General features: G+C 41.2%; 8 protein-coding genes and 1 non-coding gene across 17 annotated transcripts; 3 read left to right on the top strand and 6 right to left on the bottom strand.

Annotated features, from left to right (window-relative positions):
- Positions 1-42,440: 42,440 nt before the first annotated feature.
- On the bottom strand, positions 42,441-51,091 carry ESM1 (endothelial cell specific molecule 1). The gene is made up of 3 exons (XM_061469390.1): positions 50,471-51,091; positions 46,463-46,618; positions 42,441-44,393 (listed from the first exon to the last, which is right to left on the bottom strand). The coding sequence occupies exons 1-3, from the start codon at positions 50,769-50,771 to the stop codon at positions 44,293-44,295; spliced, it is 558 nt and encodes a 185-aa protein (XP_061325374.1). The 5' UTR covers positions 50,772-51,091; the 3' UTR covers positions 42,441-44,292.
- A 35,288-nt stretch (positions 51,092-86,379) lies between these two features.
- CDC20B (cell division cycle 20B) lies at positions 86,380-106,226 on the bottom strand. The gene is made up of 9 exons (XM_061469389.1): positions 105,949-106,226; positions 104,205-104,326; positions 99,215-99,314; positions 96,566-96,676; positions 94,731-94,927; positions 93,760-93,854; positions 90,135-90,363; positions 88,941-89,066; positions 86,380-88,212 (listed from the first exon to the last, which is right to left on the bottom strand). Exons 1-9 carry the CDS (start codon positions 106,082-106,084, stop codon positions 88,078-88,080), a joined length of 1,251 nt encoding a protein of 416 aa, XP_061325373.1. The 5' UTR covers positions 106,085-106,226; the 3' UTR covers positions 86,380-88,077.
- A 2,562-nt stretch (positions 106,227-108,788) lies between these two features.
- Positions 108,789-113,385, top strand: GPX8 (glutathione peroxidase 8 (putative)). 2 transcript variants are annotated; one of them, XM_061469387.1, is made up of 3 exons: positions 108,800-109,091; positions 109,688-109,949; positions 112,620-113,378. In XM_061469387.1, exons 1-3 carry the CDS (start codon positions 108,885-108,887, stop codon positions 112,781-112,783), a joined length of 633 nt encoding a protein of 210 aa, XP_061325371.1. In that variant the 5' UTR covers positions 108,800-108,884; the 3' UTR covers positions 112,784-113,378. The 2 variants fall into 2 exon arrangements, with proteins under 2 accessions (XP_061325372.1, XP_061325371.1); XM_061469388.1 differs by lacking the exon at positions 109,688-109,949 and having other exon boundaries at positions 108,789-109,091; positions 112,620-113,385.
- On the top strand, positions 111,440-111,513 carry TRNAN-GUU (transfer RNA asparagine (anticodon GUU)). Its single transcript has one exon. It is a non-coding gene; the product is annotated as a tRNA-Asn (tRNA).
- A 26,652-nt stretch (positions 113,386-140,037) lies between the features above and the next one.
- Positions 140,038-141,814, bottom strand: MCIDAS (multiciliate differentiation and DNA synthesis associated cell cycle protein). The gene is made up of 4 exons (XM_061469344.1): positions 141,772-141,814; positions 141,179-141,408; positions 140,948-141,058; positions 140,038-140,508 (listed from the first exon to the last, which is right to left on the bottom strand). Exons 1-4 carry the CDS (start codon positions 141,788-141,790, stop codon positions 140,038-140,040), a joined length of 831 nt encoding a protein of 276 aa, XP_061325328.1. The 5' UTR covers positions 141,791-141,814.
- Positions 141,815-143,638: 1,824 nt separating this feature from the next.
- On the bottom strand, positions 143,639-145,090 carry CCNO (cyclin O). The gene is made up of 3 exons (XM_061469343.1): positions 144,842-145,090; positions 144,573-144,758; positions 143,639-144,442 (listed from the first exon to the last, which is right to left on the bottom strand). Exons 1-3 carry the CDS (start codon positions 145,088-145,090, stop codon positions 143,957-143,959), a joined length of 921 nt encoding a protein of 306 aa, XP_061325327.1. The 3' UTR covers positions 143,639-143,956.
- Positions 145,091-147,442: 2,352 nt separating this feature from the next.
- DHX29 (DExH-box helicase 29) lies at positions 147,443-171,044 on the bottom strand. 2 transcript variants are annotated; one of them, XM_061469384.1, is made up of 27 exons: positions 170,784-171,044; positions 168,964-169,037; positions 168,073-168,186; positions 167,404-167,533; positions 166,858-167,000; positions 166,167-166,292; positions 165,504-165,630; positions 165,029-165,190; positions 164,268-164,433; positions 163,086-163,209; positions 162,047-162,643; positions 161,189-161,332; positions 160,919-161,095; positions 160,182-160,322; positions 158,581-158,725; positions 158,245-158,365; positions 157,220-157,304; positions 156,559-156,647; positions 155,824-155,952; positions 154,820-154,895; positions 153,966-154,190; positions 152,947-153,083; positions 152,193-152,286; positions 151,191-151,493; positions 150,324-150,455; positions 148,746-148,842; positions 147,443-147,974 (listed from the first exon to the last, which is right to left on the bottom strand). In XM_061469384.1, exons 1-27 carry the CDS (start codon positions 170,965-170,967, stop codon positions 147,919-147,921), a joined length of 4,098 nt encoding a protein of 1,365 aa, XP_061325368.1. In that variant the 5' UTR covers positions 170,968-171,044; the 3' UTR covers positions 147,443-147,918. The 2 variants fall into 2 exon arrangements, with proteins under 2 accessions (XP_061325368.1, XP_061325369.1); XM_061469385.1 differs by having other exon boundaries at positions 165,504-165,600.
- A 150-nt stretch (positions 171,045-171,194) lies between these two features.
- On the top strand, positions 171,195-216,500 carry MTREX (Mtr4 exosome RNA helicase). 6 transcript variants are annotated; one of them, XM_061469405.1, is made up of 27 exons: positions 171,196-171,505; positions 171,883-172,011; positions 173,634-173,700; positions 175,793-175,855; positions 176,394-176,506; positions 177,321-177,495; positions 178,387-178,477; positions 178,841-178,965; positions 180,081-180,179; positions 180,953-181,055; positions 181,193-181,324; positions 182,483-182,562; positions 184,161-184,271; positions 185,026-185,127; positions 185,696-185,821; positions 198,639-198,789; positions 200,588-200,754; positions 201,188-201,256; positions 205,210-205,338; positions 206,450-206,560; positions 206,885-207,073; positions 208,144-208,307; positions 209,167-209,272; positions 211,059-211,115; positions 211,508-211,670; positions 215,765-215,869; positions 216,260-216,500. In XM_061469405.1, the coding sequence occupies exons 1-27, from the start codon at positions 171,396-171,398 to the stop codon at positions 216,310-216,312; spliced, it is 3,090 nt and encodes a 1,029-aa protein (XP_061325389.1). In that variant the 5' UTR covers positions 171,196-171,395; the 3' UTR covers positions 216,313-216,500. The 6 variants fall into 6 exon arrangements, 5 of the variants coding, with proteins under 5 accessions (XP_061325389.1, XP_061325387.1, XP_061325388.1 ...); XM_061469403.1 differs by having other exon boundaries at positions 200,588-200,760; XM_061469404.1 differs by having other exon boundaries at positions 200,588-200,760; positions 211,508-211,674; positions 215,769-215,869.
- Positions 216,379-275,598, bottom strand: PLPP1 (phospholipid phosphatase 1). 2 transcript variants are annotated; one of them, XM_061469411.1, is made up of 6 exons: positions 275,371-275,598; positions 258,025-258,179; positions 243,681-243,961; positions 226,456-226,513; positions 219,022-219,198; positions 216,379-216,838 (listed from the first exon to the last, which is right to left on the bottom strand). In XM_061469411.1, the coding sequence occupies exons 1-6, from the start codon at positions 275,426-275,428 to the stop codon at positions 216,713-216,715; spliced, it is 855 nt and encodes a 284-aa protein (XP_061325395.1). In that variant the 5' UTR covers positions 275,429-275,598; the 3' UTR covers positions 216,379-216,712. The 2 variants fall into 2 exon arrangements, with proteins under 2 accessions (XP_061325395.1, XP_061325396.1); XM_061469412.1 differs by lacking the exon at positions 258,025-258,179 and adding an exon at positions 247,203-247,354.
- Between the last annotated feature and the right edge of the window lie 8,128 nt (positions 275,599-283,726).

Here is a 283,726-nt window from a genome sequence, read left to right as displayed (position 1 = left end):
ACAACTCTTTAAGGACACCACCAGTTAAATATTTATTTTACAGCTTTTAGCTTCATTCTGAGTCAACTTTCTTATTTCAACACAGTTCTTTTTAAAAGTAACCATAACTCCAAATACGTTTTGAGGTTTAATTGCTCCTGTCCCTACATTAGCTGTCCCTTTGCTGAATATCACATGCTCTGGTGACACTTACAAAGTGTGGCTTTAACTCAGACCCTGACTGGATTTTGCACAGTACAAAGTACCAAATCAAAGTTCTCATTAAACAGCTGTTTCATGACACAATCATTAACAGTATCTAAAAATTCTCTGCAGTATACATTCGAGGTGGCTCTCCGAAGAATCAGATTTCAGCCAACCCCATGGCCAACAGCTATGTAACAGTGTGTTAAATACCCAGAGAAACACAGGAAAGATTTTTAGATTACTGAAATACACCTATTTCTTGCAAAGAAAGAGTCACCACTGTGCATGGAAAAATTGGCTCCAAGTTGAACAAAAAGTAATTCTTCCCCATCAGTTTACTTCTAGTAAAAGTTTTCATCAAATAGCCAGCTCTAATATAACTCACAGGCCTTCCATTAAATCTATACAGTAGGAGAACCAATCCTGTTTGTTGGTAATAAATGTTTATACTATGGGGTTAATAAAGACCTCCCTTTTAAAGTATGTATTCAGGTAACAGAACTAGAGAAAACCCACACACACACGCAAACGAGGACTAACTTTTACTAATAGGATAGGAAACAGGTTAAATGCTTGTAATTTTTATATTGTTGTAAATTCATACTACAGCAGTGACGAGGACTGCCACTATTCTACCTACGAAACAGATGACTATAGGTGATTGTCTCTATCCTATAAAGCTTTGCACCCAGTAATACAGGTAAGGGAAAGGTCCCCTGACCTCCAGAGATACCTTCTGAAGATCAAAGGAAGCATAACCTAGCTACCTGAAATAACATGTCTTTATCAAAAGATTACTCCATTTCCTTCAGCCAATATAGTAGCATCAATATAACGTTATGGGTACAAGAAGGTTTTACCTTGAGAAGAGAAACCATTCTAACCCTACTGAAACTGAGAAGCAGTTACATTTGCTTTGCTACATTACATCCTAGCACCCCTACAGAACCAGCAAGTAAGAGACTTCATTATCATTTTCTCAGTGAAGTTCCTCAGAAATTAACAAATGAAATCCAAAGCATTCACAGATGTTGATGTCCTTAAAGTTTCATTACAATCATTGTAACACAGCCCAGAATTTCTGAATTGAAACTAAAGGCTGCTGATAGAACAGTAACTTTTTAAAGACATCATAATCTCATTAGTATGTAGAGGAAAAAAAAGGATTTTGAGGGAAGCAATTAAGCAGAAAGATAAACTTATTCATGGATTATTCAGTATAATTTAGAATAACTAGAAATGAAGTTACAGAGTCAGTATTTTGCAGTGTGCCGCTGGGAAGCAGTTCGGTGTTTACACTATATATGAATTTCCTGGAAAAGAAAAATCAAACATAAGTTAAAGTTTCTGCCTTCCATAAAACACTTCAAGAGTCAGAATCCACCACTGAATGCGAAGCAGGAAACTCAACATCAGCCTATGCACTGATCCAGTACCAAACGAGATCCTGGGCCAAGACCACCTACGGTGCCTTGGTGCGATTTCTGCTTCACTACCCACCAAACTAAGAAGCGTGTTATTGTAGTATAGGAATCAAGTTTCTCTGGAGCAGAAACTTCAAGACTGATTTCTGGCTGAAATCGTGTTATGAATTATCTCAAAATGAATGCGGTGCCACAGCTTATTAAAAGAGGGCATTTTATTGTCGACCATTACAGAAAGTAAGAGGAATTCAATCAACACCACCAGCCTTGCATCTCTCTTACTACTGGACAGGTGAATTCAGCAGATCATATAGGGAATGATTCCTCTGGAATGCCTGGGCAGACAATCTACTCTCTTAACAGCTTTATGCCCTAAAGAGGAAAGATGAGTGGAAGCAACTGAGTCAGATCTATGGCCACTTCATGGACATGGACACAGCTACATGAAGGCTTAAAAAAAACAAGGTATAATCACTTAGGATGTCAATTTAAGGATCTGTTCAACCTGAGTTAATGGCTAATACGGTTCCCATCCCTCTTCCTTCTCCCTTAGAGCCAGCCCTCAACTCTGACTACAAACATATTAGGGCTACAAATCCATCCTAATATTTCCATCATAACAGATAACATTTATATGGGAAGTGTGAATTTTGGTTCAAGTAATTTTACTAAAGACTTCTGACCAGCTCCGTCCACATCTTTCTTAGAATTAAGCGCAAGAAACCAGGTCAGGCACAGCAACAGCCTTCATAATCACAGACCAGAAAGTTCTTCATTCACTCAGCATCTAGTGATGGCATTGGACTGTCATTTTACCCTTTTGTTCAGCTTTCATTCTCTAGTGTTAAAAACTTCAGCAAATTCAACAAACAGCTACACCTTGAATAATTTTCCTCTTGGCTTCTGTACTCAAAGTGCAAAGCAATAAAAGCTCTTTTCTCCATTGCCAAAACTAACAACCCCAGAAATGTAGCCACAAGAAGCCAAACCTGGACTCAAACAGCTATCACAAGCTATGGACATCCATCCAGGACATCCATCCAACAACAAAATCAAGACTAGAGAGCTAACTGAAAGAGCAAACTTTTTTTTTCCCCATTTTTTTTCTGTATTTCTCATTTCAGAGTAGATTACATATCTTCTCAACAATGCATAAGGATGAACAGTGATCTTAGAATCACAATTCCATATTCACATATTAATTGGAAATAATTTAATGCAGCTTCAAGTCTGCTCAGCATCTTTTCACCTTTACTATGGACAGGAAGCAGTAACCCAGAAAGACTTTTATATTCATAAAGCTTTTTATATTCATACCAGACGAAAAAGAGGGGCATTTTACCAGATCCCTTCCCTGCCCTTAATAGCCATCCTTTTATGAAAAAAATTAAATAATCTGATCTTCAAACAGAAAAATGACGTAGTTCCCATATAAGAGAATATTTGGACAAAGTTCTTGTCTTCAGAATGCTCAGGAGATAACAGTGCCAGGCCCCTTTAAAGATAATGCGTTGGCCAGAAGCCTACAGAGTTAGGAAAAATAATGTAGGTAACAGTTTAAAGTATTTTCAGATATCCTAAATCCTTCTGATGTAGACAAAAACATTTGTTTACTTTTAATACCTAGCATATTGATCTTCTATTTTCAACTCTACAATAAATGCCGTAATTATACTACAGAACTACTGTGCTCATACAAACTGCTTCCGTGTAGCCTGTTAATCTGCTGTGAAAACAACTATATATAACTCAATTTACGGGAAGGTGACATGTAGTCATGCAATCTATTACACTGCTCAGTCATTAAAGATAAAATTATAAAAGTAAAGGATTAAGTCTAACATAGCCCATGTATTTTCAGTAAGGATCCTCTCCAAATTCTGGAACTGCCGCATCAGCAGTTTTTGTTGCAGCAGACAGCAAAAAAGCCGAAGACAATCACCACTTCTGAGCCACAGTAACACCTCAGTAGAGAACACGGTTCAGACAGTGGCCTCACTAACAATCTGTATCAGTGTGCTCTACAGGCTCGCTGTGTAAGAAGGAATTAAAAAGAAGAAAGCAGGAGGGGGAAGGTCACTTTAGAAATTGCTGTCTTGCCATCTATGTTAGCCTGTGGTGCCCTGGTACCTAGGAGCCCCAGTCAGAGGGTCCTTATCTGCTAGATCATAGAATCACAGAATGGTTTGTGTTGGAAGGGACTTGAAGATCATACAGTTCCAACCTCCCTGCCATGGGGGTTGCAACTAGACCAGGCTGCTCCAAGCCCCGTCCAACCTGGCCTTGAACACTGCCAGGGATGGGGCAGCCACAGCTTCTCTGGGCAACCTGCTCCAGTGCCTTACCACCCTCACAGGAAATCATTTCTTCCTAATACCTAATCTCAATCTAACATCTTTCATCTTAAATCCACTACCATTTGTCTGTGCCTTCATGTCTTTGTAAAAAGTCCCTCTCCCGATTTCTTGTAGGCCCCTTTAGGTACTGGCAGCTGCTTGAAGGCCTCCCCTGAGCCTTCTCTTCTCTATGGTGAACAACCACAGCTCTCTCTGCCTGTCTCCATAGCAGAGGTACTACAGCCCTTTGAGCATTATTGTGGCCCTCCTCTGGACTCATTCCAAAAGGTCCACATCCCTCTTGTGCTGGGGACCCCAGAGCTGGACACAGCAGACCCCAGGTGCAATCTCCCTTGACCTGCTGGTCACAATTCTTTTGACGCAGCTCAGGACAAGGTTGGAATACTTGATACACATTTCTCCCAAGACACTCCAACTGTACAATGTACCTTTAAGAAAATAAAAGTACTTTATCTTTTTATGTGAAAAATGTGAAGTCAAAATAAAGGTTAATGCATCCATCCTACCAGCACACTCAGATAAAGTGCAAGAAGCACATACAACATAAGCTGAGAGTGATGAGGTCCTGGCTTTATCACCTTTAGCATATCTAGAAGCAACACATGTTTTAGGCATTTGAATGAATAAGCTTCCCACTGTCCTGCTGAGATTTGCACCTTGAAGATCTGTACCCTGCAGCTCACTCATGAAGGTGTAACAGGAAATAGAGTGGCACAGGTAGCTTAAGTATTCATCTTCCAGACGACTGTGGGTTTCCCTGTGTTGACAAATTCAGGTATGTTTTTGACTCTATTTTGGATGTTCAAGTAGAACCTCTTGCTAAGAGTGAGACCTGGCTCTCCCTGTGGTTGGTAAAACAGGTGCAACCTTTTGAGAAGCAGACCTTTTCACACTAATATTAAACAACTAGGTACGTTCTGCAGGAGCTCAATTCACAGCTGTAGAGAAACCAAAGTGGTATAACTTGGTCCCCCTGCTCTGCCTTTGTCCCTCCATCTTCAAAACAGAGCAGCTGATTTTCTGTACTGGTACATTTATTTTGTTCCATGAAGTCTTTTACGGTGATCCAGTGAGAGTTGGAGGGGTTGTGCAACCTGGGGAAGAAATAAGGTTTCCACATAGTAAAAATACTTTCAAGCTATACAGAAGTACAGCTTGAAGACTCATTAAGGGTCCTTATGCACTAAATGCTAGGCAAAACAATGAGAGACACCTTGAGTTCCAAATAGCTTCTGCTGTAACCAAGAGGAAATATGCAGGTCTGAACTTTGCTGTCCTAAACCACAGGAAAAACAGCACACAACCTCCAAAATAAATATAACAGGAAGACTCTCCCTTGCGATAGGATTTGAGTGATGGAAATAAGTGTTCACAGCCTATAAATACCAAATATAAATAAGACGTTGTGATATTAATAACTTCTAAAGGCCTTGTTTACTGTCATTGCACAGGACAAGTGTAGACACATTAAAAAGGGAGAGAACATTAGCGAAAGAGTACCAAATTCCACTTACCCAATGTAACAAGCCTTTAACAGCCTTTTGCTAGAAAAAAAAAAGGCAGAATGAGAGATTAAAGAACTCACTTGCAGTTATTGCACGGACACACATTCTGCAGTATAAACATGCCTAGAGGCGTCCTACAGAACCAAAACATTTCTCTCTTTCCAGCTAACAAAGCTTTGCACCCAGGTCCAGGACTTCTATCACTGCTTCACTAGAAGAGCTGTCAGTCCTCTCCAAAGCGAATTCCCTAGTGTACAAATACTGACTCTACTCCTACAAAAGTCTGCTACTTTAGAGTGTTTTAGTTTTGTACTGTGCAACTTAGCTGGAACCATTTATCAGCACAAATGAGCCAAAGTGGTTTTTTTATCATACTGTATCTGTTCTGAATTTTGTGATTTCTACATTTATTTCCCCATCTAGTTGTATTTCTTTCTTTCACCTTGAATATGCCAATTATATGTTTGAAACCATTATGACTATAGCAAATCCTAACTTCAGACTATATAAAAATATCTTGGAGGAACAGATATCGTGTTCTAGCATTCACGTACAACTACTTTAAAAGTGGTTAATACGAAAAAGATGCTATGAAGATAGGATAAAAAGAATTCATTATATTAAACTGTCCTAACTGAAAAGTAATTCTTTCAGGCAAACTACCTTGTATGGCTAACATTTTGCTGGAACTTTGGAAAAGGTTTGCATGTACTTTACTACACATCAGTAATAAAAATAACTATTTTTTTAAAATGCACTGCAAATAGTGCAAGAAATTGCCATATGTTTCATGTGGTTGTCAGGAGCTGCATATTCTAGAAATAAAGATGACAAGTTCTGATGATTCAAAGCTCCAGTAAACTAGCAGTGAGAAAACCAAAATTTAACAGCAATTACTTTCTTCAAGTACTTTCACATCTGGCTTTTTGCTTCTGAACAGCAGTGAAGAATCAGACTGGTAGCTGATTTTTGGAAGTTTCTCACTGAAACCTGTCCTTATGTTAGAAAATCCTACAGTTTGTGTGACTGTCCATTAAAAGTAGACTGAATGGGCTTTAAAGTCCTGACTAGAACTTCATAAGCATGACTACCCTTACACAGTTGTAATCTGATGCTGATGACAGTCCTGTCTTTTACAATGAATCTCAATGACTCTCACTTTTGCAGGGGCAGAAAAATGCGAACCTCCTTTGCCTGATCCAGCAGCAATTACTAATAATCACCTGGTGAAAGACAACCAAACAAAAACAAACTTAAAAAATACATCCTCAAATAAACTCATGGCTTCTTCCTTTTCTCTTACAGCTAGATGGAACTGTATTTTGAATGTTCCTTTCTTTAACTCAGTACTTGCTACATCACAGATATAACCCACTTTAACTGGTGAGACTGAAAAGCACTCCAGTACCACAGAATATCTTAGGTAATATGGTTTGCTTACAAATCTTACACTCTCCAAAACAGTTCTGCTGATACTCCCCAAAACAGGTGTTTGGTAATGAAGCTTTGCTGTGAGGACAAAAGGCAGAAACAATGCAGCAGAATGAGAGAAAGAAATCAAAGAACCAAAATAGTACACTTCATCACGGAAAAATACTAATTCCATCTATGTCCTTTTATCTAAGCACAGAAGGGCCACAGGGAAAATGGAAATGGAAAAGGGAGCTGTCAGATTCACTAGGAATGCCCTTTAAGGCTGATATAACCATTATTCAGAAGTGGATTCTCAGGGCTGATTCACAGTTTCTCAGTGTATCATTACAGTGAGATTTAGTGGGTAAATCAAACACTGCAAGTCTGTAAGCTTCTTACACTCACTTAAAATGTACACAGTAAAGAACATTCTTGCGTTGCATCTACAAATGCTTTAAAAACCATCAAAAAAAATGAGATGATGTGTAAAAGTGCCTTCTGACCCAAAACTTTCTATGATTCTGTTTTCCAGATAAAATACAGTCCTGCAGTTAAAGCACTGAACACCTAATGAAGAGCTAACATTATCTTCTGGTTCTCACAGAAACACACTGAAGAGTTGGGAAAAACACTAATGCCTCATTTCGGTTCACTGCCTATAAGAAGCTGTTGGTGCTTTTTTTCCTTCCAGCCTTCAACTGATTTTCCATTTCACTCTCAGACTTTAGGAGCCAGAACTTTTAATCTCTGGGTACTGCTACAGCTATAGCAGCCGCTGGAGTAAGAGGAAAGGTGGAGCTTAAGCTGACCTGATAGCGATGCCAGTACACATGGGCTGGCACAGCTCATCTTGAAGACAGCTCAGCCGCAGCATCCTGCACTGCTGCACCTAGGTTAGCACAAGCATCAGCAGCCTGCATTGCTGAAGTCCCTACCTTGCAGTTTGGAAACATACCCCCTGTCTCTGGCTTTATCTTGCACTGCCTGTAACAACAAGGAAGGAGACACTACTGCAACAATGAGGCATAAAGTGACAGCTTCATATTTTCAAAGCAGTACTGGTTGGCTGCATGTTACTGCCAGTAAAATTAGTAACAATGCCCTCTGTAATACCACTTAAGACAACACTACTATTAATACAGCAATTTCAGTGGCAATCAAATCTCCCTAACACAGAATCATAAAATCATAGAATAGCTATGGTTGGAAAGGACCTTAAGATCATCTAGTTCCAAACCCCCTGCCATGGGCAGGGGCACCCCACACTAAACCATGTCACCCAAGGCTCTGTCCAACCTGGCCTTGAGCACCGCCAGGGATGGAGCATTCAAAACTTCCCTGGGTGACCCATTCCAGTGCCTCACCACCCTCACAGTAAAGAACTTCTTCCTTATATCCAATCTAAACTTCCCCTGTTGAAGTTTTAACCCCCCGTTACCCCTTGTCTTGTCACTACAGTCCCTAATGAATAGTCCCTCCCCAGCATCCCTGTAGGTCCCCTTCAGATACTGGAAGGCTGCTATGGGGTCTCCATGCAGCCTTCTCTTCTCCAGGCTGAACAACCCCAACTTTCTCAGCCTGTCTTCATAAGGGAGGTGCTCCAGCCCCTGATCATCCTCGTGGCCCTCCTCTGGACTTGTTCCAACAGTTCCATGTCCTTTTTATGTTGAGGACACCAGAACTGCACACAATACTCCAAGTAAGGTCTCACAAGAGCAGAGTAGAGGGGCAGGATCACCTCCTTCGACCTGCTGGTTACGCTCCTTTTGATACAGCCCATAATACAGTTGGCTTTCTGGGCTGCGAGCACACACTGAAGCCGGCTCGTGTTCATTTTCTCATCAACCAACACTCCCAAGTCCTTCTCCACAGGGCTGCTCTGAATCTCTTCTCTGCCCAGCCTGTAGCTGTGCCTGGCATTGCTCCAACCCAGGTGTAGGACCTTGCACTTGGCATGGTTAAACTTCATGAGGTTGGCATCAGCCCACCTCACAAGCGTGTCAAGGTCCCTCTGGATGGCATTCCTTCCCTCCACCGTATCAACCGAACCGCACAGCTTGGTGGCATTGGCAAACTTGCTGAGGGCGCACTCAATCCCACTGTCCATGTCAGCGACAAAGATGTTGAACAAGACCGGTCCCAACACCTATCCCTGAGGGACACCACTCGTTACTGGTCTCCAGCTGGACATTGAGCCATTGACCACAACTCTTTGTGTGCGGCCATCCAGCCAGTTCTTTACCCACCGAGTGGCCCATCCATCAAATTGATGTCTCTCCAATTTAGAGAAAAGGATGTCGCGTGGGATAGTGTTGAATGCTTCACACAAGTCCAGGTAGATGACATCAACTGCTCTACCCCTGTCCATCAGTTCTGTAGCCCCATCACAGAAGGCCACCAAACTGGTCAGGCAGGATTTCCCCTTAGTGAAGCCATGCTGGCTGTCACCAAGCACCTTGCTGTTTTTCAGCATGCCTTCCAGGAGAATCTGCTCCAAGATTTTGACAGGCACAGAGGTGAGATTGACTGGTTTGTAACATCCTTGACAGCTCTAAGACACCTCTACAAGTAATAAACCCACAACTACCACAACCTTACATGAAGGCTTTTTGTTCACAAAACTAGTGAGAACATCCCTTGGAGCTCTGAACTTCTCTTGTGGAAAGACAAGAGAGGCATATTTCATTTGTAGTATCTGAAATTACTCCTGTAAGAAAAACTACCAATGCAGCCATCACTAACCTGTGAAAACCAAAAACTGTCTTTTTAAGTTAGAATTAAGTACCAGAAGTTTCTTTCTAACTATTCTTCTCCAGTGAAAACAGCCACCATACAGTCACAGGAACTGGCAAGACATTTGACAGGTTCTAAGAAAGGGAGTTATGGCAACCGATTTGTGTCACATGGGAATGTAAAGAGTATGAAAAACCACCCTTCTGCGACTGTCTGAGGGTCCATTACTTTAAAAAGGTATTTAAATAAGAAATTTGATTACCAAACTTTGATGCTCTAATGTACTTGAAGACATACCACAAGAAGAAATCCAATGGTTTGTGTCACTGCCCAAGACCCGCGCCTCAACACTCACCACCACCAGCGGGAGCCTCAGGCCCAAGGCACGTCTGAAGTCACACCTAAAACAGCTGAATTTGGGTGCCAAAAACCAGCTCCCCGCAGTGGCTGTGCTGTCCAGCCTCCCGGGAAGCCGCTCCCTGCAGAGACAGCCGACAGCAGCAGGACACCTCCTCCCAACCACCCGAGGGACACCCAGCCCCGCGCACACTTCCAGCGGCTGTAGCTGGGCCTCTTCCGCGACCGGTGCCAGCGCGGGGACTGGGCCCACTGCCGGCTGCGCCTGGCAGGCAGGGGCATCTTGCTGTCGGGCTGCTGCCTTTCGCGGGGCCATGGCGAAAAGTCCGCTTCAGCGGTCAGGCGACTTCCAGCGTGGTCCCTGCCTGGCCCAGCCGCCTGTCCCCACCGCACCGGGGGCTGCCGATCATTGGCGTCCGAGCCGCCCCTTTCCCCCGCCCGGCGCAGGTGCCTTCCTACCGGCGGGGCCACTGGCCAGCGCTTACCCCGCCATGGAGGCGCCCCGCGGGCAGCCCTACCTGCGAGAGCCGTCCGGCTGCCGGCCATCAGCAGCGCCAGCAGCAGGGCGCCGGGCACGCTGGCCCCCTGCCTGCCCGCCATGCCGCTGCCACGGCAAGGCCGGAGCCGCTGACCGACCGGGCACCTCCACGGCCGGCGGCGGGGCTGGGCCCAGCTCGGACCCTGGGGAGCGGCGAGAGGGTGTCACCACCCCAGTCCCGCTGCTGGCTCCCGCGGGGCCCGCGGCCCGGCGCTCCCCGCCCGCTGCCCGGGACGGCCTCCTCTTTCCCTTCCTCCTTCCTTCCCTCTCTCCGCACGGCGCAGCTGTTATCGCGGCCCGCCCCCCGCTCCATAAACACCGGCCTGGGACTGGAGAGGGGGCCGTTCCATCGTGGGGGATCGGGGGGACTGCGGGGCGCCATGCCTCGCACGCGGCAATCATGGTGGCCTTGAGTTGTGCTATGTGGCCAAGTTAGGCCAGGCTGTTCAGGTTTTTGTTGCTCACGTCTTAGAATCCTCCGAGGACGGAGGCTCCGGAGCATGCCTGGGCCACCTGCCACGAGTGGCTTGACTCTCGTCACGGATCTAGTTTTGTCTTTGTGTGGGGTGGGAACTGACCAGGGGTCGTTTGCAGCCGTGTCAGTCCTTCAGCCATTGTACACCGCTCGGTGGCCTGTGACGGCTGGAGGCTGCCCTGGGGTGTTCCAAAGCCTTCTGTTCTGCTGCGTGGGGCAGCCTTGTCCCTCACAGTATTTGCATGCTGTGCATAAAGGGATGCATCATAGTTCTTTCTGGAGGAAACGTGTAACAGGTGGAAGAAGCATTAGGAACAGAAACTGGGATTATTATAACCAGTACAGGACCTAAAGTAGACAAAGTTCTGCATTCCCCCATTTTGGATGGGGCTTTTGAGTAACCTGGCCTAGTGGAAGAGGTCCCTGGTGGCAGGGGCCTTGGAACTGGAGGAGCCTTTAAGGCTGTAGACATTCTATAAGATGTGTTTTCACACCTCCTCCTTGTTGTCCTGTGCTTGAAAGCACAAAGTGTTGTTCAGAAACAAAGAGGACACTGGTGTGTAAGCCACTTACTGAACTAATCAAATATGCAGACATTCTTTCAGTTACATATCTCATCTGTGCCAGGAATGGCCTTGCAGGCATGAAATTTTCTCCGATGTTATCAGCTGGCAGGGTGCATTGCAATGTGTCTCAACAGGTTGGTTGTTTTTTTAACTTGTTGCTTGCTTACACATAGGACTGGAATTTGTGCCCTGAAATCTGACACTAAGCAAGCAGAGTAAGTAACCGAGATAATATTCCAAAACGACAGAAAGAAGAAAAAGTGGTGATGGCAAGAATTTCTTTTCTGGGTCAGCTGTCTGGTTTCTTCTCTTCCGTTGAGGTTTGCAGTCATCATTTAGTCTAGATTTCCCTTAGGAATTTTTGGCAGGCTGTACTATCTTTACGTTTTTAGAACAATATGCATGGCGGGAGGAGTGATCCATCCCCAGAGGGAAATCACAGGGAGTGGTCTTCATCTAGATAGCACTTAACAGCTTTGTTAAAGATCTCAAAGGGAAAGGCCTAATAAATTTCATGCTCTTCAAACTGGCACTGGAAGATTTGTGAAAACCTGGAGAAAGAATTGTAAAAAAGCATCAGTCTGAGATGTAAAGAGAAAGGCAAAAAAAAGGATTTAATGTGGAGTAAAATGGAATAACAAGGCTGAGGCTGTAAAAGCAGACCTCCAGATCTGCTGCAACAAAACTCTACTGCAGTGGGGAAGCCTGGGGGAAAAATGTGCCTTTGCAACATTCATGTGTTGCTCAGGTCTGACTTAACAGTTTCACATCCCTAATCCTCTGCAGGGAAGTTTGCCATGGCAGTCCTTGGATATACCTCAGAAGGGTCAGCATTGCTGGCACTGTAGGCTTTGGGAAGTAATATTTAAAACCACCTTAGGAAATAAATACTGTAACAACATGGTTAGATGAGAGGCCAGGGAAGGCAAATGGAAGTATCCTGTACATACTGTTTTGGGGCTACCTGCAGAGACAGTGGGGCAGGAGTGTAAGAGCCCTGGTATCACATGCAGGTGAAAACTCATGCAATATGCCATTCAAGCAGTGCATGTATCCGTGCTGGACTAGGTCACCAGATAGAAGCCTGAGGTCAGAGAAGGGGAAAACATTTGTGTAATGTGGTTTGAGGTGTCACACTGGATACTGAGCTACCAAACTTGTGAAAAAGAATGAGACTTTTTTTTTTTTTAAATACCTCGTGATTCATGATGCAGGGTGAAATTTGGGAATACGATGCTTTATTTTAGAGTACATGAAACTTAAAATCTATTCCACATAGCTACACCAATACCATCACAAAAATGTAATCAGTCAATTAATATGTTATTAATATGTAACTTTAGTAACTCAGCCATCATTGAACTAACCTTGTCCTTAAAAAGTAATCCTTTTTTTTTGTATGCTCATTTCAGAGTTACCTCTCATCCAGCGAAAGGCAATCCACTGACACAGAAGGGGAACAGAGCTGAGATCTGGGATTCAGCTTGGAGAAGGGAAGGTTCAGAAGGTCTCACAACTGTCTATGAACAGCTGGTGGCAGCATGTAAAGAAGAGGAAGCAGAACTCCTTTGAAGTATCCAGTGAAATGACAAGGGCTAATTGGCACAAACTGAAATAAACAAAATTTCATTTAAACACAAAAGATCTTCCTCACATTGGGACTGATCAGGTACCCAAACAGGTTGCCCAGACAGGCTGTGGGGTTTCCATCCTTACTGATATTCAGAACTTGATAGGACACAGCCCTGAGTAAGCTTCTGTAGGTGACCCTACTTCCAGCAGAGGGGTTGGACTGGGTAATCTTCAGAAGTGCCTTCCCACCTCAACTGTTCTGTGATGCTGTGACTCCAACAGAAGCCCCCATGGTCACTTAAGCTTTAAGAGACTTCTGAAAAGAGAAAGGCCCCATCTTGAGAAAGCCGTAAATGGCCTATGGCTTTAAACCACATGTCCCTAAAGTCACTCAGGGGTTTCAAACCCTGTGTCCTACTTGCTTTCAGCAGGATTTAGCTTTCTTAAGAAATGTAAATCTAAATTTTCCTTTGTCTCTGCAGTTCTGGTGGGAGGAGGTTGTAGGGTTTTTATCATCTTTGGCTTTTATTACTCAAGGATTTTCTTTTTTTATGTTTTGAAAGTTAAACAGGACTTGCTTCCTAAACAAAAAACCCTGGTCATGCAGTCAGACAGGCAGAAATCCAGTATGTAGAATGTGCTGGTTTGCGTCCTTTCTTCCTCCTACATAGGGTGGTTCCTTACGCCAGCTGCATATCCACTAGTTGAGCTCAGTGCTGAGTACTTCAACGTGAATGTGAAAAATCATTCAACCACTTGCCAGATTTTTTCTATTAATGACGGAAATCTGCTTGTTTGCATCTGACAGCCTGTCAGTCTATTTGATAAAGCAGAACATGTGACATTACTGACCACTATAATATACTACACATCAGTTTCTTTTTATTAGATTTGGTTGGAGAAGAACGGAGTTTTGTGTGGTACTAAAAGATGAGTTTCTATTAAATTTTCAACCAGCAATGCCCATTGCAAATTGCTGTTGCAGCCAAGACTTCCTTAGGTTCCCATAGGCTTTCAAGCAATTTAAAACAACACAGAAAAACCACACACACATGGGGAGGGGGGGGGGAGGACGGACAAAAAACCCTCTACATGTTTGGAAAAAAAAAACCTATCAGTTTTGCATGTTTTGTTTTTTTTTTTTGTTATGCTGAAATTACAGTTATGGATACGTAACAAGCACTCAGAAGACATGCCTAGGTAATTCTGATGGGAAAGATTGAGCACTGGATGCAAGCAGTCAGGCAAGGTCCTATGTTAATAATGTAAAGATCTCCAACTAAATAGAAGAAATAAGTAGAAGAGTAGTAACCTAACATTTATTTCATTAAAATGTCTTTTTGACTTCTTAATTTTATTTAGCACTGTATTAGATGGCAAATACTCAATTTGGATTTCCTGACTGGAAGAGCAGTGTAGTGGACCAGATCTTCTTAACATCTTGGATATCTTGGATATAAATAAGAAGTTATGCTTTGTAGTCTTCGAAGAAAATACAAACCTGCTGTGGTCCATACAGTTCCCCGAAGGGCCTGGCTGTAATGACACTAGAGGGAGTCCTGATGCTGCAAGAAAATCTTTTTCCTGTAACAATTTCGTAAGTAAACAATGCCTTATAAATGAAAATGTTGTTGAAATAGAGCTTCTGGGGAAGATGAAGAAGCCATTACATTCAGATGGGATCAGACTGTATCCAAGTTCTAAATTCCAAGTTTTCCAGTGATTCATTAAGACAAATGGCTTTTAAAAAGGGCATTGTTAATAAGGACTTTTTTTTTCTCAGTAAAGAGAATATTTAAAGTCAGAATTCAAAATGGAGTAAAAGAATTTCTTACATTATTGTTCTTGTAATTTAAATTACAAGGGCCCTGCTCTGCAAAATCTTGCTCTTCTTGTTATCTCTTATTGAACACTTAAAAGGTGGACCATGTAGTCCTGAGTTTCCGAGTTAGACAACTGAATTTTTACTGAAGCCAATGGCTGCTGTCAGGACTCAGCACTTTGAAGTTCAGGCTACACATCTGCAATAAAAGTGGGTTTCCCAAAAGTGCATAAGTGCATTCCACAAGTTACTGTGCGATGCTGGTCCATGCATGTTCCTAAACTACTTTAAAAATTTTGCAAACTGTAGGTATCTGAAAGAGAATTTTGCATGCACCCAGGATTGGCAGTCCTCAGTAGCTCAGAATGATAGTTTGTCCTGTGCCACTGGGATTGAGAATATGCTTTGTGCTCTGGGAGATCATAATATGCAAGCCTAAAGCAAGGCAAGGCTTTGTGCTCTAAATGAAGGAGAAGGATGGCATTGGCATTCACCAGGTCCCAGATACTTCCTTTCTTCCCCTTGGTGGCCCATGCCTCAAATCAAGACCTCTTGGCATGCTTCAGGTATTAACCATACAAACTGTGTCCCTTCCAAGGTACCACAAAATGAGTGCACCACTCCTGCTCCTCTCCTGATGTTGGGTGAGGAATACTGGAGAGCTCATCATTGCATTCAGGAACAGGTCATTCAGAAAACTGAAATCTTCCTGTTTTTGAGCCAGAGTGGCATGGCCTAAGAAGCTTGGCAGAGGAGGCTGCAGCTACAAGAAGGAAGAAGCTTAACTAACTGGTGGAGGGCCCAGAGCAGAAATTGTTGTAGTAATGTTACCAGAGCAAGAGGAAATCCACAGCCATATAGGCAGGCCAGATACTGCATTTTCTCTCTGGGGCTGTCTATGGGGTGAAAACTTAGGCATGCTGCTTCTTATGTTTTTTTAACCTGTGGGTGGTAAGGCCATTACATCACTTTGCAGCTGTGCACATCTGCAGGCTGTGCAGGACCTGCTGTCTTCATGTTCATGCCTGAATTGTTGTTACTGCTCAATTACACTAATAAAAGCTGCTCCTTCTGCTAAAACAATAGAGCTTTAAAAAAGACATGCCATGAAGAAGCATGGGTATGTATTATGATGCTGCCATGGTGTAGACTGCCTTGTTCCTTATAGGATACATGCTAGCAAACACAGGATGCGCTCCATGTGTTCTCTTCTAGTCACAAATCAGCCTTCCATCATTTCTTAGCAACACAATTCCCTGATTTACAGAGTATAATAGAGTATATTAACTTGCATGTTAAGTGTTATTGAAATCAAACTATGATTATTAAAACAAACGTGAAAAATTGACCAAACAGTGCATTAGCCTTAGCTTATATTATTTTGTCTTGTTTGTTCAGTTTCATTATGTGGAGATGTGTTTCTTTATCATAGGTATTTATTAATATACATATGTGCAAGAGTCTGAAATGTAACACCACCCTTAAAAGAAATATTCATTTGCCTCAAGTCCAGTGTTAAGGGTTGCAGTTCAGTGTTCTGTCTTCTGCAAATCCGTGTGCCAGTATCAGGTCATTTCTTTCAAGGAAAGCCATTTAAAACTTCTAACTTCAGAAGCTTCTTCAGAGGAAATCTGAGTGAACTGGGAGTCTTGAACCAGATCTTCACCACTATCTGTCAAAGCAAAACAACTGTCAGTCAGCCAAAAAAGTCCAGCAAAGGAAAAACAGAAACACAACTACAGCAAAACTCTGCAAGTTATCTGAGCGCAGGGAGAAGTCTAGAAATGCAGCTTTTGTACAGGTCAAAGAAGGCAGAGGAGCTCAAGGGGATGCTAAAGAAAATGCTTTCATGTCTGTGGCTTCAGCACACTGAAAGAGAAGAGCAGCTCCCCAGAGAGGGCTTCACTTCCAGGGCAGTGGCAGGTAGTCTGCCTCAAGATATTTGCAGCATTTAAGTTCTTATTTTTTAATGAAAATAGCCATCTTATTCCATGACATGGCTGATTTAGGGACTGTATAGGGATGAGACACTGCTGACGCACATTTACAAGCAATTTATGTCAGAATGCTGAATAAATGTAGTGAAATGGGGAAAAAAAAACCCAAACTTTCATACAGTTTTGATCTCAGTTTTGGTTTTGGTTTTTTTTCAATGTACTTTCCTTCACTGATTTATGCAGTTTTACTAAACCTTTTTGGCTTCAGCAGGTTTTTTTATGCCACTCCTGCTGATCAGTAACTTTACAGTTGTTTGTAACTCAGTCCCCTTGGTTAGACCATTATTCTTCAGGAAAATAATTTATATCCATCCAAACTGATGTGATGTTCTCATTTACTTGTGCAAATAGTTCAGATTCTTCCAATAATGTTAATAGATCTTTCTTCCACCAAGTGAATCCTGTGTTAGTGAGAATGTCCTCAACATCATTGTTATTTGCTTGAGCTTCTGGTGCTTTTTCATGAGCTGCCTTTAACATCACTAGAAATAACTTGACATCTTTACAACTGTCCTGCTCTGATACTCACATGGCTCCCATGCCTGTTGCTTATATTAAAAGCATTTTTATTTGCAAAAGCATTTTGTAAGGCTTTGCCTTTGAAATACTTATAAAATTGCAGCTTTAGTAGATGTGAACCATTGCTTTGAACAAAGCTGCCACTTCCTATAAATCGGTACCCTCTGTTGATAGTTGCTTTTGCGTCAGGATTGGATTCCTGTCCTGCATCAATCTTACACAGGTGCTGTTGTGCTTGCTCAATTGTCTCTTGCTCATGCTAGCTATTTTAACAGCCTTCACAATTTTGGCTTGTTTGCTCTTACTAAAGCACTTGCATTAGAAGTAATGGGAGCTTCTCTTTTTCCTGTTGGCCATAGGTACAGAATAATGTTGGCTAAGGATACATAATAATGTAGGATGGAAGGGACCACCTAAATCACTGAATTCCCCCTCATAGCTACTGCAGACATTACATGGTATAATAAGTATTGTTTTCATTTACTAAACTCTATGTTAAAAACACTAGATGCCTTGGTCTCATCCTTGTCCTGTACCTGATTGCCCCTTTGCAAAATTGCCCCTGAATGGGGTCATTCTAATGATTTGTAGACTTCTGATTTTCAGCTGAAGTTCTTTATGGGCAGCTGATACCTTATTTGTGCCAACATTGCTTTTTAATCTAAACAATTACTAAACCCTTTGTGCTGAGTTTTTTCCTCAATGTGCTGTAAATGGCACTCCTTTTCCCTTCAGCCCTGAACAAGCCTAGCCCATCTGTATAGCCACCTCTCACAAATTTGGTTCTCAGTACCCTCACTGTTCTTTTCAGCCTTCTCTTCCTTCCTTTCTGGCTTGAAAACACCTTTCAAAAACATATGTGACCAAAGTAATATAGATCCATCCAGACATGGTCACAGGAAGGCCTTTTCTCATGCCTTTCCCTTTTTCCTTGAGAAAGTCTATCTCTGCCCTAGTCCATGGACAGGATTGTCAGATCCAGGGGATACCCATTTTACCTCAAACCTGGCAAAGAAGGGGACTGCAAGAGCTAGCACACAAGCTGGCTTCAGTTGTGCAGTCATGGGCTTCAGAGGCCCCAGCTTTCTCTCTGTGCTGTCTGGCAGCCTTCTCTCAACAATGGCTGAGACTGATAAGCACTGGACTAGCACCTATGCTTCCTCACACCAGATGTGTGAAGTACAGCTGGGACTGCTGTGGGCCTAGTGCAACAGCAGAATTTACCACACGTCTCATGGCATTCTGGAGCCTGTGTAGTACACAGTATATTATGTTCACTGTTGCGGCTCTTTATTCCTTAGAATCTGAACATTATTGATTCCATGAACCTTTATGAAGTTGTGTTGGTTTGTTTCTCTCATATCTAAAGAAGTTGCCACATTGCAGCTTTTGCTTGAGGACTCATAGTTCTCTGTCACTTTATCATTATCATTCATTTGCCTGGGGTAACGGAAGTGCTGCATTTCTCACTGCATAGTTAGTTTACAATCACAGCCCAATAGGATAGGAAATGGGTCTGATGAATGATGAGTTGTCGTGGTTTAAAGAGTGAAATGGTAGACTGAGATGATGCGGCCTCCAAAAGGGACTTGGGGTAGGACTGTCTCTGTGTTTTGATTACTTTGCTGATACGTTTCTGTAATGGTTAATAGGATTAGTATTTTATATATTGTGTAGGTTTTACCACAGAGTTTGGAAGAACAGAATTTGAAGGCTGGACTTGGCACTCTTGTTTGGGAGCACTGCCCTGGGCCAGAGGAAGTACAGGAGGGATTTTGAGAGAAGGGACAAAAGAACATCAAAAAGATCATCAAACCAGTGCCCTTGATGAAGCAGATGCCGCAAATTCAGTCATGTATGGCCTTGAATGTAACAGCCAATAATAGTACTTACCTAAAAGCCTACTAACACCAGCAAAAGCATTTTCATTGAGCTTGACAAGGCTGAGAGTTAATCAAAAATGTTTAATACATGTAGAGGCATGGAGACATGGCAGGTCTCAGGGTATCTTGGTCACTGGTAAAAGCTTATTCCTAATGGCTACACTTTTAAAAGGCTGGGGGGACACGACTCGGGTTCAGGTTTTGTCTTTTTGTGATTTACTTGTCATCCAGCCAGGATTCCCAGTGTTTCCCAGCCAGGACAGTTCGTTATACAAAGAAGAGCAAGATTTATTTAATTTTTATTAACTCCCTTAAGAAGGAGGGTGTTGGTCTGAAAAGCTACCTCTTAACACTTCAGGCATGTTTGACTCATCCAGTCTGGCCAGTCCCTCAGTGCCCTGATAAATCCGGTGTGAACACTTTGTTCTGGTGTGTGATATTTCAACGCTGAGATTACATTTTGGAAGCAGCCTGGTTATTGTATCCCACTCCACTGTCCAGACCAACTGAACTGGAGCCAGTGCACTCTGCACTGTTACCACAGAGGAATGTTTCAGTGGTTTGGGTGGCCTGAGGGAGCTAGGAGAGGGAAAGACATACCCTGAAACCAACATGAGGTACAGACTTCGCCATCTGTAAATGGTGATGATACCTACTGCGTTTTGTGGAGTGTCTACACTACTCCAGGCAGTATGCCTGTAGACTGCTATATGGGAGGTACTAGACTCTTACCTTCTTCACTACATTGTGTGTAAGCAGCCCATAAATCTAACCATTGTCCAGTCACTGGCAGTGTGCACAGTGCCACATTCAGATAGGGGCTCCAAGATCAGTAATGCTGTTGCTCCATTTACTTTCTTTTTTCCCAGCTGTCTGATCACATGCTATTCCTGCGTATCTGTTTTAGACTGATCACTGATGAAAGCTTGTTTCCTTGCTGTTATTTACCTAGAAGGATTCAGTGCAAAAGCCATAGGCGACAAGAAGATCATCTGAGAGACATCAGGGTTCTCCCTTGACAGCTCATATTCATGAGGACTGCTTGTAAGATAAGAAATACATGTTCAAGCCCTGACCAATCACAGGTGATGGTAAGGCTCATCTGCATTGTCTTTCAGTGCAAAATCTCTACCAAGTGCCGAGGGCTAGTTTCTCCTAGCTTTTACCAGTTGTCTCAGATTTACATAGTGCTGTTTTTTCCAGGTGATGCTTCAGGGTCCTGCTTGGATGGGAATCGCTGTTCTCTTCAGCAGTTTAAGAATGCAGATTTCATCTTTGCAGGACTTTCCTGTTGTCCCCTATGTGGCAGTAACACTATCAGCACTAATTAATCTTGTGCCCTTATTTGAGACCAGGTCTCTAAACTTGCAGTGATAGTCTAAGCGCTAGGTATGGTCCTCCCAGCCAGGGCCATCTAGTGATACAGTGGTTGAAAATAGCATCTGTGCCTGAAAACCCACCTTCACTGAACCGTAGCAGCATACAAGGGGACTTGAGTTAGTTAACACTGAGAGCAGAAATAGGGCCAGGGGTGTGGTGTGTCAGTATTACTTCCCAAACTATGTCTAGGCTCTCCTAGGCTGCTTTAAAGATATGTAGGCTCCCTGGGGCAATTCCAAAGTAGAAAATCTTCACAGCCCCATCACTAGAGTGAAAAGCAAGCAGAGATGAGTTGCCTCAAAACAGAGGGAGCCTGGATGTTGATGGTCAGTCCAACTTCTATCAGGAATCAGGAAGGCCTTTCTAGGATTGTGGAGGGTGAATAAAGAAAAGAGAGAAGGAAATGTTGACAAGCAAGGAAAATTAATAAAATAAATATGTAAAGGAAAAAGACAGAAGGGAAAGTTTCTTTCTTGCTTGTACCCGCCTTGCTGTCTGCCTTGCAGGCACTGGGTAGCTATCTATACATGTGTGGCTGGGATATAGCTACCAGAAAGAAAAGTAAGTATTCTAATGAATTAGGGAAGAGGTTTCACCCGTCATTTATTTTTACAGTCTGTCACTATTTTTCCTAAAGCCAGACTAATACAGAGAGCTTGTAATTATTTCATAGGCAGACCCCCAAGCTTCCAGTCACAAGCCTGTTCCCTTTCAAAAGAGGGGAGCTTCTCTTCCCTCTTTTTTTCTCTTCCCCTCTTTTTCATGTTCACAGTGAAGTGTGATTTTCCAAAGCTCTAGATGTGTATTCTTTGCACAGAACAGTACTCTTTATTGTTGCATACTCTGACCATGCTTCTCCTGCAAACACTTCAGCTTTTAAGCACAGCATGTCTAGTTTATTTTGGCTTCCTCACTCTTTTTACCCAGCATATGAGGAAAATAGACATGCATCTCCATTGCATTGTGCTTAGCTCTGTATTCACAGGACACTGATCTGTACCATCTTCTGAAGACACTCTTGCATCTCCTGGCAGGGTTGAACTTGTGCTGCCAGTGAGGACCCTTTGAGGTTGCCATTGACCAAAACACCCTAAAGGTAGAAGAAGCTTTGCTTCCCCAGTATTGTCCCAGTTTTCTCATTAACAGTGGCAGAGGTCAGCCAAATCCAATACAATTCTTGTGATGAGATCTCAGGCCTAACTACTTGTGTGGGTGTTTCCTGAGGAGCAGCCTGCCCGCAGAGAGCCCAGACTCCCTCTTCACGCCTACTGATGTGGCACCACCGAATCCACTGGAGCTCCAGGGCCTAAAAAACTGCTGCCAATGAGAGCAGCATCGGGCCCGCCCATGGTGTGCGTTTTACAGGCTCTGTAATTTTTTCCAACCCACTCCTGACTCCGCTTCAGGGCTGTAAAATTGATGCTCATAAAATATGATGCTTGATAGATCGAGCGAGGGTTTTTGTAGTTCTTAAATAGTGTGGAGTTTTGAAAGAAAGCTATTGGTTGCCTTAATTTGTGAGAGTGCGGGTTTTAATATGGAAAAAGCACAACTAGTTATTTGATAGCTGGCATTTGAACAGTGTTATGTTGCAAATAGTGATTTTTCCTTTAAATATGGTGTGGAGGCTTTTTTTTAGTAAGTAAGCCACAGCTTTCAGCTGTGTGATCCAATGAAAATAATTAGAGGTAGGAAAGGGACTCCCTGTGGATCTTAGTAATCCAAGTCTTTTTTGATTACACAAGTACCTGCTGCTTTGACCCTCAGAATCCATCTATCGTAAAAATGTCCTTAACATTTGGGTTTGCTTATAGAGCTAGTTTTATTCCTCCACCTGACAGTCAAGAGGTATGGGCAGTCTCAGAGCTGTATTTTGCAACTGCTCAGAATTCTCTGAATGCAGTATGACCTCTGAAATAGACCCATTGAGAGCATTACTTTCCCTGACATATTCTTTATAGGATATTGCCCCATCTGTGTACCAGTCCTCAAGAGGGAAGTAATAATAGAGGGAGAAATTTATTTTTTCTGTTCTCCTTTGACACTTTTGCCATACACGGTGTGCATGCCTGAGCTCTCCATCCTCCAGCAGAAAGAAGGATTTCCTTTGTGCTTCCAGACCTTTTCCCCAAGCATTGATCATCCAGCATCTCCTTCCAGTTCCAAGACAAACTGCTTTTTTGGCCAGTTGTTTTCAAAACACTTAATAATCCCCAGTTGCTGCTGTTTTGGACGGTCAGACTAAGCAATTATGCTATGTTGACTGCTTAACACTTCCCTCATTATGTTAATTTTCAGTGGAAAGACTTGCAGTAAAAAGTCAGTATTTGCCAAAGAAACCACAAAGTCATCAGTTATTTCTGTTTGTGAAATCAGAGAGTAACTGTGGAATCTCACATACACTGCCTAGTGAGGATAGGCATATGCCAGCACCAATGTGACAGACACCAGAGCAGTATCAGGCAAAGAAGCTTTTGAAGTGTGAAAAGAGATGCTTTGGAGACCAGTGAGACTTATGAATAAATGTCCATTAATTAGTCACTGGAATATGAGCAAAACAGTTTGCTTTTCCATGGAGAAAAAAAAGAGAGCTCCTCACTTTGTCTCATTAATGTTACAAGCAACAGTAGTATGAGAAAGATACAGAAATAGAGGTATAATTTTTATGAGTAGCTGTTAAAAACTTGTGCTTGTTAAGATAAGGACACAACAAGTTGGTATGTTTATTTGTCTGCAAATATTTCAGTTAATTCCAGGGAGTATTACCTACTGTTCTTGTCAAAAGATCAAAATTTTAGAGTACCATTACCAGTCATTTTCCAGTGTGAATGTGATTAATTCCTGATTTTTCTGATGATTCATTCCCTCTTCTCATCTTGGCTTCTCCAGATTTAAATTGCAAAATACATGCAGTCCTTGTCTTATTCTCATGGCTGTTTTGGTGAAGTTCACTAGGTGTGAAGCATGCAAGACAGTCACATTACTCTTGCAACAAGGGAGAATAATGCTTAGATTAAAATTATCTCTCGTCTTTGTTAACAATTTTCTGAAAACGCTGAGAACAGTCAAAGAAGCAGTTAACTCTAAAGTATTAGTTTCTTAGTCATATGCTTGTGAATGATCTGACTTTTCAATTAGGGGGCTAAACTGAAGAAATCAGGAAGAAATATTTTAGGTCTACCTTGGAAAAAAAAAACTGAGGTAATATATGTGGTGAAAGGAAATATTTTATTTGATCCATAAACCAAACATTTATTTCATTTTCAGGAGTGCTGGGAACCAAGCAAAGTGAAAGAGAGTTTGCCTGCTTGTAGACATGTGGCTGTTGAAGCATTTCTCTCTCAAACAAGCAGATGAGTTTGCCCACTTCATCACAACAGCATTGATTTCTTATTTGTCAGGGGCAGCAGGGAGAAGAGGAGTATTTAAAACTTCTCTAATTTCATTTAGCTGAGCTTAATTTTAAGCATCTTTTGGCTTTGGTTTTTAATCATAACAAATAGTCAATTGAAAGAATACTTTCAAGAACTTGTAAGCCAAAAATAACAACCCTATTGCTGACACTACCTCTACTTCCATCCAGCTCTGGCAAGTATTCTCTTCCTCTCTTTCTCCTCTTATCCAGCCATGTCCTCCTACAGGACCAGAGGTTGGGATATTAAAGCATACAGGAAAGCAGCTGGGGAGAGAGGAGATAAAATCGTTTTAGGTGTGGAGAGGACAGAGAGGTTTTCTCGTTCCTTATAAACTTTCTAAGCATCCTGCCTGCCTTAGAGGGAAAGTACATCTTATCTGCCGACCAGCTTTCATGTCACTTAAACTGATATCCTTTTCCTAATCCAGTATTTGGAAAACTGGATTGCCAATTGGCAGTCCTAAAATGTCATTTCAAAAGAACATTTGAAATGGCTTATTTGGAAACTTTAAAATTACACATCTTGAATTTTTTAGAAAATAAATTCATTTATTTTCACTTTATTTTTCATTTTATTTTCAAGTTGATTCACAGAATCAATCTGAACTGTGTGGATAGCTCCATCGAGCTCTAGCAGTGCTGTTTTTTAACAAACTGAATGCCTGCTCTAGCACTTTGTTAGACCCTGGATGTCATCTTCAACCTGCCAGCCCCTGACTTACATCTTAAGAAACAGTGTTTTTCATTCCATGTGAACTGGGTTTTGTTCTTGTTTATATGTAGTGGTATAGAACAGCTTCTATTGTCCATTGTTCCTTTATGTACTTTCAGAGAACTTGTTTGTTTCTGGCAGCCTTCTTTTCGAGGAATGTGATGCAGAGCACAGATAAAAGTGCAAGCATCTGTTAAGATGATTGGCATTATCCTGACAACAGTGTAGAAATTGTCTGCTTGGGATGGCAGGCAGAGCCAAACAAAGTTAACAGTAGCTTTAATTTGCAGTGGGTATGATAAAGCATATGCTTTAATTCAAGGAGCCTGTGCAAAGCTTGCTGCTTATTTCCTATGCTTCCTATGCATGGTAGTTGTGTACACACTGATTCAGTCAGCAGGAGCTAACACTTACATAGGTGCTAATCTGCAAAATACTTTTGAGGATAATAGTATCGCTAAAGGTAAAAAATAAGAGTTCTTCAGCATTAGGGAATGTTTGCAGTCCTAAAAGCTGGTACTTGACATCTTTCAAGTGTCGATGCTTTATTTCAGTCCTGAATGATGGAGGAAAGCATCCCCAGTCATCAGTGCTATTTCAGGCGTCACCAAGAAAATTCTTGATGTTTTCTCATTCAAGCTTTGACCTGGCCTGACCCTGCTTAACTTTAAAATCAGACGATCATGGTCTGGAAATATTTTTGAGTAGCTAAGTGTTGAACCCATATTAAAATGCTTTAGGCCTTCTGCTACCAATGTTAGTCCTCTGTTTCAAGATACATTCTTCTGTTAGGCTTTTACATAGCTGATTTTGCCTTGCCATCCAAAACAAATATTTATGTTGGGAAAAATTGCTGAAAACTGACATCCTATGTTTTTTTTATATTTCTCATTGAAATGTATTTCAAAGAAGGAACTGAAAAGCTTCACTGGTGTCTGTTGATACTCACCACTGTTCCTGCAATGATATTTTTTTTACATTATTCCTGATTTTCTGGCTAGATTCAACCATATAATCTTCCTGAAAGAGACCAGCTGTTACTATTCCTTCCATTCTCTCCTCCCCAAGTGTTTTATCTTCAGTTTTGTAATATAAAATGCAAGAAATCTTTTAGATGCTTTCAGTGAATACAAGTGTCAAATTCCCAAAACATCAGCAAGCAAATATAGCTGTGGGGAGTTTTCGGCAGTCCTCAACACCTTCATAAAATGATCAAAGTGAGATGATGGCATGCAAACCAGGGGAAGACTCTCTCCCATCACTGATATTTCCCTGTGGGCTGCACAGAGATATCAGGTTGATACTTTGATAGATTGCAATCTGTTTTCAGCAACTGACCCAGACATAACATCATCATTTCCTGATTATATTGATATGTGTTTCTATTATTTGCTTATTTTGCGCCTTGAGAAACAATTCCTTTTTGTTGTTAAACTGTAAACAGCATTGCAAGGCCTCATATTAAATCATAATTATTTACCGTGCTGTTCACGCACCTTTGTCCCCGGGGAATGTGGTGACGTGAATTTACAGGAAGATCAGGGTATTTCTCACCAACAGTTTCCTGTTATTGATATGCTTTTGTTTAGTTGTGATCTTTTTTTTACCCTTTCAGGTTCTCAGGGGAAAAATAAACAAGCACATGACATTAATCACAGTCCTCGGGTATCATATTGGAAGCCTCACAAATACTTTCAATGTGGAATTGGGAACAAGGTTTGGATCTTTCAAAAACACTAATGACAAGTTGTTGTTTATTAGTACTTATACTCCTATTCTGATAAATGATTCCAATAGTTCTTAAGAATTCCTTTATGATTGTGTTCCTTTTTAGAAGCCAGAAGGGTTCAAAAGTTTATGAAGACAACCTTGAACAATTTGTGTCTCTGTGTGTAGATTTGCATAAGTGGGATAAGTATGTTTGAGAGGAAACACAGATCACACGGAGATACAGAGATTCAAAAATTCTGAGTCCCTTCAGCAAATACTAGCAAACATGGACAGAAATGGTTTCTTCAAGATGGCTTGCCAACTTCTTTTCTTTATAAATAAATGAAGCCCATATTCTTTTTGCAAAAAGGTAGTACATAAATTGTATTCACGAATGCATCAAGAGCCACCAGCATATCTCCAAGGGTGGTTATCCAACACATGTAACACATATATCTCAAATCTTTGTCAGTGGTTTTGGCTATCCTACTTTTATTTTTGTCTCTGTGGACATGTGGTACGCTCCTAGCCAGTGACCTTTGCATAATATCTTGATTTTGCAATAATGAGCTGCAGCAGAACAACCAAGAAATTTAATGTCAAACCAGATTTTAGGAGAGTTACATCTTTATTTTTTTTCTTCCAAGACATTTTATAAATATTGTTTTAAAAGGCAAAATGACAGTGTGTCCCAGAGAACCCACACCAGAAAGACCCCGAGGGATAGATCTGTTGGCTAAAATAAACCATTAAATTAAGGTCACAAGTAATGTAATAGCTATTCAGATTCATTACCAGATTCTCAGGGTTTAATGTTTTTGTTTCATGTATTGTTGAGTAGGACCTTTCTTAGAAACTGTGTTGTAAGTTTTAGAGAAAAATCTCAGAGTCAAACCTACATATCCACATCCTAGAGTGGCTGTAGATTTACTGTGTTTGGTACTTAGTGTTCTTCTTTGTGTGACACTTTTGTTTTCCTTCATTACTACTGCTAGCATTAAGGACTACTAAGAAAAGACCAACAGAAGTTGTGTGTCATATAATACCAATAAGAATCTGTTACATAACTTCATACAGAGGTTTTTAACTACCTTCTCTATTCCTTTTGGAGCATTTAACTTCTGGATAACATGTAGATTTTATTTGACTTCTTGAAACACTTCATTGTTCTTTTTCTAACAGGCTACGTAATCCAAAAGACTAGTTTTCTCTATGGCCACTCACAGTCCTGCTCCCACTGGATTTCTGTAAATTTGCCGTCATCTGTAAGCTCAGCCAAGTGAGATCTGGCTTCTTTTCAGATGAAGAAATTCTAAGAAATGTCAGGTTATTAGGTTCTTGTTGTGGCATGTCATCCTCGGGACTTCCAGGCCTTGAAAGCAATTTGTCAGTTCCATTACTGGATCAGATATATTTCCTCCCAGCAGCATAAGTTTAAGATTTCACAACCTAAACAAAATAGTTTTTCTTAATGGAAATTTCACTAGAAAAAAACTGGAAGTGGGAAAAGCCACAGGTATGTATTAAGCAGACCATAACAAGGCATCCATTCTGATTTTGTTCTCTAAGCACATTTATCCCTCCAATTATAAGTCCGTTCATTCCCCACAGTCAAGTTCTTTCAATTTCAAGTGAAGTTCAAGATGAAGTCACAGCACACCAGCAAGCTCAGCTCCCGCTCTCTGATATCACCCTCAAAGACCTTGGGTGCTGAGTTCTCTCCCAGCACATAGGTGTTTCTAGATTAGGGTTCCCTTTTACTCTTTTTCCAGCACAATGCCTTTTTAGCAGCACCTGTGGTGATGTCAGCTTCTAGCTGTGTACCTGTGAGATATGCTCTGGCTATGCTTGAGCAATTGTGTGGTCTGAACAAAACTGTGGCTTAGCATTATGTTCATATTAACTGATGTATCCTTCCACCTGCTGCCAGAGCTGATTGACGTGGTGAAGATGAACTTGGTTAAAGTGCTTTAGAAATGAATGAAATGCCTTATTCCCTTGTCATATCCGCAGTTACTCACCCTCTGAACACACAGAGCTTTAACACACTTCTTCCTTCCTTGGTAAGGGTTTTAGATAGGGATCTGGATCTTCTATTTAAGTACCAGACAGGACGGAAGGAAGTCAGAATTACATGTCATCCAAGACATTCCAGGCTCTTCATTCCTCCTGGTTTGGTGTTTGGAATCAGTCCTTAGTAGAGAGGAAGAGAAAGAGTCCATCATTTCTCTGAGAACTTAAGCATTTTGTTGCTATCATTCCTCTATAGTACTTGCTCTCTGCTAGCCCCCTCAGGAGCCATTTCCACTAAGATAGTGAGACCATCTTGTAGTTTGTTATATACACCTGAAACCTCAGTGATTTTGATACTTTTAGTATCTCTCTGGATAATTTTTAGTAGTATTCTTTCATGCCACAGTAGAAAGTCATTTCTATTGTTGCTGAGTGCCTTTGGAAAGCAGAGATGTCAGTCATAATCATTACAGAATCATGGCACCAAATCAGGATGCCTTTCCTTCTTCATGTATGCTTGTGGCAACTTTGGTTGGTTTTATATATGACTAACTGATTACTTTCCTATTTGTCACACTTAGGAGGACAAATGTTCAAGATAACAGAAGAAGGCTAAGTTTTTGAAGGCCAGTGTCAGATAAAAGTGCTTATTCACAAACTCTGTCCTGTTTTCAGAAATACCCAACTTCTGGAAAGCTAAACTTTTTTGAAAGCTCACAAGTCTCTTCTGTTTCTGTGGTTCAGTATCTTGCTGAAAAATACTAATTTCACTCAGGATGTGCCCTTACCTATTAAATCAGCAGATATTTTACGTAAAATAGAATCATAGCATCAACTAGATTGGAAAAGACTTTTAAGATCATCAACTCCAACCATTACCCCAAGAATTAGTCCACCTTATCTACATATTTTTTGAACACTTCCAGGGATGGTGATTCCACCACTTCCCTGGGAAGCCTGTTCCAATGTGTGATCACCCTTTAGGTGAAGAAGTTTTTCCTGATACCTGTATTTCTCTTCTTCCCTAATGACAGATTTATGATGTTCTCATTAGTTCCTACAGGTCAAATAACACTAAAAAGGCCTTGATTTTCTTGCCACTGCATCTTAGCTTTCAATGATATATAACTGGTCAGGCTGTTGGACTAGATTACTGTTGTAAGTCCTTTCCAACTGAAATATTCTAGTCTAGTCTGGTCTAGCCTAGTCTGGTCTGGTGTGTTCCATTCTGTTCTGGTGTAGTCTGGTCTAGTCTAGTCTAGTCTAGTCTCTACTCTTCTCTACTGTACTAGTCTATATTATGCGATACAATACCATGCTATACTCCACTACATGACATTATATGATAATTTATCAGCTTCAGGGTAATGTACTTCTTTAATGAGTTTGGGCACTGTCTTCATGATACTGGTTTACTATTTCCAATCTCTACATAGCTGCAAGTGTTATTTTAACAGAGGGGCCAGAAGAATACTGCTGTATTTAGCTGAAAGCATGGGGTAGTATTCACCTGACCTAACTCTAGCAGCTGCAGTGCAGACACCTGTGGCCTACTGCTGATCTATTCTCCCTAGTTCCACAATATAATCTACAGAGAAAGGTTCTTTGAGTGATTTCCTTTCACCTTGTAGAGAACGCCAAGTGTAGCTCAGATGAGAATGTACAGTTGTGGCTGACCTGGGTTTAGGATCATAGAGGTTTAGCAGTGTATCTCCGTTTAGTGTGGTAAACCCCCCCTCAGAACCCTAGCACTGCATGTGCATCCCCTTCTCACCTTGATGGTTTTTCATCACTGATGGGGTTTTAGCATTTTTCATTGCTGAAGTGTGATTTAGCAGTGAACTCAAGCACAGAGAGGTACCCAGCACGTGGTACCCAGGCAGTGCAAATGGAATGCTCTCTCTGAAAATTGTCATGGGTTGTGAAATGGATGCTGTGAAGGCTCAGTCACAGTTACAGGGAACAGCAGATATAGTCTATCTTTGAGATGCAGGGTGCAAAAAGCAGGTCAGCTTTAGGTGGATCTATGCAGTTGTCTTGGATTCCTAAAAGAGATCTCAGTTTTGCAATTAAAAAGTGTATTGTCTACCTGAGAGGTCAGTTACATGGCTAGGTTTTTATCTATGGGCAAATGCCCATGGATGAAATGTGCCACCCTCTTACTGCTATTTTGTTTGCAGACAGAGAGCAGTGTCCCTTAGTATGTAAATCTGACTGATTTGAAGGTAAATGTAGGTTGAAGCTGGACCTCAAAGCCAAGTATAAATCCCATTTATGGACTTGCTGGGCAAGGCTCTCAAAGCTATCAGCAAACGTTGCCCTAGAGTCAGCATGGTCTCATTGAGACACTGCTCAAACCCAACACAGAAAGAGGGACAGTGATTATAAAATCATTCCATTCTGTTTAAGAATTCCAGTGGGAGGATCACTGGTCCTAGAAAAAGCCTCTGTGAAAACCTAGCCAGTTTGATGTTTGAATACAGCATTTCCAAACACCTTTAGTTTTAGCTGAGGAAGGGTAACACAGGTTATTTGAGTCCTGGAGACATTTCAGCTGCGGTGTTCTCTTCTGACTTATTTAGCTAATGAGAGCTGAGTTACAATGGCCAGGAGACTGACACAGAAATGGGAATGTTTGAGTGCAGGCACCTTCTTCTTTTATTCCAGAGGCACTTACAGTGTCCCACACCAGTGAGATGCAGAGCACTCTTATCTCATGCAGAGAAATTTCCAAGCACTTTTAAAGTTGCACAGTGAAGCAGAGCTTACAATATTACTTATATGCTTAAATCTAAACACACCACTCAGATCCCACTGGAGAGCTGAGCTCCCAGCCACTGAGGTCTACCACAGAGAGTACATTTATAAAACATAAAAACCCACTATCTTTTCTGCTGCAAAATATTTATTCTTGCTTTTCCTAAGCTGTGTTTTTCCCCAACATTTTTCAGATATTGGTGCCAATGTCATTTTACAATTATTTGGCCCAGAGTACAATATATTAAACTCTTCCTTTCCACACAAAGCAAACAAATGAAAGAGAAACAGAAAATACTTTATCTGTTGTCTTTATTTTTTTTTCCCTTATAAGTAAATAGTTACCCATTGTCATGATAACCACAAATCACTCATGAATGTTACCAGCAACATTCTGGGGAAAATTAAGAACAATATAGACACTAAATAGTCTTAGTCCAAACACCTTAATATGTTATCATAGCAATGGGCACTGATTTTATTTATAGGACTACATTTTAAAGGACAAAATGCCTGTTTGCACTTACAGTGAATTACAATGTGGTACTAAGTTATATGTTTTTCATTATTTTTTCTCTGGATTTCACATAAAATTCTGCAAGCCATGATTGACGAAAATGTTCATCAGGATCCAAACCTGCAATTTGGCCAGAGCACTTTGCTGCTGCACTTAAAAAAATAAAATACACTAATCCGTCTAAATGTCCAGGTTGCATAGCCTGTTGATTCTTTATTTGATCCCTCCCGCTTTCTTCCATTGCACTTTCAACTCCACAGGTTCCATCCAGTAAAGACTCATTTTAAAAAGAGATTTAAATCAACATGAGCTAAGCAATATATTTTCAGTCAAGACTGTGGAATACAAGTACAGTCCCAAGGAAGTTTACACAGATAGAGAAATTATTTCATTCTTAATGACAAGAAGGGAGAAAAGCACTTTGCTTTTTCCTTTGGAAATGAGGTTCTTCAACATTATGATTTGAATAAATTGCTGCCCCACAGTGGTGTAGCACATCACACTGACATTGGCTGTGAGCTTGAAGGAAATTGGCGACAAAAGCCTTAGTGGGTACACAGTAATTCTGGAAGAAGACTCCTATCAGCAGATCTTATTCTACTCTAAACTGGTTTGAGCAACATCTACATAAGGGCTCCCTTGCTTACTTGATGGTGGGTGGGCCCTGGGGGTGCACATGGCCCAGGTCGTCCCCAGTGCCTGTTTTATGCAAAGACAGTGAGAGAGGAAGGCTTCAGAAGGACCCACTCATCAGCTTGCTATCAAGCTGCTTTCATGGGTCCTCGATTGCTTAACCCACACACACCAGTATTACTGGTTGTGTTGCCACAGAGGTGGCATCTCCACACAAGGTAGGGCCATGATTGCAGGTTCATCTTGCCAGGTCTGGAGGGTAACCCCCACACAGCCCACATGGCTCTATGTGGATGAGATGCAAGGGGGGAACCTGGACAAGGTTTGGGAAACATGTAGTCCTCAGCAAGTACCCTGCCTGGGAGCAGGGAGGCACAGCTGGAGAGAGCACCAAAGCACTAGCAAAGAAGGCACAACCTGGGGAATGAAAAACAGGAAAATGGGGTGGAGGGAAGTAATATGACAGATAAGGCAGGACCTGGTAGGCAAAGATGAGCCCCTTCTCCCCAGTAAGCGTTGCTATGTGTAGCTCTATGGTCTTCTTTTTGATTTATGTGTTTGCTAGGTTTTATTTCTCCCCCGAAATTCAAGTGTGTGTGTGAATTCAAAGGCAATGCCTTTTGTCCCAAACTCAGAAAAACTCTATGGGATTTGGGATTTATAACTCCAACTTGCAAGACACAAAGAGAGTTCTTTTCCCAAAATGATGCCTCATTTTAACAAACCAAGTAGTAAACAGAAATCTCAAGCCAAGGAAACTCGTTCAGTTGGTAATGACCAGGTTTAAATGAGGTTTCTGGCTTTTTTTCCAAATGTATTTTATTAGTAATAGACTGTTTCTCAAATATAACATTTGACTGAATGATTTATTTCAAACAAGAGGTCAGCATCCTGTGGCTGATGAAAACATTTCATCAGTGTGTACAGATCACATTTCATCATAAGTGTACAGATCAGAGAGAAAAATATTTACCTTTCATGAAGGCATGATGGCAAGGAAGAGATCCTGGAGACATTTCCAGCTGCTGCTTGGAAGCTTGGCAATGTGGCCAAGGGACTTGTTCTTGCAGTCTTTTACACCCCTCGTACAAAACCCCAGTGGCCCTCCTGTAAGCCCTTACTGGGGAATCGCTGCAAAAACAGACCCATTTGTCCTCAACAAGAAAAATCCTAAGGCATAGGCTTAGGTTTTAAAAAGTGAAAAATGAATTTCAGCATCTCAAGGATTCGAAGGAGTCTGCTTCCAGCTGCCCCCAATCTTGTAAGTAAACCTGGTTGTGTTACATCAGTACTTTGGGTCTCACTTTCTTCCTCTTTAAACAGGAAAGGAAAGTGTGCTTTAGAGATAAGGATGCAATCATTATACGAGACGCAAATTTGGCTATTATTTTTTATTACAAGTGTAAGACATAGTCATTGCACTAGCGTTAAGAGCTTCAGAGCTTCAAACACTGATTCAATGTTTCTTCTGTTTTCTTCTGTTTTCTTCATTGCATGTTCCAGATCATGGAAATAAACTTTCCCTTACCGGGAAGAACTGGACAGAAATAGTATAAAGAAGTAAACACTTTAAATTTAATTAAAGAAAATAATTTCAACCTGTGGTGTGGGAGAGGGAATACATAATCGGTTTTAGAATGAGATCTCATTCTGTGTTACAGAATTGGAGGAGAATGAGATATGGTTTGTCTGCTGAAATAACTTTTGCTGCACCCTGGAAAAACATCTGTGGTGATAAAAATATATAAAAGAACTTTTTATAATAAGAATTAGAAAAAACACAGACAGGAAGAAACAAATTAACATAGTAGAGAGACTAAATTTACTTTAGCGCAGCAAGAGGCAAGATGAAGGACACTAAATAGCAGCTCAATGAGCTACTCCAATACAGGCAGCATGTTGCTCTTATATGAGGACATACTGCTACTCTGATGCTCCTTGTTTGTAACTCGTGTGTTAGAGTCATAGAGGGAATGTCAGAGCTATTGAACCATGATTGTGAGCTACAAGTGCGATACTTCACTATTCATGTTAATTATAGCCAACATTTCAAGTATATGTGTTTGCATAGGTGCATGCTTAGATGATGGGGTTTATATGCATGTATTTTTCTCAGAGCACCATGGGTTTGTACAGCCCTGGACAGGACTGGGACTTCTTTGTACTTCACTCTGTGTAAGTTCACAGGAAGACATGGTCTTTGTCCCAAAGCATTTTAATGTCTACCTAGAAACAATGGTATGAAACAAAAGGAGGGAAGCAGAGAGGGAAGGGGACAATGAGGTCTCACAGTTACGTGAGTCAGCTCCATGTACAATAGAATTGACCTGAATCATCTGAAAGACTCCTAGGGTAAATAGCTTTGCTGTCCTGGTACGTGTCCGGGCAGCTGGTGCTTTTACATGGCTTTGATGGTGTGTCTATTCAGTTTTTGTTCTGATGTGGAGGATGTTGTTTGCATTGTAGGAGAAGCAGGCCTGGTTTTGAGGAGGGAAGCAGGACTTCCAGGTTTCCATGCCATTGCAATGAGTTTGCAAAATAAAGTAAAACCTAGGACATGCAATGTTTTTACAGCATGTCTGAGGAATACAACAGGAACTGATACTGATTTTATTATCTGTCCTTCTGGACTTTTCTGCTTCTATGGCCCCAGCAGGGGCAGAGGCTGTGGAGAGGATGCTCCTATGATTTAGTTTATGTTCCCTGAGAAAATCAATAAAATCTAATTGCAGGTGACAGTCAGCATAACTTTCACATGAGTCTTACAGGAGAAAGAGTTGTGAAGATGCACAAGCATGCTGGAAGAAAACATCTGCCCAGAGATGAAGGAAACATTCATAACTGTTGTGAAAACTTGCTGAGCTGTGATAAATCAAAGTGCAGCAGTAGCCATCTCTTGCTCAGAGATTCTTCATTAAAACAATAAGGCTCTAGGAAGCAGAGAAGGTGCACACTCTGCACCAAAATTAAGTTCTCCACCATACATAGCTGTACAAATTATAGCTACCAGAAGTCAAACTACAGACATTCTTCTTCCTATTAAGCCACTGATTACCTGGAGGTTTACCTTGGAAACATTTTGAAAGAACTTCATTAAATCAGGACACGTCTTCAAAAATCAGAGACTTCATTTTGAAAGCATTGCAGAAAGCCAACCATATCCTGGGCTGCATCAAAAGGAGCGTGACCAGCAGGTAGAAGGAGGTGATCCTGCCCCTCTACTCTGCTCTCGTGAGACCTCACTTGGAGTATTGTGTGCAGTTCTGGTGTCCTCAGCATAAAAAGGACATGGAACTGTTGGAACAAGTCCAGAGGAGGGCCACAAGGATGATCAGGGGACTGGAGCACCTCCTGTATAAAGATAGGCTGAGAAAGTTGGGGCTGGTCAGCCTAAATAAAAGAAGTTGCATGGAGACCCCATAGCAGCCTTCCAGTATCTGAAGGGGGCCTATAAGGATGCTGGGGAGGGACTCTTCATTAGCGACTGTAGCGATAGGACAAGGGGTAACGGGTTAAAGCTTAAACAGGGGAAGTTCAGGTTAGATACAAGGAAGAAGTTCTTTACTGTGAGGGTGGTGAGGCACTAGAATGGGTTGCCCAGGGAGGTTGTGAATGCTCCATCCCTGGCAGTGTTCAAGGCCAGGTTGGACAGAGCCTTGGGTGGCATGGTTTAGTGTGAGGTGTCCCTGCCCATGGCACTGGGGTTGTACCTAGATGATCTTAAGGTCCTTTCCAACCCAAACCATTCTATGATTCTATGATTAAATGATCCATTATGAAGGCCATTAGTCTGATACCTGCAACAGCTGGCTGGAGCCCTTGCTTTGGCATGAGTACAGGTGGGGTCCTGAGTGGGACGCTTGGCCTCCTCTTTCTTCAGCTTGCCATCTGTAAGCTGTAGCTCCTTTCTGCCTATGAGTGCACTGGTGGGGAACACACTAATGACTGCGAGGCGCTCATGAAATGATGGAGGAAGAACCACACCACAAGGTGGTGAAAATGTTTTGTAATACACAGGGATCCCCACTGTTGTTTTCAAAAGAAAAATATTCTTACCTGCTCAGCACAGATTCAACTGAGCTGCTGTGAAAATTGCATGTGAGTTTTCTAGAGCACGAGAGCTACAGGTTGCTCATTTTCCATTTCTCCATATGTGAGCACTGCCAGCTGAACTGCAAATGCTTCTGTCTCCTTTCTTATTAAGGGTGCTATTTATAGCGTCTCTGGCTGCATTCCACCTGAAGGTCAGATTGTTTACATGAAATGAGGATATATTGTGTTTTTCTAAATAGAGATCACATTTTTTGATTTATAAAAAAGCCTCTTTTCCCTGCATAACATAATGGACAGACCTTACTTCTCACTATGCAACAGAGACCTGTCTGCAAATATAGGGAGTTCCAAAGAGCAGAGAAGGCTGAAACATCGGGAGAATAGAGTAAGGGTATACATGCAGAAAGTAAAGAACATCCATGTAATGAACACAAATAAATATAGATTAGTGCAAGGGTGTTTATCTCCACTGAATGTTTAACCCAGGTTTATACTTGTATTTCTTGCAGCAACTCCCTCTCTGATAATAAACAGCATAAGACAATTTCATACTCCTCAGACAGTGCTACTGTTCCCATTATTTATTTTCCAGTCACATAAATTTTTCTCTTTCCTTTATTGGAAGCAGGATTTAGTCAAAAGTTTTGGGGATCTACAAATCCGAACTGAAAACAAAAATGGCAGATGCTGTGAAAAGTAAAATTTCAGTTTATGTGGATATAGTATATCTATTTTTTCCACCAAATTCCCCATGTAATACAGAAGTACTTTATGTCCTGGTGGAACAAAACTGTGCCTGAGTACAACACGATGTGATTCTCCTTTTTTTCTTATTTGTCATTCTTCAACATCTCACCTTGATGTCCCATGGGGGATAAAAAAATATCACAAAGATAACAACTGTTTTCTCCATTCCAACATTTAAAGGCATAAATAAAGAAAATGAGACATTTTATGACTTTGATGATACAGTAGTTTGTAGGACAGAAGGACATGGATCAGGGAGAAACTCTTACATATGGAACCAGGCAGCTCACATTGATCGGCCACGATAGCTATTTTTGGCATTTTATTTTGATTCTAGGAGTGTAAGAGTCCTCAGAAAGAATTCTTACTCAGTGTGCAGTAAGAGAGGCTGGTGCATGGACAGTGAGCTGATTATAGGCTCAGACTTAATTGAAGAATTAAGGTTGCTGGGCTTTCCTCCCCGTTAATTCCAGCCACTGCCAGGTCAGTTGCAGCTGTACATTCTGCCCGAAATGCAGCCTGTCAACAGCCTTTAAGCCTGGTCTTTTCATTACTGAGGTGACTGCAAAGGTAAGAGCTGGCAAAAGAAAAATAAATAAACAAAAATAAAATGTTTAAAATGAAGAGATTGGAAAGGGCTCTTGAGTCCCCACCACCCTGCAAAGGCACCCAAGGAGCCTTATCTGCCCAGCTGAGCTCTGCCCAGGCATACGGCAAAGGGGAACTGTACAATTTGCTAATGTGCTGTGGGCAGCTAAGAGGCTTGCATGGCTCACATTGGAGAATGAGCACTGTGAGGCCAGGGGTTAGGGCTGGATGGTGTTTCTTCAAGAATTACTTGAGGTAATAGAAAACAAGGGTTTTGAAGGAGTTAACCCTGTTTTCAACTAAAAGACATGAGAAGCTGCGGGTGGACCACCACTTCATGAAGTGACTAGACTATAGTCTGCCCAACAGCTCCATTCACAGCTGAGTCTTTCAGGGCTATTCTGCAACAGAGCACAAGTATGTGCCACCTGCACTTCCCAGAACAATCCCCTGCCTTGTTGTTATGACAGATCTGGTCATTGGGAAGAGCTGCCAGATCTCAAGGAGGTCTTGAAAAAGGACTGGCAGATTGGATGGCTGTTAGGGAGCTAAGGGTCATTATGAAGAGCATATTGGTCTGGAAGTGTATTTAGTCTGACCTGGTATGGCTGTTCTTACTCCCTCCTTATGTTATACCCTTCACTGAGGTGAGCAGCAGCACTGCTCTACTTTACAAAGTGTTGAGATCAGGGTTACCAAGGGTTGAGATCAGCTACCATGTGCTTCCTGTGTGTTCCTGGTGTCACAGTGTTTGATCCTATTGAGTCAGCTGAGACTGATCCCACCTTATAATTCTTGTGTATCCACCCTGGGGATCAGGAGAAAACAGACCCCAAACTAGATCATCTGCTTACTTAAGACAGAAACAAGATTGAACGCCATGAGAACATGGGAAAAAGGTAATTCTGCACCCAGGTATAGCCTGTGCTGCCTTGGTAACCATTTAATTCTGTGCCCAGGGCATTTGTGCATAGTTTCCATCAGCCATCATTTTATCGCTGTTAAGCCAGGTGTGCTGGTGGAAAGGTGCTGTGACTGGTAGTGCTGGATTGCCTGCATACACGCTGGCCAGAGGGAGCCAGGTGCTGTGACTTGCTATGGTAGCACCTAAATTTCAGTAGCTTGAGGAGGCTTTTCAAAGTAGGGAGGTGAGAGAATTAGGGGAGGGAAGCAGATGCTTTCACTGTTCACTGTCCTTTGTTGTGTGCTCTGTACTTACTGTTGGTATCAATACTGCTAGCCCCAAGCTTTCAGTTTCAGTTGGGAGCCAAGTCCCAAGAAATGATGACATCAGTTTCAAAATCTCAAAGGGTTTGATCTGGTGGACTTTTAACACCTTTTTGACTGTGCGTGTGGCTGCTGTGTCTCTGGGTGCACACCTGCAGTGAAGTGCATTCCCTGCACTGAGGTTGTGTCAGAAATAAAATTTTGTTGTGTCAGAAATAAAATTTTCTGTTGTGTCAGAAATAAAATTTTCCCCAGGAAAACTTTCTATGCTTTTAAACATCATCTGGGGCTCCTGGCTACTGCTGTGCAGACAGGTCCTAGGCCACCAGCAAAGCGATTGGTAATGTAACGTTTGTGGTATGGCTTTAAGAGGTGATAACATTTCCTGTTCTGCAGATCAGCCTGTATGGCTGTACAGTATTACAAATACATCAATGTAAAAGCAAGGTGGGGGTGAGGGAGTGCAAAGGGTGATTTCTCCATAATGCACTGTTTCACAAGAACCCATTTTGTTCCTTTTATTTATTAAATGCCATCCTGGAACTTTAATGTGGGACTGGATACTGGTGGTTTCACATGTGCAAAGACCAGCATATACTGAAGGGCAGACTCGGGCTCTCCTTGTGTGATGCTCTTTCCTTATGCTTACAAAGCCTGAGCATGTTCAAAGCTGAAAACTAGCAATGTAAATTTCCTAAATGCCTTTAGAAAACCAAGAACTCAGCCACTGCCAAGAGAAACACGAGTTCCTGAAACTGGACAGTGCGGCTTGGGTTTCCTTTGAAGCCAAAAAAAAAAAAAAAGGAAGAAAAAAGAAAAGCCAAATGCCTGAAATATGTAAGATGGAGCTATACAGGAGTTAAAGGGAAGCTGCATAGGAAGCAAAGCAAAGCCCAGAATAAAGAGCAGGAATGGAAAACTAAAAATAACAAACAGGAAAGTGTGACACAGCTGCAAGGGCTCTGGTGCATTCTCCCCCAGCATTGTACCTTTTTTTTTTCAGGAACATACTAATATTGTGTTTGGATTTCAATGGCATTCCAATCCATTATTTGTTCTTCAAAAATAGATGTTTCTCTTGTGAGGAAGAAAGACATTTTCAAGTAATGTTGGTATGATTTCACTTGTCTCAGTTTATCAAATAACAATTTTTTAGGCTCAGCATTTGCAGAGCAGAAAGGTTGCATCAGTTATGTCATTTCAAGAAGTTAATCTGTGTCTCGTTAGAATGGTGAACATCAGTTCATGCATTATCAACTGTTGACCTTAATTCCAGTTGAATATTTACTTGACAGCTTCCAAAAGTAGGAAGTGATAGCACGTGAATCTGAGTTGCAGCTCCTTTGGTAGCGCCATGGATGGGAGGGGATCAGGGAGGATCAGGAGCATCATGTACTAACGAGGTTAAGGAAATCTCTGTCTTTTTCTTCATCCAAACACAGGTTTGTTTATTTACACAAAGCATCTGCCTGCCCTGAGAATCCTGCAGGAAGCAGCATATGGGATATGAGGCTGCTGGGGCCAGATTCCAGCCAGCGCCTGCAGGAGAGCTGGGCTCTCCAGGCATGGGTGCAGCAGCCACCCCAGCAGTAGCCGAGGAACCCAGCACAGGCACAGGGATCAGTGGCAGCTGCTGCGCCAGGAGATGAGTTAGGGTCTCGCCGTATTAACACCTATTTACATGCTATACTCGCCCATTCTGCAAACATGAGCCATGCAGCTGCATTGTACATGGCCTGTATCCACCCAGAAGACAGATGGACAATTGACTACACTTGAATAGCGCTGGTGCCTATTTCAGGAGGGCAAGAAAGCCAGAGCGCTTCAGTTTGTCATCTCAAGTTTCCTTGGACTGTCACAAACCCCAGTGGAAACCACACTAAGACATGCCAAACTGGACATTGTGGTGCCTGTCAAGTTATCAGTCCTACTTGTAAAACTCCTATTTTCAGCAGACACAACAAAACCAGGAAATATTTACCAACTTCGCAGGTGTCAGGAAATACTTTCAAAGCACTGCTATGACCTGACAGTCCATTTAAACAGATAGCAAGCATGTACAGAGGTGATAATAAATATATTTTAATTTAAAATACATACCGTGGTGGTTTTGGTCTAATACATGTATCCTAGCAGATCAGAGTGGCAAATTTATATTGTTAATCACAGACTGGTGATTAGGCCACGATACATCTCACAATGCTTGTTTGAATGCATTTATGTAATGAAATTGTAGGTTAAAGTATGTTAAACATGTTTTGTGGTTGAAGCTGATAAAGCTTTTTTTCATTAAAAGTTGGTCTACACTAGAAATATATTTATTACATATTGTTATTTTAATAATGGAATACATGTGTTTCAGACTTTTCTGTGTACTTCAGACGTCACTCTGAAATATATGATGGTATATTGTCTGAAATGTAATGGGGACTGCAACATCCTATAATACAGGCTATAATAGAAGCTATAATATTGCATTACCACATATCTGTTATTATTGTCACTTCATATTAAATATAAAATAAGAGGCAGTTCGTGTATTACTAGTTTACTGTTTAGTAGTTGAGAAAAGTCTACCTACTAGAAAAAAGGCCTGTTTGCCAAACACATTTATACTGGAAATAATATATAACCTCCCCAAAACAAATCTGGAAACTAGATGATAGGAGCACTTTGCATGATGGACCATCTTAAAGGTCTTTTCCAACCTATTTTATGATTCCATGATCATTTGCGTTATTTCTTCTACCAGTGTAGTCCCATTGCCACTAGCAGCAACAGGTGGACATTTCAAAGGATAAAATTTGATTATGAGTTCATCCTGGAACCTCCATCGAAAACAATTTTACAGGCTTCCCTCTCCTCCTTCTCCTTTCTCCTGTCTTGCCAGGTGTGGATCCACAGGTTATATGATAAATCAAGCAGTGCCAAGGAGCACCAGTCACTGCCCCAGGGCTAAATGGTCCCTGGCATGGTGGTGGCTGGCCCAGCAAGACTCCCAAACTCTTCCTGTATTTGGGTTGACCAGGAAGGGGTTTGTCCCCAGTAGGCAGCCTGGATCCAGCCACCTTGTTTTGGAGGTCATGTTTGGTATGGACACAAACTATTCTTAACATGGGCCACTACTCAGCTTCGGCAATGGAGAACGGTGCCCAGCAAATTCCCTGAAACGGATGCAGCCATTGAGAAAAGGTTTCTGTGGAAGAGTGCCTACTCTGCATGCACCATGGCTGTGCCATCACCAGCAGTCTTACTCTGTCATTAATGGATAGGAAAAATAGACAGCAATGCTTTCAGGGTTTGTTTTTTTTTATTGAACAATGATAATCATACAATTTTTTTTAATCAACCAGCTTATTACATATACATTCAAGAACTTGTAATGTCATTTATGACACTGTTGCAAATTAATAATAATGTATGCAAATATTTACTACATTCTTTAAATAATTCTCTTCAGTCTGCTGAAGGACCATGGGTTTGATCCTGCTCTCACTGAAACCAAGAAAAATTGCTTTTGATAACAGTAGGTCAGAATCAATATGCTTGCTTGTAAATAGCCCAAGATAATATTGCTCCCTCTCAGACCTAACCATTCAGTCCACATTTAAATCTGGTATATGCTAGTTTAATGTTTTTGTTTATGTGTGTCCAATTATCACCGTAAGAGAGCCTTCACTGATATGCTGACATTTGGGTGTCTACTACTGTCACCATTCTCTTGTTCTAGAGCACTTTTCAGCACTGCTTTCCCATGTGAGAGAAGCCTGCATCCGCTAATGCTGGCTTTGAATCAGGATTTGGACTCTCTAAAGGCATTGGAGTTTCTTTTGTTCATAGATTTAAAAGCATGTTTTCAGATCCTGCACCAAACTTTGACTGAGGTACTGCATACTCCTTCTTTCACTGAATTCACTGTCAAAGCTCACATTGATTTCAAAGGAATACTCAATTCAAAACACATTTCCAATGAGTGCTCTGCATTCCTGAACTCAGGCAATCCAGCTCCACGCTAACACAGCTACGTCAATTTCCATTATCTGTTGTTCCCAGACATACTAGCAAACCCGTCTCAGTGTGGATTATTTTGTGGAACAAATATATTGCCCAGTCTGGACTGAATGAGGGACTGTCAGTTCCTGCAACACTCTTAATATATATGAATTATTCTCCTGGCTGAAATGGGACTGCTTGCTCATGCAAGTAAGAAACTAAGTACTATAGGCTGTGGTGGCGCTACTACCACTTTGTGAAGGTCCAAGCCTTCCCTGCACTGAACCAGATGAACTCCCTGTGAGTGGCAGATGGGCTGCAGCCAGCAATGAAGATGGAAATTACAAAGGTTCATTTGCTGGGCTCTGGCATTGGACCCATTGTTCCCCATGAAATGCAGACATCACCTTAACACACCATAGTAGCTACTTTACAGAAACATATATATTTAAATAATGCTAAACAGCTTGTTTCTTTTCAGATCCCCATCTACAAATTGTAGAATTTACCAAGCTGCTGCTTCTCTGTACAGAATTTAACTTTAGAAATCCACCTAAATACAATATATGGCTGCAGTGTCTTGGTTAAATTATTCACAATGTACAAACTTAAATGCTGGGTGTTTTCTTACTGAAGAAAGATGTATTTATCTCTGAGGAATTGTCACCAAACTTCCAAAAACCAGAAAACGACTAATGACTAACACTGGTTTATTTAATTCACACTGTTGTGCTCTTATGCTATTATTATTCTTGTGATTCAGGGGCATTGTTTGCTATCCTGGGATTTGTTTATGTGAGTTTCTTTCACACTGGCTCCACACCAATAGTTTCACTCACTCAAACTGTCCACTGAATTCAATGAGAGCTCTCCCTGCCTCAGGCTGCAAAAGTTAGCCTCTGGCATTATTTAGATGAGGAGGGTTGAATTGTGTTGTTTTTTTTAAATATTACTGTACATTCAGGAATCCACAATACATTTCTGTTCAAATACTTATCGAAACAGATATTAAAAATCATATACACTGTACAGTCTATTTTTAAGTAAACATTTTTCTCATGGAAACAGAATAACAATTTGCCTTCAGAGGTTACATTTTCATATGCTATACATCTACTTTGTTCTTAAAGTGTGTTGTTGCATATTCAATAATCTGTGAGAAATGCATTCACTTGAAAGTCTTATGAGTGTGAGTAAATATCAGCGAGGATTTAGCCATTTCATTACCGGAGAGCGAATAGTTTTCTCCTTAACGAATTCCTCTTTTACAGAATTGCCATCCCCTGATGCCATGTCATTGTCTGAAAACATACAAACATAAAGGTGGATTTCATGAAAATGAGAGAATTAAAGTATTGTCCTAGAGTAATATCCCTGTTTTTTGGGAACACTTCAGACAAAAAATAGTTGACAAATCTTGCAGGAATCTCCCTGAATGCCCTCCAATAATCCAGCTGCAAAATTTCTGGCAAATTATGGCATAAGCCAGATGTGCTTTCCTGTAGTTTAAGCATAAGGTGGGTGATTTGAGTTCTGTTTCCAGTCTCACTACAACACTCCAGTATGACAAGGGACCAAGCGTTGCATCCTCAATAGCTACAGTAGTAAATTGAGCATGCCTGGAGCTATTCCCTGACTGAGGCCAGCTGGCATGGAATAGCCTAGTGCATGACACTAAACTCTCTCACTCTCCAAAAAAGGGTAAAAGATATCCAGTTTGCCCACTGGAAATGATCCCTGGCTGACACTGATTCCTGAGCTGTGGCTGAGGTTGTTTTGCAGAGCTGAGTAGACTGGGACAAAGCATGCCAGCCACTGCCCTACTGTTCAACCATGAATGTGGTCAAATTGCAACATACAGGAACATGCTCCGGCTATGTTAAATTTAGTAGGGTATATGTAGTTATAATGTCTTTATAAAACATAGAGGCCAGAAACTTGTATGTTTAAAATTCAGAGGTATTCACAGCTGGTTTAATTCACTGAGGATCTGTCCTAAGTGCTGTAGCTACCTCTAACCACTATTAAATGAAACTGTGTGTGACCATCCCATGCAGTACTACGCACGGGTCCCTGGTCTACCTCCAGTGATGGACCTCTGGGGACAGAAATCAGTGTGAAACCTTTACACTGGTAAAAAAATGGGGTCAGTATCTCACTCTGGCTGGGAGCAGACAAGTTGCTAAACATTGAGGCAGCAGAAGGTTTGCGAGCAAAGGCAAGAGGAGGACAGGGAAAGAGGAACTGATGGAAACAAGCTACTTAGAAAGATTTGGAATATAGGCTGGATACAAGAAATAAAAAGCAAGACAGAAGTATTTTTTCTTGTGATTTCATTACCCTTAGTAACAAAAGCTGGAAAAGGCAAAAGAGCACAATCATACAGAATATACAAAAAGTTCATAACTGATGCATCTCATGAAGTTGAAATCAAGATCATTTTAAATATGGCATGGTCATAAGCTGTAGAAATTTGCTTCTGTCCAACTAAATGGAGAGCAGGGGGAAAGATAAACCCTGTATTAAGGCAGCAAACTCTAGATAGCTTACTCTAACAGGAGAAAATTAAAATAAGGCATACAAACTGCAGTTGAAGAAGAAATAATATTTGAATACTTTGGGGTGAAATCCTAGTAAAGCTCCCAGTAGGTCTATGATTAAATCTTTGATATTTATTTAACATATTCATATTTACATTGATTGATAGTTTAAATTTAGAGTGAGCATTGTTCAGTTAAATATACCTCTGTAGAACCATGTGGAGAATAAAACGGGAAGAAATTTTAATCCCAGCTTTAAAGAAGTCTTTTCTGCTTCAAAAACTCTGCAGTTTTAATTCTGGAAAGTTCTGGTTTTAGGCTTCAGACATAATCTTACAGGTAAGAATTTATTCTAGAAATAATGTGATAAATTACTACAATAAAACATTTCATGAAACAGCCTACTGACATCTGGAAATGTATAAAGCTCTGGGATGTTATTTTTACCATATATTAGCTAACAGTAATAAAACTTAGTGAAATCCTATTCTGCACATAGCAGGTACATGCGCCACATCTCAAGTGACTAATGCAAACCCTGGCATAGCCTCCCATTGCACACAAGATGCCGTGCTCCTAGCGCATGCAACAGCTGTGAAGTATTTCACTCCTGTTGGGATTTCAGAATGTTTTTACCATGTGTTACAGCTTACCTAACTCTTGCCTTATGTTAGGGGAGCTGCCAATAAGAAACATAAATGTACCTTGTGCTGTTAAGCTGTTTGCACAGCTCCAGCAAAGTACACGACTCACACGCAGCGTACACAGCATGGCAGTAAATCATGTACAAGGTGATTTCTGCTAAAACTAACTGCCCAACAAAGTCCTACCTGTGTGTGAAACGATTTTTCGTCGATTTGGAGGCTTGGAAGCAGACAGTTGAAAAAACGGAAACTTCAGACACTTCCCAGTTACTCTGTCACAGATGCCAGAGGGACAGTTGCAGGTTTTCCTGCATTCCATGCCATAGGTACCGTAGGGACACTCTGGAAAAAAAGTAATATAGCAAAGCAGTCCTCAGTGATCCAAGTTAGCTGCTGTCTTAGTAGCTTGTCTGCTTATATCCTTAAAAGTGGAAAACCTTTGAGTGGAGATCAGCTAAACATTAATTGCAGGATTTCAGCAAGCCATCTGCTTATTACAAGTATTTGCAAGTTTTAACAAACCTTGACACACATTATATACACAATTTCTCTTCCTATAACTTACTTACAATGTGTTATTAGTAATCCTTCTGTGAAACACTTGTAATATTGAAATGTAAATTAAAGGCAATATGAGTATGTAAGTATATAGTCATAAAGGATTTGATTAAAGGATTAACATTGGATTTAGAAAAGAAAACTTCAGAAAGTTTCTGAATTCACTGTTTGGGAATGATACTGTGTGACTCATTTGACTGTCATGATTTAGAGCAGCAATTTATTGCTGGCATGGGCAGCCTGTGGCTGGGGCCACTGCTTATCTGCTCAGGGGAGACTGCTGCCCAACCCTGAGGAGCTATCCAGCAAATGCACCTTCCTCCTGGAGACGCTCCTGGAGAAGAACCTTCTCCTATCCGATGTCTTCTCATACAGCAAAAGTCTGACTTCCCACGGCAGACAGCAAAGAGCTCACCTACATCTCCAGCTTGAAAAGTGAGTACGCAGTAAAGGGATCACAGGCATTATGGCAGCTGCTGGTTATACCTGCATCTGGTCACCTGGTCATCTGCCCCAATTCAGATCTCCTGTCCCTGAGCATGCTCACAGTGGAGCACCAAAGGGCAGCTGTCAGGATGGGACAAAATGCTTTTTGAAAAATTAAGTCAGGTGCAGAGGATTTGCCCTATCCCATAGCTGACACATATTCTGCTGGACCACATAACTTCCCGGAGGGTTTAAAACTGGGGTCACAGCCCTTGACTTCCTCTACCTTGCTGTTGAACAGGGTATCTTCCCAGGACCATAGCTGAAGAGACGGAGACAAGGAAAATCCAGCTCCAATGAACTCTTTCCAAACCACCACACAAGAGATCATCACAAGAGAATTTTGAGATGTCCCAGGAGAAAGGTCCTTATGCCCAGGCTGTTCTTGCCAACCTGGGTACATGGTCACCTTAAATGGCAAGTCCTGGAGAGTTTCAAATTCAACTCCTAAGGGCAGATGCACGACCATTCAGGGCTGGACTAGGTTCCCACAAAACACTTGAGAGAAGATGACCGTGATAAGCAGAAATGATACCTCCTTTATCATATTCTTCCCCATCTTCAGCTCTGGGACCTCCTCAGCCAGACATGGTTTCTGAGCATATAACCCCACAACAGGGTTATCCTTCTGAGCTTGCCCAGTCTCCTTTTGAATCAGCGCAAATATTTAGTTTTGCCATGCAGCTATCTGAAAATCAGGCTAATGCCCAAAAATGAAATCAGTATTTTAGAATTCTCTGCATGTCCAGAGGTTATGCTTTTATAAATGAAAACGCTGGGAAATTGACTAATTCCCTTGTAGCAACTGCACGGTGAATTCCTCCAGCCTGGATCACTTCAATGAGCTTCCCCAGACTCCCCTTTCTGAGCAAGGACACTCTTTGATCTGCTGTTTGTCCACATAAGAAAAAAAAACAAAGCCTTGCCGAAGTGAAACAGGTTGTGTGTGCACAATTCTCCCCGAGGGACAAACTGAGAGCACACACCACATGGAGCATCAATCTGCCTGCTGCAGGTGCTCAGCTGCTCAGCTCAGAGTGGTGGGATGCAATGCTGTGCACAGCAACATGGAAACAAGTCTGAGACAAAGCAGTTGGCTCCATGTGGAATAATCTGTCATTGATGCTGCTCTTCAGATTTGATAAAACCGAGATCTGAGTCAATTTTGTTGTTAGAAGGTTTTGTTCAGCAGAAGCAGCTCCTAGTGATCTAAGGGGGTGCAAGAGCAGGGTCTTTACTGTGACAGTTATACTGCAGGTTTAGAGGGTATTTAGTAATAAAAGTGCAGACCACCAGTATTTCTTAGTCTGGTTTGGCCAGTTATGGCATTGCTATTGATAATAATATGATTATTATATTATCAGTCTTGTAACACTAAAAGTGCTCAAGAAATTGCTCTGAAACTTATTCTGTCCATGCCTTACACATTTTAAAAATAAGAAACTGAAGAACAGAGAGTTCAGATCATTTTTTCACAACTTCAAAGTAAATGAGTCGCAGGAAACTGGAGACAGTAGAGCCATCCTGACCCTGTGAATTAGTACAAACATGGAAGTTATCAAAATGAGTGAGTGATATGGTATCATAGTGGATATAAAAAAATAATACTTGGCCTCATAATTTGCCTGATAAAATTCACATTCATACAGGAAGACATTGTACTATCTCAGACCTGACATGAAAAAATGAAAAAGAATTGGAAATTACATCAATAATAGTGCAAATAAATATATGGGGAATAGAAGCCTCAGATACAAATTTACAACTCTAAGTCAAGATACGGCTTTTTCACTGACTTGCTAGGAATAAGAAAGAAAATATTTTCCACAGAGCTTCCAAGATTCAGCTGCAGGGATTCAGATCTCATGTCTCTCAGTGTTTTTTTTTTCCATTTGAAGTGGGCTATTGGAAAGAAATTCCTATGAGGACATTGAAAACTATATAATCATCCAAAAGAAATGTTAGAAGAATTATAGGCATACCTTTCACTGCAGTAACTTTCAATAAACTGAAGATCAGACAACTATCTCAGTCAAACACTTTTCTGGTGTGTGTACCAAAGATATGACATTTATATGCATAGATTTTGAGTCCTTAGAAATAAAAGTAGTATTTTGGGTCTCACTCTCAAACATGCACATAAATTTGTTTTTAAATACCAATGTAAATAAGTGTGTGCTATATGTGAGTCAGCCTAAATGACTTTTGCAGCATCTGGTCCTAAATCATTACTTTAACTGAGGCTATTAATACTCCTGATATTTAACTGCCAAGACATCTTCACTTTTTAGGAAGTTATTCAAAGGCATATCTGTATCTACTTACTGAAGTGGTACATGAACACAGGAAAACTCGCTGCATTTACATTTTGCAAAACCTTTTTTTAAAATGATTTATTTTAAAAAACTTTCATCCTATTTCTCTCATTTTTGCATGGAGCGTGGATCACTCTTAAATGAAAAATGCTATTCTAGTCTACGACTAAAGAAATCAGCATGCAGCATACCTGGAATAAGCTGAGAGCAGTGGCTGGCTGCTCATCTCTCAGTCAGCTCCTGTTCTGTTATTCCCATCTTTCAGGCAGGAAGGTCTCTGCCTCCCCTGACAGCATCCCTAGGGTAGCTGAGCACCTCAAAGGCAGGACTGAATTAAACAAAACAATGTCCCCAGGCGCTCGGGGGTGCTGTTATCTCCATCTCTCAGACCCCAGAGAGAGTACCTGGTCCCCGCGCAGGCAGCCGGCAGGCAGTGCCCGAGGGAACCTCACCCCAGGGAGAGTGCAGCAGGAGCAGGGACCTCGTGACAAGGTTGGACTTGCAGGATTAAAGTCTTTGCAATTTATAGAAACCACCCACCAAATCAGTGGAAGGATCAGGACTAGTGCCTGCATCTCCCAAGTCCCAGTCAAAAATCTCATTTCCAAGCACACCCCATCCATATTTCCTCACATATGTCCCCAAATCTAAACAATATTCTCAACATTAATAACCCTGTCCTCCTACATGTTAACACCTGTATTTTACACATTCTTCTTGGATAAGGGCTGAGCTGGAAAAATCCCATTTTAGACCTTTCAAGCAGGAGGCAAGCTCTACATGTAGGTTGCTGTCAAATTGCTAAGGTGGGTGCATGCAAAGTGAATATTGTTACCTTTGCAGATACCAAATTCATCACCAAAGTCATCCTCCTCAGTGTAAAACTGGCACTTCAGCCCAGGACCACACTTGACACCATCCATACCCGAGACCGTACGATAGCAAGTCTCCCCCAGAGCAGCTGCACACACTCTGCAACAGCCACAGTCATCCAGCACCGTTCTCTTACAGCGCAAGGTACTTTTGCATGCGTTACTGTCACAGGGTTCAGGACAATCTACTGCATATTTCGCACTCCAAGCAGTTCCAGCGTGCGCGGGCATCAGGAGGAGTGTGAGAAACAGGAAGCCCTTCATGTCTTGCAGGAGTAAATTCTCAGTTCCGAAGAGCAGGCTTTAATGCTAAGCCTGCTGGTGCCTTGTGCCGAGGGAAGCAGCAGTACAGAATCCAAGGTGGTAGCTGCACACATCAGCCTACAAGTTTATGAGCTTTATACAGTGTGTTGCCCACATGCTGCACCGTCGTCAGCTTCCTCAATCCGGCAGCGCTGCTCCTGCCAGCCTCCCTTGTTTCAGTTTATGAAATCCAGGATGACGGTTGGATTAGCACTCTGCTGCCATCCAGGAATTGAAAAGCCTGAGCTGATGTAATCTGTTATGTTTAGTTGGTTGTTTTGCATGAGGACTAAAAACTCTCTCACATCCGTCTCAAATGCTCAAGGACGTCTGCCAAAAGAAAAGAAAAAAAAACCCACAACACACAACTGAAGAAAAAAGAAACCGAGTAGGGTGCATTACCTTCCTGCAGGACAGGGATCTCTCTGACACGGGGCACACTGCTGACAGGACAGCTCTGCCTCACTAGCACAGCTCACTTGGCCAGAAGAAAATCACACTGAATCATCTCCCTGCTGGAAGAATAATCTTTAAAAGAATAAATCTTTGCTATCCCCTCTGAGAGGATGTGGACAGTTACGTTAAGGAACAAAGTGAGATTATGTAATTTAACAACCAAGCTCAGATGCTTCAGTAGTGTTTTTCCTGCCTGCATCGAAATGGTACTTTTTAATCAGTATTTAGGAGGAGATGAATTAAACATTTCACTCAACAGTTACTGCTAGAACTTGAAACAGGTCAGACAGAAACCAGCATTTTGTGGGGTCTTCTGCAGGAAGTTCAGGAGAATGATCAATGAGCTGCCCCAGCCTCACAACCAAAGGGGGAAATCCACATCCATCACCAGTACAGTCTGCACAGCCTCAACACAGATCCGGCGGAGCTCATTCTCCTCCACTTCTATCTGATCAAACTCTATGGGATGCCCTGATGTTGCTCTTCAATGACATTAGTGTAAATAAACAGAAAATAAGTCTCAATTTCCTCCATCCTCCTTTTAGATTTATTCATGCTGCTAGAGCCTTGACAAGAAACAGCAAACAACCAAAGAGTTCAATGTAACAGACAAACCACCGGAGAGATGGAAATTTCTGCTCTAAAGAAAGATCTACAGGAAAGGGGAAAAGAACTAAAGCTAGCCATAAATAAATCTCTGCATGCCAAAAGTTGCTACCACTGAAGTTGGTGGGAATCAGATCAATCTAAACTTGTATGCTGTGACCAGCTTGTTATTTAGGAACCCTGTGTGTCGAGTGGGCTGAGTACATTGCCCACTCGGGCAATGTACGTACCTCAGCCACCGAGTTGGCTGCCAAATAAAATGAAGGGCTATGCTGGAAATAGAGGAGAGCAGGAAAGCCTTTTATTCATGAATGCAAATGTGAATTGATGGATCCAAAACAAAAAGCTGAACTCCTTTCTTGCGAAGATGAGAAAACCAACATACAGTATATTGCATTTGGGTAGGTCGTTCATATAATTCTGGTATACATGGGTAGAAGAACCTAGAGAGGAGGGGAGGGGAGGGGAAACCTAATATGTTTAGCATATGTCAAAGGTAGACTATACTTGGGCAAACATTTGCAGGCATCCATCTTATACAGTATATAATTACTTAAAATACAGTTCTTCTAATCACAGTTGCCAGCTGGCAAATGTTTACATGCACTAGTTCATGCCTGTGTTCACATGTAATCTTGGACTAATCAGTGAATTTAAAGTGTAAAAATTAAAGCATTACGTTGAAGTCTTACGTAAACCAACAAAGTACTATTGGTAGCTATGAGATTACAGCAATTAGTAGTAGTAAATAATTTTATTTTCAAAATCCAATGCAACTGTCCTCTGGGATGGGAAAACTTCAAACATGGAAGTGAAGATGGCACGTAAAAAACAAGGAGGAACAAAAGTGCAAGGTTACAAAGAGCAGATAAATTAGAAATGGATGTGCTTACCTATGACCCCATCACAACTACAACATGGCAAAAGCCTGTTCAAAAACAAAGTGCAACCCAACATCACCCCACAGTTCACAGCTCAGCAAAGCAATGTAAACCACTGCCCATTTCTGCTAGCATCAACTAAAACTGACATTGCTTTATACTAATAGGACACGCTGTGGGCCTGAGAAGCCCACATAATCCCACTGTACAGTCCCCTCAGTGGGAAAGACTAAATTCAGTCAGAGGGCAAGGGAGCCCAGCTAAGGGCAGGAACAATTTCAGTTCCCTGCCCAAATCTGCTCACAAGTGTGGAATAGCCCAAAGAAGCAGGTTGCATGCTTAGTGCAGGAGACCTCACAGGGCAGCAGTAACAAGCAGGAAGGCTCTCCCTTAAGTCCCTCCCTTAAGTCTTCCCGAAATTAGTTCACACCTGCCTTTAAACTCATACCTGTTTGCTCCCTCAGAGAAGATAACAGGGGAGTGTGCAGACCCACCCATACATGCACTTAGTGTTTATGCCTGGTAGTAACCACCAGCTGGTAAAATCATGTTCAGTAAATATATTTAGGAAATGCTCTTTATATAAAACAGCAAAAGATCTGAAACAGCTGCGTTTCATGTTTGGGTTTCTAGCAGGAAAAATGTCCTAGGGAGATGATAAATAAAAAAATTACAGACAGATGTGGTGAGGAAAAGAAATCGTAAAAGAAATCAGCACACTCCCCTAGCAACTCTCCAATATTATTTGGACTAAGATGGAAACTGTATTCTGTGCTTGGAGCTAGAAGCCAAAGTAAATTATTATGATGGATAAAAAAAATACATATAATGGAAGAAAACAATATGAAGAAATAGAGGTCTGTCTTATACATGAGTGGCATGGAGAAAATGGTATTGCAGATCTTTCACACTGTCTAACGATTAGGTTGTGAAATAAATCCAATGTCACTCCCTCTAATTTTAATGTGTCTTTGCTGGTTTACCTGTTGAATCCATTAAGCTTTTCTTTGCAATGAACAGCATGATAATGTAAGGCCCTGAACCAAGTTCTCTCTTGAAATTGGTGCAATGGGAATTAATAAAACTTCCCCAGCTATCAACAGCAGAAAAGTTGGCACCATTATTTAACCTGTGGTATAAATACACTTTAAATGTGGAAGATTTTCTGAATCATATCAGAGCTAATTTTTCTTTCCCAAATTTACAGTATAAATTGTCTTGGTGCCAGTTTACATCATAATTACTTCACCATATATAATGTTTGGCATTTCTTATGGAAGCAGAAAAGGTTTCAGCCCTTAGGTTCAATGCTACAGGGAACTGAGCAATCACTGCTTTAGCATCACTGAGCTGTGAAGTGTGTTTTCAGCTGAATACTTCAGAGCACATTTTTTCTAGTTCTTTGGCAAATAACCAATTTCTCAATCAAAAGCAGCTTGGAAGGGAGGGAGTCTTGAGGTTGTATTTATGCCCTCTGAGAAGCTTGACCCTACTTGTTTGACCCCACAAGGTCCCCATGAAGTGACATACCTCATGGTACATGATTAAACTGTGCTGGTAAACAAGTCTATTTATTAGGCCAATACTGTAAGGCTTTGTTTGTTTTACTCTCAAAAACAGAGTAATTCACCTCAGTTCTTCTGAACTTAAGCATTCTAGCCACTGTTTTTATCCAGTCTTTTGAACACATAAAGGCAGTTAAGCAGGAAGCATTAATATCTCTTTTAACATAGGAAAAGGATTAATATATGACCCTTGTTGCTTATTTCCAAAAGGCAGTCCCTAAACTAAAAATATGTTGCCGTACATTCCTGAACGTTCCAACCTTTTCCCAGGCTTCCTTTACAAAAAGCCATAAGCACAATGCTACACGAGAAGCAAAGATTCAAAGGGAAACACCGAAAGGAAGCTGAGCTGCAAAGTCCAAAATGAAAAGCCAGAAATAGGAAGTAAAAGATAAGGATCAGGAAAGTGAGATAGCAGCAAGGACTCCCCTTTGTGTGATTTCTTTTCTTGTATCTTTTCAATGAATTGCTAATTACTCTTTGTTTCGACTGTAACATGGCAGCTCACCCTCACTCTGGTAAAAATAGATGCTCTGGGACATTTCCTACTTGCTGAAGGCAAAGAGGTGTTTATGTGCTTTCTCCAGGCAGGCCAGGTGCTATGCAGAAAACTCAGTAAACTGGCTACCTATTCAGACTGCATGAGCTACTACAGAAATTACTGGATATGGTGGAGGTATGTGCAGAGAGCCTCAGGAGCTACAACCACAGCTTATTTGGAGCATATTAAAAATATATTTGCCCATAACTCCACATACAAATATGTGGCATGTCCAGCCTGGGAGCTGGAAGCCAGACTTGCTACTCATGGCTTCCACTCTGTTTCCTTCCTTAGACCTGTGGCCATACAAACAGAGCTGGGCACCTTTCAGGTCTATGCTATTGAGTCCATGTGGGACAGTCCAGTTCCTTGTCAGGTTATGGTCAAGGCATGGCTCTGACTGAAAGATGCCTACACAGTGTGGCTATTCCCAGTGACTTTACAACCGCTGCGATGATCTTTGTGGCAGAAATCACTGGCTTTCCCTCAATGAATTAATGAATTGAGTCAAATATTTCTGCTGTGCTCAGAGAACATGTTAAAGAGACAAAAAATATCACAGCAGTGGTGGAAAAGCTCTACTACATGGCAATAGGGTTCAATTTTCTCAAAGGCACACAAGTTTGGGTTTGTTAGAGACAAAAAATAGGTGGTTGATATACATGGGGAAAAATGAAAAAAAAAATTGATTGTGATTCTGTCTTTTAATACTACTTTCAAATCACCAGCTTTTCCAAAGGAAGAAAGGAGTTTCAGTGTCCAAGACCTCTAGTACCTATATTAGGGAATTTGATAAATGTACAAGAAAACTACTTGTTTTCTACTTCAAAAAATTTACTTCTCTAAATACAGTGCTAAACTTGATTGATCACTCACAGCCCAAACCAAAGCTCTGCCTCCACAAAACCCCACCTTAGCAATAGTTTTGTCAGTAGCTGTTCCTTTGCTGAGATGTCATGGTCCTAGGAATCTAAATGACCCTGACTAAACTGTATATCCACCTAGGAAAATAGAAAAATAAAGCCTTTCCACATAGAAAAGCATCTTCACTGTTTTTCACAGTTACTGATTTTCAACAACTTGTGGGAAAAAAAAAAAAAAAAGACTTTTTCAGGAATGATCTTCAAAAATTCAGGGGTTTTATCCATAAAAATAGATGTGAACAATGGTTATTTGCATGTTCTACTTTGGTCCCCAGGTGCATATATCATGCCCATACGCTACGCATTTTTAATGCTGAGATAATGTCAAAGATATTTTTTCCCCCATTATTTGACATAATAAACTGGTGTAGTAATACACACTCATTTTTCTATTGCCATGCAATCTATGATATTGGTAATTCTCTGCAGAACTAGAATGACATATATTACACTGTAATAGGCATTTTATTGTTTTTGGGGGACATAGCAACACATCAGTTAATAAAATTACAAATATTGTGAATTTTATCCTTTCCCTGCCCAATGTGAATGGTAATTGTACTCTATCAGTCTCTGATAATTAAGCAACATTCCCATTTGAGAAAATTATTTTGTTCCTTCCTGTGCAGCATTTCATAGTGCACTGTTTGGTTTTCAAATCCTACTTATACATTCTAGAATCAAGTATTTAAGGACTGTTTGGGACTATCCTCTTACTTGCAACTCAAGCTGATTTTGATCTTTGTTCTTTAAGAAAAAAGGCGACTCTTCTATAGACACTCTGTACTGAAACCTGGTTTTGAAAACCCTAGTGTAATTAATCAATGCTATTGTCTTACAACTCTTCTGCAAAAGTTTTAGCTATGCTTTATATATAGTTTAGACTTGACTAAGTAGCTATTTCCTGTAATGAATGACAAAGCTATTAAAAGCTCAGCTTTTGTACTCCATGGGTTGCTAATGAGAAAATCTGTGGTCATACCTGTGAAATGTTGAGGTTTTTGAGTTAGGGCTAGGTACCCTCATAAGCTAATATTTCCATGTATTCTTTGTGATATTGCCAGGATAATAACCTTTCTATGAACTAATTCATTTAGATAAGCAAAATTATCAAATCTAAGTCAATCATCATTTTTCTTTAACAAGAAATGTCTCTCCCATATCTCTGTGTTCCAAATGGTCTTATTTTACCCATCTTTGATGGGTTTCCAGAATAACTAGATGATCCAGAAAGGCCGTAAGAGGACTTCAGCATCTCCTAGGTAATAAAACTTCAGGGAAGAGCCAGCCAAAGGCTGAAAGCTGTAAGGACACCAACGGGACTATTAAAGAATTTTCCGCAGTGTTACACACTTTCCTTAGGATGAGTGGCTGTTTTATCCTGGCTTCTCTCTGCACACAATCTCTTCAGCTCACCCTTAGCCCTCATTATACTATTTTATTCCATTGCTGACATTTTAATTTCTTTATTTAAAAGTCCTTTTTCTCTGATTTATATGCAGCTTTACATGCAGACTCTTCACAAGTCTATGCTATACACAAAACACACACTAAAAATCAGAGTGCATTCCTTCGGCCCACCTTCATTGCTTTCTCGTGTTCACAGTCCTTACATTCTGTCCATCCTGTCTACCCAGACTGATGTCTATTTGAGACCTTGGGCTAACTGGTGCAGAGTCTTCATACAACCATGGAATCACAGAACAGTTTGGGTTGGAAAGGACCTTAAAACTCATCCAGTTTCAACCCCCTGCCATGGGCAGGGACACCTTCCTCTAGACCAGGTTGCTCCAAGCCCCATCCAACCTGGCCTTGAACACTGCCAGGGATGGGGCAGCCACAGCTTCCCTGAGCAAGAAGTTCCAGTGCCTCACCACCCTCACAGGAAAGAATTTCTTCCTAACATCTAATCTAAATCTCACCCTTTTCAGCTTAAAGCCATTCCCCCTTGTCTGGTCACTACAGGCCCTTGTAAAAAGTCCCTCCAAATTTCCTGTTGGCCCCTTTTAGGTGCTGGAAGCCTCTCTAAGGTCTCCCCAGAGCCTTCTCCTCTCCAGGCTGAACAAGTCCAACACTCTCGGGCTTCCCTCAGAAGAGAGGTGCTCCAGCCCTCTCATGCTCAGAGGGCTCTTCTGAATTGTGGCCTCCTCTGGAATTACTCAAAAATATCCACATCCCTTTTGTGTTGGGGGCCCCAGAGTTGGAAGCAGGACTGCAGGTAGGGTATCAAAAGCAGGGTAGAGGGGCAGGATCACCTCTTTCGACCTGCTTGTCACACTTCCTTTGATGAAGCCCAGGATACATTTGGCTTTCTGGGATTTAAGTGCACACTGCCAGGTCCTGTTGAGCTTCTTGATAATCAATACCCTCAAGTCCTTCTCCTCAGGGTTGGTATCAATCCATTCTTTGTCCAACCTGTATTTGTGCTTGGGGTTCCCCCAACCCAGGTGCAGGACCTTGATCTTGGCCTTGTTAAACATCATGAGGTTTGCACTGAACCTGTTGCGGTCCCTCTGGATAACATCTCTTCCCTTCAGCATGTTGACCACAGCACACAGCTTTGTTTTGTCAGCAGTATGGATAATGTTTCCCCTTTTCCCATCTCTTCTTCAAGAAGTCTTTTGACATTTTGTCTTCAAGCATTTTCATGCTATATGCCATCAGTAGCTACTTCAGTGGACAGGTTTGGACAGGATTTAAATCAATATCTTAGCTTCCATGAAGAAAAGATAGCAGTCAAGGTGTCCCAGAGCAATGCACTTGGAGGTGACACAAATGGCACAGGTCCATTTGTGTCACCAGGGTGTCAATAGGATTTTCATGCACACACACGCTTCCTATATCTTTGTCCTTTGCCCTGTCAGTCATTTGGCTGTATTTTCAAATATTTGAATACTTTTTTTTTATTTTCCTAGAGTGAATATATTGTGGGTGAACACTGACCCTAAAAACATAAATGCTTTGCCACTCATTTCAGTGAGCCAGGATTTCACATAGTACTTTCAATGTGTTATGATCTTCTTTTGGTTTCTTGTAAAGAAACCAAAACCAGTTCAAAGATTTTTGTGTGTGTTTTTCACTCAAAGAAAAGGAATGTTTGCAAACTAGTTCCAATTAGAAAGCAATGAAAGGTAACAGCTGCATATTGCCTGTGATAAACTTGTGCTTCATTAAGTGGCAAAACTGTCCAAAAGCTTAGAATTGTAAGTCTAAAACCAGACAAATTATAAGCCTAAAACCAGTCACTTTCAAATCTATTTTAGCTTGTATTTCATTATTTTTAACTTTCTTAATATATTACTAGAAGAGGTCTTATAAATAAGAGATGTTATCGCAGAACACAACCTTTTGTTTTAACTCAGAAATTTGATTATTTATATGCATTTATATCATTAGGCATATTTGAGAGAATTAAATAAAATATGTTGAGTTGCATTGCTTTGTTATTTTATCCATAGATAAATCTTAATTATTTAATAAAAAAATTTGATGTTAATTTTCAGTCATTTAATTAAATGACCAGAAGCTTTATTCTTTAGGACAAATGCCAGATAAAAAACTTGAATAAAACATCCAAAGTTGCAGTATTTTCCCAAATTATGAATCTGACAGACTGAATATGTGATTTCTCCATCCGGGCATAGTCTTCTTCTCTTTTGCTTAATCTTCTGAATTGTCATAGACTGACCATGGGTTATTTTATGTTTCTTGTCCTGATAGAATAAACTTTTTAAGGAAGCAGAAATTTTGAAATACTTCACAATGAGATATACTGTCTTAGGAGATTTAACTAAAATCAGATAGCCACCATTCAGCCCCCAACCCTGTGTTCTAATTGCCCCCCATGCTATATAATGTGTCATCTTCACTGTGACAGGAGTTGGGCTATGATGTTATAGACTGTGAATGTTGGCCAGGTGCTAGGTATATCTTATCCTGCCTGTCAAGAAGCTGCAAGGGTGACCAAGAGGAAGATCTGCTACAGATGGCTGTTGACAGTAAGAATCATTCTTCAAAATACCTCATGTGTTACATGACATATTCCCTCATGTGGATCTTGTGAGGCCAGTTGGGCCAGAATTTTGCAATATTCTCTTCAGTTCTAGCTTTAGTAGCTTTTTCTGTTCAATAAAATGAAAAATGCTTTTCATTTTATAAAACATTGGTAGTAAACAAATAAGCCTATTTTCTAGAACCAGCTTGGAAGGAAAGCATTTATTTTATTTGTCTATTACCTAAGATAAGTGCCTGAAACAGGACTCATGACCCACTGGCTGAGCCTATTGAAACACACCAGAGCCACCAGCAGTGACTGTCTAGGCAGATGAATACTGCCCAGGATGGCCAAGCTGGAACCAAGCATCATGAGAAGGCAAAAACCCAACCCAGCTGGCAGAATAACAAACCTTTCTGAAAACCACTGTCCCAAATATATCAAAAATCATGACACAAGTTTTGATACCAAAATGTGACCCTGACCTAGGTAACTGGGTACAGAACAAACAAGGGGACAGAAAGAGGCCTGAAAGAGAAACACTTAAATATCCCATTAGAAATTAGTCTGTGTTTTGTGTTATCACCACCTGTGCTGTTATCTTAGAATCATAGAATTATAGAATCATAGTATGGTTTGGGTTGGAAAGGACCTTAAGATCATCAAGTTCCAACCCCCCTGCCATGAGCAGGGATACCTTACCATGCCACCCAAGGTTCTGCCCAGCCTGGCCTTGAACACCACCAGGGATGGAGCATTCACAACTTCTTTGGGCAACCAATTCCAGTGCCTCACCACCCTTACAGTAAAGAACTTCTTCCTTATATCCAATCTAAACTTCCCCTGTTTAAGTTTTAACCCGTTACCCCTTGTCCTGTCACTACAGTCCCTAATGAAGAGTCCCTCCCCAGCATCCTTGTAGGCCCCTTTAAGATACTGGAAGGCTGCTATGAGGTCACCACACAGCTACTCCAGGCTGAACAGCCCCAACTTTCTCAGCCTGTCTTCATACAGGACGTGCTTCAGGCTGATCACCCTCGTGGCCTCTTCTGAACTTGCTTCAACAGCTCTAAGTCCTTATGTTGAGGACACCGCAACTGTACACAGTACTCCAAGTGAGGTCTCACGAGAGCAGAGTAGAGGGGTAGGATCACCTCCATCACTTCTTTTGATGCAGCCCAGGATACAGCTGGTTTCTGTGCTGCGAGCGCACGCTGAAGCCGGTTCATGTCAAGTTTTTCATTGAGCAACACCCCCAAGTCCTCCGCAGGGCTGCTCTGGATCACCTCCCCATTCAACCTGTAGCTCTGGCTGGGATTGCCCCAAGACAGGTGTAGGGCCTTGTATTTGGCTTGGTTAAACTTCATAAGGTTGGCATCAATTCCTGGGGTGAGTAGCTCGAGAGAGGACACCTTCAACACCGGAGCGGGGGGGAGATCAGCGTCCGGGAGCCTCAACTCAGAGCGCCAAGAGCCACCGAGGGAGCCTCAAGTCCTCGACGGGACCTGCCCAGGAGCCGGCAGCTCAGCTGACAGAGCGAGCAGGGACTCACAGGGGGAGGAGGCAGGAGCAGCGGCACCAGCCCTGACTGGGTAAAAACCTGCCCCAGGGAGCGCGGCGAACAGAGCAGGTCGAGGCGGTTTGCGCGGGCAGGCGATGGGGTGACCGCCTGATCAAGAGGACTCACCTGGAGCGCAGGAGGAGGAAGGACTGCTTGCTTGTGCAGAGAGACGTAGATGGACCAATCGACCAGAGGGAGCATGGTCACAACACGATCAAAAGCTGTAGTGAGGAATAATGTGGGTACCCAGACTGAGCCTTCCTGCGGCCGTGCAGGTCTCTGGCTGCAGTAAATGCCTGAGCCCAGCACTTGTACTGGAGAGAGCCAGTGACACCACTTGTGTGCGGTGTGAGTGAATCTGCTCAGGCAGGTGGCTGAACTGAGGGAGGAGGTAGAAAGGTTGAGAGCCATCAGAGAGTGTGAAAGTGAAATAGATTGGTGGAGCCATACCCTAAGGCAAGGGCAGAGGGAAGTGATTGAACAAGTGATAGATCCCCTCCCCTCCTACCATCAGATAGAAGGAGTGAACTTAAGGGACAAGGAAGTATGGAGGGAGGTCCCTCCTCGAAGAAGTAAGCAAAAACCCTCGCAATCCTTTCCTCCCTCCCAGTTGCCCTTGAATAACAGGCATGAGGTCTTGGAACTACAGGGCCAGGTAAATGGAGATGGAGGGGTAGGTCTATCTAGTGAGTCACCTAGGGCTTGTCACTCACCCCCATGCCTTAGAACTTCCTCAGCCAAGAAGAAAAGAGTAATTGTGGTGGGTGACTCCCTTCTGAGGGGAACAGAAGGGCCCATTTGTCAACCAGATCCATCCAACAGGGAAGTCTGCTGCCTACCTGGGGCTCAGATTAGAGATGTTAAAAGGAAACTCTCTGATCTGGTGCAGCCCTCTGACTACTATCCGCTGCTGGTTTTTCAGGTTGGCAGTGATGAAATTATTACAAGGAGGGCAAGAGCAATGAAGAGAGACTTCAGGGCCCTGGGATGGCTGGTTAGAGGGTCTGGAGGGCAAGTGGTGTTTGCCTCCATACCTGTTACAAACAACGGTGAAGAGAGAAATAGGAAGAGTCTGCAAATTAATGCATGGCTACGTGACTGGTGCCAAAGGCAGGGGTTTGGGTTTTTCAATCATGGGCTGCTATATGAGACACCGGGTTTGCTGGTGGCAGGTGGAATACACCAGTCCCAGAGGGGGAAAAGGTTTTTGGGGCAGGAGTTAACAGGGCTCATTGACAGGGCTTTAAACTAGATATGAAGGGGGAAGGGGAGATAACTGGGCCTGTTAGGGACAAGCCCAAGAGAAACATGCTAGGGCTTGAAAGATGGCGGACTAGGGAGGACTCTCAACCTATTGTTTCATTTGAGGGAAAGGATAGTTGTTTAGACCCTGTCCCGCAGGGGAAAAAGGGTACCTGGGCAAGAGTTAGCAGAGCTCACTCACAGAGCTCTAGGTTAGATTCAAGGTGTGAGGGGGTTGTAGCTGGGTTTGAACTAGTGGGGCATTGTTCTAGTATGAATGAAGACCAGAAGGCCTCCTGCCTCCCAAGGGTGCCACTAGCGTGCTCTGCTCGCTCCCTGAAATGCCTGTACACCACTGCACGCAGCATGGGGAATAAACAGGAGGAGTTAGAAGTCTGTGTGCGGTCTAAAAGTTATGATCTGGTGGCAATTACAGAGACATGGTGGGACAGCTCACATGACTGGAATGTGGTTATGGATGGCTATGTCCTTTTTAGGAAAGATAGGTTGGCAAAGGGAGGTGATGGAGTTGCTCTTTATGTGAAAGAGGGACTACAATGTATTGAGTTCTGTCTAGGGGCAGATGAGGACCAAGTGGAAAGTCTGTGGGTAAGAATTAAGGGACAGGCTGGTACGGGTGATACAGTTGTGGGGGTCTGTTATAGACCTCCTGATCAGGACGAAGGAGTTGATGAGGCTTTCTACAGGCAACTGAAAGCAGCCTCACGACTACATGCCTTGGTCCTCATGGGGGATTTTAACTACCCCGATATTTGGTGGAAGACCAAATCATTCACAGTCTAGGAGGTTCCTCCAGTGCACTGGTGATAACTTCTTAATACAAATGGTGGACAAACCAACTAAGAGAGGAGCGCTGCTGGATCTAGTACTCACAAACAAGGAGGGTCTGGTTGAAGCGGTGATGGTCAATGGCAGCCTTGGCTGCAGTGACCATGAGATGGTGGAGTTTAGGATCCTGTGTGGGAGGAATAGAACACCTAGCAAGGCCACAATTCTGGATTTCCAAAGGGCCAACTTTGGCCTCTTCAATCAATTGCCAAAGGAAGTCTCATGGGAAAGGGTACTAGGTGGTAAAGGGGCTCAAGATAGTTGGTCAGCATTCAAGGACCACTTCTTACAAGCCCAGGATCAGAGTATCCCAATGGGTAGGAAGTCAAGTAGGGGAGCCAGGAGACCAGCATGGTTAAACAAGGAACTACTGGGCAAACTCATGCAGAAAAAGACAATCTATGGATTATGGAAGGAGGGGCTGACCACTTGGTAGGAATATAGGACAGTTGTTAGAGGATGTAGGGAGGCAATTAGGACAGCTAAGGCCTCTTTGGAACTTAATCTTGCAAGTCGGGTTAAGGACAATAGAAAGGGCTTCTTCAAATACATAGTGGATAAAACTAACACAAGAGGCAATATAGGCCCACTGCTGAACGAGGTGGGTGCCCTGGAGACAGAGGATATAAAGAAGGCAGAGGTGCTGAATGCTTTCTTTGCCTCTGTCTTTACTCCTTCAGACTCTCCCCAGAGGACCCAGATTCCTATAGCCGCAGAAGGAGTCAAGATAAAGGAGGAGTTTGCTTTGGTGGATCAGGATTGGGTTAAGGATCAGTTAAGCAATCTGGACATCTATAAATCGATGGGTCCAGATGGAATACACCCACGGGTCCTGAGGGAGCTGGCGGAGGTCATTGCTTGGCCACTCTCCATCATCTTTGGTAAGTCGAGGGAAACAGGAGAGGTGCCTGAGGACTGGAGGATGGCAAATGTCATGCCAGTCTATAAGAAGGGAAAGAAGGAGGACCCAGGTAATTATAGACCAGTCAGCCTTACCTCCATTCCTGGAAAGGTGATGGAACAACTTATTCTTGACACCATCTCTAGACATATCAAGGATGAAGGGGTCATTAAGAGCAGCCAACATGGTTTTACCAAGGGGAAGTCATGTTTGACCAACCTTATAGCCTTCTATGAGGAAGTTACTAGGTGGCTGGATGATGGTAGAGCGGTAGATGTGTTTTTTCTTGATTTCAGTAAGGCATTTGATACTGTCTCCCACAGCATTCTCATAGATAAGCTAAGGAAGTGTGGGCTTGATGATCAGGTAGTGAGGTGGATCAAGAACTGATTGAAAGGAAGAAGGCAGAGAGTTGTGGTTAAGGGGCAGAATCCAGCTGGAGGTCTGTGACTACTGGAGTCCCTCAGCGGTTGGTGCTGGGACCAGTGCTGTTTAATATTTTCATCAAGGACCTGGATGAGGGAACTGAATGTACCCGCAGCAAGTTTGCTGATGACACTAAACTGGGAGGAGTGGCTGACACACCAGAAGGCTGTGTTGCCATTCAGCAAGACCTGGACAGGCTGGAGAGTTTGGCAGTGAGAAACTTGATGAAATTCAACAAGGGCAAGTGTAGAGTCTTGCATCTGGGGAAGAACAACCCCATGTACCAGTACAGGTTGGGGGCTGTAGTGAAGGGGAAAGGGACCTGGGGGTCCTGGTGGATAGGAGGATGACCATGAGCCAGCAATGTGGCCAAGAAGGCCAATGGCATCCTAGGGTGCATTAGAAAGGGTGTGGTTAGTAGGTCAAGAGAGGTTCTCCTCTCCCTCTACTGTCTTGATGAGGCCGCATCTGGATTATTGTGTCCAGTTCTGGGCCCCTCAGTTCAAGAAGGACAGGGAATTGCTTGAAAGAGTCCAGAGCAGAGCCACAAAGATGATTAAGGGAGTGGAACATCTCCCTTATGAGAAGAGGCTGAGGGAGCTGGGACTCTTTAGCTTGGAGGAGACTGAGGGGTGACCTCATCAGTGTTTACAAATATGTAAAGGGTGAGTGTCAGGAAGATGGAGCTGGGTTTTTTTCAGTGATGTCCAGTGACAGGACAAGGGGCAATGGGTGTAAACTGGAGCATAGGAGGTTCCATGTGAACATCAGGAAAAATTTCTTTACTGTGAGAGTGACAGAGCACTGGAATGCGTTGCCTGGGGGCTTGTGGAGTCTCCTACATTGGAGATATTCAAGGCCCGCCTGGACAAGTTCCTGTGTGATGTACTCTAGGTTACCCTGCTCTTGCAGGGGGGTTGGACTAGATGATCTTTTGAGGTCCCTTCCAACCCTTGGGATTCTGTGATCAGCCCACCTCACAAGCGTGTCAAGGTCCCTCTGAATGGCATTCCTTCCCTCTAGCATATCAAGTGAACCACACAGCTTGGTGTCACTGGTAAAATTGCTGAGGGCGCACTCAATCCCATTGTCCATGTCAGTGACAAAGATGTTGAACAAGACCGGTCCCAACACCGATCTCTGAGGGACACCACTCGTTACCGGTCTCCAGCTGGACACTGAGCCATTGACCACAACTCTTTGTGTGCGGCGATCCAGCCAGTTCTTTATCCACAGGGTGGTCCATCCATCAAATCCATGTCCCTCCAGTCTAGACACAAGGATGCCATGCAGCACAGTGTTGAACGTTTTGCACAAGTACAGGCAGATGACATCAACTGCTCTACCCCTGTCCATCAGTTCTGTAGCCCCATCATAGAAGGCCACCAAATTGGTCAGGCAGGATTTTCCCTTAGTGAAGCCATGCTGGCTGTCACCAAGCACCTTGATTTTCATGTGCCTTAGCATGCCTTCCAGGAGAATCTGCTCCAAGATTTTGACAGGCACAGAGGTGAGACTGACTGGTCTGTAATTCCCCAGGTCATCCATTTTCCCCTTCTTGAAATTGGGGGTTATATTTCCCTTTTTCCAGTCATCAGGAACTTTACCTTTTTCAAATATGATGGACAGTGGCTTAGCAACTTCATCTAACAGTTCCCTCAGGACCCACGGTTGGATTTCATCAGGTACCATGGACTTGTGCATGTTCAGGTTCTTAAGATGATCTCGAAGCAGATCCTCTCCGACAGTGGTCCCAAGGTCTTCATTCTCACAGTCCCCTCGTCTGCCTTCCAAGACTTGGGTGGTGTGGTCAAAGCATTTCTGATCAGTGAAGACTGAAGCAAAGGATTCATTAAGAACCTCAGCCTTCTCCAAATCCAGGGTAGCCAGTTCTCCTGATAGTTTCTGGAGAGGGTCCATGTTGTCCCTAGTCTGTCTTTTGTTTGCTGCATAACTATAGAAGCCCTTCCTGTTATCCCTGAGATCCTGGCCAGACTCAATTCTAACTGGGCCTTAGCTTTCCTAACCTGATCCCTAGCTTCCTGGGCAATGTCCCTGTATTCTTCCCAAGCCACCTGTCCTCACTTCTACCCTCTATAAGTTTCTTTTTTCCCTCTGAGTTTTCTCAGCAGCAACTTGTCCATCCATGAAGGCCTCCTGGCCTTCCTGTCCCATTTCCTTCTTCTCAGGATGCAACACTCCAGAGCTTGCAGCAGGTGATCCTTGAATACCAACCAACATTCCTGCCCCCCCCTGCCCTCTAGGGCTATATACCATGGAACCTTACTGATGAGGTTCCTGAAGAGGCCACAGTCTGCTCTCTTGAAGTCCAGGGCAGTGAGCTTGCTGCATGCCCTCCTCTCTGCCTTGAGGATCTCAAACTCGACCATCTCATGATCGCTGCGGCTAAGGCTGCCCTGGAGCATCACATTCCCCACCAGCCCCTCCTTGTTGGTGAGCACGAGGTCAAGCATGGCACCTCTCCTTGTCAGCTCCTCTAGTACTTGCAGGAGGAAGTTGTCTTCCACACAATTGAGGAACCTCCTGGATTGCTTGTGCCAGGCTGTACCGTCCCTTGTGCAGATACTGTCAATATTTCTGCGTAATGAGACCAAGACCACTTGATAAGATCAACACCACTGTCCATAAGACAGAATACACAAATCTATTTTGTTTAATAATTGAGGGCTCTGATGTGCAATCCCTGTCAAATCTCACTGTGGCACTGTCTGGCTGATTGCTGCTGCAGCAGAGTATTGCTTCACAGCTCCACAAACTAATTCACAGGCCAGTAAGTTAACCCAAACCACCCATTTCCTCTCCTGGAGGAGCACTAATGCCAATCCCCTCCAGCTAGAGAGGTGATGATAACTTCTGAAGTTGGTGTACCTTGAGTCATGAGCACCATAGACCCCCGTATTGCACTTTTCAGCACACTCTCATATACTCATGATTTAGTGTAGAGGCATCCCCAAGAAAACTTGCAGTTATAATCCATCCCTCTGAAGTATTGCAGGAAGTAACTGAACTGTGCAGCAGCAGTAGCAAGCTTATTTTCTGTCTCTGTGTGTGCAAGATCTTTGATGCTGCAAGTAGAATTGCTGCCTCCACATCACTCTTTCTGCTGTGATGTGGATTGTACATAGTAGGAATTTGTTGAGATGATCTAGCTGGACCACAGTGAAAGATGGGGCCTCTCATGATCCCCAGTGAAAGGAAGCAGTGCAAGTTTCTCCACAGTGCTCTGCCAGCATGCCCAAAGCCTGTTCAGAGAGTATTGTGTGCTCAGTGTGACCATTTGTTACTTGAACTCTAAGACCAGTGCTAGGACAGGACTGTGGCTTCTGGCACGAGACTTGCATGCCCCAGGTTTTAATCAGTGAAAACCACATCACTGTCAGTGTGGTCCATTGCCATTTGAAAATGTCAGGGGTTTTGCAAACACAGTAGTCCAGAGCTCCCCCTTCTTTTCATGCATCTGTTTTTATCTGGGACCAGGGGTGCCCCAATGATGTGGGATACAGCTTTGGTTGTAACACCTTGAAACATGGATGTTCCAAGAAATCTGGACACTACATCCTGATAGATAACATCCTCTTTGTGGTTTCAAGATAACCTAACCCAAAAGCCATGTGCCATTTATTCATTTAAATGGAACAGGTTAATTGAATACTCATTACTAGGGGGTTTTATGACAGCAGTGATTAAGAGTGATTAAAGATGTTTTCTTTTCTTTACTGATGTCACAGTTTTAATTATTGCTTATCTTAATTTTCTATGTGGCTGCAGAGAGGTTTGATATTTTATTGAAATAAAGGTTTTGTGAGAGTGTTTCAATGGGGCAAAGCTTCTTGCTCTTTACAAACAAATGAACACTAACTGAACCTTGTGAAACTCCATTGCTTATACATCAAATCTATTCTGTGTCATTGAAAGTAGATAAGATCTGCAAGTTCCTGTTCTATTTTTCATTAAAATAAGGACTTTTTTGCTCATCTTTCTGTGGTTTCCTCTTTGTCATGACAAGGATGTGGGTCTTCATACAGCGTTTAGACTCAACGACTTTTTGTGAAATTAGCCACACTTTTTGTATGGCTGACTTTCAGTGCATATTTCACAGCTGATTTCAATGGCTTAGAAGCAACCTGTTTCACCTTAAATGAAACTACAACTAAATTTAACCTAATTTCAATCTATCAGATCTTGATTATTAAATGTAATCTTTTTACACTAAATGCAGAAAGAGCTTCATCAGATGATTGCAGGGTTATAAACATGGTGGGTTGGAAGTGTCTGAACCATCTGCTAGACCATTAATGAGATGAGAAGAAATTTTGGAAACTAGTAAATCATAACTAAAAGGTGTAATAGGCATATTTAAATGACTTGTTGTAATTTGATTGACTATGGAGAACTGACCTAGTCAGACTTCGAAAGAGCCTTTGAGTTTCTTTTTATTTCTCTTTGGCAAGTATCCAAGAAAATTATCTTGAAAATCTGATGGCATGCTTTGTTTTAATTCTGTTTTCTAAATGTTTCTTCCTGATGCCAGACTGAGTTGCCCAAAAGGAAGGTTACTTTTACGGCCTCTTAGATTGCGGTCAGTTCTGTAGTCAGAAGATAAAACAAAGACTTTGACTAGGAGCAGTGGAGGCAGTCCATGCTTCAAACGTATCACTGCACTTTCAGGAAACAACAGTTGTTGACAATAGATAATGCCACCCTCCATACTGAGAACTGGAAGTTTGTTTAAAAATAAAAAAGATTCCCAAATTGAACATACAGTGCATTAGATGTACAGCCAAAACAAGTACAAAACATCAGCCATACAAAGGCAGAACAAACACAAGGACTAAAGCCCACTGCCTCTGCATCCCTGAGTGATGTGTGAATATGAGTTGTCAGCACTCCTCTATTGGACAGAGTCGTCAGCCAGCTGTATGCTCTACATCAGGGCTGTATGTCATGTCTTTGCTTGGTTGATTAACCATAGGGGCTGCTCTCTATGCCCAAATACAACTATGTGACAGACAGTGAGGAAGTCAGACTCCTCAGGGAATAATCATTCAGCAATATTCCACTTACCTGGAAGACCTCAGTAAAAACAGAGATAGATGCAATCGTCTGGCAGAGATGTCATCTCAAGCTGCAAGTGCAAGCATGGGTAGGAGACCACCTTGGCCAAGGCCAGAAGGATTCCTAGGGCAGGACTCATTTAATCCACTCAGAAATTTCAGTAAAGATGAAAGCAGACATTATGACCAGAGAGCTGGTCTGGTACAGGAAGCCAGTATTTAGAAAATAGGAGGGAATGTGGAAGGGGACACCTCACACAGAGCTGGAGGTTAGTGGGGTGACAGGCTAAGAGAGACAAGACTAGATTTCTCTTACTGAAGGAAAATGGAATTGCAAATGCTGTGCTGGAAACAACTGGAATCTATAGTAAACTCCACTACAAGCTGTTGCACATGCTCGCCTCTCAGTCTAGTAAGAATGGGTTTCTAGCTTTAGTTTGTGAGACTTTGTGGGTGTCTGTTATTGTAAAACTGTAACATAACTGGAGATACTGTCCATGCCTTTCCTGTTTTCAGCTCAGTTGTGAGAAACAGCCCAGCTCTGCAAACCAGCCCCCCTGCAAAACTCCCGCCCAGACTGGCCCTCACCTGGGCGTACACTCATCTCTGGGTGCACAGAGTCGAAGATTACTGCTCAGCTCCCTGCTCCTGCACCTCCCTGGGGCAGGCCAAGGCTAGGCTGGGACATGGGCTCAGCAGGGCCCATGGCAGGGCAGAGACTGGCTGAGGGGAGATGAAGTCTGGCCATGCTGCAGCACTGCTGGGAAAGGGGCTGGTGGCCCTGGAGCTGACATGGGCCCTGGTCCATGGGCTAGTGGGTAGTGGAGCCCCAGGGCTGGGCAGGGACAGCCACACCTGATGGTGCCCTTGGGGATCCAGCAGAAATGACCTTCCACCCACTGCATCACCATGAAAGAAAGAAAAAGGTGCTGTAAATGAAGTCATTACAGAAAATCGCACACGCAAAGCCCAACATCTCGACTGGAATTGACCTGCTGGATTATGGTTTCCAGACGCTGTCACTCATTATTTTCCATCAGTGACTTAAATACAGCCACTATTACATGAACCAGGCAGGCAAAACCTTTGTCTTTGAGAGGCTAAACACCAAATAATTCTTACCGGGCTGCAAGGTGCAAAAAGTCTCCTGTGAGATGGGAAGGATAGCTAGCCTTGCTGTTATTTACCTTACAATGGTAAAAGGGAGTAACTTGTGTTTGCAACATCCTCTGAAAACCCAGCTGAAAAAGACAACAGCAGTATATAGTCTTTCCAATTCTGTATCACTTCCCTTTTTTCCCCCTGCTTTTCTTAGTTTCTGGGAAACCACACACTTCTTCAGAAACACAGCAGGTCCTTCTGTTTGTAGACATCTGTTGAAATCCACAGCAAAATTCCTGTTTTTTTGAAAGATTTTAGATTGGAACTGTGTTGCAGAAGTTGTATAATTACTCCCATTACAATCAGTATTCATCCTTCTTTCAACAGATGATTTACTGAAAGGATGAGATCATTAACCAAGCTGCGAAAAGAAATGATTCTGTTATTTGATCTCAAAAAAAAAAAAAGAAAAAAAAAGGAAAACAATCAAGGGGGGAAAAAGGAGATAAATTATTTTTCTCCCTCTTGTAATGGAAAATTAATAGAAAATGTTTAACTGCTCAATATTTCAGCTCTTTGAAAATTAAATTTAGTGATACATAATTGACGTATAACATTATGAATAACATCCCAGTGAAATGTTTGAACATTTAAAGCTTTTGTTCTGTTCTTTGCTCATACAGCAGACATCTCATTTACTATCGGTCTGAAACTGAATTTTCTGCAAGTACACATTCAGAAATACTGCCTCGTCCCAGGCATAACAAACAAGGTGAGCAGTACTTTCCCATCACACTAAGAAGTAGGGTGAAGTCCAATAAAGACTGTGTTATCTAAGAGGCAGTTTCCTGCTAAAGATGAGTAAACATGTTATCTGTACAAAGGGGAGTATTTTGAACTGTTCTCAAAGCTGAGATGGTATTTGTAAAGCTATAAAGCTGGCAGGTACGTTTTAATGGTGGCACACTAAAGCAGCAGCATCTAGATCTAATGCACAGCACAGTATTTATTAAAACTGTCTTGCCTGTCTCATGGATCTCTGTAAAGGGGAATAATTTTTTTCAGGCAGTCAATATATTTTTTAGTCATTTACATATAAACTCCAGGAATGTCTCTTCTTCCATACCGGAAGAAATAATCCCACTATATCAACCAGCACAGATTGAAAACCCAACTGAATCTCTCTGGAACACACAGTAGAAGTTACTACCCACGTGTGTTCCTTTGCTCTCCAGAGGAGCATGCAGTGCCACCTGCAGTGCATAAGCAAGTTTGGAAATGTTGCTTCTGATCTGTTCCAACCTATGAAATGGATCAGTTGACTTACATCATTTCATGGGAGTTGTGTGAGGTATAAGGAGAGGCTGATTTTCAACCCTTATGGAGCATTCAGTATGAATGCTGTAGACCAACACATGCTATCATAAATCTATTTCAAAAGGGGGTTTTTATTGTTGGTATAAATTGATTCTCACTTCTTTAGCAATTGTCACAGTATCACAGTATCACAGTATGCTAGAGATTGGAAGGGACCTCAAAAGATCATCTAGTCCAATCCCCCTGCCGGAGCAGGAACACCTAGATAATGTTACACAGGAATGTGTCCAGGCGGGTTTTGAATGTCTCCAGGGAAGGAGACTCCACAGCCTCCCTGGGCAGCCTGTTCCAGTGTTCCGTCACCCTCACTGAGAAGAAGTTTCTTCTCAAGTTTAAGTGGAACCTCTTGTGTTCCAGTTTGTACCCATTACCCCTTGTCCTATCATTGTTTGCCACTGAGTAGAGCCTGGCTCCATCCTCGTGACACTCCCCCTTTATATATTTATATACACTAATAAGGTCACCCCTCAGTCTCCTCTTCTCCAAACTATAGAGACCCAGCTCCCTCAGTCTTTCCTCATAAGGGAGATGTTCCACTCCCCTAATCATCTTCGTTGCCCTGCGCTGGACTCTCTCCAGCAGGTCCCTGTCCTTCTTGAACTGAGGGGCCCAGAACTGGACACAATATTCCAGATGGGGTCTCACCAGGGCAGAGTAGAGGGGAAGGAGGACCTCTCTCCACCTACTAACCACCGCCCTTCTAATACACCCCAGGATGCCATTGGCCTTCTTGGCCACAAGGGCACAGTGTTGGCTCATGGTCATCCTGTCATCCACTAGGACCCCCAGGTCCCTCTCCCCTACACTGCTCTCTAACAGGTCGTTCCCCAACCTACACTGGAACCTGGGGTTGTTCCTGCCCAGATGCAGGACTCTACACTTTCCCTTGTTATATTTCATCAAGTTATTCCCTGCCCAACTCTCCAGCCTGTCCAGGTCTCGCTGGATGGCAGCACAGCCTTCTGGCGTGTCAGCCACTCCTCCCAGCTTAGTGTCATCAGCAAACTTGCTGATAGTACACTCAATTCCCTCATCTAAATCATTGATGAATATATTAAATAATACCGGTCCCAGTACTGACCCTTGAGGCACTCCACTAGTTACAGGCCTCCAACTAGACTCCGCCCCATAGACTACAACTCTCTGCCTTCTCTCCTTCAGCCAGTTCACAGTCCACCTCACTACCTGATCATCCAGCCCACACTTCCTCAATTTAGCTGTGAGGATGCTGTGGGAGACTGTGTCAAATGCTTTGTTGAAGTCAAGGTAGACCACATCCACCGCTCTGCCATCATCCATCCACCGTGTTATTTCCTCATAAAAGGCTAAGAGATTGGTCAAGCATGATTTCCCCTTGGTGAAGCCATGTTGACTGCTCCTCATAACCCTCTTATCCTTGATATGCCTTAAGATGGCACCAAGGATAAGGTGTTCCATCACTTTCCCAGGGATGGAGGTGAGGCTGACCCGTCTATAGTTACGCGGGTCCTCCTTCTTGCCCTTTTTGAAGACTGGAGTGACATTTGCTTTCCTCCAGTCCTCAGGCACCTCTCCGTTTCCCAAGACTTGGTAAAGATGATGGAGAGTGGTCTAGCAATGACTTCCGCCAGTCCCTCAGCACCCGCAGGTGCATCCCATCTGGACCCATGGGTTTATGGATGTCCAGATTGCTCAACTGGTTTCTAACCCATTCCTCATCAACTAAGGCAAACCGCCCCGTTGACCTGACTTCATCTAAGGTCTCAGGGGTACAGGGCTCTTCAGGACTGCCTGCAGCAGAGTAGACAGAGACAAAGAAGGCATTCAGTAACTCTGCCATCTCTGTATCTTCTGTCAACAGGGCACCCATCCCGTTCATCAGTGGGCCTGCATTGCCTCTGGTGTTAGTTTTGTCTGCCATGTATTTGAAAAAGCTCTTTTTGCTGTCCTTGACCCTTCTCGCCAGGTTTAATTCTAAGGATGCCTTAGTCCTCCTAGCTGCCTTCCTACATCCTCTAGCAGCAGCCTTGTATTCCTCCCAAGTGGCCAGCCCCTCCTTCCATGACCTGTAACCTCTCCTCTTCCATTTGAGCATACCCAGCAATTCCCTATTTAGCCACGCAGGCCTCCTGGCCCTCTTCCTTGACTTCCTACGTGTCGGGATGCTCCGATCTTGAGCACGGAAAAAGCAGTCCTTGAATGTCAACCAACTATCTTGGGCCCCTTTACCTTCAAGCAGCCTTGCCCATGGGATTTCCCCTAGCAATTGCTTGAAAAGGCCAAAGTTTGCCCTGCTAAAGTCCAGGGTTGCAATTCTACTTGCTATTCTACTAGTCCTACCACACAAGACCCTGAACTCCACCATCTCGTGGTCACTGCAACCAAGGCAGCCCTCAACCCTTACTGCTTCAACCAGATCCTCCTTGTTAGTGAGGATGAGATCCAGCAGCGCTCATCTCCTGGTTGGCTCATCCACCATTTGCAGGAGGAAGTTATCATCCATACACTGGAGGAACCTCCTGGATTGTGGCTGGGTTACCGAGTGGTCCTTCCAGCAAACATCAGGGAAGTTAAAATCCCCCACGACGACCATGGCCTGTGACTGTGAGGCCGCTCTCAGGTGCCTGTAGAAGGCCTCGTCAACTTCCTCACCCTGATCTGGTGGTCTGTAACAGACACCTACAACAGTATCACCCCTGCCAGCCTGCCCCTTAATTCTCACCCACAGACTCTCAACTCGCTCGTCATTTGTCCCTGGACAGAACTCAGTGCGTTGTAGTTGCTCCCGCACATAAAGAGCAACCCCGCCACCCTTCCTGGCTGGCCTGTCTTTCCTGAAAAGGACATAGCCCTCCATGACTATATTCCAGTCATGTGAGCTGTCCCACCACGTCTCTGTAATTGCCACCAGATCATAGTCTCCTGACTTAACACAGGTTTCCAACTCCTGCTTATTTCCCATGCTGCGTGCATTGGTGTACAGACATTCCAGGGAGCGAGCTGAGCACACCGATTTCACCCTAGGATTATAGGAGGCCTCCCAGTCTTCATCAATTCTGCAGTGCTGCCCCACTGGGGCAAGCCCAGCTACAACCCCATCCCCCTTCGAATCTAGTTTAAAGCTCTCCAAATGAGCCCTGCTAATTCGTGCCCCAGCATCCTTTTGCCTCTGTGAGATAAACCTTTCCCACTTGTCATTGTCCAGACTGGTGCCCTATAAAACCAGCTGTTATCAAAGAATCCAAAGCCCTGCCTGTAGCACCAGTCTCGAAGCCAGTCGTTTATGAACTGAACCTTCCCATTCCTTCCCACATCATCAGTGGAAGATGGAAGGAGTGAGGAGAAGATCACTTGAGCCCCAGACTCTTTCACCATCCGCCCCAAGGCCCTGTAGTCTTTCTTCATCCCCCTCAGACTGCGGGAAGCAGCTTCCCCCTCACCTGTCTGGAAGACCAGCAGCGGGTAGTAGTCTGTCGGGTGCACCAGGTTGGGGAGCGCCCTAGTGATATCCCTGATCCGGGCTCCAGGCAGACTACACACTTCCCTATGATGAGGGCCAACTCTGCATATCGGGCCCTCTGTTCCTCTCAGAAGGGAATCCCCTACTACAATGACCCTTCTTTCTTTCTTATCAGAGGCAGTCTTGAGGTGCAAAATCGACCCCCTTTTCCTATGTGGCCTTGTAGGCTGGCCTTGCACCACATTCTCACCTACCTCTCCTTCAAGATCCAGGGCCTCGAACCTATTACGGAGGGACACCTGGGGAAGCAGGGCAGGAAGGGGGGAGGGTTTCCCACGACACCAAACTGGAACTCGCTTCCAGCCCTCGTCATCTTTTTGGTCCCCTACCTCTGTGCAACAGCTACAGGGCAGGGGCTGTCTCAGGCCATCCCCCTCTGTGTGAGAGGGCAGGGGGTCCTTCCCCTTTTGGGGGGTATCTCCCTGGAACCGTTCCGACTGGCACACCAGCGAGTTACTCCACCAGTCGATCTCCCTTTCACACTCCCTGATGGTCCTCAGCGTCTCAACCTCCTTAAGTTTTGCCACCAGGCTAAACAGATCTTCTACCTGCTCACACCTCACACAGGTGGAATGCTGTCCTCCCTCCCCCGGCAGCAGCAGGCTCTGGCACTCCCTGCATCCAGAGACCTGAACAGCCACAGTTTGGGACAGGGTCTCTGTCTGAGTTGCTGCAGTCATCTTACTGCAAGCTCTCCTTCTGGAGGCGACCATATTGGTCCTCCTGGACTTGGCACAAAGACATCAAAAACAGCACTTTTGAGTGTATAGTTAGTTCTGTACTATTCAGATGTTGGTATCTGGAAAGGATCTGATGACTCAGACCCGGAAAGTTCTTTTTCTCCAGTAACTACAGGCGGTGCCTAAGGAGAGCACATTAGCTAAGAAATGCATCTGAAGTCAACTGAGATAATCCCAGACTCAAATTCCTGTACTCTTGATCTAGCTGAGTACATTGACCCAAACTACTCAATGTTTTAACACTTCTTTTTCACAGCAACAATTTTAATAGTTGTTTTCTGAAGATGTTTTGATGGCATTCCTTAAAATGGGATTCCCAGCCTGGAATACACATTGTGCCACGTTTGGTGTCTTCACCAGTGTCAGGCAAAGGCAAAAGTTGTTTGCATTCACTCAGCTTTGCAATACCATTAAGCTGGAAAAAAACAAGGAAAAAAAATGTTTTCTCATGAAGAAACAGAGGAATGTATAATCTAATTTCAACTGGTATTTAGTCTAATTTTACCAATACTTTCCCTGTAAATCACTTTTCAATATTTAGGAACTGATCCTAAGCTTAACTGCCCTTTTGCAAATCCAAAATAATTTCCCTGGTGTCTGTATAGAACTTTTTTTCCCTGTGGCAGCAGTTCAAGTCCATCTTCCCATTGATTAAGTAGGAAATAAAAAACCTGCATAGGAGTTAGGCTGTTGTGTCAATGTCCTATTCAAGAATGGAACTTGTCACTGAACTGCTGTGTTGAAATCATTCTGGTGCTTGACTGGCACACAGAAAAGTCTCAAAGCATGGTGCAATGTACCCAATAACAAAGATGAAAACAAAAGCCATACCCAATTAGACATGACAGCAGCAACATAACTGGGGAAAATGAGAACTCTTCAGACTGGTAACTTTTTCTCTGGGAGATTCAAAAGGGCTTAAATGATCCAAACTGTGTGTTTTGCAGGCCTTTATCTGACAGATTCACCAATGAAGATCCATCCAAGATTTCTTAGGCATTGTATGAAAGTCGTATTTTTAAAGGTAAAGGCAAGATGATGTGTAAGTCTTACCTTTCTCAGGGAGTCTGGATCAGCACTGAAACTGTTATTTCTTCTGCAGGAAGGCAGACCTCCAGACCCATTTGACTACCTGTAGGTTTCCCACACAGAGGCTGCCCTCTCTCTGTTCAAAACACCCATGGGTGTCTCCATGTCAGTCTCAGTGCTGGATTAATGGAATTCTAAGTACAAGAACATGTGAGGCATAAACCAGGTTGAACAGAACTGGTATGCAGGAAATTCTTACAGCCATACCCCACTTTGGCATCCAGGATGATGATGTTGATGAAGACATCTTTCCGTGCTTCATTCTGCAGTGTCCTAAGCTTTCTTCACTATGTAATCACTCTGTGCTCCTAAAGGTGAATTTAGTTTTGTCCTGTATTATCCATACTTTCACTTTATGTGGTTGCCCCAAATAACAAACAGTAAGATTCATCCCCATTTTCGCTTAGTCCAGCACAAGATATCCCTTTGGGATACAAGTGGGACTCAGACTCCATTGCATCACTTCAGCACTGCCTTTGAAAAATTACTGGAAAATGTGTTTTGCGGTTTTGGAGGGGTGAGTTAAAGAGTTTGCATGAGTGGGTTAAGGAGAGTTTTAGAGCACAGAATGGGCTTGAAATATCATCCTTGCTCACAGTGCCTGTGATACTCTAATCTTATCTAGATTAGTACAACCAAAAGCAGGGTGTTCTGTGATACTGTTAAGATATCTAAACAATCTACTCTTTGATATCAAAGAATAGCCAAAAATTATCATCAGCAAAATTCCTTTTACAATAATACAACAGTAATTAGCACAATACCTTGAGGAGCATTGTACCATTTTCCTTGGAAGAGCTGCCAAACTGAGAATTAGAAAAGCACTCATAACCTTAAATACCTGCTGTTCTTTTTCAGCCATGGATGCTTGATGGGCTCCAAGAACAACTCTAACTTCTGATATGTTTAATCTGTAATTTAAAGAAAGTACAGGGAGAGAAGGTCAGTACTGGAACTGAACAACATCTCTCAAGGTAATCAAAAGACCTGTAACATAATACTCAATTTTGTTTTACAACAACATGATAAAACACAGGGAACAATACTGTTCATTCCAATGTTTTGACATGAGCTCGTATTTTCCTGTACAAAGTAACATTTCTTTACTGTTAATATAGTTTGGTGAAATAATGGTTTGACAGCTTCAGGCATTTCCAAAGTTTGGAATTAATTGCGTGAAAAATGGCTTTTTAAGGAGAGTCCCTAGCAAAAGGACTGCTGATGCGTTTCATTAATGTTTTAACAGTCTACTTTTAATTACAGCCTAATTCTGCAAAGGACTAATATGTGCCTGACCTATAGCATATATGTTGTTTTGCTGACATCAGTGGGATGTCAGAACCCACACCGATACTCAATACTCATTCTAAATATTATGCATACAGGTAAGAGGTCTGCAAAAGTGGACATCTTCAATATTGGTAAGGGTTTTGTCCTTCATTAAATACAGGATTCAGCCTATTAAGGAAGAAGAATGGATGTTGCCCAACTCAAGACATCCCTATAGCGAATATTAAAATGGGAGACTGCCAAAACCCAAAGAGAGTTATATGTCCAATTCCTGCTAATAAATAGTATGAGTGAGTCAAGTAATAAATTTCCCTCTCCCCCAAGCTCTCTCAGTATCATCAGAAATGTATTTATTAGTTTGTCTTTCTTCATTTTACCCTGCTAAACTTAACACAGCCCACTAAGATTACACTGCCAGAAGACATACAGCTAGTTTCCTGTGCTTCATCTTTAGGACACAATGTTTCTACACACAGGACAACTTAGTCAAGCCAGAACAAAGACCTTATCAAAAAAAAAAAAAAACCCCACAAAAAATCATGTTCTTTATTCCAGCTGCATGTCTCACTGAAAGATATAAATAATTTGTATTTTAATGTTCCTTGTGAAAACAGCTGCAAAGGCAGTGCTGGATCTTAAAAACATGTCTTTTTATCTGCTAAGCATGCTTACACAGTGAGAACAATGTAAGACTCAGAAAACTCCATCCCTGGGACTCTTCCAGTTATCATCCCCAAATGCAGGTGCAACTGCTAGACTTGCAGAAAGTCCAGGCAATCAGCCACTGTGCACACAGAAAAGCATGGGGGAGGAGAGGAGGAACCAAAAAATACCCACTGCCACCTCATCCAGGTCTCTGGCAGGCTGTTTGAAGGCCACACAGAAATTCATGTTGCCGGATTCCTGCAATTTTCCCTAAAACAAAAACTATTCCAGAAGTGATTATCACATAATATTCATTAGCACTTGCTAAAAACAGTCTACACACAGCATAGTAGTGGGTAGGTTTTGCATGGGCATCATCATACAGCTCAGGAGAAGGAGACAAGACCAGATGTTGCTCCAGTCTATCCCAGTGATGAAGACTTAAAGTCAGCCAAAGAGGATGTGCTAATTAGAAAAAGAAACCAGTGAGCAGAGCACACTCTTCCCAGGACCAAAGACAACCTTTCCACTGAATAGCTCCCAAATCTTATTTTTTATAACCATAACTGACTGCAGATCTCTGACCCACTAACTGAAGAGAGACCCCAGCTCCCAGAAATAGAAAATTCTCATAATTCCAAAGAGGAAGGTTTGGCTTTTGTTTTGTAAATGTCCAAAACAAGCACATGCTAGGTGCGAATGTTTCTACCCTTTCAAAAAATGCAACCAAATCCGATTTAGCTGGAGAAGAGTGAAAGTAAAATTTACTTAGAAAGATGATGCTGTGTCCTCTGTTTCAGACTAACTGATGGAAGAAGGCTGGCTCAGCTGCCTACACAGTGTGAGGTCAGGTTTGCATGGATTTATTCTAATTGGTTTGCCTTTAGTTACCCAAAATACAGGGGGTTAAAAAAAATATGGAAAACTAAAATACAATTTTTGCAAACACATGACATTTTAATTTCTAACATGAACAGCAGATGTCTTTCCTACCCTGAGCCAGCTGTTCAACAGCTGTGCCAGCCTTGGGATATCCCACCTGGGGAAGGGTAGCTTGTGCTCACATTTGACTTGTCAGGCTTGTCATAGTCATGACTGACATTCAGGTTTTGTAAGCCCAGGTCACTAAAATGGGAGGTATAGTATGGGAGGAATAATGTTTGCATCTAATTCAACTTCATCTCTCAGAGTGTTTTGAAGCTTAGTCCGAGGAACACAGGTAACATTTGTTTTAAGCACTTAGGAATGTTCTGCTCTAAGACACTGCTGTTTCAGATGCATAAATAATGATTGGGTCATTAATAATGCAGTCTGTAGCATTGGCAGGATCTGACTAATGAAGGCAACTGTATGCAATGCAGCAGGATCAGTAGTTTACAAATCAACTTAAAACAGAATGACAAGTACTTAGATCACTTGCAGGCTGCACAGTGTGTCTCAAGTCTTCAAGAAACCTTTGGGGCTGTGCGGTAGTGACACTTCACTGAATGTAACCAGTTAGGTTATAGAATATTTGATATTCCAAATTACTTAGTATCAATGGAAGTTATTTCTATTGTTGGGGTATATATTTGGAAGTGAGAAACTGTGCCTTTACAAGGCTCTAATAAGATTTATTCAATTTTCATTCAAACAGAGGAGTGGCCAGTCTAAACAGCTGCTCAGAAAACAGAAATAAATTCTTGTCATTTTATTCCATAAAAGATATGCAGCCCACCACAGAAAGAGTCAGCATGCAGTTACACAGGAGCAAAAATCCTCCAGACAGATGACGAGAGATCTCTGCTCTACTCGATATGTTGGCTTGTCAGCCAATCTTTCTTCCTGTCTGACTCAAAATGCAGACAGCTATTTGGCCTCACAGAGTGCCTCAACAAGGCAAGACATGAGGTTTACGTGACATGTCCCAACCCTTGACATTGTGAGGAGGACCAGAGCTGCTACTGAGCCAGACCTCACACAGGAATTGTCAACAGCCTTCCTGGGACCAGTGAATCACTGGACTCTGCATACATCACAGAAATTTATCCATCTTTCCCATCCCCATCCAATAAGGAGATATATGGGACCCACTACAAAGGCAGCATTTTGCCCAAAAGCTGTTATATTAACATAACATAAAGAGTGTTTCTAAATGATATCACATTGAAGAGGAAATACAATAAATAATTAACCTCGCGATGCTCATGCAACAGTCAGACAGCTCTTAACAGTTGAAGGAAGGGAAGGAACCTCTTCCTCAGGGTTGTGTTTGCCACAGTAAGATGCAATTGAGAGCCAATGACACATCTGGTGAATGAATATTCTCCTATTCAGCTGTAACATACATTGTTCTTCCACGGACAGGCGTACCCATTGTCCACAAAGTACTGCTTGACCAAGGAGTGCTAGATTCCAGTTTTCTAAACCAGGGAGTCCCAGCAGGCACAACTCTGTTCACCACTTCAGTATTTAGTAATTATATGAAGTTGCAGAACAAATTAGAGAAAGGGAATGAGCTATGTGGACTCAGAAAATAGTGCTGAAATGATGTTAGGACAAAGCAATGGTACAATCCAGTCCAGTCATTATGATCTCTGAATTCACAGTGCTGTGAGCTGTTCTCCTAAATTTTCAGCATTTTCCAGAAGGCACAGCTGGTGAGGCCACTACCAACAGCAAAACTCATGCATCTACTCCTCATTCAGCTCCCAAAGGGAAACAATAGGGGTACCTTCAGAGCTAAGTAGCTGAACCCTGTCTATGCTCTTGGGAAGCTGAAAATAAGCTAGCAAGTCAATTTTTTACTTGTAGAATCTTTATATTTTTCTAATTGCTGTTGCTTTTCAGGCATAAGAAAAGAGATTCTGTAGTGGCTGGACATTGTAGCACCAACTTTAACAACAAGGAATTATGGAGTTACAGCAGCAAGTTCCACTATGTTGTCACTCTTCGAAGGGAAGGAGGAAAAGTTATTCTTGGACCTCATTCACAGACAGCAAGAAGAAGACAGGTTTTTCAGATTCAAAACCACATTCGCTACCCATGCTACCTTTCTAATTTTATGGAAAATGATGTTATGCTGCTGAAGGTATAGACTTATATGTCATTTATGGAATACATACCTCCTATGATGTATCGTTTTCTTCCTTCTTATGATGGAAATGAACCACAGGAGTTTCTGGTGACTTTTTTGGGGGGGTGATATAGTCCGGTCTGCTAAATCAGCAAACTGGTGAATTGGAGATGCACTGGGAACTAAGGCGATCAACAAGTTCTGTACTGCATGCCAATGCTAGAAGTAGAAAAATTCTGGAGCTTACCAAGATAGTTCAGTCTCTGGCTTTTCAAGGAAAGAATAAAGACTATCCACAGAAAGAAGTGTATTTCATATATAGAAATAATTTGGTTAAAACCCCTAGTGTTTTGTCTGGAAAACAGTTCTAACTAAAAATGTCCTACTTCTCTGATTTTTAATTTTGCTGGTGTCAGTGAATTTGTGATTTTGTCTTCCCAATGATCTGAGAGCCAGTGAAGTAAAACAGGGTACTTTTCAGAGCTCGTATTTCAGTGACGCTAAATGGGTTTTCATGAGAGAAAGAATACTCATTTTCCTCATTCTTACATTGATTACATAAATCCTGTCACAAAGAACTGGGGAATCTCAAAAAGGGGTTGCAGTAAGCCCCTATTACCATAATAAAAATGATCCAATTGTTAACATGCTGGGGCCTCTATTAGACTCTGCCCCACACTAGCTATTTTCTGTAACATCTACAGCTCCAGAAAAGAGCAAAACTTGATAAAGCTGTGCAACTCATTCCATTGCCTACCTCAGATGACCCCCAAACCAGGAATAACTTGCACAGTAGCAGGATGGGGAAAACACAATCATCTGAGAAAGGCTTTCTGATACCCTGAAGGAGTTCAATATCACTGTCATCAGCAGGCAAATCTGCAACAAAAATCATTATAAAAACAACCCTATTATAATAGATAACATGATTTGCACAGGACCTAATGAAAATCTTCTTCAAAGGAGGAAAAAAGAAGAAATCCACAATACATTTTATTTCTACATGAAACTGGTGCAAATTTTATTTAAAAGAAGCATTTTTCTGCCCTTGTAAATTTGAACAATGTATTTTTTCTCTTTTCCACAGAGATTCTCGAGGACCCTTAAGATGCAATAATGTGATGAGCGGCATTACTTCTTTCAGGGAGGCAAACAAGTGTGGTAGTGTTGATGACCCTGGTGCCTATATTTGACTTACAAAGTAAGACTTCCAGTGAATAAAGAAAACCATAGGGGGAGCATAATAGATGAAGTTTTGACCAAGTTTGTACTTGTGTAACAGTATCTAGTTTTGAAATAGGCTTTCAAAAATCACTCCATTATACTAGTAAAAGAGGTATTCCCATGGTGAATTTTAGCAGCTTTATGTCCTTACAGATGAAAATATGTATGGCTGTTTTCAGGACAGGTGAGATCTTAGCAGGGCCAGAACACAGCGCCTGCTACAACAGGACTTGAGCTCATACTGTCAACCATGGAATCATTTAACCAATATTTGTGACTCAAGTTTCCAACATTTTTGTGTTGCATATTCAGACTGGGGTCTGCATGGATGAGTATTTCCAACCAAGAATCTAATCCAGCTGCCTGTGCCCTCACTGCATGCTGAGTATATACAGCACTCTTCTGTACCTGGACTGCTGCAAATACACTGCATGGCTTTAATATTGATTAGCTCCTTCCCTACCAGAGTCATCCAGCCTGTGTTACACACCTTTTCCTATATTTGACAAACCACACCATTAATGTACTGTTAAATGAAAAAAAGAATTTCTGGGGAAATTAGAAAAAAAAAAGAGTAAAGAGACTAATTTCAGTCCTTTATTCTCATTTAAGAGAGAAAAGAATGTTTTTAACATTTTAAAAATTGTTTAAAATACCAATTTGAATATTTAAATCATATTCTAAAAATTTAATAAAATTTACTGCAACAAACACACTCATATTAGAAGACAGGCACAGTGAAAGTTATTTCCCATTCTTAGACATCAGCTTCTTGGTAGTCATTTCTCAAATGATATTCAACGTTCCCATTTTCTAACCTGTTTTGAAGACCACACAGATGACCACAGAAAACTGTAGCAGACTTAATTACTAGGTAAAAAATGGTCTCAGACTTCCAGACATGAATTTAGCAGCCATGTGATTTCCGAACGGCAGAAGATGAGGTTTTAAAAATGATGAGAACTAAAGTCATGATAGTTTCACATTCATTTCCAGAGATACTTGCATCCCTGCTAACATGTCCTATCTCTCTTCATGCATTTGATTACAGTGTAATTTTCCATGGGCTGACACTGCTTTACTCCCCTAATCTCCCATTCTTCCCACCTACAGGAAACAGTCTAAATACATTTCCAGAGGAAAAAAAAAATCAAAACAATAAGAGTTTCTGAGCTCACAGGTCTTCTAATATAGAGGTGCAAGAGTGAATCCTTACCACTTGCCTCTCATCACTCCTAATAATAAAAGCAAAGCTCCAAAGATATTTGTGGATAGAACATGTCTTGAATAACACTACTAAGTTGCATTTGAATAGCATCTGAAGACCAATCCTGACATCCTTACTTAGCTGTTGACAGTGTAGAAGTCTTACACAGGCAAATGTCTACTAAAGTCCAAGATGCTTGGCTCTTGTGAGCACTAAATACAACTCATAAGAAGGCAACAGCTACCAGGTTTCCTGTCATACAAAATTAAACTGGTGCCCTTGAGGAATGAATGAAATAACTGTTGTGCTTGATCAAAACAGTGTGCTGATTCACTACGTCCACCCGGCTTATTAACTAGTTGATCACATAATTATGCATAATAATAGAATTACGAAGCAATTATTTATATTTTCATTGTCAAACATAGTAGGTGGATTTAAGGAAACAAATCAAAATCCAATAGAGACAGTTTGCTAATTAAGCTATTTACTATAACCACTGTGAAAACAATAAAGAATTCCCAAGAAACCATTTATATCTATTTACAGTTACATATTTAACCCAGATCTCTACAAATATCTAAACAGATTCTGTACCATGACCTATGTGATATATAGAACAATACAGACCCCTGAAGTGGTCTCTGCTGATCCTAGCCTTTGAATGATTCAAGGCAATTTATACACATTTGCATGTGATTTCCAATGGAGATGCTAAGATGATATAAAATTACTTACAAGCATCATAGCTAAAAGCAGGACCTACGACTTTATGCTGAAACTTGACACAGGGTGGATTTCATTAAACTTGCAATTTTAATGAAAATAAGTAAGACAAGCTACTAATATTTCACATTATGGACTGATGAGGAAAATTGCTTTCTCTTGAAAAAAATTGTACTATCTTTTGCCATGTTTCCATTGGAAGGAACACACATATTTTGAATTACTGAATGGGCTAAATACATTTAAATCATTTGCTTTCAAGGAAAAGAAGTCACAAAAATGAGCTCAAATAACCCTCAGAAAAAGCCTCGCTGCTGTGCTTGCTCTCCCCAGGCTCATGGCATTTCCACAGACAAGACGTCCCATCAGCCGCAACAGAAAAAAGCCTGCTCTGATCTGGGCTCAGAGCTGTGTGGAGGACTCTTCCTTTGTGAACTGTAAAATAAAATATATACAAAAAACAAAAGAAACATCACAATTCTGTATTGATTATGCCACTCATTTTCACCATCCACAACCACAAGATGGCTTGTTCCACTTTTACAGCAGCAACAAAACACACTGCATAGGAAGTGGGAAGCTCTATTATCTAATAATATCTAATATTATCTATAGAATATATTCACATTAAGAATGAGCTGAAGGCAATAAGTAATAGGAAAACAGAAATCAATCCTATAAAAAGGTTACTGTCTTTCCATTGTTATTCTGCTCTGCTCAATAACAGGCAACCTCAATTACTAAAGTACCCAACAGTTGCTGATAGTTCGTCATTGTTAGCTGAAATCTTCAACATTTTGCAGGAAGATTTAACAATAGCATTTAGTTACAATTTATCTATTCATTTCTCTGGGTGTAAAACTCATGTGGTTAAGGGTGTTTGAGGCTGATTTAGAACCACTTCACAATCATCCATCACAGTATTTTTTCTGAACGTCTTTTGATACATTCACAATTTCTTCCAACACTCAATTGCTTACAGAAAGGTATTAAGAGCTTTCATAAGCAGGAACATCTGTGTAACAATTATCTGGACTTTTGTTCATGAAAATTAGTTTCTTTTGCAGATGAGTAAACTGAATAGGAAACAGGATGATGTGTAGCACTCCAACTTCATTAAATTACTTTTATTTGACTTATATGGTAAAGGTTTTACTCCATACACTATTCTCAAAGGTAAGATTAAATCTAATTTTCATTTCTTGTAATATAATGAAGACTTACAAAGATTTGTGAAACCCCAAGCTTCCAGATAATTTCTCATAGCAACACATGCCTTAAAAGATGTACATAAATGAGGAGGGATAAGGAAGGAAAAGCAACACAGACAAGCAGCATTACACAAGGATAATGTGTAACCAGACCCACGTTTGTCTCTGCTGCCCTCTCTCTTCCATCCGTCTTTGCTTTGACCCTCCTGTGCCTTCCTCTTACAGGCTACTACTAAAGACAAGCCCCTGGTTCCACCCAAGTCCCTGGTTGAAATTCTAAGGCTTCTTTTACTGCATTTTGTCAGTGAGTATGAAAAACCATACATAAGAAAATGCAGCCAGTGCAAAAGAGATCTGCTTTTTTTCTTTAACTTCAGACACTTCTATTGGATCACTTCAGTTAACACTGAAACAAGTAAAACTTAATGGATAGGAGTGACAGCAAGCACCAGAAACAAGAAGGTCTAATAGCAAGGAACAACTTTTATGTGTAATGTATCCCTACACAATGATGCAAGGAAACTCCACCTTCCTCTGGCTGTCAACGTGGAACAAGGGAAACATGCTGCACCCCATTGTTTCACAGTCACTCATTCATTAAAACCCAGACAGCAATAAATAACACATGGTGATTTATTTTAAATGTCATTTGAAAGCTGGTTCAGTATCCTTGCATGATAAGCTGCAAATTCAAAGAGCCAAATCTAGTTCATATTACCTAGAAGGCCATCAGCCTAGAATACATTGGAAGCAACCTGACATTGCCACACTCAATCCAGGCCTAGTAAGCCTTAGGGAGAAGTGGAAATTCTCATCTTTCACCTGGGATAGCCTTAGAAATAACAGGAGATAATACCATTACTGAAACAAAAAAGTTTTACAGAAGCAGCTTAGACTACTACTCTAATAACTCAACCTTTACAAACCCATGAATCAGGATTGTGCGGATAAATGCATTGTGTAGGCAGAGGAAGGATGTGCAGGTGACTGCTCTTTTAACTCTTTTTTCACATAAATGCATGAGGTTTCCAGTTGCAAAAACACACTGGTTAGACAGACAGTTAACTGAAGTAATTAAAACTATTAACTGAAATACTTGCCATAGAGTTCTGATGAATTGATAAGTATGGGATACTTCCATATTTTCATCTGATGTCCAGGAAGGCCATGTCCAGTCATCAGTTCGCTGGTTTTGGGTAACCAGAGCAAGGAACAAATCTATTGCAATTTAAAATTCTGCTTTAGTTTTCAGAAAGCATCAGCATACACTATTCAGTGGATCTGAAATGTTATCTACAATGTTTAAACAAGCTACTGTGAAATAGTCACAGCAAAATATTTACTTATTTAGAAGGATCATTTAATTCCTTACAACACTTGGAAGTAAAGTTGCCTTATTGTCCTCTCTAAATGTGACAATTGTCTATCAGCATAATATGAAAGCACTTCCAACACATCCTCAGCTAAGCTGTAATAGCTCCAGGAAAATCAACAGTTATGCTCCTTTACTCCAGATGAAAATTTGTTCCTCTATCTCCTAATATTCAAACTCCAGAGACAGATGTTTGCCCTCTGACTCTTACACCTCTTCTCACCCCAGAACTCTGGGAACTTTCCCTCTTCCTTAACATTCTCTCCACATCAAGAATTTTGGCCAAAACTATTACTTCCAATGAGGAAAAGATTATGGGAAGTGTCTGGCTGCAAGACCACCTCCTCTTCAGTCACTTCTATGTGGAGACAGAAGTGGTGAATAAGAAACAACAAACTGCTTCTGAGTTTAATCACACGCTGCTGTGCCGAACATAGCACAATTGCACACCCAGAGAAAATTCTGCTGTTCCTCTGACCACAGAACCACCCTCAAAGGCACTGGGAGTTTGCCAGAAGAGCACAGCTATACAAGAAGAGCATAGCCTAACTATGCAGACATTCCATCATTTCACCTGAGAATCTGTAGCTGCACTTTTGATTATTTTTTCACAATTAATGTCCCAGACACGCAAAATCCCATCTTTCATTCCACCTCCTGTAGCAAGGACTTTAGACTGCCAAGGACACCAGTTCATAGCCTAAAAAAAAAAAAAAAAAAAAAAAGAGACAAGGAAAGATACCAGAACAGACTAGACTAGGAGGTTAGCTGGAAAAACAGCAGTTTTTGCTTAAAAGCCTATTTGAAAAAATTAACTGCAACAAGCACCCAGAATGTACACACACAGCAATGTAGAATCCCAAAACTCAAAACACTGCTTCCCTTGCCATTGTTTTCACAGTAGTCTACACTGTCCCGCACATGCTCATAAAACTCCATCTTCTCTGCTTAAGTTCACAGACTCACACCTCAAAACTGGAAGAACCCAGCAGGATAGTCTTACTGCCTAAGCCATTGTAGAAGCCTAAGCACCACAATTTACAGGGCTTAAAAGAGACCTGGTTTCTTCTGAGATATTTTCAGGATATGCCTTAAGGTTTGGACTCAGCCAAAGAAAACTAAGAACTCAATTCCACCTGTTTCAATAAACTCGTCTGACTCTTTAACCCCAGCACTTCAGGCCAGCATCAAACTCTTTCAGGAGGGTAAACAGCTTATAAATGCTGTACTCCTCTGCTTCTTTTTGCTAATACCTGTCTTCTCTCCCACAGAGACTGGGACTTCATAAAGATGATGAATCTTTAATTGTCTCATATCCAGTTTACTACTTGAGATTGTTTCCTAGCAACAGTGACATGAAAATATGGGCAGGACACAAAACAAACTTCATATTTAAATTAATTGCAGCAGAGAGAATTTTCCAAAAGATAAAAAAATTAGAAGATCTTGTTTATTAACTTTTAAATATTGTGTCTCAAAACTTCTTTGTGCAAGGCAGAGAGATAGAGAAGGATGTAAACTCTACTTCTGTTTGGCATTATATTTACAAAGGCCTAGTAATCCAGTAACATTTCCTAATCAAAGCCTAGCAAACTTATTTGTTACTTGGAATGAGGAGAACTGGTCTTAAAATTAACTGCATCACAGACAGAGAGAAGAAACTAACAAATATCAGTGAAATAATTTGAAAAATTACCTAACCCTCCACATCAACAATGTTATTTCACAATAGCAAATACAGAAAAACAGACACTCCTTCTCCATATACCTTAACTGCTGAGGAATGTGGTATGGTTTTCAGTGGCTGTGACTGCAATTTTACACCAGGGTCACTAGGCCAGATATTCAATATACCATCACTAGACCCACTTGCCAGCAACTGGTTGGTTAGTGACCATTTCAAGCTGCAAATGCTTTGTTTATTTTGGCAAAGAGTCCCAACATGGTGCTGAGCAACCCGAACATCATGGTGATGAATAGATCCTAGTCGTGAACCACTGTAGATGAGAAAAGACAGCATGGGTTTAATGTTAAAGAAGACAAGGTACATCATCGCACTGATGTTTCTTCAACGATTTCAGAAGCATATTGCATCAGAATGAAATGTGTCTGCAGAACAACAGTAATTTGGTAAAAGGAAACACAAACCAACTATCAAAAGCACACCCTGACTGAAGGGGTGACTGACAACAGAAAAGAGCCAAAGAACTGCCCAGTTCAAGCCAGGCAGAATACTTGTCTCTTGTGGTTTTCATTTTCCTGAAGATACGTTGCATTGTATGCCACTAATCTGCACCCTGTTCAGCTGTCAAGACATTTAATGTAAACTTTCCTATTCTTCATGAAAAATCATTTCACAAGAGGATTTTTGCCAAGGCCGGATATGCCTCCACACCCAATAGAGGCAGCGTAAAACTGCATTGCCCTAGGAAAGGGCTTACTAGCAACTAACTGTGTGTTCTTTGGTTCTGTCACTTCCCTTCACTCCTTCCTCCCACTTCAAGGCTTAAAGAAAATCTGATACCTTTGCACTAATTGCCTGTTAGGAAGTGAACGCATGGTTCTATAGCGAGCACCATCAGTTTACCAAACGAAGGAGGAAATACCCTGACCGGAAGCACAGGTACTATTACAGCTTAGCTCCCAGATACAGCATTACATCAACAGCAGATTTGAACTGAAAATACTGAAAATTTGCAGTATTGCAAAATTGCAGTGCATTTTCTTTTCCTGCTTTTTTTAAGGATATTACCTACATTAAACATGACAAAATAGAAGAGATTCCTGCTGGAAATTCATATTTCCAACTGTCATGACAACACTGAAAACATCAGCAAGTTCAATACCATCTTTCTGGGTATCTAAGAAACAGGTACCTGGCTATTACAGTAAACTAATTTAAGGCAATAATGACTGATGACTATTCTGTACTGGGTCTTAAATTTTTTTCAGATGCAGTTGAGTGATTTGGAAGCTCTAAAAATGCACACACAAAACTGACTGACTGCAAAAAATACCACTCTGTTGTGCTTGTGTTATGGACTTTCCAACTCTCTTGAAGCTCAAAAACCCATGAAAGATTGCAACCAAGCAGTGCTCAAGTGAGTATTAGGCACATCTTCACAGAAAATACCTATGAAAATACATGTGAATACATGCATTATATGCAAAGGCATCACCATTTGCCTCCCAAAGAGTTATATAGATTTTTTTCTACTAAATAATGAGAAAATCTAACCCAGTGCCTTGTGTCTGTCTGAGATGAAGCTAGCTTTGCCATAGCAGCCCTCAATAATGCTGTACTGGTAGCTAGAAAGTTGTTGGTAATGCACAGTGAGCAGTGCACTACTGAGCAGTGCTCACTCAGCAACAAGGCTGTCTCTCCAACATTCCCCCTGTCACCAAGACCAGGGCTGGACAAGACCCTGGTTGGAGACACAGCCAGAACAGCTGACCCAAACTGACCAAAGGGATATTCAAACCATATGAAATCTGCTCAGCAATAAAGGTAAGAGTAAGGAGGAGGATTTGGATTATGATATTTATCTTCTGGAACATTCTTTATGGTACTGAAGCCCTACTTCCCAAGAAGTGGTTGGACATTGCCTGCTGATAGGAAGTAGAGAATAAATCTTATATTATCCTTTGTTTCTAAGCACAGCCTTTGCTATTTATTAAACTGCCTTTATCTTGACCCACAAGTTTATTTTCTACCCTCCCCCATCCAGCTGAGGAGGGGATTGATAGAGCATCTTGGTGGGTATTTGGTACACAGCCGAGCTCAACCCACAACACCAAACGAAAGAAAACTGAATTGCCTGTGTTGGCCATGTGAAGGTTTTCAGTAATTCTAGTAGTGTTAAGTGGAAAGAAATAGGGCTCCTGAGAATCCTGGCTGAAAGGACATTTTTCCACTCAGCATAAAAAGAAATTGGAATTACTTGCTTTTAACACAGAAGATGGCATCTGCTTTGCTAAAGGCAAAGAGAAGAACCAAATAGTGTGGTGAGTTCATTTATGGCACTGAAATTTATTTACAGGTCATGATGATGCGTTGTTGGACTATTTTAACCACAGGAATTAGTAGGTAATCCCAAATTATCAATTGTCCACAGTGACAATTTACTGTAACAATGCTGCTCTTATTTTATTAGCAATGAATATTAGCCATACATCTTTTTTTTCTACTTACACAGATATTTTAACTCTGCTCTAATGTTAGAATGAACTGGTTAGCTTCAAACCTAGCAAAACAAATAAACACTATCTCAACCTAATTTGTCAAGTTCACAGGTTCATGCTGAATTTTATTACTAGTTCCTACTCAGAGGGATCTGTAATTTAAGTTTGTATTGTTTTCACTTCTTTGCCCAGGGTGAAATGCAAACTGAAACTAATGCTTTCTATAACAAGGTTACATCAGATGACACTGTCAGGATACTACGGCTGCATCCTTGTAACTTAACCCACCCAGCATACCTCTTCCAGCAACAGCATTTTATTAACTGGTGTTCAGCTGGTAACCTTGTACCTCATTCCACCTACCAGACCTAATACAATTAAAACCAGAGCATACTGTAAAACCAAACCAAAACTACCATTAGTGTTCCTACCCAGAGATACTAGTTTCACTCTGAGTTTAACAAAGTCAGTCCACCCTTGCTATTATTTCTTCATCTAAGTAAAACAGAAGACTATTCTATGATTTTAAAATTGTAGAGGCATCCAACATAGACAAGTCTCGCCTCAGCCCCTTCAAATCAAAGATCTGAAAGTGGAAGCAAAAAAACACAAAAGAGCACACTTGATCTTTCTCATCAGAGTCCCCTTATTGGAATGATCCCTAAATATATACCAGCTAGTATAAAATTCACCCTTAGCAAAGCAAAAGTCAAGCACTTCAAACCTCCTGGGTAGCAGTGAGATGGCTTTCTCTTGTAGATACACATCTAAAGAGGTGTGCAACTGTTAGCAGCTGTGTTTCAGTGGGCATCTCAAAAGACAGATGCAGTCTTGGTATCAGTGGCAGGGCAGTCTAAACTACATGCCCCCTGCCCAGCACTGGGCAGGCTATAATTTTGGGAGTCCAGACCAAATGGAGACACCATCTCAATCTGAGGCTTTGCACAAACGCAAAGCCTAGCAATATTCTGCAAGTGGTGACATTTTTCTGGAAGGAAAGTAAGAAACAGAGACTAAAGAGGCAGGCTAAATCCCCTTTGGCTGCTTTCCTACATACAATAAATCTACATATGATTTCTGAGATGGCTGATAAGTAGAGAGACAGAATAAAACACTTTTGAGCAAAGCCAAGGAAAACAGCCAAAATGCATAGGAGATTTGTGTAAGTAAAAGCAGCAGTGCTGTTTCTGTGAATATACTATACCACTCACCTGCTCAGAATATAATGATTCCAGCTCAGAGCTCCAACCACCGACAGGTGACCAAACATATTTCTCAACCTCTTTTTGGTTTCAATGTCCCACAGCTGCCAATCCAAAACAAGAAATTCAAATTTAACAACAAAAAGAAAAAAATTTTTGTTCTGTTAATTTTTTTGCAAGTAAGCTACTGACCAGTTCTGATTCAGAATATGGACAATCTCAAGCTCATTTATTTCACAAGTAAGGAGTACTTCCAAATTTTGGCACCTATATCAGTGATGCTGAAGTCAGACAGGATTGAAAGGAATACATGTCTCTGAGTTCAAAGCTGTTTCTTAACATATCAGTATTTGGAAGTCCATACTTGAAAGCACCAGTCTTCAGTTCTTTCAGATTGCTGACTCAGGACTGCAGCAGGTAGGTCCTCATATCATCTAGCATCTCAGCCAAAGTGCCCCAAAAATCTTTTAACAATAGGACTCCCCTATAACAGCAGGCTGAGACATATGTGTATAATCAGATTAAAGGCAAATTCTCATACATGAATCTGTAAGGAAAAGTTTGGATTGAGATCTCAAGGCATCGATCACTACAGTGAACTTAGCAAGAGAGACCCAAGAAAAAATAGGCTGTGCTGAGTAAAATAATTTAATAGAGTTCCTCTTACTAGTAGCAAGAAAAAAAAATAAAATCTGATTGTCTTCGGGCAACTGAATCTTTAATTTGGTCATCAGCAATTTAGTGGCTTCAGAAGCTCCCCTACGTATAGATAACGCTGGATAACTCAGCCCTTCAGTAAAGTACTATATATTGCACAGGGAGTGCTATATATTGTCTCAGGCAGAGTTCTTCTATAGTTTAGCCCATCTTTTTTATTTTTTCCACTTAAAAAAAAAAACCAAAACACCACAGTATCAAACTGTCTTGTGACCACTTTGGCTAAAAATGGAGAAAGACTAAAAAAGGAAATTATTTAGTACTTGCACTTCTCCATCACTGGTGCCAATCGCAAGGCAAGTTCCCTCTGTTATCCAAGCTAGAGAGGAAATGTATTTGGAACTGGAATTCAAATCAATGCTTCCAATGGCTTGAAGAGTTCCTCCATTCCAGATGTGTGCAGCAGGTCCTACAGCAATAGCAATGAGATTTTCAAGGCTCCAGTCCAGTATGTTTAGATCTAGAAGAAAGCTACAAAGAATTACTGCCAAAAGTTGTAGGTAATAGGATGGAGACAGAGGAAGTATGGTTTGGGGAAGAGAAGCCTATTTTTTCTTTTTAATTAGCTATGGAAAAATAGCAAGAGAATGTTTCTATGAAAACACTACTTACAAGTATTCCTCCTACATGAAGGAAAGTCTCTCTAACAAGCTAAGGTCTTCATAAGTCTAATCTCAACAAATCATATGTTTGTATAGCAGGATCTGACTTACAGCTTTCCCAATATAATTTTTTAACCTCTCATCCTGGTATTTTGGATCACCACATCATTCACTCAAATTTCTGCTACCAGAAATGTGGGTCCTCCACCAACAGCTACAGCTCCCAAAACACCCTCCCTTCGAAGTAATTCTTGTGATTGAGGAAGACACAGGATAAAGTCTATATGCTACAGTCTGTCCTATATTTTGAGGTTAATAACATTTACCCTGCACACAACAGGAAAGAAAAAATGCAGAAAGGAATTAGACAAATTCTGCTCCTCACCTTCAGAGCTTACTCAGCAAGTGCATAATAGAAATAATGTTTCAGCTGCCCCTGATGCTAGGTACACTGCACTTGCAGGTCCTGGCAAAGCAAGTCATTAGTCATTGGTGATTAGCCTTACAACATCCTGCTATGGCACGTATGACAGAAGTTGGTATAAAACACTTAATATTAATCCAGTACATTTGTATATGTCAAGGGAAATCCTCATCTGTGCACTCAGGACAGCTGAAAATATATCCTGCATGACACCTGAAGCACAGAAGACTTTTACCACAGGCCAAGATATGACATCATATACTGGAAACTAAAATCACTTTGAAGAAACAGTTGAATATATCAGTCAGCTGTTTGTTGCAGTCCTGGTTGTTGCAGCCAAAAATCACTTCCAAAGATTTCTGTTACTGCAGCTAGCCTTGGAGCATACTTTGTGCACAACCAGTGTAAATCATACAAACAAACCTTTGTCCTGTCCATAGACACACATGAGCATTTGCAAAGATATGTTGAAAAAAAATCTCAAAAGGGACAATTAGAATACTTTCACAGAGTTGCTCATTAGATGTTATTAAATATTAAAACACGTATTTGCTGCTGTAGACTGGAGCTCCATTTGTGTTCAAGTGTAACTTGAGTATGTTTAATGTTTTGCTTGTGCACCACCAAAGACATAAGAGAAAATTTAGTTCAGAAGGTATCTATCATCCAAACTACAATGTCACTGATACCTCCCAGAACAAGAGATGTCAAAGTCTGATCAATAAAGCTGTTGTTGTGTTGACAGGCTGCTAGATATCCAAAGCTGATAGCTGAAATGTTTAACTTAATTAAGCAAAAGTAAGTATACTGGGTTGACCTGAAAGTTGTATTGAGATCAACAACCAAAAGAAACTGCATGAGAGGCAATACTCATTCTAGGGTTTGATGAGTAAGTCTACATCCTGGGACAAGCAGTTTTCAAAGATGCATCCTTGTAAGATAAATGACACCATGCGCATGTCCCGCAGCTTCCATTTTATGTGAAGCAGACACACCCTCGCCATCCTTCTTGAAACACACATAAGAATTCCCAATCTCTGCAAAAAACACCACAAAGAAGAAATTAACTTACAGTAATCATTGCGCAAGCCAGTAATATGAAGCCTCACTTCTAGCTCCATTGGTACAGAAAGCTCCATCTTGGTAACAGCTCTAAACTCATTTTGGTTCCCCTCTCGGCACCCTGTATTTCATCACATACAGATCAGTAATGCAAAACACCACCAGTTTTTCTCAGGCCTAAGCCTTTCATTGTAGTTTTACATCCTCTTTCAATCCTTCATGGATTTTGTCAGCTAGAACAGAAAATAGGGTCCATTATATTTTGCTTAAATTCTACCACAGCTCAATACAGAATGTGAGGGGTTTTGTCTTTTTTGCCTTAGTTTTCTGTCAAAGTTGTTAGCAGCAGAATGTTTTATATGTGCTCTCCCACTTCAAAACGCCCTCATACAGCAATTAGCTTTTTTGCTTTCTGATGTTAATTTCTCACCAAAAGGTCTCCCTCATCAACACATAACCAAAGGAAAAGGTTGTTAAAGCACATGACGTTGATCACAGCACACAAAGCTTGTGACAACACATATGCGAGAAACAAAAGCAAATACAAGTATAAGCAAGCGGAAGAGTCACCCTCTGTAGTCTTGATGCAGGGACTCCTAAACATCACACTAAAAAAAGACAGATCATTAGTACTATGAATCATCTAAAGTCAGATTTTTATGTGTAAGAAATTACCTTGCAGTAATGTGCAGAGCAGAAAGCTGGAGATGCACATTTCTGTTCTTTTCTCTGCACTTTGATTTCCTTTTTGAATTATTCTCCAGAAAGGAATATTTAGTATCAAAAGTTCCACAGTCAGAGGACATTATTTATCTTTACAAGTAACTTCTGTTCAAAAAAATTCCTCACTGTAAACGTAACTTAAACACATACATAAACATCTTATATGGAAATCCAGTACAAATCGTGGAGAGCTTATTTTACACAGCTCTTCCCTACTCTGTCACAAGTCTTCCCCCCAGTCCAAAATTCATTTCTGCCAGACAACAAATGTTTCCCTTCTCAGCTGTGGTACCCCCTCTCTCTCCAAATAACAAATAAAGACTGAAAATAAGCAAGAAGCAGGCCACACTGATTTTCTTCTGTATCTAAAATTTTGTGCAGTGAAACAATCAAGCAGACTTGCAGGAACAACGTGCCCAGTGGGACATGTAACACTGCATTCTAACTGTAAAAAGGTCCAGAATTCTCTGTACAGAAAAATCTGTTTCTAATACCTAGATTTTTGGTTATTTTTTGAAAACTGTACCAAAACTTTCTGAACCCAGCCACGTAAGATAATTCAGGAAAATTAAAGCACTTAATTGTAACAGCTTCAATAGCAGCACTTCTGAAACACTCTGAAAATCTGTTTCTTCTTTAACACTGGTAGTTGTTATTGAGAATTGAGATATAAAGGATGAAATCACCCCTGTTACTCATTTCAAGTCACTCTTCTCTCATGAGTAATTCATCCACCCAAATTCATACTGATTACTCTTTCAGCTCATTCACTACTTCAGACACACGAATGTGCATAACAGGCTTTTTAATTAGTGCAAATTGAGTTTCATTACACCATTTTGTGTTACTTTGCCTGGGCACAGATATCACTGACTTTTAATAGGATTTTGGCTTTCACATGCCTCTCTCACTTCTGAAAATGAGACCTGGGAAATGGTAAGTAGTCAGTACTGCCACACCAGACCACCTGATCAACAAGTAGGCTGGTGGGATAAAACCCAGTGTTCCTGATACCTGTATACATTTGCCATAAAAGGAAACAAAACAAAAACCACTGTGACTAATCCCTATACTGTTGCTATTGACTGCTCTGAAATTATTTGCATGAAGAAGAACAGAATATATAAATCTATCATGTAGCCCCCAATTTCTTCTACAAGAGCTGAACTACAGATTAATAAAGAAGCTGGTTATACCGTTTTCATCTGAGCATGAATCAGGCCCTGACTGCTAAGAACCCATCATACACAGAAATAGACAGATTACCAAATCAAATCTTATGTCCAAGACAGAGCACAACAAAATATTGGTTTGATATTTAATGAACTGCCTCACATTCAAATAACTCTGGAAATATCCATATTATTTCACAGGTTAGCTCCTCACACCCCACCTTATTTTCCATCACCTGATCATTCACACTCTCTTGCACTCATTCATTCCTGATAAATCTTTTGGACCAAATTAACCAACTCCCCCACACATTAAACCACAGGCAGTGCAGTTTACCTATCTTTCCTTACAGGAAGGAGAAACAAGACCCCACCATCTCTGCATGTCTTGCACTTTCATGTACTCAACAGTCCATGAAATACATACCCTGTGCTCATACTGCAGCACAACCCTACATTATCTGTAGGGTTCTGAAACTGAAAAGCTAGAAGAAAATTAATGTTTTAAGCAAGCAATATTTAAATTAGATGGAGCCCAAAGGAGAACCAGGTAAAATACTAGCAGTTAACCATGCTGTAAGAAGTTTCCACAGGCAGGGCAACTCTAGAAACAGCCCTGAGCAGCCCAGCACAGATTTCAGCCACTTTTTATTATCCTGTAATATTTGTTGGAACAGCATGAACTTGCTTTTCCTGTGTAGACACAGCCTGCTGTTATCTTACTGTTCAGTATGCACGAACATATTTGCTATAATGGAACATACCTTTCCAGGTGCAATTGGTATTTTCACAGACCTTCATGTCACCTCTTTCTGAAATGCTATATCCAACATCCTGGACCACTGGAAGATGGGAAGGATGTTTCTGTCAATGCAATGAAGAGAAAACATGATCAAATTCAGAAATCTGTTAAAAACGTATTTTAGCATAATGGACAACATAAATCTCCTCAAAGAGTTCAACACTTCTTACAAAAAGCTTTGAAATGCTTGTCTTTTGGATGGACAATCAGTAACAAATACAGAATACCACTGTCGAAATCATGTGCTCTAACTTGAGCCACCATCTTTCCTCCCATAAAACACCAATTCACTGCTAATGATCACACAAACTTTAACAAACCTGTTTGAACAAGGCCATCTGACCAGTGGAAGAGTCTCAGGCCTGTACGCCTGTAGGTACTACCACAGGTCACCAGCCAAACCTTAGTGTCCTCTTGTCCTCTTCTGAGTTAGCATTTGAGCTAATTTTACCAGCAAACAGTACCATGTTTTCTGCATGCAGTCAGTATGCAGAAGACGACTCAGGCTGGCTCTATGAGGGAAGACTGGGTTTGTGGTGTACACACTGCAGGGCCATTAATTCTAGTAAGAGACCTACTGGATGTCAGAGTCATAAATCAGGGTCCCTGAGCATGGACTCTATGATCCCATTACTTAAATCAGTATTCCAATATGAAAATGAAAATATCTACAAGATGTCTCATCATTTCCTGGGGTGTCAAAAGAAACAGATGATGCAGCAGAGATGAGAAAAGATAGATCTGAACTGTTACTGGAACTATTTTTTTTTTAATTAGGTTAGGCCTTTAGGCAAGATTCAGGCAAAGGCTCAGATCAGCTAGCACAAGATACGAATCTCTTCACCAATCCCTAACAGTATGCATTTCTTCACAATGTGCACCAAGTTGAATGCTTTGATGCCAGTTGTCTGTTTGGTGTGTAATTCTTTATTACAGTCAGATGGAAATGCAGCTGATGCTTTCACCAACCACTTAAGATTAGTATGCTCTTCCTCCAACGCCTGTGAAATCTATGCTCCCAAGCATATTCAGCATTACTCTTCTTCAAAACCCTGTTGCAATCATGATAAGAAATGTCTTAGAAAAACACAGCCAGAAAAAAAGTGTTCCCCCTTTATATATCCCAGTTGTTATACAGCAGGCCTTCAGCTTTGAGAGGCACTTTCTGTATAATTTATATAGACAACTTGAATTGCTGAGGTGAGTAGCTCGAGAGAGGACGCCTTCAACACCGGAGCGAGCGGAGATCAGCGCCCAGGAGCCTCAACTCAGAGCGCCAAGAGCCACCGAGGGAGCCTCAAGTCCTCGACGGGACCTGCCCAGGAGCCGGCAGCTCAGCTGACAGAGCGAGCAGGGACTCACAGGGGGAGGAGGCAGGAGCAGCGGCACCAGCCCTGAGTGGGTAAAAACCTGCCCCAGGGAGCGCGGCGAACAGAGCGGGTCGAGGCGGTTTGCGCGGGCAGGAGAGCGGGATGGTGAGCACTCGGCGTGTGAGCAGGGCCCGGTCCGGGAGCTCTGCTCTGGCTGCCCCGGCGGTGGCCGGCGTAGGCACCCAGACAGAGCCGGTGAGAGGGGAGGCTGCAGTGCAGAGCTCGGGGTGTAGAGACTGCCTGCACTGGGCTGGTGAGGGGAGGATGCGCAATGGGCAGGGCTGCACTCGGTGCTCCCTGGTGGAGGTGCTCCTGCAGCAGGGGCTGAGCTGCCGGATGCTGTCAGTAGGCTGCGAGATGTCAGGGAAGCTGAGAGGAAGCAGGAATGCTTGCTCCTGGCCCAAACTGTGCAGGGGCCTCGAGCTTCACCTCTACCTCATGAAGGAAAGGAGGCCGTTAACCCGGGAAGCTGGGAATTAGTGACAAAAAAAAAAAAACAAGAAAAAAAAAAGAAGGAAAAGGACAACCAAAAGCAAGGGGCTTCCCCCTAAACCCCCTGTCCCCACGCAGAACCTCTTTGCTGTCCTGCAGGGGGCTAATGAGGAAGCTCACTCGAGCCAGAAACAGCCAGGCTGATGCACTGCTAAAGAAGATCTCTACTGGGGCTGCTAGGAAAAAGCGGCGGGTCGTAGTAGTAGGGGACTCTACACTGAAAGGGACAGAAGCACTTGTCTGCCGGCCTGACCCCGTCTCAAGGGAGGTGTGTTGCCTACCGGGGGCATGGATCAGGGATGTGGCAGAGAGGCTGCCTGCTCTAGGAAGTCCCACGGACTATTACCCACTCCTGGTGATACATGTGGGTGCTAGGGACATAGATAGTAGTAGCCTGGGGAACATGAAGAAGGACTACAGAGCCCTGGGGGAGGTGGTTAGGGGCTCTGGAGCTCAGGTGGTCTTTTCATCAATTCTCCAGGGTACAGGGGAGGACGTAAAAAAAGCTAGGAGGATTGGCCAGGTTAATAAATGGTTAAAAGGGTGGTGTCATAGTCAGGGGTTTGGGTGTCTTGAACACGGGAGCCAAGTTTGTAGGCCAGGTCTAGTGGGGGCTGGTGGAGCTGGTCTGATAAAGAAGGGAAAGAGCGGTTTTGGTAGGAGGCTTGCCAGGCTGGTCAAGGAGGCTTTAAACTAGATGTGTTGGGGGAGGGGGGCATCATTCCATCCCAACACACCCAGTCAGTTGCCAGAACCTATAATAAATGCTTGGAGCAATGTAGAGATAACTTGGCAGAAAGCTAGTCAGATAGTTTGGATCTGTGTCCCTCTGAAATAAGTGAAGACATTTCTGTGGAAAACCAATTGTGTATACATGGAAGTAATCTTTTGTCCCACAGGGAGACCACACACATTCACTGGAATGTGGGAAGACTTCATTTTCAATGCATCCCATCCTTTAATGCTTCAAGGCAGAACAAATTAAATAGTCACCAATTACTGTGTCTAAGTAGATTAATAGATTTGGACTGACTTCCAAGTGGTGTTAGGAAGAACTTGAGATTTGGTCATCCCACAATGTTACCTCAAAGACCCCCAAATCACACTTTTAAGGAAATGGTTGCGGACCTTCATGCAGAAGTTGAATATCTTAGGTCTAACTCAACTCCTGCTTGTAAATCACAGGTAAGTGACTAGGTAAGTAACTTCATTGTAGAGGTGAAACAATGACTTGTGGAAGACTGACATACAGTACTTACTGGGATCAGTATAGTTTAGTATCTTCATCAATGACATAGACAGTGAGATCAAGTGCACCATCTGCAAGTTTGCAGACAACACCAAGCTGAGTGGTGACGTTGACATGCCTGAGGGATGACATGCCATTCCAAGGGAGCTGAACAAGCTTGAGAAGTGAATCTCATGATGTTCAACAACGCCAAAGTGCAAGGTCCTGCAGCTGGGTCAGGGCAACCCCTAGTATCAATACCAGCTGGGGGATGAAGAGATTAAGAGCAGCCCTGCGAAGAAGGACTTGGAGGTACTGGTGGATGGAAAAACTGGACTAGAGAAAAGAAGGCTCTGGGGAGATTTTATTGTGGCCTTTCCATACTTGAAGGGGGCTTGTAAGAAAGATGAGGGCAGATTTTTAGTAGGGCCTGAGCAAACAGGACAAGGAAAGAGGGTAGATTCAATACAGATTCAATTCAATATAAGGAAGACATTTTGGGGGATAAAAAAATTGTGGTGAAACAATGGAATAAGTTTCCCAGAGAGGCTGTAAATGCCCCATCCTGGGAAAGAAGGGACTCTGAGCAATCTAGTTGGAGAGGTCCCTTCTCATTGTAGGGGGGGGGGGGTGGTTTACATAACTTTTTAAGGTCCCTTCCAACCTAAAACATTTTATGACTAAGAGAGAGGACAATGACATGTACTCGTCTTTCAGAAGACACTACATTTTAAGGCAGAATGGTTTACATACATTATGGTAAGTTCTTATCTCACAAAAAAAAAAATACTAAATTTCTCTGTCAGATAGATTCAACTAAGATTATTAAACCATTGAGTTGTTTAATAAAACAATTCTGAAATTCATAGACCATGAAGGGGGACAGGAAAGAAGAAAGCATTGTTGTTGGAAGGATTTGAAAACAGCTATCAGCATCCTCAGTAGTGACCACGTAACTGGTACAGTCAAGGAAAGGAGAGCACAAGAAGAAGCATGGTCACTGACTAAAAGATTGCAACAATTAGCACTAAAAGAAAGAAGTGGTTTAGAGTGTAATGTTATGGTAGCAACTTTTACTAATACAGGCAAGCATCACCATGCTACACATGAACAGAAAATTTTCAGTAAGTGAACAGAAAGAGGTGAGTGGCTGGAGAGTAGTTTATTTAAGATGACCAAAAAGCAACAGATTTTATCTAAAGAAAAAAAATGCTATGTGAGTGTCTACTAGGAAAACTGAAGGGATAAAGTCTACAGCCACAGAAAATAACACCTACATGAGAAATTATCTGAAGCTTGTTTCACATGTTAGGCAGATTCCACGTGTTCTTTTATCCTTGGCCAAGATGCTGACCTTCTATTGTAATGACAAAAAATTTCTTTTGAAAAATAAAATCAAAAATTACTTTTTTTGCAAATTTTTCATAGCACTTCATTCTGTCTTCATGACAAAACGAACAGCTACATACTGCAAAATTGAAGAAATTATCTTCTTCGCACAGAATGGTTATTAAGGCAAATGGAAAACTGAGTCATTCATGCTTTTCATGCGTATTTTTTACAATACACTTTTTCCCCCAGAGGTAACAAATGAATCTTGAGGGGTTCATTAGCTTAGTTCTGATTTTAATTTACAGGACAATAACCTGGAGGAAGGGAAGAGAAGCTGAATCAAATAAATAATGAAAGAATTGCTCCTGACATTCATCTAGGAGACATTTCCTAAATGGACCTCCTAATGTTACTGTTCTCCATTTCAGTAAGATAGTACCCACATAACAGATTCCAGGCCCACAATAAGATTGAAAAAAAATAAGGAAAGCAAATACCCTACTTGTGCATTTCAGTGTTGCAGTACTCACCTGCTTCTTTTCCATTCCAGCTCTCCTGATATTCCTCCCTTCCAAGCCTGCTGCAGCATGTCGGCTAGCTAGAGTCACAACAGTTTTTATGCTGGAGAGTTCCTTAGGCACCTGAGATGTCACTGGAAAAAACAATTTTAATGGTAACAATTCCTTTTAAAGCCATATACAGGGATATTTGTCAAGTACTTTTCAGAATAACACTGATTTTGTAGTACGAGTACTCTAAATGCAGATCTGATACACTAAGTCAGAAAATGCAAATACTGACAATTGAACCAGTTAGCCTGCTTTCTTTTTGTCAGTGAAGTTAAAGAGACATTTCTACAGCACTATTAATTTTATCCTAAAAGAGTTGTCTAAAAAAGGTCAGATTGATCATTCCCTTCATAAAAAGGGTCTGTTTACTATTGCAGCTCACATCCAGTATTAGATTTATTGACTGGTTACACAGGATCCTACCTCATAGGAAATCAATATCCAATTTCCCATAGCCATATAGGCTTTTACCACTGCTTGTACAGACAGCATGCAGGACTTTAAGTTCTAGAAACTGAAGCAGGGAAGACTTCACCTTATTTTAGAACCTGAGTTTCATATAGTTAGGCATGTATTATTAAACAGCTCTAGTATTCTGCTTAGCAGAAGACAGAATTGCACTTTCTGCCCAACACCCATGGCATTGTAGGTATACATTCTGAACACTAAACAGCATCTTTTATTTGCTGCCTAAAGATTTTAATTATTAATCAAGAAATAAGCCATCTTTAGTTCCTCAGACCTTTCTGGAAGCTCTTCTCATACATGCAGCATTTAAACCTTTCCCCACTTTTCCTAAGCACGGCTTGAAAGTAGGAGTCAGTGAGTTCAAAAGCTCATTCAACTTTTCATCAGCTTCCTCTGTCAACAGAAACAGCCTCCCCTTCAGTCACTTTTTCTCCAGACCAAGTGAGAGTACTGAAAGTTTGACCTGTGCTCTGAACAGCCCTCAGATTAAGTCTCTCCATGAGGTGAGCTGAGTGTGGGCATCACTTGGTTACTGTCCCTTCAGTAGCTGAAGCTTTACACTTTGAAGGAGAGACAGTAACAAGAGCAAACTTCTCCGTAAGAAAGTGTACACTACACACACCAGGCATGAACATTGATCCCAGTCCTGCAGTTTTGGCCGAGTCTGTGGTAGCTGTGTATAAGGCAAAGGAGAAGCAGAAGGAAGGGAAGGACAAAGGCCAGTATGAATTCTGCTGCTCTCCTGTCACTTACTGTTAACTATTCCAGATATGAAGGTGCAACAACAAGCCCTGTGCAGTTACAGCCCAGTGCAACTTAAACCAAGTCTAATACAGCCCCATCCCAGAGGAAAAAAAGTCTGGTCTGGAACAGGCATTGCTTGGCTAGGGATAAGACTTCCTTTTCTTTCATTGCTTTCACCCCCCCTTGATACCAGCTGCCCATAGGACCCACTGTCCCATGCTGGCTGTGCACTGGTCACAGAAACATTGGGCCCAGCTTTCCTGTCACAACAGCAGTGCACTCGTCTCCCTAATGCTAATGCAAGCTCTGCCTGTGAAGGCCAGCACAGGCTGCTGCCCAGCACATGCAAGCTGCCATAGCCAGAGCCCGAGAGCGGGACACGGGGACACGGGGAACACCGCACGCCTCACACCAATGCCCCACACCGAGTTATCTCCGAGGTCCCTGCGTGAGGCCATCCCCTACGGGAAGGCTCCGTCGCGCCCGGTCTGACCTGCCGTGGTCCCCGGGGCGCTGATGAGCCGGTTCGCGCGGCGGGAGCCGGCAGCGCCTCCAGCGTGCCGCTGCTGCCATCTTGTGACAAGGGGGCTGCTGGCAGCGGAAGCCCGGGCCGCCAGCTTTCTCCTCATGGCGTTCTTAAACCCGGAGTACGTGGTCCCTTTGGCCACTGGGTCCTGCACAAGCGGAAGGAGACGAAACACAGAAATTTGTCATGACTTAATATCATTCCGTCCCTTCACGCTGTGTCAGGTTTTCCTTTACCGCGGCAGGTGGGCTCTGGTCACCACAGAGCACAAGCCATAGAAATGGATGCTGGCACTCCATCACCTAGATGGAGAAAACCAGACAGAAATACATGTTTCTGGATTAATAAGTACCCCTGAATCAACTCGAACACAGAAAACCTGTGGCAGAGAAAAAAAAAAAAATCAATGACTGAATTTGTGTTACTTACACACCAGGCTACAGCACTGGCCTGTGAAAGACCCAAGGCCTCTTCAGACATTTAGCATAGGCTCATAGACCTGGTCTTTGCTGAGAAACGGGCAATTGGGCAAACCCACATGTTGGCTGTCTGGAACCAGGCTGGTTTTCTGATCCTCACCCAAAGGAGGACTTCAGTCTCTCCTGATTTCTGAATCTTACCTCCACTGTGACTTGATCATGTTACTGTTTTTAATGTTATCTGATAGGTTTTAATACATTAAGGCATACTAAATAAATATTAAATGACAGATTTAAATACCATAAACTCATAGAAAGGTTAGGGTTGGAAAGGACCTTAAAATCATCTGGTTCCAGCCCCCTGCTGGGGAGGCAGGGACATCACACACTAGAGCAGGTTGCTCAAAGCCTTGAACACTGCCAGGGATGGGGCAGCCACAGCTTCTCTCGGCAACCTGTGCCAGTGCCTCACCACCCTAACAGGAAAGAACTTCTTCCTTATACTTAACCTGAACTTCCCTGTTTAAGTTTTAACCCGTTACCCCTTGTCCTATCACTACAGTCCCTAATGAAGAGTCCCTCCCCAGCATCCCTATAGGCCCCCTTCAGATACTGGAAGGCTGCTATGAGGTCTCCACGCAGCCTTCTCTTCTCCAGGCTGAACAGCCCCAACTTTCTCAGCCTGTCTTCATACGGGAGGTGCTCCAGTCCCCTGATCATCCTCGTGGCCCTCCTCTGGACTTGTTCCAACAGTTCCATGTCCTTTGTTGAGGACACCAGAACTGCACACAATACTCCAGGTGAGGTCTCACAAGAGCAGAGTAAAGGGGCAGGATCACCTCCTGGTCACGCTCCTTTTGATGCAGCCCAGGATACAGTTGGCTTTCTGGGCTGCGAGCACACGCTGAAGCTGGCTCATGTTCAGTTTCTCATTGACCAACACCCTCAAGTCCTTCTCCACAGGGCTGCCCTGAATCTCTTCTCCACCCAGCCTGTAGTTGTGGATTGTCCCGATTTGTGTGTAGTACCTTGCACTTGGCTTGGTTGAACTACATGAGGTTTGCATGGGCCCACTTTTCAAGCATGTCCAGGTCCCTCTGGAGACCATGGTCCCCCTGGAATCCCTCCCTTCTTACTTTCAAATTTATTCATAGAGCAATTTGTGTCAGAGAAATATAAAACATAAGAAATATATAAAACATAAGAATATATAAAAATTTGAAATTTAAGAAGCTAGGTAATATTGAACACAATATTTTGGTTTTTTTTAGACAGTTTTAAAGCAATGTTTTAGGTGAAAATAACTACAGTAAGGAAGCATGGGAAGTATAATAGGCTTCATTATTAGGTAGTATTAGGATCATTGTTAGTTACTCCAATAAATATTTATAATAGATAAAGTCCTTTTTAACCACTGAAATGATATTAGATGGCAATTACAAGCTGTTGAGACAGACACCAGAATCTTGCATGGGTTTTCTGAAATTAATCACATTCAAACTTGCTTTTCAAGTCAGCATGCAAGGAAGACAAAACAAAATCTTGAAAGCTGAGAGGAAGAAAGGAAATAGCAAATGAACAGAAAGAAAACGGGAAGAACTGAGTAAGGGAAGACATGAAGACAGAATATTTTTTTTCCCATAACTTGTTTGTTGTAACCACTACATGTTGATCTACCATCAGAAACTAAGGTCAACAGGCAAACATCTTTAACATGTACAATAAATGAAGACAGACAGAACACCAGACTTGGCTCTGAAGTTCAGAGTGTCTTTCACAATTGCATCAGCAGAACACCACTGGAGCTGTCTAGCTTATCATTGAAATTCTCAGCTAACTTATGCTTCTCTTGTGCAGACCTTCAGTCTTTTCATCTCAGCACAGCTAGTTGCCACTTATCCAGAACCAATAAGAAAAGCAACCTGTGTTCCATCATCACTCACACACACACCCTCCATTCAAAACCAAACAAACAGAAAACATCTTACTATCTTCTTATGCCAGCACATCAGCAAGGAGGTTTTCTTTGCTTGATGTACTGTAGAAAAGCTTTACAGGTGGTCCCCAAGCTCCTTGTCCAGGTCTCTCTGATAGCTGCTGAACCGCTCTGCCACGGACACCCAAGGGGCACAGGGGTTGCACTGGAGCTGAACTACAAACCAAGAGGTACCAGCAACTCTCAAGACAGCGTGTGGCAGACCAACATCAGTTTCCCACACAGATCAGTTAAACAGAGCACTCAGCATCCTTAGGTGATAGGAATACACTTATCTTTCATTTTGGCTTTGGATTTTATTTTTCTGCCCAGAGAGATTTCTGTTCTTTCCCCAGGAGCTCTGAAGCCCAGCAGAGGCACTGTAATATGAACCAGCCGCTGCTGCAACACAAGCAGCTTGCTCTTCCCAATCCGAACTGCGAGTTTCATATTTCAGCTCCTCCTTCGCATTCCAGGCCTGCCCAGGCTCCTCTCCAAAGATTCCGAAAATGGAGCCTCTCTCAACTACTTATCCTCTGAAATACTCAGTGCCCAAAGCCAGAGTCTTTGTTGTCTTTCTGTCAATGGTTTTGTGTACCGCCATTCTCTGCCTGCTGCAATTCAGATTTTTTAAAGCTAAAACCAAAGATTTTTATTCTTTCGAAGTCAAGGATTCACGAGGAAGGATCATTTCCTTGGAGAAGTACAGAGGGAAAGTAAGTTACGACTTTATTACATCTTCTCCTTGAATCTTTACTGAAAACGGGTATCCATTTGTAGGTAAACAAAAGTTTGGTCATGGGAAGTTTCAGCAAAGATTTGTGCTAAATTCCTGTTCTTCAAACAGTTACCTGGTAAGAATTTCTTTTGTTTTTTGTTTAGGACTGCTCCAGGAATTAAGCATTAGATGTAATAAGTCAAGAAAAATGGGGGAGTGGAGTGGTGTATTCTTTATTACAACTCAGTATAGCCTAACAATACAATTTGTGCGTTTTAACCTTGGTTAAGAATAGTAGCATGTTGTATCGAATTCTGAAAATTGATCTAGTAAATATGATTCTAGTGCCTGCCTTAAATATCTGCTTTTTTACATGCTTATATTAAAACAAAGCTGTAGGTTGAAGTTTTTATTGAATTTTTTTTTTTTAAATCTATCATCCTTAACAGTTTACTGAAATTATGATCAGACATACTGATACAGCTTTCTGGCAGGAACGATTATGTTAGTGGGAGATGCCATTTTAAAACTTAATTGTATCTCTACACAATCTCTAGGATTTTTTCTTACTCTTATAACTTTATTTCTCTAAAGGCAACTTTGGTTGTAAACGTGGCCAGTTACTGCCAGCACACAGACAAAAATTACATCGCACTGCAAGAACTATACAGAGAGTTTGGCCCCTCCCACTTCACGGTGCTGGCTTTTCCCTGCAACCAGTTCGGAGAATCAGAGCCTAGTTCAAGCCAGGAAATAGAGTCTTTTGCCAAAGGAAACTACGGAGTAACTTTCCCTGTTTTCCACAAAATCAAGATCCTAGGATCAGAAGCAGAGCCCGCGTTTAAATTTCTAATAGGTAACTGTTTTCTTTTACATATCAAGCATCCTGTAACCGTGGTATTCTCCAAAAAATTGTAGTCTGAGTTTGTTTGTTGGGAAACATCGTAGTCCACATAGTCAATGGAGAGAAACAGGCACTCACCATACAGTTCATCTATTTTCAATGTGGGTATCAAAAATACTGTCAGATGACTTGCACCCTGAAAGCATCCATTTCTCCTCACTGGTTATAAAAACAAGTTACTGTGTCCAGCCCAGCTAGAAACATACATTTTGTGGATGTATAAACTTGAGAGCAAAGAGTCCCATCTACAAAATCCCATTTCAAATTGTATAACTTTTGTTATAAAACAACTTTTTTATGGAGAAAAATCTAATTATGTAGGTCATAAAATTACAGAAAGATTTTTCATAAGCACATCCACATTAAAAAAACTCCTTTTCTAGCAGAGTAATATATCTACCTTTATGTAAACTGTATTGTAAAGCATATATACATTAGTTATATATAATCACTGATTTGCGAATTTCAGGACCCAAAAAACTCACTTGCACAGGTAATCCTGTTAACAGTAAATTCAGTCACTCAGAGCCTCATATTCTCACAAGCAAAATGAAACTCTCTTTAGTTGACCAAAGAGTTCATAGTCTCAAAGTCAACTTGAAAATCCTCTCTGAATTCTCCTAAGCTTTGGCCAGGTCTTTGAACCATACTAAATACTGACATACGAAATAAAGGATAATGAGAACATAATCCTTCTCTATCACATCATTTTAAAGAGAAAATAAGGTAGAAGGCTCAAGTCCATATTCCATCTCCCTGCCCCAAGACAGGATCACAGTTACTCAAATTAGTACGACAGCTGCTTTTCCAGACTATTACAGTAGTCAGATGAGAGATACTAAAACCTCCCAGTCTATTACAGGTGTTCACAGCTCCTCTTCTCAGAAAGTCATTCCACCATCTAAATGAAATCTTTCTTACACTGCTTAAGTCTATTGCTTCTTGCCATATCCTCTGTGATACCTAGCATGTACGTGAAAAATAATATCATTCGGGAGTCATTTAAGCAGTCACCGTTGTCACTGTAACTGTTTCTTCCTGCTTCCCCTTAGGCATGTCACCAAAGACCTCAGGTAAGGTGTCGTTGCTCTTGAATAGCCTGATGTCCAGTGGAATTATTGAATGCATGTTGGAGGTGCCTTTCTGTTCATTACAGAGGAGACTAAAGCACATAGGTACCAGCTGTGTGGGATGCATCTGGATTCTAACTACCAATCAGTATCAGACATTAACACTTAAGAAACAGAACAGCCATATGCACTCGGTTCTTGTTTGACATGCTGTTCACCCACAAGGAGGAGGAAGATCCTCTGGTACTTAAATATTTTGTAAAAAAGGCCTATCTTTTTCTGCATTTCTCTGCTTCACATGAAATTATTGTTCATCTTCAGTTAAAGAACCACCTGTTTTCTTCATGTAGCCATCTTGACAGTCAGAAGAGAGTCTCTGTGGTGCAACTGGTCAGCGCATTCGGCTGTTAACCGAAAGGCTGGTGGTTCAAGCCCACCCAGGGGTGGGTTCTGCTTTCCCTGCCCATGGCAGCGGGGTGGAACTAGGTGACTTTTAGTGTCCTTTCCAACCCAAACTATTCTATGAGCCTAAGATTGAGCATTTTCATGCTACACCCCCTTGTGACAGTGACTGCTAGCTACTATTTGTTCACCACTGTCAGATAGTCCAGTGCAAAAAGAATCCCCTGGCAGCATAAATCCCAGGGCTTTTACACAACTGCTTCTTGTTTCTGTCATAGCAGTAAGTCATTTTGTTGGGTAAAGTTTGTGGCCTCACCTTTCCTCAAATAATGTCCAGCTTCCTACATGTCTGTACTTTTTATATTCATATGAGTTGATGAACAATGAAGACTATACAGAGACTGGGTTGCTTCAAACTGATACAACAACTCAGTAAAGATAAAATTACTAGCTGGGCCAAAGCCTCCAAGACATGAGCTTTACTATACCCATTTGCTTGCCATGATGTTCCCTTACAGTCATAACTACATTACAAATGTAGTACAATGGGAAAATTCAACCCATTGATTCCAAGAATCAGTGTAGGATTCAGTATTGTTACCCACTGGACACATTTCCCCATCAAAATCTCCTGGAGTTTTCTCCTAGTTTTTCTCTCAGAGAGATTTCCCTCCAAACCTGTAAGACCCTCCAAAGACAAAGCCTCTTCTAGGAGCCACGTAGTTTATGGATAGCCCCTTGATCTCAGAAATTATCTTACTTGGTATTCATCCTAGCAAAGATACTGGTAAAGTTTTGCCTAATGGGATTGAAGGAGTCAAGCCATCACCAGAGTGACTTCCTGCTCCCATTTAATTTCCCCTAAACCAGCATAAAACTGGGGATTCCCAAAATGAGCATTCAGACCTCTTATTATCCTCCCTAGGAAACAGAGCATAGTAGAAGTAGGAGCTCTTTATCAATTTCACAATGAGGGGAGAACATAATTTGCTTCCCACTTTTCAGATCGTTAACACCAACCACTAAACCCATGCCCAGACTACTATCAGAGAACAAGGTGGGATTACTTCAACATAGTTTTAGAATCACTGAGAGCAATGAAACAATTACAAGTGTAAGTCACTAAAATGATCTGATGCCATTCTTACAGATTCTTCAAAGAAAGAGCCTCGATGGAATTTCTGGAAATACCTTGTCAGCCCTGAAGGTAAAGTCGTGAAATTCTGGAGACCTGAAGAGCCTATAGAAAATGTCAAGCCAGAAGTAGCATCATTAGTTAGACAGATTATCGTGAAAAAAAGAGAAGACCTATGAAAAAGCCATTTATGCGGTAAATCCATTCAACAACAGGGGTACACAGCCTTACTACATTCCTGGAAAATGCTGCTAGAAGCTAAAGCATCAGGTGATTTTACTTCGCTTTGATGATAGTATTTTCAGCTATACTATGTCTATTAATGTTGGACTGGTTCATGTAATGGCCTTGAGAACCATGGGAGTCTACCAAGAATAGCAAGACACTCAGTACCTTGCAGGGATGGACCTTGAAATTGCATAAAGTTTTGAATGTTTCTTTACATTACTGACAGTAGCTAATTAAAGTCACCAAGAGCAGGGAGATAGCTAAAAAGAAGAGGAATTGTTGATGAATTACTCAGTATTTGCACAGAAGAGTTTTGTTTCTCATCTACCGGGAACAAATAGATTTTGATATTCCATTAACACATAAATGCCCTGACTGAAACACATGGGGCCAGATCCATCACATCAGGGTTTTTAGAAACAAATGCAACTGAAGATACTAGCTTTGCGTATCTTCTCAGGAAAGATGAGTGAATTGTAAAGCTGTCAACTTAGTTGTAAAAAAGTGTACATAGAAAATAAAATTATGAAAAGAAAAAGGAAAAATTGCAAAAATATTTCCTTGCCTGCTTTGTATTTTGATTAATTTTACATTTCACCTTTACAGCAGCACCTTTAACGTCTTTAGCCTTCTGCATACATTTGCACTGCAGTAGAGCAGCTTGGCTATGAGCTGGATCCCCAGCCTCCTGACCTGGATGAAAGCAGGGCCTGTGTGAATACATACAAATGGGTGCTCACAGGAAGATTCAAGGGGCAACAATCATCAACAGTCAGACATCCTTCTATCTTGCATCTCTGGAATGAACCAGTCCTTCAGTAAAGGTAGAAGAAGGGGCTGAAAGTTCATGCCTTAAGCCCCACTCTTCTCAACTTGTAGTCTCCCCAGTCCTGCATGTAACCGCAAACCCATTTCCAGCTCTGTTCCACTGTTCTATTTCAAACTGCCAAGTGCTTTGATTTATCTTTTGATGAATACAGACAGAAAGTTGAAATAAGGAACTTCATTCCAGCTGTCCAGGTCTTAAAGGAAGCCTGAGAGAAAATAGAGGAAACAGCATCTCAAAGGGGTTTTTCTATATGAAAAAGGACTGGAAACATTAACACTGTTCTCTTGAAAATCTAAGTGACTGAAAATACCCAAAGTGCTTCAAAACATTTTCCAATAAAGATAGCCACATAACTGAATTTAAAAGGTGAGAAATTCAGAAGCAATTTTAAAAAGGGTATTTTCTCATTCATCTGTGAAATTCATGGAGAATTTCACAGGAAGCCTCTGAAGGATAAGGACATAAACAGTTTAAAAAGAATGAGTAATGATACTGATGTGGAGGATTAAACAGTCACCCTCAGTAAGATAAGCATCATTTTGGAAGGAAGGTCAAACCTTATGCATGACAATTTTATCCACTCTAACTTTCAGAGATCAGCAGAGGCCTACATAAGGGTCTAGTTAGTCCAACTGTGCCTATTGCTGGTGGTTTAGACCAACCTCTGAACTGTTTGCTCACAGGTTTCTACACCCAATCAGTCAAAACAGCTCCTGCTTTTACACTGAGGTTCTGTGTTTCACTCCTGTTTTCTTGTGCATGTATAGTTCCAGCCTTGGGAACATGTAGTGGAAGGTGTCAGGTGATTTTTGTCACATGTCCCTGCTGCTTTGATGGAGTAGGAAGGAAACAGAAATGTGCATTCTCTCCCCTCACTGGCAGCAGTCTATCCCATAGAACTAAGTGGCAGGACACCATGTTGTTCCCGTAAGTGGTGGATGATATCTTTACTTGAAAAAATGTATGTGACTAAAACATGCACATCCATTCATGTGCACTACTATATCTCCCTGTTTTTTGTATCACTGAGTAAAAATGGGTAGTTATAAAGAAATGTTGGGTGCTGTTAGTGGAACACCTGAAAAATAATATATTTTAGTCCTGTTATTGCCTGAGCGTATTACTCAACATACAGGAAATTTCACCCAAGTTCTTGAAATACCCTATTGAGAGATAAACTGTGCAGTATCATTTTCTCATTTGGAAGGGATCAGGAAGGAAGGGAGTGTGCACACCTTGCTTGCAATTCACTCACTGAGGCTCACATCCTATTTTTCACAGGGCATGCTGTAATGTCAAATAACTCAGTGCCAGCATTGAGATCAAATATCTTTCCTGATATTCAGAAATAGCATGGGATATTAGCAAAAGAGTGGACATGATTATTTAACTCCCTGCTTCCTGAATTACTTTTACTTTAGATTTCTAGAAAAGGAAGGTTTTGCCTGAGGAAACAGTCACTAAATGTCTTATTTTACTGTTTGATCAAAATCTACTACAACCATCTTCTGTAGAAATTTGAATATAGGTACCATTGAGTCTTGAATCTACACAGAGTTTAAGTTTTTCAGTTTTTCAAACTGTAAGCTCAGTACGTTTCTATTACTTATTCTTCATGAGACGTACCAGCTTTTCCAATGTAATATTTAGGGCAGATCACTGATAAACTTGTCACTTCTTCCTTAAAATGAAGTTAACAGTTAAAAAAGGGTAAAAATAAAACAGGCATCTTTGCCAGCCAAATCTACACAGACTTGGAAAGGGGAATAAATAAAATGAAAGATAGAACACCGTTATACAAGCACACATTTATCTATAGTTGAAAGTCAACAAAGTAATACGAATACATGTTTTTATAAATGTCCATTTACAATTTATGTAGGGTGTATCTTATAAAAAATACTAAACTACAAACACTATAAACAAATTAAAACCTGTTTATTAGATTCTTAAATAATCTCACCAATTTAAGATTAAACTGCCCAAACCTGAAACTCTTACTTAATACTTACATAATTTATTAACTTCTTCAGAAGCCAGTCAGATTAGGTGTACAGGTACATCAAATACAGTCACAGTTACTTTTTTACCCTTGTTCACTCAGTTTGTATAACCTAGAAGAGCTCCTTTCAGTCAGGGGAATTAGGCAGGCACTGGGCCCAATACTACCTTTAAGGATCAGATGATATATTTCTCAAACCAGTGTATTTATTGTAACAGTATTTATGATAACATTCTTGTCTCAACAGTGATGTGGTAATGTGGCAGTGTAATCAGTTGCTGGTGTATGTAGAACAGCTACTAAGTACACTGCCTAACCACCACGCACAGCAGCAGGATCACCCCAGTTCTTTGGACCATCACAAACAGTGATGCTATTTCTCTTCCTATGACACCTGCACTTTGCAAGGCACATATGGCAGCACCCAGATACAGCAAGTAATAACAAGTTTCTTTTTAATTTTTCAAAGTGCCTGAAGTGCTGGGATGAGGATAGAAGTAACACTCAGTTACCTGTGGCAGCATGACAGAAGCTTGCAGTGTAACATCAGTCAAAGGATCAGTGTATTTATGTCCCTTATCCTTCCAAGGTATAATATTATGTCCTATTCAGATTGTGTCTCCTGGTTAGTGAGACTATGTGCATGTCTGTTTACAAATGTATTGCTGTTCACAAATTAAGTTATTCTGAGAAGCAAGAGGAGAAGAAAAACTCTAAAAGGTGACTTGTATTTTTTTCTTTTCTCTAATATAGAATGGAAAGGTAATTATTTTTCAGATATAGCATTCAGGAAGTTATTTTAAGCCTTTCCAGCATCTATTTACTCAGTAAACCAAACTTTAAAACTCTTGTGACTTTTTAACTGTTCTTCTTTTGCTTCAAGAAAATTTCTATAGCTTAAAATTGTTTCAAATGTTTGAATTATTTATGTTTCAGGGACTTACAAACTTCCTGTTACCTTGGTAGCTAAAAGCAGATGAAAATCAGAGACTAAATCAACTAGAAATTCTCACAATTCTTTGGATGATAGTGGATAACAGAAACACAAGATACCACTATAATACCAAAAATAAGCCTGACAGTCAAAAAATTAGGTGGACCCAAAAGATTCCTAATGCAGAAGTAGTAGCTCTCCATTGCAATGATCAAGGTATGTGGAAAAGGATAGCAACTGCATGTTAGCTGATGTCAGAATTTTAACCAGCTAACATACACTGCCATCCCATCACACACAAACACACCACCTGCATTCCCAGAAATTAGACCCCTACCACATTCCAAAGTGATTGGCTGTTCCTTTAAACAGTGATGAGCTGGCTCTGCAGCTGGTGACAGTGCAGCAGTGACTGCTCCATTCAGATACAGCAGCCAGCTAGCAACACATTGCCTACCAGACACAGAATCCCTGCAGAGCAAGATGTGTCATGAAATAACATGCCTGGAAACATCTCTTATTTTCTACCTAAATTCAGCATTGCTCATTGTTTTGAAGCTGACGTTTCACATATATGCACAAGTTCAAGCAGTAAATATTGTCATGAAATATATTGCACAGATAAGTTTCTGATTCAAAAAAACAGAAGTAATAGTTAAAACCTATGTGCAGTATGACTAGAATCAGATCCCAGACTATCCAAAAAGAACTGAATAGCATTGCAAAGAGTTTCCTGCCTCGGTTTTACCAGCACCAATATAGCATGTTATCTCCACAAGTTAATTAGTATCACATATACTTAACTTCCGTCCTTTCTCTCTTGGGCATCCATAGAATCATAGAATAATTAGGGTTGGAAAGGACCTTAAGATCATCCACTTCCAACCCCCCTGCCATGGCCAGGGACACCTTACGCTAAATCATATCACCCAAGGCCTCGTCCAACCTGGTCTTGAACACTGCCAGGGATGGAGCATTCACAACCTCCCTGGGCAACCTATTCCAGTGCCTCACCACCCTAACAGGAAAGAATTTCCTTCTTATATCCAATCTAAACTTCCCTGTTTAAGTTTTAACCCATTACCCCTTGTCCTTGTCACTACAGTCCCTAATGAAGAGTCCCTCCCCAGCATCCTTATAGGCCCCCTTCAGATACAGAAAGGCTGCTATGAGGTCTCCACGCAGCCTTCTCTTCTCCAGACTGAACAGCCCCAACTTCCTCAGCCTGTCTTCATACAGGAGGTGCTCCAGTCCCCTGATCATCCTCGTGGCCCTTCTCTGGACTTGTTCCAACAGTTCCATGTCCTTTTTACATTGAGGACACTAGAACTGCACACAATACTCCAGGTGAGGTCTCATGAGAGCAGAGTAGAGGGGCAGGATCACCTCCTTCAGCCTGCTGGTCACGCTCCTTTTGATGCAGCCCAGGATATGGTTGGCTTTCTGGGCTGCGAGCGCACACTGCCGGCTCATGTTCATTTTCTCATCAACCAACACCCCCAAGTCCTTCTCTGCAGGGCTGCTCTGAATCTCTTCTCTGCCCAACCTGTAGCTGTGCCTGGGATTGCTCCGACCCAGGTGTAGGACCTTGCACTTGGCATGGTTAAACTTCATGAGGTTGGCATCAGCCCACCTCACAAGTGTGTCAAGGTCCCTCTGAATGGCATTCCTTCCCTCCACCGTATCAACCGAACCACACAGCTTGGTGTCATCAGCAAACTTGCTGAGGGCGCACTCAATCCCACTGTCCATGTCAGCGACAAAGATGTTAAACAAGACGGGTCCCAACACCGATCCCTGAGGGACACCACTCATTACTGGTCTCCAGCTGGACATTGAGCCATTGACCACAACTGTTTGTGCAGCCATCTAACCAGTCCTTTATCCACAGGGTGGTCCATCCATCAAATTGATGTCTCTCCAATTTAGAGACAAAATTTATGGTCACTGTTGAAATTTTAGTCTAGATGAGCCCAAAGTATAGTCACCTTTAGGCTAGTTTGAAATTAGAATTATCATTGGTTACTCTGTAGAGCAACTTAACATCAGGTGATCAGCCACACTACCTCCATTTACAGCCACATAACGGAAAGTGCATAAAGATCCCAAGATTCAAGCTTACAGATTTAGGCTGAATAGAGGCAAAATTTTACCTACAACATCCATTTTGATGGAAAGCCCTTTGAAGTCATGCTGGAAAGCAGCCACCGAGTTATACACTCTATATGAAAATGAATACCAAATTCAAAGCTTTCCCTTGCTTCTTTAAAGCTGGACTTAAATCACTCAACATAAATCTCAACTCAATATGAAACAGAACACTGGAAAATTTACTTGCCTGAATGCTGTTGTTAGCAGCCACATAAAAGCACTGGCTAATTGAGTTCTGCTTGTTCCATAGCAAGAGGAGGCCACCTCTGAGTTTTCCACGATGCTTTTGTATGAAACAATATGGAGCGCAGCTAGCAGCTGTTGACACTTCAGACACAACAGCCAGCTAGCGCACTGCCAGACTGTTACATCCTCTTGAGTTTTGGTCATTAGTCCTCCCTTACCATCCCCCTCCAAATTTTCTTCTCCTAGGACCCAGTCATTGCTCAGTTTAACAACATAGCTTTTCCCACGGGGTCACTTACATGAAATATTTATGTAGAAGTGACATTAGCAGCATGCTGGTGGCTACATTTCTATGCTCTGGTCACATCTGAGAGCATACTACTCATTGCCTGCTACAGTATTTTCAGCATGGTCAATTCCTTCTATGCCTTCACCTGGCATTCCACCAGGTTGTGTACTGCTGTCTCACCAGGTTTTGTGATCTCTGTCAACTCTGTAAGGCACAAGCTGCCTGTATTTTGCCTCTTTTTACTGTCAAGCATGTTGTTGGTGATTTATAGGCTTTCCACCTATGTTCCTACTGGTTATGCAAGAATGTTTTCTGTACCTTTTGTATTTACCACCCTCTAAATGTGGACGAATCAGCGTGCACTGCCAATAAAAAGACAGGTATGTAAATCCATACAACCCCTTCAATCATTTCGGTTTAAACAGCAAGCAGTCCCTCTAGTGTCAAAGGAGAGAAGCCCACACAGGTGTTTTGAATTTCTCCTCTCAACAGATGACACTTTACCATAACTTGTGTTTTCCTGACATTTCAGGTGGTACATTTAAGGAAGTGTGAGAATGATTAATAGAAAAGGAAAAAAATACTATAATCTTGGTGGTTTGGTTTTGTTTTGTTTTTAAGATCACTTATTTTCAACAGTTTCCAACTCTCCCTCCCCCAGAAATGTAAAACGAGGAGCTCTTCAGCGCAGCGCATACAAACTGTGAATGCTTGTGCTTGCCCTTACCTTAGCTGCTTTCTGCAGGCGTTGCTCTCGGCTCCGCTTCAGGTCTTTTCCAAATGTTCTCATCCCTTTCTCCCTGAAAGAAACACAGAGGCGCACCACTTCACAAACGCATGCCTCGCAGCTTCTCCTCCCTTACATCACTCTCCACCCCGCCTAGCTCCTTGCAAGGCTTCGCTAGCAGCCCCATGACAAGCTCCCCGGCCGCCCCCACTCCCCGCACAGGGCACCATTACCAGCAGCGAATCCTCATCCCTCCCGCCTGTCCTCCGGTCCGGTTTCTCCAGCTTCCACTCTATCTCCACCGGGGCCGCCAGAGGCAACCGCCGCTGCCGCCTCAGACGTGATGACCTGACCTCCAAGTGGCTCCCTGCGGACGGAGGGGCGCCAGCCGGGATGTGATCGGGTGGCCAGAGCAGGTGTACGGAAGGCAACCTGTGGGAAAGTCCGCTCGCAGCCCCGCCAGCCCGTGCTGCCAGTGCGGCGGTGCCAGCCCCTCCACCACACACCCCGCACCTCTCCTCTCCGGCCGCCGGTGCTCTTTAAGCAACCTGAGACGCGCCCGGCGAGGCGGGAACTCGCGGTCAGCGGCGCGACTCGGCCCGGCCCGGCCCGGCCCGGCCAGGCCCGGCCCGCCGGCGGGACGGAGCGCGCCCGGGCTGCGCGGCGGCGCCAAGGAGCGGCGGCGGGCGGCGGCAAAGGAGTCCGTCGCGGCGGGTCCCTCAGCCCCTGCGCGGGGGGAGCGGGGCAGTGGCCGGTGCCAAACGGTCCTAGCTCCTCCCGGGCACGGACAGGCCCCTGGACCGGCACCCCAGCGGCTGCTTCCCGCCGCGCCGGGGCGGTGGGTCACCTCCACAGGGCTGCCTCGGCCCCAGCCCGGGGAGCGGAGCGGGGCAGCTTCGGCGCACTCCACGGGCAAAACCCCTCACGTCGGTTGTGTTCTTACCGAGGGTTTTGCGGACGGTGAGGAGCCGGACAAGGGCACCCAGCAGCGGACTCGCAGGGAGGCCTGGGAAGCATTGTCTAGCTGAGGTGACTGGGTCCGGCTGTCTGAAAACGGGGCTAGGCAGAGACCTAAAGCAGTGCGCCGCATCTCTGCACTCTGTGGTGACGGCCAAGGCTTCCAGAAACAAAACCGGGCAGAACCTAACCACCGCCATCACTCAACCTGCGATCGCTTGCTTCAATGTGATGGGCAAAGGCACAAGTCGTAGGGGGAAATGTGGACAATTAATTTGTCCCAGCAGATTAAGTTGCTTACGTGTGGTTTATGGAGTGCAGGTAACAGGGGTATTGCGCACACCTTAGGCACTCGTGTCACCCGAGAAAACTGGAGTTGGCAGGAAATAAGTTGAACGTGGGTTTTGTGTTTTTGTCACAAGATAAGGTTTTGTTAAATCCAAAGAGCTAGGAAGTGAAAAGATGAGTTACCACAACATACACCTCCTTTTTTTTTCTTTTTTTTTTTTTCCCAAAAAATAAGTTCAGAACCATTCTTTTTTCAGCCCTTGTTACAGTTTCAAAATTTTGAGTGATGGTTTTCAAGTGACAGAAGCTGAGGGACAAGCAGCTTGTAAAAAAGAAAAAGCTTTTCGTCTTTCTAGCTTTTGGATCTGAGAATGAACATTAAAAGTGTTATCTTTTTACAGTAAGGATCAGACTGCCACTTTTAAAAATGTGCTCAAAGTTATTTTCACTTAAGGTTTCAGGAATATAAGAGAGATTTTTCTGACTTTTAGTTGGAAATGTATCATTTGAACAACAACAACAAAAAATCTTCTGGAAAAATCCAATAGAATCATGGAATAGTTAGGGTTGGAAAGGACCTTAAGATCTTCTCATGAATAGTCCCATTTCTGACTCATTACTATTTCTACAGCTGCTGCGTACATCACATCTGAAAAAGGGCATCATGTAAGCAAGACGGAGGAGATTATTGATGCTTGAGTTACAGGCAATACTTAAATATCAGATGATAGACCTGTTTTGGCACATCAAAATTAGACTATTTCAAAAGTGCCATTTTATTATCTCATGTCGTACTGGTAAGGACGCAGCTAAGCAAAATCAGGACGCGAAGTGTCTGAGTCACTCAACTCCACCTTAAAGCTTTCCGTAAAGCAAACAACACGTAAGGCATTCATTGCTAGAGTACTGCCACAAAGGATTGTTTGCAGTGCTTCAGTTGTTCGTTTAACTGAATACGAGCTCTTCCTACAAGACTACCGTTCACAGCCAACCAGCAGTTACCCTCCCTAACAGCAGATGCTGGCATGCATGGCAAAGCCAGCTGACTTTAATACTCAATGAATTAACAATGCTCAGGCAAAGTATATTGAGCCGTTGCGTATCAGACCAGTGTCTGGGCCTCTTAACGAAGCTTTTGATGGCACTGAAAACTTAATTTCAGATGAGCAAACCTGTAATCACACAGTTTGTTCGACAGTGGTCGAAACAGTGGTTCGAAAGAGGTCACAGTCTGAGAGCTATATGGTTGTAAACTAGAATTAGGATTAATTAATGCCGAGTAAGCCGTTAAAGAGTAAATAACATGATGCACTGCAATTGGTGTTACAATCAGGGATTCCTGTCTGTGAACCTTATGCATGCATACATCAGGAACGCATTACAAGAAAAGATTTGGAGGCTTTTCTGTAAAATGTCTGAATACTGATTAGCAAGTAAAAAACATGCCAAGACATTATGTTTGTTAGTAGCTTTAAAGTAAATAGATCCCTAAATGAAGTCATTGGTAAATAAAATCCAGAAATAAGCAGAAGTGGGAAAATCTGAGTTGCTTTATGTTTGCTAAGGAGGATGACTTGGATTTTGAGGCAGGTATTACACAACACACCAAGGATATCCTTAAAGCTCTTGTCTTCACTTGAAGCACCTCGTACTCTGGAAATGATGTGGTAGATAAAACCTCTGTCATTTAAAAATTGAAACTGAAATTTAGACAATGGACTTTTGTTTTAGAAAAGCTTTCCACAGATAAGCATATCTCTTCTGAAATGCTTCCAGCATCTCACTAACATGTGTCTCTTCACAGTGAAATGAAAAGTTCATCTCGATCAAGTGTCTTCATTTCTTTCTCACTTCGTTTCTTTCTTATTTTAGGCTCCTCATTATAGAACCGATGCAGGCAATTGCTCAGTTATTTCACTTACACACTAGAAATGGGAGTGAATTTTTGTAGCTCACTGTAAAAATACTCCCAAACACTATGTAGGAACCATGTAGTTTGTCCTTGCTGGCAGCAGATGGTGCTGATACGTTGTTGCTTGGTACATTCTTGAAAGCTGGCATGCAGGTTCTCAATCCCATAGTAACTTTTTGGGTTTTTCTCCTTTGTTATCCCCAAAGTCTTTTGATACCAATTTTTCAGAAGAAGCAGCCTTCAGAATTTTTCAAGCTGAAATACCAGTTTATAGTTTGAAGGTGGGATCTGGACATCAGTTACAAGCCTCCCAAATGTTATCAGGTTATTAAGCACTAACTGAAATAACACATTTCAGAAAAAGCTGGATTCATCACATCCAGACTGCTAACCAAGGACCGCTAAAAATTGTAAGCCCCAGGTGTTCGGAACACAATAATGAGGGTGCTCCTTGCCAGATAATTGCTGACAAGAGGTGATGCTAGTTTTCACCAAATTCTGGCAAGTAGAGGATCACAAGAGCTGGTCATAGAAAATTGTCTTAAAATTAGTAGATGACAGCTTGTCTCCATGTCAGAGAAAGAGGTAAGCAAAACTGCTCTTTAGATTTTGTTGCACCTCCATACCATAATTTCCCATGGAAATAAGTCTCTGGTTTCACTTAAAAAAACTGCTATTTAGGGAATGTCAGACAATATTTTCAACTATGCTATATAATGGTTGGCCTCTCTAAACAACTGACAATAGTAGTAGATTTATAAAAGGGAGCTTTGCCTCTCAAGTGTTTCTAAGTGCAACAGAAAGCAGAGAAAGGGAGGGGAAGGAAAGAATCAGGAAAGGGAAGGTACTCAGTTCATATGGCTGTTTTCATCACATCATTTCACACTGCAACTAACAACCATTGTTTAGACTCCAGTATGAAATATTATTGCCCAGACAACTGGAATATTCTGGCAGTGAAACACAGCTTCATTTTAGCTGTAAAAACACATTAGTAAGATGTCTTTCAGAGGACGATGAGAGAAAAAAGTTCCTGATTCTTCTCTGGGGATTACCTTAAGCCATGCACTTAACATCTCAGTCTGCTAGTTTGCTCATCAGGCATCTCCCATTTCAGATACCTTTGCCAGCACAGGAAAGGGGTTGTGAGTGTGTGGGAAGTGAGCTGTAGAAATGACTGTCCACTATTTATCCTCAGATGAACACTTCAGACATTAAGAAAAGTTGCATCTACACAAAAAAGTGAGAAAATAAATTAAAAACCCTGTAACTGTCCCTTATGTGCTACGTTCTGTCACTGCAAGTATGCTGCACTATGCGGATAGACTGACACTTAAGAGGTGAAGACTGTCTGTATATTTTTCTGACTTTTACCATTTATCCACACCTTCCCCTCCACCTAAACTTTTTTATATTTCCAATGTTAAATTCAGCACTAATTACAAGCGTTGTTGTCAGGCATGTGTAAGTAGATGAAGGATCAGTTTATCTCAGGAAAGAATTTGGGTCAGCCATCAGTTTCTGGCTTATAATAGGTTTTTATTGGTTTAAAAACAGGGTGGGGGAAAGGGAGGAGAAAAAAATAAAACAAGTGTACCAAGGAATAAGTGCATTTGAATATATTATATGACTTTTCATGTAATATACTGTTTAACATGACCTTCAGCTTTCATAAAACAGTAGTGCACTCTAGTAATTGCCTGGTTTTGCTGCTCAGTGGGCAGACCAAGACCTATGCTGCTTGTCCCAGGCCTTTCTGCTAAGTTTCTGTCTTCGGTGTTCACCTCCTTTATCTGTGCACATTAAGAATCCATTTCAGCACACCACTGCTGCAAAGAATGTCTCATTTAAGGCTTCAAACACCTTGGAATCCCATGGTGGCTTTGGGGTCTGCAGAACATAGAGCTACAATTTGTTTACCCTGGTTAAACTCCAACCCAACAACAGAACCTCTGCGTTCCTTGCCAGCTGCCAACTGTGTGCTTAAATAATAGTTCTTCTTGGAATCCTGAGAGTCTGGATTGACAAACTATCAAAATGCCACTCAGATGTGGTGCTTTCCAAAGCTTCTCTAGCAGCTTCCACTGTTACCACATTACTTATATTACTATACCAAACTGCTGTTATTGTAAAATTATCAAAAAGTAATTATGGCATTGAATAATTATGAACTGTAACTGTATCCAAAGCTTCAGACATCTGTTGTAGACAATTCTTGGAGGTGGTCTTGGAGACAGGTCAAGGCTTCTAACATTCTTTCCTGGGTATACAGGATATAAACCTAAAAAAGCACCTGTCACCTCTTTTTGCAAATATGTTTCAATCTAGTAATTGCTGACAGGTCCAGCTCCATCAGCTGAGAAGTTCTGTTGCACCTCCACACCATTATTTCCCATGGAAACAGTTCTCTGGTTTCACTTCAGAAAACTAACATTCAGGGAATGTTAGACAATATTTTCAATCTAGTTGAAAATTTTCAATATAGTTGAAACCCATAAGCTAAGTTTTTTATTAAATTGTATTTTGGTAGGTTGTTTGGTTTGTTTGGTTTTGTTGTTTGGTTTTGTTTTGTTTCTCTGTTGGGTACTACACTCTTCAAAAACAGGTCTGTAGTTACACCCAGATAATATCCCTCACTATTGAGATAGTAACTTCAGCAAACCAGTGGTTTACGCAGTTTCTAGATGACATAGGTTAATTCATCATTCGTATTCTAAGAGTGTGTTCATTCAGTTAAGCACTTTAAAAGCTTCATGAATCAAAGATAGGCAGTTTGTGCCTAACTTCATGGTAGATATTCATCTATTTCAACTCTTCCACCTTCTTAAGCTTTTAAAACCCTTTCTTCATATTCAGGTCACAGATACGGGTCAAATCATCTTTGTCCACCCATAATCTGTGAAATTCTCTTCTTTCACAGCAGATACAAGTCCATTCCAGCTTTTCTTCTCAGAGGCAGTGTGACTCTCCAGTCCTGCAAGGGTCTTAGATTTCTGAGCCCACCCAAAGACCAACTGAGACAAAGGGGACTCTGAATTTTGCTAGAAGATATAAATTTGGCAACAAAAGAAAAGAGAAGAACACAACACAAACATACATACAAATGGAACTATGCTGAGGACTATCAGATCTACCAAGAATAAAATGCTAGAAAATATTTATCAATAAATAGATCTGTAGTTATTTTATTATTCACGTATTATTTGTAGCCTCATCTCTTCCTTTCCTCTTAATTTTGTTGAAATGCACTTGTTCTGCATTGCACACCCCAGAACATCCTGGAGCATGTGTTTGTTACTGTGATAATGTGAATATATATTTGATAGCTATTACATTTCTGAAGAATACTCTATAGAGGTGTTGGGTACACACCTCTTATCACCTATGCAGTCATCCACAGAAAAACAACCATGTTAAGGAAATACAGGTATCTTCTCATAAGAAAAGAAATAACTTAATCAGAGCTTTTAGAAAGCTGAGCAGTGGTACATCACAGGTTAAATAGTGACTTTGTACCACTCTTTACCTCTCACTACAAAAAATTGTGCAAAATGCCCCAAGGATACAAACAACTGTAGGAAACTTTTGTCTGTTAATTTCTACCCAAGATCCACCTAAGTTAGGGAATTATAAAGCTGCTTCTTAGTTGGTGGACAATGAAGACCCATGAAAGTATAACAACATAGACTACTTTCAAGAGAAAACTCTTTGCAGGCATGTAAACTTTTCAGGCATTTGACATCAACCTATATTAATAAACGGAACTCTTTTTCAGGAGTCATTTAAAGTTAAAAGTTCCAACACTTGAAGTAGAGAACTAATCTGCTGGGTTTCAGCAAGTGTAAGTGGTATAGTTTTTTTTATTACACGCCTCAGGATGGCTACTTCAAACAGCAGTGAAGTACTGAAATGCAAAACAGTAGAATCATGATCTCTAGAAACGTCACTGTAGAAAACCTCCCTTCTCTTAAAGCTTCCTACTTAAATCTTCAAGAAACTAATATATCAAATCCTGTGGGATCCACACCTTACCACACAAACCATACAAGCGGAACCATCACATCTATTACATGACTAGGCCTAAGTAAGGCAGTCCTGCAAAAGTCACTAAGTCAATTTGCATATTTAAGGTTAAGTGGAGGTACTAGTGTTTACAGACCTCAGGCCACAGAGTCCTCTCATGTGCCCCAGCACCAGCTCAACCATTGCCTATGAAAGCTGGGACAGCTTTCAGTAAAAGGTATTGTCGTGGTTTAAACCCAGTCAGGTAATTCGTTCGCTCACTTCCCCCTCTTTCTTGCCCTCCCCCTGCTTCCGGAGGGACAGAGAGGAGAATCGAAAAGAATGCAACTCCCACGGGTTGAGATAAGAACAGTTTAGTAACTAAGGTATAACACAAATCACTACTGCTACCACCAATGATAATAATGATGAAGGAAATAACAAGGGAAGAGAATACAACACCTCAGCACCAGCCGACCGATAACTTGCCCCCCTCAGCCTGACCAAGCACCGACCGATACCTCCTCCAACCCTGCAGTCTCCCAGCCCTTCCGGCTAACTCCCAGTTACATCCTGGGCATGACGTGCTGTGGTATGGAATACCTCTTTGGTCAGTTTGGGTCAGGTGTCCTGTCTCTGCTTCCTCCTGGCTTCCCCTCCTCCCTGGCAGAGCATGAGGCTCACAAAGTCCTTGGCCAAACCAAAACATCGCTATCAGCTCTGTTCCCGAGCTGAAAGTCAAAACACTGCACTGCACCAGCTACCAAGAAGGAGAAACATGACTGCTACTGCTGAACCCAGGACATTATCCACCCCTTATTCCATACCATTCACGTCATGCCCAGATCCCACATTTTCAATATACCATCACTCTTATCTCAGTGCACTCTTATCTTAGTGCATGGACCAGTCCCTATAAAGCTGCTGAGTCCATCTGGTCCATGATGTCAGGCTCCATCTCTTGTAACAGTCTTCCAGAGCAGGAGAGACTGTGTGCAGTGTTCACACTCGTGAATAACCTGGGCAATAGTGTCCATTGCTAAGTCCACCCCTCGATCATGACTCCATCTCTATGTTGCATCTCTGCTCTGATGGCCTGAAGTGCCATGGGCCCACCAGGCTCAAAATAATTCACTGTCCCCTTCAGCAGTTTCTGCAGCTTGTTGCTGAGGACTCCATACAGCTGCCTTCCATCTCCGATGCTTCCAAAGCACTGGAGGGGCCCAGTGGACTAGATACTTGCCCATACTGTCCCACACACCCTGCCACTCATGACTGTCCAGCCTTGGGGAAAATCTCCTGGTCCTCCTACATCCTTGTCTAACCCCAGACAAGACCCAAACCTGACTCTGCTTAACTTTTGAGATCAGACAAAATGGTTGTGGGTAGAACACAGTCTGTGTGTGTGTGCCAACATGCTGATCCCCATCACAATCAGCAGGCAGGTCCCAAGGGTACCCAAAGGCCATTCACAACCTTCAGAACTCTCAAACGATGCTGCTGTACTTGTCACTGGGGCTGGTGTAGCTGCTGTACTTGTCACTGGGGCTGGTGTAGCTGCTGTACTTGTCACTGGGGCTGGTGTAGCTGCTGTGCTTGCCGGCTCTCCCACCACCGGCTTCTCTTTTCCTGAGTCCAGCTCTTCCTCCTCTGCCTTGCCGGGAAATGCTGCGTGGTCTCCTGCATCCTCTTGGGGCTCGGCAGGCGGCTTCCGGGGGATGCTCTCGGCCGTCGCGGGGCTCGGCTCGGCCGCGGGGCTGGGCTCCTCCGCGGGGCTCGGCTCCTCCGCCGCCTTCTCCCGCTGCTCGGCAGCCGCCTCCTTCCTCTCCTCGACCGCCCCGACCTCCTCCACCGGCAGCCGTCCCCTCGCGGCCTCCGGCCCCGCTCCCGCCGCCGCTTGGTCCCCGGGGCCGCTCTCCCGGGCCGCTTCAGCAGCCGCCGGCTCCCGGGGCCGCTCCCCCTCGGCTCCCCGCAGCCTCACGAAGATGGAGAGTAGGGTGAGGGCCAGGACGGTGAAGAGCAGCCGGACGGCCAGGTACAAGTCCACGGCCACGTCCGTCCCGCCCTGCTGCTGGAGCGCGCCCGTATTACAAGCCATTGCCATAAAGCACAGTGAGACAAGAACTTTAGCCCAGGCCCCACACTTGATAAACACTAACACAGCAAATACCGGCTCTAAGTAAGTTACAACATTCTGAAACTGTGAGATCAACAAGAACAACTCTGAGAGCCAATAAATCAGCATTGTGACGAGTGACTATTAATCCAGTCAGATCTGTCGTTATCTCAACCCTTTGTGCCCCACGTTGGGCACCAAAAAGAACTGTCGTGGTTTAAACCCAGTCAGGTAATTCGTTCGCTCACTTCCCCCTCTTTCTTGCCCTCCCCCTGCTCCCGGAGGGACAGAGAGGAGAATCGAAAAGAATGCAACTCCCACGGGTTGAGATAAGAACAGTTTAGTAACTAAGGTATAACACAAATCACTACTGCTACCACCAACGATAATAATGATAAAGGAAATAACAAGGGAAGAGAATACAACACCTCAGCACCAGCCGACCGATAACTTGCCCCCCTCAGCCCGACCAAGCTCCGACCGATACCTCCTCCAACCCTGCTGTCTCACAGCCCTTCCGGCTAACTCCCAGTTACATCCTGGGCATGACGTGCTGTGGTATGGAATACCTCTTTGGTCAGTTTGGGTCAGGTGTCCTGTCTCTGCTTCCTCCTGGCTTCCCCTCCTCCCTGGCAGAGCATGAGGCTCACAAAGTCCTTGGCCAAACCAAAACATCATTGTTATCAGCTCTGTTCCCGAGCTGAAAGTCAAAACACTGCACTGCACCAGCTACCAAGAAGGAGAAACATGACTGCTACTGCTGAACCCAGGACAGGTATACACAACTAAAAATCAGGGGGAAATGCAAACAGACACATTGGTCCTGAATGCCAGGTACATGCTTATGACAAAAAAACACATTCACAGAGACAACTGTATGAGTCAAATGCAGTGTTTTGGTAATGCCCTTCAACTCCAAGGAAGGAATCAAAGATCAGGAGAGAAGAGGTGGCTCCATACACTGGCAGCCACATGTGGTTTTACACACACCTGCAGAAGCACCTCTTTCATCACCTAACCCAGGACACTGTTAGGAGGACCTGCCAGTATTGAATGGCAGTACACCAGTACATCTGACCAACTACAGAGCACTCCTGGCAGCTCAGAGCACAGGTGGAGCCAGTGCTTGACTTTCTGCCCTTTGATGAGTACACACACCATTGCATGTTCAGGTTGCCTACACAGAGCCAGAGCAGGGAAAAAGAAATGTATCTTGGAGCAGATAAAACACCAAGAAAACGTCCACCGCAAAGTGATGAGTCCAGGAGTCCTGCATCCCAAACTGAGGCATTGCAGTGCCTCAACCTTCACTGGGTTATTACCTCCACACATAACACTGACACTTGGACACTGGTTGTCAGGTGTGTGGTTGTGTTTTGAAGCATGGATTGCTATGATGAGGTCTTTTCCCAGTGGATTTGTAAAAGCACTTGTGAGCTGTGACTGCCTCTATTTATTATATTGAAATACAACCTTGTGGCTAGTGATTTTCTTCTCATTTGCCTCTAACTTCTGCCTTCACCTTTTTTACCTTGACTGTAAGTACTACTGCTAATATTTCTTGCTTGTGTGTCATCTCCCATTGTACTTGGTTTTTGTTCCTCAGTTTTAGTATTTTCTTTTTGAAAAATCTTGAATATGAGCATTGAAAGCCAGTGCAAATCCCTCAGTACTTTTCTCCACATCCTAGTTTGTTTCACTCTTGGTTGTCATTGAAGAACTTCTTCATGTCAAAATCACTTCTAAATCTAGCCCTTATATATTTACTGAAATGTAAACATAATTGACAAGCATTCATTATCTTGAAATTACGACTTACTTGCTAATTTGCACTGTAGTGAATGCTAGTAAAATGCCCCATGGTTACACAGGCATATTTGCTTTGTGATAAAGCATACCTGGAAGTGTTTTGTTTAAACAAAGTCATTTGATTAGATTATGGGGCAGTTTTCAAAAGCATCCGACACCCCTAACGTTCATTCAGCCCAATAACTCTTTCCATACATGGCTTAAAGCTTGGGAGAAGGTGAATCATATGAAACAGAAAACCTTACTTGTTTATCTAGGAGAACATAGGCTATTCCACAGGTGCTGCTGGAGTTGCACATTGTTTTCAACCAAGGCTTCTTCTGTAATAGCAGATGGGTGAAGGCTTTGGCAAACAAGCAGACAAAATTCAGGACTAAAACTTCTAGTTCCCCTGTAGATGGATCTCCTAGTTAGCGGCAAGCATTCAGGTCTGATATCTGTTTGCTGGCCTTTGTTTATTTTATTGAAGCAAGACAGACCAATGTGCTTGCTTACTTGTTGAGCCTGAGAAGTTCATGCCTTCCCATCCTCTGTAGCATGATTCAAAGCCTACAGAAGAGAGCAACAGCTCCTTTTGTTGTTTTGAAGGGGCTGTGGCAAATATGAACAACCCAGAAAAAATACTAGAGAACTTCCAAAGAGATTAAATTGGAACATGGGGATTTCCAAGATAATATCTTAGTAACTAATGATGAAGTAATTTTTTCATTATCTTCAGGCTTAACCTCAGATGCTGAATGTGTGCTAACGTGTATTAAAGAATGTGTTGGAGGTCAGAACTTGCTCCTTTGCACAATAATTTGGAAAGCCTTTCCAAAGGTCCACATCTCTATTTCTTCTACCTTAGCTGTTTTTTAAACTCTCCTGTGAGAGGTTGGTCAGGATCAATGTTCCTTGCACTGACATCCTGGCCATGTAAGACATTCTAAACATGTCCAGAAGGGTTCACCAAATGCTAGAAAAACCTTTGAAAAAAAAAAGCTTAAAAACTGCTGCAAAGGGAAAGAATGCATTCAGAAGAAATACCATATTTAATGCATTAGGTAAGTATCTTGTTTTCCTCCCGTAAATATTTGACCAGGAAATTCTGTGAGTTTTCTGCCACCAAGAAAGTCACACAACATAAGCCAAAAGGACATCCTTCCAAAAAAGACACTTCCAAAAGACTGAGTTTACAAAGCATGCAGCACAACAGGACTCTGCTTTCATGTCTCTGGGTACTTTTGAACTACCAACATAGTACAAGGCAACTAAGCAAGCAGACTTTAAGAAGGGAGGAAGAAGGGGAAGGATAAAATACCAAGGTTTTTTTTTTTGTGTGTAGAATTTGAACTTAATGTATGCATTGACCAGCAGTAGCACTGTTTAGTGTATTTTGCAACTAGGGACTTAATAAACCAAATTAAAGCTTAGCTTGTAGAACTGTGTTCATCTCTAATTCAGTGTGAGTACATAAAGCTGTATCTCTCTGTCTCAACTGCTGTGTAGATACCCATTGACATCATAATATAGGAGCTCTCTTTCCTTGTTGAAAAGAGGCAAATTTAAGGCTATTACCCTTGCCAGTGCGCACTTGGGAGCAAGTCTGAATGAAGAAATAGGTTCCATGCTTAGTTCTAAAAGTCACACCAGCAATACTTGTGCTTTTTCTTTTACCACCTAAATCTGTGACCCAGTTTGCATTCATTAATTGTTTTATCATCCTGGATATTCTATCAGTGAGTTGATAATTTCCTTCTTCCTCTGAAAAGCTGCTTTCATAGGAAACTAGTTGCAGACTGAGAAACAGTATCTTGAGTGATGAAGATTATTTCTAATCAGGCCTTCTACGTCAGGAAAAAGCAAGTGAGGTGCATGTTCAACAGAATCCTATGCTGGGAGATTTGTTGGGTATTTTCTGGTCAAGCTGAAAAAAATCTCAAAATTGTGGTAAATGAGACTAAAATTACAAATACGGGCCCAGATGTTCATTGAGGAGCAGTTGTTTTGTGGTGTTGCCAACATTCCCATGTACCTCCAAAGTCAGTTTGTAGTCTGGCTGATCCCAGGGCTGCAGCCCAGTCTAAGGAACAGAAGGGAGCACCTGTACATGGATAAGGTTGTGATTCACACATTGTTGCAACATTTTTGTCCCCTTTGAAAGTCCATGATTTTGAAGTTTTCATGGTTCGAATTTTGAAAAACTACATGAGGGGGGTGGAACTAGATGATCTTTAAGGTGCATCCCAACCCAAACCTTTCTAAGACACCATGAAAACAGAAGAGAGAAACTCCACATTTGAGTCTAGCATTGTTTTGTATTTTTGAAGAGCTTGTATTTCATCCAGGAAGAAAACCATATACAGGTGAGATTAACTTCACCTGTTTGATGGCTCCACACATGCCAGAAGCTGCAATTTAAACTTCATAACTTTGAATGTCTGTCCTTTGTTAGGCACTTGTTCAAATGCATTCATAAGGTCTCAGGGTCTATGTTGCAACTGTTGACTGAAAGAGGGTAACAATATACCGAGGTGTGTCTTTGGTACAATAAACAGATTAATCTGGCTAAATGGAGAGAGTTTAGGTCTGTAACATAATTTTTTATCACTTTATTTAAACAGCTGTATACTGTTCAGTAAATTGTAAGGAATGCTTTTGCACTGTAGTTTTGACATATTAAATATATTTTCTTACAGTAAAAAATCACCTTATATAATATTAATGACTATTAATACACATCAATAGAACTTTGATTATATGAAGTTACCTCTCAGTTGTCTCCTGCAACCACTCAATTGCGATGGTAGTGGAAATGGACTTCAGTTTCCCATCTCTCCATTGAGCTAAAAGAAGGTAAATCACAGGTAGTAAATTTGCTAATTCATGTTGCTTTTGTTGCCAGAATAGACAGCTGCACAGCTGCAAAAGAAACAGAAAAGAAATCCCAAAGGAGCTATGATTCAAAGTAAAATTGTTTGGATGACACACAGTGGAAAGTAATCAGAGATCCAGAGGCTGCAATGTCTGAGCACCTGCTAAACAAATAAAAATAATCCTTCTAGTTCTGGGCATTTAGAAAAATAACCAAATGTTTTCAGTCAGCTTCTTTTCTGGCAACTTATTCCTGTGCTTGACCTTTTTCTTCCTAAATCAAAGTTGTGTAAGAGTTCATACAAAAGTAACAGCATAGTATTTATGAATACTTTCTGCAGGTTCACAGTTCTTGTAGGTGTTGATTTTGGCCTTAACTCAAAACCCCAAAATGAGAAGTAAAAAGATTTAATACTGAGGATGCTGAATCCATTGCTTACAGGGAATTCTACTCATGGCAATCATTTCATGTAAAACAAAATGATCTTAGCTAGAGATCTTGATTCCACCTGCTCTGAGTTTCAGTCAAATTTAAAAGGGATTTTTCTGTGTTATGTAAAGAATTGTACATATCATTCTATTTAACTATTTCAAAAGGCAGTGCTGAAATTCAAGGGCTAAAACTAAGGTGACAGTTGTACACTACTTCAGTTTTAACACCATATAATTCATACTGAAAACACTAGTAAGCTTCACAGTTGGCAGATATTTCACCTTTTTTTTTTTTTCTTACCACAACATTTAACTGTACCACCATGCTGGGGTTGTAAGGCTTGGAAGGAAGAGCCATGAGTTGATTATGGGTTTATAGTGTCCAAACCACCAGTTCTGGGTCTGTTCTGCTCCATGGTGTGAGAACACAACATGGTGAGATGACCGAAAAGCAAGCAGAGTAGGCTGCCTGAGACTAACCACAAGCACAAAGGGACTGAAAGCCCAGAAATAAAGGGAAAACCTTTCCTACAAGGTATCTGTCATTCTGATTCAATTAAATACATAGTGATTTCTTTTTTTTTAAATTATTATTATAGTATTAAGTCACCTCTCTGGCATCTTTCATTCAGAAAATTATTCCTTTAAAAACTTTATTGTTTTATTATACACAGTAGTATGAACCCAGAGGTCACTGCTAACCAATCTGGAATATAGCACAACAGAAATTTAAAAAGCAAAAAACTGCAAAGGATTCATTATAAATAACTTTATTTTTCAATAGAGATCTGAACATAATCATGGACATAAACGCCTTTATTCTGAAAGAGTTCAGTGGCTTGAATTAACACATTTAATGTGCGGCTCCTGACCAATTCCTAAACCCTTTTCAACAAAAGAAACTTGCTTCCAAACCTACAGTTTGGCTTGCAACATTCTTCCTTCCACACATCCCTTTCCTTACCCATAGCTCCAATATCAGCTAGTTATAGTTCTCCAAGAGGCAGGATGAGTTTGGGACAGAGAGAAGAGACAATACACAATTATGAACAACCTGAGCTGGTCACAGGCTGTCACGCTCCTGTCTCTTATTCTGTCACAGGCATGTGCAGTGGCCTATACCAAAATATGCTACACCTCTGTGCTTCAGCTTCCCAACTGCAACCAGGGTATAGGTATGTAGGTATCATGCCTATCCTTCTGGAATCAAGGAGTCTACGGACTATCTTTTACTATATGCACATGCAGGGTACTCTGTCCCCTGTGTGCTATTGCAGCACAGCTTAGGAAAATGTCAATCCCATTAGTCTAGAGGAGAAAAGTGTCTCCAGCAGGTCTCTGGTTGCACTCCCTCAGCGCTACCATAAATGGGAGCTCACCTGATGTCTGGGACAATTCAGCTGTTGCCACAAATCCCCAAGCAGAAACTATTAATCGTTCACATCACAGTGCTAAAAAAAGAGGGGCTGTAAAAAAAGAATAAGCTGTACACATCACTACAGAAAGGCTTAAAAGAGAGGACATTTCTATAGTTCAAGGACATAGAAGAGATATCAGAATTGTTAGTATTTATTTGCATTAAGTGCCTGCAAAAGTCATCAATCAGAGTTGAGATTTCCTAGCAATTTTGGGAAATCCTGCTAAGTCAATATGCTATTGGTGCCCCTCTGAAAGCCAGAGCAGCCCACCCAAAGGGACTCAGGGGGATCCCTGGTACATGTGCTAAAGCTATTTGAAACTGTAAAGCATCAGCTGAGGTGAGCTTTGCACAGATAGAAATGTGAGATTCAATAGAAGAGTCACTGCCTGAAATCCTGAGACATGTACCGTAGAACAGAGCAGAGCACAAAACGTCCATCTTCTGTGGACGTCTGAATCACAGCCTCCGGCCATTGCAACAACACTTTTCTGGGTGAGAAGGAGAATAATCCTTAAAATTTCCAGCTACCCTGTTTGAACAAGTGGCTTCTAATTGTAACCGTATTACCCACACAAGAAATCCAAAGACTTTACCAAAAGTGATCACAACATGAACACGCAGTGTTTGCTCTTAATGACACATAGAACAACCTTGGAAACTCAGGAAAACGGCCACGCTGACACTCAGACGTGGGTATTGCCTTTAGACCAGGAAACTGGCAACATTGATAAGAAAGGCTTTCACACGTTATTGTTATACCTAAAGCCCTGTGCTATTTCTAAATTCTTCTATGCAGGTCTTTTTTGACCTTCCCATCCTGAAGAGACCTAAAATTACTGACTTAATATGCAACTATTTACTAAAAGGTAGTTCCTCATTCTATTATTTCTTTTAATCAAACTGCACCTTGAGGTCTGGTGTCATTTTTTAATTAACACCTAAGGATTTTATCCAGTGAAAAATCAACATGCCCAGAACAAGGCTTATGTAAAATCAAGGTGCTTATGTTCAAAACATGAACAATAAGCCCTTTGCTTGCTCCCCTCTGCACCCCACCCCAAATTAAGAGGTATTTTCCTGTTTCAACTGCAAGCATCCCGCATGTCCACAGTCCCACACCACCACACATCCACAGCCACCTATCCAATGCCCAGCAGCAGCAGGACAGGGAAAGGCAGAGGAAGGTTACTTATGAGAAGGAACAAGGCTCAGGAAATGTCATTGCATCTGCTTTGTCTTACTTCTATTAGGAGCTTGACCAGCTCCCTTTACCCATCGCAGGGACAACACACCACCAGGGAGAGAAAAACACAGTGAATGTCAATCACAGACCAGCATGCTCTTCATTCCATCACACCTGCACATCCAGGGGCTCCTGCCTGCTGGCACAGATCCTGACCGAGACACCAGCATAAAGCCAAATCAGTTTGGACATGAGATTTCCTAGAGGTGGACTTCTTCAGAGATCACCTTCTGAGGAAACAACCGTGAAGCATGAGCATGCACGAAGGGGCCAAGCTTTGTTCCCTGTGATCCCACCAACTCCTCTGACAGAAGGACAAAGCACTGGGAGTCTTTTAAGTTACTTCTGGTGAAAGCAGCTGCTAGGCTGCTTTAATCTGTGTAAGAGATTTGTCCACTTTTCATTAAGGTCCTGTATGGAGGTGGATAGGTAAAGGTGAATTAAAAATAAAATACACCTTTAGACCTTAAAGGAGATGTTTGTGATGATGATGATGATGGCTTGACTTCGTGAACAAAGATTTGGGAAGGGCTTTACCCACACTTACTTCAAATGCACTGATGACTAAAAAGGCCAATGTGGGATTGGCAAATCCGGCTGCAAAAAGCAGAGGCAGCGCTGATGGAAGCATTCAAGGAGTCACAGGTGATGGCAGTAGATAACCCATGATTCAGACCCATATAAAAGAGTAGACATGCAGGGTTGGGTCTGCGACTTCCAGTGCACCTTATCACCTGCCGCTTTGTCCCTCACCTGTCGCTACAGGGCTTTGCAAGTGTGGGTAAACCCTTCGGGCCTGCACAGTGGATTTTTTAGGTGAGGCACAGCGTGCGCAGAACTGGTCCCACCCTTTACACCTGAGGTTTATCTGCCAGGGCCTAGCGAGCTATGTAACTATGTTTATAGAATAATACTATGAATATACTATGTTACAGATAAAACACTTCTACGTGTTACACGTCTGTGTGTCTGGTGATGCTCTTGTGAGTTTCAGTGAGAAGCATGCCAGTCTGATTAGCCAATTCTCAGCCTTTCCAATTAGTGGGGTTTAAAATAAAAGAAGTTTTAAGAAGGCATCTACTTTCATTTTCTGCTACTGTTAGATCACAACCTAAAATTAATCAAGGATACTTTTAACGCAGAAACGCTGTGAGTAAAAGTAATCAGTGGCAAGCCTATAGCAGGTTAACTGCAAAGGTAAGTGGATAAACATGTTTGTAATTCTGAAAAGGCAAGAACAATACTAGTGACAATCCATGAGGATAGTTATTTTTTTGTTGCATCCTGTAAAAATCTCCAGTTTTAACGTATCACTTTGTTTCTGGGGAAATTTATACACTTATGAGTATTACAAAGCTATACACACTGCATGTGTTGTGTTTAGCTTCATAAAACACATGGAGGAGAACTGTAGATATCTATACAAGGTGCTTTATGTTCTCTGTTTCTTTCCTGCTGAATTCAGTGCCACTGGGCAGATTTTGTCTCCCATCTCTGCTGCTGAAACAGAGCTTTCATAAAGCATTTTGGCCAAGGTGACAATGGTTTTCTTCTGAAATACGCACATCTCCAGAGTCATCCCAGGGCTGAGCCCCTGACATCCCAGACAAGGCTTCAGCAAGAAGCCCCTGCTAGAAAATGACAGTGCTGCAGACACGAAGGACCACAGGTAGGAAGGATCACAAATCCTGCGAGGAGCAGGGAGTTGGATTCCAAGATCCTCATGGGTCCCTTGCAAGTTGAGATACTCTGTGATTATGTGAAGGAGCACCTCTGCAGTCTCTAGGAGCCACATAACTATACACCATGCTGGAAACAAGGACTGTTTTCTTTTCTAATACAGCCTCTGCCTGCCAAAAGCACAACTCTACATGCAAGGCTGCAGCTACCCTAAGAACCCTACCAAGATGATGGCATAGTGCTGTCACCTGAACCATCACACAAGCCTGTTACAGTTGGATTCCCGATAACGTGCATGGAGCTGTTCAGGAATATTGGAAAATCTGGGCATTGGAAAAGAGAAAAACTGATCACAGAGAGAAAACCTCTGTCATGGGTGGAGCACAGTGCCCTCACTCACTTATGTGCCAGAGAAAAATAAACTTCAGGTACCATTTCACGTGTGCTGCCCGTGGTTCAGCTCCCAGATCAGTAGGTGCCAAGTGAAGTGTATCAGTCTTTACTTGAGACAGTATCACTGAATGTTAACAGCAGCATGTTTTATTCTATCATTTTCTACTTGAGCACATCAAGAAAACTTGCTGAGCTCTTTTTTCTCTAACGAAAGCAAATACACATGCCTGGTGCAAAACACCGTGTTTACATTAAATCAATACAAAGAAATGTCAATTCTAAGCAGTGTTTAATTATCATACTGAGTGCAAGTATGCACCTATGGCTGCACACATGAACGACACAAGTGCAAGCTGTAAACACTGTGGATGTGAAATTCCATGAGAAAGATCTAAACTTCTCTGTCTGTTTTCACACCCGCCAGCTGCAGTCACTGTCCTCTGAGTTACATTTTCCTGCTCAACTGAGTGAAATCTCTGGGTAACACCATGCAGAGTTTCATTTAATGTCTACATTCATTAAATTCATTAGTAAAAAGAGAAGCTGTGGCTGCCCCATCCCTGGCAGTGTTCAAGGCCAGGTTGGAAGGGGCTTTGAGCAACTTGGTCTAGTGGAAGGTGTTCCTGCCCATGGCAGGGGGGCTGGAACTGGATGGGCTTTAAGGTCCCTTCCAGCCAAAACTGTTCTATGCTTGTATGAAACTACTGAGGGCAAGCTGTCAACTCTATAACCACAAGAGCTCTGTGTGAAGCCTGGCGACCACTGCAGCGCCCCCAGCTCGCTGCGTTGCCTCCGCCGCGCTTCTCCCTTATCTCCAGCCTCCAGCGACGGGGGAAAATCCGAAATACAGAAATACCCGTTTTCAAGGACAAAAAGAGGAGCCGGGGGATGGAGGAGGATCCCCGCCAGCCTGACGCTGCTTCAGGTCCCGCTCCTCCTCTCCCGGACACGCGTGTGCGTAGTGGCGGGGCTCGGGGGCGTCTCAGCGAGGCACCCAGCGGAAGCGGTACCCGCCGGCGGCCGTGCGGAAGGTGAAGGCGCTGCCCTGCGGGAAGGCCAGGGTGCGGATGCCGCCCGCCTCGCCCAGCGCCGTCCGCAGGCTGCCACCGCCCTGCAGCTCCCCGCCGCCCTCCAGCTCCCCGCAGTCCGGACGCGGTGCGGCGTGGGAGGTGCGCAGACCGCGGAAGGAGCCGTGCAGGCGGGGAGCCGGCCGCGGGCGCTTGGCCGTGGGGCTGCCCCCCGGGCTGCTCCCCGGGCTGCCCCCGAGGGTCCGCAGAGCGGCGCGGCACTTCTCCGACACGGCCCGCAGCATGGCGTCCACCGCAGCAGCCTCCTCCCGCGGCCCCGCCCGTCCGGCACCCACACGGGACGCGGCGACGGGAGGAGGCGGAGGGTGAAGAGGAGGAGGTGGAAGAAGGGCCGCCCCGTCGGTGCACTGTGGAAGCATCAGCGTCTGCCGGGGGAGAGAGCGCGACTTCCGCGGGCTGCACCTCACCGCAGCCCTGCACCGGCCCGCACTGCCCTGTCCCGAGCCGCACTACGCTGTCCACCACTGCTCCTTCCCACGTCTCACTGCCCCGCCCCACACAGCCCCATCACGCACCGCCCCATCCTGCACCACCCCGCTCCGAGCTGTACCACACTGTCCTTCGCTGCCCTGCTCCATCCCGCGCTTCACCCTCACCACACAGGTCCACATTGCCCTGCTTCACACCATCCCACCCCACCACACAGACCCCCACTGCAACACCCCATCCCACAATCCCGCCACCGTGGCCCTGTCCCACCCTTTGCCACTCAGCCTGAACCTGAACCCTGTCCCCACCGCAGCATCCCCAGGGTCCAGCTGTGGGCTGGGCAGCTAGGTCAGATGTTGTGCAGGCAGCACTTACATCGAGGACGGCAGCCAGCTGCCTGGCCTGGCTTGCCAACTCCTTCAGCTGCACGTTGCTCTCCTGCAGCGTCACCAGCTCTTCCTGCCTCTGCGTGAGGGTCTCCTGCAGCTGCGAAGGGCAGGTGAAGACAGGGTGGTTGGGACAGCCGCGCCACCCAGAGGCCAGGGCTCTGCAGCACCTCAGTAGGATGAGAGAAGCAGCCCAGCGCAGGACCGTGAGGGTCCCTACCTGGATGTTAGCCTCAAGGGCATCTCCCAGTGCTTTCTGGTTCTGGTCTGCCAGGTCCCTCCAGCATGGCTCCGGGGAAGGTGGATGTTGCAGGGGCATCTGTGCCGGCGGCATCTGTGGCAGCATGCTGCACTCCAGCTGCGGGGTGCAGCAGTCAAAGGCCACCTCCTCGCCAAGTGAGAAATCAAAGTCGGCGCAGTCCAGCGATGGTGGCATTAAGGTGGATGCGTCTGAAGGGAACAGCCACAGGTGTTAAGACAGGTATTCACATCTTCTTCCCCTTGACCGCAGTACACACATTCTGGTATGTCCCAACAAGATTTTTCTCTGCTGTGGCAGCTGTGCACCTAAATTCAATCTCTTAATTTGGCTTTAAATTTTTTCCCCCATGTGGGAAAGCTCAGTGCCAGCCCAGGTTCCCTTAACGGGGTGTACAGAGGCATGCTGCCTTAGAGTGCCACGGGGTGGGAATCCTGAGTGAGTGGGAACCCAAAACCCAAAATAAAAGCAAACAAAAGAGACAGAACACAGTGTGGCTGTTGATGTGCACATGCAGGTGCGTTTGGCTCAGCTAAGGAAAAATATCTACTTGCCAGATATAAAATCATCCATAGCATCTCTGAACTCCTGGAAATCAAATTCTGGTCCATCCTGGAAGTAGGGACCCTGCAAGGGGTGAAGTTAACATGCCAGTGAGCAGGTCCCAGGGCTCATACCTTACTGCGCTGCCCACTGCTGCCCATAGCACTCAGACACAGGCTGGTGCCTATGCTCAGCACCTTCCCACAGCCCCAGCACCCCTGGGTGTTTGTCTCCTGCCCTTCCACATCTAACGAAGGGGTCAAGACGCTGTCCCCCACTGTGCCCATTTCACAGTGGGGAAGCCTGAGGCTGGGCGGGTTGCCAGCACCCATCACCTTGAAAGGACCACTCCGTGGGTGCCTGTGATGGGGGCTGCCAAGCCTGCCCCAGCTGGGGGTTACCTGCTGCAGGGTCACGGGGCCGGCCGGGGTGGTGGGAAGAATGGGGTCACAGGCTGCCAAATCCTGCCAGTCGATGGTGGTGAGCGCTGGGGGCAGTGAGAGACAGCGGTGAAGGGCCCGCGCATGGATGGACACAGCCAGGGCGGCGCTGCTAAGTGGGAATAGCGGCCAGGGTGCACCTCGACGGGCACGGCCGGAGGATGCAGGGATGGGGAGCACGGTGGGGGCCGGCGAACACTGGCGGGGGGTCGGGGCTGCCATGGCGGACAGACTCACCGAGGGCGGGTGCGGCGGAGGCCGGCGGGGCGCCGCTGCGGCCAGGGAGGGACGGGGGCGCTCGGTGGCTCGGGGCGGCCCCCACCGCACCCCCGACAGGCCGGGCCGACTTCTTGGCGGGGCGGGCGGGCGGGCCCGTGACCCTGTTGGGGCAGATGCTGCCGAACGCCCGGCGGCGGCCGCCCTGCTCCATCCTGCCGCCGCGACACCGGCTCCAGCCCCGGCACCGGCATCGACGGACGCCGTCCTGCCCGCGCCCCGCTCGGCACCGCCCCACGTGCAGGGGCGCGGGGGGCCGGGCCCATGCTGGAGGCTGCCCGCGCCCGGCTGCCCTCCGCCTGGGCGCGGAAACCTCCCGCCCCTTCCCCGGACCGCGCCGGCGGCTCCCGCGCCCGCGGAGCCCGCGCCCGCGCCCGCGGAGCCGGGGCGGGCGGAGGGGGCTGTCCCGGAGATGATGCCTGCGCCGCTGCCGAGGACACTCCGCCCCGGTCCCGGTGTCATCAGTTCCCCCCCGCCCCGGTTTCTGCCTGGGGCTGGGCGGGTGTTCGTAAGGGCATTTCTGAAGCGGCAGGGCCAGGGGCCATCAGCGGCGGAAGAGTAGAGGGAGGACAGGAAAACCCCAAACCGTCCTGCGGCATCAGGACTTTACTGAGCCCCGCACCGGGGATTGTCCCCACCTGGGGAGTCCCGCACCGCTGTTACGCCGAGCCCGGCTGAAATTACGGACGGGGCTGGAGGAGGCTAAACCCGAGGCTCCCGCGATGGGCGCTCAGGTGTTTCCCCCCCCGCAGCATCTCAGGCGGTGCTGCTCCTGCTGCCCGCGGCTCTGGCGACAGCCGCGCGTGTGTCTGCGCGGCTCCAGCGCCACAGCAATGCAATGGAGAAAGTGCAGCTCTATGATTCTAATGCTCCCCGTGCTACAATGCCAGCGTGTTTGGAGCATGCACGTGGACTACAGACTTGCTGCAAAAACAGTCACCAGTTCCTTTGTTATTTGGCGTTTTGGTTTCTTAGACCCCTGCATCTATTTTATCTTTATTTATTTCCTTTCCCCGAGCCATGACACAACCAGCGAGAATCAGTTTGAAATGGTGAATGTCACCACCGGTTACCACTGTTTTCTGGAGCTGGAGCTAACTGCTGGGCAAAGTCGTTTCGCGCCAGTGCGTGTGCTATCCCAGCAAATAAACGAGAATGGGTCACGAGTAGAAAATAGTTTATTCAGCGTATATTCGGTCCTTCCGCAGTTATCTTTATGGACCATCCTCCAAATAGACAACACAATGTTATCCATGTTACTTACACACTGGGGTTTAAGAAACAGCAAAGGGAAAGTGCAACTGACGGATAGTAACATCATGTGCAAAACGTGATCCGCCTCTCAAACGCTAACGATCAGTTTATCAGACTACACCACCTCTACAAAGCACTAACGGCGAGGCAGCACGGAGCCCGCTCAGCCAAAACCGAGGCGGGCAGTGCAGGCGCCGGAGGTGCCAGTGACGGGCGGTGCGGAGAGTCAGCGGCCGCCCCGCAGCCAGGGGCACTTCTGGACCACCTCCGGGGGCAGGAGGAGCGGCAGGGACTGCCCGTTCAGCGACACCAGGAGCTGAAGCTGCCCCATGCAGTCCCGCAGCAGCTCCTCCGAGTAGCCGCTGACCCGCAGGTCCAGGGGCCGGCGGTGGCCCAGCAGCCGGTCCGCCAGCCCCAGGCTGCCGGCGGCCAGCAGCGATGGGGCGTACCCGATGAAGGCGTAGTCCGCCAGGCTGAGCTCAGAGATGCCGCCCGCCAGGATCCGGGCGTCCGCTGCCTCCGCCGCGTCGGCGCCCTGCGCCTGCAGCCGCACCTGGCTGAAGTGCTCCAGGAAGAAGCTAATGGTCGGCGCCGACAGGTCGAAGCCCAGGCGGAGCAGGACGATGCACTCCAGGTTGCGGAGCTGCTGGACGGTGAAGGCGCCGCAGCACAGGGCGAGAAGCTCCTTTAAGCTTGGGGGGTGCACCTCCACCTGCAAGGGGGAGACAGGAGGAAGGAGCGGGGGAAAGGGATATTGAATCCGGCCCAGGGCTGGCACCGGAGCCGCTTAGGGTGGCTGAGGAGTGTCGCAGAGACTCCGGCGGCGGGGCAGCCCCACCTACCTGCTTGGAGGCGATGAGCAGTGCCGTCACCCCCAGGAGCTGGAAGCAGTCTGCTGCCACGGGAGTGGTGGCGAGGAAGCGGTCGAGGGTGTTGACGGTTAGGCAGAGCGCCTCGAAGGAGAGCCCGAAGTGCCGGTGCACAGGGATGAGCCAGCTCACCAGCTTGCAGCGCGCCTCCGCCGTCACCTGCGGCATCGGGAGCGGGTCAGGCGGGGCCAGTATCGCGCTACGCCCGCCCGCCGCCTCTCATCGTCCCCGCTGCCCCCCACCTGCGGCTGCCGGGCAAGCGGCTCCCGCGGCTGGAAGCGGCTCTCCAGCCCCTTGCGGGAGCGGTACCAGCTCTCCCCGTAGTCGCGGAAAGCCTGCAGCTCCTGCGGGCTCTCCGCCACCGCCGCCGCCGCTGTCCCCGTCCCCAGACGCCGCCGCCGCGCCGGGAGCCGCGGGCAGCGGCAGGGGGAGCCGCGGGGTTCCCGCCGTTGCGGGGTGCAGCCGCGCCGCCCGCTCGCCGCCGTCACCATGGCGGGGCGGCCCGTGCCGGCTGGGCTGCGGGGAGCGCCGGCGGCCGCGGCTATTTGAGCCGAGGGGCCGGGACCGCCCGCCCCCGGGCAGCCCCCCTCCCGCCTGCAGCGGGGCGGCCGCTTGGCACCGCCGGGAGCGACGTCTCCAAAACAGAAGAGGACCGAGTTACCAACCCCGGGCTCTTCAACGCTTCCCGCCCTGCGGGACGGCTGAGGAGGAGCCGCCGCGGGGCTGCGACCTGCGGGGAAGGGCTCCGAGCACGGCGGCTCACTGGAAGGGCATGTAGGGCACTGGGCAAAAGTGCCGCAATACCCGCCTCTGGCGGAGCCTAAACCGAACCCGCTGGAGCTGCTGCATCTTCTCTTTTCATAGAATAGCTTGTGTTGGAAGGAACCATAAAAGCTCGTTTCATTCAAACTCCCCTGCCACGGGCACCTTCCGCTAGAACAGGTTGCTCGAAGGCCCATCCGATCTGGTCTTGAACAGTTCCAGTCTGACCTCAACACTGCAGAGTTCAAATGAGATGAGCTTTATGGTTCCTTTCGACACAAACCAGTCTATGGTTTGGTTATATGAGCCACGGATCAAGTCCGCTATAGATGAGGAAAGACTTACAGAAGGAAACAGAAAATCCCTCCCAGATAGTAACAAGGAAGATGTTAGTGGGAAAAGGAGAGGTTCAAGCAGTCTATTCAACGGTAAGAGAGGAGGGGATGGAAATTCTGCAGAGGACAGCAGGAGCAGTAAATCATCTGCATGGAGAGGGGGCAGAGAGCAGCAGGACATGCTGTCTTTAAAAAGCATACAACCTGCAGACCGCTGTTGCGACTGCGGTAAGAAAGATCAACTGATACTGGTCTTGTGTCTGACAAATGCCTTGAGAAAAATAACAGAGGTGTTAAGAGATTTATTAAATAAAAAAGTTAATCTACCCAACAGAGCACAGGCACAGGAGTTGTTCACACACTGCAGAAGCAGAAAGACAGTCTTTTTCATTTGTGTTTAAGATAACCACACTGCACACCAGCGTGACCCATTTCACCTGGTTTGCAGAAAACTTGATCACTCAGGAGCATGCACTTTCCTAGTTATTATATATATCCCCTTAACAGTAACAGAAAGAAGCAATTTCTTTAAAAGATTACAAAGCAGGGCATGCCAGAGGAAGACACAGAACGTGTCTGAATTTAAACCTTACCATACATAAATAGAATGTAACCTTTCTATGCATCACAGTTAAACAAGGGAAAACTCAAGGAAAATTAACACTTTCACTATGGTTTAGCCATTTAAAACCAACTTAAACGCAGAAGTCAAATCCAGAAGAAACAGGTGCTTGTCAGTTGGTGAATTACTCAAATTTATTTCTAATTCATGTTTCCAAAGGACACAAATAAAAGACCTCAACTAGAACAAAATCCAGAAAATTGTGCAGGGTCTCCAAGGAATGCAGTTTGCAGGTTTTAATTCCTATGCCTCTGACACGAAAGAAGGATGTATCTGGGCATACAGATTGCAAAACCAAGGGCTTAACTTCAGTAATAAACTGTTTCAATGCTTCCTTGCATACATGTTGTATACTTTGGAATTAGAAAACAGCACTTCCTAGCTCTTCTAGGAAACTAGGAGAGCCACTAATTTATCACAATTAATAAAAAGATAACATAACCAATTTTTCAGAGTTCATAGGAAAATACGATTAGGAGAACTTGCCTCTTCCAGAATTGAGTGCAGGGTACTATGCCCAAACTGGTTTACTTTCAGCTTATGTTTCTCTCTCAGCCCAGCAGTACCAGTTCTACTGTCTTACTTCAACTGGATAGCTCATGTATTTTGCATTTTCATGTATTTTCCTCAGTGCCCTTTTTTCACATAATTAACATCCACTTTACAAAATCTGTATTTGTCAGATTACAAAAAACTATCTTCCACACTCTTCCTCTGCCTGTACACACAGAGTTCCTATGTGATTGCAGTTGTTTAATAGCCACTGCCCTTCTCCCCACCTCCTATCCCCAGTATTCCTCATTTTTGAAACCTGAGATGGTTATCTAAAACTTCAGTTCATATGTGTAAATGGTGTGGACAGGTGTAATATAAGCACATCTGGTTCATTAAGTTATCTGGTTAAAAAACATTGACTATGAAAGAAATAACAAACACAAACATTGTGAGCAAGTGGTTAAGAGAGAATGAGAACCAGAATGCTTCAGTCACAGACTGATGATGTGAGAAGAGGCAGAAGATGGGGAGGAGCTGCTGGCAGTACCCCTGTCTAGCTGAGCATTTATTCACAGCAGTCCACATTATCTCCTTAGAGCATCTTCATGTAAACCATACAGAAAAATGTGTAAGATGTATTGCTTTAATGCTGTAAGTTCATCGATTAAAAAAAAAAAATACCACTTAGGAAACCCACATAAGAGAGGTTTGTCTCCCATTTGAACACATCTAACAGAATTCTACTCACTGAGATTCAGGACCCAATCTTTTATCATTACTACAGTCTGCACCACCAGTGATGTTATGATTAGTACATCAAACAAAAAGAATAATTTACCACAGCCATTTTTATATTGGAAAGAAGCTGCTTCCATCATTTGTACTCAGACAAATGGCACCAAATGTATTGAAAAGGCTAAACGTATTAACATTTCATTTTTGAAAGTGACATACAGAAAGGTAAGGTCTATGCAAAATCATGCAGTCTTTTCTCATCATGGCTGGTATCGACCACACTAAGCATTTAAATACTTTCAGCTAATGTTGGAGTCTACATTTTCTCCTGCCATTACTGAAGCTCCATTTTGCTATTGATTTCTGAGTTTCAGTTACCACTCTCCATTTTTATCAGCTCTTTGATGATGTGTAAGACCTTGTCATCTAGGAAGAAAACAAAACAAACTGAATAGGAAAAAACAAGCTTAAAAATTGATTCCTAAAACCCAAGAATATCCTAAGACAAGTATAGTTCTCAGCAACTTAAAATTACTGTTTTAGGTTACGCAAAACTCTAAAGCAAGACAAGTGCTTCCCCTTTATGAAGCAAGAGGGCAAACAAGTACATCCATAGTACATGATTAGAAAGTTTCCAGAATTATTCAATGACCTAGTCATGGCCATTTCGGTATTTCACAACAGACTGAGAAAGTTACAGGTTAACTACAGATACATTAGCGTACAGGAGCTTCCTTTCTTCCTCCTACCTACAATATTCTTCTGAACACCTGGTGTTCAAAGTTCAAATTGTGCCTCTCTATTGCTTGCTTCGGGGCCAATATGCAGTTCCCTATCATTAACCTAAATTGTGAGACAACTTGCATAATGCTTAAAATTCATCAATGCCTGACATTCACCACTATCTTATTTCTATTTTGAGATACATACCTCAACTATTACTACATTACTACTTTAAATGATGTTATCAGGGATACCTTTAAAAAAACCCACCAGTTGTGCAGATCGTATGTCTGGGGTGAGCTACATAGTATATGTAGGATTAGTAGTAACTTTTTGGACGTCTCTCAAGATAATGAAATGATACACAAATCACACTAACCCTTACTGCGTGAGAATGCAGTGTTCTCATGCTTCCCCAAAGTCGCCAGGTCTATTTAACGAATAGTAATTTCAGCAATTCAGAAATAAAGTTACCTTCAAGGGACATTTTAGGATTTTCAAGCTTCTTCTTTAAAACAGACTCAATGAGAACCCTCAGCTGTTTAAAAATTACCGCTATCTTTACAGGAGCCTATAAAGAACAGAAGACAAGCATTCACATTATTCAGACATTTTACACTAAAACATAGATTATGACCTTACCTATAAATAGAATTGTAAGATACCTACAAACATGATGCATACGCAGATTTTTTAAGCATATGGAGAGTGTACTCATGAAATGACTGGGCTTACATTATGCCCTCTTATCTTTAAGCACTTGTTAGTTGTAACATCACAGCCTAAAGAACAGTAGCTCAGAATGGTAACTTGGAATATGTTCCCACATACAAGATGAACAACCAGCATATGGTGAAATTATTAATTACCAGTATCCTACTTACTCTAATTGCCTCCCCCCCCCCCCCCCCGAGTATTAAAGTACAAATTAATTTATACCTGATATGCAATACCTATACATTACCCTCGAGGACATCTGCCTGGCCTCCTGGAATGCCGCAAGCTCCTCCTGAGGAAGCTGTCACAAACCTCTCCTAAATCTCACTAGGAGCTTGGATGGCTACACCTGAACCCTCTCCCAGGAATCTTTCATTTTATCCCTCCTTTGCTATTCCAGTCTGTATTTCATCTATGTAGTGCCTATGGTACAGTAACTAGCTATTACGGATAAAGCACAAAATGCAACATATTCTGCTTCTCAGTAGAAAAATAGAATATTTAGTCAGCCCAGCAACCACACAACCTGTAGCTTCCCAGGGACCATAAAAGTTATCCAACAAACCCACAGGGTAGCTGCTTTTAGAAATTCCATATTCATGATACCCAGTGAATTCAATTAGATGGTCACTTGCCTGCATCAGTAGAGTGCAAAAAACTAAAATATTTTGTAGCTTATGGTCTTCCTCGAGTCTAACAGGGCCCACATGGGCACAGAAAGTTGTGACAAAGTAGCTGGCAGGCCAGCAAAAGTCAGTGTTGGCTATTTAACAATTTACAGAGAATTTGAGCACACCACCAATTCTTTTTTTTTGCTCAAAAATACACTAAGAAAAATGCAGTTTTCCCATTCACAAATAAAATTTTTTCACCTGGAAGAAAAAAACCCAAACAGAATCGGCAAACAGCCCAAACCCATGCAAATGGGTATTTTCTCCATTTGGATATTTTTCTTTACCAAATAATTCTGTTTGGGCTAAATAATTAGTATTTTAAAGATAACTATGTACTTACATGATTATAACACTGTAGAAAAGGGTATATAAAATAGCACACTTATGTTTTCAGTATCAGCTCTACAGAACATAGATATAATAGTCTATATTAATTTCCAACACCTTTACTGAAAGAGCACTGACTTTCTTCATGAAGGAACTGATCTGTTGCAAACCATAGATTACAAACTTGTCAAATGAGATTTGCTAAGAGTATAATTTCCTTTAATTCTCTCCTTCCTTATTCCCTCGTCTTCATCCCACATATACAGCTTGTACATCAACTGTGTAATACAAAAACTCATTAAAATCACAAAAGGTAGTTATCACTCCAGCACACCTGAAAATGGATCCAGCCATCAACTGTCAGGAGGCGCTCCCGATGCTGCACTTCTATATCCCCCCCAAAAAGCAAAATGGGAAAGGGGGATATTAAAGTGGTCTCTCTCAAATACACCTTAGCATACCTCACCTGCATATGAACAAACAGAAGCATTAAAAACAAGAAACCTGAAGCCACATAAAATCTGTAACAACATACTTGATTGATACTTTTAAAAGCAAAAAAATACACTTTTTTCCTTTTAAGATCCAATTAACATAAATCACTGTACACAGAATAACTAAGGGCAATTTGTCTGTCCTAGACCACATGAAATAAGTCACCTCTAAGCAAGTGACAGGCTTATATGATACAAGGACATTAGCTAAAGCCACAGTTTTCTTGTTAAAATTCAAACAGAAAGATAGTGTTAACTTAGTGATGTTCAGAAAAGAGACATCAAAATTAATAAACGCACTAAAATAAAAGGCAGGTAAAACTCTTCTGTTACGTATTTTTCTTAGCAGCAGCTGGTTTGTCCATCTATCTCAATACACACAAATGCATAAACGTAGGCACACAGAGAAACTACTGAGGTCAGCACATGCTACTTCTGAATCTAGAGCCTCTCACAGATAACGATGGAATGGGATGAGGAGTTTCAATCAGAGGAAAGGAAACAAAAAAGTGCATTTTCACAAAGAACTGCAGGCTTTTTTTGTTCCACTGTTCTTAGAACAACGTACCTACTTTAGCTGCTGTCTTGTCCTTACACTACAAAATTCTTGGAGGCAGAAAATATGTTACACTGGCGTGTCTTAGTTAATATTAGAGGCCCAACTGCATTTTTACACAAATGATCAGCTACACTGATTATTTATTTACCTTTTCCTGGTAAAGGAGCCATCCATATGTCTGTAAGTCTCGGTTTACAGAGGAGGGATGCACTTGTGCTTTACCTTGAGCAGTTTCTACCATACAAGCCAGCTTCTCTGTAATATCCACAGACTTTGTATATATTATTTTTCCTATGTTGTCATACAGGCCGGCAGTCAACACAGCTTTAAGAAGAGCTATTTCATGGAGAGAAACGGATTGACTGGCTCCATTGCCACTCCATCCACATTGTGTTGTAGGTGCTGTGAACCCTGCTGCTCTGACCACCCTTATGAGTTCTTGCTTCACATCCTGAAATTAATAATGTATTAGTAAAACTCAATCTAAAAAGGAACATACTCCACTCCATCAGCTGACAATGACAACTTCATCCCAAATACTCATGCTCTCCACAAAAATACCTCTACTAGAGATATTCTATGAGAAAACCACTGTGAGAAAAACATCATCTGGAATACAGGATTAGATAGATGTATTATTAGATAGTATTATATATACTGCAATTACTCAGTCTCTCACTTTTGGATGAAAGATCCATTTCTGCTTAGGAGAGCTCACTCACCCAAACTTAAAACAGGAAATATGCCTTATTTAAAAGATTTTCTCACAAAAAATAAAACTTCATTAAGTTTGTGGCTAATCTGTCAAACTGTTAAAGAGACCTATATCGGTATCAAGAGATCAATACAAGAATAACACAATCTAAGCATTTTAATCCATAGGTTTTGATTTTCTAGTGGACATAAAGACTAGCTTCTCCAACAGCAGGGACTACAAAGATGTATACTAACAAAGTGTGCATACCAAAACTCAAATGAAGACACAGCTACCTCGACTGAGGGTGTGCATTTCATCAGTCCCTAGCATTCCACTTGGTTTTGTCTCATCCAAATAGTAACTGTGATGTATCACATCTTTCAAACTGAATAATATTTTCAGAGGGAAATTTTAACAGAATTTTAGTGTACAGAGTACAATTATTTGGTTTACCTCCAGAGTTAACAGGGAAGTCCTACTGAGGAAATTTCTTCTGCAGTAAGTCATTTCAGCACGATAACCCCCTTCTTGTCGAGCTCTTTTCCACCTAAGGAAAAAATCCTGTCTCACTACAGCAAAAAGAATCACATCAAGAGTATAATATTATGAAAGTGGTAGTAAGTTAAAAGGCAATACTGTGTTCTGGTTAGCATTTTCCACTCAAAACCAGAAATAAGTGGCATTAATGAAGACAAATGCTGCAGGTCTAAGAGCACTTTGGAGAACATGCCCAGAACATAAATTTGGCAGGTTCTAAGAGAAATACATGGTAAATTTTGCTCAAAAATTACACACTCCTGTTAGTCTTGTCAGTTACACAAAATTCAGAAATGGTTTTTGAGACTTGGTCTCAAATTGCCTAAAAATATAAAAAAATTACTTATGCCATTTTATAATATGCACTTCCTCAAATATAAAGTGCCCTGGTCAGCACACCACAAACAGCAAACAAAATACTTTACACACTAAGCAGACACAGTATACCTCTTGTATGTGTGCAACCATAGTTAAAAAGGAGTTAAAGAATAAGGTACTAAGCAAGCTACTCTTTTGTGTTGCAGTATTTGGCAATCTATTGTCGTTCTGAAGAAAAAAGCTTCAGGTGCAACCAATTCAAGATGAGATACTTATGAAGGATTCTTTACAGAACCACATTGCTTAGGTGTTACTTGCATCCAGCCATAAGCACAGGAGAATTATCACTCACCCTAGATAAGCATTGTAGATTGTTATATGGTCTGAAACTGCCATTGCTAGAGATGATTTTGCAAGATCTGCTTCGTCTTTTCGACCAATTGGTGTAGTAAATGGGGATTTTTCTGTCATAACAGCAGCCAGAGTTGCCTGCAATTAGTAAATGACACACCACTTAAAGCATCATTAAGTGTTACTGTGAAAGAAAATTTAAAGCTATTTTATGATAAACCTGTATTCTTATACTAAAATACTCTTATCTTCTACCAAGTCTCAAGGAAAACTTACCACCATAAGAATTTCTACATGCAATTCAGAACTTACATTAAAGACATTGCTGACACAGTGCCTTATGTAAAAGGCTGGAAAAAAAAAAGTTAAATCTCAAAACCCACATGAAAGGGTTTGCCAGATGACAGAGCAATCCCTGATATGTACAGTGAAGGTCAGATTAAACAACTTTAGATTACACCACATTAACACAAGATGCCAAGAGAACAAAGAATTTTAACTTTCAGGTTTCAGCAATTAACATTTCCTCCTGACTTGCAGTGAATTAAGTAGATTAGCTGAAAGTGTAAACCATTCCCCAGTCTTCATATGGTATGTTACTGTATCAATTAATTCGCAATAACTTTACATAAGCACGTTCCTGGTCCACAGGCTGTGGGCTAATTCAGGTTGGTGTAACCAACATCACAGGACGTTTTCTGTAGGTGTCATATTCCCTGGGACTGTAACAGACAGAACTGGAGACCAAGTCTCACTATACCCTTGCAAATAGTACCTAGGAGTTTAGAATCATAGAATCATTTAGGTTGGAAAAGACCTTTAAGATCATTGAGTCCAACCATAAAGAACACATAGATTGTTCCCCCCTGCGATGTCCAGCTGCAATCACCTTAGAATAAACATTTTGACTTCTTGCATCATCCTTTCAAAATACCATGTTGCAAGAAACCAAATTAATTGTAAAAAGTTAAGTATTGTTAAGCATTTCTATACTTTTTAGATTTTTTTTATTTTACTCACCACAGGATCCAAACAGCCAAATATAGCACCAAATATAAGCATTTTGCCAATCTTTACATTGACAGGAAGGGCTGCAAGGTGCTGGCCCAATGGAGTCAGCTTGGGCTCATTTAACAGACAAGCCCCAATCTTCCTCAATAGGTTCATTGCATTACCAATTACTTGCTGCTGTGGTGGGTCTAATGCTCTGGAAAGAAAATCTTCAGGAGATCCAAGATTGCATTTCTGTGGAATAAATAGGTATGTATTCCAATACAAGAATTTATTATGAAAAATCTTCCTATAGCAGCTACAAAGGAAACCAGAAAGCTATGACTGCAATCAAAAGCCTGCATTCCCTCCCCTCTGCATCAGCCTCTCAGTTCCCAGAACACGGACGCACCTCACTTTAGGTTAACAAAGCTTACCACTGACCAGAGGTCACAATTAGCAGAAGACTCTCAAACCTGATGCAATGGAGCACTGCCAGGTTGCCAGTTTTCTCATGTGTATCCTGCTCACTCAGGACGAGGAGAGAGGAAATGGAATTGCTTCCTTAAACAGAGATCAGTTTGAAGGCTATTTAGCTAACTTTCAATTACTCTGAGATAAAGTGGAATAGTATAGTATGCTATTTTTCCTCAGCATTATGCTCTGTATTTTTCAGCCAACCTGTACTGGGTTCCCTCTGCCCTGGGAGGAGAAGCCCCACTAACTAAAATGGATTAGGGCTCTCCTTAGCAAACCTCTCTAGCTAATAAGGTCAGTAACTCCAAGAACCAAAACCACACAATAGTATGAAGGTGTAATTCCCTCACAGGCACATCTAATATTTTTAGCTAACAAGGTCAGTAATTCTAAAACCCAAACCATACCATAATATGAAGGCATAATTCCTCCAAAGGCACACGCAGTATTTCTGGAACAGAGTATTCCATGAAACTTTCAAACCTGCAACATCATAGAAAGATATAATCACAGATTGTCTTTAAATTCAACTTAAAGACATAGGTTTCATATGCTCACTCTTTCAAGATGTTCTTTTGAGGGGCAATGGAGGGGTGGCATGTATTTTAATACATGGGTAAACTGTCCATCGTTTGAATTAAGGCAAGTGTGGTAGCTCGCTTTCCACAAGAGTTTTAGGGAAAGTTTTCACTTACAGAGGGAAAAGCAGCTAGACCTTGATTTTCAAAACAAATCCTTAAAACACATAGATCTCAAATCCAAAGTTTTGCATGTGGCTAAAATGCACATCATTGGTTATTTTAAAATACTTCAACTGTTTCTTAGCTGAAAGTTGCTTCAGACTTTCAGACAAGCAGGAAAAAGTTTATTCCACTGCAGTAACAGAAACTAACTCTGCAGTGCTGTGTAATTTAGTATTTTCCCCTTCTCTCATCTCTAAAGATACCACTTCAAAAACCTGCATATTTTTCTGATAAAAAAAATTCAAAGTTCAGGAAGCAAGCTTGGTGTATATTCGATCCAGCAGATGTTGTTAAAGAATGGTCTTCTAAAATTCATGGGTGCTGCATTTTTTCTTTGATTATGAATTTTTATTTTTTTTTTTACATTCTATAGATCCTGAAAGTTAAATTCACTTTTAAAAACAGCGAAACAAAATGACTACTATAACACTTCATTAATACAATATTCAACTTCTGGTTTTTGGGGGGTGTTGGTTGTGTTTTTGGTTGGTTGGTTTTGTTTTGTTTTTTTTTTGTGGAATTATTTTGTTGTTGTTTGGGTTTTTTTCCCTGTAAGTTTACTCTTCACAGTTTGCAATAATTAAAGGGAATTTCAACAAGACTTGTTTTTGCAGAGAAAAAGAAAAGATATTTTTATCATTTACAAAATCTTGCGAAGTTTACTGTACCTTTCTCTTGTGTACATTCGGAAGCAGAATCCATCTCTGACACGCCCAGCTCTTCCTTGTCGCTGCAGAGCACTAGCTTTGCTAACAAAGGTCTCTTCTAGGGAACTCATCTGACTACTTTCATGATACCTTGAAAATTGCAAAGCAAGTGTCCATTCAGATTTCAGAATTAAAATTTTGATATATACTTAACTTAAATACTGGCATACTGATAATATATCTAATTTATTTGAAAATAATGGTAGTTTTGAAAACTAAGCATACCTAACCAGGATCTAAACTGGACTTTAGATCCAAGGTTCTTAGTTGTATAACTTTGGATACAATTCACTAAGGGAAGTGTATAAATTGGAAAAAGAAAGAGCTATGTATTATCTTATTTCTCTGGCCATTCAAAGTTATCCTAACACATTCTGTAGGGCTTTTCACATTTTAAATGGACAAATAATAATTTCTAAGAACTGAAATAGTATAAAAAGGGTCTATTTTATTTTGAAACCAGTACTTAATCATGGTTCTCCACATTTATGAGAACTCCCTTTATTGTTCTTCACACCGTCTCAAGACCCAAAGATTCATCCCAAACTTGGACCTAAACTGCAAGCCGTTTACTAAGCTCAGCACATTTTTCTTTTTGTCCAGAACTGTACTTCAATAAGGATACCCAAAATTCTTGCAGTACTAACCTTAAATATTTATAGTAATTGCAATATGATTGATGAAAATCAAACTCACCTATTTTCTTTTGTTCTCCCAGTATCAATTACAAAAACTACATCCGGTATCGTAATACCTGTCTCTGCTATATTGGTTGCCAAAACAATCTGAAAAGAAGTAACATACATAAATAACAAACTTATGAAATGTCTGCCTAACAGTTTTCATCCTTTTAATAGGTATTACAGAGTGAGTTTGGTTGAAGCTTTTTACCCATGTTTCCTTAAACAATTTGTCAGAGCATTAAAAAACTACACAACTTGGAAAATGGTTTAGTCTTCTTCAATTACTGAAGGATCAAGAGTTAAGGGACTTTGTCTTTTAAAACCCATCAAAATACTAGCTAGTACCTGCCAAAATTGGTCAACTTTTAATTCAACAGTTTGGCAGCAAGTTACTGGTTACCTATAATTAAAATACAGGAAAGCAACAATTAAAGAACTCTTAGAAAAATAGTATGTTTAAAAATTTGCCTGATTACTGTCAAGGCTTCCACAGCATGACAGATTTTATGTGTTACAGAGCACCAAATTAGAACTGTTCTTTTGCAGTGAGAAAACCACAGGAACAACTGGTTGCTGTGTAATTCTTTGTGATTTATTTTAAAACAATTCAGAATTGCACCCACAGTAAGTTTCTCCTTTCAGTGGTGAACTTTGCCTTTCTAAATGTATCATACCTTTCGAATACCAACAGGAGGTATCGTAAATGCAGCTGCTTGATCTTGAGTTGAAAGAACAGAATGTAAAGCTATCAACCTGTGCCTAGAACAAGAAATTACACTAATAAATCTTTTTTTAATGTGTCTTAATTTAGTAAATATATAAGACCAGAACAATGACAACAGTTTGTCATCCAAAAAGAATGAAAGCAACAAGAATTAGTAACTTGAAAGATGAAAACTTTGTCTGATTAGGTATAAAAGTCTGATTCAACATTTGTTACAATAACAAGAAAAGCTAACACCACTAGTTTTTAAGTGTTCTCCTCTTGATAGTAATGCAGGAAAAAATACACTACTACTGCAGGTTAATTGACAGAAATAGACTAGAAAAAAAGGGAACTAGATGTCCATAAACCCAAGTTCTTTACATTGTGCTTCAAAGGACTATTACTGAAACTTTGCATAGAACTATATATACATGAAACTTCCAGCCTGAGTAATAAAAGCCTTCAGAGATGGGACAGCCACAGAGTTTGTACTTTCCTTCTCTTCAAGACCTTGACATCTCAGTCCATCTATGAATTTTCAGAATTTGACTGCAAATGTGCTTTTTATGCCATGTTTCTAACTTTTTGTTACCCACAGAATAAATTTCAAAACTGTCACTACAACACTATGCCTTTTCGTCTTGGTAGATTATATTCTCTGGATCTATACTGAGGAAGTAGCCACTTCCATGTAAACAGTAAGCCAGAGAAAGCTATGTCCCAGATATGGCAGCTTCTGTACTCTAAGAAGTGGAAAATAAGTAGTCCAGTGCTTTGTGATTAATCAAGCTTGTTGAAAAATAAAATCAGATGAAAAAAGTTACTATGCCATTCGTAAGCATCTGTCATTTCTGCTTGTATAATTTTTAGATAAAATTGTAGCACAAACAGCCCTGAGGTATAACTGTTTCTCCTCTCAAGAACAGCAGACCTCAAAACACAAACATATTGATTAAGTTAAGCTATTAACAGTATAGAATGTATCTGTATTACCTGTCACGCAAGTTAAATCTTCTGTCAGTTGAAATGAGATCATACAGCTGCTGAATATGGGCAAGGCCTGGTAAAAAGATCAGCACAGCACCCTCAATGTTCTTGAACTGGGGACTTCTGTCTGGAAAGTTACAGTGCAGGCACATAGTTAAAACAAACATGCATTTGCAAATAGTTTCCCTGGAAAAGAGGAACTAATTCTGGTCCCTGTGGTAAATGCTTTTTAGGATGTTCCATGTAAGGACTGGGGTAAAGTACTTCATTATCAGTAGAAAGCACTGGAAAGTAATTCCAAAGGACAGCCCCGAGAATAAAAACTTCTTAAGTAGACTGTACCCAAGTATGCAAGCAACTCCAAAATGAGTTCAAGGTTGATCTTGTAAGGGTTCATATAGAAGATAGCCTGCTGTGTACGACTGCTATACTTTGCATAGTAAGGAGCCAAATCGATACCAGATCCAGACTGGATTGGGACATACTCCTAAAAAATAAAAGCAGTGAAAAAAAAAATCATATTCTGTGTTTTAGAAAGTAAGGGAACAGAGGTCAAACTGTCACTCATTTAACTTTAGGTTTCTCAAAACAGAGATTGAGACGAGACATTTGATTAACTTCCCACCAAAACCAGTGTGAGTTAGATTAAATCCCATCTACATAACCCAGGTATAAGTATCTACTGCAGTTAGACAACATTTCAGATTTAAAAAATAAACAAAAAATTAAAGTCTGTCCAAGAAGTGCTGTGCATACAGTCTGTTTTGCAAATGAAAACAGTTCCCAGAACCATACGTGGCATCCAATTGGTATCAGTTCAAAATGGGATTAACAGTGTGGCTAGTACCCTTTCAGAACTCCTATTATGGGATATAGGAAACCAGTCTCCCCTTTCTCCTCTCCCTCACCTTTCTCAACTAATGGTTGCAATAAAAGTTAATAGTTACTTAGGTGGTAATTCCTGCCATGTTTTGGAGCAGAAAGAAAGGGAAAGGAAGGAAGAATTAGCAGAACATGCAAGCATTTAAATTGTCTAGAAATACCTTACAGACACATACTCAGTGTTAGGCTTCTATGCCTAATGGTGCTATTGTAAATTATCTCATCATTAACACGCTTAAAGAAGTTTGCCATCACATATCCTTCTGTACTGAAGGCTCAACTGAAATAAACTACAAAGATTGAGAAGCACTCAGAAAAGCACTTGGGCTTCAACTAAAGGACACTGTTGCGATGTGTAGGGTAGCTACCACCATAGGAGGAGAAAAAAGGAAAAAAAAAAATAGAAAAGTCAGCAGAGCACATGAGAACATATTTTTCAATGTATGTGTTGATGTCTGACCATGCCAAGCTAAACGGTCCTGCATACATTTAGAGAGAGCAAGTCCGAGCAGACAGGTAGATAAACAGCCTACATCAGATGGCATATCTATACAATTCCCTTTACAAATTTTGATCCAAAAGCACACACAGCTACCACTACAGAGTTTCTACAATATTAACCACAGCCTCATAAACAGAAAACCTCTATGCAATAATCTCATGCCAAACTGGAGATTTTGGGAGTTTTTCCAGCTAAGAAGGACATGGCCTTGTCTCTTTTGGTCTTAGGTTCACTACTTAGCAGAACTACCTGGGAGAAAAATGTTACATGCTTTCCCCTATAGCTGCTGCTTATAGATGTAGAGCTAGGAATCTGTACAAGAGAACTCAATGTCAAATACAGCAAAATCAAGATGACTATAAAGGAGCTGTAAAAACTGACATCAGGGTGTAGTGTTAATAAATATATGTTTTCCATTATAGGACTGCCATTGTGTTTGTTTTATCAACTGAAAGAATATTTGCTACTATACAACCCAATCACATTTAATAAAAAGAAAATGATAAAATAATTAAAAATACCAAAATTTCCAAGCCAAAACTAGAAACAGCTATTTTACCTGATACTTTGTGGTGCCTCCTCCTTTGTTAGTAACATTTATTGTTACTTCTTCCTCCTCCTCCAAGAACTTCTGACAATATTCAGAGTCTTTCTCCAGGACATAGCCCGTTGCTTCAATTACATCTTCAACATGGAAAATCTTTGGTGAAAATTCACAGAAGAAATACAAGGCATGTTAAAAACTAATCAGCAACTTTTTCTTTTCCTTTGTTTTTTCTTAAGCTTACATACATGTCATTCCCTCCTCTTTTAATGTTGTAATAGCTCCTGTAAATTTCAACTTAAACTTTCGCACAATTTCTGAAAAACTAAACTTAGACCTGCTACAAGTTTGTTAATGCCGCTTCACGTGATCGCGAACATTACCTTTACCACAGCCTGTAAAACATGCATGAGAAACGTATGTAAGAGTATAATGACAGTTGCATTGCAGTGGGGGAATTCTTTAGTGCTTTCCTTTCTATGTAGATTGAACGGAGAAAAATCTTGTCACTGATGGACTGATTTAAATCAATAATCCATCAGCAAGAACAGTACAACTCTAATTCAAAGCACTGAAGCTATTTTGTATTTTCGAAAAAGAAAAGAGTTACAAGCCCCTGAAACATATGTTTAAGATATGTATTTTTGGTTAGAAAAAAGTGATGTAGGTGTATTTTCTATAGACACCAAACAGACACACACTGTGTATGTGTCTACAAAGTGTCTTGCATAATCAAAGAAATATTTATGTACCTCAACAGGGTAACTCCTCCCTGAGATCCTTAAAATGGGACAGTGTGAGAAATAGCTGGAAAACTTCTCACTATCTACAGTAGCACTCATTAAAATCAGATGCAGGTCTGACCGCTTATGCAGTATCTCCTTCAGAATAACTAGCAAGAAATCAGACTGGACACTTCTTTCATGTACCTATAATTGGAAAAACACATCTATAGTAAGGGTTTAGTACAACTCAAGACCAATAATAGCTATAGCTTGTGAAGACTAGTAACAGCTGATAACCTCATCTACAATAACATGAGATATACTTGAAAGAAGACCATCTTCTTGAAGTTTCCGAAGCAGGACGCCTGTTGTACAGTACAGTAGTCTGGTGGCTTCTCCTGTTCTGGATTCCATACGAATTTGATATCCACACAGGGAATTCTTAAAAAAGACATTAAAATGATTAATAACTTAAACAATTGTATACAAGCTAGAAATACTAAAAATTAAGTGAAACTTAAGCACTGTTAGATTCAGATAGTGCACAAGCTGGTAATTATACAGTACAGTAACTACCACACTGTTCTTTCCTACACACACTTTCCTCTGTTAAGAAAGGGAAAATACACTGCAATCTACAACTAAGTTTCTCCAAAGTAGCAAAGAGCTGGTAAACTCAGGGCTCCTTTCAGGTTTCTCATCAGTCCTCAAAAATATTTCTGCAGTAATACTAATAAAAAAATATCTAACTGCCATAAAACACACAGAACGCTTTTGTCTTCAAATAACAAAATAACTGAGGTTGAAAAGTGCCCTCTCAAAGCAGAGTTTCACTCAAACCTAGATGGATTTCTCAGTCTTAGTTTGGGCAGTTTCCTCCATCCCTAATGACAGGGATGCCAGAGTCTCTGGGCAATCTGCGCCCCTATTTGACCGCCTCTTGCTCTTAATCACCCTCTACAGATCTTAGAAATTATACATTGATAGCCAGAGATTCACAGGTGACAATTTGGAAAGAAACAGCTGACACAGAAAAAGCCCTTTTCAAGAGAAAATAACATCTAATTATTTAGAAACAATGTTTTCACTTCCGACCAACAACCCAGTGCCCTGGTTTTGATGAAGGCTAGACAAAAGAATTCAGACACATCTTACCTTTCCTCCTGGTCCTGATTCGCAGCCTAGCTCTTCACATACCCTGGTTGCCAGACTCACTGCCGAGATTCTTCGGGGTTGTGTGCAAACAATATTACATTTATTTGATCCTTCATCTAGCAACAAGTCTTCTAACAAGAAATGAGGCACCTGTGTACTCTTCCCACTGCCTGTTTCACCAGCCACAACAACCACTCTATGTTTTTTAAGAGTTTCTACAATGGAGTATTTGTGCTTAAACACAGGTAACTCCTGTCTCTCTGTCAGAAGCCTCTGGTATCTGGAAGAACTTTGTAGCTTTTTGAACAAAATCCTTGAAGGTTCCAAATTATCTGTGTCTGAGGTCTCAAGGGAGAGACTGCTGAAGTCCTCCTCAGAAACCAGGTTTTCCCAGGAATCTTCAGGACCCTCAGATACTTTTGGTTGGTTTTCAGATTGTAGTTGCTGTTGTTGTTTGAGTTTGTTTAATAATCTAGCAATAAAGTTATCACGAGGTTTGTTCGTTTCTATCTTGTTTTCTTCTTCCTTTTTCTTTTCAATATCTCTCCATTCTAGCCAGACATCTCGGTAGGTGGGAGGCAGTAACTGATGAACTGACTTAAGATGGAAAAAGTAGGAAATAAAATATTACTTTATACACTACTTAGCAGTGTCACTAACGCTTTATGCGTAAACTCCAGCAGCAAAACATATGACAGAACCTGAAGAATACTAACTACAGAAACTATGAAAATAGTGATATAAATATCAATGACACACTTTTTATTTTCAGCTGGCTTACATTCTTTACATCACCGAAAGAACAGTTTTACTATCAAAAAAATCTCCTCCCTGTATGCCACAACACATACACATGATTGTGGGTAAAAGTAGATGAACATAAAGTACAAGCAAAGAATTTAATAGTCAACACTTTTTTTTAGAACATAAAACATAAAAACAGGTAAGACTGTTTTTAGAACATAATTACAGATACTTTAACAAAAAAGTGCAGAAACAGATTACAGGCTAAGAAGAAGAGTATTAGCGAAAATCTTACTTGTCCTTTGGTTAAATGATAGAGTGCCAAAGTAGAAGCTAGATGTTGTGCTTGCATACTATCTTCTGTTACAATTGTAGGACACATTGCCATTACATCATCTGAAGATTTGATGATCCTGACCCTTGAAAGACAAATTCACACAGGCATTTCTCTTAATTTGTTACCTATATAAATAGCACATGCATTAATGTTTTTGTTTAAAACAGTGAAATTCAAATAGAAAAACTAGGTAAAATAAACTTATTGTTACTCAATAATACTTCATAAACAGAGAGAGCCAATAAACTTTGACTGAGTTGCAGAAAATTTTTGAGCAGCAGATTCCAGCAGTGAATTTGTGATTTCTTTTTTCTCTTAACAAATGTCTCCACTTTCTTCAGAGCAGAAGTATTTATGCACATGCAGATCACTATTAAGATTAGTTGCTTTGGAAGGACTAAATGTTTATTTGTGCGCTTGTAACTGCTTAGCATGAATTGAGATGACAGTTTATGATCTACTGAGATGCAAACATCTGTTTTAACAGATATATGCCAGTCAGACCAGAAGCCAGATTTGTATTTTTAAAGGCATATTATATTAATAGCTTTTAACTTGAGCAAGACTACAGGTTCTTTTAACTTGGCTTGTTCAGGAAGCAATAGTCATTTGTAATGCTACATACACTTGTTTGTGTAGGATAATATTCTACTTTATACCACCGCATTATAGATTCATTTTCTGAAAGAAATTTTAAAATTACTGTTACTGCACTGCTTTGGTTACTAACTTAGAGTAACTGTCAAGCAAATTTCTTTCTTCCACCTTAAACAATCACTAAGGGGTTTTGGTATTCATATGCTTGGAACATACGATTTAATATATTACTTTGAGTAAGAATGCCAGAAGTTAGTTGTCCAAGTTTGTCTTGCAGGTTTGCCCCAGAACCTTTCATTCAGAATTAAAAACTAATCCCATCTCTATGGCATCATTCACTAGCCTTTTATTTTTATGGTAGTGTTCAGTCTAACCATTACTTTTGCAGAACTATAGAGAAGTGAAATACCTCCCTGCTGGACTAAAACAAAACGAGATTTGGTTAAAACACACTATTATTCATATGAATCTGGATCAACATGACCAGACTGTTATTTTTAAATGAACTAAAAGCAAAATGTGAAGTTTATAGGAAATACATACCTACATTTCCAGTATTTTCCAACTGGAATCTTTTCAAAAGTAGGATTTGGGCTCTTAGGAAAATTCTTCCTGCACCAGTCAATCAAAAATTGTTTTGGAGATTTACCAGTCCAGCTTCGAGCGCTATAATCAAAATTTCTTATATCTAGTGGTTCTTTCTTTTTCACTACAAGAGCAAAAAGACACATTTTAAATCTCCTAGAATTTATTTTACCTTCCTCTGATAGCCAAGAAAGTCTTTCCCTCAAACGTATTTTATTAGAAGAGCAGTATTTTCTGAAATGTTCAACAGAAATACAGGTACTGCTGTAACACAGATATTCCTGCTTGTCCCACAAAAGAATCTAGTAGGAAATAAATCACAGTATCTTGTTTGCCTTCTTTGATAGCCCAATAATTTAAGAACTCTAGTGAAAGTTTGGTCATCAGAAAATAATCTAACAGTTTAAAGTTTGTGATGAAAACAGAGTAAAAAGATGGAGTGAATATGGAAAGAGTAACTAGCCCTACAGTTATAAAAAAAGGATTAAAAATAAGGCTTTTAGACATGACAATATGGCAAAAATAGCTATATACATCATCTGATAAAACAAATACAGAGCCTTTAAAGCCAGCTCAGTCAGTGAGGTAGTCCACCTGTCTTTCCCACAATCAGAGCTTGATGATGCAGCACTGCCATAAAATACGTACTAGAAAAATAAAAACTAGTACTGGAAATCTGTGGTACACTTAAAGCTTGTACTGAACGATTACCAACACACCTTTACCTTCCTTCACAGCACCATCAGGTTTTTCAAGCAAGCTCAAATTCAAAGTGGTTTCTTGAGGCTGAGGCGAGGGAGTTTTTTTCTTTTCATGTTGTTGTTGGGTTGAAACCTTTATAGCTGGATTAAATACCGGATGTTCCTCGAGTACTGCCATTTCTGTCAGAGAGAGAATACAACTTAAACCCACAGTTGCTTAGCATTTGTTCTTTGAAATGAAAAGATCAACTATGAAATTGACATATATATATATATATAATGATATCAATTCATGCCGAGTACCCAAAACCAGAAATATTTAAACATTACTTTTTAGAATTTGACCTGCATGGAAAGGACAGCTTCAGGAAAGTCCCCAACTCACACAATGGCATGAAAGATGATTAAATCTGTTCAATCTGACTCAGAAATTTACTGGCCTAATAAATACACAGGTCACAAAGAAAAACACAGATAATTTGCATAGCTCTACCTTGCTGAATTCTTCTTATTTTCTCTTGCGCTACCTTCTGGCCTTGCTTGTCCTTATCTTGCTTGGAGACGCTTGCTTGTTCTTTTGCTTCTGAAAGCTTAACAGCCAGCTGTACGTACCTTTCATTCTATTTAAAAAAATTGCTGATTATTAGTTGAATATTGTATGCTTGTCACTTTTAATCAACTTCATAATAAAGTGGAAGTTTTGTACTTCATACCAAACTTACAAAAGGAGGAACTATAAGTTTTTATGGAACTAGCAGCCCAAACCTCTCAGAATTTGACAGTCAGTTGCCTAATCTCATGAAGGTATGTTTCAGGAATTCTTCCTTTCCAGCACAATGCATTCAGTATTTTGAGCACAGTATAAAATGACAAACCCAAACAAAACAAAAAAAAAAAACAAAAACAAAACACCCAAACTCCCTCCCCCACAAAAAAAAAAAAAGCCAACACAAAATCCCAAACCAAAGCAGGAAAGGAAAAAAAACTTAGGAAAGTAGAGGTTTCAACATTTTTCCCTTCAGTAGCCCATAAAAGTATATATATGTAAAAAAAAAAGTATATAATGTAAAAAAAAAGTAATAAATCCCCCAATTTTAGCAAATAGATCCACTACTTGCAGATGTATCAGATATACTTCCATGAAAAGACTTCTTACTGGGTCAAACTTCTCTTCATCTGTCTCTTTCACAGACTCACTGTTCTCTTCATCACTCTGTTGCCTGGCATATTGCAAAATCCATTCCTTCATACTCACTTCTTTTGCTTTGCTCACATTCGTCTCCTAAGAAGAGTAGTAGGTAAAATCACCAATGCTTTTCACCAACAGTATTGAGGAAGTATTGCTTAAAACTATATAGAAAACCCAAGTTTTTTACACAAAAAACTTATAGCAAACTTTCCAAAGAGGATAAGCATCTCACGATATACTTCCATACATTGAATAATTATAACTGAATGTAAGAAAAACTTTTGCAAGAAATATTTTCAATTTCTAGGTTTGCACAATAACCACAGAAATCAAACCACTGCAAGTATAGAGGCAAACTTAAGAGAAGTTTGTAAAGAAGGCCATCTGTTGAAAAACAGAATGAACCCATTCCAGGAGAAAATGGAAGTATAATTGACCACAAAAATGAACTATGAAGAGCCTTCTAGACTTCACATGAAAAAAGGTACCTTCAAATCACTATTTCACTGAAGTGAGAATAATGTGAGTGACAATTATTATGCATGCCATATTTTTTAGAAGTTTTTATATCAGTGTAGGAAGTCCATGTAAATTCTGTATTTTAGAAAACTTTGACCTCTCTTCCCTGTAGTAAATATAAATGAATTTCTCAGATTACCTTAGTTCCAGGGCCATTTTCTTTCTTTTTGGTATCTACTATGTGAGGTGGACGTTCATGTTGTGACACAGGAGAACAAAATTTTGCTCTCGGTTTCTGTTGTTGTTCTTCAAACTGCTGGCTAAAACCTTCAGGCAAGGCATCTTCAAAATAAAAAAAAACCTCATTTCACAGAATATGCCAATAATAATTCCCGAAAACTTTATAAAGTGTGTTGGGACCCAACTAGAAAAACAAACAAAACCAGCATGCCTGAAATATAATCAGGCTTTAGCATTTAGATAAACCAGCATTTGTTTGCTGGACTTCCATAGAATTCTAAGATTAGGAATGACAGGTCTACAAGACTCCATACACTAAAAAACCAAACCAAACCAAATAAAATCCCAGAACCAGTCAGCAGCACATACAGTAAAGAAACTATGATGAATACAGGTCTTAGTGAAACAATATATTCAATTACTATTACAAAGCATTCCTATGCTAGGGCAGGTCCTGTTACTCTTCTGTTAAAAAACCTAACCAACTCCCTGTCACCATACTCACCATCAGGAAGGTTTAAACAGAGCCAGTCAAGAGCAGAGTGAAGATCACCACCATATAAAAGTGTATTTTTCATTGCCTCTTCAATGTGCTCAGTCTTAAAAGAGAATCTTTGTAAAGCCATGTAAACATCCTAGAATCAGAAAATACTAGGATTTAATCCAGAAATCTAATACAGGTTTGTAAACTCCTATTTTCTACATATCAGGTAACCAGCATTAAACTGAAGTAAACAGCGTAAGTTAATGTATCAGAAAGCAGAGCAGAAAATCCTGTTTTGCATACAGAGCTTGTAATATTCTTATTGGAAATATGTATTCATATGCATAAGTCTACATTCCAGCCTATGTACAGAATGCATTTTCTAGTTAGGAAAATAAACATACAATTTTCCAGCCATATGGAAGAGAAAACCATAAGAAACCTAAAACACTCATATTAAGCTCTTCCCTGATTAACACTCAGATTTTAGTTACTGAATACATACAGACTTATCTCACTTATGATCATACTTATCAATTCCAGTCACTAATCATTATTGTAACTACTGGAAAAAAGCCAGTGAAGCATGCTACCACATGCAGAAGTGTAGTATGACACAACACAAATGAAGAAAAAGAAACTGTTTATTCTAAATGAACAATGGTCAGGGAACACCACTTTAAACTCTACCTGTAATTTCTTAGCAGTAAGTCTCCTGGAAATCATTCCTTTGTCATCATTTTGTTTTTTATGGTCATTGATTAAATCAATAATCCTTTTCTCCAAGTTACCATTTATCATCACCTGCACAGAGAAAATTAATTGATACAAAGCAAAACATTACAAGTTTTTAATCACATAATCAATGCTCTTCATGGCTAAGGAAATAAAAATCTCTCTGCAATTCAAATCCCAACTTTTACAGCTTTCTGTAAGTGCAGTAAGTATTTCTCATGAAAGAGGCACTTTTTCTTCTTTTTACTTTTGCAAGCTATGCGCTTATATAGATATATAGATATAGACCTATCTACCTCTTCAAGAAAACTTAGTATGTCATGGGAAATACTGTAAGAAAATTAAAAAGAAATGTAGTGGAAAGAAAAAGGCCGCTCTCCTCTACTTATAAAAGCCAGTAAAAAACAACTTGATCAAGATACACCTGTGCCACTCTCTTTTTCTATCTCTCTTTAAAAGCTATTTCAGTAAAATAATTATTATTTTTGACACATTCAAAACATGAACCAAGCTTTGTTTACTCTTGAGGTTGTTGAATAAAACCTGTATTCTTCCTCTGACAGGAAGAAGAATCTGTATGCACAGTAAACACCCAGACGTAACTCTTAATAGTCCTGCATGCAATGTATCATTCACTACTTAACATAGATGCTCTTCTGCCCTTAATTTACCCTGTTTCTTAAAGCACACTCAAAATCCCAAACATATCAAGCTCAAATCAATGTCTAATACACGAATTTAGTTTATCTTCATAACATAATACTGAAAAAACAGTTGAAGACATATTTAGTCAGCTAAATGGGTACTATGAAAACCAAACTTACTTTATGTAAAGAAGATACTTACCTTAAGAACAGATTTATCTAGATTGGCAGCAGCACTGGAATCTGTTGTTGAACTAAAACTGTAAGTTTTTGGACCTGCAAATTGCAAATAAGCATAAACTACACAAGTGGAACACAGAAAACACTATTTACAGTATGTAAAGCAGAGCGGCATAACACAGGTTAGTGCAAACAAATCTTACACTAATTTGACAGAAATGTGCAGATGCATAGCAAAAACAATCAACTGTACAGAAAAGCTCTTAAACAAGGAATGACAAAGAAGAGTATCGCTCTGAGACAAAATTTAAAATCCTAAGTGGCACAATGAGAGGAAACAGGATTGACTGCTCACTCTTATTACTGGAATATGAGTGCCAAATGGGTAAGCTAATTGCAGGTTCAAAACAATACTATTGAGATTTTTGCTCTGATTGTTTAGGTTTGGTTGTGGTTTGTTTTTTTTTTTTAATTACAATGTGCATAGCTAAACTCTTTTCCACTAATGCTGTGAATATAGGACATTTACTGAGGTCCGGAAAGACAGAATAGTTTTATAGTACAGAAATCAATTTGGAAAGGCATTGAAAAAACATTGCTTCTAGCTCAGGAAGACTCTAAGCCATAACTGGTGGAGAATGGAAAAGTACCCTACAGCAGTATCACTGTATGTCTGACCTGTTCTTACCTGGGTACCTGCTTTTGGACCCTATCTAGGAAAGGGCACTGGGTTAGAGAGGCTTTTGGTCTGTTCTGATATGCTTACTCTTAAAACACTTCTCCTTTAATCAGAAATTGTCAGAAAAAATACTAATTCACAAAGCTATTTATTGGCATTAGAATGACAGCTGAATCTATCAGCTTGCTGATGCATTCTATCCTTTTCAGAACACACATACTGTTTCTTGTACTGCACAAGGTATAAAGAAACCAAGCAACCTCACAGCTTTCACCACCCTTTGAGGCTGTGTGCCACTACAGAGGGAGCAGGGCTGTGCTCCAGGAGGCACAGCTACCTCCCTACTTCTCAGCCACCTTTTTTCTTGTCCGCCTGCCGGCAGGCAGGTTTGACAGGTCATTTGTTCTGGCTACCTGCAGAGAAGCTCCCGGACCCTCATTTACTAGATCAAGACAGCATGTGGAATGTACTGGTTTCAGCTGTAAAAGTTATTTTACTCCTTCCCAGTAGCTGGCACAGTGCTGTGTTTTGGCTATAGTCTGGGAACAACCTTATAACACACCAATGTTTTAGCTGTTGCTCACTGGCGCTTACCCTGAACAAGAACTTTTCGGTTTCCTGTGCTCTGCCAGTGAGGAAAGGCACAAGAAACCGGGAGGGAGAAGAGACAGAACACCTGACCCAAAGTACCCCAAATCCACATTACGTTGGTTTTGGGCATACACAGAATGAAGTTCCGTAAGAAAGGCTCACTATTAGTAAAGTACCACACCAATACTTGCCCCAAAAGAGCTACCAACAGTCTAATGATTTCTTGTAACTGACTCAACACGCCCAAGCCAGCAAGGCTCATCTGCTCAGGGACGCCCCAGAAAGTGAGCCGGCCTAAAGCCTGTGTCAGAAGGGTTTAAGTCACCTGAGCAGATGAGCATGAGGCGGCCGCGACCCTTCTCGACACTCATTAACACCCAGATTTAGCACGCCTCTTCCCGCAACACCAAGGCAGGTAAGCCACACCCCTGGGGGCTCTCCTGACAAAGCAGCCCCTCCGAGCGCTCCCAGCCAGCCGGGGCACCCCTCAGCCGCCTGGACTCCTCCTCCCCCAGACTCAGCCGCTCCCAGGGCTGCCCAGCCGGGGCCGCATCTTGCCGTGGGCCTGGTACCTTGCTTGACACGCGGCTCCTTGGAGGCGGGCGGCGGCCGCGGCACCGCTCTAGTGCTCGCCTCGGTAGCAGCGCCAGCAGCGGCGCCAGCTTCAGCAGCAGCTCGAGCGCGGGCAGCCGCGGTGGCGGAAGAGGCGGTGCGAGCCGCACTCCCCACACGCGACTTCTTGTTACGGCCGCCCATGACACCCCCTACTCACACCGGAACCGTGCACACCCCTACATCCGGACGCCGCGCATGGCTCCGCCCCCCGCTCCCGATTGGCTGTGCCATCGCCCTGCTCCTCTCATTGGACAGAACTTGTCTCCGAGTACAGCTCGTCGCCTCCGGCCTGCCTGGGTCACGCAGAAAGCGGGTTCCGGGTTGAGGGCCGCGACCGGCGGCGGGGGGTTGTGGGAAGGTTTGCCCTAGAGGCTCTTCCGCGCTGGAGGGGGGGTCACGGCGCTCCAGTGCTGGTGGGGTGGGACAGAGACCGCTGTCGGCATTGGGCCTTGCGTGGGGGTCCAGGTGCCGGCGGGTTCTGTTCCATCCCCGGTTTCAGTTCCAGAGCAGTAGCAGAAAGGATCCGGGTAAGGGTGGCTCCGAGAGGCAGTGTGGGAGAAGTGAACAAGATGGCGGACGCCTTTGGAGATGATCTTTTCAGAGTGTTTGAGCAGCCTGCCGCCGCATCTGCCGCCAGGAAGAGCAAGGCGTTCGTCATTGATGGCGTCAGGACATCGGGGTGAGGTCGCGGCGTGAGGCCGGAAGAGCTGGCCCTTGGGGGTATTTTGGCGGCTGAGCCTCGCGCCGCACTGCCGGGCGCTTCTTTTGCCAGTTAATTTGAGTTACTGAACCCCCACGGGGCCGGGGAGTCGGTGCAGGCTAAAGGGTATGCTTACTGCGATCCCTGGCGCCCGCGCTGTGGCCACCCCGATGCGGTGGGTGACTGGGGAGCGCCGGGAGTTGGAGGCAAGCACATGCCGGAAGTAGTTTGAAAGCGCATGGCCGGTTGTACCCTAATTCAGTGTGATGACCGTTTCCTGTCAGACCACATTTTTTCTCTGAAAATACACGCGTATAACTGGCAAATGTTAGGTTGGCTGTCTATTTATGTTGCAGAAAACGATCAGAAGAAAAATCCTCAGCAGTTACAACAGCACGGCCAAAAAGGAAAGCTGAGGTCAATCATACTGAAAATGCTCTTTTGGGAAAGAAGCGAAAATTGGAAGATGGATTAGAAGATGACAAGTAAGTACCCAGTTTAATGTGTAAAGAAGTCATAGCAAGACATGCTGGTTAGCTCTGTGCCAATTGTGAGTAGTCAATGTGAGTAGCTCTGTAGTGTTTTCACATAAGGATGAATTTGCATATGAAGTTGACTTTACCTGTGTGAGCAAGGATGTGTTGGTAGTACAGGTTCAGCAGAGATGAGCACTGGGCATATTTAAACTAACAGTACAGGCAGATAGACTACTGTGGTATGAAATGTTTGTGTGTGCATTTACTGCATATGGGTTGGTGGTTCTTGGTCAAAGCCATAATGTTGATTTCAGTCATATAGCAAGACGTAAGCAGTGAGGCACATGGGAGGAGGCAGGCTTGCAGCTTACCACACTGTGAAAGACTTAAATGGCTTCGGATACAGGAAGAAGAATTTGATCAGGGAGACAGAAAAAAGGCTCTTAAGGCATGTAAGATTATAACTGCAGGAAATATTTGGAATCTCAACTATGGACATGCTTTTAAATTTGAGCACAAATGGGGGGTATTTGATATGAAGAGGGGTTATAAAATTGGGTGTACCAACAGCTGGGGATTCAAAGCAGCTGAAGGGAAGTGAGAGTTCAATTTCTGTGCTTCAGGATCTGCATATATCTCCCTCTTTTCTTTCTAGAACTTCATGACTGTGATTATGAATGGTTTTGAAAACAAATTGAAGGGACAGTGTGGGCACTATTTCAGCTTAGTGTGTCTTAAGAGATTCTTGGTAACTTGGAAGTTTATGTTGGTTCAGAAAACGAATGATAGGGTTCATGGATTAAAAGTTAATATAGAGCTGCCAAATGCAGGTGTGTACCTCCTAGCTCAAGATGTAGAAAACTGCTACAGAAGTAAAACTTCCATGCTTGCTGTGTTCTTATACTTTTATCTGGGTTATGTATTATTGACTTGTGTCAGTCAGAATTCTGGTATGGATTGTCATTTGGGTTTAGATGGTAATTTTTCTGAAGTTCAAGGTAAGATTGTCTGTGAGAAAGTAATGAGAAGACTTCTCAGAACACTGTAAACTTGCATAGATGCAAACCAGAACCAGAGTCAACACTTGAAGTCAGTTTCTGTGTTAATGGGCTTAGTGGAAGTAGCTCCAGTAGCTTACACTTAGAAAAAAAACAGCGTTTATGCAGTGAGATACTAGTCCTTTCTTGTGGCCATGAGAAGAGGGACTTGTAAAGAAGAGAGCAGGTCTCATCTTCAGGCAGCTGCTTGGGATCCTTCAGGCTGCTGTTACTTGGTGTCATGACTAGTAGCAGGAATGCTGTTCTTGAATTTTGCGTTTTTGCATGTTAAAAAAAAGTTCCAATTTAATCAGAAAACTCTATGTGATTCAAGTGCTGTTTGGTTTGTGGTGCAAGTTTTTAAGGTGTTATAAATCCCAAAGCAGTAGCTAGAGCATATTTATAGAGAAGCAATGTTTTAAGACTTAGAGGTGTTAGTCCTGGTGGGAGTCTGCCAACTGCCCATTTCAGGTTTCTGTATAATTTATTTTAATGTTGCAGTTAAAGTACAGGTGAAGTTCAAGATTTTAGCATTTATAAAGAAATTGGGATTTTTAAATACATTTCTGGCAATCCTAACTCATGTGTTTTTAGTCTGGCAGACGTGATGCCTTGGGTAAGGGTACAAGCTGTGGAAACTGTTGAAGGTTGTACGCATGAGGTGAGTGCAGCAGAAATGCGTGTGGAAAGTATAGGCTTGTTTCATATAATTGTATCTATTACTGTCAGTAAAATAATACTGCGTTATTGTGCTTATTATATCATAGACTTATATAATCATTTAGGTTGAAAAAGACCTTTAAGATCATCAGGTCCAACTGATAACCTGGTACTGACAAGTCCACCCTAAACCATGTCCCCAAGTGCCACATCTACATGAAAGACTTTCAGGGATGGTGACTCAACCACTTCCCTTGACAACCCTTTTGGTGAAGAAATTTTTCCTAGTGTCCAGTCTGAACCTCCCCTGGAGCATTTGAGGCCACTTCCTCTTGTCCTATCACCTGTAACTTGGGAAAAGACACGAATAGCCACCTTGTTCAGTCCTCTTTTCAGGGAGTTGTAGAGAGCAGTAAGGTTTCCCCTGAGCATCCTTTTCTCCAGACTAAACAACCCCAGTTCCCTCAGCCGCTCCTAATCACACTTGTGCTCCAGACCCTTCATCAGCTTTGTTGCCCTTCTCTGGACCTGCTCCAGCACCTCAGTGTCTCCCTGAACTGAACAAAGGGTTCGAAGTGCAGCCTCACCAGTGCCCAGTACAGGGGGGTGATCACTGTCCTGGCCCTGCTGGCCACACTGTTGCTGATACAGGCCAGGATGCTGTTGGCCTTCTTGTCTGCCTGGGCACAAGCTGTATCATGTTCAGCTTGGTCAATCAGCACCCCCAGGTTCTTTTCCACCAAGCAGCTTTCCAGCCACTCTGCTGGAAGTAGTTCTGTATGGGGTTGGTGTAGCCCAAATGCAGGACCTGGCGCTTTGCCTTGTTGAACTTCATACCATTAACTCAGCCTATTGATCCAGCCTGTCCAAATCCCTCTGCAGAGCCTTCCTACCCTCAAGCAGATATTTTATATTATATTTAAAGTAGAACAGGCTTGTAAAGAGTTTGAGGTCTGTAACTGGCACTTGAAAAATTAATAAGGTACGTTACCAGAAGTAGTTTGAATGATACTTGCAATAAAATGAGTGATTGTGAAACATTTGATGATAATATTGATAAGTTGCTGTATTTTTAAAAGTGCCAGGTTGCATTCTGTCTACTGTTGTTGAGCATGACAGCCTGTTCATTGTTAAAATAGGTCTGTGTTCATAGTGAAATCTCAGTGTGCAGCTGTTCATGGAAATATTTTACTATTCTGGTTCAAGAAAGAAAGGCTTTCTTGTAACGCTGATTATTGTTAAAAATTACATTTTGGTAAAAAGGGAAAAAGATTTCTATGCAAAAGCAAAATAATGAAAACTTTCCGTTTCCAAATCGTATTAGACGTAACTGCAATATAAAATATGAAAACTTGGAAGTATTAATGTAGATGTGTATTTTATCATCCTTCATCCAAAGATGTCAGAGTTTCTGTGAGAATTAAATCTGTAATTTTTAACTTCTTTGTACTCTTACGATAATTCTCTTTTCTGTGCTGTCTTCCCAAGCTATCTCCATTTAAATAGGGTCACATTCAAGCACCCTGTATGATTAGACTTTTGTAATGAAAGAACTGAATATACAATTGATAATACAATTGCCTGTATAACTGTATAGTCTTTGCTATCTCAAGATGTCTAGCAGAGGTTTGCCATCACTTAGTAACTGAAGAATGCTTAAATATTTAGTATGAAGGAATGTTAGATATAAACCAGCAACAGGAACTTTCCTGTATAAATACATTGTCCTTGGAAAGGGAGTATTTTCAATGTGAGCTGAGTAGTTGGTGTCCATTGGCCAGAAGGCTATGATTGTGTCTTGGCTTGAAGAACTGATGTGCCAAGGTAGGTGAAGCAGAAATATTTCACAGAAGACAGTAGGAAGTATCAGAGCAGTGAGAGAAGGAACCTTGTTGAGCAGAAGGATAGAAATATTGGTTGAAAAACTTCTGAGAGAAAGGAAGGAAGCCTCGACACGTGAGGTCATAGAAACAGGATAATATAAATTCACGTTGGTTTTCATGCGCATCTCCTGCCCTAGATCTTCATAGCTTGACATGTCAACTTTATTAAGACACTGAGAATTCTGCAGCTGTTTTTATTGTATTTTATAGGTGGCACTTCCAGCAAATGAAGAATTCACAGGTCTGAAGCCAAGAACTGGGAAAGCTGCAAAAGTATGTGATAGATTGTAGGGGGATTTTTGCATATGCTTCGGAGAATAAGTGAGGGTAGAGGGAAAAAGTATGTATTTTGTCAGTAAGACTAGGAAAAGAGTGTGTTGAAAAGATGACCTGTTGCAAGTAAGATTGGTGTTTCTATATTTTAAATTTGATAGAATATAATGATGTGGTTGAATGGAGTGGATAAGCTGACTGCAGTTCTATTCTACAACATCAGGTGGTGGCTACAGTTGCACTCAGTAGTTTCTTGTCCTAAATTAGTAAATTAGAGAAAATTCAGTCACTGGGGCAAGACTTCAATTTGATATGACAAGAAGACACAAGAGAAGATCTTAGGTGAAGTATTAGTTTAAATTATTTAAATACAAAGTAATTGAGAAATACTGGATATTAATATCATTTTAAGTTACAGATATGAGCAGGATGCCATTTCTGCCTATAATTTGCACAATAGATCAGTCACAGGATGAATTAGATGTAAGTAACATTCTGTCTTAAAAATATGTAATGCTTTTTCTTGCTTTCTTTCTAGGAATATCCATTTATTCTTGATGCTTTTCAGAGGGAAGCTATTCTTTGTGTCGATAATAAGCAGTCTGTGTTAGTGTCGGCTCATACATCAGCTGGTAAAACTGTTTGTGCAGAGTAAGTAATTTTCTGTCATGTTCTAATGAGAGAATGGTGTGATGTTTGTCATATCCTTTTGTTGAACAGTCAATAGCTGTTGTGCCTCAAATTCTTGATACAAGGTTTGGACCATTAGTATTAGACTTGAATTGACTACTCAGATACAAAAATTACTTCTTTCATCTTGTTTAGTGGGTAATGAAGGGCTTAATTCGTGTTTAAGCTTGTCTTCTGTTTTTGAACAATCTCAGTTTGTTGAGATGTTATTATGGAGATTGAAAGGAAAGTTTCTGCTATCCAAATTTGCATGAATTTAGAAAAAAATATATTGTTTTTCTATCCTCTGGCTGTAAGGAATTTCTTACGTGTTTGCACTGTCAAAAGCAGTGGTTTGTGTTAACTAGCAACTTTGTGTTTGTCAGACAAGAAATACTTAAAAGATGGTGTACGTTTTTTGTCAGGGATTGGTCTGATAGTGGAGTGGCTTCCTTACCTTAGGTGAAAAGTGAGATGTGCATGTAAATATGTTAGAGCATGGGTTCCAGTAATAATAGTTTGTCATGCGACTCTGCCAGATTTTTAGATTAAGCTAGGTGTGCCCTAATCTCCATAAAAATCAGTTAACTTGTTAATGATTTGTTGCTCTTCAAAGATGCATGCGTAGTTAAGGTTGCATTGAAATTGTATGAAGTGATTTGTATTCTTGTACTGTGTTCTGCCTTCTTTTTTTTTTTAATTTTTAATTTTTTTTTTTTAAGGAAAAGATTAGATGAAAATAATATGGTATGAATGACTTCCTGACAACTTCATAATGTACAATGTTTAAATACAGGTATGCAATTGCCCTGGCTTTGAGGGAGAAACAGCGTGTAATATTTACAAGCCCAATTAAAGCTTTGAGTAATCAGAAGTACCGTGAGATGTATGAAGAATTTCAGGATGTTGGTTTGATGACTGGGGATGTCACCATTAATCCTACAGCTTCTTGTCTGGTAATGACAACTGAGGTAAGACCAGACATTAATTCTTGATCTGTCAATGATAATTTTCATTATGCCTCCCTTTAATATTTTAACTTCTGTTTTTTGAAAAAGTTAGGTAAATATCTGTAAATTCATGCTTTTGGACTGTCTGTCAAGAACTTTCATTCTCACATGGAGAAAGACAGAACTTAATTTCCTGAATGCTCAAGACAGTGAGTTTTCTTTGGATAAATGTGTAGTAGTAAAGTCAGTCAGTCAAAGTGAATCCTATAGGGTCAGTATTTTGTTTTTGGGAAATAATAGGGTGAGAGGAGAATCACTGAATGGTAATTGTGTGTTTCATGCCAGATACTATTACTCCAGGAGTATACAGCTTTTCACCTTTGTTAAAAAAGTCCCATTAACACAGTTTTATTGCATTCCTGTTGCAGAAATCTGTCTAGCCATCAGCTGAAATTTTTCTGTCTTCACCTTAAATGAGTGAACTGTCTTACAGAGAAAACTCTGGTAGGAAAAGATGTGGTGGAGAGACAGAATTACTTGATTTCTGACCAAAGATTTCATGTTAATCGCAGAGAGGTCGTCTGTTAGGATGAGGGAAGAAGGTGGCTTGACAGGCCTGTAACAAATAAGCTGCCACATAGAGGCTGGGAGAAAAATAATGGTTTTTCTTTCAGGTTTCTTCACTGTTCTTGTAGGAAAACTGGCTCATCTGAGACAATGAGATTTGGAATCAACTTGGAAAGCACCTCACAGCCAATCTTAAAATGCTTTTAAGATTTGTGCAAAATAAGATTTCATTTTGCCACGTAAATGTGAACCAGAAATTCAGGCACTTTCTCACTGAAATCTGTGTAATATGACTTATTTCATGTGTTGGATCTCAATTTTCTTTTTTTTTTTTGGCTTTCCTAGATTTTGAGAAGCATGCTCTACAGAGGTTCTGAGGTTATGCGGGAAGTTGCATGGGTTATTTTTGATGAAATCCACTACATGAGAGATTCCGGTATCCTATATGTACTTTCTTTTCCTCAGGAAGTTTGATGTTTGTTTTTTTTCTTTCCCAAGAACATTTTTTTTTTTTATGAATTAAATCTTTATTATCTCTCTCTCTCTTAAAGTAACTCATCTTTGTACATAAATCACTCAGAATTTGTTTTGTATTGAATGTGTGTCAGACAGCTATTGTGTGTCATTGTCTGCATTTTCTTTGCCAAGGCAAAAGCCACTTCAAGGGCACTTGTGTAGGGGAAGCTGATTTTAGTTTTCATTTTATTTTTTCTTTTAGCATGCTGTTCTTTGGTTTCAGAAGTGAAAAAAACCCAGCCTTTAATCATATACATTTCCCATGTGACTTTTCCATTTTCAGAACGTGGTGTGGTTTGGGAAGAGACCATTATTTTGCTTCCTGACAATGTTCATTATGTCTTCCTTTCTGCAACTATTCCAAATGCTCGTCAGTTTGCTGAATGGATCTGCCACCTTCACAAACAGGTAATGTTTCTGATGTGCTATATGTCCATCTGTGTTGTCTTGTAACGTAATACTGTATCTTTGATGTGAACTCAACCTTTGAGCATCTTTTCAGTCATCTTACAGCTTATAAATGATGATATTGATCACTTCTGGCTTCTCTGGTTGTACTTACAGTTTTTGCAGCTATACTGGCTGTTCGTTCTGCATAGTACCATTACAGCTGTTTCTTTAGATTTTATTTTCCACACTTAATTTAGACACTAGCTTAATTTCAGCAAACATTCTAAATTAAGAAACATGATGAACGTACTCGGAGGGCTGACAGACAAGAGGTTATTTGGAGAAATTGTTTGAAAAGCTCTGTAAAAAGGCCATGTGGAAATAAAAAGTGAATAATAAATCCTTAGGAAGTACTATGTATGCATGCAGGCAAATTAAGAAAAGAGGAATATAAGAAATCTATCCTGTTCTGTAACTATTAGGTTTATCTTACTCTCATTTTTTTAAGAGATGCTTTTTCAGCAAAGAAGATGGGAATCAGAATTAGGGAAGTTAATATCTGTAAGAGGTTGATCAGATTTGAAAAATACCCCTGAGATTGCTTATTACATTGTTTGTAATGAAAGGGGTGTAGTATAAGGGACTTTGAAGAACACTGTACTGGGATTTACTTTTTTTTTTTTAAAGGAGAAGCAACCTTTCTCCATGCATGGAAACATTAAATGTTTTTAAGTCTACTGTGTGCCTTTTTTTAGGTGGTGTAAGAAATATTGTAGGGTTTTTCTTACAAAACAGAAGTTTGCAGTTTTTCCTTTGGTTTTAAAAGGTGTTAGGATTTTTAGTGTGTAATAATGCAGAAAGAAATGGTACCTGTCCTTACTTTTTGTGTTCATGAGAAAGAATTTTTAAATTTTTTTTTTTTTTGTTAAGCCAACCTGTGTTCTAAAGAAAATGCAAACATTTTCTTAAGCAACATCCATATTCAGGAAAGAAAATCTCTTGACTTCTATAAGTCTGATTTGTTACCTTTTAGAAAGATGCGTTTTAATAGAGACGTACTGGATTTTCCATCAAGCAAGTATTTTTACGATGCAATTAGAAACATTTACATGTATGCTGTTCTTTCTTTATAGCCTTGCCATGTGATTTACACAGACTATCGACCCACTCCACTGCAGCATTATATATTCCCAGCAGGAGGAGATGGGCTCCATCTGGTGGTTGATGAAAACGTAAGGAACGTTCAGTTTGTTTGAAAGGTCTTTTTTGTTGTGTATCAGTCATGAGCTTGATCTTCTGCAAAATTTGGATTGGCTATACAAAGGATGTTTGCATTAAAATGAAGTACGCAAGGGTAACAGTGATTTCTGAATTGCTGTTAAGATTTTTTTCAGTCTTATAGAAGAGGTAGGTTTTGTTATCCTAATGTCATATAGTCAGCTGAGTAATAACTTTGCTCGGATGTCTTAAGTGTCATCAGTCTTGCTTTGTTTTCTAAAGTGCATGCTGCAAAGTATCTGATGCGTCTTTTACTGTTTCACACACACAAGGAAATGTAGCGTTCAAATTGTACTTTGGTTGAGGGTGTAAAATATTCATATGTCTTTAGGCAATTTTGAAGTAGTGATTTGTTTAAAATTCACTGTTGGCTTGCACAGCAGTAGCTAATGCCATAAACAGTAGTACTGCATTTGAAGCTAGATCTTCTAGGCAGTGTAGTTTCATTTAGGCTTTGCTAAAAGTTAGTTTTGGTATTGTGTCGTTCAGCACGTGTAGCATGGTTAATGGTGTGATGGATAGAACAATGGGCAATAACTTCAGAGACACCACTAGTTCTGAGCTGTGACACTGACCCAGTAAACTCACTTGTTGGCTTATGCTTTGTTTTTGTTCTGCCTGTAAATGTGGGGTAATGGTACTGGCTACAAATGGTACAAACCACTAAGTATTTTTAAGTGGGCTGTGTAGGAGCTAGTTGCTTACAAAGGTTGTGTTTTGTATCTAGGGAGATTTCAGAGAAGATAATTTTAATACAGCTATGCAAGTGCTTAGAGATGCAGGAGACTTAGCAAAAGGAGACCAGAAAGGCAGGAAAGGAGGAACAAAAGGTGAGTTTGAATTCAATTCTAAAGCAACTTTTTGTATAATGCCACAAAATTTTAGGCAAGCTGTGCTTGTGTTTCAGTTATTGCATAAGATACTTTTTTGATAAAATTACATTTTAATTAATCCAATCTTTCTGCAGGTCCTTCAAATGTTTTTAAGATTGTGAAGATGATCACGGAAAGAAATTTCCAACCAGTGATTATTTTCAGCTTCAGTAAGAAAGACTGTGAAGCCTATGCACTTCAGATGACAAAGTTAGATTTTAATACAGGTACGAATAAATAAAATACAGCTTTATTTACAGTTGTAGTTTAATGTGAAATGTTACTCTGGTTAGATATTTCTATTTCCTTTGGAACTTTTTTTGTAAAAACAAGTGAAAAATACGTATTACTTTTTCACTTACCATGCTGGTACATAAGTCTGTTTTTAGTAGGAAACTGTTAGTGCACAGAGTACTTAATCATTCCTCTATTTTAAACTTTCTTTCTTTCTTCAAAATCCTGTTCACTGTAATAATACAAGAGTTCCTAAAAAATTCTGTCTACAATGGGAGAAAACTGATCATAACAAATGTATCTCCAAAAAAATTCATTTATGTCCATTAAAAAAATAACTATCCTCTCAAAGTCAGAACAACTATATAATGAACCGCAACACTGTTCCTTCTCAACTATTCAATCCAGTTTTCTTTCTTTCCTTCTTTCCTCCCCTTTCTCCTCAAAACAAAACCTGAAAGGTAAACAACATTTTGGATTAAGACCAAGCTTGGAAAATAAAAAAGTTCATCTCTTCTTGGAAATGTTAGGAGTTGTAACAAAAATAAGGAATTTGTTGTGAATTGATGTATCGTTTCATGTTTGTGAACTGTTCATGCTTGCCTACTTGCTCCAGTCTTTACACCTTCAGGTTCAGTGTTGCAACTGTTTCTGTCAGAACATGTACAGATAGGCACAAGTGCAGAGATGCATTTTTCTGTATTTTCTTCTCTTGTATCTCTGAATTCTTGATATTACCTTTTCAGTAGAAAGGGGATGTAAACTTTTAGGATTAACAGAGAAAAGGGAAAGCTTCTGTGTTCATGCAGACAGGGGCTAGTAGGTAGAAGAGGAACAGGGGGAGGTTAATTAAATAGACACAGTACTTAAAACTGAGAAATCCCAAGCTTGGAAATAACTGAAGTTAGTATTATTCTGCCAGGTTTGTTCTATTTTCCTTTCCCCTGAGCATCCACTTCTGGTTACTGCTAGGCTTCTTCAGCCTTACATTTAAGTCTTGATCGTCTCACCCAGTCTGGGTGGTTCACAGTCTTCCATAGTATTTTTATTGTGAAGTTTTGTTAATATTAGAATGTGGTAAAGCTTTTTTTTTTTTTACATATGGTATAAACCTTCTAGATCTTGTAATAATTTACACATTGCATTCTTAGATGAAGAAAAAAAGATGGTTGAAGAAGTGTTCAATAATGCGATTGATTGTCTATCAGATGAAGACAAAAAGCTTCCTCAGGTCAGTGGAGATAGGATAGGGGTAGCTGCTGCTCTCCTGTTTCTGCAGCTTTTGAGGCTGTGGGGTTTTCGTAGCGGGTACAGAAATCATAAACTGAATATTGTCATTCATCTCTCCAGGTTTTAATAACTCTTACACTGCTCCTTGACATTGTGAAATAGGATTCAGTGATTAGGATTCCCATTGTAATGGCAGCAAATGGCATATGCCAGAATTAAGTGCGGAGTTCCTACACTGTGCTTGTTTTGTTTTGGGTTGTTGTTTTTTTTTTCTAATTATGTTTTTAAGTCAACAGGTGTATCTGAGTTAAAGCTGTCTGGGAATAGATCAAATAAGAGTGCAGTATGCACTTGATCAGGTATTAACTGCTGAACCTTTTAAAAAGTTGAACTGATGAAATTGTATTCTAATTTGTTGCATAGATGACTGTGTTTACAGTGGAAAAAATACAAATTTCTGAATGGACAGAATATTACAGGTTTTGATATTTTTGTAGCATATACTAAAGCTGTAATTTCATTCTCCTCCCCTCTTTATTTATTTGTGTCCATCAGTTTTTAATGCAGTGAGCTTTATTGTGAGCACGGCAATTTCTCCTTGAGAAAAAAAAACATTTAAGTTTTGGCCATACGTGCTTGCTCCAGATTCCACATACCTATTTTGTTTGTCAATTTGGGATAGTAGGAATCCAATATATAATGTGCGCTGAGTTGTTACGGTTTTTTTTGTAAGCTTACAACAGTGGCATTATTTCCAATAATATCCAGTATTTATCCAATGTTGTATCCAATATTGGATATTGTATTGAATAATATCCAGTCATTATTATCCAATAATGTCTAGTAATCTCTGGACAATGATATCTCAAAAGCATCTTCTCAGAATTAGATTTTGGATGGTAACCAAGTGTTAATAGATTGTTAATGAGAATCTTCATTTTCAAAGAGAAAACCAAAGACAAACCTAATTTCATGTAAGTATTTGTTTGAAGTATAATGTTTTTAATGAGATTAATTCAGTCATTTACAACTTGAGTTTCCTTGTATGGCTGTCACAGGTGCTGACTTCACTGTTTTACAGCACATTTCAATAAGTGAAATCACTGGAACTAAAACTGAACAGAAATACCTCATGCTTACAAGATCACTGTTTCCGGAAATGACTTTAAATGAGGCTTTGGGTTTAGTGGTGTCTTTTTTTTGTTTGGTTGTTTTTTTCTTTTTTTTTTTTTTTTGTGTGTGTGTTTTTTGTTGGGTTTTTTGTTGTTTGGGGTTCTTTTGTTGTTTTGGTTTGTTTGGTTTTTTTAGTTGATGCAAATTTAGGTGCTACCTGCATGTGTAAATTAGGGCACAGCTTCACAGTTTGCCTAACCCAATTTAAGACTAGTCTGCTGAAAAGCTTGGGCTCTGGCTTTACCCTTTGTATCATTCCTAGTTCTATCTGGAAAATAATATTGAAGGGATATCTGTTGCACTTAAAATCAGGAAATAGTGCATCATGTGAACACTGAGGGCAATCTTGAGATTTTTCATGCAGGTTTTAGTTTTTAGTAACAAATACTAACATTTGTTTACTTGTCTTTCTTTGTTTCTTGACAGGTTGAACATGTACTTCCACTTCTGAAGCGAGGAATTGGTATCCATCATGGTGGTCTGCTTCCTATCTTAAAAGAAACCATAGAAATTCTTTTCTCTGAGGGCCTAATAAAGGTATATATTTCGTGTCCATGTTTAGTTTTTTCTCTGTTGTAAATACACAGTTGGTAATGCTAATAAAAAAACTCCCAAGAAGTATGTCTTAGCTCAGCATGTATGCTGGTATTATAGTGGAGATCTGCCTCCATCTTTGAAAAAAAAAAAATCTTGAAGCTATTTGTTTGTTTGTTTTTCTCTCTCTGAGGAAAAGCTTGTAGTCTTTAATACTTTGCCTTAAATATCTTACGTTAGTACAAAATTACAGTTCTAGTTTTAAGTGTTCCAGATTTTATTCTAAACTATTTAAACTTACATTGACTAAATTTAACATTTTTGTCAACTGTTTTAGGGTATATTTTGCTCCTATAAATGATTGTAGACATTTACCAAGATGTTTGTGGGTTGCCTTAAAGGACATGCATTCAGAAAAATCTAATCTTAGATGAAAATTGTGGGGTAATTATCTGCTATTTTTTTTCTTGCAAAAATTGAATGTGGAAATCTACTTTTCAATAATACAGTTTGCACCCCCTTACATGTTCTTTTGGAATCTTTCACATGATTCCATCTTGGTAGTTTTCATGTTTTCCCAGAGGATAGAAGGGAAGGGGTAAAGAATGTTTTTTTGAAATACTAAATGTGCCTCTGTTCTTATGTTGACTCTACAGAAGCGGTAGAATCTGAAGTTTTGTGTTGCTATCTCTGACTGTTTGAATGCTTGCTTAGAAATCTTTGTTTTTGCTTCCTTAACTTTAGTTTGTTTATTTAGGCCTTATTTGCCACAGAGACTTTTGCTATGGGAATTAATATGCCAGCCAGGACTGTGCTATTTACAAGCGCCAGTAAATTTGATGGAAAAGATTTCCGATGGGTAAGTGAAAACCAGTTTCAATAGAATAACCGAGTTGCATTACTAGAATCTAATAAGGATTAAATTTACTCTTGACATACCCACTTCACTGTAGTAGCAAATATTTTTTTTCTTCCAAAAATCTTTTTGTTCACTAATCCATTTATAATTAGTGTACAAATTCCTAAAGACAAGATTCCTCAGATATGCATGATATGCCCAGCAGCCTTTCATTACATGAGACATTAGTAAAATGTTTTTTGTGCTTATTAAAATGTTGCACCATGTTACAGAAGTCACTATATCTATGGAAGTCACTATATCTACACAAGTCACTATATCTATGGAAGCATTAGTTAACGTAGGCTGCTCACATGCAAATCCATCACTATGAATAATGAATCTTAGTAGTTTTGTAATAATTAGGAGTGGTGAGTTCAATCTGTGAAAAGTTCACGTATTAGATAGCTTTTCTTTGCTAATATTTACGCTTCATGATCACTTAATGTATAAGTGTAAAAAGCACTTCATATGTTTTTCCTATTTTTCTAATGTTTGTTAATTTTTTCTTTTTACTGTTTTATCCTAGATATCCTCAGGAGAATACATCCAAATGTCAGGTCGTGCAGGACGCAGAGGCATGGATGACAGAGGAATAGTAATTCTAATGGTGGATGAAAAAATGAGTCCAACAGTTGGCAAGCAGCTCTTGAAGGTAGGAGAGAAGTTAACTTTTTTTTTTATTCTCACCACTAACGTTATTCTCATTTGAATAACATAATATGTGAAATTACAGACTTAAACAAAAAGCATGTAGAACGTGCAGGTAGGAGGTGACAACTCATAAAAGGAGTATGGGCTTTCACTGAGTTCTCATTAAAGCAAGAGCTTCTGTTGTGAAACAAAATTGGAAAACTAGTATCATCCTTATCTGTATAAAAGGGATCAGGAGAGGTAGAGTTACATCCTACTTTCTAGTGATATCACTACTCGTACTATTAGTATTCTGGGTTTTTTTTTCTTGCTGACCATAATTCAAGGACATTGCTGAACTAGAAAAGGTTTGCTAAGCTTTCACAAGAGTTGCTGAAGGCTTTGTTCCATGGTGGAATAAAACTTTGTTAATGGTCTTTTCAGTGTAACAGACAAATCAGACGAAGTAATACAAAAATGAGGTATACATGATCAGTAAGAAAAGTGACATGGCTGTCCAAGCTAGAATGAGATAAGGAGAAATAGATAGTGCTTGTAGGAAACTTTGAGGTTTGGAAAAAAACACCCTTGTGGTTAAGATGGGTACTAGATTATAGGGCTTCCCCAAACTGTAATGGAAGGTGTTACAGATTACTACAGTAATACCTGCTGCTTTTATAATTTGAATGTGAAACAGTGCACACATTACAGTTCTGTTTAAATTCCATGGCAAAAATAACCGTAATGAAGCATAATATTCTGGTGTGAGTGTTACCTATCTTAGGCTGCTCATGTTAATTGTACACACATGTTAAAATTTAAAACTTGGTGAGTTACTCTGCACATTATTCAGGAGCTTGAGAACTGCTGAATTAAAGTTCAGTAGTTTGAAAATTATAGAACTCAAATCTGCATGAATTAAGATTAAAAAAAAAAGAGTAGATCACTTACATTTATTTGATACAATTTTTTTGCCTAGGTGTTAAGGAAATAAAAAAGAATGTTTCCTGTATTGTAACTTTAAGCCCTTTTGTTTTTTTTAATAAGGAAACAAGAGAAAAACAATGCCAACTTTTTTTCTTTCTGTGTTATCTCTTGATTCTTATCCGCTGATCTGAATAAATTCATGTATTTCATTAATTTTTCACACTACTTCACTTGCAAGGAAGGACTAAATGTAAGTTTTCTTTAAAAAAATATCAGAAGGGGCTTTAATGAAGGTATTAATGGTTCTGTGGCTTCTGTAACTATTCAGCCAGTTGCTAGAAGACTGTAAAAGTACTCTTGTGAGATGTGCAGTACAACGTAAAAAATATTTTTTATTTTCCTTTTAAAATACAAAGCACTTAGAGGAAATTTTGTGTCAAAATAGGCCAAGAATGTATATAGGCTAAGATTTCTTCAGTATTTACATTTTTTATTCGTTAAGTGTGTCTGTATTAGGTTTTACTTGCTAACTGACAGTATTGTCTCTAGTAAGATGAATATCATGTCTTGGAGTGGTATTTTGCTGTCACATCATATATTGTGGCTTTGCTGCAAGATAAGCTAAAGATTTGTAGGGTAAACTTCAGGAGAAATAAATTGACCATATTGACAATGATGGAACATTTACGTAAGACATTTTTATCATAGCTCTTCAACTCTAATGCATGTCTGATCCAAGCCATTTACTGAAAACCAGAGCAGAACTTCTAGAAATAATGTTACCAGCTGCCTAATGCTCTGATCAGTGAAGTGAGAGCTTTGAGTATTCTTCCGTAGCAGCAGTATTGCTGCAGCTGTGCTCTTTGGCTGTGGCACTTCATTACGACATTTGTGTACAGTACTTCAAACATAAATTCAGAGTTCAGGTCTTAGATGGAGTTCTTAGGAAGGATATTTATAAATATTTCCTAAATTCAGTAATGTACATTTGTCTTCTGCAGTGTAACTAGGATTCATTTATCCTTAGCATTTATTTGACCACCAAATATTTTGTAAACTGGTGGCTTACACACATCTATAAAACTAAATGCTTACAATACTGTTGGTTAACTTTCTGAAGACAGTAATACTAAGAAATACTTGATGGGGTTTTTGCGGGGTTTGGGTTTTGGGTTGGTTTTTTGGGGGGGGTTTGTTTCTTTAGCTACATTTTGTTAGATTAGATAGGAAATGAAAAGCTTCTCCTTGATGCTAGGTGGCCTTTGAAACCAGAGCATCTCTGTAGCTGGAATTTGGTTATGTTACAAGCATGTATTCCTACAGAGACAACTGAGTTACGGAACAGTGGTAATCTGTTATGTCTCTAAAAGACAAACATCTTAAGCTAATTATGTTATGGAAATAAATGATTGCATAATGAAAGAAAATGTGCTAATGTAAGTAGGTTTTTGAGCCTCAAATTGGAGTGTATCAGTTCTTTGCGTCTTACTTATTCCTTCACAGGAGAAGTTAGATGGACTGAAAAATTGAAAGAAAACATTCATCTAGCCAGATAAAATATACAGTACTATGCTTTCCTTTTCATTTGTGTATGGAACATAAAGTGCCCGGATGCCAAACTGTAGGACGTATTCCACTAGCTACATCTGGTTCCTGGCAGAGCCTCCATTTATAGAGTTGGCAGTACTGTGCTTATTTGGCCTGTATGCTGCTATTAGAAATCTGTCTGGTCTTTTTGTATTTTACTTTGACTCTTAGGTTGTTTTAAACTACTAGGCAAGTAAACAGGATAGCAATTCATAAAGTTGAGCATGTTTCTCTTTAACTTCCTGCCTGTCTGCACAGTTCCCTTTTAGATCATCGTGAAGCTGTTGGAATGCCCTTTCTTAAATGTGAAAGGGCAGATCAGAATTCCATCATAATTAAGGCAGCATCATTATATATTCTGTATTTTAATCACCTGTATATCACATATGGCTGTTCTTTCAGACTCCCAAGTACAAAGAAAATTGGTTAGCGTGAATACCAGTATTTACATAAAAATAAATAAGTATAAGCTGATGAGGAATAAGTGTAAGATTGAAATGAGGAGAAGGTGATGTTAAGCTTCATATGCTAGAAGGAAGAAGTTTCTGAAAGAGAATCTTCCTCATAAAATTGCTGGAAGTTAGCTATGCTTTTGCAAAACTACTAAGTGTCTGCAATAGGAATTAATAGTAAGCCCTGGCCACCAGTGTTATTTTGTGTGCATTTCTTAACATAGAAAGTGTTATCAAACAAGTAAAACTCTTGCCTGGGTTGTGAGAAATTCCCTAGTTCTGTAATACTGTTTAAAAAATGCGATAAATCAGAATTCGGGAAAAACAGTGGTTAATATGTAGGAAAGAAACACTGGTTTATGCAGAAGTAGTTCACTTGTCTTTGACTATGAGGTTGCTTGTTCCTTAGAATCATAGAATCATAGAATAATTAGGGTTGGAAAGGACCTTAAGATCATCTAGTTCCAACCCCCCTGCCATGGGCAGGGACACCTCACACTAAACCATATCACCCAAGGCCTCGTCCAACCTAGTCTTGAACACCACCAGGAATGGAGCATTCACAACCTCCCTGGGCAACCTATTCCAGTGCCTCACCACCCTCGCAGTAAATAACTTCTTCCTTATATCCAATCTAAACTTCCCCTGTTGAAGTTTTAACCCATTACCCATTGTCCTATCACTACAGTCCCTAATGAATAGTCCATTCCCAGCATCCCTATAGCCCCCCTTCAGATACTGGAAGGCTTCTATGAGGTTATACTATTGTACCTTAGTTTGATTTAAAGCTTACTTACGAGGTAGGGGAAGCAAGAAGGCAAGGAAGGGAGGATCTGAGAAAGTTGTCAAAACCTAGTTTGGGAGAGAAACAGACTTCAACTGGAGGTTGGCACTGCCATTCTTAGAAAAGCCATTGCAAAATTCAGTTTGGGAAAGTACTTAACAAGATAGGTTTCGTCAGATGGTGTGTAAAATGGTTAGTCACTCTTGAACTTCACCTCAGGCTTTTCCAGAGCCAGAAGGACTAAGCTAACTGGTATTAATTGTGGCTTGCTAGTTGCTGCTTGCTAATACCACAAGTTACTTGAAGTTTTATTAGGTCAGTCTGTGGAAGGCAGTTTACCCCAAGTGACAGACTTTGGGGAAATTTTATTTTACTTTGGTAAACCCATCACTACAAATGTAGATGTGTTTTGATTGATGAAGCTATACTTGGTTTTCTTCTTGCTTAAAACAAAGAGAGAACTGCGAGGTGAACAAAAGGCAAATTTTCGTTTTTACATTTTTTTCTCTTTTCACTTTTTGTAGAAGTATATATTTTTGCTCGGCCACACGTTTCCTTTAAGTTAAAACATACTGAATGTTGACTGAAATTGTAAATTGCTACACTACTGACTTGATACCTATAGTAGTAAATCTGAAACCAGTGAGTGCTGAGGATCTTGCCTAGCTTCTGAGTGCCATTTATTTTTTTCCATTTCAACTTTCTTTGAGTTCATCCAACTTAGAAGGAGCAAAATTAATCTCTTAAAAGTAGTATACAAATACAGTTACCAGTCCGGCTCAGATCTGAAAGAATCATGGCACAGTGTGGTGTTGAATACATGTTAAATTACCTTTACCACCCCCCCCCCCCCCCCCCCCATATGTGTCCTGTACAGAGCAGTTAATGTAGCAGAGCTGAGATCTTGGTTTGGGGAGACCAAGTTTTAAATTTTTTTAAGTGTGATGTCTCTATAAGTTATTTGTAGTTTTAAATATTTGCATGAAAGTTTAAATATTGCTTTGTTAAATTGGGATGCCTCAACACAAGTGTGTGGGGTTTCTTCCGTATTCTTCTTCTTCAGAAAGAAGACAGAAAGCTTACGGAAAGAACAGAACTTGGAGTTACCAGACTGAAGTAAAACTAAGGATAGTTACGGTGGTAGGAGATACTGTATTGGAGAGGGTATATGACTGAAAAGTTCGGTCATTCAGAATGACTTCAGGCGGCAGTAATTGCATGCGAGAGGAATTGAGATACATTTTTTTCCTTTTAAGTCTCTTATTACAACCAGAGCATTTGTGGAACCCAAGCCTGAGGTATTTTCATCGGCAAAGCCTGCTGAAGCGGTATTTTGCCACCCACCGTGGCTTCTGTTTGTGGTGGTGTAACTGTTTTCGAGGAAAAGCAGTGAGCCAGACTGGTAGTAAATTTGTGTTTCAAATAGCTGCTTGCCATTGCCTGTTAAAAGTAAACCTCACAGAAGGGGGTTTATCGGTTTTGCAGTTATGCTGATATAGCTCAGGATAATTATGTTCTCAGTATAACTGTGCAGTCTTTTTTGATATTTCTGAGAGAGATCTGATTATTTGTGTGGTAGCTGTGACTGATAGTGGAAAAATGTGTTCTGTTAATATTTCACTAAAAGTATTTCTGTGTCTCACAGTCAAGTATGAGGCTCATACTTTTCATTTAATAATTTTTTTTTTTTCATAGAAATTTTTAGTGATGACTGTCACAGACAGCTAAGTGTACTTGCTTCCCCGTGTGAGGAAAAAAGAGAGGGGTCTTTTAATCAGTGTGTTCTGTTCTTTGCTCTTTTTGTAAAGCAGTGCTTTCTTTCCTTTTTAGAAACCTATTCATTCAGCTTATTTCTGGAAGCACGGTTAAACAAATGAAACTATCAGTGAACCAAATAGCATAAATATGTAGTGTACGTGGTTTGTGTCATTAAGGAAGATAGTTTATTGATGCTTTGCAAGTTGCCCTTTTTTGCCTTTGTTAGTTCGTAATGTCCATGTGAGTTAGCTTCAGACAGTATTTGCCATCTGGTGTTCCCTGTGAAAGCTTCATACATGTTTTCCATGACAGGCTGGAGAGCAAGAAAGCGATGTGCAAAACTTGTTCCTCTCTCTGCATGGGAACAGTTTTGAAAATGTAAATATTTTTCTCCCACTGTAAAAGAGAGCAGACAGAGTAACCCTTACCAAATGTACATCTTGCTCAATACTGTGTGCCATAATGCAGCAATGACAGCTCTTACATCTCTGCTTAGAGGAGGCTTCCAAGTATTGCAGTAATGAAAAAAATTTGAAACCCCCCTGTGAATATCCATTCCAGACACTAGTCTTCCGCTTTCCCAATATTTAAAGATCTTTCTAGTTTACATAGGGAAGAAATGGAAGGATTAATAAATGCTGAATGCTCTGTTGCATTATGTGATTGTATTAAGAAGATACTCTGTCCTGAAATTGTTGGCAGTTGAACAGGGCACAGCATACAGCAGTTATAATTTTCAGATAGCTCTGAAATGATTCTGAAACTAATTCTGTAATTAAATGTTTATGATCGTGTTCTTGATTTTTAACATTATCAGCTTAAACCAGTCTTTCTTTTGCAACCCAAATCTTGGAAAACTTGAAAGGGTCCTACTGGTAAATTGGCTTAGTATTTCTCAAGAAGCGAAATGGTTGCAAGTGCATTAATTTCTGAGAAGTTTAGTTGATGTATCCAAGCTGTTCTCTTGTATCCAGGCAGTTCTCATTAAGAGGCATAAAAAATCTTGCAAAATTGTGCTGTTTTTTAGACAATATTCAGAAATAAAGCTGTTGCTACTGTGTGTTGGAAGATCTGGGATGGGGGGACTGCCCTCTTTGAAGTGGTCAGGAGGGGTATTGCAGAGAGGAGACTGTAGAGCTCCACCAACAGTAAAGTCATGGACGCTGTGTGTTTGAAACTGACTTCTTGATGCCTGTTCAGGGTAGTATTTCTCATCAGTTTTTGCTGCAGGTCTCATCAGCTGGGCTTTTGCCTGATATCTTCATGAGTGGTTGGTCATTCTTCCTTTCTCTAATGTGATGCCTTTTCTCTGGAGACGAGAGAGGCTTCCTCAGAGACTGACAGAGGTTGACGCAGGTGATTTCATGCTGTAGCTTGTCAAAGAGAAGGTTGATGGATTGTGGTGGAAGAATCTATGGTAGAGGGTGAGCTAAATGGCATGCACATATTTCACAGTATTTTTAAGAAAGTGAGAAAGAAAAGGAATCAATCTGGGACCTGGTGGCACAGGGATTGAGCAGAGAAAGGGATTGCAAGAAGAGCCAAACCATCATGGAGAAAATGTAAGTTAAACTGATTTGCCTCTTACTGTATCTTAGCAGCAAGCACAATGCAGGATAGTTGAACACTATATGTGTAGTCTCTTCAAGAGCAAGTTAGGAAAGGTTCTCACCTTTTGCATGTTCCTCTCCTCAGTATATCCCTACTTCCGTTCTCTCTACCATACGTATCTGATAGGTGTCTTAAGGTAACCATTGATTGCCTCTTCAGTAATCATGTGATCTTTATAATTTGCCAGAAGAGGCTGGTTGTCTACTTAGTTTTGTGTACTTGGTATGGAAGAACAACTGTATTTGTATACAAGGTTTCCTAATGCAGCTGAAAAATCTGTATATTGCTACTGGTTTGAGTGCTGGGTAAATGGTAACATCTGCCTGTTAGATGCAAGTCTACTGGGGTAGACAGTAGAAACTAATGCACACTGCAGAATTCACTGGCTGTGCTGAAGGCGTAATACAGTAAAGCTACTATGACTGTATTTAGTTTGGAGAAGTAATGGTTCCAATTTTCAGAAAAAATAAGCTTCTCAGAGCTTTTGATTTCAAATGTAGTTTTGCCTACACTGAGAAAAATTTCTGAAACTTGGACAAAGATCTGTTTATGAGATGAAGGAACAGGAATAATTCACAGTTTTTGCCAAAAAAGGATTTGTATTTTAACTGCTTTGTCTTAATAGAATGATCTTTATTTTCAACTTGTAAAATACTGATCGTGTGTTTAAAATAAAAATTGCCACATCAGCAGCTGGCTCAAGTGCTGCCTTTCAAATAAGTCTGCTTTATATAATCTTTGAAATAGCTAGTTTTTTAGTTTGTTTTTAAATCACTCCACAGTTGAACTGTGCTGATTTTATAAAAGGCTTTAAAGTGAATCTTCAGGAATTGCTTGGTGTTTCTGGGCATGTTCTGTGCATATATTTTAGTTGTGTAACAACTCTGTTTTCTCACTTTATTATCGCATTTAAATGACAATGTGACACTTAGGATTTTATTCTTTATTTGGTAATTGGTAATCTTTCAAGCACACAGCTGCGTTATGCCTTAAAGCTATGTAATGTTGTCAGGAATAGAATCGTAGAATAGTTAGGGTTGGAAAGGACCTTAAGGTCACGTAGCTTAAACCCCCCTGCCATGGGCAGGGACACCTCACACTAAACCATATCACCCAAGGCTTTGTGGAACCTGGCCTTGAACACTGCCAGGGATGGAGCATTCACAACCTCCCTGGGCAACCCATTCCAGTGCCTCACCACCCTCGCAGTAAATAACTTCTTCCTTATATCCAATCTAAACTTCCCCTGTTTAAGTTTGAACCTGTTACCCATTGTCCTATCACTACAGTCCCTAATGAAGAGTCCATTCCCAGCATCCCTATAGACCCCCTTCAGATACTGGAAGGCTGCTGTGAGGTCTCCACAAAGCCTTCTCTTCTCCAGGCTGAACAGCCCCAACTTTCTCAGCCTGTCTTCATATGGGAGGTGCTCCAGTCCCATCCTCGTGGCCCTCCTTTGGACTTGTTCCAACAGTTCCATGTCCTTTTTATGTTGAGGACACCAGAACTGCACACAACACTCCAAGTGAGGTCTCACAAGAGCAGAGTAGAGGGGCAGGATCACCTCCTTCGACCTGCTGGTCACGCTCCTTTTGATGCAGCCCAGGATATAGTTGGTTTTCTGGGCTGCAAGCGCACACTGAAGCCAGCTCATGTTCATTTTCTCATCAACCACCACCCCCAATTCCTTCTCTGCAGCGCTGCTCTGAATCTCTTCTCTGCCCAACCTGTAGCTGTGCCTGGCATTGCTCCGACCCAGGTGTAGGACCTTGCACTTGGCATGGTTAAACTTCATGAGGTTGGCATCAGCCCACCTCACAAGCATGTTGAGGTCCCTCTGGATGTCATTCCTTCCCTCCAGGGTATCAACCAAACCACACAGCTTGGTGTCATCTTGCTGAGGGCTCACTCAATCCCACTGTCCATGTCAGCAACAAAGATGTTGAACAAGACCGGTCCCAACACCGATCTCTGAGGGACACCACTCATTACTGGTCTCCAGCTGGAGACCACTCTTTATGTGTGGCCGTCCAGCCAGTTCTCTGTCCACCAAGTGGTCCACCTATCAAATTGATGTCTCTCCAATTTGGAGACAAGGATGTCGTGCAGCACAGTGTCGAACACTTTGCACAAGTCCAGGTAGATGCTCTACCCCTGTCCATCAGTTCTGTAGCCCCATCATAGAAGGCCACCAAATTGGTCAGGCAGGATTTCCCCTTAGTGAAGCCATGCTGGCTGTCACCAAGCACCTTGTTTTTCATGTGCCTTAGCATGCCTTCTAGGAGAATCTGTGCCAAGATTTTGCCCGGCACAGAGGTGAGACTGACTGGTCTGTAAATCCCCAGGTCATCCATTTTTGCCTTCTTGAAAATGGGGGTTATATTTCCCTTTTTTCCAGTCATCAGGAGCTTCACTTGACTGCCATGATGTTTCAAATATGATGAACAGTGGCTTAGCACCTTCATTTTGCCAGCGATGGAATGGAAAGGGATTGATGGTGTAATCTTTCAAGCACACAGGTTATGCCTTAAAGCTAAGTAACATTGTCAAGAATGGAAAGGGATTCATGCTGTGATTGAAGCAGTTTGTAGGTATGTTGAGGGCTATAGCCAGCTGGTGATTGTATTCCAGCTGCTTTAGTTGATGCCTGGCTACAGCAGTGGGTGTTGCTGTAGGAAAGAATCTGACTCACCATTAGCTGACACTGGCATAATTGCTGTGCCATTCTTCTGTAAATACCATTCTTTAAATGGCATTGTCTGTTGTAGAGAAGCTAGCTGTTTTTAGTGGTGATTTCTCTTTTCTATAGTGACTGATGTATTTAGACAAATAGACTGGACCTGGGGTACATAATCCTTCTATCAGGTCTAAAGAAAAAGCTGTGTTACACATTGGTTAGCATCAGCAAGAGAAGTTCTCAATCTTCGGTGTATCATACCAAAGACATCTGTAGGAACTTGAGCTTTCTTCCTCACACTGCAGCTTGGCTTTTGGTGGCTTACTTATTGATGTATTTCTGTTAGTAGAAATCCATTCATGGTAATTTCAGAACTGATGGTGTTATTTTAAATACAGATTTCATGATATAATTTAAGAGATATTTCTCTTCTGTGGTGCATCACTTGAGGTGAAAACCTAGGTAAGTATTTATAGTCTACTCATAGATGTAAACTAGAATGACTGAATGAGTCTCTGGCCATGGATAGCAAAACATTAGACTGTATGATTTATCTTAAACTTGTACATATATTCATGTTGGTACTTTCTTAGTATAAACGTATGCTGAAGGCTTCTCTGTAACAGCCGTTTGTTTTTTTCTGAGAGAAAACAATCATGCAGTGAGTAGGATTCTGGCATTTGCAAGATAATCTCATAAAACTCTGTATCTTACATAAAGCAAACAGGATTACTGTATTCTTAAATCTACATGTGAAGGAGTCTCAGATTCAAACCGATATATATAATTAAATATATATATTTAATATATATCTTAAATATATATAAATAATATATATAATTAAATACTATATAATTAAATCTGAGAACAGTGGATCAGTGGATGTAGTAATCAGAATTCCTGACAATATATTTAAAATAGAAAAAAAAAATGGAAAAAAGTATACTGTGGTAATGTCATTTAAAATCCATCAGGCTTAGGTTGATCTAGGAGAGCACTTGGTCTAAATTTCAGCATTTGTAGATACAAACTGATCATCAGGGGCTTTTTGGTATGCTTTTTTGTAAATGAGTTGCAAAAGAATATGATATAATTGGTTTTAGGTAAAGAAAATACTGAGCTTAAAAGAATGCTCAGAGGGGTGTTTTTCCAAGTGTCAGCCATCCCTGAGCTTCTAAAATGTCTGACAGAATATGTTGAACTTTCAGCAATCACAGAGCTGTATGAAAAATACGTTTTGAAATCCTGATGTTCCTAATACCTGTTTTAGTTATTACTAATGTAAAAGGTTTAATCATAACTGAATTTTATCATAGGTCTTGTTGAAATGGGAACACTTGCTTATTCCTCATCATGCAACTCTCTGGATTGCTGGTGTCTTCACTGATCTTGTAGAATTTTTAGCAGACCTGGCTATTTTTCTGTGTATGCCCTTCCTGGGTTTCTTTTAAGTCCAGACCTTTGAGTCTCCATTAGGAAACTTTGTTTTGAAAAAAATACCAAATTACACTGTTTTACTTTAGTAATTCACAAGAGTTTGGGGTTTTTTTTAATCCCTTACAGACTTAATTACATTTGTTTGGTGGGGATAGGGAGTGTGTTATCATAAACTTCTTGGGAATCAAGGAAGAATGGTAATCCACATACTTAACACCATCAGAGAGCTTGGACAGATTTGTGGCATCTGACTTGGTTTTATAGGAAGTCTTCTGTTTCTGTAAAATCCAGCTGTCTGTTTCTTCTGGTTTCCATTCCTTTTGTTGGGTAGAAATTGTAATTTTCTTCTTCTAACTCCTTGATTTCCCTTGGATCCTCTCTGAAGAACTGCCAGGCACCTGTTCCTTTGATACCAGTGCTTTTTTAGATGAAAGGTTATGCCCTGCAATTGGGCAGTTTCATACTTCAGAAGTTTTGGGTCTCCATCATCTAGCTGCAGTGACTTAATTTGGTTATCGAAGGATGGGTAATATAAGGATGTCCTTCTGTTCTGACACTTAAGTGAGAGACAGTTTCTCAAGGTTGCCCTTTGCTCAGAGAGGCTGTAGTCTTGAGATCTTCTCTATCTTCCTTTGACAGCACTGTTTAACTGTTCCGTATGTTCTTTGAATACCTGGTTGGTTTAATTGATATTGATTAAATGTTTGCTCTTCTTACAATGATGAGGTCTTTCTCTTGAGTAAGAACATAGTACAGCAATAGAGAATCAGGCCAAAGGTGGATCTGGGTAGTCCAGTACCTTTTTTTTTGATAGGGGACATTAATAGATGTTCTTAGAAAATAAGAATGGGGAAAGAAGGTAGTGATGTGATATTTCCCCAGAATATTTTCCTGGTATCCTTTTTTCCTGTGTTCCCATGTATCTTGTAAGAAAATTGAATGTCACAGAATCCCAGAATGGTTAGTGTTGTAAGGGACCTCTGAAGTCATCCTGTTCAAGCCCCCTACTCAGGTAGAGTCATCTACAGCAGGCTGCCCAGGACCATGTCCAGATGGCTTTTGTGTATCTCCACAAGCGGAGAGTCCACAACCCCTCTTGGGCAACCTGCAAAATAAATTAATTTTATAATGATACATTTGTTAAGCTAAAGAAGTTGTAGGCTACCCATTTTTGGACAGGCTTCCCAAGACATCAGTGTGATCATAAGTCTTGAGAGAAAAAGGTGTGCAAGTAAGTATTTTCCGGAGTGTTAAAATAATGGATTGCTTTAAATAGTTAAATAACTATTATTTTAAGGTTAAAATAACGGAGCCCAAGTAGTAGACTATAAAAACTATCTGAAGTTTTTAATTTGAACTTTCATTTCATTCAGATCTAATTTATAATATTATAGTGTAACTATAGGTACAATGAGCCATAAATACTGTTACATGTTCAGCATAATAAAATTGCTGAGGATTTCATGAGACATGTAATCTAAATTAGTAAGTTGTTGTGCCCATCAAAGCAGCTCCTCATGTAAAATGCTGCATCATGAGTTGTTTGATTTGTTCTTATATTCTGCAATTAATATTTTTTTAACCAGTGTTCTTGGATCCTTTTCAGGGTTCAGCTGATCCTTTAAACAGTGCATTCCACCTGACGTACAACATGGTATTGAACTTGCTTCGAGTAGAGGAAATTAACCCTGAATACATGTTAGAAAAATCCTTCTATCAGTTCCAGCATTACAGAACTATTCCAGAAATAGTAGAAAGTAAGTATTACTGTATATTGTACTCAGGAGAGTCAGTATAAAAGATGCTGCGCTGTGAGATTGGGTAATTACATTTCATTACACTTGTAAGAGTTTATACCTGTGTAGTACTTGTCTACTCTGCCAACAGTAGCCACTGCACCATTTGCTGTCATGTTACAGTTTCAGGAAGAGTAATTTCCTCTTGTTCTTAAGACCTGTACTGATATGCACTGTCAACCTATGCAGAGAGCTTTCCTCTCTGAGTCAGGCAAGAGTGTTTGTCACATTGCTGAACTGTAGGACAGAAAGAAGGAAAAACAATTTAAAAATTCTTGTGGCTTGCTGGAGGTGCCAAGAAGAAAAGTCTTATTCATTTTTGATGTGCAGAACTTAGCTAAAAGAAACATAATTTTGGTATCTCATTACAATTTCTAAAAAGAACTCAGGCACACTGTTCAGTAGGAAAAAACGTGTGATTAAAATACAAAGCAAAATTGAGAGAGTACTGAGAATATTTTCACTCCACTGAGTAACTTGAGCCTTGATCTTTAGACAGTCTGTTTCCATGAGCCAAAGTTTGTTTCTAAAGATTTCTGCCAGTGTTTGAGGGTGAGGCTTCTTTCAAAACTTAACCCAGAAGGACCTTAAGAACACAAGAGGTAACTACTTCCTTTGCCATTGATGAATGAGCTGTTTATCTGTTCATTAATTGAATGTTAAGAGAGATTGTGTACATGCGCATGTAGCTTGGACAGACATTCAGAGAGGGAGTTTTGATTTCCCTTTGCAGTTTTTTGTTAGTTTGCAGGTGCAGAGTTAAGACAGTAATAGTCAAATACAGTATGTATTTCCTGAGAACCTCCCTGATTCATTGGCATGCCTGTATCTCCATTCTGGCATTCTAGTTCTGCTACTTAAATACAGAAATGGAGCTAGAGAAAGTTCTTCATATTTCTTGAACATATTTTGTTTAGACACCAAACTGGGCATTAGAATGTTATAATCACATCAGCTGCAATTAAAAACATGAAGATGTTTAAAACAAGGAGGAAATTATGTCATGAGTGTGGATTGCTAGGTTTTTTTCTTCAAAAAGTTGGTAGCTAAAAATAGGGAACAATTCCATGTTAAGTCCCACTGAAGTGGGATTTCTGAGTCACTGATACGCATTCAAATAGCATTCAAGAGGGTGAGTTGGTAGAGAGGAGAAAGATCTTTATGATGAGTCCTTTCTTTATGTTTACTAGTGGTGTTACCACTGTGAGAGATTAAGCATGTTTGCAGTAGAAACTGATTCATCTAAAGAAGGTGTGAAATGTTGGAGGAAGAAAATACTGATTTCCAACTGATGAAATCAGAGTCTAGATCAGCTTAGGAAGAGCTTCTTCTAACAACTTCCCTCTTGTTGGAAGGCATCTTGTTAGAAGATGCCTTTGAGCAATCTTGTTTTCATAGGAGGAGGTAGAAGAGTGCTAGTGGGCAGTGAATACCCTCCTACAATAATTGGAAGTGTATTGTGGGACTTGTATGGAACCCTGAATTAGTCATTCTTGGACAGTTGGGGGTCTAGCCTTCTTTCTTTTCTCAAACTTGTTTATTTAAAAGAAAAAAAAATACTATTAGGATTTAATTTTCTATAAATAAAATTCTGTGGACATATTTATAGATACCTAGCTTTCCAGAGAATAGATTATTGTAAATAGAAAATGAGTACCAAAATGATGACAAAATTCTAGTTATATAGACCTGAAAGTGAAACATTGATTTCTAAATCTGTGAAGTTATTGTTTCCATGAGATTTTACTTTTTATTGTAGGAGTGACTAAGTTAGAAAGACAATACAACAAAATACTCATTCCCAATGAAGAAAATGTGGTCATATACTACAAAATCCGACAGCAGCTTGCAAAAATGAGTAAAGAGATTGAACAATATGTTCACAAACCAAAGTATTGCCTGCCGTTTCTACAGCCAGGAAGACTGGTAAAGGTGATTTGATTTTATTTTATTTTTTGTGTGTGTTTTGGTTTTATTTCACATCTTTACCAATCCATGAAATTTTCAGGTTTTGTTTGTGTCTGCCAGTTTATCATCTTGAAAAACTGTGTGTATCACACTAAGCAATGGTTTTTATTTCATTATAATTCTTTGTTAACATTCATCAGTAAATTAAAAAAAAAAACATCCAAACACCTGTTTTCATGATTAATCGTAGAATATTTAGGGTTGGAAAGGACCTTAAGATCATCAAGTTCCAACCCCCCTGCCATGGGCAGGGACACCTGACACTAGACTACGTCACCCACAATAATAACAGTCCATGACTGCTGTTACAAATATCAGAAATACAAAAAGATGGGCTTGCTGGGATGTGATTATACATGGGTTATGTTATAACATCTTGTAATATTTTCAGGTGAAATGCGAAGATGATAACGTTGGATGGGGAGTGGTTGTTAATTTCTCTAAGAAATCGAATGCTAAGGTAAAATATACATTCTCTCTCTTAGAAAAACATATACATTACTGCTTTTTCTGAAAATACAATAAAACTCCTGTGTAGTTTCCAAAGGCAAAAAAAAAATTTCACCCCAAATTTACTAAAATCTTAGGCCTTCCTGAAGTGAGAATATAAAGAAAAATACTCTGGAAGTTGGGACAAACCCCAAGTCCTGTGATTATTTTTTAACTTTTGGCATATTTATGAAGCAAATGTTTTGTGCCTGGGGTAAGTAGCTCAGAAGTGCACATGGCACTAAACTGTTTAGTTTCTTTCTGATACTTCCCCAACAGCTGTACACTTAAGCCCTTCATGGGAAAGATAGCATGTTATCTACTCTCAGAAAATGTATAGAAGTTGTATGTGAGGGCTGAAACCATAGGGATACTGACATTTGGCTCTATGTAGAAGGTTATCTTCAACTGAGGAGTTATATCTTGAGTCTTAAGTTAGTGCCTGAGCTATGGGATTGCTTGTCCCTTGAGATGCTGTTGTAGAGTTGAGGGTTGAGAAGTTAAAAAGAGAGCAAAACAATAGAAATCAATTTGGGGAAATGTGGAAGAAAATGCAGAGGGCAGTGATGCAACAGAAGCCAGATTTGGGGTTCCTTCCAAATACCCATTTTTATAGTTTGTCTGTGCATAACCCCGGAGATGATGTTTTGGGCTCACTTTCAGAAATGTTTTGACAGGCTACTCTGCTGCGTAAATTAAAACCTAAGTTTAAAGTGTATTTTTCTGTGGTAGCATTTGTTCTGTAATTTTGGCAGAAGACCATTGGCATTAATTGCTAGGTGAAAATGAGAAGTTGTCTTTGTCAGGTTCTGGTGGTGTCTATACATTGTGGCACCTTTTGTGCTTTTCTAATATATATTCAGTAAAGAGAAAATGAAAAAAATGTGTGCGTCCAGAACTTACTAAGAAAGATTCTGTTTTGGTTTTCCATCTTCCTTTTGAAAGTCACTTTTATTTTTCAAGTTAGAAAACTAGACTTACTGCTGTTGCTTAAACTTTTGCTTCTAGACTGCTTTTTTTTTGTAGAGCCATATGAGCAGTAACGCAGATTCACCTCTCACCCAAGCCTTCTGTATGAAACTGCCAACCTCTGTGTCACTGGAGGCATTTCTTCTGTGTCATATTTTACTCACATAGACATTTGCCATCTCTGTCTGGCCCGTCTTACTGTTGTATAAAGCCTTTAGGTTTGAATGTTAGCTTTGAAATGATGGTCTGTTCTGCAGGAGATGGCTCTGGCTCCAGCAGAACTTTTTTCATTATGTCATTCTAGCAACTGGGTTGAATTTTTCCTTCCAATTTCTGTGGAAAGAATGACAATAGGTGCTGAAAATTATGGAACAGGCTCAAAGCTATGTGACTTTTAGAAACAGTATGAAAGAGTAGTTTTTATAAGCAGAGGCAAAACAAATGACTTAAAGAAGCTGCAACTTTTACCTGTTTTAATGTGTTTATTCAGTGTGGTTTTGTCCTGGCCTACAGGTGCATTTCCCCATTACTGTTTAATGTAGTAGTATATTTAGTTAATATTGGAAATACATCACTATCATGTCATGTCTTTAAACCTTAATCCACTTCTAAACTGGGACAGATCTTTGGACTTGCTTTCAGAAATGATGTTGAATTTCATCTATTACTAGTTTTTCTTTAATTGCAAATTTTTCTTCACTGTATCATAGTTTCTAATGAAGTCCTTTTTCTAGTGAGGAATATATGTAATTAAGATTGACAGCATTGCAGTATGCCTGTATTTCACTGAGTAATTCTCTTTGTTCATTGCAATGTGAAAGCAAAAGCATGAGTCAATGTCAGTTATGTGCCTTGTTAATGATATTTAGATGTTTTTGCGGCATAATTTCACAATGCAGTGTTCCACAGTTGTGAATGCAAATAGCACTTTATTCTGAATGACACTACACTGAAATTTATTTCAAGCTGTGATGCTTACTATGTATTGCACATTATAGTAGACTGCTGAGTAACTGTTTTTGAGTAAGAAATTTTGTTTCCACTAGATTGTCCCAGCAGTATACTAGTTTTATTCTTGTGCTGCGTATAGTTCACGTTGTCATCTGGTCCTTGGTTCTAGACATTTTTGTCTGTTCACAGTTACTGATACTAAAATTCAAGATGCTGCAATTTGGTCTTCCCTATTTGGATTGTTATAATCCTTGTATATTAATTTTATGTACTTACCTGTTCATGTTTATTTATAATGTTTACTGCATAAACATCATTTTTAGTGCTGTGCCATGGTCATAGAGTTTTCAGTGGGTCCATTTGTACTGACCTGGGAATCTGAATTTATCTGCCACATTTCTGGATTTGCTGATATGATCAGCTGTCTTACCTGGTTTTATTTTCAGGTACATGAAGTTATAGATGATACAGGGCAAATCTAAAATCCTTGGAAGGCACCCAGTCATGCAGTATTCTGCAAAGGAGGACAGAATGTGACCCTTGAAGCATGTGAATCAATGCAAAATAAATCAAAGGAATCATTCAAAGTTGATATGATAGAGATGTCTGTGACTAACAAATTTTTACTGGGTGTCCTAGCCTCCTTTTACTCTTGCATATAAAAATATGCCAGTACCTAAAATACTGTAGGAATACGTAGGAACAATACGTATTCAAAAAGCAGTTCTAGATTAAGTCACGTCTGGTCAGCATTATCTAAAAGCCATTGGTATATGTAAACTTACAATATTAGTAATTAACAGCAAATGTTAATGACATTCTCTTGCTTTATTAATGGGTTTACAATACAGTTACTGATAAAAGCTTTTTCCCCTCATAATTCTCTAGACATTCCCAATGCTAGTATTTTCTGTAGCATGTATGCGCAGCTGTAAGTTTCGTCTCTTCTTCATTTAAGTCAGCATTAAGCTTTCCGTGGCTTTGTCTGGACCCTGATTTGGTACACGTGGATATTATTTTAAAGTTCCAATTCGGAGATCAGCAAGGGTGCTGTGCATTGCTGTGAGTGCTTTCTGCAAATGTGGCATTGAACTCAGAGAAACAGCTTCTTCCTCAGCAAGTAACTGCATTTCTGGAAGAAGTTACATGTCTTGTAAAACAGGATAGCCCTGTTTTTCTGTTCAGTTTACTATGGCAGTTTCAGTACTTCTGAGAATCTTGTAGAAATGCTAGCTGGCTCCACCCTGCTTTACATGCAGTGAAAAAAAAACAGTATGAGGCAGATTTGTAATGAAAAACACTGCCCAGTAAAACCAAACTGAATTAACACAGGATTTTGAAAAGACTCTCATTTGTATTTGGAAACAGGGAAGCTTTCACATACTATTTTATAAGATGAGGTCTGCCTTCAGTGTTGGGCCTGTAAGTTACTCAATCTCATAAAAATATTTGCGTGTTGTAGGAGTGTATTTGAGCAACCTTAGCACATACTAATCTAGTCAAATAAGTAACATCAATTTTTTTAAAAGCAGTGTATAAGAAAGGATATGGCTTTGTGAACAGTAGTCTTTAAGCACCACATTTGTGTTCTTTAAATGAAGTTCAGATGTTACATGTGGAGTTTGGGCCGTATAAAGATTTGGTCTGCAAGATGCAGCTTCATCTGCAGATACAAGCTGTAATGCTCAAGAGCTTTTCTGGAGGTTTTTATTTTGGTGAAAAACTGAATGTGAAAACCTGCAAATGGAACAGATACCCCAAATTGTGCTTCTTTTTTAAGAAAAAAAAAAGTACTTTTTTTCAAGGTTTTCTCTGTGAGGGAACTTTCAAACAATACTAATTCAGTAGTTTTTAGAACATACTGCATCACTGAGCTGATACTCTGTGACGAGCACTAGCTCATTTCATACCTTTAATATTGAATAAGTCATGCTTTTTCCTTAAGTTCTTTCTGGTATTTTAGAATAACTGATAATAGATCCGTTTTTTCTGTGTCCTCAACAGCCAAATTCTGCTGAATTGGACTCGTTATATGTAGTTGAAGTGCTACTGTACTGCAGTAAAGACAGTTTGAAAAATTCTACTATTGAGTCCGCAAAGCCAATCAGCCTTGATGAGAAAGGAGAGATGCAGGTTTGTTACACATATTTATTCTCAACAGTTTCTTGTAAATGTTCTCAAACATTCTGTTTCCAAAGCATTTTCAAACTCTGGTGAAAGAGGGGTTGATGTATTATGGAAGAGAAAGGAGCTGTACGACTGACTCTGCTTTCTTAAACAGTTGCTCATCTCGCTGAAGAAGTAACTTGCCAGTGTGAACGAAATACTTGAGTGGGTTTGTTAACCTATAAGAAGTGCTTTGAAAAGTGTTTGTTGTGTGTTACATATTTCAAATCAGTACATAAAAAAGACAATAGCAGTAATGTAAATAAAGCTACAAAAATTACCTATGTATGTGATAAAATCTGCAGATAACCAGGTGTTTATAAACTGTTTTTTTTCTTGCATGCTTGTGCAAGATTTTGTGGGCAGTGTGCATTTGTTCTACTAGAACTGAGAATTTAGTTAGAATTTTTGTAATCTTTTACTAATAAATTTATTGATGCTGTTTGGCAGATACTTTTCTTAGCATTATCTTCTGCCTCTAGGAACAGAATTATTTTTTTCACCTATTTCTCTCTTTCAGACCCCTTCTGCTCTGTGAGCCTGTCTCATTCTAAAATCAAATTGTTTTTTTTAGTGAAAGCACTGCATTATTTAAATTGAAACCCTATTTCAGATCAGAGACAGTTTTTTAATTTTTCTTTGTCTTTTTTCTCTTTTTTTTCTTTTTTTCCCTTTTTTTCACAAAGTCAGCTTAAAGCTTGAGACACAGTATTGAATCTTCATGGTATCTTCGTGGTTTGATACTTACGTATATGTATTTGCTGATTTGATGTTCTCCATTGGTAGCATTCGTAGTTAAGTATATAACAATAACTTTGTCTGGTTTGGATTGTAAGAGGTATTCCTGTAGATAGGAGACAAGGTATTAGAAAAACTGACTTTTTTTTTTTTTTTTTTTCCCCACTTGTAGCCTCTCACTTGATTTAACTGAATACAGAATTTTCCCATTTGGACAAACTCACTTTTCTTCTTTGTAATACCTCAGGTTTTGTTTTCCTTCATAAAGTTGTGCTATGTAACAGTAATAATAAATGACATTTTTTTACTGATGCATCAGTTACTGCCTTCTCTTTTACAGGTTGTTCCTATTTTGGTACATCTTGTTGCAGCTATCAGCAGTGTCCGACTTTACATACCGAAAGACCTGCGGCCTGTTGACAACAGACAAAGTGTGCTAAAGTCTATAAAAGTAAGTTCCACTAAGCTGTGTACAGTCTCTGTGCTGATTAGTAAGGTACTCTTGGACCCAAGACAAACTGTTCCAAAGAAATTTGTCTAAAGCTTGTCACATTTTCACCCTTATTTTTTTTATAGGGCTTGGAAGCCACCATGTATGTCACTTGTTTCCTCTGGTCAACAGTCATTTTAAATTGATTTTGAAAACTGCTGGAAGATCACATAACAAACTTATACCACTTCCTTCTGTGTCTCTGTAGTTGTGCCAGCTGATTTGTAAGAGTGTAGCTTATTTCTGTTCCTAATTCTAGAAAAAAAAGTACCTTTTTCCTTCCAGGAAGTACAGAAGCGATTTCCCGATGGAGTTCCATTACTAGACCCTATTGATGACATGGGCATCAAAGATCAAGGACTGAAAAAAATAATCCAAAAAGTAGAGGCATTTGAGCATAGGATGTATTCACATCCTCTTCACAATGATCCCAACTTGGAAACCATATACAAACTTTGTGAAAAAAAAGCACAGGTAAAAATATAAAACAGAACCCTCTATCTATATTTAGCTGAAGAGAGAGAAACCAGTACTTCCCTTCTTACTTGCTTTTTTTTTTTTTCCTTTTTTTATTTGCAAAGCTCAAATAATCCTTTTTTAATGAAGAAGAGCAAATAATCCTTTTAAAATTAACAAACCCAAATAATCCTTTTTAACTACAGTAAAATAAATTAATCTCACTAACAAACTGGCTGAGTCAGTGGTATGCCCATGATTAACACATCTGAAAATAAAACTCTTCAGAAAAGGTCGTCAGGGATTAGGTTACAGAGGTGCCACTCTAGTCTTTTTCACTAAATAGGTCTAGCACAGTGTAGGTCAGGTCTTCACAGGTAGTTGAAACTGAACATTTTTATTATGCCTGTACAGAGCTAAGCTGAATTGATGAGGCTTACCAGCTTGGGGAAGTGTACCGTACTAATCACTAATCATGGTGCTGCTGCTTCCTGAGCCAACTCCCACACTGGAAGCAATGCAATTATTTACTTTGTACAGAATTGAACCTTGCTAAACTGAAACTGGTTGTGCACAAAAACAGCTGTAATGTTTTTATGCTGCTCTAGATAACAGGTTCTCCAGGAGTCACTTCACAGAAGCGAGGTGGTTCTGGTGTGGGCAGCACAAAAGTTACATGTGGTAAGACCTGATGGACCAAGCAGTGTTCTGCATAGGTGTCTGCACTGTACAGCCAGCTGTGAGAACGTTGACAGTGACTGTGACAAGATGAAACTGAAGAAGCTCTAATAGCTGGAAATAATACCTTTTGTTTGCATTTGATTGGACCATTGATTAGCTCAGATTTAGTACAGATTTTTTTTTTTTTTTAAATTTGTTTTGAATTTCCAAATCTCCATCTCAGTGGAGTTGGATAAGTCACTGTCAACTACTGTGTTGATATTCTGTCATGCTGAGGCCCTGATATAAATGACACAGTTTCTTTAGAACAGTTGTGTTTATTAAACCAGGATCATGTTATTTCTCTCCGCCTCCCTCTTCCCCCTCTTCTCTCTCTCTCTCTTCCTCCCGTCTCCCTTTTCCCCCAGATTGCTGTAGATATCAAAGCAGCAAGACGAGAACTGAAAAAAGCTAGAACCGTCTTACAAATGGATGAACTCAAATGCCGCAAGCGTGTTTTGAGAAGGCTGGGGTTTGCCACATCCTCAGATGTTATTGAGATGAAAGGGCGGGTTGCTTGTGAAATCAGCAGGTAATTGTTTCTGTGTGATTATTGTCATGAATACACATTTTACTGTTCTTGATGAAATTAGTATGCCATGTTTATATTTCTAAGTTCAGAAACCACTGAAAGAAAGATTGATCAGAGACTGTGACTTGTGTCATAAAGGGAATATGCTGATTGAAACCATAAAGATGGCAACATAAGGGCAAACTACAATACCAAGTGGGGAAGCTGAATCAGAATTTTACCGACTTCCTGACTTTCAGGAACTGTTTGCTGACAAGTTACAGTTCTCCTTGTAAAAAAAATACTTTTTTCCCTGTCTTAACATTTGATAAATTCCAAAAATGAATTTGTGGTTTTATCTACAATTTGATATTTATCCAAATAGCAGGTTTGGATTTTGTATCCACTTCATGCACTTCCTTTTGTAGTTCATAATCAAACCTTTATTCTACAAGTAAAGTGAAGCAATTTTATCGCTTTTTTCAGTATCTTGGAAATACCCAGTTTAATCTTTTTTGAGCAGCAGCAGTACCAGTTCTGATTCTGCTGCCTAACTGTCTGGTTATTTTCAATCTCTTGATAGCCTGTCTGATAAAAACTGAGTAGAGCAACTGTTAATACTAACTAATGAACTATCAGGAGTGATTCTTTGTAGTCCAGTAAGAGCTTTTAGTTTCTTTAAAATGCTGTCTCACTCTCTTATTAATTAGCATCCTTAAAGAGCTAGCATATATTAGGTTTTGGTGTTCCTGTAAGAAAAATGAAGAAAAAATTGTTTCTTACCTGTATCAAATTACTTCACAAAACAGATTAATAGTAATTAATTTAAAAATTACATATCAGTAAGCCTTCTCTGTAAGCTTCTTCCTCTTTATTTTAGTGCTGATGAACTACTCCTGACAGAAATGATGTTCAATGGTATCTTCAATGACTTATCTCCAGAACAGACAGCTGCGCTACTAAGCTGTTTTGTATTTCAAGAGAATGTGAGTTACTTTTTCAATCCATGAATTCTAGACATTTATGTCTACCAACAGTGTTGTTTATAATTCAGTTTCAGAATTGGTCATAACAGTACCAGCCATTGCACATTTTTTATCCTTTCCTAAGATGTTTGACATGAACTCCCACTGAGCTTAGCAAACACGTTGCAGTTTCAGTGCTGAAATATCTTTCCCCATGTGTGACATACCAAAGACTGTGTAAAATTGCAGTCCTTGTAATCAGTGTGCCAGTTTCCCCCGGTTGTGGTTTAAGCCCAGCCAGTAACTTAGAACCACGCAGCTGCTCGCTCACTCCCCTCAGCCTCCTTCCTCCCCCCACTCCCGCAGGGATGGGGAGGAGAATTGAAAGAATGTAACTCCCATGGGTTGAGATAAGAACAGTCCAGTAACTAAGGTGTAACACAAAGCCACTGCTGCTACCACCAATAAGGAAATAACAAGGGAAGAGAATACAACTGCTCACCACCCACCGACCAATACCCAGCCCGACCTGAGCAGTGATCCAGCCCTTCCAGGTAACTGCCCTCAGTTTATATAGTGGGCATGACGTGCTGTGGTATGGAATACCTCTTTGGTTAGTTTGAGTCAGGTGTCCTGTCTCTGCTTCCTCCTGGCTTCCCCTCCTCCCTGGCAGAGCATGAGACTCAGGAAGTCCTTGGTCAGAGTAAACATTACTGAGCAGCAACTAAAAACATCGGTGTTATCAGCACTGTTCCCAGGCTGAAAGTCAAAAACATAGCACTGCACCAGCTGTGAGGAGAAAAATGACTGCTACAGCTGAACTCGGGACACCCACCATTCAGTGAAGCTGTATTAATAGATTCTCAGCTCACACAATTGTGTTTATGTATGTATGCACATACATTCTTAAAATGTAGAATGATTATTTCAAAACGGAAGCTTAACAGTATTTGCTCCTACACTCTGGGGTTAATTCTGAAACATGTCCATGTTACATCATTTGGACAGCACCCTTGACCTGTTGATGGAAATGGCAGCACTACATGGTACTGATACGAAAAGAGATGTTAAAAACAGACCATATATTAAAAAAAAATGAGTGTTTAACATCAGACACCGTTGTTTTCCCACCTACAAGCTGTATAGAAGTTTAGCATCATTAAGGAAATACAGTAAAAATCCACTTGCATATGGATATTACTGCAGATGTTCAGCAACATATATCACTTAGGTTGATTCCAAATGTGGGAGGCACATTAGTGGCAGATGCTAATGGGTTACTTTTGTTAGTAGAAGGCATGCCAAGGTAGGCCATCGTTAGAATATTGCGGTTCATCCAACAGTAATACTTGGGTCTAAACAGATAGGACAGTTGCTGTATTTGTATAGCCATATTTTCATATATAACTACAGATGTTTAATTACTGAAAGCATTTACTTTTCACATTCTTAAAGAAAAGCTTGTAACAGTTAAAGTAGTAAATGATCATCATTTTGGCAATTCAGAACTATGGGACAGGTAAACAGAGTGTCCTGGCTTCAGGAATTTTGGAAGTATTTAGAAAGCAGGCAGGTTTCTTTCACACTGTTGCCACCCTGTAAAGAAAGATTTTGGTTTTTCTGATTTAGTTTGAGGATCAAGTACTTGGGGAGTTCAGTAAATTTTACTTTTTGATAACACATTTGAGAAGTCATTGGAATAATTTAGTATGGTACTAGCACACACTGAACTTCTATTTTTGCATTTAATTTGGTATAGAGCAAATGTATGGAAGGGCATGAAATTATTTGATGTCTTGTTTTTCAGTCCAGTGAGATGCCAAAACTGACAGAGCAGTTGGCAGGACCACTTCGGCAAATGCAGGTAAATGCTGTCTGTTAGAAATAGGTGCAAGGTCAGTGTTAATGTTAACATGAGTGAGGAGTGTGGGGAAAGTATAAGCACACGTTTTTTGGATGATCATCAGTGAATTTTGCTGACACTGCATGTGGTTTTGCAGTGTGTAATAATGGGTTATGTTGTTTGCAGGAGGTCTTTATGCTGATTTAGAGCATGCCTTTAAAAACTTATATGAGCTTGCTTACGACACTCTAAGATGTTAATGCAGGCAGACTTAATGTAAACAGTGGGCTTTTTTTCTGATTCTGGATAGTTTAAGACAGAAAGGGAAACCTCATCCTGTATGCAGTGCCTAATAGTATGCAAGACTTAATCTGTTTAAGTATATTATAAATTTAAATACCTTTATTTTAAAGGAGTGTGCAAAAAGAATTGCCAAGGTGTCAGCAGAAGCAAAACTGGAAATTGATGAAGAAAATTACTTGAATTCTTTCAGACCTCACCTCATGGATGTTGTCCATACATGGGCAAATGGTGCTAACTTTGCTCACATCTGCAAAATGACTGATGTCTTTGAAGGTATGTTAATCAGTTCTTCTTTAGGAGGTGTGAGATGGTAATTCCGTATCACGGAATGGTAATTCTGAATAACAGTATAAAAACTAGTAAAATTTATTAACCCAGGTGTATTCAAGTCTCTGCATGGCTGAAATGAAGTTGGAAAAAAATGGTTTACTATATAAGTTAATTTCTAACCTATATAGAAGTCTTAATAGAATTCTCTATCTTATAATTCTGTATCTATATCTAATTCTGTATCTATATATTAAGAATCTATAGAAGACTTTGTAAAGCCATATCTCTAAATTTTAAAAACTTTCCAGAAATGAAATCCTATTTATTACAACAAAAGGTAACTTTCTTTTGCTAGTTAAAGAGGAAAACATCACATTCCCAATACTTGACACCAAGATGTACAGTTCTTGTGCTAGTCCTTGTTACAGTTAATTATTTACTTGGTAAATTGAAGGGTCCTCCTGCTGTCTTAGTGATGACAGAAGTGAGAGGTGGTAACCACATCTCTGTTCCGGACGGTTCATCACAGCAGTGCAGTGCCGATTCTTGGAAAGCATAGATGTAACCTGCCACCTGGGTCAGTATGGTTCCTAAAACTGGAGAACTAGAAACTGCAGCTTGAGGAAGGCATTTGGTTTTCATCATTTAAAAAGCAGGATGACTTAAAGCCCAGAAATATCTGTAAAAACTGAAGGTCACCAGAATGGAAACCTGATTTCATCTTTTATGAGCAAAGTTGTGAAGAACAGTAGGATGGGTGCACCAGTCTTATAATGCTGTATGCAATTGCTGATCTGTGAACATTCTTCTTGAAGTTGTTCCTGTCATCGTTGTCTTGCCTCTTCCAAATGCTTTTTAATTTTTTGTATGTTGCAAATGGGAGCCCTTAAAACAGAGGAAGTCATGTAGTTCTGTAACCCAGTGCACAGAACTTTCTAAAGTAGGTTGCCTGCAAGCAATAGGTATCCTGGCAGTCTTTGATTCTGCATTCAGCAGATTCCTCCTCATATCTGAGCAGATGGGTGAGCCTTATATCTGCTTTTGAGTCACCTGAGGCTGGGGAGCACAGAGGGAGAAGCAGTAGCTGGCTTACATTTTCACATTGGCACTTGACTGTTCACAATACACTGGGCAGTAGTGTTTTTTATTCATTGTATTTGGGCTAAGGTCAGCCAGTTAGCTAGCTCCCTCAAAATCGGATCTTACAGACCTATTTTGAGAGGTTCAGCTCTTGTGACAGGGGTTGACATGTTTCTTCGCTTAACTTCGCTGGCTTTCTGTGCATTGTCCAAAAAGAGGGTGTCCTGGGTTTGGCAGTGGCAGTCAGTTTTTCTCCTTCTTGGTGGCTGGTGCAGCGCTGTGTTTTGACTTTCAGCCTGGGAACACTGCTGATAATACCGATGTTTTCAGTTGTTTCTAAGTGGTGTTTACCCTGACCAAGCCCTTCAGCTGTCCACTGCCAGTTATGCTTACCTTAAATGCAGAGTGGTGTTGCTAAATCCTAGGGGAGTTTGTCCCATTAGCCAAGTTGCTACAGTGATAAAAATAACCCGAACAACAGAACACAAAACGCCACAGCATCCTTGTTTTGATCTGATCTGAAGTACAAATGTTCATGTTAGGTATTAGTGTTTCCTTTTGTGATTTTGATGGAGGTTGTTGATGGCTGATTAGAGCTCTAAAATGAGGTCATTCTTCCACTGACTTCTGGGCAGTGTGGAATTAGCAGTAATGAACTGCTGTTATTACAGGGAGGCCCAGTCTCACTGTAAGGAGGCAAAATTGACTATGCCCTTCACATGACACTGATGTTCAGTTGTGTGATCCATCCAGGCTAAGGTGCACCAGCAGAACTTTCCTAAACAGAAACCTTGAGTCAGTGGCGTGCTTTCACTATTACAGCCTAAAGATGGATGGTGTTCTGCTGTTTCATTAGTACTGATGGTCAAGTGTCTGAAGCCCCTGGTGCAGTTATGAGTGTGAAAACTTGTAGCTGCCTTTTGAGGTTGCAGCAATAAGCCTGAGTGCTCGAAGAGCAAACATGCTTGCCACAAATTGGAGCAGTGTTGACTGACTAATGAAAATAAGTTGTCATGAAGCTGAAATGTGTATTGGGAAAAAATAGAAATGAGAGCTTTTTAAAGCTGTAGGGAAGAATGGTAAGCTGATCAAAGTATCCTAATAACCAATTGCAGATCAGCCATTTTGCTTTGCAGAAGTAAGTATACACAACAGTAATTTATTCCAAAAATGCAGGGGTTTTTTATGCACCAAAAAAGTATGTCTGCAACACCCCCAGCTATGCTGCCTGTAAATGAGACTCTGTGGAATAGTTGGCAGGGGTGGCCTTGAAACTGAGATATGTAGGATCTTGGAGAGCTGAGCTGGAGCCAGCCATAACACAGCGTGGCCACACTTTGGGGAGCTGCCTGCAGTTCACTGTGGTTTTGTGCTTTGTGTCCAGTTGACAATCAGTGGGGTTCTTCACGTAATGTCATTGCAGTAGGTTTTACAGACAGCTGTCCTCACACAGACTGTTCTTTCTTTAGAAACTGACATGGCCTACTGGTACCATATGAATGTGTTTTAGAAGAGAAGGGGTATTTTTCTTCTCACTTTCCCAGCAGCTTTGTAGAATGTTTTCATATGGACAGTTCTTTTCCAGGTACTATGCCTTGTCTACAGATGATCTTTCTGTGGTTCAATGTAATACTATCTAGTCCAGTATTCCTGCAGTGAGCAGGGACATCTTCAAGTAGATTTGGTTGCTCAGAGTCCCATCCAACCTGTGACCTTAAAAGTTTCCAGGGATGGGGCATCTACCACCTCTCTGGACAACCAGTGTTTCACAACCCTCATCCTAAAAGATTTCTTCCTTACATCTAGTCTGAATTTGTCCACTTTACTTGTCCCTTTGCTACAGGCCTTACTAAAAAGTCTGTCCCCATCTTTCTCGTGAGTCCTCTTTAAGTATTGAAAGACCACATAAGATGTCCCTGGAGCCTTCTTCAGGCTGAACAAGCCCAGCTCTCTTAGCCTCTCTCCATACGAGAGGTGCTCCAGCTCTCTGATCATTTCTCTGGCCCTCCAACTCACTCCAGCACGTCTGTGTCCTTGTGTTGGAGGCCCCAGAGGTGGACACAGTGCTGCAGGTGGGGTGTCATGAAAGTGGAGAAATGGGGCAAAACCCCGTCCCTCAAACCACTGGCCATGGTCCTTTGGATGCAGCCCAGGACGCAGTTGGCTTTCTGGGCTGCCAGGCACATTGCTGTGTCAGGTCCAGCTTTTCACCCGCCAATACCCACCAGTCCTCTCCAGGGCTGCTGTCAATAACTGCATCCCATACTTACCCTATGATAGTTATTTTGCTTACAGCAATTTTGATTCTAGGTGCAAGATGGTGTTGGAGAAAATAACCGAACAGCACGCAGTTTGCATGCCACTGGAAGAGCATAATGGTTATAGGGTCATTTTGTGAAACTTGTTAACAGGGACTTGGGCTGAGCTCAGAAGTTAAAACAGGAGGTGAATGTGTAACAAACTATTGTGGGTATTAGGTTGCAGTGTGAGCTTTTAATGCATTAACTGTAAGCATGCAATTGAGTAGTATAGAGTGGTCCATAGACTCCCAAGTGGCACAGGAGTAGTGCCACACACCAAAGGCTATCAAAAAAATTACAAAAGATAAATCTGTGTTCTTGAAGCAGCAAACTTATGAATCCCCCAAACATGTATGTTTTTTCAGGAAGGTCTAAATAAAAGAACTTGTTAAGTTTCAAGTACTTGAAAGAAAATAGGAATTACTGAACAGCCCATGAAGTCCTCTGATTAAATTAGTTAGGGGCTGTGAAGGCAGTAGAAGGTAACAGGACGAGCATTTGGAGACAGCTTCAAGGAAATGCCTGATGGAGAATTCCACTGTTAAAGAGAAACCAAGTTTAAGACATGCAGTTTTTCTTATCCTTGGCTTCTAGATAAATTGAACAGGGTTGGAGAAGATATGAATACTTTAATCCAAAGTGAGCTTAAGCAACTGAATTACTCAGTGACATGATGTAGCAGGAGGTACATAGTTTTCTCCTACACCTTTTATACAGGCAGCATAATTCGATGCATGAGGAGGTTGGAAGAATTGCTTCGGCAGATGTGCCAAGCTGCAAAAGCCATCGGAAACACAGAGCTGGAAAACAAGTTTGCAGAGGGTATGTATTTCACTTCCACAGTACAAGAAGTAACTCTAGAAAAGGAAAGTTGGGGAGGGCAGGTAGGACACAGAATGGGGGTGAAGGATTTGGTAACATAAACTTCTGCTGTTGACTGCACGGTGAACAAATCATTGCTCTCTTTCCAGAGGAAAGAGCAAACTTTTATCAAAAAGCATCTGTCTTACAAGTTTGACTTTAAAAGGTGGTGGTTTTGGTGCATTCTGACAGTTTAACAGAGTTTGTGACTGAATATGGATGTACTGTTACTTTCGTTTAAGACTCATATCACTTTGTTTACTGTAAGGTGTTACATGCATGTGCCTGTATTTAAATAGTGATTGTGTCAGTTATGAGTGTTGGATATTAATGTGTTTTCCTTTTTAATAGGGATTACAAAAATCAAGAGGGATATTGTCTTTGCTGCAAGCCTTTACCTGTAACAGGTTGTCTTCCAGAAGCAGCACAAGAGCCACCTTACGGGGAAATTTAATCACACGATACTTCCATTTCCAATAATTTTTTTTAATGGAGCGTATTTTAACCACAGTTATTTTAATAAGGCATGTACAAACAGTTTATGTAATATAACTGTTACCATGTTTTCAATAAAAATTTACAGTTTGAATAACTTTTTTCTTTTAAGCAAGGGCTTGCACCAACAGATATTTAAAGTTTAGATATACAATAACTGTGGTTATTGTAACTCTGGTAGATGTTATTATATACAGGTAAAGTGAGCATCCAAGAGCAGCAGCAGTCCCTTAAAGGCATTACTTCCATTACAGATTTAGACTTGTGAAATTGTTTTCCTTTCAGAGAGCAAGACAAGTGAGTCATGCTTTATGGTTGATGATTGCTGCCAAAGTGATTTCCATTTGTTGGAGTCTCATGTAGGGTTGTATGGGAATCTTCCTTCGGCTGAAATGTACATCCTCTCACTTTGAAGAAGTCAGACACGTACACAACCTAAGTGAAAAAATTAGTGTTAAGATCTTGTAAGTCTTTGAGACAACAGGTAAATGCTTTTGCAGAAGGTGAACTCCATTATCAAAACTTTATTTATCAAAGTTTAACCAGGTTGAAACATTAGAAAGTTGCTAAGAAAGTCATGTATAAAATTCCGTCATCTGTTCTTTCAATAGCTTTTTCTCCAGCTATTGCTCCCGCTCTGATGGATTGCTTCGCTACTGATGGTTTAAGCCAAATTTAAGGTTATGTGGTAACTGCTCTAATGGCCTTGTTGGGAACTGCTTCATCACAATAGCTATAGTTTTAACTCCTTCCTTTAAATGAAGGAGCAAAATATGCTTGCTGAGGGCCTACACCACATGTACGGTTAAATTTACTCTGTAAGCTATTTAGAATAGGACATGAGAGTGTGTACTTTGGCTGAGGAAGACACGTCAGTAGTTAGTAACTATCTGCAGTGTGACCCTCCCTTACATTTATTCTTGCTGGCTAAACCAACCTTGGATTCCTCTCCTTGGCAAGGTTCACAACAGCAGCTCCTTCCCCAGTTCAAGTGTCTTATAGCCCCAGCAGCTGTAAGGCTAACTACTTACTTTATCCTTCCTTGCATTTCTTTGACCATGCCACCTCACTTTCTTCAGTTACCAACTACAAGACACATCCTTTGATCCAGTTCTGCAGTTTGTTTTCTTCCCTTTGCCCACTTCAAGTCATACTAGTAGGCATGCTGAGTACAGTGCTGCATGTAGTAATTAAGAAGCTTTCTCTCATGATCCCTTCCTACATCACCTCCTCCCATCCCACTGCAAACCTGAGAACTTCAGAACACAATTTATAGCAGCAGAAGAAACCGTACTCCGTGCTGCAGGCTGGCTGGTGCCCCAGCAGGCTGCTTTAGCTGCATACCAGATGAGTTTCAGTTTCCACTCAATGCTAAATTCACTCAATTTAGTGCTCCATTTGCAGTTGCTGCCCCAGCATGCTCTCACCTCAGCTGTTTCTGGACTCTTCTCTTTACAAATAATTTCCTCACCTTTCAACTCTGTAGTGCCACCTTCTACTCATGCTTGTATTGCCAAGTGTCTCTAAGATAGATACCCTCCTCGCAATCATCCAGCAGCCCCCACTAAACTTGTTGTCCTAATAAAAAATAAAAATTCCCTCAGCTTCTCAGTCCCTGATGCTTCTCATTCCCTGCACCCCTTTTCTTAGAGACTGAGGTTGTACAACAGTAAGGGGTAGAATTATGTTTTAGTCAACATGCAGCCATTTAACAGCAGTTAATGCAGTATGCAGAGCTTCCCAGAGCAGCTCCAAGGCTTGTTTTGATGATTGATTGCCACAAGTAAACAAAGCTTTATCTTGGAATGACTTCCGACTACCAGCTGAGAGAACATTTGTTTATCTTGGACTTGGTCCTTGCCGGTGAGTCTCAGTTCTAGGTAATGGAATTCCTCAATATGACCTCAGTTAGCTCATGTCTCTGATCTGTTTCTTCCCATGACCGAATGCACCATGGGATTGTGATGATGGCCAGCACAAGTGCTGCCACTAAGTCAGCCAGGCCTGCAGCTCCAAGTTTAGCTGATCTTCTTTTCAGATGGATAACTCTTCACACATCAGAACAGCTCAGCTTCACATGCCTTGTGAACACACTTTTAGCACTCAAAATGCACACAAGGCATGCTGAAGAGTTTTTGTTTCCCATCAGACTGAAAAAACAGGCTGTTTAAGCTGGCAGAGATTGATATTTTCATGCTGTCCTTATCCTTAAAGGCTTTGGGTTTTGCCCCTCTTACCTCATACACAGTTCTCCTCTGCTGTTGTGCTTGAGATGTAGAATTTGGCTAGAAGCAGAAGGTAGGGTTATTTAGAGGCCCACATGGTTTTGCAGTTGATCATTTCCAACTTGGTTGTTTGAAAAGCTCTGGGGCAGGGACAATTTCATGTTGTCCAGCAGCTAAAAAAGCCACTTATAATTGGTGCAGTCTCTACCCCACTCACTAAAGTACTATTGCTACACCCAGTTCAAGGAGTTACTTTGAAAGCTGCTGGAGAGGTGAAGCATTAGGAAGAGAGGCCTGCTTTCCTCTGAACACAGCCTGCAGTTCTAAGGTGCTGCTTATAAAAGCAGCATTCACACACACACGCACCCCCCTCTCCCTTCAGGAATTACTTACAATGAGCACAGCTACCACAGCTCCCTGAATGAGTCCTGTTAAAACATCACTCCAGTGATGCTTGTAATCAGATACACGTGACAGACCCACATAGATGGATGAAGCAATAAGACCAAATTGTATGGTAGGACGTAAAAGTCTTGCCCAGTCTCCTTTCATTCTGGCCTGAAGATAAATCTAAAAGAGAAAGAAAAATAGTTCAAAAATGCAGCAAATGCAGAAGCAGTAATTGTGTAAAATTGTGCAGGGTCTGTTCAAAGAGCTGAAATTTGTGTTCAGAGACATCATGATGTCCACAGATATTCAAAGACCTCTACTCTCGTAACTATGTTATGGCAGAGTTTGATGATAGTCTTTATGGTTTTATAAAAAACTATGTGACACCATCATATAGGTGCTTATAGGTACTTGCTGTATTTGTACCAAGGTGACAGTTTTCAGGATAAAGGTACTAGTAATACCAGAGATACTTACAGCTTAGAAAGAATGCAGTGTTTTACTGCTGAATTAACTACAGGTAAGTCTTACTAAAACCGAACAGCAACTATCCAAATTTACAGTCCTTCAAATATAGGGAGCCCCATCTTGCTCTGAGCAGGGATATCATTAACATCTTTGGTGACATTTACACATCATATATTTAGAGCTGACAGTCTTTTTTGCTTTATTCTCAATTCCAGTCACCTTTAGCATGATCAGCCTTCTGGCATCACATTCCATCTGTAGTCAAGCATCACATCAGAACTAACTCGATAATGGTGACTGATAGCATCTAGGATCACATTCCACACTTGTGTATTTCACTGAGCTCCATGTGTTCCTTGTCCTTTCTAGCTGCATATTAACCATGTTGCCACTCCAGTAAGCAAGTTAGCATGTGCAGGTCCCATGCTTTTTCTCTCTCTTCAGCACTATTTATGTTGTATCTACGCTTTTGATGTGTTCTCAAATTCACAGTACTTTACTTAACTCCATTACTTTCCCATCTAACCTAAGACCCTGCTTTGTCTCCCTCTCCGGTCTGTCTAGGACATTAACCTCTTATTTCAGCTCTAAGAGGAGCTTCTCCAAATCCACCCTGTAAGGAGTACTGACAACTTGATCCTGTTGCCAAAAAAAGCACCATAGTTACCGTATTTATGGAGAAGAACAATACAGCTGGAAGTTATATTTAACATTTCAAGTCTCTCTCTTCAGTGCCACCTAAGAACTTCTGTTCCAAGTACAGACCCTTAACTGCCAGTGCTACAAAGTCATAGAAGCTGACTAAAACCACAGCAAAACAGCACACTAAACTGCTGGTAGATCCCCCCCTTGCCAACAAAAGCCATAGCTGCCTTTAGATTTACAATATAAATACAAGCATAGAGCATGCACTGTGGGTGCAAAGGTGTTACTTTCCAAAGTTAAACATGTGGGGAATGTTTGGTTGGCTTCTCTGACTAACTTCTACATCATCATTTTTGGCATGCTGACTTTTTCAGCTATAAATGGAGCATCAGAAGGATCAACCCTATCCATAACTGTCTTTCTTTAATAGGTCAGGGTGAAATCAGCCTCTGAAGAAGCTACCGAGCCTGAACTTGGAAATATTTCCCCCCCTCAGGTGGTGGGCACTGCTTATTTCTGGTGACCTTGGTTTCACCAGTAGGTAGATGTTGTGCAGCCACTTTAGAAATTAGCTGTCTCAGTTCTTTTAACAAAAGGTGTTTTAATGTTCATATATTAATACCACATCTGAATTTACTCACAGTAGACCACAACACTACCTGCTTGCTTGCCAAATGGAGCAGAGGTGGGTCCAAGGAACACATGCTGGTAGCCTAAAAAGAGCTGCCTGATGATTCCATACTGGCTGTTCTTTCCCCTTTCCCTATTCCCACTAAATCCTGCTTAAGGCAGCTAAAAATACCTTGCTGTAATAAAGTTTCTTCCATGTAAGCATTTCTGGTAGTTGGCAAAGGTGTAGAGACATACTAGAAAAGAGAGTTATGCAACTGCAGATAGGTGGGAAAACAGCTTTACTTCTGAACAGAGGAAGAAAATGAGGCAAACCAGAGAAAAAGCAAATTTGGAAAGATGGTAGTCCACAACACCTAACAACCAATAAAATAGTCTTAGAATCAACCTTACAGAGCATGTATTCAGATTTTCTTTCTGCTTGAGAAAGCAAACAAGAAACTTGGATTTAACATCTACGTAAAGACTTTATTTTCATACTAAGAGTGTAACCTCCAGTCATAGAGAATATATGGAGCTGCTCTATCAGCTGCAGAATACATGCAGTTGGCTACAGGCTTCACCAATTCTAGGTGCTTCTTCACACCACCAGATCCAGTAGTTGCAGAGGAAATGCCCAAAGCCCTTCTTGCAGGTTCTACCAGGAGATTGATATGTATTACTCTAAAACTAGGTGTGAGAAATCACACCGCAGGTAAGTGTCAGTGTGACTGATCACTGCTGTATTTAATTTCAGAAGTTAGCAGCTGTTCTGGTTACAACTGTTTTTTTCTCTGTTACTCGTTTTTGTTCAGTTGAGAGTATTTGCTGCAATAGCAAATGCCACGTTATTTTAAGCAGGTAACTTCAAACTGACACTGCTTTTAATAGGCTCAGGCAGTTGTGCTCCCCCACAAAGATTCTTCCTACTGCCATGACTCACTCTTTGCAAGACAACAGCCATGTGCCTGGGTTGAAACAAGCCAGCACAGGAAAATGGACTAGCCAAAGAATTCCGCTAAATACAAACCAGGGTTGATACCAGAAGCATGCCCGAGTCCTCCGTATAGCATTATATGAACAGTATAGAGGTGTCTTGGTGTTAGCTGCACTAACACTGCTACTTTGACCCTGTTGACTAATGGCAGTCAGTGACTTTAAACTGTTCATAGGGCCTCTCCCGACAGGCACAGCATGCCTCACGTTCTTCTGAGCCTCTCTGAAGTCATCTACTTTAAGCTCAGCCTGAAAGAAGGGAAACAAGCAAGTCCCTGCCAGTCTCCTCACCTAAATCTCTTTGCTGGAAAGGAACAAGCTTTACAAGTAAAATTAATTTACAGAAGCAGCAGGAATTTAGGAAACGTCATGTTGTTACGACTACTGTAATGCTCCTTGCCAGCATCTCACTTGCTGCTGAAAAATACATTTGTGAGGCTTACGAATGCAGCAGGAGCATCCGGAGCTGTTCTGGTAGCAATGTGCTCCTATCCATGACAGCTATTTGATCATGCTAGCTCCCTGGTATCCTGTTTCTGACCATCTGTCTCATCATTCAGTAGTAGCATTCATCTGTGACCTATTTCCCTTCATTCCTCCATCCTGGTGTTTCTCATGTTTATTCTTTTTAAGGTGCACAAATAGATTTCGTAGAAACTTCATTGTAATGGGATTAAATAATCTCCAGCTTTTTTCCCCTACTAGCTAATGCTTACTCTATAATGAAAGTATGTTCTGTACACCGCACACATCCTGAACACAAGTTTTTTCTTAATCTATGGTCTGGTACTTCATTTCTAAAAATACACACAGGAATGAGGAGAAACTCACAGCCACTTTGTGGTTTCTTGAAAGAAGCCACAGATGTGAATGGAAGGGTCTCTGCAACTGAAGAATTATTTGCTACTCAACATTTCTAGCATAATTTTCACATATTTGCTCTTCCTCCAAAGCAGTATTAATATACGTATGCCTGCCTACCTAATTTTAAAGTGAATTTTAATTTCTTAGATAGACTTTTAGAGGCTAAACAAGAAAACTTTACAGTCAACACCTTTAAGGCACAAAATTCTTTTAACTATCAAAACTTAATCAGTCCTCTAGACAAGGTCATACTTCAGATACTGAGTTTTGATTCTTAAAAATCTTGAGCCATTTTCCATTCAATATCTTCTCAGATTTTTTCCTCAAGTCCTATTAAACAAAAAGTTCTGTACTGTTAAGATGTTTTACCTTTTAAAGTATAAGAAATCCTCTTGTATACAATCATTCTGTGATTCTCTCAGTTCTTTACTGTGAGGGTACTGAGGTGCTGGCACTGGTTGCCCAGAGAAGCTGTGGCTGGCCCATCCCTGGCAGTGTTCAAGGCCAGGTTGGGCGGGGCTTTGAGCAACTTGGACTAGTGGAAGGTGTGAGGGGCACCGTGGCAGGGGGTTGGAACTAGATGATGTTTAAGGTGAAGGGAAAGGATATACTTAGCAGTACCTTCAAGGTGGAGGTATATCTGAGCTGCTATTCAAAGGCATGGTCTGTCCCTTTTTACTCTAGCCATGTAGTCCTGCTGACTCCCCTGTGCCGACTCTGATGTTTGAATAGCCCTACAGCGAGCTGGTACAGGGAACTGATCCATTGAACAGCTGAATTAAGGGGGGGAAAATGAACACTCAACCACCGATCCCAACATAAACAATTAAAGAAGAGGATTTCAAGAGCAAAGTTGACTGGCACATTTAGGAGCAGGAGTACAAAAAGCAACCTAATGCCTTGTTTAGCCTATGATCTCTCTGCAAAAGAAGGCGGTTGGCCCAGGTCACTGAAATACCAATTGCCCTCCTGTTCTCGTCAGTAATTCCCTGTGTCCTTGTACACACAAGGTGTTCTTTCCCAATGAAATGTGGGAGAGTTTGAAAGCCACTCAAGTTACATCATGCAAAGACTCATCATCCCTTTTCATCCCAAGGCAAAGCTACACAAACATGCTGCCATCCCCAGAATAGCAAGGCGGCTTGGCTGGGTTTCTTTTCCTCATCCCGGGTGCTCAGGCCAGCTACAGCCAAGACTGACTCCATTACAACAACCTGATCCTCAGGGAGGCACTCATGTCTGCCAACTGCAACACTTGCAGTGGGCTCATTCTCACTACTGAAGACACCATACATTTAGCTTTTTAATTCACAATAGCTTTCAGATGCAAGTTTAAAAACAAAGTTGAAGCAAGACCTTATGATTAACTGCAGCATTCACCCTCAAGGGAAAGGGTGCTAATCTGGTTGTGTGGACACTGCTAGAAGAGGTGTTCAACTGTGCTCATTCTCCCATTCCCCAAGTCAAGATCAGATGGTTTGTTGATACAGAAGAGATTGTGCCAGCATTTAACTCCAAAAGGCAAGGAGCAGGCGGGGGAGGGGATGACAGAGGCAATTTGGGATCTGGCATCTGTTATTAGGTCACTGGGTTCCCACATACTGCTGCAGCTCAAGCTCACTCCAGTTTCAACATAAGGCTGTTGTTGGCAAGAGCATCCCAGAGATAACGGCTCCGTCTGGAGCAAACTGACACCCCTAGCTCTGCCAAATTAATTTCAAAATACATTCTCCAGCACAACTTCCTGGCCTGACAGTGTGCAAACAGGTTTTTTCTGTGGTTTCACTCGTTCCATATACTAGTGAGTTAGAAACTAGAAGAAACTGTAAGCCTAACCAGGAAGTAGGCTAAAAATCCAGGCCTTAAACTGATCCAGCTATGTCTTCTTTACAGGTATATGGCAGGATAACATCCTGTTAAATGCAGCCGTGATCTGTATGCTGTAAGAATTACAAGTGATACATACTACTGCTTATTTAAATAAGAATATTATATAAGCTATTTAACAAACGAAATTATTTTAGACCCAGATTTAAATCAGTATTATTCAGAGCAGCCCTGTGGAGAAGGACTTGGGGGTGTTGGTCGATGAAAAATTGAACATGAGCTGGCTTCAGTGTGCACTCACAGTCCAGAAACCAACCATGTGCTGGGCTGCATCAAAAGAAGCGTGACCAGCTGCTCAAAGGAGGTGATCCTGCCTCTACTCTGCTCTCATGAGACCTCATCTGGAGGTCAGCTGCAGACGTAAGAAGGACATGGAGCTGTTGGGAGTCCACAGGAGGCCACAAAGATGATCACAGGGCTGGAGCACCTCTACTGTGAAAACAGCCTAGAGAAGGCTCTGCAAGACCTTGTAGCAGTCCTCCAGTAACTACAGGGACCTGTAAGAAATCTGGAGAGGGACTTTCTACAAGGGCATGTAGTGACAGCACAAGGGGGAATGGCTCTAAGCTGAAAGAGGATAGGTTTAGATAATAGGAAATAGTTCTTTACTGTGAGGGTGGTGAAGCACTGGAACAGGTTGACTGGAGAAGCTATGGCTGCCATATCACTGGCAGTGTTCAAGGCCACACTGGATGTGTCTTTGTGCAACCTGGTCTAGTGGAAGGTGTCCCTTTACCCATTCTGTGACTGATTCATGCCACACAGTTCAAGCTTTTCTTATTTTACAGTGCCAGGGTTTATGCCATCTGTGCGAGAGAATTTCTCCTTTGATTCCCCCAAGCTGTACTCTTGTTTTTGAAAAGCATTACCTCTATAGAATGATTTAGGCTGGAAAAGATCAGACTGACACAGTCCAGTCCACCCCTAAACCACGTAACTATGCCACATCTACATCTCTTTAAGTACCTCCAGAGATGGTGACTTGATCATTTCCTTGGGCAGCCTGTTCCAATGCTTGGCCACCCTTTCAGTGAAGAAGTTTTTCCTGATACCCAGTCTAAACCTCCCCTTGCACATCTTGAAGCCTTTTCATCTTCTATCATCTGTTACCTGGGAAAGAAGACCAACACCCACCTCTCTCCATCCTCCTTTCAGGTAGCTGGAGAGAGTGGTAAGGTTTCCCCTGAGCTTCCTTTTCTCCAGATTAAACAACCTCAGTTCCCTCAGCTGCTCCTCGTAAGACTTGTTCTCTATAGAATCACAGCTTCACCTGTCACAGTATACACGTTCAGCAAGTAACATTTAACAGTACATTTTCTCCAGTATGCACACATGGCAGACTCCTCCAATCTCTCCAGAAACCAGCACACTTGTGTCTGGTTATGATTAATACTGCCTGTGAGTAACACCACATGTTAACAATTCCATCCTGCTCATGACTCAGTCCATGGCTGGACTCAGTGCGCAAAGAGCAGATGAAGCCAGCATCAGAGTTCAGGTTTTAAGTGCCTCAGGTTTGGTGTAGAGCCAGAGGCAGCACTCTGCCTTGCCACATGGGCAAGGGGAGAATTAGAGAGCCGTTTTATTTACCTTCCTGTGGTAGCTGTCTGCTTGAAGACATCAGCACCCTTTTTTAAATAACTCTTTTTTATTATTACTTAAATAAAGAGACAACATTCAATGAAAAGGTTGGTATGCAGTAATGCTGTGTTAATAGAAATGTAAAATCATCATGCACAGGAGTCATCAACCTTCTTCAGATATCTGTATGAATGCTTCCCCACAGTTTCTGGACTAACAATCTTATTACAGGACAGAAGAAAGCAGAACTCTAATCTCCACAAAGCCTCTTATTTGTGCTGGACTCTTGTCTCTTGTCTCAGCCAGAGACAAGGTAAGAAAGCCAAGTAAATATTGCAACTTTTGCACTAGGACACTAATGAACTTAGATGCAAAGAGCATACTTACTGCTAGGAAGAGCATGCAGTACATGGAGAACGAAGAATGGCCAGAATAAAATGACAGTCTGGAAAAGAGCAAACATCTCATTATTTTTCTGTTGCAAAATCCAGTCTACAGAGTTACTAATTTGTCTTACACAAGTGAACTGGAAAAATGCAAACATTCCATACTTTTTCTTCAAGAAGGCATTCTAAGCACATCAGACATCTGACAATGGCTTTTGACAAACAGCACAGACTTCACACTCAGCAGCTATCCTGTTCCAGCAATCACTTGATGTCCACATCAGGCTAGTAATTACTAGCACTTTGAATAAAGTTGGAACAGCAAGTGAACACATCCTCAAAGCTAGAAATCAAGTGCCCTTTAAAACAGTATTGTTTCATCTTCTTGATAAATACCAGAATACTGTAAATAAATGATTTTAAAGTTTATAATATCCGATATTCGCAGTGCCACAATGTACACACTGAAAGGTAATCACCCCAAACAAAATCAGTAGCCCTTGGTCAGCATCAAGAGACAGAAGTTAACAGCACATATTTAGATGTATATACCACATATTCACATGTATACCTTTGTTAAAACATACTGATTCATACAGAGCACGATCATCCATCATTGAAGGGTAGGGGGAAAGGCAGGAAGGCAGTTCATTAGTCAGCCAGCTGCAGAAGACAACACCTCCCCTTATCTATTATTTTCAGAAATAGCTTCATGCTTAGCTATCACATTTAAAGAGTGGCAGCACTGCCTTCAGCTCATAAAGGCTTCGAGCAGGTCCAGACTGAAGGGACTCTGCATTTGATGCTGAAGGTTTTCTCCTGCACAGATGGTTTCTGTGACGAGCTGAGTGTCAAAGTTGTAAAACAAATGCCACTCACTTCTTGTCAGGAGTAGAAGGCAACATGGAAAGACATTCTAATTCTGTCTAAAGTGGAAAAACTGTACTTAAAACTATTTTTTAAATAAAAGTGGAAAAACTGTACATAAACTCTATTTTTCTATTTTATGCAGAGCTTGTACCTGTGCTGTTTGACAGGCTATCAGCCAGGCTCCTGTGCAATTCAGCTACATAACAGAGCAGTCCTGGCTTAAGAGTTTGGCATACCCAAACAAGGCCAACTTAATTAAAAGTTTCACAGCAATCTAGATTGCCCTCCACCATATCCAGCAGGGCCCTGTTTTGGTGCCTCAGCCAGGCAGAAAGCCCGAGGCCAGGGAAATTCCTGGTGAAGGAAATGTTTCTACCCTTTGGACAAGACTAATGAAGTCAGCTCTAATATGCAGTTAGATAATTGAGTTAAGCATTCACTACTCAAATACCACAAAGGCAGCAATAAAACTACTTGCGCACAAGTGAAACTCCAAAACTTTCTGCATTAATTTGCATGTGTAACATAACGAAAATGCATCAGCTGTTGGAAGAAAAGAAAGCCACACAGAAGTTTCCTGCATAGGTTTCAGAGTTCTTGGTTTATAGTTGACTCAAAGCATTGCTAATAGTGCAGTGAAAAGTACTCTGGAGTTGTTTCAGAAGTACTAAAACAATCCTGAAAATAGTAAGATGAATTTTGTGTGTCAATATTTGTATATTCATGCACAAACAGATATTTTTCAATTAAGTTTTTAAATAGAAAACCTGTATTGACAATGTGTTATCTTAAGATGTTGAAAATTTCAAAGCCATGAACATTACATTTTAGCTAGACACCTCTACTTTACTGCTCTAACTCTTCACCAGTTGAAATCTCTGGGCAACTGTCCACTATGAAAGCCAACAGAGTAAGCATTTTGAAGAGCTCTGCCTTTCAGATAAACATGTCTTCTGAGCCATGGAAGCAAAGCATGCTGTTCTACAGAACAGAAGACAGATGAAGGAATTCTGGCTCCTATGCCAATATTTTACCCACTGACTTTGGGGCTATTCCTGTTGTCTATGAGATGGCATTTCCTGCAGTTCTTGAAGGCAACCTATTACCAACTGAAGGAATTCAGAAGGCTGATAAGAAAAGGAATAAAACCAAATACTTTAAGGAGGGGGGTTGGGTTTTTTTAGTTCTTATGCAGTTTAATGGTGTTTTAGACTACTGACATTCTTGGTTTTAGGAATGTATTAGCCCAGCATAAAAAAATGCTTTGTTGGAAGTTGAAGATTACAAAATATGAAGGCATTCTCATCAGGCATAGATAAGATTGCTGTACATGACTGAAAATGTTGTGCTTAGAACATGAAGTATTGCCAGAAATACAACTGGGACAAAGTATTGATCCAACTTGTATATTGTGCAATCCCAATGACATTTCTTTGGCAATACTGTCATCTCTAGATTTCTTTAAGGAACAGACATGTCTTTAACAAATTAAAGAAATCTTGGAACCCTTTCAAACACTAGGTTTGATAATGGAAGAGCTTCCCAGTGACCCTCAGCACGCAAACAGTGTCATCCCAAAACCAGGAGAACATTCTGTCTTCAAACCAGCCAAGCTGCTGCACAGCCCAGGCTTTGAGATCATACAGCAGGTGCTATCTTGCCATTAGCCAGCATTATTTACTAGTCCTAAGAATGCATAAGTATCAAAAGAAAATAAATTTATAAATAATGTGGTACAGACAACTCTCAAACCCCCTGCCTTTCACTAATGAAGGCTAAATTATTCCAGCAGGAATTTGCACACCAGATTTCAAGAGTTCTTTTACCAATTAATATTAGAACAACATCCAGTGAACATGAAGTAAGAGCTGGTTAAGTGTAAAGTCTTGTTTTGATTGTTTCCAAGATGGCAGAGACTGGCATCAAAACAACAGCTCTGCAGACAGAGATCCATGCCTTTTACTTAGTCAGTACCTACCTCACAGATCCCTTCTGATGTGAGGAACAAGGCTTTAACAGGAAAGTGCTTATTTCCACTTGGGCAATATATTACTAGCACATTAGAAGAATGCCTTAAGTAACAACCCAAAACCAGTTTCAGATCTTGGTTGAGGCCTAAAGTTTCCAATGTCTGCAGTACAGCGGGACATCTCAGAAAGGGCTGCATCAAAAGGAGCGTGACCAGCAGGTCGAAGGAGGTGATCCTGCCCCTCTACTCTGCTCTTGTGAGACCTCACCTGGAGTATTGTGTGCAGTTCTGGTGTCCTCAACATAAAAACGACAAGGAACTGTTGGAACAAGTCCAGAGAAGGGCCACGAGGATGATCAGGGGACTGGAGCACCTCCCATATGAAGACAGGCTGAGAAAGTTGGGGCTGTTCAGCCTGGAGAAGAGAAGGCTGCGTGGAGACCTCATAGCAGCCTTCCAGTATCTGAAGGGGGCCTATAGGGATGCTGGGGAGGGACTCTTCATTAGGGACTGTAGTGATAGGACAAGGGGTAATGGGTTAAAACTTAAACAGGGGAAGTTTAGATTGGATATAAGGAGGAAATTCTTTCCTGTGAGGGTGGTGAGGCACTGGAATGGGTTGCCCAGGGAGGTTGTGAATGCTCCATCCCTGGCTGTGTTCAAGACCTGGTTGGACGAGGCCTTGGGCGATATCATTTAGTGTCCTTGCCCATGGCAGGGGGGTTGGAACTTGATGATCTTAAGGTCCTTTCCAACCCTAACTATTCTATGATTCTATGAAAACAACATAAGTTAATGGCTGTTCAGCTTTCTTTAAACTTAGTTTTGCCACAACTTTCACATGGCTTATAGAATCATAGAATCACAGAATAGTTAGGGTCGGAAAGGACCTTAAGATCATCTAGTTCCAACCCCCCTGCCATGGGCAGGGACACCTCACACTAAATTGTATCACCCAAGGCCTTGTCCAACCTGTTCTTAAACACTGCCAGGGATGGAGCATTCACAACCTCCCTGAGCAACCCATTCCAGTGCCTCACCACCCTAACAGGAAAGAATTTCCTCCTTATATCCAATCTAAACTTCCCCTGCTCTTTCCCTTCTTTATCAGGCCAGCTCCACCAGCCCCTACTAGACCTGGCCTACAAACTTGGGTCCCATGTTCAAGGAACCTAAACCCCTGACTATGACACCACCCTTTTAACCATTTATTAACCTGGCATAAAGACAAAAGTAAAGACTCGTGATTTATTTAAAAGGTTGCCTTAAGACTGGTTACAATTAATCGCTACAGTTCTTAAAGATTACCTGGGAAAATAAAGTATAAACAATTCCTAAAAGATGTACTTGAACTGAACCGCTTAGTACCTTCAGCCAGGATTTCTAATCCCAGATTAGCATGTCTGAAACAGATGGCCTTGCGGGACTAGAAACTGACAACCGTGTCATTCTGTTCTGTTCCTTTCCATGCACAAAGGCAACTTAGCCTAATGTGCTGAGCCCACTTGGTAGAAGGTACTGTTTAAGCATTTATGCAAAGTACAGGAAAAAGAAAGTACATGAAAAAGGAAGTACAGAAAGTACATGTTTAAGCAGTTAAGCAAAGTACAGGAGTCCAACAGGGAAATTAAAAGCCTTAGTGAAAAAAAATACTGGAAAATAGCTAAATACATATGGTACACTGGGGCATTAAATGGCGACAAATTAAAGTGTTAGAAATTACAGTAGAAATGGATAAACCAGAAGAAAGCTTATCTTGTGGTGCCACAATAAACCTAGCAGAGGCTGAATGATAAGGGAATCTTTCCAATATAGGTACTGAATTACGGAATGATCCCTTAGGAAAAAACAGGAGGCCCAGCAAAACATTACGCACGCTCTCACATCAATGCAAATAAAACCGCTACTGGGTCAGCCACCAAGTCCCTTCTATCCTCAAGTTCTCTGGATTCTCCAAGTCCAACTCAAAGCTTCCGCTGACATTCATGTTACCCATTTCATTGAGCCGGACTGGAATAAGTGCCAGACAGAGATGTAGCTCTGCACATCTGTGCTGAGTAAGCCAGACAGCTCCACATGCTTGTCAGTGAAATATTCCTAGAATCTAAATGCCATGAGGATGTGGTTTAATGAAGTGCTAGTCCTATGCTTCAGCTGAAGCACCATATTCTTTAAAGTCAGTTTTGTCTGCACTCAGCAATCAACATGTTTTCACAGCACCTGCTCTTTTCTCAAGTGCTGCATGAGTACAACTTTCAAGATTGGCATGGATTGAAAAATTTGAGGACTCTGTAATGAAGTGCTCCTGTGATTACTGCAAAGAAATATTTAAATAAAATGCACAAGCAGTTCATGTATTCAACTACTTAGAAACCTATTTTCAAAATACAACATTCCCAATTTTTCCTCCACTTTCTACCTTTTCTTCCAGCATTTAAACCCACACTTAAGTATAAAGTCTTACTCTTACAGAAAAGAAAAAGCTGCCGAAGTCTTTCCAGTTCAGTAATCCCCATATGGATAATATTGACAAAGGCATTTTGACGTAAGTGTCTTGCACAATTCCCTAATCATATCTGGGGTGACGGGTACATGCACTTAGCCCTACTTTAGGTAGTAGTAGCAGATAGAAGATTTGGACAATGCTGACACTTATCATGTAAGACTATACCCATTTTTTTGCACAGTTACACATCATTTCTCTTACCTTACACAAATTTAAGTTCCCTGCTTATTCTACTGACATAAAACTGTCTTCACTGCTACGCTGACCAGGTTCTTAAGCTTGTTAAAAAATTCTGCTGGCATAATCTGTTGGGAATTGAAGTAGTGTCTTAAAATACACCAAAATAGACAGCTATAATGTAAATTATCTAAAATAACCTGTCAAAAAAATCTCCTCCTCCTATTTTTTCCCTTTCATATGAGCATCAGCCAGCCTGCATCTTGAACTTCTAAATATTCCAGTTTTATCTAGGGAGGAAGAAGTTGCCAACTCCTGGCATTCACTACCACACACAGACATGTGGGATCTCAATCTTACAGAGTCCAACCAACTGGCAGGCTACAATGGCATTCCATATGCTTATTGCAAAAGCACTGTAAAACAAGTTCTCATCTGACAGTTTTGACCTTGTCACCCAATTTAATTCAACACACAAAGCAGAAGTTTAACTTCCCACTACATTTCTAGCTAGCCTCCTCCAACAGAGAAGAAAAAAGAAATCAGGGCTTTGTTTACTCCTCTTTCCTAATAATCCCTTCTCAGGAAAGAGTTAAAAGTGAAAATAGCAGCAAGGGGGACTAACATTTCAAACCAACATTTCTACAGACTAATACCTTTGTCTCACATGCATCAGATTACAGGCTTCAGTTCCATTAACCGTGTCTGCACAAGTTATCCACATAATGCTGTTCTGAGTCACAGGAGTGTTATTATCATTTTACATAAAGGGAATGAGAGCAAAAAAAGATAATCCCTGTTAAATCAGGGATTTGACTGTTATTCCCTCTCTAAGAAACTGCTTTGGGCATGAAGCACTTAGTAATTGTGCAGAACCTTTTCCCCAACAGAAGTTTGTAATCTTTGAAGGGGAAAAGGAAAAGGAGGCTGCAGAACTGTCAGCATTATCGGGATTTCAGTTCCTACAGCACTGTTTGAGCAAGACTCATCCAAAATCTTATCTTAGGAGACTTTTCCACTCTATTAACTTTGACATAAGCTTTGCAAATCAGTGAAATTCTGCCCAAGAATGAGAAGATGAATCTACCTGCTTTCTTAGGCATAGCTAGCTTCCAAATACTTCAGGGTGTGCTGAGCACAAGATACAAACTTTGTTTTCTAATGAACTTCAGCATGATAGGCTGTTGAAGTATCAGACAGACTGCAAACACAGCTTTTTCTGAAAATCATTAAGGGGTTAAAAGTTTTGTTTTCAGTTATGAAAATGAAAGCTATTCATCACCACTGAGAAGAGCCAATCCACATCAGGGCAAAGGAAATGCAAGATCAGAAACATGATCCAGATTGCAGAACTGCATCTCAATTCGTTAAAGCAAGTTCACATTTTAAACTTGATTCTCCCTACCACCAGTTAATTTCTGTTGCAAAGGCAGCTCTTTTTGCTTCTAGATCAAGTACAGCCCCTATTTCATCATCCACTGTAGCCTCAAAGCTTCTAAAGTTTAAATATTTAAAGACTCTCATTTTCTACCATATTTTTGCGTTTCCTTACACGTAAAATGAAGTACAGGTGCCCTGCCTAAGATCCAGTCCTGAGAAGTGATGAATTAATTCATCAGGACTAGAAGTATTCCCAAATCAGCCATGTTACATGTTGGAATAACAGTAATGACAGAAGACTGAGAAGCAGTGTTTAAAGGAAAAGTTGCATCATCTGATTAACACTGCACATATGCAACTGTCCATTCTTCTTTGAGTTGCTTTCATATCCAAGCTCCTTGAGATTTTTTTTACTATGTTTTCAGAATTGAAAACTACTAAATTAGCCTGTGGTGAAAACTCCTGAGCACAAAAGTTTCAGTATTGTAGAGCACTTAAATTCCATAACAGAAATAATTAGAATGCTACAGCCAACATACCAGTATGCAGCTTTAGATAAATTTCTGATCCACAGTGCTGTTAGAAACTGCCAGATTAGATAAGTAATCCATTTAGTTATGCTGAATTAAGTGCAGTTTGATTTTTGACAAAGGTTTAAGTCATTTTGAAACAAAATATTGGAACATTCATACAAGCTAAGTTAGTTCAATACAAAATTAACACTTCATGATAGAAATATTCCCAGTACTGAGAGATGTGCAGGGGGAGAGAGAGAGAGGGGAGAGAAAAAGGAGACAGGAGCAATTGTTCCATAGAGATGGGTTAACTTGAAACAAAAGCCTGGTCTCTCGGCTTAGGTTTAAAAATTGTAAATTAAACCAATTGCAAAGGCTATCTAATGAAACAGAGGAAAACAAAAGTATTCAATTAAAATGGATGTATGAAGCTTGTGGGTTTTGTTGTTTTTTATTTTTAAACACAGTCAGTTTTGAAGGTGTAGGTGTAACAGAAAATGTGGGAGTTTCAAAAGTTTGGGTAAACTGCAAAACAAAGTTATGCAGGTTAGCCCTGTATTGGCCATCTGGCACAGGTGCCCAGCTACTGGGAGCTCCTGTGTCGTTTAACTGCACTCACCAGCATGCATGAGTACAACCTGTGAAACAAACCTGAAATGAAGTTCCTGACAAATGACTGGCAAAGGACACCACCTTGGCAACAGTATTTAAATAAATTATAAAGTTCAAACCAGTCAGCTCTGATTTCCTAAAAGCTCCTTTGAAGATCCCATTTGGAGTTTGCAATGGCAGACTACACAGAGTTTGTTTGGAGAGCAGTCAGCACGGGAGCAATACGTCAAATGAAGTAGGGAACTGATTTTTTCCTTTAGACATGAGAACTGTAATATGAATCTGTACATCAGTAACACAGTTATAATTATGAACCTTAATAGATGCGTTATCATCTGTTACCACAAATAGAGCAAAGTGATAGACTGAAATTTGAGATCTTCAACTAGCCAAAGTGAATGAAACTCACTTCAGAGAAAGTTTCACACACACACACATCCCTGCAAGCTGCATGAAGTCTGTTTTGCAGCCTAACAGAGCTCAGACTGCACAGAGTGCCTCTGAAGCAGCTAGACTTGTAACACACGGCTTAATATTTACCATTTCAGGGTCAAAGGTTTCACTTTTGTGTCTGTGTTTAGTGAGCTGAGGAATAAACCAGAAAGGACAGCTTCATGGAGCTCCCTGGTCACTATGTTATCAGTGCTCCTCCAGACCCACAACGCTGAACTTCCAGGTCCCACTCTAACATCTGTACTCAGCAGAAAAGATAAAGAGTGATAATTTAACAAAAATACTTTTAAGTCGCTCATTGCATTATTGTAACAAACCTGCACTGCTCAGATAAAATGCAATAAATGCTGCATCCAAGAAAAATTTGTAGTAAACTCAGGAAGCCCAAGCAGGTCGATTTAGGGCCCTTTAGCACATACACAAGAGTATTACACATGAAAACAAATAAACAAAAAACCAAAGCAACCAACAAACAAAACTTCACACTGTACAAGAATGTATTAAAGCAACAGGATAGATCAGCAAACTGTACTGCACACTGCAACCAAATTTAGCATGACTACAAGAAGAGAGCATTAGTGGCCTAAACAAACATGCTGGCATCCAGTTCGTCTTCTGAATACCCATGCCACTGCTCTGTTCCTCCTCTATATGCCGCTGTCCTAGAGAACGGGTGTGTGTGTGTGTGTGTGTGTATTAAAAAATAAATTTTTTCTAATTTGATTCTAGGGCTCTTGAAAAATTAAAGCATGTTCTTCCTCAGAACTGATTGATTTACAGTGTGACTCAATCTTCAGCTACAAAAAGCTTTAACAGCAAATTCCTTATACACTATAGAAGAGAATTAAGGTAATCACTTTAAGTACATTGTCCACTGTCAGTACACATTTGCAGATCACCTTCACCACCTTCTGTTTGCTCAGAAACAGAGGTTATGCAAGACATGGCATGTATGCACATACATAATACACACATACTCTTTGCATCATAGCTAAAATTTAAATACTGTTTAGATATATTCTCACATCCTTCTCAACAAAAGACTTGAGCCCCTACTACTCCCAACTTTGTGGTGTGTTAACCGAGAAATAACGTGTTATGTTTATGCCTTTCCATCTGCAACTGTTCTGTGTCTCATAGCAGCAGCATGCTAATTAAGCAATTTACATCCCTGGAATTAAAAAAGCTGCTTGGTTTACATGAAGATTATAGAACATTGCTGCATGTAATACCTCCACTTCTCCATTTTAAAAAGCATGAAAAAAGTGCAGTGAGTTGTTTGCTATATGCAGTTTTTTGCTCTAATCAATACCACTCTCTCCATTTTCAGGAGTAGGAACCTGAACTGTTTAGTTGCATAACATTGAAAATACTTTGTCATGAAACTAGTGGCTATATTTCAGTTTCAAAAATGTGAAAAAAAGTTTTGAATTGCATTCAGAAGGTCTTCAATTTTCTTTTTGAGCTTCTTTTTTTTTTTAAACAAAAGCTGGACCCAGCAGTTACCCAGATTTGAAATTCAGTCCAGACTTTTCAGTTGCAGCCTGAAAGGACAATAAAATTCCATCAGAAAGGAACACATCTAGCATTTATGAAATCCAGTTTGGAGCAGATCTCATATATGAAGAAGACAGAAAGCACTCACATCTGTGTCTCAATAGAAGAACAGAAACAAGCCAACAAAACCTCAACCATAGATATTTTAAGACAGGAAGCCTGGATCTGCACTTTAAATCAGAATTCAATCAGCTCTGGAGTAAAAGTGAATTGAAGGGCTCAAGAAATTAAATGACATGCTGACCCTTCTCCTTAAGAAAATGCAAAGTCATTAGAGAAGCTCAACAAGGAGGGAAGCCCACTTAGGTGCTTGGGGCGAGGGTTCAAGTTTTGCCCAAGGCTCAATAACATGAAGAATTGCCAAGTCTTCAGGCTTAGACAGTAATTGTTGTACAGAGAAGGAGAGGAAAAAGCCCAAGATGTGTTAGAATCCACTAATTAATCTTTAACACTGAAGTACAGATTAAAACTTCTGGAGGCTAGAGGCATAGAACTTGTGTCTAGAAAGGGTTCGCAGAGAAGTACAGCTGGAAGAACAAACATGGCAGGGGATAAGTAATTCAATAGCTTTGATTCTGCTGTCGGACAGGCCTAAGAGGATAAGTGCTCTCTCTAATATGTTACTCAGGTGCAAAGATGAACTAGCTGGACATGTAAGCAACAGCTCCGGTCACATAAAATGCCGATTTCAGATACAACACCCTAAGAGCACAGATATTCTATCCATCCCCAGGAGAAAAAACAAGAAAGAATAACAAAAGGCCATCTTGATTCCTTGAGCAACTTCTGACTTATTTTAAATACAAATAAAACCATGAGAAGCAGAAGTATGCTGCCTACCATGGACAAGTACTGAAGCCTCACCCAAGCATGCAGAGGAGGAACTGGGAAGGCCAAGGCTGGAGCTATTGAGGAATACAAAGGGCAATATGAAGGTGTTTAACTGGTAGGTCAGCAGCAAAACAGAGACAAGGATAAATAAGCCCACCACTGGACTGGGTTAGCTATTCTGTGACAAAGGGAATAGAAAATCTGAAGGTGGTTGATGCCTTCTTTGTTTCAGATTTTGAAGTCTTTTTCCAACAAGACTTTTTCAGCCTCCTAGATCTTCATGTCTAGTAGTAAAGTTTAGAGGAGAGAGGTCTAGTCAGAGAAGATCTAACCATGCTTATTTAAAGCTGGACTCACAAGTCCATGAGAATGGGTGGCAGTCCAGTGCAATCAGTAAAGAGATGCCATGATGAAGCTGTCTGGATATCTTTAAGAAGCTCTGCTAAGGAGGCAGGGGCCTGATGGTTAGAAAAAGGGCAAGAAAGACTAAAGGAATTGATTCTCCTAACAGGCAGTGGAATCTCCACCCCCAGAGTTTTTTGAAGGATCAGGATGTACAGGGCTGTGTCAGAACTCTACAGTAACTTCCGCTTTAAACTGGAGGATGGGCCAGATGACCTCCAGAGGTGGCTCCCTCCTGTATACACATAAAAGCTTCCTAACCATCCAGCCACACAGGTCTCCACAGTCTTCAAGATGATGTGAACATTAACAATACGGGGGGGGGGGGGGGGGAAGAAGAGAGAATCAAGTCAACAGTAAGAAAAGGTTCAGTGAAAAATTTCAGAAAAATAAAGATTCAGAATTTTATAAGATATCTCTAAGGTATAATCGAAAGAGACTAGATTTTACAAGCAATAAGAAAATACCCATTTATTTGCCTAAGATGACAATCCAAGTCTAGAGACACACTCAAGATTGACCTTTTCCAGGTTCAGGCTGTCCTGGTCGAGCATGTCTCCTGGATTCCAGATCCTACTACCTAGAGATTACCAATGCGTGTTTGCACAAAGGTGATCAAGGTAGAATTAGCAACTCATGACTGCCAAAGTGAGTAGGACGTAACCACTTAACATCACCACACAATATATTAGGACATCTAACCATACAGTTAGAAGGCACTCCATCACCATCTTGAAGTCCTGAAGTATTTTTCCAGACCAATCAACTGTTAGGATATACTAACAACAAAGACATATTTTGCATGTTGAAGACTTATCCCACAATTCATATATTAGAGGAAAATATAAGCTCTTGTGTTCTATTGTTATTCTACTAGACATTCAAGCTTCACTGTTTATAAATCTCATTTCAGACAGGCAACCAGCAACTACAGCAAAGTATGCTCAGCAGAGGAACGGTAAAATATTAATTCACAGCTCCTACTGCTGAGTATCTGTGGTTCCTATTAACTCTTTTTGGGTGCAAGAATGCTAACAAACAGGATGCACAAACAATCTGCAATGAACTGGCTAGAGCGGACAGGTTTAGGAAGTATGCCTTAGCTACCAATAAGGAATGAAGAAGTCATCATCTGTCCTTTAGGTGTCCTCTCTGCCTACTCCTCTTTGTGGAATCTGGGTATCTTGCCAATCCACTTAAAGACAGGCAAAGGCAAGCAGCAGCAAGCCAAAAGTAAGGATAGCTGAACAAGAACAGAAGCTGCAAAAGCTGACGAGATCAGCTATTAGTAGAGACTGCTCACTAAACACTGCCATGTGACCAGGTATATAGCCTAGCACACCTATGTATTTACTGTGCCTTACATTGCTGATTTGAAAAAGGAATCGGCCATTTGGCAAGTCATTACCTTTACAGGTGCCAAAGCAAGTACCTTAAAGGCAACCCAGCAGCACTGAGTATTGGTCTACTTAAAGTGACAAGCTAATTCCCAGCACCAGTGACAGGAGGACCTCTTGGCTTTGATATCCATTCATAGGCACTTAAGACTTGTGCTTGTATATCAAACTTATTTTTGTAAAACATTAAAGCATGCCACTGTCTCCTAGTAAAGAAACTACATGATACTAAGTTCTGTACCCTTCTGCCCAGTGCAATAACAATTTTAAAATACATACCTTACTCAACTGTGTTAAGCGCTTTAAGGAGAACTGCTTTTTTGATACTCGAAAGAAAACTCACCTTCACAGTTCAGGCACCTTTTTACTGAATTACTTAGTATTTATTTAAATTGAGTATTACAGAGCTCTACACAAAACTAGTAGACATCAGACTTGGCAACACCTTCATAAAAGCTTGAGAATGCAGTTCAGTACAAGTCATTCACCCTAAGAAAACTGCCATGAAGTAGCTCATACCAAGCTTCTGCGGCTAGCTTAAAATGAAATGCCAAATACTGCCTGTTTTACAAAGAGACACAGAAGAAAGACAGTTTCTAATAATAAGTTTATTTAGCTTGCTTTTTTAAATATAACTAGTGATTTTCATGCATATTTTAGAGATCTGCAAGTGTTACATACTTTCAAGTAATACATGCATTGTTCAACAAATATGAATGAGATTTACTGAGCACACAACAGTGCTTACGATCCTCAACCACCAGTAGTACTGAAAGTGCAAGCACACTATAAACATGGTCAAGGAGAATCTAAGATGTTTAAACTTGAAGAGGACTGTTTTCAGCATAACACTGAGCAGACAAGATACTTAAGCCAACAAGAACTAGCTTTTTAAGCTCAGGTAGGAATGTGAAATCTTACTGAAACTAACCAAAGCCCGTAAGCATTTTACTATTTTAGACAACCAAGCTTAAGTCCATTGTTTTATACACATGATAAAGCATATTTATGTTTTAGCATATACTTTAATACTACTGTTACTGATGAATAACAGAGACTAGTTATTATCTTTCCCTATGCCCTTAAGTTATTATATAGTAGACATATGCAAAGTGTTGCAAACATCAGATTTGCTTAAAACAGTACTGGAACAAAATACGCTATGATGCTGCCCAAAACTCTCTAATCCTCCAACCATAACTTACAGGCTTCTAGTTATTACAATGAACTCAAATTTTATTATTTTCCCTCTTTACAGCTGAAAAGCATTTTTAGACTCATTTAAAAGTTTAACTAAAGATTCAGATCTATGCCCAAGTTGAATTTTGACTCCAGAGTTTCATGCTGAAAGCACACAATTCTGTTTCAAAAAAAGCACCTCGGCAAGTGCAATTTTGTTTAAAGATACGTTCTATTTGGTACTTAAGTATATTTTCATATAGTAGCAGAATAGTAAAAATACCATTCTTAGTGATTTGAAGCAAGAGAAAGCATTTTACAGCTGCCACAATGTAAGGTACAACAAAATCTTGATTTCCCCCCTCTTGTGCTGTAAGTTATCATTTTATCTTCTTTTAAGCTCTAAGAACTAGTTCCTGGCAATTACTTCTGCTAACTCACTACACTAAAATTTCAAAGCTGACATGATACAAAGACAATTTAGTATCTTGTGGGAGCTAGCATATCCCTTATTTCAATTACCAAGATGCTCTACTGCAAGTCAGATCCTTGAAAAGTCAGAAACATTTTAAAGTCTGACAGCTCTGCTGATTAGAAATTCTTTGTTTTCCACATTTCATAAATGTCCTCCTTTGTTTACTGTGTTTTTCCAAACCGCAGTTGACAGTCATATAGAAAGTGACCATTACATGTTTTAAGAAGTACACAAAGTTCTTCCTGAAACAGAGGTAAAAGTTATACCACTGAATACATAAATAAGGCTTATAAGTACAGCTATAGGTATCAGTAATACAAAAGAAAAAAAAGCTGCACATGAAGCACACTAATCTCTCACACTAATCTTACTGGTTTAATTGGGAAAAAACCTCCAATTTCTCTATTTACTTCGTGCGTGAAGTTCTTCTCATTGAAAGATTACCTGCTATACTACTTATAGAATCATTCAATAGTTTGGGTTGGAAAGGACCTTAAGATCATCTAGTTCCAACCCCCCTGCCATGGGTAGGGACACCTTACGCTAAATCATATCCCTCAAGGCCTCGTCCAACCTGGTCTTGAACACTGCCAGGGATGGAGCATTCACAACCTCCCTGAGCAACCCATTCCAGTGCCTCACCACCCTAACAGGAAAGAACTTCCTCCTTATATCCAATCTAAACTTCCCCTGTTTAAGTTTTAACTTGGGTCCCCTGTTCAAGACACCCACATCCCTGACTATGACACCACCCTTTTAACCATTTATTAACCTGGCCAATCCTCCTAGCTTTTTTTACGTCCTCCCCTGTACCCTGGAGAATTGATGAAAAGACCACCTGAGCTCCAGAGCCCCTAACCACCTCCCCCAGGGCTCTGTAGTCCTTCTTTATGTTCCCCAGGCTACTACTGTCTATATCCCTAGCACCCACATGTATCACCAGGAGTGGGTAATAGTCTGTGGGACTTCCTAGAGCAGGCAGCCTCTCTGCCACATCCCTGATCCATGCCCCCGGTAGGCAACACACCTCCCTTGAGACTGGGTCTGGCCGGCAGACAAGTGCTTCTGTCCCTTTCAGTGTAGAGTCCCCTACTACTACGACCCGCCGCTTTTTCCTAGCAGCCCCAGTAGAGATCTTTTTACCAGGGCATCAGCCTGGCTGTTTCTGGCTCGAGTGCGTTTCCTCATTAGCCCCCTGCAGGACAGCAAAGCAGTTCTGCGTGGGGACAGGGGGTTTAGGGGGAAACCCCTTGCTTTTAATTGTCCTTTTCCTCTTTTTTTGTTGTTGTTTTTGTTTTTGTTTTTTGTCACTAATTCCCAGCTTCCCAAGTTAACGGCCTCCTTCTTTCCTTCATGAGGTAGAGGTGAAGCTCGAGGCCCCTGCACAGTTTGGGCCAGGAGCAAGCATTCCTGCTTCCTCTCAGCTTCCCTGACATCTCGCAGCCTACTGACAGCATCCGGCAGCTCAGCCCCTGCTGCAGGAGCACCTCCACCAGGGAGCACCGAGTGCAGCCCTGCCCATTGCGCACCCTCCCCTCACCAGACCAGTGCAGGCACTCTCTACACCCCGAGCTCTGCACTGCAGCCTCCCCTCTCACCGGCTCTGTCTGGGTGCCTACGCCGGCCACCGCCGGGGCAGCCAGAGCAGAGCTCCCGGACCGGGCCCTGCTCACACGCCGAGTGCTCACCATCCCGCTAGCGGGCCCGCGCAAACCGCCTCGACCCGCTCTGTTCGCCGCGCTCCCTGGGGCAGGTTTTTACCCAGTCAGGGCTGGTGCCGCTGCTCCTGCCTCCTCCCCCTGTGAGTCCCTGCTCGCTCTGTCAGCTGAGCTGCCGGCTCCTGGGCAGGTCCCGTCGAGGACTTGAGGCTCCCTCGGTGGCTCTTGGTGCTCTGAGTTGAGGCTCCTGAACGCTGATCTCCCCCCCCCCCCCCCCCCCCCCCCCGACTACTTACCTATCATCATGCACTTGTTCCTCTGCTAACAGCCATGCAAAAATACAAACTGTCCTGGCACCCTTGAACAGCTATTGTGCATGACTTGGAGCAGGACCTGGTCCTCCACCAAATAAATATGCAAGACTTGTGTGGCTGCTAAGGAATACCATGCCTGCTACTGAGAGATCCACAGGGGGGACACACACTAGAGGTGCCAATGAGCACAGGGGACAGTAAGCAAAACCTACACATACATATTTAAAACACACACACACGGAGAAAAGATCTAAGAGATTATATAGATCTTCTGGAAAAAGAATGGCAAGGAGCTTCTCTAAAGCTAGGATTCCAGGGAGCTTAAGCTACTCTAATAGCAGAAATTACTCTGAACATACTTTAACATTTCAAATAGCATTCAAACACTGATGTAACAGTGATAAAACTCCAATGTCTCGGACACTTCATTTTGTTTCACCATTATCTTGCTATGATTGAACTGGCACATATGTATTTAAGGTAATAAAATGCCTAATAATGAGAATGAGTAAAGCGATTCTCTGACCAGTCCAACATATTTTTATATGGGTAAAAACTGGATGTATTTGCTTTCATTTGAACTGTTTTCCTTGCTATTTCACATGAAATTTTGAAGGCAAATTTCAAATTCTCTTCATTGGGAGGCACAGACATTTTAGAAACAAATAGAAGCCAATCAAAACTGAGTATCATCCACATTTTTGAAAAAAAAAGGGCAGAAATTAATATAGAAGAATGCATAAGTTATTGAGTACATTAATAAAGCAAGTTTCCACAAAGTGGAAAAAAAATCCCAGTGTCTAGACGGGGTTCAAAATTCATTAAAGAAATTTATTCTAAAAGCACAATAATGCAGTAGCAATACCAAAGTCATCATCCCAAGTCAAGAAACAGGCCTTACAACCAAGTATACAAGGTTAGCCAGACTCACCTTCCCTCGCTGATTTTTGCTTTATCTCCTTGACATGAGAAATTCTCAATGTAACCTAAACTGCAGTTGATCCGTGTCCAGTCGGGCTGGCACACAGCAAGGAAGTGAGGACGCAGTCTGCCTATGGAGTACTTGGCAATGTCTGTCAATGACTGGCTAGCAGCTGCTCCAAAAATGAAGGTCCCAATGGCTTTGTAAATAGTGGCTATGTAGTTATTTCTGACAAATGAGTTTGAGTGCAAATGATTACAAAATACAGAGAGTGTCTCTCCTAGGATTATCTGAAAGAGAAATAAGGATGACAGTTAAAATATAGATAATAGCTTAAAAATAAAGATATTACTGTTATTAATATGCACACATGTTTCAGAAATTAATTTAATAAACATTAAGCTGCAAATTTACATTTTCCAAGAGTCAGCAATAATCATGCCCAAACTTTAAACATTTATGTAGAATGTAAAAAAGCTTTCACCTTGTCCTTCTTTATGTTGAACTTAATGACATTGATTTTCTGAATACTTGTGAAAACAAAGCCTTCTCAGAGTAATGTTTATGCTAATTAGGATAAATTAGACATGCCCTAATTAGAAATACTGTGCCCAGTATAACATTTTATTCTGCATTTATTCAGCTAAACTTATGCTGAGCAAAATTTTTGTATTTCATCATAAAGTTATTAGGGTTTCTGTGATGCCAGAGACTCCTCTGAAGGGTCTTCATTTCCAGATGTGGAAGGCCAGTTATTTTAACAAAGAAAATTCCTGTCCCTCAGGAAAATTAAATCCTACCAGGAGAAAAGCAATGAGATTAGGGAAAGACGGGCATTATTGAGGTCTTTCCAAGGATTTTTCACCCTGCATGTCCAAGATACATGCATCAAGCACTGACAGGAATGCAGATTTAATTTTATTTTCCTGCAACTCTGCCTTTTGCAGAAACTAAGTTCTTCCTCAAGCAAAGTACAAAATGTCACCCCAGACAGATTGAACACTGAACCAGATGGTCCCATGTGGTACAGAAAGGCTCAACTCATATGGATGATCAGATGGGTGGGGGACTGTATGCATGTGTGTGAAGTGACTTTTAAAGATGCTGTGCAGATTAAATGATGGCTCCATCAGCCACTTAAGTGTGACAACTCAGGGATCCCAGCAAAGCAGAGCTTTGATGAATTAAGCTGTTACTAGACACTCTTGACACCTGGGCAGACAAATTAAAGGCAAACAGACAGTCCCATCAGATGCATGACACTTCAGTTTTACACCCTTCACCATACCAAAACATCAGTAAAGTAGATGTGGGTAAGCTCTTATAGAAAATACACCTCTTAATGAAGACAGCTGAACAGAAATACCAGTCATGACTCATAAATAATGAAGCTCTTTTCAAGAACACCGCTACAAAACCTTAAAGGTCACTTATCTCAGGTGAGATGACTAAAATTTAAGTGATCTCAATGCAGCTACTTCACTGGACACAGAGTATTTATCTTCTATAATCTGACTGAGCACTGAGTAAAGGATATCAACATTTACTTTTACCATCTGACTTTAAAGCAACCTTGACAGAAAACCCTGATTTCACAACTGAAAGGTGGCAACTTTGTTAGCTAAATGTACATGTAGGCTCACATGGAGACTGGATAAATGCAAAGGAAATACACCCGCTGAAAGTTAGTTAATTCACATTAAGCCTTTTCTGACTCGGGAAGTCCCCGAGCTGCAAATGGCTGGTAACAAAATACTGAGGGCAAAACAACAATCTTCACTTGCTCTTATGTTCTTCCTCAATCATCTGTTTTAACTGCTGCTAGAAATGAGGTAACAAGCTAGATGGACTTCCGCTGTGACCAAGTACTGCTGCGCTTAGGTGGTACTGACTACTAACGACAGTAGCAGCTTTAAAAAAAATCACTCATATGTTAAAAAGCAGGGTCTTCCAGTATAAATGATTTGTCTGACAAAACAGAAAAAAAGCTTTAATCTGCTCCAGAAGCGTTTCCATAGGCTTTTGAAGCAGTTTTTCCTAAGAAAAGGAAAACTAGGTAGAGTTACAGCCCCACATTTCTAGAGTTACAAAAAGAAAAATTCCACCCAGGAACAAATACAAGCTACAAGCTACCCTTTATGTTGAAACCTAGATAAAAAATTCCATGCAATCCTTACACAAGAAACAGCTAGACTGCAATAATTTTAACGTGATTTTAACCCATTATCCCAGAGAAAAGCTGGTCAATACTAAGGTTTACACTTAGCTGCTCTTTTTCCAGCTTTGGTTCCTAAAATATACCTGGATAAATATTTACACACCTAAAAATCTTATTTGGCATAAAAGTTTAAACTCTGCTCAAAGTGTAGCTCTGATGAGCTTGGATGTCACCCAACACAGAGCTCTGAGTGGAATCTGGAGCTTTTCAGTACACCCGGACAGTGATATTGAAGATACTATTGAAGGGCCACTGTTAGAACTAAAACGCAGTCCCATGAGACTTAGGACACAAAGTGGTTAACTGGTGACACCCAGCTCTCCCCGCTGCCCATGCCCACCACCACTTTTTGCCCCAGCACTGATGTTGTATACTTTCAGGAGCTATTTTGCTCAACCTAGCTCAAAGGAGCTCAAGGAATTTCAGACAAGCCACCACAGGTGGCAAAGACAGTGGGACCACACCTTTTCTCCATAGTAAGCTATTAAGGTGGCTCAGCTGATATCATGTAAGCACATCTTAAGGATACAGAGTCACTATACACATGAGCCAGTTCAACTGAGCAAGGAGCTGTGGTCAATGAGGGAGATCCCAAAGTGGCTGTTGGCGAGCCAGTCTCTCCAGCTCACTGATCTGGGTGTGAAGGGGAGGGAACAACAGTGCCCCATTTCCAGCCAGGTTAGGTGCAGTATGAAAGTGAGTCCCAGCATCAATTCAAACACAAGTGGACCCAGTGTTTTATCATGACCTTCAACTGAAAAGCTCCCTGGGTAACTTATTCTTTTTATTCTGGTTATGCTTTTGGTAAATTCTGGCAGGAACCCATAATATTTTTCTGTGAAAGAACTTAGTATCTGTTGTTACACTTTCACACAGAAGTATTTCCAGTGACTCTGAGAAACAGAAAAATGCTAACTTAATACTATAATTCAAGCTCATTCTGCAAGTAGTAGCTCCCAAAATAGAAAAAGCTTGAGACAGTAATTTAAAATACATTAGTGCTAGTCTTAACTGATATGCTAAGGGAGGAAAAGTTTTTACCTCTCAGACTACAGCATTAAGTCACCCAAGTTCTAAGGTATTCTTTTTTTTGTGCTATAATTGTAGTTGTTTGACCTCAACTGAAAAAAAACTTTTAGTTATTCTTGTCAGAACACCGTTTCTACTGCTTCAGCAGCTTGTCTGAGGGCATTATTTTAAAGTCAAGAAATCCTATAGAATACAGTTTTAGAAGTCTGTATTAAGAGATTGCCCCTCCTCCCTCTTCCCAAACCCCACTGAAATCAAAGGCAATGAAGAAAAATTTAACTTACAACAATTATACTGAAAGGAATAAGTATTCCTGCTAACAATTTATAAGAAATGGTGTCCTCTTTGTATGGATACCGGATGGATTCATCACTACAGAAAACTCCTCTCTGGAAGGGTATACGTCTTGAACTGAGAATTGCAAAAGGCAAGCCAGCTAGCAAAAAGGAATAAAAAAATACATTACAAAAGCAACACAAACTCTAGCAATGATTATACCCCCACATTTCCAAAGAGAAGTGCATCAAGAGCAATGGGCATGCAGCAAGTTAGGAGGTTATGCACTTCCTTTGGCCAATGACTATTGCCTTGTCTTTGTAGCTCCCAGGAAGGATCACTGAATGAAGGAGAGCAGGACAGGGTTCCTCTACCTTGGCATTTGTGGCACATAAAGCATGGAAGCATGCGAAAACCATGACTGAGTAAACAGTTCAGTGACAATCCCCAGCTTGCTCAATCTGCTGCTACTGCCACATTATATTCCCATGAGGAGCAGTTGCCCCTTTATACCTTCTCTGGACAACTTTACAATCAGAAGAGCATAAATCTCATTTTATAAAAGCAGAAAGGGGGTGCTTCTCAGGGAGTGCAAGTGCAGAGGGAGTTTTCAGGAAGATACAGAAAAAAGGAAAGAGTTGCACATGCCTTCAGTCCCCTTGCTTTGCATACACTGGATAGCTCCCCAGAGCAACCTGGTCACTGCACAAGCCCTACAACCTCTGGACACGGAGATTTTATTCCCCTCTCTTCCTCAAAACAGGAAGCCTTTGGCTTATCCTACACACCTAAGATGAAGGCACACAATACTTTGTGCTATTGCACTTCAAAAGACCTGCAACACTAACCAAAACAATCATTTGTATACCCAGCTTAAAATAGCACTAAAGACTAACAGAATCACAATTTAAACCTCTGATCCTCTATCCTTGACACATGTACAACATCTGCACAATCTGTTTTCTGATGTGAAATTCAACTATTTCTAATGAGAAATTCAACTATTTCTGATGCGAAATTCAACTATTTCTGATGAGTACCCTCAGAAAGAAATATCTATGTGGGGGACTAACAGGAATGTTCAACAAAACAGCCCCCTTTAACTTAGGGATATCCAGCTCACTGACATTGAAGTGCTTTAAAGCCCTTGATTTTGTGCTCAAAATTCAGCAGTACTGCACATAAAATGCAAACCCATTTGGAGACACACAATCATACAGGGGAAGACACTCAATCTACCACTATGGCATCAGAAGGATGAAAACCAGCCACATTCTTTCCTGCCAGAGAAAAATGTTGCTGCAGTCACAGTTCTCTTCTCAGGACCTTGGTGTCAGGGTCTAGCCCACCTCTTCCTTTCCATGTATATAGCTAGCCCCAGATAAGTGTGTACAAACAAAAATAAACATAGAAAGGACAGGAGAAAAGAAAGGCAGGTAAAAAATAGAAAAGATACCAAGCAAGCAGTAAGAGAAGCATTATGGAAGAGAAGAGAAACACTAAGTTATGCAGTCAGGATTTAAGAGAACTAAAAAAAAAAAAACAAACCAAAAACAAACCGGAAAAGACCAGGGGTCCTTTTAACCATCTTCTCCCTTTAACATATACCCATGAAATCCTCCAAACTAATCCTGACTCCAGGGCCCATCACAAATGAGACATACTCTGGTTTCACCAATGACTGGTCTTTTAATTCACACCATATTTAATTCAAACACTACTGATTTTTTAATTCACACCATAAAGTGACTTCTTAAAAGAATACTTCAGCTTAAAAACAGAAGAACAAAACAAACTAAGGTGAAAATTTTCTTCAAGTAACTTGATTTTGCAGTTAACTACATTACACTCATAGTGCTAATGTACTCCAGGTAACCCTGTCACAAAGTCAGTCACAAAGAATCAAGTATCTACTGTACTGTTACAGTAATAAAGTAAAATAGCATGAAAAAAAAAAAAGGCAGGAAAAAAATATCCACTGTCATTGTGAAGAGAAGTTGTTTCCAGTTCTGTGCCAGCAGGACTACACTAGCTCTGGAAACTGTCCAAGCACACCAACAAAAGCAGAAGGACAGCAGGATGGGCGAACAGCCAAGCCAGAGCCTAGCCAAAACAGTGAACCATTCAGACACCAGCCAGCACAGGGCTCTGGAGCCAGACTCTGCTGTACAGTGCAAAAACACCACCTTTCCTACCAGAAAGGGAAAAAAGAAATCACTCTCTCTTTCTCCTAATAGTAAGCATGGCAGGGTTTATGAAAAACACTGCAGCCCTGACCTCATTTCTGCCCTCCCCTCACTCGTGTTGGTATTGTGACAGCATGTCATGAAACATCACCAGTTGTTTAGAAGCAGTGTGCAGTAATGATGATGGAAGATGACTTGTCAAAATAATAATTCCATGGTCTGTTTCCAACACCATTTATTCTATAATGTAGGTATGGAATGAAAACTTCATACTTTGCCCTGCACACATACTAACACCAGATTCTATGCCATATGTTTGAGAAAAATTTATTTTTTAAATCTCCAGAACTGGAGAATGAGGCTTACACAAATAACAGTCTCTCAATTTTTTACATGTTTACTTCTTTAGAACAGGCAGTTCAAAGCATCATGGTAAATCAGGTGCTTACAAAATCAAGTTCAGCCTAGAAAAACCTTATCACAGCTTCAGCACACTGCCACAAATACTTGCAATCAAAGGTAGACGGCATCACTGACATCTCATCACCAGCTCTACATCAACCTTTTAAAGACCTGCTCTATGAATAAAGGTGTCACAGTGGATTCCTCCTCATTTCCTTCTATTCACACTTGAATGTTTCAGCTTTTCAAGGTGGGAGATAAAATTTTCAGAGTGGTGGGGTTATTCAGGTGTTGTGAGGGGCTTTTTTCCTTATGAAATTAGTTGCTGCCAAGTTAGAAATAGAAAGCAACGGCTTGAAATGCATGCTCACTCTTCATCAGTATTGAGATTATGATGTAATTAGTCTGCAATTGAGTGCAACATCCTCCTGTATCAAGATCATGCAAACAAAATACCAAACAACTCAAGTTTTTTGTTTTGCTTTTTAAGTAAGAAACACCTAAACTAAAGTTATTAAAACGCCTTCTCTTCCATAATTTTTTCCATCTCTTTTAACCTATCTGAAGCCAATCCCACTTTGCTAATAAAGAAAGAAAACTTTATCAAGTTTCCTGAGGACATAACCAGCAAAATTCAGGTAGGACAGTATGAGTCTTAACAAGATCCACGTATCTACCTGGTCTGAAGTAGCAATTAATTGGAAGAGCTATGCACTGGAATATAGTACTGCTGAAAAAGCTTATATAGCAAGCTTCATGAAGTTGTTCTTCAGTTTCCCCTGTGTAACTGATTTAAAACGTAATTCCAGCAGTCATTTGTCTAATCGCTGTCCTCAGCACATTTCAGTGCTGAAAGGAGACATGTTCCATGAAAGCATGAGGTGAAAGATTTAAGTTGTTAAAAAAAAGCATTACAGTAAAATTGATCAGATTGACTTAACACTGTTAAGCTGAAAACTAAAGTCACAGAACTACATTTGTAATTTACATTTTGCTCAATGCAGTTGTTAGCCTGAAAAAACAGTACTGGCTTTTGATGTCCTTTGGTTAAAGTACTCTCCAATGTCAATACCTACTCCCTCAGAACACACTCCATAAGCAGGTTTAAATTTACTTCTTTTAAACACACATAAATTGGTTTCACTATTAGATGTTGAGAGGTAGGACAGAAGGACAGAAGCAGAAGGTAAACCAGAAGGGCAGCAACTCCTACTGTTTCTGGCAAGTAAAGCCGTTTAGAAAAATGTCTTCCAATATATAGGGGGTTTGTTCTGTTTTAAATGAATCAGCAAAGCCTGTTTTTTTAGGGATTTTTTAAAGAAACAACAACAAAAAAAAAAAAAAAAAATAAAAAAATGCAACCCAATTTAAAATCCCACAAAAGAATTCTAAAATAAAATCAGGTATTTCAAATATATAGCTTAAATACTTTCTGCAATGCAAGCCTCCCTCAAAGATGATGCAGAGACAAGGTAAAAAAACAAAACAAACAAAGAAGTTTGGCTTTTTCATGAGTACAAGTAGGATAAGCAAGCAGAACTGGCAGCAAGTGATGAAAGGGAAAAACCTCTTACCAGAGAAAGTACAACAGAAGGGCTTCCCTATAGTTTATTGACATGTTACTTTTTCACCTTCAGAGATACCATAATTTCACAAGACAGGAATATGTTTATGCATCACAGTAGTGATTTCTGATTATGAAACATCAGGAGGACTTGGTATCACCGAAGACATCAAATGGTATTTGTCTTCAGAATGGTACAATTATCTTTAGTGTCAAGGTCTTTATCTTCCCAGATACAACTGAAGAACAAATTTTACTAGTACTTCAGGAGGTGGTATACTTTGCCAGAAGATTTATCCACATAAAAGTCTTCAGTAGTTTCTCAAAAAAAGTAGCAAAGATTCAACAGCAGATCACTGGGAAAAAGCAATACTGGTACTCATCTGCCACAGTCACATGTTGCCACAGAAAAGCAAAAGAAAGGTCCTGCTTTTTCCTCCAAATATCCCTTTTTTCTCCCAAAACATGCTACAACTTCTAAGGGCAGAGTTTGTCCCATTAAAAAAGGAAAATTTGTAAAAATCAGTTGAGCTCAAGTTTCACATGAAAGTACAAGAAACTGGGGAGTTTAAATACTCATTTAAAGTAAGAAGTAAAGATGGGAGGTCATTAAAGGCTCTCTACTGAATACTTCCCATATGAGAATACCAAAAAGCATCCGTGATGTATAATTCATCTTCCAAGTCAATTGTAACACAGTGAAGAAATTGGCTAAAGGGAAGATGACAACAGGTATGTGAAGAGGAACTATAGGGTTGGGAAGAGGTTACCAGTAGGGTAATCTCAAGGATAAAGCCAACAGTCTGGTGTTACACAGTTCATATGCCAGCATTATTAATGAATAACTACTAGATATACTGCTGACAGAGCTGTCAATTCTTTGATACAGTGGAAAATCAAGGTCAGCCAGTTCTGCCTGCAAAACTAGCTCTTGAAGACTGAAGGAACAGAGCAGACAGATTTGTGCAGTACTGAGTCTGGAGTCATGCACTTGGAGGTTAAACAATCTGGATGAGCTGGGAGCTTGTCAGTTCAAAATATGAGGGAAAAATCATGTCTGCTTCCTATGGTTGTTATACATCAATATAATAGTGTGACCAGTCTTTAGCCATCTTTTAACCATCTGACAAGAATTTCTTCTCAAATAGTATTCAGTCAGAATTTGCAAACATGTTTGAATTATCTGTCTTAAATGCAGAGACAGACTGCTAAGGTATATTCCTTATTATCTCAGAGCTAGAAAGGTTGGGTTTTGCACAGTTCAACAGAATGTAAGGGCTGTAAGTCAACTAATTGCATAGGCAGTAGATATCAAGGAAAAGAGCAGTGCTGATCCAACAACAACCAAGAAGTAAGGAGCTACAAAGATAGCTGGCAATAAAGATATACATACTGAAAGAGATACACAGGCCTCCAAAACAGTCTTTCAGTCAGAATACAAGAGGTAGAAACACATGTAGTTCAACTGATAAGACTAAATCTTTTAAACAGTCATGGCACATTCATCCAAAAGTCTGGCTTATAGAACCTAATGGATTGGATTTCCATAAACATCCTGTACAACACATGCCTATTTCTTTCCAAGTTTCTAATCGCACCACAGAACTAAAAGCTGATCATGACCACTCTGGTGACAAGAAGGAAAAACCACATATGCCACCCTTGAGTGGTCCTTTCCACTTTCCTCAGGAAGGAAATCACTTGACATTTATCCATGCTGTTATTTCATCAACCAGGTTGCCCTCTTTTGTATTTACTGCCAAGTAGCCCACTTTACTGCCTCACTGCACATACTCTTCTCTAGGGCACTTATGACTACAATGAACAGAGAAGACTCCTGGAGAATTCTACTTGGTACCTCCCTCCATTGTGAAAGCCAAGGAGCACATATGCCTACTGTCCACTTCTCACATTTCAATGAATTATTTATACATTTAAGCATTCTCCATCTAATCTCATGATTATTTAGTTTCTTGATATTTTGGTGAAGTAATCATTTGAATGTACAGATCCGAATACTGGGGTTTTCTTTTATTTGTTTTCTTTAATTCTACCTTTAGCCTGAGTATGCCATCCTCCTGAAGATACCTGAAGGATTGAGAAAAGTACAGCATCAAGTCCATAGACTTAGCAACTCCCTGCAAGTGATTTATTTGAAATGAACTGGAAATCACTGGAGAAGTGATCTGTACACATTCCAAACTATAAGTGGTGCTCCTCAGATCCAAACTGAGCATACCAGAACACCCTCACCATGGATGGGGCAAAAGTGGGGCCAAAGCTGGATGGAGCCAACTGCCCTTTTTCAGCCTCTGTCCCCCACAGCACTGACTGTACAAAGGAATTACTGATCAATTTGACCAGAACGCATCACTTTGCACATTAACTCTTCACATAGCATAAACGCGTTGTTATTACTATGTTGGCTTTAAACAGAGTTTGAACTAACACAAATTAGCAGTTTATTTTTCAGGGTAAGATCAAGTTCAGAGGTGATACAGATCTGTAGGATTACCAAATGAACAGTCAGTATCCAGCAAAACTCATGCCGGATTATGAAGTTCAACAGCATTGCCACAAAAGATTTCCAGTACCATGAAATTAAAACATATGAAAACCCCCATGAAGATAAAACATTACTCCTTTCTAAAAGTTTACCAGGTAAGAGGCAACATCTTGTTCGGAGCATTACAAAATTATTAATACATAACCTGAAAGTTAAAGTTCACTCTAGTGTCAAACAGCAGGATTAATTTCAATTAACTGCAAAGCCATCAGTGGGCCATAAAGCTTTGACACTGCTGCAAACAAAGTGCACATCTGCCACTCGCACAGTCTTTGAATATGTTTTCTTACAGTCCCCTACTTTATCAGTCTCTGCCACAGTAGCTAAACTTGTCCCTCAAGAAACATATGAACTAGCCTGGTAAGTGTTTATGTTGTTAATTAAATAGGTGCTTTCAGTAAGTTTCCATGCAAAATTTATCCCTTTTACAAACAGAGCATAAAAGATTAGTTTCTTTTGCCAGAATCAGTAATTGCCTCTAAAGTACAACTGTGCTAATCTGTAGCAAGGAAAAATTACAGTCTGATCATTGATACACATGGTGGAAGTAGACATTTGTGAAAACATTAAGCCTAATGCCTAATACGTTAAAGCTGGCACAGGAGCAAAAACTACATAGTACCCTTTGGAGAAATCATTATGATACTGAAGTGTTCGCAAAACCAAACTAAGAATGTTTTGGTTTTGTTCTTTGAGGTAGAAGACAACATTACCTGACCAGCTACATATCTTCTGGACGCGTTAAAGGTGGAGAAACTAAGACTTCTACAGGCCCATAACATTCCCTTCAGTCACGTAAGTGCCAAATAGCAGAGCTCATCCCAGAGAAGTGACTTACTTAAAAGTCTGTTTACTACTGAACACTTCCCCTATAAGGAACATAACCTGATAAGGGATTACACTGCCTGTTTTAGTAGTAACAGTTTTGGCAAACCACTTTGTTTCTCAGAAACTCAGTGCAGCACTTCAGACAAGTTAGAAGAGCTGAACTCATCCCCTCGCAAATCGGTTCGTCATACAGAAGCTCACCAGTGGGCTGCATCTCTTCAGCCCCTGAAAAGGGCAGCCAGGAGAAGCTTTGGCAGGGAACTACAAAAAAAAAAAAAGACTGCTCAGAGCCTAAAACAGGGAGCAGATGAAAGTCAGCAACTCCTGAGTTGCTCAGTTCTTCTGCTCCTTTGGTGAGAAGGATGTTTCAAAGAGGCCTCCTTTGTTCTGTGCTTCTTCTCCCAGCCACACCTACCCTTAAATCTAACAGAAGCTGTATGAGCATCAGTGAAGGCACTGATTGTAAGAAGTTAAGATGACCGAGGAAAACTGATTTGGAGGTGAAGTCACCAGAAAAGACCAGCTGAATAGAACACATGCAAATAGGTACACTTGGACCTCATCGTAACAGGAAGACACTGACATTAATTTGTCATTTACAAGTGGAAGAGCTAATCTTATGCAGACAGGTAAAGACCAGAAATGCCAGACCAAGTACATCTTCTGAGAGGTTATTTAAAAATATCCATAGAGTTACAATGTACATATACTGCCCCTAACTAGTTACAGCTTTTAGACTATTCAAAATTACTTTCTAAACATCTCTAAAAAAAAGATCTGGAAATGCTGAATTATTGGAAAGATCTTCTGGGATTCTTGAAAGGTCAGTCATCATGGACATATGATGCTTCTCCGGACACTAGCCTAGCCTAGACATCTAAAGAGATTCATTTTTCCAGAGCACTAACAAGACTTGTTTGACCCCAAGTCTCAAAAAATTCCAGTACAAAAATTGTGCTTCTTATCCAGACACAGAAAACAAATCGAAAAATTGGAAAGTATGAAGTGCCATTATGAAATGGTACTTGGAAAAGAATAAACATGAGGTTTTTTACACAGACATTTTATTTCCTGATAAAAGGTGGCAATGGGAACAGAAAGAGTTCAGACCTATAAATGGAACTGTCAATTCTAAGAACATTCTTTTATTTTTAAGAAGATCCTCGAGACTAATATATCTTGTAAATCTTCATAAAATGTTCTTAAGACAGTCAGCCTAGTTTCTTTTATGCACAACACAATTTCTTAACAATTAAATATCTATGCTTTACTCATTACTGCAGGTTTAGATGTTTGGTTTTGCTTTGGGTTGCTTTATTGTTTTTCTTTTTTTCTTCCCTTTGAAGTAGTTTTATATTCCACTATGGGCCTACCTCAACAACTGAGCCAGGTAAGACCTTCTATTATTATACAGCAAGACATTCAGGCCATTTCTTACTGCCTTCTGAAAACAAGCTGTTAGCGCAGCAAGGGGCATACACATAATATTATTTCAAGCATTTCTGCTTATACCTTCTAAGGCTTAGGGGCTAAGGACTAACTAACTGGATCAGCAATACCTGCATATTGTTGAATGCTAAGGTGAAGGGCTATAACCACTCTATTAAATTAGCCATTCACTTTTTTCCCCTCCAAGTTGCTGATACGATTCCTTTTGCTTCCCTTAGCTTTGCACCATGAGTTGTTCTTTCTATTTTGTGATGTGATATAAAGCTGAGGTACAAGTACTTTAGAACAAGTATCCTGTTCAAAGTAGTTTTTGATTAGGGAAGAAAAGTTTGCATGAAGTGCAAGTTATCAACTCTTACACCAAATTTTCACCATCAATTCATTCATTGAAAAGTCTGTTCCTTTCAGAAAAGTGTCATGTCAGGATAATATTTTTTAATAGATGTGGGATAATTAGTGTTACTGCCCAAGAAGTTTTTATGAGCCATCTGTGTCCCTGCTGAGGATATTGACTCTGGAAGGTATGGTAAATTAGCTGTAAGTCAGACGTTTCTCCACTGCTTTAAAGCCAAAAAGAAAAAAAAAAAAAGAACGCACTCCCAACTTCTTCATATTTAAAAAAGGAAGAGAAAACAGATTATGCAACTAAAACTGAAATGCCTCTTTAGAAGTACAAAATTGCAGAGCTGTAATTGCTAGTTCACCTGTGCATGTATCAATTAAGGTACACATGCATCCTACTGCAAAAGATACTTTCTTGAAGTTGTGCTTAAGATTTATGTCAGTACATGTTAAAAAAGTCAGACTATTTTCCTTAACAGAAAAACTATGATATTATAGATAACATTAAATATAGACTGTTACATCTACCTTATATTTACTGCACAGGACTAATACAAGCTTCAATAAATAAGCATTTAAGGGGAAAATGAGTAATACATGTAAAGGTTCCACAGATTTCTGTTTCCTCTTTTTTAAATTACTACTTCCATCCTTAATCCAATTTCATGTATGTTTCTTACTGATTAATTTAGCATAAACATTTACTAGAAACCTAGAGATCATGACCATCTCCCAGTACAGTTTGGTCAACCACTGCAGGCAGAAACAAGATCTAGTTTAAAGTTCAAGGCTATTTTGAACAGTTGAATTTTGGTTTCCCTATACCTGCTCAAACCTTACTAAAAACTGGAATACAGTCAGGCTAAAAATATTGTTAGAAAAAAACTGAGAAGTTGTTCTTTGTAAAAATCATGTGATCTTGAAAACACAGTCTCTTTTCTAGAAGCAACTGGATTTTCAGCCTCTCTCAGTTTGAAGGGTTTAAAGAGTCATAAAAAAAAAACCCAAAAAACAAAAAACCCACTCAGTCTTATTAAGACTTATTTCTGTAGAAAATATGTGGAGACAGAGACAACAGCCACTAGTTCTGTGTGTTCCACTACAGTGGAAGATTTAAACATCACAAGTGTTTAAGTTCTCAGACTAACCTGTGCTGAACATGGGATGTACTTATTCCACAGCATTTTAGAAGCCTGTACTATTTTTTTTCTCCAACGATAAAAGCTTAGACTATCTAATAAAGTTCAAATCCTCATCTGTATTTTTCCTTCTTGTAAAACAAATGTTATTAGCGATACTAGCAGCTGGAGATTCATTTCAGATTTTCTGTGAAAACAGAAAGTAGCAGTGGCACCTTTCACATGCGAATCACTAAACATATATAAAATTTAGCCTCTATAGAATGTCTTCAACTTATAGTCACAGTGGTGAATTCTTGGAAGGCATACATTTTATTCCCATCACCAAAAGCTACCTATATATTAGCTACTTACAGAGAAAATGGGCAGGGTGAACCCCACTGTGTAGAGGACAGTGGATGTGATGGTACTGTCATGGAACGGATACTTGATGCTGTCATCATTACAGAAAAAGCCTCTTTGATACGGTTTTATTTTGGCCAAGTTTAGAACACCAAGGGGCAAGCCAGCTGTTGGGGGAAGGAAAACAAAAAAACAAAAACAAGAAATACACGTGGTTAAAAAAAAAAAAAACAAAACCAACAATTTTTAAACATGCATGGAGGAAGCTACCAAACATGCAAAAATTAGATTTCCTCAGTATCATGCAATGCACACACTTACCAAATCCTGTTTACAGAGATTTAGCTCTCCTAGAAGGACTGAGGCTGCCCACCAGATACAGAAGTTATCAGAGTGTAGAGTTCAAGGTGAGCAAGGTGAGTTGCCACACACTGAACCAATATTATGCTTAAGAAAAGCATCTGCTACCTACATGACTGAATAGCTGAGGGCAGGCTGCCTTTTGTGCCCTTCCCTTTGCCATTGACAGACAACATGACCTTGTGTCTTAATTGCCAGGCTTGTTCTACACACTATAACCAGGCTGGTGTTTACAGAGGCCACCGTGAAAATACAGATTTTGCTGTAGTTACGGAAGAGATTTCATGCAATTAGGTTTCATGCAGGTAAGGGGAACAAGAGAACTACAGAGACACCTATGGAAAACATGGACACTTTAAAAGGACTGCATCTCAAAGTAACAAGATTAAGACTTTAAGGGTTGCATTTATACAGCTTTTGAAAACTTTGGAAAGTGTCTGAGTGAAAATCACCAAGTTATTAACATGGAAACTGAGATTTGAGTACAAATGCAAACGACAGCTCTCTGAACTTAAGACTTTGACATATTACCCATTCCCTCTCTTACAAATTCACTTCACTATACCAGTAATCACAACAACAAAGCCATCAAGACCTCCAACAACCACATTCAGGTCTGACTTATTTCTGACAATAAGAATCAGCTAGGGAATAGACATTTGCAGAAGCAATGACCCCAGGAAACGCAAGTTTTATCATTTGGTCCCTTGAGCATGAATAGATCAATAGCTAGGCAATGGATAAGTAAGGCAATACTGTATTTTGGTCTAAAACCAAGTAAAAAAGGGCAAACAAAACTTTTTTCCCCAACATCCATGCCATATACAATTCCACACATAGGCACTCTATATGCAGGTTAGATGGTAAGTACAATTAGTGAAGCAGAAAAGACTACTCATGATACAAGCTGCTGTACTGAAAACAAAACAAATATTTCAAGGAAGTTCACACAAGAGAGATTGCTTTGATCTCTGGTGAACTTGTTAAGACAACTATCAGGTAAGTCACTTAAAAGGGTATTAAATAGTTTATTCTTGTATCCATTAGAAGAGAAGACATCAAGGGTGAAACTGTAGGAACAAAGGGATAAATCCTGGCCTCCTCTCTGGGCTGCTAGTTTGCAGTGCAAAAGCTCATGAAGTGCATACTGAAACTGTGTATGAGTTTGGTAACACCCCAGCTCCTAGTCCCTCTTCCAAGAAAATCGCTATGGTCATAGAAGGCAGTCTGGCTGGAATTTACAGCCTCCTATGGAGCAAAGATGAAATTTTTCCACAAAGCATGTGAACTCCTAAGGACTGTCCACACTTAGCCTTAACAACTGGGGATGCTGATGCAGCACAGCACTTCAGCAGATGCTTACCATCCTGTAGAGAAAAAACAGAACAAGAACACAAACAGCGTTAAGCTTGTTCAAATTTAAGCACAAAGCTTTTCATGAAGTAGAATGCCACCTTCAAATCAACTGGATCTCAAAGGTTGCTCTCCTTCCTCTGCTTTAATGACTGAGAAAAAAGATAGAACTTGACAGAATGCAGATGGCAGAAACAGCCAAAACAGAACTGCAGCCCTTCACATATGAAAGGGGCCACACCAAAGAACTTTGAAAGTTCAGTCAGATCAAAGGACACATGTCTGGAGCCAATTTTTAGCTCCACTCAAGGACATGGCAAGATGCCACTAACAAGTCAGAGCCCATGTTTCCCGTTTTTGTTCTATTGCATACCCAGTGTTAGGATGATGGAGTGGCAAAACCATTACTTATTTAATAGAATCCTATCTTCTCAAACAGGTCACCAGATTTTCACTTGCGGAAATATTACATCCTTGTGGTTAATTTAAGCAGTAGCTTGTGTTTTGCAGAAGTTGACTACTTAACAGACATAAATACCTGTATTCCCAGAAAAGCTCAATACCAAGCTCACTAAAACTCAATACCAAGCATCTTGCTGTTTCATTTAATTACATTTTCAGCTTTCCAGATCAACCTTTTATTTTCTAATCAATATTGCTCAGTTTTCACAAAAAGATTTTGAGGTGATTTGCTTGGTTTTGTTTCTGGGCTTAATTTCATTAGCATGGGATATTTCATTTTCACCAGCAGCTGAAATATACAACTGTTTGGACTGGAGGGGACCTTAAAGCTCATCTGTTTCAACCCCTTGCCATGGGCAGGGACACCTTCTGCTAGACTAGGTTGCTCAAAGCCCCATTCAACCTGGCCTTGAACACTGCCAGGGATGAGGCAGCCACAGCTTCTCTGGGCAACCTGGGCCAGCACTTCACCACCCTCACAGGGAAGAATTCTTCCCAATATCTAATCTAAATTTACCCTCTTTCCATTTAAAGCCATTCCCCCTTGTCTTGTCACTACATGTCCTTGTAAAAAGCCCCTCTCCAGATTTCTTTTGGAAGACTGATGTAGGATCTCCCTGGAGCCCTCTTCTCTAGGCTGAACAAGCCCAGCTCTCTCAGCCTGTCTCCATAGGAGAGGTGCTCCAGCCTTCTGATCATCTTCGTGGCCTCCTCTGGACTTGCTCAAGCAGGTCCACATCCTTATGTTGGCAACCCCAGAGCTGAACATAGTGCTGCAGGTGAGGGGTCACAAGAGCAGATAGAGGGAAAGAATCACCTCCCTCCACCTGCTGGTCTCACAGGTCATGGGTCATGCATTTGGTTTTTATTTTCAAGGAAGATTTCTTTAGGGACAGGAAGAGAGCTATTACATGAGTGTACATGAAAAAGAACAGTGAGTGTTTTAAACCTACTAGCAAAAAAAAAAAAACAGGTGTTTTTTTTTTTGTTGTTGTGTAACTGCAAGCAGGAGAGACTCGCTCTGCAACCAGGTTTAGACAGGGGAAGGGGGAAGAGGAAAAGCAGCACAGAGGACAGCTTCACTGAAGTGAATGCAAAATTCATTTTATAGTTCACAGAAAAATAATACAAGAAATTAGAAGGTGACTACACATCTTACACTCACTGCCCATTTCCATTTTTTTACATTACTGTTAGAATTCCCAGTGCAATCTAAACAATGCACTGCTTTCCAGCACTGAAGTAAAAGACCAAAATGGCGTTTAGTTGACAGTTAACCTACCCTAAACAACTACTAGCATTTTTACTACTGCTTAGTTTACAGGGAGAGAAGACAACACTTAGTACATTGTAATCGAAAGGTGCTGAAGATTTCACCATAACAGGGGAAAAAAAAACAACTAAAATACACTAATGTCCGTAACCAGCCAGTATTGCCATCACAGGTGCCAAGCATCTCCATGACCTTTAAGCAGGCAGACTCTACAGTGAACCTCTAAAGAATGCATGCATATTCCGTTTCATTAACTTCTACAAACTGGAGGAAAGGCTGACCAAGATCTACTGAAAGATTACGGGCTAAAAGGCAATCTTGTAGATCAACTTTCATGCCTTGTCCTCTTCAAGATGCACCTCCTCTTCATTTTTACCTCGCCAGCACCAGCAGTAATCTCCGAGAGTGCTCTTCTCGTCCAGGTAACTTTATACCTTCAAGGACTGGAATGCATCACTTGTTTTTCATATCCTCTAAAAAGCATGAACTTCAGCTCTAAGAAAATGTTTTCCTTGAAGTGCCCCATGCTCTGGACTCAGAATTAGCGTTGTCTATATTCTGTTAAAAGCTGTCTAGTTGATCTCATCATAAACTAGTGACCTGGGCTGTTTTCCAAGATGGCAGCAAGAAACAGATGGCACTCCTCTGATCTGGTTTCTCTCCCCTTTAAATATACAGAGAAAATAACCTGATCACTTAAGTGCTCTGAAACTGGCCTATCCAAGAGACACTTCTGTAATGCTCATGCAAACAGATCCTGGCTAACCCTGAAAGCTACAGCACTAGTAACAAAATTGAATAGGAAAAAAGACTCTGGAGATTTGAAACCTTTACCTATGTAAAGAAGGTGAAAAGTCTTCATATATACTAACAAGAATAAACGTGCACAGGATGGACAGGGAGAGGAGAGAGGCAAGACAGATACTTGAATTACTGAACAGTGTTTGCATAGAAGAAACAGCAGGAAGTTTTTGGCTATAAGAAAAAGACGACACACATTTGAACAGAATTAAGTTAAACTAGCTGAATTACCTAAATGGGGCTATGCTGAATTCACAAAGAGTTTCCAGCACTAATCTTTAGGTTCAAGCCAGTTGCAGTGTGGTTTCCATTGAAAACCTATGGATACCTCATGGTAATATCAATACTTCAGGGAACTCATTTAATCACATCTGGCTGGACGACACAGCACAACCCAAAAGCCTGTAAGGAAAGGAGGGAAGTCCAGGCTCAGAGACCAGGGAGGAAGTTGCTGTGAGAATGGCTCTCCACCCACACAAAGGGAATGTCAAGAAAAACAATACCCAAGGGAAGAGGGGTGGGGTGGGTGTGAAGTCTCATTTTAAAAAAGACAACAGTTTAATGGAAAAAAAAAAATACCTTTATTTTAGAGGGTGTTTTTTTTTTAATATGTTATATTTTAAATAGTTTTAAGATGCAATCAAAGAAAAGTCATTAAAGTTACATAATTTTCTTGTACAAATGAAGCGCTGGATACCAAACTATGAACTTTTCCCAATGTGCCTAACACTGCCTTATTCTTTTAATTTGTTGCATTTATCAAATCTGTAGCTTTAGAGTTAGGTGCTTAAATTTAGAGGCATAAGGAATTGGATTCTGATACCAAGATGTCCATTTGGCTTGGCCAGCGAGCTGCACAGAATATTTTGGGGATATATTTCCCTAAACAGGAAAAAAAAAAAAAAAAAACAACAAAACCCCAGCATTTATAGCTGAATTTGTTTTTAAACACAACCAGCAGTTGCCATAAATATTTAAGACCAGCGGAGAATACACTTCAACATGAGGTAGGCTCAGGGTCTGAAAATACTGCGTTCTAGTGAAAATTTAGGAACGTTTTCCTAATCAAGTCTGTGGACACAGTTTTAGATAGGTCTCTAAGTTTTATATTTGACAGGTAAGGGACTCTTGAAGTTTCTGGCCATATCAGGTATAGTGTACAATCTGGCGCAGAACCAAGTGTGGTAGTCACAAAACCTGGCTATACTCTCAAGAGCAACTCAAGACAAGCTCTCTTCTCACCTCTGGCCTTCTACTGGTATCCCCTTCCCTGCAAGGGGCACTAGGTTTTCACACCATCCTGTCCAAAGAAAGATCCTGTGCCCACACAACACAGTTTTTCATGAGCACTTGCTCATTTGGGTAAGTGTGCTGACTGTTGGTGAAAGGGACAGAAAAGGAACATGTAGCCAATGATGTGGAAGAAGGGAGAACAAGGACAGACTAGCCGTAGTCTCAGATCAGTTTAAACACCTTGCCACATTTTTTCCTGGTCAGTGCTGCTTTCCCCTCCACAGTTTTAAGCAGTTCAAAGGAATGTACTGTATTCTATGTCAACATCCTTTAATTAACCCAGATGCCCTCCTTATCTGTGGAAGCAACAAAATCTTAGCTTCAGGCTCTGTGCAATCTTAAAAACTAGTGCTGAATTGGTGTTTCAAGTTCCCCGAGACACACAAGGCTTCTACCTAGTCTTCAATCAGGAAGGCCTTCTCATTTAAACAAATGAATATTTAGAACTAGGAGAAAAGCAATGACTCGTAAGGCAGTCTATAGCAAATGAGAATATTCTAGCTTGATTATTAACCAGTTTTCTCCTTATGCTGTAGTGAGCTCGCAAGTAAGTGCTAGAGTAAGAAACACTAATTTAACATAAGACTGGTAAGACTTATGTTTCTATACATTTATCCTGCAAAGTAGGAATTCTGGCTATATTAGAGAAATAATCCCCATAGGACACCACAAATGACAGCCTCAAAACAGAACAACTATCCAGTTAAGGCTGCTCATCCAAGGAAAAGTTGCTTTTCATAGCATACATTCTTACTAGAGAGATGCTGCTGTAAATAACCCCACACAGAGACAAATGCTATCATTCTGAGCTGAACCTATACAGCTGGCAACTACCACTGAGGGCAACAGAGAATTTAAATTCCCCCAGTCTTACAGATGTATTTTTGTTTTGTTTTCAGCCAAGACAACCATGTTTGTTTTGCTGCTCATTTTGCAACGTACAGTCTGAGGTAAGGAAGCAAGCGAGAGATGTAAAGAAACTGGGAAAGGTCACCCTCATGCTGCTGGAGAGACTTTGGGAGCATCTGTAGATAAGATTGCTCTTTGTAAAAAGCAGATGTGCCAAATTTCTTTTTTTTCCCCACAAGCAGTCAAGAGAAGGAATCAACGGCCCTTAGACACAAAGTTCTAGAAATCCAGAAAGCTACAAAGAGGAAGAAGAGATTTTAAAAAAAAAAGTATTTAGACTTTTGACACCTAGGAGTGAGGAACATACAATATATACACCATATATTTTCAATAGGTAAGATGAGCTGATAGCCCACAGTTCACCTCACAGCCACTTTTAAAAGAACTTTATCTTTTCTACCCCAAGGAATGCAAAGTATTTCTAATATCAGCACACTGATTGTTCTAGTAACACCAGACGCTGTGCTAGGCATCAGTAAACAGGATATATGTATTTAATGGCATGAACTACATTCTAATCTGTTACTATTCTACTTGTAACTGCACACTACTTACTTTTTGTTTTCTGATCAATGATTTGGCTAGCAAGAAGCCTGGTCTGCACTGTGGGCTGAGGACACCTCACTAAACAACTCCCTCATCATGCCTTACACTTTTGGTTGAGCCAAGGTAAAGGTGGCAGAGGCAGGAAGCAAAGGAAACCTTCCTCTGAGCTGGACCAGTGCTAGCACTGAAGAGTGCAATTTTTAGTCCAGTCACTTACTAATACAGAACGACATCATAGGATCATAGAACAAACTAGGTTGGAAAAGACCTTTAAAATCATCGAGCCCAACCATTACCTAAGGACTGTCAAGCCCACCACTAAACCATGTCACTAAAGGCAAAATGATCTCCCTTCATGGCTGCCCCTCATGATCTCCAGTCACAGCCACACCTCATGCGCCCCCTCATAGTGGCCCCACACGGTATAGGTGCTACCCCTACCATCATGGCCACCCCTCAGAGCCCATGGCTGCTTTGGCTCTCCCCTGATACCCCTCACCCCTTGTATTCTAGCTCCTCCATATTCAACAGTTTAGTACTACATGGGAGCACTAGTTCAGTTACCTACATTACCAATCCATTAGAACAGGTCACAACACTTGTTTAAAAATATTCCTAGAAGTGTATTCTCTTTCGTATCTATATTTCAACCAAAAAAAAAAAAAAAAGGCAGTTAGAAGCACTAAATACCTGTTAATCTAAAAACCATGCAGTTGTCTCTCCTGTGAGCAAGTACAGAAATACAAATACAGAATAAAAAACTCAGAGAGGCAAGTCAGCAATATATCCTAGCCTGCTCTATTACACAGATTACAGTATATGGCTTAATCAAGCCAGTGACAGGTCACAAGCAAAGGCTGTGCCCTGGACTCTGCTGTGCTCAGGGGACTGAGAAGGCTCAAGTTAGACCAGCCCATCCACAAGCTCCTGGAACTCATCACCAGTCCACACATTGAGACGGGCCAGCTGCCCTCATTGCTGACAGACCTGACAAGGATTTAAGATCCACAAACTAATAGGTGAAAGCCACTAGGAAGACAGGAGGGTGGAAAGGGAGAGCAATGCGGATCATGGCACAGGTAAGAGTCCAACTGGCTGAAGCCACAGCAAGTGAGACTGACTTCTACTGTAACCCTTCCTGGTGAGGGAAAATTAAATATTTAATCACTGCTCACATTATGTGCTCAGTACTACAGTCACCGATAAAAGCTTTGACTGTATTGTCTAGAGAATTAAAAAGCCCACAGATACAAAACCATGTACACGCCCCCAAAGACCAAGATGATCTACAAACAATCAAACTAAAGCACTGGGCTTACAGGCATGGAGAACTATACAGCAAAATAAACTGATCACGGTCAGCTGCTGGCATGACAGGGAGGGATTTATTTTATTTCTATTTTTTTACTGCAGGTGACACCAACTCCAAATGGCATTTAAGACTAGTGCTCTTCTTTTAAACTCCAGAAGTTTTAATTATTTTTCCATTTTAATCTTTGTTTTGCGGAAGAGCACAGCAAGAGGCTTTCAGAGCATTTCACATATAGCTACACACCCTAACCTGAAATACCTCTCAGCCTCTAGAAAGGTAATGGGCAATTAGTCATTAGGAGTGCAAATGCTTTTTCCAGCGAGCCTTACAAGCATAATAATATTTTATGCAAACAGTCTTTAACAAAGCCAGGTATTACAATGGTAGTGTTACAAAGGGACTCAGAATTTCCATAAGATTGTCTACCTTGTCATTCACCAGAATGTGAATGTACATATTGTACATACTGTATATATTGCTGCATGCCACCATGTTTGAGTATTTTTACACTATTTTTCACTGTATACTGAAGTTTGTAGTGTCTAACAGTATATTTTGAAAACATAAGCTCTGTATTAAGCTAGATCGATATAGAATTTTAAAAGAAAAAATTAGAATACCCTATATATTTTAGAGCTATCAGAGCAATCATTTGGCACCAATTCAGAAGACTTTCTGAGAAGTTAATTTAACCAGAATTTGTAAAAAATATTTATACAACACTGCTCTTAATACTTGAGTAAAATTAATAATACTGCAGTATAAAAAGGCTTCCAGTACTCACATAATAAGAGCAGGTGTCATTTTCCAGTTTCAGTAGAAATTAACAGTATTAGATTTGTGATCCAAGTTTCTATATATGAATTAGAGATTTCATTTCCTGTCTTGAGGATAGGAGTCTTAAGATTCAGGAAGATATGGGAATAGTAACAAGAGGCTGTCTGCAACGGGAATAGTGATCTTGCTTCCATTCCCATCATCTGCATTAGCATTAGACCCAGCTACCATACTTGTTTGGAGTATTTTAAGTGAATACTAGTACTGTAGTATAGGCTCACATATCAAAACAGTTAAAAACAGTTTAAAAAGTTAAAAAAAGAAAATCTAAGTTTCCTTCAGCCAGCAAAAAGCTACCGAACTCATAAGAAACATCACGAAAATGAGATACTGATCAAGATAATGATTTTTGGAATTTAACAGGGTACAGTTCCTGACTGGATAGAGCTATTTGCAAGGCTTGATCTCACTGCCTCCCTTCTGTATCTCAGCATTAAACACCCTCTTGGCTCCTTAAGGGCCACATATGCTCCCCATTAGCTTGCTGCACATCATTATAACTAGAAATTTATTCTCTTGAGTCTCTCCACCACTAGCTTTCAAACCAGCCTCTTCAGCTTAAGGTGAGGATAATCCACTGCCCTTCAGAAACCTTAAAATAAGGAATATAAGCTTAGATACGTGTATGTTCCTTATCATTCCAATACTCCAGTTTCAGAGAATACTGCACCTACTGTTAAGTTTCAGTGACATGGTCAGAACAGGTTTACAGTAATCTGCAGATCTGCAATAACAGAACAAAGTTAAAGGGACAAAAATGCACTGAACTTAGTTTGAGGAGAAAAATTATTCCAAGAGGGGTGAAGTTACCCAAGGTGCTGAAATTCAATACGTAATCCCTTCTAAACCTAAGTCAAAAAATGAGCAAAACTCCTGTTTGGTACAGCTTCCTCCTTGCCTAGGAAAGGCATCTTGTTACAAAAACGTGTAACCCTTCTTCTAAACCAGGGATGGCTAGCTACCTGCTCAAAACCACTTTATGAGATCAAGTAACCCTCATGTGGTCTCTCCGAAAGCTGCACAATTAGCAGTAACAGATGAAGGGGAGGAGGAGACACTAAAATCTAGGCTAATCCTAGCAATATTCACTGTTTCATAAGAAGCATCAGAGAAACAAGGATGTATTCATATGGCTCCTGCTTACCTTCAGTTCCATATAATAGAATCACGATTTACAGCCATCCCAAGACAGCTGCCCTGACCTGACATACTTGCCTTTTATAATTTAAAATAAAAAGTTTTATTTTCCTGTTGCCAGATAGCAACGTGTCACATGAACACGGATGCCAAAACCGTGCTTAAGTACAATACAAATAAAACCATTAAACTACAAGTAAAGATGCATAAATAAAAATGTTGAAATACAATACAAATAAAGCTGTTGAAGTACAATACAAATAAAACCTTAACACACTTCTGAGTCAGACTGCTCCTTGGTTACAGTCTTTTAAAGATGAGTCAGTGAAGTCTGTAACATAGCAAGACCAGCCTAATAATGCCTCTTGTACTGATCATTTCAAATTCTGTAACTCAATGGGGTAACAGAGTATTTGATAAGAGCACCAAACAATTTGAACATTATTTTCCTGTATCATATTCTGCTAAAAACCTTATTTGGGTCTATTTTTCATTTCTATATGAACAAGCAGTCTTGATTTTAAAAGTGGAACCTGGCTGTGCTAGACACATTCTTGTACCAGAGACTCTGGGAAAAGTACTTTCAAAGACACAATGCAAGTTTATCAGAGAGCTTTCAGTTCCATGCCTTCAAAATAAGTCTCATAACTTGGAAAGCTCTTTCCAGAAAGTGGGTCAACTCATTAGCAGCTGATAAGAGATGAGCAAAAGACCCTTAATAGAAGCAGCAGTTTCCTTCCAGTTTTCAAAATGCAGGACTACACCATTCTGGATGGAAAATTGCTTGTAGATCTACTCACAAGTGGACTGAGAGGTATATTGCTGCAGCTGAACTGAACAGTATTTCCTGATGTGGTCGCAACTCAACTGTTCCTACAGTCTAAGAAAGTATCTTAAGGAAATCTTGCTTCTTCTGGATAGCTTAAATGGTTTTCTTTTTTATGTCCTAAAACTGGGCTGATTAGTCACTTGCTAGTCATCTATTACCTGCATATCTAGCGTTTGTGGATTTTTCAGTTGTCTTCAGTCAACCATTTTACCTTATTAAACCCTAAGGAGTACCTTCCACTGCAGAACAGGGAAAGGCACCAATCCCTGGCACCACTACTCCTGAGCAGATACAGCAATAATCAAGCCCATCACCAAAGAATCTAACTTAATTTTAAGGTCCTGCTTCTGTGGGCTGTATAACTTGCCAATAAAGTCCCCTGTAACTCTGTTTCCCACTTGCTTTTCTCTTTTCTCCTCCCCATCCTCCAAGGTGAGTTTGTTTTAACTCTCCTGAACTCATTCTGAAAAGAGCATTATCCATTGCTGGGGATAAAGTCATCTGGAAGGCTGCAAAAACTCAAGCTATCTCCCACCATTGGATACCTTCCAGAGTTAAGCCACCTCTTCATGCTACCCACTTCTGATGCTCCAACAGTCACAGATAGAGGACTATCACAGCTTTACCCTGTCATCAGTGTCTGATCAGTGCAACAATGCTCCTGCATAAAATTCAGCAGTAGGACACAACCAGTAGTCAACTCTACTTCTCCTCCCAGCAGGGCTCTCGTGTGGTTTTCAGACCAAGCTGCTTTTAGTCAGTATGAGTTCACGCTATCCAACTCCTTAAAAACAGGTCAGTGTACTCAATCAGCTTAGCGCAGGCTCAACAAGCACCCAAGCAGCTACAAAATTGAGGCAGGACCTCTTTAACTATGAGAGACAAGCTATTTCATAATGTAGCTGTAGTGTGATACTTTATTTTCTGTTGAAAATGTCAGAAGCCCCTTCCATTCCCTTTGAGCAAAGGTCACCACCTTCACATAAGCACATTGCAAGAGCTTTCTGTTTAAGGTTAACAGGCCACCAGGACTCAAGCAGCTGGTAAGGAACCTCACTGCTCACAAGCATCTTCTTGTATTATGCCAAGAGGAATGAGCATAGTGCCAAATTAAAGGTAATTTGGGAAGGCACTGGAAGGTGAATTAGGATTTACCCACTGCTATAAAAATGAAGGGCAAGAACTCTGAGGCAAGAGTTAGCTAGACTACAAGATACACTGTAAGAGCAATACCTGGCAGAGCAAGAATCAGATTGCTGACTTCGAATAGTGTTCACTAGCCAAGTTCTAACCTGCAGCTTTTCAGTAGGCTTCCGAGCAAGATGGAGAAAGTCTCCGGATAGAGCATTTTTCTTTATGTGGGGGCAAATAAGAACTGACTGTTGCCAGAACAGTAACAAGGGACAGTGCCACAACCAAAGTACTCAGTCTCGTATGTTTAAGAAACCACAGCAGGAAAGGGAAGACTTTCCCTGGTTTAGATGACAATCATGTTTCCAATGAACTGAGAGTCAACTTTGCGACTATCATCTCATGGTACCTGCTGGACAGTGTCATTTGAAAACAAGCTGCTCTTTCATACAAACCTGTTACAGCTTAACAACGTATTTAAGCACTGGAAAAAAGATTCAGCATCCACATGACATGGAAAATAAGGATGGTGACACATGTCAGTGAGTCACAAGCAGTCAGGGAGGAGGTTTTATTTGAACTAGGACAATCAGGAAGCACTAACCCACATACAGGGAGGCCTTCCCTGCCTAACAGCAACATCTTAATTGTCATAGAGGCAGATGCCTTCAGTGAGTATACACTGCCAGAAGGGAAGAATGGCACCCACAGCAGACATTTTACAGGGTGTGCAGTGGTCCAGCCACCTGAGCTTCCCACACCACATACTGCAAAAGCAAACTCACCTGTCCTATACACAGGAATCTGCAGTTAGCATATGTGTATAACATAACACTCCATGCAGAATACTTTAAATAGTAAGCATAAAAAAGTTACAAGCATTTAGTACTTCTGGATTTAGATCACATATTCCTTCTGTTTGGAGGACTACAACTTCTCCTTCCATTACTCAGAAGCAGTTTCATGATGAAAAAGACAAGACTGACAAGAGTCTCACTTTCCATACCACCAGCTACCTACCAACATCTTCCTTTTTTGCATAGGTACTGCTTGCAGCTCAAGGTGCTTCAACACCCAAGGAGCAGACAGTCCCGCTGTTAAAGAACAGCTGGGCAGTAGGGAAGTTTTCAACTGGCTTCTTGAGCCAGCATAGGGTGGAACATGGAGAGGAGAGGGAAAAAAAATCCCCACACATCTACCCACCAAAAATAACTAGATATAAAATGGATGTAAATCTAGTTAAGCATTTCTTTACTGTTTCCAACATATTGCAGAAGAGTGGATCAGAACAGTGAAGAGCTGAATTCTTTAGAAGACATCAATTTTTCTAGTCTTTGGTTGTACATATTCTTACATTACACCAGCAATCACACATTGACAAGTGCACTCCCTAATTACTTAAAATAGCTTGTCAGTGATTGTATAGTTAGGCAAGGGACTAATGAAACAGTTTCTGTTTTACTGCATCCCTGCACTGAAGTTAAGACATGAACTGTAACAAGCACAGACCAGATGCGAGTTCTCCTAGAGTCTTAAGTCACAGAGAATGCTCTCCTTATTGCTGCAGTCACCTCTGCAGAACTACTTTAATCTGACTTGGTCTTTGAGTGTGGTCTAAAATGTGTTTAGTAGTTCTTCCACTTCTTTAAGTGTTGTTTACCCGCCTTAATGAAGGTGACTGATTTGCAGTCAAACAATAGACATGTTAAAGAGTGACAGAGAATATATGAAGATATCACTCACAAGCTAAGTAATTAAGTTATTAGAATAAGCTGTTCTCTTTTGCATGATAAATCAAAAGTATAATAAACCATAAGAAACAAGTCTTAGTGTCAGAGAAAAAATGGTTCTGTTGTTGCCTAGAAATACCATTCCATCTACACAAAATGTCTATCAGAAAACCAAAGAGAGGCAAGTAACAAAAAATACGCAGGAGAAGAAAACTCTCCAGCCCAGGCCAGTCATGCTTTCCAGCAATGGAAGAAATCAACCACTGTCTACCAGCCCACGGAGAGGAAGGGAGCTGTTGCCTGCACTGCAGAGCTGCATACGGACATGCAGCACACCCCCCCTCAGCACTGCAGATCAGCACTCACAGAATGCAGATACAGCTTCATCGCACTATTTTTGGCCAGCTACTGCAGAAATCTGCAGCTTTTCTTCTAGATTCTCATTTTACAGAATATGACACTAGTTTAATGCTGAAACACTAGTATCACTTAGAAGGAATTCTCATCCTAGTAAGAGAGAGAGTTTTTATTTACTCTCAGGGCACCGAAGACTGCTTTCCCTAAATCCTATCACTCTCTTACAGGGTAGAAAGGTGGGTGAGTGGTCCTTAAGGCCAATTAAGAGCAACCTTAGGCTTCAGTTTCAGCTTAAAGGGGAGGTGTTGCTCCCTCCTGTGCTGCCTGCTCTTTCTTGGTCTCTTACTTCTGCTCCATCTTGGGCACTTGTGAATTAAATGGGTTTAATGAAAGGTCTGACAAGAAGGAAAAACAGTTGTTACAGTAAAGCTCTTTCTCCTTTCCTTCCCTTTGGAAAACTTGTGTTGGGAGAGTTGAACCTGCACAAAGAATGGTTTGACTCAAACAGGAGCGAGTAAGTCACAGGCATACACAGTCAGTCATCCACTTCCACTGCAGTGAATTTAGGATAAGGCAGGTCACTGTAACTTGAAGTGCTAACCTTAGGGTTTTTCCTGGCCAACACTGCTAAGGCAATTAAAATAATTTTTCTTCCCTATCTTCACTTACTATGGGGAAGGGATAACAGGAGAAAAAGCACAAGCTCTGTATCAAGTGACAATAAGAGTTACCCTGAGGATCATGACTATGCAACTGGTAGCCTTTTTGGTGTTAGAACAGGCTACAACACCAACATTGAGAGTTCACACCTCAACTGAAGCTGGCCTTCACAGTTTTAAACTTTCACTTAAACAAGTTTTTCCTTGGAGGTTCCATGTCTCTTTAAGTGAAGATACCAGTATGAGGTTATTAATACCTGCAAGTCACTTTATCTGGGCAGTTACCTCGGTCACTTGAGCAGACACCAAAGTGCACAGGGTGGAGGAAGGACAAGGAGAAAGTGAGAATTGGAATAGAAGCACACAATCAACAGGAGCTATTCTTCTTACAGTAAAAAAAATTACAACGGATTCCTGCTTTAGACCCACAGGCTTAAGACCTATGTTCTCCTATGGGCCTGCCTCAATCACATGGGAGCCAGGGAGAGGGGGAAGGGAATCTGGTGCTCTAGGCATTATCTTTGCCATTCCTACATTTAGCATATTTTTTGTCACAGCTAAAGTTTCACTGAAACCTGTAACTCGATGAGTTCAAAAGTTGCAGATGCCAAGAAACTTCAATGTTATGCACTGTCTGTATTCTTTTTTTCCCTACTAGGAGGAAGTAAACAGGCCCAAGGAAAATAAAAAGTCTGTCAACCCTCCAGCACACTGAGGCATCAGACTAGGGCATCTGTGATCCAAGTGCTACATGGAGGCAGGGGAAGGTATGTACAGTGATATTACACTGCAGGGCAAGGTCAAGAATACATCTCCAGGTGGTAACTTGGGGCAGGAGCAGGGGGAAACTCTCATTTTTTTAGCTAAATAATCCTGCTGTCATATGCCTCCTATAGACTTAATATATTGTTTTCCTTGATTACTCAAGATTAGTCAGGATATGCCTGTATGCTTCAAACAGTCTGAAGTATATGCACAGTGCAAAACTTTTGCTTAAAGATTTGGTAATGACAATTACCAGTACAGACAAAACTGCTTTACTGGACACAAAGACAGCGTGGAAGTTTAAGCCTTGCTATAGCACAGCTTTGCAAAACTTCTGATCTTAATAAAGACTGCTCATACTGGACTAGGTAGATCCACTATGATTCCCCAGAGGCTCGCTCTCATATAACATTTTTTCAGAGCAATGCATCATTCACTGCAATTTTGTTCTTTCAAGCCATTTAGCTACAAGTACCATTGCTTTTTGAAGCACCTATCAAGATAAAATGCTGCTCACTATGCTCCTACTGATGCTGGAGACATCTGCCTGACTGAACACGACCCAGTGTGAATGCCAAGAAAGTGCTTAGCTTTATGACTGAAGTACTATTCTCATTCGATTAGGAAGCAAATATCCAAAGCTAACACTTCCTAAGATTAACCAAGAAGTACATCTACAGATACTGAAGACACTTTCCAGGCTCTTAATAGCCAGAGGTCCAGAAGATTCACAACTCTTAGAGAATAAAACTTTCTCTCCACTGATCGACAACAAACATCACTACTCGTTACAGCGCGTCATTACCTAAAAGGAGTGAGCTAAAGCAAACTGACAGACCACGATGCATTACTTGGGGCAGCCAAGGTAAGCCGCTGCCGTCCTGCGGCGGTGTGCTCAGCACAAGGCCATCACCATGGCGCCTCTCCTGCCCCTGCTCATGCTCCTCACCGCTGCGCACAGACCAACATCACGTCCTGCTGCACACCCCCACTTCACTCTCAGCCTCAGCCTAGAGCATCACCAGAACCGCAAGCAACTAAGGCCTCAAAGAGAACCACCTCCTCCTTCCAGCCGCAGCGCGCCGCCGCTGCGGGTCACCGGGAGAAGCGCGCTTCCCGTGATGCTAGACCCTGTAGGGCAGCCCTCGACCACCGGGCTGACACACGCACCCTGCAGTCACCTACTTTCCCTCACAGCACGGGATTTGCCACCACCGGTTTACAGCCTACGGAAGAGGTCAGGGAAGACACAGTAAGGACAACAGAGATCAGAGGGAGCTCCAGGTATCAGTGGGTAGGCGGCAGCAGCTCCCTCCCCTCTGCAACTTCCCTGGGGGGCGGCAGTGACCAGATTCCTCTGGGAGAGGGGCAGCAGCGCTGCTGCCTCCGCGGCAGCAAGGGGAAGGAGGGAGGTGCGGAATACAGAGGGGCGGCAGGCAGTGGTGAAGAGGCACGCAGGCACAGGGAAGGGCATCGTGCCTGGCGCCGCTGGGGAAGAGAGTGGGAGAGGGGTAGCATGCGATTAGCCCGGTGTCGTGCGGGGAGGGAGCGCAGCGCCGCACCCAGGCCGCCCCTCATTACCCCTCCGCGTCCCGCCGACCTACCCAGCACCACGCAGATCACGTCCAGCGCCACGAAGGGCAACCGCGTCCTGTCAAACATGCTGGCAGCGCCGGGCGCCCGGCGCGGCGGCGGCGCCTCCTCGCGCGGCGCGGTGACAGCCTCGGCCGCAGAGGCGGGCGCGGAGCCGGGACGGAGGGAGTGGCTGAGACCCAGCCACGGCCAGGAGAGGCGCTGCGCTCCGAGCCAGAGGCTCCCGCACTCCTCGATCCCGGAACCCGCAGTGCGTTTCTACTACCCCCGCGGCGCCCACGGGGGCTTTAAAGAGAGCGGGCAGGCGCGGGGGTCTGAAGGGCGGGGTGGCGGTGCCTCATCCCGCCCATCCCTGCCCGCCACTGTGACGCCCCTCTACCGGCCGCGTTCCAAGGGCCGGGCGGGCCCGACCAATCGCTGTGGGGCCGGCCTCATGCCTCGCCCCGCCCCGCGCCGCCCCCTCCGCGCGGTGGGGCTATGCTGATCGTTCGGTCGCCGGTGGCTGCTGGGAACGGCCCGGTGCCGGTGCCGCTCGGGGCAGCGCCGCAGCGGTCCCTTCGCTCTGCCTCCACCTGCCTGCACGACGCCGTCCGCCGGCGGGGCGGGCCCCGGCGCAGGAGGTTGGCCCGTCAGACCCCGTCTCCTGAGGGGCTGCCCGCCGGGTGACCGTCACTGGACGGGTGGCGGACACGGGGGCTCAGCCGCCACCGGGCTGAGAAGGGCTGCAGTGGGTCCTGCGCTGCAAACGCGGGCGCTGCTGCTGCTGCTGCTGCTGCTGCTGTGTTTTTCTGAGATTTTTAGTATTTTTTTAACAAGGAAAAAGCTGTTTTCTGGAAGAGCGCTGGAAAATTGCAAAACAGCTGAAAAGTTGAATTTCAGGCCAACCCAAAACAATCTTTTTCCATTTTAAAAGGTTTTATTTGGGAAGGAAAACAGTGACCAACACAGAGAAAATGTGTTCTGCATAACTGCATTTTTGTTTTACCACAGAACAGACAGATTTGTCCTCCAGTGTTGTCAGGCACAAACCTGTCACCCGGGCTGCTGGGGACCGGCTGCAATTGCAGGTGGAGTGAGCTTTCTGCTTTCAGGCATAAGGCATAAACTTTCCTGCAATTTCTCATGTATTCCACTTCCAGTTCTGTAAACACTTTGTATCATATCCTCAAGGCTGAATAACAGGTTTGGCAGATCAACAAGGGAAACAAGTCCTAGGGGTGGAGGTTCCTCACTAAATATGCTGTATCTTCAATTTGGCCATGCTGCCCAGAAAGGGAACCAGTGAACATGATCCAGCTTATGCCCAGGCAGACAAGAGGCCAACAGCATCCTGGCCTGTATCAGCAATAGCCTGGCCAGCAGGGCCAGGGCAGTGATCATCCCCCTGTACTGGGCACTGGTGAGGCTGCACCTCGAATCCTGTGTTCAGTTCTAGGCCCCTCACTGCAAGAGAGACATTGAGGTGCTGGGGCAGGTCCAGAGAAGGGGAACAGAGCTGGTGAAGGGTCTGGAGCACAAGCATGATGGGGAAGAGCTGAGGGACTGGGACGGGGTTTAGTCTGAATAAGAGAAGGCTCGGGGGGGGGACGACCTTATCGCTCCCTACAGCTGCTGCAAGGAGGCTGTAGTGAGGTGGGGTTGGTCTCTTCTAAATAACAAGTGACAGGACAAGAGGAAACAGCCTATGGTTTTACCAGGGGAGGTTTAGCCTGGATACTAGATTTCTTCAGAGAGAGGGTGCTTGGGCATTGAAACAGGCTGCCTCAGACAGTGGTGGAATCACTGCCCCTGGAAGTGTTCAAAAACCGTGTAGATGAGGCCCTCAGTGACATGCTTTAGTGGTGGACTTGGAAATCCTAGGATACAGGTTGGACTTCGTGATTATGAAGGTCTTTTCTAACCTAGTTGATTCTATGATTCTATAAATCAGTTTCAGTTAGAACATATAAAGGAGCTCCCCATGGCAGCCTGTACAGGAGTTCCCAATTTCATCTGATCACCCAAGAAGCATCCCTGATACAAATCAAAATGGCCAGTTCTAGAGATCAAAACTCTTTATTTTCATAAGTGTGTAATTTACAAACCGCATTTTCCTTTGCAGGTGTTCTGGGATGGTCTTGAGGAGATAGAAACTCCAGTGTTGTCCTAAAACATAGTAATGGAGCAAAATGAAACACAACCTAGCAACAGTGAAAACTGCTTATCTTTGTGAGAGCTGCTGCTGAAAGACAAGTGTGCAATCTGCTCTGCTCCTCACAAAGCAGGGGATTGTTCACAAGGCCTTAAATCAAGAGTAGATAACATCCCCCAAATTACAAGGTGGTTAGAGAAACCAGGAGACAGGAGAAGAGCAATGCAAACATTCCATGGGCAATTGTCTTAATTGCTTTCTTCAACCCAAAAGCATCACGTTAATCTTCTTGGGGCTAAGCAGCAAACAGCTCAACAGCTTTCCTGATCCACACCTCTATGCGGTAAATTAGAGACTGAAGAGATCTCTTCCCAGAAAAATGTAGGCAAGATAGTGATTACTCTTAAAAGCACATGGAAATTGGGCTGCAGCAGCTCAGCATTCACCAAACAGAGAAATTAATCATGCTTTATTGTCTTGCAGTTTCCACATCTCTCTTTCACCCTTGAGACATGGCTTGCCTGAGGGAAGGGGCATCGCTGCAATCTTCTGCCAGAATTCGGGAAAAAAAGCAGTCACCGGGTTCCTCTCCAAACTTTCCATTGCACAAGGAATACAAGCCTCCCTGTTGGAACCCCTTCCCACCACGGGGCTTACTATGTCTTGGAAACCCCCAGCTGAGCACAGATTGAGGGATGGAGCTAGCACTGCACTCTCCTGGGCTCTCAGGAGGTTTTGCTGGGCCTTCACATGCGGACAAATATTAACCACAAAAGCACACCAATCCAAGCACTTTCAGCCTGAATTGCTGCTCAGATTAGCAAAACTCTACATTAACTTGAGGGTTGTGTTAGTACAAGTACTGTATATTCAGATATGTTGTTATTTCACACACAAAAAAGGATGTTTTGGTGTAAAAGTGAAGGGGGCCCAGGGCTGACCAAACCTGCATGCTTGAGAACCTTTTCACAGAGTATCTGTGGCAGCAGCAATGCTCAGGGTAGCAGAAATGGAAAACTGGTGATGCTTGATCAGGGATCATCTGGAGCAGTGCATTCCTGAGGGGGTGGAGGATGTTTGATTATAAACACAAATAGAAGTTACATTCAGCACCCATTAGAGGTTGGAGTGTTTTAAGTATACAATACAAATATCAGAGTCTCTAGATCAGTTTTTTTCCTGGTACTGAGAGTTTTGTATTACCTTCTGAGTCTGTGGCATTTTTCCTGTCTAGGCTCTGCTTCGTACCTGTCCTTTGCTGCAAGGCACTTAGATACACACCATTCTTAACACTATGGTGACCCGGTGATGTCGAGTCAGATTCATTCATTTGCTTAGCAGGGTCTATGCTAAAGAACATTTTTGAAGTGGGAGGTGAGTAAAATGAAGGCAGCAGACTATAACAATAAGTTATATTATATCCCTTCATTAAATTTACTAGTTTTAAATGGTCTAATATTACTTTGTAGAATTTAGATTCTCCTAAATATCTTCACCTCTCACATATTCTCCTGTTTGGTTATTTATTGTTAGGGGGGTTGGTGTTGTTTTTTAATTATATCTTTTTGTTTGTTTAACTGAAAGCAGTGAGTTTGGTTTTGTTTTGTTTTCTAAATTGTATCTTTTGTTTAACTAAGAGCAGTGAGCAGCAGAGAACATCAGGACCATGTCTTTGTTTTCTTTTGGTTCTTCTACAAATCATGACCTTCAGTGTTTTGAACATGCTCCTTAAAAGTAAAGTATTGTGTGTACTAGGATTAAACTCTCAGGAAGTTTATGATCAGTCTGTAGTGGTACTTGAATGATAATTAATTAGTACTGACCCAACAGGACTCTTAACTACAATTAACATTCATATAGATCAGCAATTTTAGTAAGTGATGGGACTTTCCCAGGCTTGTTTCCCTGTAGCTTGATCTGAGGTAGGAGTCAATAGCCCTGAATGAGCTGTTACCACTCAGGAAACGGATGAGAGGGTCATGGTGGATAGTTCTGGGAAGCCATCCTTTGGGTGCTCAAGGGACAGATCACCATCCCTACCAGCGCGCTGGGAATGCTGTTAGGAAAGACATCAAGAGAAATCTATCAAGCATTACTATGACACATTCTTGAATGCCAGCAATCTCACATCAAAAAGGCTAAGTAGAGAAACAGAAAGCTCGAATGAAAGCAGAAAGGTCTTTAGAACTTGTATACAACAGCTACAATGCAAGAGAAACAGAAGTACAGTAGGGTTTTTCAGCTTGGAAAGAGAGTGATGGAAAAGGAAAAAGCTTTAGAAAGTACAGAAAATCATGAAATGTGTAAAGAAGGTTAAATGTATAGCAAGCATTCATTGCTTTGCATCAGGTAAGAACTATGGACAACCTATATAAGGTGTCGGACAACAGGACTCCTTTACATGACAATATGTGGAATTTACTGCCTCAGGGTGCTGTGGGGCTCAAAATTACAAAGGAGCAAAAGGCACTAAGTAAATTCATAGGGGATGGATTCTGGTAGTTCAAGAAGTACCAGAACTGCTGATTTCCCACATTTAGAAGGGTAGGCTGGGGAAGAGTCATTCTGCAGGTCCTGTTTCTCCAATTCCCCTAAACATCTGCTGCATGAACTTGATCTGAATCAAGTCTTCCTATGTTCAAAGCCAGCCAGCAACCATAGCGTAACACTGCAAAATACATTAGTAATAGCCAAAGTGAAATAGTTCAGACTTGTTTGTAATGCTGTCAGAGTCAGACACTGCAATACTTTTGTGTGGTTACTTAGAATTTATCTGCCAAAACTCCACTCATGCAATAAGAGAACCAAGGAGGGAAGTCTGCCAAGATGACCCTCCTGAATTTCTCTTACATCATCTGTCTAGGGCATAGGATTTGCTTCTTACAAAATGACATACGCTCCTATAGACAGTGTTGAGGCCTGGACCTCTGAAATCAGTCAATACCTGTTGCACAGCAAGTTTCAGGAAGCAGAATTTAGATTCCACCAAAATATCTTGGACTTGTATCTTTTGTTTGGTCTGGCCATATAGTTGTTTTCTTTCTTTTGTTCTTATGCCTCATGTTTGTTTGGCTTTTAATAAGGGAGCAGTGAGCAATAAAGAACATTTATATTTCTTATAAACAAAGCATGAGGAGTTTCCCGTCTTCTCTGCTTTTTTTTCTTTTCCTTTTAAATGCAGTTGATACTTGTTTGAGTAGTTCATCCCCACATCTGTTCTCTATTCACCTGAAAGCTCCTGCTGTCAGGCTGAAAATGTTTACTTGTGATGCTCTGCTCCTTCACTCCTGGGAGAGTTCATATTCATGAAGGGTTCTGTCCCACCCCAATTTTAGGCTAAAGTTACAAGAGCATTTCTGCAAGAATGATGAGACCTGTTCTAGTAGAAAAGACAGGTTATTTCTAAAGATTATCCACAGCAATAAGGTATCAAGTGACATCACCAGTCAGCATAATAACATAAACGTAATACTCATGTTCATGTAATGACTGAAGATGCATTAAAACCCAGTGCAAGTATATAGCTTTGTTTATATTTATTTAATAGCATAAGAGCATATAGTATATTCTAGAGAAACGACTTCAGGCTACGTCTACATAAGTTAATTTAGTGGGGCCAGAACACACAGAACAGGCGCTGGCATATGATTGTCCATCCTATTTATGTGTTAGCTCACAAATGGTGGTGTTAAGAACTGACTAGCACAGACCAGGAAGCATTCCCCATAGCAGTTTTGTATGCAGCCTTGCTATTTTGACAGGAAGAAAACGAAGCTGTGTGGCCATCAGCTATGCTCTACCAGTTAGCCTTAAGGCCAAGAAATTGTCCCTGTTTGCTCTTTATGGGATTTTATTATTTGTTTCAATTACAGATAGTGCTCTGAAGCAGTAATAGATTCTGAAAGAAAGAATGTCTCAAGGGCTCTCACAAAATATTCATGGCTGAGTGAAACTTCTTAAAAAAGTCTTGTGATTATTGCAAGCTGGAGTGATTTAGGGGCTGCAGGATTTGTGTCCTCTGGCTCCCAAGTTCCCCTCTCTCTTCTTCCCTTCTTGGTCATACTTTTCAGTCAAATCAGCTAGCAAACCACAGGGAAGTCTTGCAGCATTAGGAATCTCAGATGAACTTCAACAGGGTAAACCAGTTGCCCAGTGAAGAGTTTACCAGTGATGTATCAAAGGTACTCAGTTTTGACTCATGACACACCTAAAACAGTAACTCAGGCCCCTGAGCATACTGTTTGGAGAGCTCCATCTCCACTTCAACAGATAGAAGAGAAACTTCAGGGAAGGTGTGTCATGGCACCATGTGCATCCAGAGTGCAGCAGCTAAGGTGTCTACTCCTGCTGCTTGACCCTCCTTGGCAGCAACAGCCCCACCACCCTGACACCCTCTGTTGAAACAGGCAGCAAACTACAGTGGAACCATTGTGAGGCTGCAGCTGCTAGTCCTGTACCACTTCAGGGTGGCTTGGGTGCCAGTGCAAGTACTGCTAGAAGTGCAGCATGTGAGCAGTGAGAAGTAGATCCGAGGTTTTTTTCCTGCCTCTGCCAGGAGGATGAGCCACCTGACTGCTTCCCCTTCAGTCCTACCCCTGCTGCTCATTTACTTTGAAAAGCCTTCAAAGCAGCAAGAGTCCCTTACCATATAGATTTCCTAACACAGTAAGTTGAGCCTCAGATGTTGCTGTAATAGTCATAAGCTACACTCTGAAGCTATGGCCAGCCTGATACAATCCGAGTTAATAGAACCAGATATAACCAGAGTGGCTACAGAAATATGTCCATAGCAAGCCTTTTGCAGTATTTTTAGTAACAGTATTATGCTGTTACAGGTCTCAATGTTGCTTTTGTTTGAGCTCCACAAATCTGAGATTTTTATTTTTTTTTCCACTGCCACAGATACAAAGGAATTTATTTGCAAGTTCGTAGTGCTTTGCTGTTGCGTTTTCTTAAGATGTTGTAAATGTATTGGGTGAAATCGAACCTTGAACGCACCTCCCTGCACTGTTACAACGCAGTTACAATAACCTAGCACATAAATAATTGCAACTACAAAAATAAATTATGAGGGGACTTTGAAGGTGAAATAACAATAGGCAAAATGTCACCAAAACCATCAAGCTGGCAGAATCAAGTAAGAAAAAAGAAGCCCATTTCAGTATTGATGGTGGAGCACATTTATTTCTTCCATCTCTGAATTGCTCTTCACAGAGCATTATCAGGGTCAGTTACCACTTGAAACAAAATTAAAGGTGGAGGAGTATAAATCAACAAATATTTGCAGCAATAATTATTCAGAATTCCTCTTCAAAGAATAACGTGAGGATTTGGGTCTTAATACAATCATAATCTAATGAAAGCTTTTGCCTCTCCATCTCATATAAAGTGGTGTTTGACTTCTTGAAGTAGTCATCCGAGAACAGAAAAAGCCACAGCTGGAGCTGCTTCAATATACAGAACGTCCAGTTATTGAAATCACTTCCCCTTAGTTTGTGTTCTACATGCTGAGCAGCAAACGTGGGATTTCACTTTGCTGTCTTGTCCCTTTACATGTATTCACCCTCATGCCAACAGTAGGTTCAGTGCCTTAAGGTACAAATCATGTAAACTACTGCCAGAGCATAGAATGTCCAGGTTATAATTAAGCCCTGACCACTTGGTATTGACTTTTATTACCCTAATATGGAGAGGCCCCAGTAAGATTGAAACCAATTGTGGGCTGTACACAACAGTCATTGCTTCAAAGCCCTCACACAGAAGGGTGAAGTAAAGTAGTATTTTCCAAAGCAGCAAAAAGAGCCCTAATTTTGCTGCTGTTCTCCTTGAGGCATTAATACCAAGGGAGACGAGGAATTAACCTGTCCCACATGAGTCATCTATGCAGATGAAAGCATAAAAATACCCTCTTATCTCCTGTTTTATCTTTCCTTTCCACATTGCTGCTTCTTTCCCAACTAGAATAACAATAAAAATAAGTGAAGTCAGCACTGGGCAGGGATGTTGTCGTGTCTGGAGCACCAGAAGCAGTGGAAGCAGGCAGGAGTCTTGCTTGATGTGCTCTGGCTCCTGTAGTCAGAGCAAGCACTTGGCAGAAGAGAGGAGAAGGATTAAATCTGTCAGAATAACTTTTATGGGACCCAACTCTTCCAGGGATTGTTTAAAATCCACATAATGCCTCTGAGTGTTAATGCTTGCATTGGGACGTTTGCATTAGCAGATAAATGTGCAAGAAC

Source organism: Pezoporus flaviventris, unplaced genomic scaffold (genome assembly GCF_033815535.1).
Source record: "Pezoporus flaviventris isolate CSIRO_AGI_PZ_B2104156 unplaced genomic scaffold, CSIRO_AGI_Pfla_v1 ptg000057l, whole genome shotgun sequence".
NCBI classification, from domain to species: Eukaryota; Metazoa; Chordata; class Aves; order Psittaciformes; family Psittacidae; genus Pezoporus; species Pezoporus flaviventris.
This window is presented reverse-complemented; position numbering and strand designations above follow the sequence as displayed.

Excerpts from the sequence above, each read along its gene's own strand:
- CDC20B (XM_061469389.1), bottom strand. The coding sequence starts at position 106,084 with ATGAGGAGAAAGCTGGCGGCCCGGGCTTCCGCTGCCAGCAGCCCCCTT. Across the intron at positions 93,855-94,730 it reads CCAGTGATGGAGAAGTGCAA|CTGTGGGACATTGAAACCAA; the intron begins GTACTAAATAAT and ends TTGGATTGGCAG. Across the intron at positions 88,213-88,940 it reads GTGCAGCTACAGATTCTCAG|ATTTGTTCCTTGCTCTGGTT; the intron begins GTGAAATGATGG and ends AAATTGCAATAG.
- CCNO (XM_061469343.1), bottom strand. The coding sequence starts at position 145,090 with ATGGTGACGGCGGCGAGCGGGCGGCGCGGCTGCACCCCGCAACGGCGG. Across the intron at positions 144,759-144,841 it reads CGCTTGCCCGGCAGCCGCAG|GTGACGGCGGAGGCGCGCTG; the intron begins GTGGGGGGCAGC and ends CCGATGCCGCAG. Across the intron at positions 144,443-144,572 it reads TGCTCATCGCCTCCAAGCAG|GTGGAGGTGCACCCCCCAAG; the intron begins GTAGGTGGGGCT and ends TCCCCCTTGCAG.
- PLPP1 (XM_061469411.1), bottom strand. The coding sequence starts at position 275,428 with ATGTTTGACAGGACGCGGTTGCCCTTCGTGGCGCTGGACGTGATCTGC. Across the intron at positions 258,180-275,370 it reads CGTGATCTGCGTGGTGCTGG|CTGGCTTGCCCCTTGGTGTT; the intron begins GTAGGTCGGCGG and ends TTCCCCCAACAG. Across the intron at positions 219,199-226,455 it reads ACTGCATGCTCTTCCTAGCA|ATTTATCTTCAGGCCAGAAT; the intron begins GTAAGTATGCTC and ends TTTCTCTTTTAG.
- GPX8 (XM_061469387.1), top strand. The coding sequence starts at position 108,885 with ATGGAGCCTCTCTCAACTACTTATCCTCTGAAATACTCAGTGCCCAAA. Across the intron at positions 109,092-109,687 it reads TGGAGAAGTACAGAGGGAAA|GCAACTTTGGTTGTAAACGT; the intron begins GTAAGTTACGAC and ends ATTTCTCTAAAG. Across the intron at positions 109,950-112,619 it reads CGCGTTTAAATTTCTAATAG|ATTCTTCAAAGAAAGAGCCT; the intron begins GTAACTGTTTTC and ends CCATTCTTACAG.
- MCIDAS (XM_061469344.1), bottom strand. Across the intron at positions 141,059-141,178 it reads CCCTTGAGGCTAACATCCAG|CTGCAGGAGACCCTCACGCA; the intron begins GTAGGGACCCTC and ends TGCCCTTCGCAG. Across the intron at positions 140,509-140,947 it reads AGCTGGCTGCCGTCCTCGAT|ACGCTGATGCTTCCACAGTG; the intron begins GTAAGTGCTGCC and ends CTCCCCCGGCAG.
- DHX29 (XM_061469384.1), bottom strand. The coding sequence starts at position 170,967 with ATGGGCGGCCGTAACAAGAAGTCGCGTGTGGGGAGTGCGGCTCGCACC. Across the intron at positions 167,001-167,403 it reads CTGTTTAAACCTTCCTGATG|ATGCCTTGCCTGAAGGTTTT; the intron begins GTGAGTATGGTG and ends TTTATTTTGAAG. Across the intron at positions 152,287-152,946 it reads ATCTACAATGCTTATCTAGG|GTGGAAAAGAGCTCGACAAG; the intron begins GTGAGTGATAAT and ends TTTTTTCCTTAG.
- ESM1 (XM_061469390.1), bottom strand. The coding sequence starts at position 50,771 with ATGAAGGGCTTCCTGTTTCTCACACTCCTCCTGATGCCCGCGCACGCT. Across the intron at positions 46,619-50,470 it reads TGAATTTGGTATCTGCAAAG|AGTGTCCCTACGGTACCTAT; the intron begins GTAACAATATTC and ends CTTTTTTTCCAG. Across the intron at positions 44,394-46,462 it reads AAAAATCGTTTCACACACAG|ACAATGACATGGCATCAGGG; the intron begins GTAGGACTTTGT and ends GTATGTTTTCAG.
- MTREX (XM_061469403.1), top strand. The coding sequence starts at position 171,396 with ATGGCGGACGCCTTTGGAGATGATCTTTTCAGAGTGTTTGAGCAGCCT. Across the intron at positions 185,822-198,638 it reads TTGGCAAGCAGCTCTTGAAG|GGTTCAGCTGATCCTTTAAA; the intron begins GTAGGAGAGAAG and ends GATCCTTTTCAG. Across the intron at positions 207,074-208,143 it reads TTTGTGAAAAAAAAGCACAG|ATTGCTGTAGATATCAAAGC; the intron begins GTAAAAATATAA and ends CTTTTCCCCCAG.